General features: G+C 40.3%; 1 protein-coding gene and 1 long non-coding RNA gene across 2 annotated transcripts; one reads left to right on the forward strand and one right to left on the reverse strand.

Annotated features, from left to right (window-relative positions):
- Window positions 1-1,166: 1,166 nt before the first annotated feature.
- CHST8 (carbohydrate sulfotransferase 8) lies at window positions 1,167-191,084 on the reverse strand. The gene is made up of 4 exons (XM_050904059.1): window positions 191,023-191,084; window positions 145,148-145,371; window positions 5,066-5,103; window positions 1,167-2,572 (listed from the first exon to the last, which is right to left on the reverse strand). The coding sequence occupies exons 2-4, from the start codon at window positions 145,254-145,256 to the stop codon at window positions 1,424-1,426; spliced, it is 1,296 nt and encodes a 431-aa protein (XP_050760016.1). The 5' UTR covers window positions 145,257-145,371; window positions 191,023-191,084; the 3' UTR covers window positions 1,167-1,423.
- Window positions 191,085-217,067: 25,983 nt separating this feature from the next.
- LOC127021157 (uncharacterized) lies at window positions 217,068-230,632 on the forward strand. The gene is made up of 4 exons (XR_007767172.1): window positions 217,068-217,112; window positions 228,977-229,091; window positions 229,187-230,026; window positions 230,399-230,632. It is a non-coding gene; the product is annotated as an uncharacterized LOC127021157 (long non-coding RNA).
- The last annotated feature ends 10,058 nt before the right edge of the window (window positions 230,633-240,690 follow it).

Consider the following 240,690-nt stretch of genomic DNA (forward strand, 5'->3'; position numbering starts at 1 on the left):
TTTTTTCCCTATTAAAATTTAAAAAAAACCCAAAAGATACTGGATGTTTCTGGGGAAACTGTGATGCCAATACTTGTAATGCATGAAACTATCTGTATGAGGATCTGAACCTGTAAATGTGAAACTGCTTGAAGCAAGTGTTTCTTCTTAGGTGTTTGTACATTTGTACAGTGCCAGTTGTGGTGGAATTCTTGGTTGTGAAATACAAACTCTAGAAATTGCTGGGGAGTCCAAGTTTGGCATTGTGGTAGAGTTTGAGACTCCACTCCAGTTCCAATATGGCCAATTTAAATGTCATCATTTCAAGTGGTTAAATGATATGTGAACAAGAATACTGTATACAGAATTAATGTGAAGATTTACAAAACTAGTGGAAGGTCGAGTATTTGAATCTCACAAGAGATTTCTACTAGAGATGAAAGCAAGATGCCTCTTAAGTATAGAAGATGAACAACTGAACTAAAACACCTGGAATATTTTTTGCGTGTTAAGTCAGATGTAATTGTTACTGAAATAAACAAACGCAAATTGTTTGCAGCAATGAAAAGAACTACCCTGTTGGGCAGGAAGTTGCATTTATTCTTGCTTGTTATTATGAAGGAAAGATTTTTATATTCCTGGTGACTACAAAGATTAAACCAGAGATTTATGTTAATGCAAAGGATTAAAAGAATCTTAATAACATTTATAAAGATGCAAATGTTCGCCTGCATTTTATCTTTTTGCAGATGAATGTGCCATAAGGGAAATATTGAAGGGGGAGAACACATCCTCACTCTGAATTGCAACATCTGGTTTAATACTGCACTCACATGGTCATTAAGTATTAGTTGTTTTCACCAGTGTGTTTTTGAACAGTGTGTGATAGACTTTTTCTCCCTAATTAACTTATGAATATCAGGAAATAGCAATCTATGACCAACTTCAAATACACAGTACCTGTTTAGTGTATGGCTTCATGTGTTGCAGATTTTGACGAACTGTAAATATTACTCAGTGTATTTTTTTTTCTTGTTACTCTGTCACTTTCAGACTTATTTTCTAAATAGTAAAGAGCTTGAAATACTGGCTCCACTGTAGAACTGTCGGCTGTGTTTCCCCAGTTTCAAACCGTCCTCCCAGTGCAAACACAGGCCACACCAGCATGGAAAATTATGTGCTTTATTTGGGAGCCCTGACATATTATATATATATATATATGTACATACGTTTCATATGGAGAAATTATAGAAAAAATATGATTTGAAAAAGGAGGCAATTAAGGTGAAGGTGTAAACATCACTAGCCATTTATGTTCTGTTTTGGGTTTTTTCCTACTCTTCAACCAATTGTTTACTAACAGACAAGTATATATAGACAGAAGCCACCTGGATTTGTTACACAATTCAACTGATGTGACTGTGGAAGTGTCCCAGCTCTCAAATCAATATAAATCTTCAAAAGGTTTTGAGTAGTTAAACATCAAGTAATCCATATAGTAAAAGTCATAGCTTCGTTGTCGTTGAGAAGGAGAAAGCTGTGCAAAATACTGTTGTGTAATTTTAGTGGTAGTTCGTTCTTCATTGGCGTGCCTATCTTTAAACTTGGGGAAAGTTAAATTTTGTGGAGCACCAATTAAGTGCAAGAAAAAGTTTGCATCTTCTTCCATGCTTTCAAATTTCCCAACAAAGTCATAGTCTATTAAACATGGGCTGCAAAGCCTATTGACGTGATCCCAGTGGATATCCATACCCACTGGCCTATGTACGTCTAGGAGATATTGAATGAACTCTTTAAATTTGACTCCAGAGCCTGTCCTTAATGCTTCTTTGGTGGCATTGACACGGTATCTGGAAATGATTGCTTTTCCAAAAACCGGGTGGTAGTAATTGTTTGGATGTTCAAACTTGTCCCGAAATGCAGATACAAGCTTTTCAAAAGGTTCACGAATGAAAAGCATCTTTGTGTAAGTGTTGAGCCTGTGATAAATTCCTTTGTGATCAAACCCATCCAGTCTTTTTAAATAGTTTCCATAGTGCACTGTGTTGTGCTGTATATCTTTTGTGGAAGAAGCCAGCCCATTAAGAACCATGAGCACCCGTTTCCAGTTAGAGCAGCCGGCTTTTGGTACTTCACAGTATAAAACTCTGTATTTATCTTCTACAAATATTCTAGAAACGTGATAAGGAGTGATTATTCTTCTATTATTACTCTTGTATTTAGAACAAGTTTCCCTCATAATCCGCTTTCTTTCTCTTTGGATCTGATAGAGACTTTTCCACTTCTTGTTGTTTCTATCCTCAGATTTAAGTGTGGGCAGGTTGAGAATGGAGCTGTTCATGGAAATCAGAATTGGGCTCTTTTTAATTATAAATCTCCTCCTCCGTTTATGGAGCCTGATGGAATTAATTTCTTCACCATTCTGTTGATCTTTCATCGCAAACATTATGCTGCTTTGCCTTCTGTCTGTGCTTTGAAGCTTAGTGGGCACATTTTCAGATAGGTGTAATGAATCGGTGGGCTTTACCATTGCTACTCCATCTGCAGTACTCTTTCTTAATCTTCTGTACTGGTTATTGCTGGAAACACAGTCCTGATGAGAAAAATAGATTAAAGATATTAGTAAATGAGAGAGTGTTTGTCATTATTAACAGCTTGCACAACTTAATGTGGATCTTTCATACACGCTGGGTTCAGCAGAATTGTACCAAAAAATGCATTGCTGCACGTCCTCAGCGCTGTGCCTACACTGTGGTATGGACTTCTGTCTTGTCATCTTGTTCTGTGCTTACATGAAATTCAAAGGCTGAGAGGAGCCTGAACTGGTAAATTCCAGTTCAGATTTGGATTTAACTGTATTTTAGGTGGTGCTTGTACCCAGACTTTGATAGATGTCTTAGATATGTTGTCTTTGAAATTTCCACAAAAGGTATCTGAGTATTTTGAGGACTGACTTAATTATTCCGGACTGCCTGTTGTCACACAAATCTGGTTTCCCCCCCCGCCTCTTTTAGTAGGTTATCTTTGCAGCGAGGGCAGTTGTGCACAGAGTGAAGCCTGACAGGGAAGGGAGGTTTATAGTATTTGTGAACTGGAGTGAAGATGTAGAGGGAGCAAGAGTGGGAAGAGGGAGGCAGAAAGGACTGCGGTGAGAACATGGAGGCTTTGCAGAGAAGTGGGTTTGGTGAGAGCAGCACGAATAGGGACCCCAAAGGGAGGCTTGAGTGAAGTGAGCAATTGAAGCAACCAAAGCAATTGGGACTTGATGAGAAGCAGTAAGGGGTGGGAATAAAGCTGTGGCTCAGATGAGGCAAGTGAAAACAGAGTAAGCAAAGCGGGTCTATGGATAAGGGGTTTCTGGGACCTGCTCTTTTTCATTAGGTGGATCTCACTGGTTAATACTTCTTTTGGCATACAGCGCAGATGTGCTCCATTACTTCCTGCTTCTCAAAGCAGCTGAATTAAATCCTTGTCTACATGTCTATGCCTCTAAAATTAGGTTCTGGACACTGTTTAACTACATGTCATCCATGTTTTGAGAACTCACCTGGGAGCCGAATGGCATATGAACCACTAGGGAGTATTTCAACAGAGGAAGCAGATGTAGTTGCAGAATGTTTATTGCTTACCCAAAATACTTAATATTTATTTAGAGGCTTTATAAATTGTAAATTTCTGATTTTCAGTCTTTATTTGCTCCTTAATAGTAATTAAAACTGGCTTAAAAAATAAGATACTGGATCAATTTTAAGGTGTACAGTATGGGGATTAGTATGGTCATGCTCTTTCAAGGTGGCAGATTAAATCTTAATTGTAATAGTGATTTTTACAAGTCTCTTTCTGTTGGCTGAAAAAAGCGAAGCTATAGGTAACTTAACAAACTCGTGATGTCATGGAGGTTATATCTTGCCACATCCTTCTTTGAAGGTGAGAGATTAAAAAAAGTCTCAAAGACTCAGTATTCATTACAACAAGCATTGGTGACAACAGAAGAAAAAAATCAAATCATATTATTTTGTAGGTGACTTGCTCAAATTGATAACTATTATACAAAACTCAAACAGAACAGATCAGTATTAAACAACTTTTAGAGTACTATGCAAGTTGTTGCAGAACTTAGGCTTCTAAAATGTTTTGCTGGCTATTCTGGTAGGGGAGGTGGTATGTCATGTGCAGACTGGGAAACCAACTGGTAATTAGTCATACAAGACACTATGTATTCAGCTGTTGGGAGTGATTGTTGTACTCTGCTCTTATCTTCAGAGGTTGTTTCCAGTAGTGAAAGGTGTATTAAAGTTTTTGTCTATGTAAAATACCAGATGTATTTCTAAATATTACCCTTTAGAGTGGCTGAAATTCGATCTTATTTACTTATGATGTGGCTGATATTTCAAGGTTATCAAATTCAGACTTCCTAGATATTCGCACCTTTAATGACGACGATGATGATGAACCTACAGTTTTTGGGAAACTCAAATGCCATGATTTGAATGTCTTCTGTCAGTGTAACTCTTCATCCAGAAGGTCAAGCTGGAGCTGTAGAGATGAAGTGATGTCAATCACATCACACTGATTTCACCAGGTGATGGCATTTGGGTAACAGCTGGCAGCTGCACAGTTGTTCCTTTGCATATTTTGCACTTGTCCTTTAGCTATGAAATAGTGACAACCCACCACAGCCATTCGCTGCTGCTGTGAGTGTGTTAACAGCCACTAGATGGAGGAATTTCACCAGTATTTTTGTTTAGCCTATTTAAGTACCTCTCGACATTCATTTGATCAGTACGATTTCATACAGAATATTAATATATGCAAAGTTTACACATACAGAATATTAATATATGCAAAGTTTACAGTATCTTTTAGCAATATCCAGTCTAGGAAAAAAAACTCATGAAACTGAAGTTGCATGGCTTGTCAAATTCATATTTTAAAAGGAAATTTTGCATTTTATGCCAAAGCTTTGATGCCTCTTTCCTTTTCAATGCTTCATCTCCAGTCTAGTGGCCTTATCTAAGCCATCTCTAACCGTACTCCATACTTGGAATATGGGTACAATTTTCCTTATGTACTTCTGAAAACTTACTTTTTTTGGTTGCTGGAATCCCATGTTATATTTTATCCCTAAACAAAGAAAGAAATTAAAGTCATTATTTAGTAAAAGTAAAAACATTAGTTTCATTTTTGCTGGACTGATAACAGTGTGTCCTCTCAGTAACTAAAAGGAAAACTGGAACAAGTTCTGTTAATGCAATGATAAATAGACCAATGATGAATCATAATTAACGTATATTTCATAGTAACAATACTCCTTGGAAGGCCTCTCTACTTATATGTGTCATAACAGTTGTGAAATTGAGTGAATGTCTCTACCTCCCTTTTACAGATGGGGAAACTGAGATGGAGAAAAGTGATTGCTTAACCTCTGCTTAAAAGGCCACTAGCAGAACAAGAAGCAGCTGAAATTCATGATCCCAGGTTACAGCTCTAAAAAAATGCTGTTCTTTGTGTACTTACCTAAAGCTGTGTGGTTTCCCCCCACCCCACTTAGGATAGTATGGTACTTAATCATAGTTATAGCTTGTGTTGAGTACTATCCTTTGCTGTAAAACCACAGCAACACACAGTGGAGTTATGTATAAGTGAGGTAATATTTGTAGAGTTTTGGAGAGACAAAACAATACAGAACTGTGTTCTGCCAGATCTTCTGGCTTCTACAGTGATGTCTACCTGAAAATATAATAATAAAGATGTGAAAATTGTAGAAGGCAGCTTTAGCAGATGTGTAGGATCTCTTTACTGTTCCTAACCTCTGCTCAGTGTAAGTTAATAACACAGGAATGTATAATAGAAAACAATTCTTAATTATGAAATTAGTTTGGGGCTTTTCAACTTATAAAACTGCTATCATCACTGTCACTGTTGCTTGAGAACTTCGGTTGCTTGAAAACTCAGTTTAGTAAGTCTGCATTACAAATCCACAGCCTTTTTGACAAGGACAATTACAGGTAAAGGTATTGCAAAGCATTATAAGTGAAAGCATCACTGGGATAGCTCAGTCCCATCAGATTAATTTTCATGCTACTATGAAAGCTCTCAGAAATACCATGCATGCATAGTTCACATTGTACCTTATTGCAGTTAAAGTAGCAAGTCCAACTTACGTGATCCATCATGTTTGATTCTGGTTTGGTTTTTTTTGGTTTTTTTTTTTAAATCAGATCTACAAACTGGTGTTTATAGTAGAATCTGAGTAAAATTTCTGTGGTTATTTCTATGCTATTGGAGCTCATCTAGCAGTGCTCATTACTCTTTTGGCTCATGTTTGAGCTTTAAATCCACTGCAGCAATTTGTTAGCAATAAACTCAAGTTAAGGTGAATGGCGATATTGTGATTCTGTGCCTATTAAAAGCAAAGGGCATATTATTTTTACTTCATCAGAAATAAGTTCCAAGAATAGCAAAAAATAAAAGAATAGCAAAAAACTGAGCACCAGCAGTTTGAAAGAATTGATACTAGAGCATGGGTGATCTGTTTAAACCATGAAAATGTTCTGTTTGTCAGCAGATGTAACCTCTCCTGTTTTGCTAACCCTAAAGGCATAACTTTAAGCTACTTGAGCTAGATTTGCGTTGGCTACTTGGCCTCTGCTCTAAGGCATCATTAATACAGCTAGTTGGAGTAGTTGCTTAACTTTTACTTTAGACTTTCTTGTAGCAGAGCTTGAAATTAAGTATTATTTTCCTTATAAGTTCAGAATATTTTTATGCTATCTCTTCTCTTCCAGGCAGAAATTGTATGTGTCAGGTACAGTTTTGAAAAGTTAAATAGGTTAAGAAATTTATTGTGGTGTTGTGGGTTGGTCAATTCTGCTCATTTTCTATTGATATCTTTTGGTTTCTTGTGTATATGTCATATAATACACTTAGTAATTCTCATAATGTTATTACAGACAATAGTTACCATTCTGTTCAATACCAATTTATTCCTCTGAAGTATTTCAGTTTCGGTCGGTCTTTAAACTGGATTGAGTAGTGTTAAGTCATGCCTCGTCCTCTGTCACAGATCTTGGAGATTTACTTTGGCTGTCAATACTGTCAACATGCATAGGCGAGAACTTACGTATTTAAATATTTCTCCTACTGTGAATTAGTTATGCCTACCAGTGTAAGATAGGACAATGGTTGTGTAACCCTCCCTGAAAGATAAGATCATATAATATCTACAAATCCACTCCCTTTCTGAAGGGAAAGGGAGCTTTTCACAATTGAAAACATAAATAGGTGAGAAAAGACTTGGTCACCTGTTGGAAAACTGAGCAAGTATTTTGGACAGAATCAGATGCGAATATTGGAGCATTTGCTGTGTCCAAATTGTAATGTAAAAGTTAGGCTTAGTTTTTTTTCCCCAGGTTTGTTTAGTTGTGGTCATTTGTCCTGACTTCAGTGCGAGCAGTGATAGCTTACAAGACCACGCACTTTGTGTAATTACCTCTTAAAGTTGGTATGTATCTGCCATGAATAATAATTATTTAAAAAAAAACAACCACAAACGTGCAAAAAGCAGGTATGAGACCTATCTTTCTTGTGGTTAATTATGACTAACTATGTTTTTGTAGTAGTGTTTCATAAAGGTAACTTATTTGAGAGATTAATACTTTGCACTGCTATGCTGTACTTTATTAAAAAGCTAGTAGGAGATGAGTAACTGTTTAAAAAAATGATTCTTCATTTACTGGCTTTGAGATGTAATCAGAACAATAATTCATGTTTAATGTAAATGTTTGGTGAAGCACTTGCCAATCTTGTCAATGTTTTCTGAATTTGTGACTTCTAAAGTTGGCTTCTTTTAGCTGTCTTTCTCATGATGCAGTCTGTCACTTCAGATTTAAAGCTACATGGAAAAAAACCTCTTAAGTGCAGTGAACTCAGGGAAGTTATATTTTACAGATCTACTATACTAATAAAAATCTAAATTTAATGTTATGCTACAGCTTTACTATCCATGTTACTTACCAGCTCTCAGATGTTATTGCCAAAATGGTAATTTTTTTTTGCCATAAATAAACCACTGGTGTCTGCTGCACCCAGGTGAAGTTAGTGATCATTAAATGTTTGGTGCCAGACACAACTATGACCAATATCTCACTAGTGCTCAAACAGAGAGAATAGCTGAGAGACAGAATCATTCTATCAATTGTACATCGTTTATGTCAGTTTTCATGGTGTTCTTTTCTCTTCCCCTTGTGCAACCATGGTTTTCCAGACCTGAGCTTGGCCTATGTTTTATGTCTGCTTTTGTCTTTCATGAAATATGAGCCTTCATCCAGTCCTACCATATAGTCAAAACCATTGTGAGCTCTTCTTTTTTTTTTTTTCCAAATGCTACTAGCAACACAATAAAATAGCCTTCATCTTCCCTGTGTAATATTATATAGCTTTGCCTCTCTGCCTTCTCTATCTCTGCTTCAAGACCTAATTTTGGTTTGCCTCTGGTGTTTTCCTCTGTACTGAGACTACACTACAGCTGAAATATTTTTTAATAAAAATGATAACTTCAAGTCTGCATCTGTGACTCCATCCCTTAATGGGCTTCTGTGAGCAGTGTATACTTGTTTGCTTCACCCTAACTGATTTGTGACATATACTCTGGAAGGGCTGTTACTATCATTGCATGAACATCTGCGTCAATTGTCCTATCCACATACTCTCCAGTCTTGGATCTTTACTCAAAGACAACAATATGTACTTAATCGCAGAATGAATAATAGACTAGTATTCAGAATTCTGATTAGCATGAAAAATTTTTAGTTTGAAAAGGATTTTCCCCAAAATACTGGTCAGATCATCTTTTTCCAGGTTTTTTTCATAATTTAAAATGAACTCTTAGCTTGTACAGTATAAAAAACCTGCCCATTTCTGATCCTAACTTACTCTGGTGTCTAATTGTTTACATATTTGAATTAAATTACTCATTAAATAAATTTAATTATTTTAAAGTTTGCTACCACTGTAAATTATTTGTTTTTACATATATAAAAAAATGTATTGGTAGTGTAAATATTTGGAATACTTTTTAAATATATAAACCTCTTGTTAGAAAATGCTTTTATCTTGAAATTGAGGCCTAATTAATAGAACAAATTTTGTATGTGTGTATCTGTTTTAATTGTATGCTATGTATATATCCTTTTTATATCTAAAATTTATAGTTTGATTAGGGAAAAACCCCTCAAAAGTCCCTATCTAAGCTACATACACACTACCTCATTTTAATACAGATGAAATTAATGAGGCAAAGTAAAGGCCTAGCAAAGCTGTAGCACATCTTAAATTGTGCATCAAGAAAGAAGCAAACCTATACAGTGAATCTATATAATCTAAACTCTTTGAGTCCCCAGTGAAGCTGCAAGCATGCAGTGTCACTTCCCACAGATGAGTAAACAGTGAATGCTTTGGTTAAATGATACACTGCCGAGCCCCCGTCAAAGCTAAATGCTTAGTGACAGGACACGCATCATCATGTGGTACAGAGACTTGTGAAGTCATGATTTCCGAGACACAGAGTGTCTATCTTCACATCTGTTTCACGCTAATTGTTGCAGTGGTAAAGACAACTCAAATTTTACTGTATTCTCTATGAATGACGGGTTGCATGCAGGAAAACCTTGAGCCTCCTGCAATTTGACCAAAGAACCTGTCTGTCACTCTTGAAATGAAAGCAGTCAAACACAGGCTCTGTAGCACCTTTCACTTTTATGGCACCTTTTTTTATTTGGTGGCAGAATAATTATATATTTGACAAGAATGATTTTATTTATGTATGAATTGTAAGAATGAATTATTGGGGAACTCATTTGTAATGCAGCTTTTCTGGAAAAAAATTAGATGTTACTGTAAATATTTTATTCTGATATCCATTGCTACAGTATGTACCATGTAGGGATTTTTTTTTAACTTTGCATTGCAAAGCATAGTAAGTTATTTGTTACTATTCCAGCTTTACACACGTGAGAAGCAGAGGCTAACAGCTGCGTTTGCCAAACTGATCCGATTTTTAGGTTGTCATGTTTTGAATTACAAACTCAAATATTGATTGTCTAAAACCCCCATGTTACTGGTCAAATTTTACTCTGAAAAGTTTAAATCCAGACTCATATAGTGAGTCTTTAGTAATGTCTAGATTAGAATGCAGGTATCTGACTTCTAATTATGATGTTCAGTTCACCACATTGCAGATGATTGCTCAAGTAGCAAGGTGTAGTTTATCCACTCAAGACTAAGGTTTTGAGGCCCAGATTCTGCTGCACATCTCTGGATGTATCAGTTTCTCACCTACATGCTATCCAGGCAGTTGGATGTGTGTATCCTTAACATGCCATGTGTCAGTGGACTGTGGGCTGTAGAAACATTTCCAGCTTGTGTGAGGCTGGCCCGGTAGGGTTGGGGACTAGGCTGCTGAGAGAAGGATCCTTCAGTAAGCTTCATTGTAGGGCACATGAGCTGCATGCAATATAAAGCTACAAGTTCTTGAAGAACCTCACTGTGAGAATGACGTATTTTTGCTGCTGGTAGGTGGTGTGTGTTCCAGGGGAGTCCTGATTTTTATAGCCATGTGTATTGGGTTTGCGTGGCAAGGTTTTGGTAGCGGGGGGGGGGGCTACAGGGGTGGCTTCTGTGAGAAGCTGCTAGAAGCTTCCCCTATGTCCGATAAAGTTAATGCCAGTGGGTTCAAAGACGGACCTGCCGCTGGCCAAGGCCGAGCCCATCAGCAATAGTGGTAGCGCCTCTGTGATAACGTATTTAAGAAAGGGAAAAGAAGTTATAGGGGAGTAGCAGTTGCAGCCAGAGAGAGCGGAGTGAGAAGATGTGAGAGGAACAACTCCGCAGACACCAAGGTCAGTGCAGAAGGAGGGGGAGGAGGTGCTCCAGGTGCTGGAGCAGAGATTCCCCTGCAGCCCATGGTGAAGACCATGGTGAGGCAGGCTGTCCCCCTGCAGCCCATGGAGGTCCACGGTGGAGCAGATATCCACCTGCAGCCCGTGGAGGACCCCACGCCGGAGCAGGTGGATGCCCGAAGGAGGCTGTGACCCCGTGGGAAGCCCGTGCTGGAGCAGGCTCCTGGCAGGACCTGTGGACCCGTGGCCCCATGGAGAGAGGAGCCCACGCTGAAGCAGGCTTGCTGGCAGAACTTGTGACCCCATGGAAGGGACCCACGCTGGAGCAGTCTGTTCCTGAGGGACTGCACCCTGTGGAAGGGACCCACGCTGGAGCAGTTCGTGAAGAACTAGCCTGTGGAAAGGACTCACGTTGGAGAAGTTCGTGGAAGACTGTCTCCCGTGGGAGGGACCCCACGCTGGAGCAGGGGAAGAGTGTGAGGAGTCCTCCCCCTGAGGAGGAAGGAGCAGCAAAAACAACGTGTGATGAACTGACCACAACCCCCGTTCCCCGTCCCCCTGCGCCGCTCGGGGAGGGAGGAGGTAGAGAAAAATCAGGAGCAAAGTTAAGCCCGGGAAGAAGGGAGGGGTGGGGGGAAGGTGTTTTAAGATTTGGTTTTATTTCTCATTATCCTGCTCTGATTTGACTAGTAATAAATTAAACTAATTTTTTCCCCAAGTGGAGTCTGCTTCGCCCATGATGGTAATTAGTGAGTGATCTCCCTGTCTTTATCTTGACCCACGAGCCTTTCGTTTTACTTTCTGCCCCCTGTTCAGCTGAGGAAGGGGAGTGATAGAGCAGCTTTGGTGGGCATCTGGCATACAGCCAGGGTCAACCCACCACACCATGATGGAGAATAAGGACTGTTAACTTGAGAGTAGTTCTTTTTGCATCCATGGTGCAATGTTAGTATTTCTCCAGATGCAATTATTGGCTCCTCTTCAGTGCTTTCTACAATCTCTGTTTTTGGCTAAGGCTTACAGCCTTTTTTTTTTGTACTTTTTCTGCTCTTCATATTCATGCTTCTGTTCTTTCCAATAATTTCATTCCCTTCACCTTTCTTTCCCTGTATCAAGAATTCTCAGTCTCTGCTCTGACTCTCTGATCCAGCGCTTTTGAGGGTGTAACAAAAGCTAAGCTTGTAATATTTCCAGAAACAAGAATATCTGCATTTGACTGACTCCATTTTAATTGATCCTTCTCAATTTGAAACTTGTGTTCTGTTGCTTTACCGTTGTCCTTGCCAGCAACATTGATGCTAAAAAAAAAAAAACCCAAACAACTCTCATACGGAAAATCTAGCTGGGATATTTCATACTCTTCAGAGGGACGTTCGTCAACAGCAACATCTGACAGGATTGCATTTTTATTCTAAAAACAAATATACTGCATTTAAAGTAAGATATACAGGAAAAAAAATTCTTTTTTGAGTGCAGTTTAAATAAAACAATGTTTATTTGTTTGCTCTGCAAATGTTAAACCTTCTTGTGTTCTCATGCCTACATGGTCCTGGTATGCAACATCGATCTCCAATTACGCTTTGCAGCAAAGAACCTGATTCTTAAGTCCATCTTGCTGATTTAAAGGAGCTGAAAACTTAACAGACAGGTTTGATGGTTATTTCCTTTGCACAGAAGGGGATGGATAGGATGTTTCTGTGGCTATTTCCCAGTCTCCAAAGTAGCCCTTTGGAGCTCTAAGTAGTTAAACATGACTCTTTGAGTAAAAAGCTTCTTTTTTCCCTATTTTGGGAAGGCATAAGAAGCTACCGAGGGTTAGGGATTTTTTTAATCTCTTCATGAGCCTTCTTTCATATGTGAGTTCCTTTGTAAATCAGATAATTCATTCTTCCTGAGTTCTTACCTTTTGTTTCAATCCTACTATTGCCAAGCATGCAATTTTTAATAGTTTAAATGCAATCTATTTGAGGAACTTTGAACTCTGACTTGTGGCTTATTCTTAAGCAGTTGTTGTAGTGAAGTAGAATACTTCCCAAAAAGATAGCCACTCACCCTTGTTTTCCCCTCTCCTGTGCTAGCATTGTGCACAAACTGAATTACTTCATATTGATCTTGTGCTTTTCAATCTGAGTCAGCTCCGGAGAGGTAGGCATTGAATCTAAGTGAAACGGTTAGCTTCGTATTTCTAAACCAGGCAAATCTGCAGTTTCTCCATCCCATAGGCAGCAGGCAACACAGTATTGTGCTGCATTTGTGTCATGGGGTACTTATGATGGTAGCAGCTTGTGTGCACTTCAGTTGATTAAAACACGATTACTCTGGCTTTTTGTGACCGAAATGACTTTCCATCTTAATGAAGTAAGGGACTCTCTGGACAGAAGTACTGTATATGGGGAAAGCAATGCAATTCTGAAGGGCATACCCTGGAAATAATTAAAACCATTAGGTTCATCCATCAGTTTGAACAAGAAAAAATTACAAATGGGGGAACCAAAGTAGAGATCAGCACACATGTTAAGTGACTTTTAATGTTTGCCACTTGAGGACTTTCATACTGTCGAAGAACTTGGTATTCCCAGTTCATTTGTGGTACCAGTAGCCAATCCTGTATGTCTGAATTGAGCAAAACTGCACAAAGTCATCATTCTGAAGCACAGCACTCGTTGAGTTGTGGTGGCTGCTGCCATGTCATCATTGCTTCCCTCTTCATTCCCTGATTAAGTCCCTTGTAGCCAATACTCTTGATGTAATGTCCCTCTTGACATTTTAACTTAGGCCATCCTTCGTACACAGCTTTCTCTGCTTTTTCCAGTAAGGAGTAAATCTTGGAGTAAAAGATCACAGTATGGAGCTGGTACCCACTGTTTCTAAATGTGGGTTCCACCTGAGCATAGTGTTTATGTCTACATAATGTTTCCCAGACAAAATACCCAGGCTATCCTCCTGCTGTAGTTTCCCCCTCATAAAGGCTTTGTACCTCTTGGACAACTTGCCTCATGTCTGTTTTGCTGTACATATTTTTCTGTTAAGTGTACTAGTAAGAAATACCATCTCCTGAAACTACTGTTTATTTTCCCATTATTTTAAACACAACTTCATGTGAGAAATAATTGTTTGATTATGGTTTGCCTTGCAAATTTTTTGATTCATCAGGGTCAAAGCAGGAGAGAAGCAGAAACAGAAATGGCAGCATTTTAGAGGAATAAATTCCTTTTGAATCAAAACCCAATTAAAGTGTTGGTGTGACTTCCTGGTAAGTCCCACCACCTACATATCTGCAGTGACTTTGTTAGCTGAGTATTGTTTGAAACTGTGGTGTTAGTCTTGTCCAGAAGGTTACTAATTTACAGTCAGACTTTGTAATGAGGCTTTCTTTCACCTGTCCTCTACTCCATTGTTCAGATCATAAGTTGTTTGAAGAGAAGATTCTTGTATTACTTGGAATTCAAAAGCCCTGATACTTCTTTGACTTGCAACATGCTAATAGAACAGGTATATGAACCCTTAAAGAAAGACACGTACTCCTTTGTTTTTTCATAATGTTCTTATGTTCTAAAATATACTGAATCCATCTCCTTGACTAAATAATCATGTAACTTACACTTGGTCTATTTCCTTGATAGCTAATAAAGGAAAGGGAAATGCACGGTACCTTTATATTGCAAGCTTAATTGAATGAATACAAGAAGCTGTTTGTGAATTTATTATGAGGAAGATACCACTACTTATTTACTTTGTCTTTTCTTTGCTATTTAGCCATCCTAATTAGAGAGTGCCATTTTCTGACTTAATTTATATTCAATAAGAATTCTATGAAGAAAGCAGAAAAGTTGAGCACGTGCTATTGCATTCCCCATTCCTTCTGTGAACCTATCCCTGAGAATATCGTTAATTAGCATCATTAGCTTTCAGGCACTGTCAGCAGTTACTTGCAATTTCTACTTAATACCTTTCAGTTATTCTCCATTCTCATATTTAATATTTGCATATTGCCTTCATAGCATGACTTTGACAAGGACATTACACTTTATTCAGGTTTGTTAAAAAGTAAAAGCTAAGGTTTAAAATATAGTACTGCATTTATATTTAGTAGCCTGTAAGAACTATTCAGGTAACCAGAGGAGTTTCAATGAATCTCAAGCAAGCACTTCATGTAATTTGTGACTGTAGTGGAGAAGGAGTTAGCTAGCCACAATAGCTCACCTAGAACCCCAGAAATGTTTCAAGAAATTTTGCAAGTAGGATGCTAAAGCTTCAGTGGTCTTTCTATTGGAGGGAAGACAAAGTAATACAGGTAGAATTCTGGACTGCTTTCATGTCGCTCTGTAGAGACATTTCTTTGGGAGAGAAATTGCAAATGGAAAGAGAAGGCTGCAGGCAAAACTTAAAAGGTAGATCCACACAGACACGACTCTGAGTGGTGAAGTTCACTGATTTGATAGATTGACTGTGGATCAAATACCACAGATGTGCATCCAAATGCTGTATGATGTTATTTTATAATCAGTTAGCTGGAACTGATACAGTTTCCCTTTCTCCTGTTTTCATAGTTAATTACTGACAAGTCTTCCTCGTATAAGAGATCAATATGTAGTATTTTTTTAAAAAAGGTAACACCTGCAACTTAGCTACAAAACATGGTGCAAAAGGGGTGATAACTGGACAGACTTTGATTCATGACCTGTGAGAAACAAGTAGGAGATAACAGTTCTGGGAAAGCTGGGTGTGAGGGGTTGAGCTCTTTGCCCGGCCTCTTACTCCTGACTAATGAGCAACTGAAGGACAGTGGTGATTTTCTGTTAGTCATTTCTCACTGGCCCTACTCTTCTCCTTTGTGGAAGACTTCCTGTTTCTTGTTAAGGAGCTCACTCACACTCCTTCTCCAGCCAGATTTTAGTGACTGATTGGTAGAACAATTTGCTTGTATAAGAATAGTGTCTTGAATTGACTTTCATATCAGTAAGAATGAGGGGGAAATGACTCTGCTCAAAAACTGAGTGCTGACTACTTCCAGTATCCATGTGACATTATGTGGTACCCAGGACTTGGCCTGAGCTGGAAACCCAGGTAGGAAGAGTCAAGGTGCTAGTCTTGAGTTTCAGCGAGCTTGAAACTTTTTAAAGGGTAAGTGCAGGCCATTTTAAGATGTTCTGAAACTTTTGGAACTTACAATGTAACTTTTTTGTGTAAAGCTAGAAAAAGTGGCCATTATTTTATTTTAAAGTTTATAATATTTGCTGGAGAACTGTCCTACTCCTTGACTAAATACAGTCAACCTAAGATGCTAGCCAGGAAGATAAATGATTGAGTAATCACTGGTAATTCAAGAAAGAGCCATGAAGTTGAAAGTGGCAAGAAAGGTACATATGTCCTGAAATGACTTGGAAATAGTACAGATCTCTCCACTCTGAAGGGATTATGCCTTGTTACTTTATTTAGTGATCCAGACCTTTGTCTGTCTTTCAAAGTTTTACACAAGTGAATACTAAACTTAGTAACAATCTTTCTCTTTGTTCTTCCCAGTTTCTGCATTCAGTGGGGATACAGATATTTTAGGGATGGACTTGCAATCAAAAGTAAGGGGAAGACAGTCTTCAGTGGTATTTGGTTTGGGAGTTCTGCTGTACTCGTGGCATACTTTGCATGGCTTGTGTGAAGTGAGTCTTCCAAAATGGTACACTTCCTTTCTTCCTGGAGAAGGAGTTGTAATCACCCTCCACCAAGGCTATGATTGCATTTCTCTACTTTGGACACCACATTGAGGGATTTGCCTTTAGCAGTGTGTTTCACCAAAAGTGTGTTATATGGCAGCCACTTACCTTCATATTCTTGAAAATAATAACAGTGCTTTCTCCAAGAAATTGGAGACATGCTCTAAGATAGCTCTAAGAAATGTACTTAAAACAGAGCGGGGTGAAACAGACTTATTGCACCCAGAGGTCTCTAGTTTTTAGTACTGTGGAGTCTCCAGATGCTGTAATGTTGTTTCATAAAATTTAAGAAATTAAGGATAACCAAGCCAAAGCACAAATTAAGTGAATTATTCTCAAGTGCAACTAATAAAGAAACAAACAATATCCTGATGTGTCAAAGGACTTCACGGCTATAGTGGCAGATGACATGGAACTGTGTCAAAAATCAGATGCAGAGAGTGGTGCCTATGCCTGACAAGACAATGCCAGCAGGTCAAAGAGGCAGTCAGATACTGTTCTTGTCCATGGAGGCCACCAGGCATATCAGGAGGCACTTCTCCATCAGTAAGGTGGCAGTTTGGTGTTCCTGTTTTCTCCTTGGCTATGTAAATGTCAATGAAAACTGGTAGTAGGACACCTGGAAAGCAGGACTTCATGCCTGCACAAGTTGTCAAATATCTCCTTACTTTAGTGTAAGGGACAGTGCTTGAGGACAGGAGGGTTTTTTAAAATGAGAGAGAAGTTCTTTTGTTCTGGTCAATGGGATGAAGAAACTTCACTCAGGTGGAGCAGTATTTCTTGCTGCTTGAGAAATCTCTCTGACTCATTAACCCTAGGCAACAAGAGAAGAAATTCATAGTAACTTGAGAAAAGAGTACTAAACAGGGAGAGAAACTGAAAAGTGTTAGACTTCTCCCAGGAAGATTTGAAATGAACAGAGAAACCTATTCAGGATGGAAATGGGAAGAACTCCACACAAACACGCTTGCATATCACATGAGGACTGGTGGTTCTCAATAGGTCTAAACTATTTTGTACTAGACTGTGCTAAAATGGACATGCATTGCTGAGGGTACTTAATGCTTCACATGATGTGTGTCTTGCAGGTTCAAGTGCTTATGGAACATATGGTTTGAGCTTAATGAAGCATTATATCATGTGGGCATTGTAAGACAATTCAGCAGGATTGGGATTTGGAGGACATTTGCTCACAACTCGTACCATTAGGAACTGGATATCTCAGAGTCTGATCCATTTACAGCTTGGTATTGGCATTGGAGGGAGGCTTTTGGTGCCCCTCTCCCTACACACTTCCCAGCATGACTCTACGTTTTCATTCTAGCATTATTTTTCTACCTACAGTTGACTGCAAATACTTTGAATGGGATGCACAGGGAGCTGCTGCTAAAGTAAATGGCTTTCCCCTATCCACATGGCTCTTCTGTTCACTTTACTAGTCACTGCCTCTGCCAGGTCACTGCACTTTCCCTCCTCTCCCCTGCACAACATTGAAACATGGGAGCTGAGAGAGGAGTAAAAGAGAAGCTGCAGCAGTGGTGTGGCAGTATACCTCAGATGTGTGGGTGAGAGAAAAATAGCCTTCTGTGGGGACTGGTGATTGTTCTCTTCATCTCCACACCTGGATGAGCTACATTAGTCTTCTAAAGGGGTCACATCTGCTATGGCAGGGAGAAAAGGCAGGTATTCTCCATTTGGTCACTCTCCCCTGTTTCCTATAGGTGCCACTTCTTGCTGTGCAGCCCATTGCCTGGGCTACAGGAACCAGAAGGGCGCTAGTATATTTGCCTCTCTGGCACTCTGAACCATCACTGGTACCTGAAGTGAGAACCCCTCTGCCATTGCCATTTTATGGCCACATCTGCATTTTTCGTTCACACATAATAGCACTTCCTAATTTTTCTAGTATCCCAATGTAGAGTGGTGCATCAGCCCAAGAAGGGGCCATATGAACTGAGAGATTGAATTCTTTGCATCTACATTGACAACCCAAATTTGGGATACAGTTGCTATGACAATTGAATCATCTGATTTTCTAAGTCGGTGCATACAAACAGTGAGTAGCCAATTGGTTGCTGAATATGGTTAGCTAGGAATGTAACTTTTATTTAGCTGATTAAAGTGTGTGAATGTGTCTGATTTCATTGAAAGCTTTTCTACGATGATCATTGTTCAGAGCATTTCAATATATTCGTGGTTCACTCATACATTGCATACAATTATATGCAATTCATTCTCTCCATTATACATTGGCTAAAGGATCTCTGAAGTAATCTGAGTCTTCAGAGACAATCAGTCTTCTGAGACAATCGTCTTCCAGATGGAACTATTTCCTGACAGTGAAGCGTACCACTGACTGGGTGTGGCTTACATAGTGTACTTTGATATTGTAACTTTTTTTGTTGCCTCTGCTCTAGCGCTGATTAAACCCCAGGATTGTAGCAGAAAACTATGCACACACTGGACTTTACTTATCTGATTATTTGTTTCATCTGAAATGGAACTCTCACTTCAGATGCGGACTTTTTACTGAGCTACTTAATATCTTGTTGAGTTTTTGTTGAGAATGCATACAGGTTGCACTCTTATGTGTAAACACTAGATAAGACCTATTTTTAAATCTTAGGGTAGTATATGCAACTCTACTAGGTAGCCTCTAAGTCTCAATCTTTTGTGTTTATCTCAATTGTTTATTAATAAATATTTTACCTTTGACAAGTCAATTCATTTCAGTATTTATTTCCACTTTTGATGTTAAGTTAAACACGTTCAAAGTTGTGACTTCATTGTAACTGCAGGTGACTATTACATTTAAAATGAATAGTGTTTATGAGAAACCTTTTACTATTTGCAAATCTGATTTGGTGGTCTTCTTGTGGTCTTATAGTTGACCTATTGGGGGGAAAAATAAAAGAATTTATATTTTTACTCCAGTGGCTGAGTTCCCTACAGCTTAATTACTCATTGTTCAGAAACGGAATATTTAATACCTCTGAACTCCACTATCTGAAGATTTGCTACTCAGAATTGGAATTGGAAGCATGGGTTTTAAAAAAACAAACAAACAACAACTTTGTTACAGTATTATAACAGCTCCTGTTTAAGCAATAGCTATTTATGACTCTATAGCATTGTCTTTTCAACTATGAAAAACCTGGCATTTACTTCAGTGGGTACAGGATCAGTTCCTCAGTGAGCGAGTAGTAATGCATTATTGATTTTTGCAAGTGATGGTAAACTGCTCTCCTAATCTTTTTACTCATGCTGTGTCTTGTCACTATAGTTATCCCAAAAAGGATTGGAAAGTTAGTGCTGCTCCACTGAAACCATGTATTTTGGAAAACTACAGTGGGCTTGCAAAAAGTAAGTTTCTTCCTGTTAAATTTTATTAAAGAAAAAATATTGGATAAAATTGTCAGTGACTTTTTGGTTTCTGCAAGAACTTTAATGTAGGAAAACAAATATATGTTAAAAATACTCAGAATAAAGTTTTAGTCATGTTTGTTTCATTTCTTAGTGTCTGTGCCTCAAGAAAAATTAAAACCATCAGGAAGCTGTATGGAAAAGAACATCACTATCACCACTTTCCAACCTTTTCCCCTTGCACAAAAAGGGACAGCATTTTCAAAACTGTCCTAATGCCCTGTAGGAGAAGCTTTAATTATCCAAAAAGTGAAGATGTCAAAAACTATAACATAAGGACTAAGTCAGAAATAAAATTTTTTTGCATCATCATTTAGAATGAATTTAAATGTCTGTCCATGTTTCCTGATGCAAATCTAGCTTTGCTTTTTTTTTTTATTACCCCTTTTAGATTTTCTTTTTCATCTTAAAGTGACTAAGGCCTTCCGGCAGGAATTGGTTTTATGCTTTTTGTGCAATCTCAGATTCTGTTTTCACAGATGCTCTAAACTTTCTTTGGTGAAGCTGAAATGAACTGAAACTTGCAAAGGCATACCACATGCAATTTCAGATAGCTTTTCTATACCTTCTGCTATACAGGACACAAAGATTCCATTTATTTTGAGAAAATACATAGTAGTGTGGCCTTGAATCCCTTCCCATAACTGCCTGTGCATTTGGTTTGTTTGCACAAAAGTGAAATTCTTCAGAGTATATTCCTCAGAGAATCTGTCATGCCAATTACACAGGGGAACCTGAGAAACCTGCGTTTTTACTTGTATGGTTTGTATGTGGTGCAGGGCTGATAATCTTATAAAAGAAGACTATATCTTAAATGAATAAAATCAAATCATTAAAATTACAGGAAGCTTGATCTGATCTCAGTTTACTACCTCTTAAATTTGAATCCATAGCTCCGTTTTGCTTGTAAACAAATGAGACTCCAGACTATCAATTGACATAATTTTCCGTTTTTTCCCCATTAAGGAAGGTGGTAATTGCCAATCTGTTGACAGCAAGTGCTGGAAGAAACAATGTGAGTGATTTCCTTGGTGACTGTCAGACTCTTCAGACAAGGCTTTTAAACTACATTCGCAATAACAGAAATACACTGTGGGAAAGATAGGCAATGTGGTCTTTAGTGAGCTTGTTTCTTGCCAATATACTGAGAATCAGCTACCAGCCATTCCAGCTTCATACTGGTGTATTAGCTTGGGGAACTCACTGAAAGACTAAATGATTCATTGCATTCTTTATTTTTACAGAGAAGCAATAATATCCTTAAAGTTTAGACACAGAACCTCTGGTATGAAGTCTGAACATATTTTTGCAACAGTGGGTCCTCAAGAGATCTTTTCTGTAGTGACTAATTTTGTATTTCATAATGGTGTGTTTCTTAAAAAAGCATTCTATCAAATCACAAGACAGCAGATACTGTCTTGGAGTGAATTAATAGAAGAAAAATTCTTAAGTAATCTGCTATTACTAAATGGCTAAGTATGGGTCAGGCAATTTCCAAGTTTGTTACTTAATGTAGGCAACACTCATTTTGTGTTTTGCTGATTATGTTTTAAATGGGCTTAATTTTCAACAGTTTGCAAGGTGGCAGGTTTCAAAGCCTGTGTGACGTAAAATTATGACCTTAGCGTGCTTGACTTGGTCTGTAGGCTTGGGTTCATCACTAAATCTCTCTGCCTCAGTCTCCACAGCTATAAAATAGGAAGAATGTGCCTTCCTCAGAGGAGTGCAGTGCATGTTAACTGATTGACCAAGAACATAAGTGGTTGGTGCTCTGCAAACATTATAATGGCGGTCTCCTTAAGTGAGGATTATATTGTTGATCACAAGCAGTGCTTTTGAACAAAGAATGACTTTTTTTTTCCCCCTAACTTCTGTCCAAAAGGTTTTCCTGTCGTATTTTGTGCTACATTCTTTGTCTTAGAATTTCTTCCAAGTTCTGTCTGTGTTTATATGTTAACATTGATGGACATACTCACTGTTGACACACATATTTTCCCAATGCTCTTACCGTGCAAGAACCTCTGATGGGATAGATTTTCAAATATCATTATCCAGTTGTTTGGCCTCACATCCTATCTCTCCTGAAGTGTTACAGTGGACTAACCAATGTAGAGAACAGAAATGTTCCTTGCAAAAGTTAGATTTGTGTATATATGAACCACTTGCGTTATTTTTAGTGTGGGGGCTTGTAAGCTTTATTTGGTTCTATAGAGTGTTTCAAACTAATTCAGGTGTGGATAGGATACGTGGCTATTAAATCAAGAGGTTTTAATGGTTTGGTGTTGGTTTTTTTTTAAATACTACTTTCTGGTCATATTCTGAAAATCTGCATAACTAACACTTTAAGCCTGTTTCAGTAATTTTTAGTGATGATTTCACCTTTGTCAGTGAAATAATGCAAAGAGATTCTTTCCTGTTATATAAAGGCTACAGAGATCTAAAACTAGCTGCAGTATCTTTGCTTAAACAGTAGTCTTCTGTGAGTCCTCCAAAAGGAATTAGTCTGTTTTATTGCTGTGCACCAATTTTCCCCATAGAACTGTGCTGCCTCCTTGTTCTCGGGGTTCTCTTTCTTCTCTTTCAACACCCTAAAGGCATCACAATAACCAAAATGAATATACGCAAACATCTTGAGAGAAGTGCCTATTAGGATTTCTAATGTTTTGAATGTTTTTCCACCTTCCCTTATCTGCATGTGGCTTTGTTTAAGCAATAAACTTGCAAATAAGTAGAAATCCAGTAGGGATTTCTCTTGCCTTAAAACTACACAGGGACTGAGGAACCCTAATTCGCTTGTTATTGAATTAGAGAATTATTGAATACTAGATTAAAGTAATACAGAAACCCTGGGTCAAGTGAAGAATCCCATTTGTTTCAACTGGATTTAATTATATTTATCTGTATTTAATGTTTCCTTAAACACAAATAAATGTCCAGATGTTCATGACATGTAAAATGCTGCTACTAGTTCAAAACTATTGAATAAAAATTCCCTTCTTCTATGCATCACTTTTATTGAAATTAGGAGAGGTAGTAATGAACACATTGTATCCTGTATTTTTACAAGAATACTGCTGATTTCATTCCAAGTAAAAGTTATTTTAAATTAAATAAAAATCTGTGTAGTGTTTTAGACAGTAAGTTACAGCACTAAGAACCTAAATCTTCTTAAACATAAGAGCAGAAAATATTTTAGTTTATTTTCATTGTCCAAATTCAGAGAAAAAATAGATAAGGTACACTTCCTGCAAAAAACACAACATGGAAATCTGTAATGATTTTCTTCTTTCTTTTTGTAGCTGAAGCTGCTATTTTTAATATACATGAAAGCCTTTGTTTTTGCAATTTCATATTAAAAAAAAAGTATTCTTCTAGAACTTTATGCAATTCATAACTGGGTTATGTAGTGAAAGCTAAAAACCTGTCTGTTTTATGTGGCTCACTTCCTAAAAGTAAGCTTGTACAGTAGTACCACCATCTCTCATCAGATTAAGGTGAACTGCATAACAGCATGGGCATGAAGATATCAGGCTTGTAATACTTCTGCTCATGGTCTGTTATTTTTTCATTGATCTTTACAAGCCTATAACTCTTTTAAAAAGCATGTCATTAGATATATATTGAAAGGAAAATGCTGATGATGGCTCTACAAAACCAATAAAGCTGCCTTTATTAGCTTTTATAAAAGTCTTTATTGCTCATAGGGTCTTAGTCTCGGCAAGCAGCGAACCACATTTAGGCACTAAAAACCTGTTTCTCACAGGCATCTCCAGAAGCCTTTGCGCCTGCACTTAGAGTGCTCCACCCTTGTGAACATATTTCTTTTCTCTTCTAAGTTTCTGCCCAGTAAAGTTGAAATACAAAATATTAAACATATGTACTTGCTCTTAGGTGTTGCTAGCCAGTGGAAGAGGTCAATGGTGGCTCCTGGGAAAGGAACAAGTTTCTTTCTGTTTCCAGTATTACAGTAGCTAAGACAGTAAACATTAATTTTCATTAAGCACTTTGCTATAAATCTCAGTTTAATATCCGTTTCAGATGTTCTAGATAAATCCTTAACCTTTCAGTTGTTCCCTCTTGTAATCCTGTATCACTGATGAATCTTGGCAGTGACAAATGGCACTGTTTAGTCCCTGCAACTACTGCTGTTCATGTTCTTCCCCTATGCATTTTCTTTAGAAGGGAGGAGGAGGGGAAAGGGGCAGGCTGGGGAAGACAGTTTGAATACTAATGCCCATAAATGGCATCCTTTTCCTTCTTTTCCTCCCCTTCCTTAAACTCTGAGCCTGTCTGCAAAAACTAGAAGTTGCTCTCTTTAAAAAAAAAAAAAAAAAAAAAAAAAAGAACAAAAAATTAAAAAAAAAAATTAAAGAAATCAGTGAGTTGACTGATACAAACCATTTGCTTGTCTTGGTAGTGAATTAAGCAATGATGAGTTAGTGATCCGCAGCCTTCCAGATCACTTAGTTCCAACAACAATGCACGTAAACATCTGAAGTAGGTAGATTGTCTCCTGATAGCATAGCCAGTATGATTGAAAAAGTGATGCATACTTCCTTACAGCAACCAGAAAGTCCAGAAATCTGCTCCTTTTCTAAAGTTTCTAGACCTCTGTGGCAAAAACGTTACCAATTGTCCTATTGGAGAGAGAACTATTGTCATATGACGACAAGTTAGAGTTAAGATATGTCACGTAAGTAGCTGATTTGTGTTGGACTGGAATGAACTTGAACTCTGCAACTTTTGGGTCTGCCCCACTTTTACCACCACCTGATGGGAAGACTGGCAGACAGGTACAATAACGACTCAAATTTATGAATAGTGTTATTCCAAGCATCAAAGTGCGAAGGGAGATGTAATTAAGCAATAACTCTGTCTTCCCAACGGCAAAGTAAAAAACTTACTGTACTGCTTTTTCCAGTTAAGATCCAGGGGGAAACAGGATTTTGACTCAAGGTTAGAATGTAACTTTTAGTGAAGTGAAGACACCAGATTAATTTAGGAAACTTTCATTTTGGGAATATTCAGTTTCTCTTATAGTGGTATTTCCTGGAATATCATTTTTATGACTATCAGAAGTATCAATGCATAATATGTTTAAAAAAACCCCAAACCAACCAGTTCCCCCACAATCTACTAATGCAATATGATGTGGTTTAATTTTCTTTGTGTATTTTCTGTTTTGAAGAAAACAGTACAGACAATTTTAAAAAACAAAGTTAACAGAACATGTCAACTCCTGTGTAACGTAACAATTTTGTAGTTAACACTACTATTAAACTGTCATGAAACAGCATAAAACTGTTAAAATAAAAAAAAATGAAGAATTAATATCTATCTGATAGGAAAACTTTTGTTTGGGATAATGGGAGATACATTTCAAAACCTGAGTTTCATATGGAAGATAGCCTTTGTGACTAGTCTGATGTAGTGAGGATCTGTCCTGATAAGATCTTCTGGCCTGAGCAAGCTGAACCCAGCTGTGTGTTGCACACTTGTTTGCTATGCAGTGTAGATCAGGTAGAGCTTAAGACATTGCATGAAACTGCTGTGTTAGACTACAGGGACTCCCAGCTGTACTGCTTTTGCTGACCCGTAGTAGACCAGCACAGTGACCTTTTTGGTAACTGTATAGCCCCAGGAAGTTTTGAAATGAATGGGAACGTCATTCAAGAAAAAGGCTGCAGTATCACAGAATGGGGCAAAGAGCAGGCTTATGTCTTCTGAAGAGATACGTGTCTACAGCTGCAGGCACATTTAAAAGAGCTGAGTACATTCAGTACCTTCTAAGACCTGGCTCCCACCCTAAATTTTCATGATACTACCAGGTCAATCTTGTTTCCAGTTATTGGTTTAGGTGGGAATAATCTTTGTTAACAAACTCTCAAGGGTGCCACAAAACTTGAGTAATATTAAGCAAAGAGCTTGGAGATTCTCCACCACAATGTGGAATATAACAGTAAAGATAATGCTTTAATAGCATGGTTTTGTTTTTCACAAAAAATAATTAATTCTGTCCTGTCTCTTTGAACAACTGCAATGATTTTTTTTGTGCTGTTTGTTAATATATTTAGATTAGATGCTAAAGTGAAAGCCTAAACATGCTGTCATCTTCAGACACACTCAGGCAATTAGAGTGCAGCTTGTGTTATTGTTTTATAATTCAAGCATAGTGAAGTCACAAATTAAGAAGCTCATTAAATTTTCAATTGCATTAATAGGGAAATTCAACTCATTAAATTCTTTGGTAAGGCCTAATAACAAAACACTGGAAATGCATCTTTATTTTTTTTTTCTCTTTGTTAATCCTTGTTGCCCAGATAGCCTTCTCTACCCTTAATATAGGAAAAATAAAGTAATAGGAACATAAATTGTAGAAAACAATGTCTCTTACATGGAGTTTAACATTGATCCTCCTTGTCACATTTTAAAGAATTTTTTTAACAAATTCTCATGACTGACAGCCTGCCCCATAAATAGCTGCAGGCATCTCAGCAGCAAGGTGCCAGCATCTTTGTGCTCTCTGCTTGGCACTGTTTGTTTTATAGCAGCGTATCAAATAAAGACTGGTAACACTATTTTTATTTGGCAATGCATGACACAATTTGATGCTATAGGTTGAGCTATTTAAAAAAAGGAAATATTTAATATCTTAGTTTTCCCTGCAATTGGAAATTGTAAGTGTATATGTTTAATGGAGCATGCAAATATGAAACTACTCAGTGAGCTAAGTCTGTACTGGTAGAAATGGCTTCATATCCATTAAAATCATGACTGGATTCACAGTTGTGGCGAATTTCCTTACTTCATGAATTTTTTATTTTTTTGGTACCAGCTAATGGTTCAAGCCCAAATTATTTGAAAATTAATGTAGTTACACCCAGTTATGCTGCAGCTGGTTTTTTTTATTCACTGCGTATTAGTACACTCACGTTACAACAGTACAGGTACTACAGAAATTCTTCATTCATCTTGATAGGTGTTGTTGGTGTTTAATTTATTCAGTGGTTATCTCAGTTATTGCCAAAGTGTAGTGAGACAGACAGAGAAATGATCATGAGGGGACGTGAAATGCTTTGCACATAGTACTAACTCACTCTAGATAAGTGTATGCACAGAAGTAAAAACACTTCGCTAGATAATTTGAAGACTTCATTGTAAATGTGAGTTTTTTTCCAAACAGTAGACTAATAAACTTCCTGTTGCCTGCTACCATTCAAAAGATAATTTTTGAGTGAAAAAGCTATCTTCTACATGTAGTTGTACCTACCAAAATCATATCTATTGGCTGTTTACTCAATTAGCTGCTCAATCTGGACAAACAAATGCCATAGGGCAAAAAAAAAAGTCTGCATTTCTTCAGGCAGTTCTAGGGCACCTGTTTCTGAACTACACTCCCCCAGGTGCACAGGTCCAACCTACTGCTCTGAATCCAGTAAACTCCTATGGACTTCAAGGTGTGTAATCAGGGACCCATTCAAATTCCCCAGTTGCATCTTGCAGCAGGACATTTAGTAAATGATCTTTTGCCTCAAAGATATTTGATATTTGCAATATTAGCTCTTCCTATTCCTCTTGTGAGACACTTGAATATCTAACTGCAAGGTGAGTTACATTTCTCTCTTTCCTTCTGTGAAACCTACTACTTTTTTCTTGCGGGCAGGGTGGAAGGAAATTGGTACCAGGGTAAGTACACTCTGTCCTGGGGTGTGGGGAACATGGAAGCAGTGCTGCAAATGGAGGGTGTCTGTAGGGTTTTTATCATTTAGGCTTCTGATGCTGCAGCTCTTGTAACTTCCTTGTAAAAGATTTCATGCCAATCAGTGCTGCTCGGGGGGGTTTAATAACGGTGTAGGGCCAAGTCATAATCTGATGTGTTCCTGAATAGGGGAACCCAAAATATTGCAGGACGCTGGGAAGGGCAGTACTTCTATTCACGCTTTTGTGAGGTGATTTTCTTCTGTCTCTTCTTGTGCTACTGTCACTGTGGGTAATGAAGTGAGTTGCCAGGAAAACAGGATCTAAAGACCCTCAAAACATGTAGCAAAGTAAAATTAATCAGATTTTTGGTTTTGTTACTTCGAGTCTCAAATTTATTAAGCTAAAATTATGGCACTTTTGAGCCTGAGTCATGATTTTTGGTTGCTCAAGATTGTCAATATGAGACATGTGGCATTTCTCTTTTTCTTTGTTTTTTTCCCCTCTTTTTCTCCCACTAGACATCAAGTCTAGCAGGCTTGAGTTTGTGCCAGTGCACTACAGTCATATGCTGCCTCTAGTCAGGGCTCATGGTAAAACCAAAATACTGGCTCTAGGGAGGCTTCCATGTCTTCATTATCTGTTTCAAATAATTTATACAAAGTTAAAAAAAAAAAAAAAACAACAAAAAAAACCCCAAACCAAAAAAACAAACCACAAACAAAAAGAAACAGGCAACCTATATCTCTGGTAACATACTGCCTGCTGGAGTGCCCGGTTGGCTTTCTTTTCCTTGTGTTCCTGTCCAGTCACAAAACCATGAGTCCATAATAACATGGACCTGTCTTTGACCTGTGACATTCCTTATTCTCCCTGTTCTTATTGCTGTTTACTTTTAACCTCGCCTCTGCTGAACTCGGCTGGAAGGTTGCTAATAACTCTTGCCTTTCTCCTGTCACCAAATGTTAATTAGTGAATGTGCCAGTTTTGGCTGGGATGGAGTTAATTTTCTTCATAGTAGCTAGTATGGGGCTATGTTTTGGATTTGTGCTGGAAACAGTGTTGATAATTCAGAGATGTTTTCCTTATTGCTGAGCAGTGCTCACACAGAGTCAAGGCCTTTGCTGCTTCTCACCCCACCCCACCAGCGAGTAGGCTGGGGGTGCACGAGAAGCTGGGAGGGGACACAGCCGGGACAGCTGACCCCACCTGCCCAAAGGGATATTCCATACCATATGGCATCATGCTTAGCATATAAAGCTGGGGGAAGAAGAAGGGGGGGACACGTGTTCGGAGTGATGGCGTTTGTCTTCCCAAGTAACTGTTATGCGTGATGGAGCCCTGCTTTCCTGGAGATGGCTGAACACCTGCCTGCCGATGGGAAGTGGTGAATGAATTCCTTGGTTTGCTTTGCTTGCGTGCGCAGCTTCTGCTTTACCTATTAAACTGTCTTTGTCTCAACCCATGAGTTTCCTCACTTTTACTCTTCTGATTTTCTCCCCCATCCCACTGCGGGGGGGGAGGGAGGGAGCAGCTGCGTGGGGCTTAGTTGCTAGTTATACCATGATAGTGAACTTTCTTCCTTCCTTGAGAAGGAGGGGACACCTCCCCCCCCCCCCCCCCCCCCCCCCCCCCCAAACCCCAAACCAAACCCAATGACTGAGATGAAGACACTCTCTACCCAGTTGAGACGCTACACAAATTCTGTGTTTAATCCAATGTAATCCGACCTGCTTTAGGATCTTCTGTAATATTTGCAGTATCAAAGCACTTCTTAGATCATCGTGAACTGTAACTGTATAATGAGGTTTTTGCTGGACTTCCTAAAGTCTTCAGAGTGAGGAGAAAGGACTTTTCAAATGGGTTCTGACTGGGCTTTAACTATAAGGTATTTATTTCCAGAGCTAAAGATTGTCCCACCCTCAAGATAGAGAAGCATGTCCAAATACGTAAAATTGTTACAATCACGATAATGGAGATATTCACAGTAAGGAAATACTGGTTGGTGAAACTTCAGTATGTTATTCCCCTCTTTCTGAAATGTGGAAGTTTATAAGCAAGTTTCTACATAAGGTGGTATTTTGTTGAGTAGATGGTATCAGCAATGCAAGGACTCACTTTTGTTTTGTTTTGAACCAGTATAGCTCAGTCTTAGGCTAGTTGTTCTTCCTGTTGGCAGCTACAATCCTGTTTGCAGTTCCAGGCTTGCAAGTATCGCTTATGTTCGTTATATTTGGAGGTGTATAATAAAAAGATGAGATGCAATGAAGGCTACCTGGCTCATGCTCACAGGAATAGGATTTCATATAGAAATGTAGAACTTCATGTAGAAATGTGATCTGCATTGAAGATGTGCTTAAGCTTGTTTTCCCTAATCAGCATCATGATGAAAACTTTTCTTTGGTTTGGTTTAAGCATTTATCTTTAAAGTATATAGCTATAACTGAACAATTTGGTTAAACTACCTGTAGTTCTGTGCAGTGGTTTCTTAAATATGGTCTGTTAGAGCAACAGGCTCTGGCTTTTCAATTTTTTTTCTATTGTCAATCAGAATAATAAGTTTTAATGTACTTTTCCATTTATTTCTTTGAACAACACTGCTGCAATAAAGCATATTAAATAATTTTATTAACCTTGGCCTAGACTTGCACTAAGAATCTCCTTAATTGGGCAAGTGTAGCACAGATGTGAGGTCTATGATTACTGCAGCTATGCCAATCTACTGGCAATGTGTCACTTTTAATGTGACAGCTGTATTCCAGCAATCAAGGGTTACAGCTTCTGGCAGCGTGAAGTTCTCATTATGCCATTTCTGCTCTGCAGTAAAATAATTATTTCAAAGCAAGCTTCTTCCTTCTCATCCCTAACCTGAGATCAGAAGTCTTCCTGTTTATTGTTTTGTGACTTTTCATCTAATCATTATCTGCAGCAGCTGGGTTCATGTTAGTGTTCTGAGACTGACCTAAGGTGTATTACTTTAAAAAAGTGTGTGTGTGTGTCTGTGTGTATATATATATATATATAAAAGTAACAAATCAAAATCTGTTCCAAAGTACATTACTCCTTTGAGTAAATGAACTGGGAATAGCTAAAAACTATAGGGGATTTTTTTTATACTTAATTATGTCATATACACAAATTATTTTTATGAACTTGTCTTTCAGTTAATCTATGAACTATTAAAATGAATACTTTCTATAATGATTTCATCTTGGAAATTTAAAAATAAAAGCCATGCAGTATCTATCTTGAGAAGTTGCCACACCAGAATCTAAATCAATTTGACTGATTTCGCTTGAGATATTTTTAAGAGGAATATTTTTGTTGTTTTTTTATCCTGAAACAGTGAATTTTCTTTAAAGTTCAAGTGGCAAACAATGCGTTAGTGAACTATTAAGAGGTATTAGGTTACCACAACAAAATATGCTCACATTTGCAGAGGTCAAAGGCTACCCCTATATCCTGTTTCCCGCTTCCCAATTCTGAAATTGCTCTGGGCATCTGAGCAACTGGTGAAGGAGGGTGGGGGTTTTTTTTAGTGTCATAGACCAAAGAATCAAGCTAAATTAAATGGGAAAGTAACACAAAAAAGCCTGAAACAATTCTGAATTTTAACTACATGACCAAAAATAGAACCAGCTTTTCTGGGATCTAATGACTACAGTGGTGATAGCAATTGCAATGTAAATTAGAAAAGCATCTTGTAAAGAGAATCACTTTTCATCAGCACCGTATTTTTAATAAATCAGTACTGAATTTTAATTTGTAATTCAATTTCCTTAATGCATTCACCTTGTGTAACTGAGAAATCAATATCATTGGATGGATGTATTGTTTTTGCCTCCCTACTTTAAAGGTCACGTCCTAATTCAAGCAACTAGAAAAATTAACATTTTTCAGTAATTTTAGAATAGATAAAATTTTGCTGTAGCCTTAAGAAAAATATACTAACGTGCTTTTGGCAGCAGAATAGTTTGATACGTTACTGCTATGTGACAAACCCTGTACAGAATCCTTATTAATAATCCTATTAATGTTTCATCTAATGTGAGGGAAATGGTAAATAAATTGTGGCTTTAACCCACTGCTGGGCTTCCAATTACTATTTTTCTCCCTATCTACTTGCAATATATCATTTTTTTAATATGACTGAAATGTTCTAACAATCAAGGGTTAGGATCCTAACAGCATGAAGTCCTCATTACATGATTTCTGCACTACAGCAAAATAATGATTGTGAAGCAAGCTGTTCTCCATGTAACACTTACAGAATAACTCATAAGACTACCCATTTACCAGCTTCTGGTTATGGATTCAATTACTTCATGCCTCGGGTTTGTGGATGTTGGAATCATGTCATGCATCTGTCTTGAGCTGCACCATAAAAAGCATTCAAAGTGAATAAATTACAGGTGATGTTCCCCAGAAGCACTCTGAGGTTTTTGCTTTCTCCCAAGCCACTCAAGGCCATGTCTTCTACAAGTGTAATGAAGGTTTCATAAACCATTAAAAAAGCCCACTAGAATGTCATGACCTTCTTTCATTTTCTGATACTGTGTGAAAATCTACGTTTTCCACAATTAACAGGGAGAAGAGTATTACAGTTGAGAGACAGCATTTAAATGGTATGTTATAGTCCCAAATACATATTAAACAGAACTGAAGAGGTAAATAAACAGTATTTCAGATGGCTATGCAGGTCTCATGAAGAGAGATTTTGTTTTTCCAAACAATAGGTCTTTGAATTAGATTAATACAGTTTGCCTCCTTCAGTATGCAGTATAAAATTGGCAAGGAGATGACATCATAAATACTTAATTATATTAGCAAGTGACTCTAGGTACAGCTGCTATATATCTACTATTTCTTATATTAAGCATATAGCAGGGGAAAATTCAGGGTGTCTGTACTTCATCTGACCGATAGCCCAATTCTTTTTCTTCCTGTTAATATAGGATAAAATTAATGCATACATTAATGTAAGGTTGACCAAATGTTTTTTTAGAAAAGCCTGTTTTTTCAAGAGGAAGGGATCTTGCTGTGCTGACAGTGTAAGAAAACTTGCAAATGGTGAACAATTGTTGATGGGTGATCTAAAGTAATTACCAGGTTTGGAACTCAAACAGCGTACAAACCATACCACAGTTATAGCTCAATTATTGATTGTGCTTTTATGAGAAATTTAGCATTAGCTATTGTTTGTTTGCTCTCAGGTGCCCTGGAGAATGCAGTAAGATGCTTACTTGAAAATGGAAATAATGAATTCACTTGGAGCGGGGTCTTGCTCTTTTTCCTCCTGTTTTGGGTTTCCCCCCCACCCCCTTCTTTCTCAGCTTTGCCCAGTAGAATTTCACAGACAACGAGGTAGTAAGGCTACTGATACAATCCTAACTCTCCTTAATACCTGGTAAACTCTTACATGCCGTATAGCCTGTACGTTGTGTTCCCAGCTCACACTTTGCCTTGCGGTCTACAGAGCTGATTAACAGTGCTGAGGCAACTACAGTGTCAAATATTTTTTTTCTCTCACAAGTAATCTGAAGCAACGTGAGGGAAAAACTAAGATTATTCTGACATGATGAGAGAGATTATGCACAGTAAATTCTTACCTATTTCAGGAATTTGGCTGACTGTAGCAGACTGCCAAGTATTCCCTCATGTTAGACAGGGAAGCCCTGTAATTCAGGACCATGCTTGTTGCATGCAGTCATGGAGTGCCAGGATTAGACCACATACATGGACTGCATTAATAAGCCTTTTGCTCTATAAAATTAGGTTTCCATACCTCAGAAAATGGTGGTTGTTTTCCCAGAGGGTGAAATGTATGAAGAATTTTTGGATGTGGATACATTGTTTTGACAGTCTTGCTGCATGTGAAATGTATGCCTGGTGGGTACGCAGTGGGAAATACTAAAACACCTGAGGAATTTCTAATCAATATGCACAGCTCTCGCTTTCGAGGTATTTTACCCGTTGACAAGAAAAGAACTTAAGTAAAGTTATGGCTTGCTCAGCTCCAGGCAACAAACTATAGATCAAAGGAGACTGGTACTCAGGTGTTACACTTGCGATTAGATACTTAGGTGTGGGGTTTTAACAAAGATATGATAGTGACATTTTTATGATTTTTTTTTTTTTCCTAACTGCTCAATTTTTATATGTTTCCAAGTGTTACTTTCCTGACCCTTGTTTGATGCCTCTGATTTGCAGGATCGCTCAGAGAGCAAAAAGGTGCAGTTTCATGTATCATTAATTCCTTATAACCTTGGTGTTTATCTCATCCCTTGGTACTGTTCCTTTCAGTGTTTAGTTTTAACAAAAGATTAAGGATTTTAAGTCCCATTTCTCTTACCCCTCCAAAACTTATGGATGTTATAAATAACTTTGTATCCATGTGGCTAACATCATGCATCAGCTGCATGCCTTGTGGCAGCATTAGTGAGGAATATAGTGATCATGTTATTATTTGGCTATGCTAACATAATTAATAGAAGAACATATGTATGCGAGCTAATGGACAACCTACTCTAGAGTCAATGCCCACAAAATCATTACCTTGCAATGTACTGAAAGTGTGCCAGTTGTCCACCACGTACTGGTCTAGGGAGTGTTTGTTATATTAAATATACTGGGTATTCATCTTAATATAAACTACTTAATTCAGCAGGTATCACAGTTATCCAGAAGAATAATATTTAGTGGATAATGCACACACAGAAACAAGAATGAAAGCATTCTGAGTACAGATGCTACAGACTGGATAGAATGGGAGAGAAATAGAAAAGGTTGTGTATGAGGTAATTGGATTTCTTGTGATTAAAGAAATCAGGAGGTACCGAGCTTGGCAGGGCAAGAGTCAGAGAAAGTCTTTAACATCATCTTTAACGTCATTTCTCATAGGAGAAAGGCTTTAACATCATCTTTTTTCAAAAGCTTATGGTGTACCATTGTTATAGACAAATGCAAAATATATGTTGGAGACTGGACGCCTGCACTCCCTTTTCTTCCTGCCAAGTCTATCAATTGAATTCTGAATTACTGCAGCCTCTGTGCAGGTTTCTGAAGGCCCTGCAGTGGCAGGAGGCAGGACTGTTCTTGAGCCAGTGAGGAGTCATTTTCCAAGCAAGAAGCTCAGATGGTTTCCATGATAGATGATGAAGTTGCAATGAGTGTCAGCTGCCTGTAGATGCCTGGGGTACCTTGCAACAGGACAGGCTGAGATCTGTCTTATGGCACAAGAATGAGGAATATGGTGATATAGGAATACAGACATGGAGAATGTGGCAGAAGTGGAAATTCTCTGAGCAGGTTGCCTGAGGCCTGAGGAGCTTCATGGGATGTTACGATCGTGGTGACTGTGGAGAATTTTTAGCTAGACCTGATTTTGGGAGCAGAAATGCGTGCATGGGATTGGCCACCCGTAACTATCCCAAGAGATTACTTTCCCCTGCCTTTCCTATACTGCTTCCTTGCTGTTGTTGTTAGAAACATGACAAAGCAGTTGTTCCCCTTCAACCATATTTTGCCTTACTAAAGATTTCCTTTGTCTCCTAGGTTATTTGAATTCCACTTTGAAAAAGCTACCATTGTTCATCACTATCCTATCATCCTTGCCTATATACTTCTGGTAGCAGCATGCTCCAGGCTCAGCTGGTTTGCACCACAGATTTGAATCTTACCCTGGGGTGACACTGGCAATGGTGGGACTTCTCAGTTACTGCTCTGCGGCTTCCCTTTGGCGTCAGGCTGTTCTTTTGCACAGCATGGCAGGTGCCTGTAGGAGATTTCAAGTTAGCAGAGGGAGTTTAGGCTCTGCTTCTCTGAGACTGGATGGTCAAACACCATCTAACCCAGTGCCTTTGTCTTGTAGGGCAAGGCGTTATCAAGCTGAGATGCTTTTCAGCTTGACTGTAAGGACTCATGGAAAGTATGATGTGATGGGTTGCTGTGGCTCTTTTCAGTTCTCATTGCTGAGGATGATCTTTTCCCATCCTTTCTCTGTGGTAGCCCCTCACATCTGTAAAGTAAAAGCACAACTCATGGGATATGTTGGATAGTTGTGTAAATCGGTGCAGATGTTAATTTAATAAAGAAAAGTCCCTACTTCAGTCATAGTCCTCAGTCTCTCTTCTGTATCCAAGTCAGTGATTTCCTGTCGGTTTTTACAGTCATCCTACAAAGCTGAGTATAGAAAAAGAATCATTGCTGTGGAAACCTACAAGAAGGCTTGGGAAAGGATAGCATTCCCTTAAAGCATTATAGGATAGCAATTAACTTAATTGCTTTTATACTTCATTGAGATACTTTTCATTTCTTCCTTGCTACAGGAATATAATTATGTAATATATGGTATAATATCTGTTTTGTTGAAGCCATGACGCTTGCTTCATTCGCACCAGATTTTTATCTACAGTGCTTAAAACTGGCTTATATAATAGAACTGGCTATTGTTCTACAGACATACCTAAATGAGAAGAAGACCGACTATATGAGATATGCCTTGCCGCTGAGCTGAGAATTATAGGTCAAACTATATTGTGCACCTAACTAATATGTCAAAAAGAAACCAAAAAGTTCAAATAAATGGGCCATTTATTGCAAGATGATCAAAAGGTAGAATTGTGAAGCCTAACCTTTACAAAATCCCAGCTTGCTTTAATAGTTCTATATCTTCTAGAAAGAAACCTTGGGATTTCCATTCATATACTTCACTAGAGGTTGGCTCTTTTGTAATCTCTGTCCTATTCTTAAATAGGAAAGGCATTATTTGCTTTTGTGGATGCACCTAAATGGATGCTTCCTGGAGTGACTGTTATGGACACAGGTATCTATCATACCTCTGAATTAAATTCTAACTATCTGTGTAATATATCTTTAGTGTTGTTGTGTAACACTCTGTAGTGTGAAGCATGTGAAGTTTCACAGTGAATATTGCATTTTTGTTGTCTCATACTGCTAGATTTTCAACAATCTCTTTACACCTTGTAAATATTTGCAGCGATTTTTGTTTTAAAAAATCTTACATTTGGGTACTCATAAGGCTTTAAATTGCATAATGATCAGAGTACTTTGCAGAGCTGTTATCATAAATACACAGAAACATTTTTCATCAATAAAGAAATACAGTGAGCATGTGTGTATATATATATGTTTTCTAACTGCAGAAACATTACATGTACCTGCAGAGTAGAAAAGGACTGATAAAGACTCTTGAACTGTTGCCCTTGCATGTTTTGTTCTACAGCTGAACATGCTATTAAACCATACCAGGCAGCAAGATTTGATGAGACTTATTGAACACAGAATTTTCACAATGGAACTGCACAAATTTATTTAGCACAAGCATCTCTAACTATTAAACTCTGAATAACTGTGTGGTCTCTGCTGTAACATTTGCACCTACATAATGTGATTGATAAAATCAGGAATATTAACTGGAATACAAAATACAACAGGAATGTCTCTGCCTGAATCCAGTCTTGGCTTTAGCTTTCCCGAATGCTTTGGTTGTAGAATGTGGTTAGTTGCTCCTCAGTTAAGAAGGGTATGTTAATGCTGTATGGGGATTCTGGAGGAGGCCGCTGTCTCGTGTATAAGCTACAGTAGAGTCACTTCACTGGGCTCAGTGTTAGTCGCAGAAAGTGATATCATTAAATAGAAAGGGTTGACAAAATTCTTACTGAACAGCTTCAGCCGAGTAATCCTTTCTGTGATGACTTGTTCAAAATGGTGGTGGAAAAAAAAAGCTTCTATTTTTTGTTATAATATCAGGGAGGCTTTTAGCTATTTTTTTGGTGTATGGTGCTCTGAATGGAAGCAGAGGGACAGTCAGTGTTGTGCTGCTTGGAGGATGGATAAGCAGTGCTTTAGACTTCAATGGATTATCTATATGCATGAAGCAATTCATATATCCATAAGCAAAGATGGTTCCTGTTGCAATAAACAGAGGAGGTGATTCTGCCCCTCTACTCTGCTGTGGTGAAGACCCCACGTGGAGTACTGCGTCCAGCTCTGGAGTCCTCAGCACAGGAAAGACATGGACGTGATCGATTGGGTCCAGAGGAGGGCCACAAAAATGATCAGAGGGATGGAACGCCTCTCCTATGAGGAAAGGCTGAGAGAGTGGGGCTTGTTCAGCCTGGAGAAGAGAAGGCTCTGAGGAGACCTTATTGCAGCCTTTCAAAACTTAAAGGGGGATTATAAGAAAGATGGGGACGGACTTTTTAGTAGGGCCTGTAGCGATAGGACCAAGGGGTAATGGTTTTAAACTAAAAGAGGGTAGATTTAGACTAGATGTAAGGAAGACATTTTTTATGATGAGGGTGGTAAAATACTGAAACAGGTTGCCCAGAGAGGTGGTAGATGCCCCATCCCTGGAAACATTCAAGGTCAGGTTGGACAGGGCTCTGAGCAACCTGACCTAGTTGAAGATGTCCCTGCTTATTGCAGGGATGTTGGACGAGATGACCTTTAAAGGTCCCTTCCAATCCAAACTATTCTATGATTCTATGAAAAACAAAAGCATCAAAGCCTGAGACAGGCAATGTGAACACTGCAGTAAGTCACATATGTCCTGAAGACCGACTCAATTACCACAGTTCCTAACTGTTGAATACAAGGCGGCAGGTATGTAGAAAGCCTCTTTCAGATATATTGCAGATACAAAACTAATGGCTCGTGGTCCTTATGCTCTGATATTAAAGTTGCTCTGTAGTAGCATTTGCTAAAATTTATCTTGAAATTTTATAGATTTTATAGATTCCACGCCCACACACCCCAGTTCTCTGGAAAATTGGAAGTTTTTAGTTAAAAATACTTTGTGTTTTATGTTCGAGCCAAATGCAAGTATATTAATAGTGGAAGGCTCTGGTTTGGATGTGTCACACTGTTCATTCTTATAAGCCAGGGTTCTCACCTGGAGACACCAGGATGGCAGATGCAGTCTGAGCTGCTGTGGAATCGTGGAGGGAGGAGTGTGAGATGCCTGAGGTTTGGCTCTGGTCAGGCACCACAGCTGCACTTCTGACTGGGAATTTTAGCTTTATCTAGATACATTTGGTTTATAATTCTGTTTCCCTGCAAAGTTGTTGCAGTTTTCCTCAGAATAATTTTCTCCTTCCCTGGCCTTTGAAGATGCTGCAATTTTTCACCTTGCAGTATTCGTGTAAATTACTTTTTAGGAAAAGTCATTTTTAGAAGACTTTTATCTTCTGATCTACAGCACGGGGAAAGGCAAAGAAAACTTCCAAAGGAGGTTAAATAAAACTAAAATAATGATAAAAATGGAAAAAACCAAGTCTTCAAGTTTATGATAAATTTTCTTGGTCAAAAGAAGCATTACAGGATTTTTTCAGTGACCATTCTGTTTCTGGGAATGTAGAAAACCACCCAAAGCTTCCACCTCGCTAATGACTATGCAGTTCTGCTAACTGTAACAATACTTCCTCTGCTGTGACTGCCTGTATGAAGCTGAAGCCATTTAAATGATTTCTCTTAGGCCACTGAAGCTCCATTTGATGGTAATAACTTTTTGGTTGCTACAGCCCTGTGCTGGATTCAGAGCAGTGACCTGTAGATGAAGGGCTCCATATCCCACTGCCAGTCCCCCGAGTTAGCCAGTCTTGGCCTGTTTTTCTTCTCCTCTGCAAGCAGCCGCTTCTGCCTCTGGAGTTACTGACTGAAACAGGCAGTAAAGAAATAATTCTGTGGCTCATATTTCCACTTGGGTTCAGGGAGGAGGATCACAATGGAAATAAGTGTGTCGAACTGAAAGGGTCTTTCTGCTTTTCTTAAATGTTCTCCGTGATATAAATGTTACAAAAGTGCTGTGTATTCCAATTAAACTTAAACAGCAGCTCAAGCAGGGAGCAACTGCTGTGCACTCACAGGATAAATCAGCTTTCCTACTGAGCTCCACAGCATAGTTAAAAAAGGAAAATCTATTTCAGCAACCTCCATAAAAAGCATATGCATTTTCTTTCTATCTTGCTTAGTCCTTCTTAGGTAGTTCTTATTTTTCATGGATACTGAATGTCTCTGACTCTGTGTGGGGTCAAAATCCTTTTAATTTCAGAGAGTCTGAAACAGTAGTATCATGTCTGCACCATCTTTTGCAGGCAGATGATGAAGCAAGCTGGGCTTATCAGCTTTGAGTTTTAGTTCTACTCCAGATCCCCCGTGGGATGTTGTGCAAGTCATTCCTTTCTACAAATGGGAATAATGACTCTTGCTGCTTGGCTCCTTTTCTGCCTCAGGTGGAAAATCTTTGGGCCAGAGGTATTTTTTTGAGCTGTTTAACACACACCTACTACACTGAGCCCTGAACTGGATTCCAGTTGGGGAGGGCTATCATGGAGCTGAACGAAATCTGGTTCATTGTCACCATTTTTATTGTTTCTATCTGAGTGTGTTGGGTTTGTGTAGCAGGGGAGGGGCTACGGGGCAGCTCCTGTGAGAAGCTGCTAGAAGCTTCCCCGGCTCCAAGTCGGGCCCGCCTCTGGGCAAGGCCCAGCCAGTCAGCGACGGTGGTAGTGCCTCTGGGACAGCATATCTGAGAAGGGGAAAGACTGCTAAAAGAAAAGAGCTGCAGCAAAGAGAGGAGTGGGATGTGAGAGAAACAACCACGCAGACACCGAGGTCAGTGAAGAGGGAGAGGGAGGAGGTGTGCCGGAGCAGATTCCCATGCAGCCCGTGGCAAGATGGCAGGCTGTCCCCCTGCAGCCCATGGAGGTGAACGGCGGAGCAGAGATTCCCCTGCAGCCCGTGGCAAGATGGCAGGCTGTCCCCCTGCAGCCCATGGAGGTGAATGGCGGAGCAGAGATTCCCCTGCAGCCCGTGGAGGACCCCACGCCAGAGCAGGTGGCTGGGCCCGGAGAAGGCTGTGACTCCGTGCAAAAGCCCACGCTGGAGCAGTTCGTGGAGGACTGCAGCCCATGGAAAGGACTTGAGTTGGAGAAGTTTGTGGAGGGCTGACCCCCGTGAGAGGGACCCCACGCTGGAGCAGGGGAAGAGTGTGAGGAGTCCTCCCCCCGAGGAGGAAGGAGTGGCAGAAACAGCATGTGATGAACTGACCGCAAGCCCCATTCCCCGTCCCCCTGCGCCGCTGGCGGAGAGGAGGTAGCGGAATCAGGAGCAAAGCTGAGCCCAGGAAGAAGGGAGGGGTGGGGGGAAGGTGCGTTTTTAAGATATGGTTCTATTTCTCATTATCCTTCTCTGATTTGATTGGCAACAAATTTAATTGATTTCCTCTTTTTCCCCAAGTCAAGTCTGGTTTTTGCCTGTGACCGTAATTGCTGAGTGATCCCTCCCTGTCCTGGTCTTGACTCATGAGCCTTTTTGTTGTATTTTCTCCTCCCTGTCCCACCAGGGGGGAGGAGTGAGCAAGCAGCTGCATGGTGCTTTATTGCCAGCTGGGCCTAAACCATGACACCGAGCCATAACTGCATTTGAACCCATGGAATTTGGCTCATTTATGAGTAGAGAAAGATCCATTTTGAGTACCTGAGTATATAGAAACATCTACAAAGATAAGCCCCCAGTGGAAGACCCACTATGTACAAGCCATGATCGGGGGTAGCTCTGTTAGCCACGTTTTAAGACAAAAGATGGTTTTCACCCTTAGCAGAGCAATCCAGTGCTGCTGTTTCTCCTGTGGTGCACCAATAAAATGCACTTTTCACTTGGCCAGCTACAAATACACGCGTTACCCTTGGTTATGTTTCTTTTTGCCTCTTGCTACTGTACTGTGGATAGAAATGACCTTAGCAAGGCATATTAAAAACTGACACTGGCTTGTGCAATGCTTTGACCGTTAATACAGTCATAGCCAAAAGGCTCAGACAGCCAACTGTGCCCTTCTGTGGTCTCCAATCTGACCAAAAAGAGAACAGATTTAATTAAAGCTATTATGGAAGTAGCACTGCATAATGATTTACCCTGAGTGAGAGCCCAAGTCCCATTTGTCGGAGATTAATATAACTTCATATGTTTGAAAGGCTATAGTTCTCTATGTTGACTGTGATAACTGAAATTTCAGTTATCTGCAAGCCTAGTTGTTCCAGGCATAAAATGAAAACCAACTCTGTATTTACTCAGACCATTTCTGTTGTTTGAATCACTTTATGGATACATGAAAGAAAGTCTGATGAAATGAATTATAGATATAAAAAAAAAAAGGCAAGAGTAACATGCATTTCAGATTTTTATGTTGTATAAGGGGAGTCTTGGGAGTTCAGCTTGACAAAAAAAAAGATCTCCCCCCCCCCCTTTTTTTTTTGCATGCCTTATTTTTTTTTCCTTTCTTTCTTTCTTCATTGCCTATGAAATTGAGATGAGGACAAAGAAAGATATTAAAAACTAGTTTTCCCAACTCAGAATAGGAAGGATTGTGAGGCAGCAGGATGCCCTGTGCCTTGCAGAAAGTGGGTAGCAGTCAATAATAATGAAATTTTAAAGGTACATAATTTTACAAACTACATCAGTGGGATGGTAATCTGGAGGATGTGTATGCAGCTTTGCAATAGGAGGAGAAGTTCTGAAGTATCTATTAGCTAACACTAATTGCCAGATTATTTCTCCTGAAGCACACGAATATCGTAAGAAATCCACAGTGTTGCAATGAACTAGAAGAGGAAGCTCCTAAAGTGCTACCACCTAAGAGAGGGGAATAGTAACGCACTTTGGAAAATGGACATCTTCTGGTATATATTTTTTCACATAGACCACATTTATTAGCTTAAAAACATTTTCATTTGCTGTCATATGTGATGAAGTAAGAAGTGGCAATGTCTTTGAATTGTTGATTAAGTTAGTGTTTTGTGCATCTCAAGGTGATTTCTGCTAACTACATTTTTCTCCAAATTTCACATTCTCATGATAAAATGGGCCGTTGTTGTTTATAAAAAGCATAGATTTTCATCTACCTTAAACAGAAGGAAAAGGTACCTGAAGATTTCAAATAAGTGTAATTAGCCAGTTATCCTTCTTGTAGAATTGATATGTAGTTATGAGTCTCTGTGTTTGTATTTTCTGGAAGTAACAAGGAAAAGGGAACAAAGCCAACATGAGGCAAAAATCTGAAAGCAAACAAGCACTGTGGTATGATTAATGTTTAAAGGAGAGCTGTTGGATTATGGTGTTGAGCTGATTATAAGCATGTCTAAGGAAGTAATTTTTCTCTTTAAAGTATGCGTCACCTTGGATTTGAAATGTGATTTGTTTTATTTTTCACTGATGTCTTGCTTATTAAACAGAGTGCTCTTTTGAAAGGAAGAAATGCTTGAAAAAATATTTTAAGAGTTGGTTTATTGAAATATGTTTAAGTACTGCTGAAATTTTTTTTTTTTCCTAATTAGAAATGTATGAATGTTTAGTCAAAAATCCCAAGCCATGTTTTAGATTTAAATTCCCGAAGTAAACTCTTCCTGGTTTGACTGAGAAGAATATAGTCTCCAAAACCAGCTGGTTCTATCTTTCAGACATGCTGATGTTCATCCTTGAGCAGATGTGAGGATTTCCCAGCAATTTTTCTGGAGTTTGATACTAAGTGCTTTCATTCCCAAAGTTCTTGGTAGTAGTTCTTTAGGAAGCCATTTTAAAGACCTATTGCATATAGCTCCAGATGCACTTCATTATTTCTGGCTTTTGAAGAGGTAAGCTTTTGCATGGAACTTCGTCATACTTGTTTTAATGTAAGCGACTCCTTTAAACACTGTTAGCTATTGATATTCTTTCTGGAATACTAGGACTTCCAGACACAATCAAAAGATGAGGCTATTCTCTACAGACCTTACTGTCTAAGAGGAAACTTGGAGACAATGGAAACAATGGAAAGGCTGGAAAACATTCACTGTATTACTTTTTGTTCCCAAACTAAAACAGAAATTACTTCATGATAAAGTTTGACCATTTTTCTGAAGCTTGAGCTATTCTGTTTAAGACTTATATTTTTCATTGTCTTCTACCGTAACATCTCCAGAAATATTCTGTGAAATAGGAACAGTCAGCTTGCAAATATGGTGTCAGTCCAGTTTCATGGATAGCTATCTGTATAGCAGGAGGTCACAATGGGGTGGAATCAAAAAAGACATCCCAAGCTGGTTTCCTGTTTCCTTTGAAGTATAACACATCCTGCAGCTGTCAAAATTACACAATACATTCTCAGAAAGCAGAGATGATGAGACTAAAATGCTTCTGGTTTTGAAAATTAAAATACCATAATTAACTGTGGATGTTTGATCATAGGCTATGTATTACTATCTATACTCTTATTGCGTCCATTTATTAAGAGGAAAAAGTAAACATTTTTCAGGTTTAAGTATTAAATTGTTTTCATTTGATATGTTCATTGCATCTGTTCTAATTATGAATTGAAATGTGCTGGATGTAAAAATGGGATAAAATGCCTTTTGTAAAAGTAATGATACTCATTTTAATCCAATTTAACATAAGATTTTCTTAGGGATTAGATAGCATTCTGTTTAATAATTTGAGTAATAACAGTTGGTTTTACTAAATAAAGTATGATTACTGGTATGCCTTATCTTTCTTTTAAACAAATACTATATTTCCATGGTTTAGGAACAATTACAAGAACAAGGATTGCAAATTCACAAAATTCAAGTGCCAAACATGGATGCTTCAGCATGTTTGAAATAATTAGAGCTGAAGAGAGGGCTTCCTTCTTAGAGAGTCTGTCATTTGTACAAAATTATGTAAATATTGTTTTGGTATAAGCAAGATATTTTTATAAATTCAAAATGTTTCTTTCCTGTCAAATTTTTACACAATTCATCGTCACAGGCTTTTGAAATGAAGAATTATTTTTATTGGGGAAAATTGAAACATTTTGTTTAAGACTGAGAAGGACATTTTGATGTCTAGTAATTTTGTCTGATATTTTTCTGGCAAAACAGACACAATTTTGCAAAGCATTTCACTTTTCACTATGTATTATTTTTCCAATGCTTTAGTGAATAATTCATATTGAAATAGGTGGGATGAGATGTGCTAGAAAAAGTTTGTATGGGCAGACTGTGTAGTAGTGGTGGTAATTTTGTCTGAATAATTGATAAAATATCATTTAAGTTCCTTCCCCTGCTTCTGCTGGTTGCAAATACATCATGCTGCAGGCACCACATTCACGCTTATTTAAACTGATAGAGGCAAAGTGATTTTGTTTTTAAAGAATTAAAATAAAATCTATCCTTCAGTGTCTAACATTTACAATAAATTAAAATGTCAGCATTAACTGCTCAATTCCATTCCACAGCCTTATGACCTCAGCTCAGTTAAGGGTCTCACAAGCCGTCAGTATTTACCATTCAGTCATTGCTGACTTGCAGTGTTCAAATCTTTGCCTTTTGTTGAATGGCCAAAGTCTGAATTACATCAGAGTTATGGTGATATTTGTGATTACTAAATGCTAAATTGTGAATTACTTTTCATAGCTATAACACTATATGTTTTACCTATAAATTTAGAGTCTATTCTAGAGATTTCAGAGCAAATAAAAGGTTTTCTTAACCTTGTAGCAAATATGTATGTGCTTCTAATTACTATTCACAACGCAAAACAGCTTTGTATAAGATTTATCTTTTAGTACCTTTCCTTGCCCATAGTATAGCAGACAGTATAACTGCACAGGATCATGTTTATAGGCTGGCTGCTGCTTACCTGCTCTGACTTCTGTTAGATTTTTAGGTGGAGCAACTTAGATGTGAACTTCAATTGATGTCTTCCCTTGAAGTTGGTAAGAACTTTAGTTCAGAGATGATATTTAACTCCCTGTTGGATAGGACTCTACCCAGGCAAATTCACTGTATAAAAATGAAGTGCAGATTCAGCAAGCCATTTCAGTTGTTAGCTTCCCGTTGACTCTAGTTTTCCACTATTTTCTTGTCTTTTGTAAGTTTTTGAATTATGTAGGGCTGTGGCAATACCATCTACCAACAAGCATGTTGGGCTGCATAAAAGTTCAAGTGGTCAAAAATCAAAAATAGGTAGGACTTTCTGTGCAGTTGCCGTGCATGGTGCTTATCGTTGTGAGTACTGAGTCTCGGGTTTTGTATGCTGAGACGGTTCTTGAACACCGACTTTTTTTTTTTTAAATTTAAAAACTCTTTAGTTTTGATAACTGTAAAACAGTGTTTCTGCTCTCTCTAAGTTATTCCTTTCAAGGCACTTTGTATAGTTCTTTGACATTAAGTCATTTATAATTATCCTATTTACCAGGGCTCTGTAATCTTTAATGTCTATTATCATGTAGTCGCTGCAAGACAATGTTAGTGTATTAGATCTCAAAAAAATTTGCCTGCTATTAAATATCTATTACAAGGGTAGATGTCCTTTAATTAAAGCACAGAGGAAAAAAAAAGTTTGCTAGTATTTAGAAAAATATTCATAATAGGTTGACATGCTCCAGCTTTGGAGTCAACAAGAAATTAAAAGAATCCTATTTAACTCAAGGTCGCAGAAGAGAGCCTGTTAAAAAGGGCTGTATTTCTGAAGTGTAATGCCAAACCATTTATGCTTTTTAAATGCATGAAGTTTGAAAGGTAGAATGGTCTAATATATTTCGCAGTTCCTCATTAATATGCATTATCATTGAAAAGTAGTTTAGCTTATTCTCTTTTTCATTAGTAAAGCTATAACTGGGTGAGCCTTAGGAGGCTGAAAATACAACTTCTGAAACAAGCATCAGAAAATCATATCAATTTAAACTTTTGAGCATCTCTCTTCAAACTGTGTGCCTGTTCTTGTTTTTTCTGACACTCAGGCCCTTGTCCCTGTAGTTAATGTTGCAGAAATGTTGTGAATTTTAATGTGCTATGGGTCACATAAGCTTCAGAGCCCATTAAAACAGTTAGAATACAGGCTAGCAGTTGGATTTGGAGACTTTCTATTTTACATTTATATCTCTTGATTTATATGATTTCATGACTGAATCTTCAGACTTCTTAGGTGCTAAAACAGCACAGGCAAAAATGTTAGTGCTGGACTGGCTTATCAGTGGATTTGATTGGGGATGGTTAAGTCTGGAAGAAGACAATGGATCATCTTGGAAAGATAAAAGGCAGAGGGAGAAGAATCAATAAAATTATTTATTTTTGAAGTTAAGCCTGCTGGATAAAGGCATAATTGTCAGCTAGTCAGATATTGCTGAGTAGTTTTGACTGGTGTGATGCTATTGGAATTGGTAGTTGCATGTGCTCGGCATTACTGGGGATACTAAATTCCTGTAAATTGAAGGCAGCGTATCATCACAGCAGCCAGCAGCACCAAATGGCAGCTGTCCCCCCTAGGGCCTTGTTATTGTTAGTCCTCCCTGGGGGATGCAGGAGCGAGCCTGGCCTGTGCCGGGGCATTTCTTTTGGAGTGCTGACCTGTGGTAGCTGGAGCCCATGGTGCCGAGCAGGGGATGCTGGCAGTGCTCACCGGCAGTAGTGCCTGCCCTTCCCTTCCATGGTCCTGCCAGGTAGGAGAGCGGGGACCAGCTCTGAGGGTGTGCAAGAAGGGCCCTGTGGATGCAGGGTAGAAGCAGAACCTCTGATCTCTGTAAGTATTTTCTGTTAAGGATATTGCTGCCAGTTCTCTAGACTCATGTGGACTTGGGTACTGTCAAATACGAACATGTTCCTTCTTGAAACTATCACTTCCTTGGCACTGACAGGACACCAGCAAGCATTTCAATGATGGCTGTAGGGCAGTGAAGGAAATCCAATATATGTTTTTATAACACTTTTATTATTTCACAGTAGAGAGCCTTTTTCTTTTACATAAACAGTGGGTGACAAATTCAGGAGCTGAAGTTCAGCGGTGATGAGACAGCTCATGTAAATTTCTTTTGTGTAACTGTTTCCACATTTATTTGGAAAAATAAAACATACATACATTTGATGTACGTGTATATTCTTTATCCTTCATGCTGTTACTTTGTCTTCTTTTGTTATATGTTGGGCACAGATTTTGTGCTTCTGATCAAAACTGCATTATAAATAACTCCACCTACTTATCTGTCCAGGAGTGAATAAGCAGCATCGTGACATCATTAGACCAACATCATTTGGACTTTAGTGGGAAATATAGATTTGAAGGTCAGTGATGGAAATATAAATGTTAGGTTATCTAAAAACTGACAGTACTTTGTAAGTCTGCTCAGAGACCTGAAATGATGTAATTTCAGCAGGACGGATTAGTTGTCAAAACTTTGAAAGTATATGAAAATGTAATTCATCATAGGATTTTTCAGCTCTGTGTATATTGCCAGTAGAAATTTTTGTGTGTGTGCAGTACGAATAATTTGCCAACATTCAAATCTGTAGGAGGTAAAGAGAATTAAGATTTTGTGTCACGGTACTTCCTTCTGCATTGTGATCTGACCTACTTGGCCACTTTCAGTTGCATGTTAGTCTTGTTCTGGCTTTAAAAGAAAGATAAGAACATTGTTTTTCTTTACCCTATTCTGTCTGAGCCTTTCTCTTAAAATATATCCCTGACACTGTCCCATTTCTCATGCTTTGAAAATAAGGCGGTTATGGCTTCCCAACCACACTCTGTGCAGTTTGAAAATAAAAAGATATTGCTCTGTCAAATGTTGAAAGAAATCTTCCTTTTCAAAAAGCAGAAGAAATTGTCTAGCTGGGATTAAACAAGTGCAGGAAGTGAAGCGTTTGTTTGTTTTATGAAGTCTGGTGAATTTTAATAATGAGTCCTTTAAAATATATGATATTGAAGCTTTTCTAATTCCAGACAGATAAGAAATAATAGTTACATATTTCAGCTTCAAAGGCAACAGTAACCTTTTATCACCTAGTTTAACAATCTTCTTAGTAAAATGTCTTAGAAGAATGTGAAATGTTATTTAAATAATAAAAAAGCACTATCTTTCAATAGCAGGGTTTTTTTAATTGCCATAATCAAAGTCCAGACACATTTCCCTGTTTGCTTTAAATAGATGCTCTTAATGACAGGTTTTTCCTTAATGAGGAGGAGAACAAAGGGAACAACTCTGAGCGTGTCAGTGTGACTTCAGTATGACAAAAGTTCTGATTTTTGACAGCCCCCACTAGGAAAACAGGAAAACTGGAAGTGGCTTAATTAATGTGTAACTATGAATTGCTAGTTTGCATTTTAAAATATAAACATTTTTTATATTAGCATTTGAATATGTTTTAAATATCAAAAATCTGAAGAAATCTTACACTGTAGGTCACAATGCATTAATTCACACTTCTTTTTGATAAATAATACAAAATGTCTTTTAAAATTGGGCATTCTTGTTGAGTTTACTAATCTTTTCTGTGAATTTTGTGAGTGATAAATAGCTTAGAATAATTACACAATTCATGGAGTTTTTGGAGATAAGTCTTGTCCTAGTACTAAAATCTGTGCTTTGAGAAGGGGAGACCTCTAACAAATTGGTTAATAAACAGCAGCAGTTAGTGTTACTTAAATTCACGTGATCAAGTTAACTGATGTGTAATCATATTTAATAGGAAAGGAGAAGATAATCCCATACTTAATGGTGATCAGATTTTTCTGCAATTGACTAAACCTCAAAAATATGTTTTATGTGTTGTCATTTGTAGAGAGCATTGTACGTTTTAATAAGAGAGATGACTGATATTAGTAACATCTAAGCAATAATTTAGGTAAAATACAAAATTTTACAGGAGGGATAGAAATCTGTTTTTAATATTGGATCTCAAAGCAACTTCAGCGAGTCCCATTTATTTTCTAAGGAATCGTATTTATTTTCAGAAATTGCTGGGTTCTCTGAGACTTAAAAGGAGTGAATCCTTATGCTACTAAGAAAATTCTAGATACCCTTCTGGTGTGATAATAGCAGGGTAGTTACCCTGCTGCATTGTTTCTCATGCCCTCGTGGGGAGTTGCACCACTGCCAGAGCTGGCTGCTGAGTGCTGTTGGGTGTCCTGGGCTTGAGCCATTGCAGGAGTGTCTGCCTGTGTCTGCAGACAGCCAGGAAGCATAACAGGGTAACTCTGGGAGGTGCTACAGACTTTTCCAGCTTACTACCGCTATTCCTGTTGTAGCTTTCCCCTAAATTCCCTGGAGCCTAAAAGTACACAGATGTCGGGTGAGACAAGGAAGAGCACCAAGGTGAAGCTGGGAATGACGGGGCAGTGAGAGGAACTGGAGGGGCGCAGCCTCGGCTGCTTGAGCGGCTGCTCTGCAGCAACGAATTCAGAAATTGGTGCCCTGCCCAGGAGATGGGGCCTCGGTGTTTTCAGACAGGAAGCAATGTGTGCACTCCTATAAGCTTTTTGCTGTTCTGTCAAATTGTACTTATTTTTACAGCCACAGACTGCTCCAAGAATAATTATAGTTATTGTGACTGCGTACTAAGACTGATGATTGTTTGGTATCAGTTTAATTGGAGAAGAAATGGCCACCAGTTTTTGAATGGCAGGAATTCTTTTGGTTTGTTTTCTTTTGCCATCCGTAAAGCTATGAATTGCAAAAACATATGGATAGAATCATGGCTGTTATCTGAAATGTAAATGAGACACAGAGCTGGGGAATGTCTCCCTGCAGTCCACCTCTCCAGTGGCATCTGCTGGAAAGGTTACTGTGCAGAAGCAGTTTTGTAAGAATTTCCTCCCTTCTGCTCCCTTTTCTCTCAGAGGCATCTGGTGCAAGAACGAACTGGAATATGAAACTGGATTCATTATTAAAACAAGAGATTATAATTTCCACATCATTCTCTCTATTTTCCACCCCCCCCTTCCCACTGTTTGATAATAATCTAGTCTCATAATGAAATTCATGAGGCTGCAACAACAAAGGAGCTCATGGAAGAGAACAGGAGCTTGTCAGATGGTATAGATTTGCATACTAATGAAGATTATGATGTTATTAATATTACAAAAACATAGTAGTATCCAAATGCCACTGAAATGGGGAATGATAGATCACGATTAAACTCCAAAAACAAATTAAAGAATATATTTTGCAATATAGCTATATCTTGCAATTGCTGAAGACAGAAGTAAACCCAGTTCTTGTAACTGAATTATTTTGATTTGTGTGTCATTTCAAGAAGGTTAATAAATGTAGACTTGCAATATGTTTTATTGTCTATACTTTATTGGAAAAAAGGACTTAAAACTTCAATTTTCTTTCAAGCTACAAAGGCTGATCACAAAAAGTACAGTGGGTTGGAGTTCATAGGACTGAGGTTCAGAAGAACGTCATGCCTTTGACTTCCAAGTGCGAGGTTAAGACAGGAGGCTCATCCATCATTGGGGTTTTATTCCTGTCTTTGCTAAAGGATTCTTGACTTAAGTTTGGACAACCTTATGATATTTCCCTTTGCTTGCTTGTTCAGTAATATAGGTTCATAGACCGGACTGAGATCAGGAAAAGAAGGGCAAAGCAAAACTAAAGCTTCAACAGCTCACATAGTAGGCTTTCCACCTTCCATGTCTTATGAACAGTTAAAGGTCTTGGTGTTCTCCAGAAAGAGCACTTGGTATACGCCAAGTCTCATGTCAAATGACAATTTGAGCAGCAGTTTTCTGGGCTTGATTCCCCTCTTCTTTCTGCTTTGCATGCCAATGATGCCTGTGCAGAGACATGATGCTCTCAGAGCAAGGTGGTGGTGTTTTTATATCTACTCTGCATAAACAGAAAGGAGTCCTAAAGTGCAGGACAGTAGACACCCTCGCTTCCAGTAGATTTGCCTTTCACTTAAAATATGGAATGGTGAGGCTACCCTTGTTACATGCAGCACTATGATTTCCCAGCATATTATCTGCTGCAGTTTAGCAAATTGAAAGTGTATGTTTGTGAGGAAGATGAGGAGGGTCAGGTTCTCGCAACATTTGGCTGCTATGAGAGGCTTGTTCTGTATCTCCAACAACACAAGGAATTAATTCAGTGTAAGAGAAGCCTCTGTCAGTCAACAGGATAGTTATAAAAAAGCTGGAGTGTCTCATTGCATGGGTGTGATTGAAGGTGGTGATGTGTTTGGGAAGATTTCAATGACTCTTAAGGATCATGATAGACTTGAGTGAAATTTAGTGTTTGTCAGTGTTTGTGAGCCTAACAAAGCAATTCGTGCTTTCCTGTTACACTGTGTAACTTATCAGGGTCATTTTGCCCAAGTTAAAGTAGTCCAAGCCTTAAATCTAAGTCAAGAACAATGCTTTGACAGTGAAGCTTGATAAGGACAAATTGCACCCTGCAGACAGTCAGATTGGCGCGTTTTTGACGCGGTCAGTGTGGGAGCAGGACGCAGCAATGTGCACCCAGGAGGTCTGCAAACCATGGGTGCTAAAAAGCCCAGCATCACACCTTTGCTGCTCTAAAGGGTTTGTGCATATTTGTGATGTTTCTGAAGGAAAGGTGGGATACAGGCAGCCATTTTGTGCTCTCTTGCTGGTCAGCCTCTTGCAGAGCTGTAAAATGGAAATACAGGAGCCAAGAAGGGGAGGTGGCAGATGCTGAACATCAGCAGAGGACTCTGCTGTCCCGCTCCACAGCCTCGGGGAGCATCCCAGCCCACAGCCAGCTTCCTCAGGCTCTGTGCAGGGAACGAGGATGGGTCCATTATGCAAATGCTTCTGTAAAGAGAGCCATGGATTCATGTTCAAATATTTTTAAGTGTCTCTGTTTATAAAACTTTGCCTTAGGCAGATATTTCTTTCACATTGAATTTTAAATAATGAAAGCGTTTAATGTGTTTCACATTAGAAACAGCTTAATTCTTTTTTTAGGAATTGTGAAATAAGTATTTTCATAATATTGTTCTATGTTTAGTAGCCTTCGTAAGAGCTTGAAAGGTTTCCAGTATCCCTTTCCTTTTTCTCACTAATAATAAAAGGTTTTCACTTCACTGTTAATGTGGATTAATAAATCTGCATTAAGTAAAACATGTAGGAAAGTGACAGTTCTGACAGCCTAAATTGTACTCATTTGTGATGTCTTCTTTCAGAGGCATTGATGAGTGAGCAACAGTTCCTTGTAGTGCTGCTTTATCTGATCAAAAACATTTTAAATTTGAGAGAACTAATACAGCATGGTAGCCTGGGAAGAAAAGACAGCTTGTTTAGTCTCTCCCCCTTCGGCGCAGGAGTCTTCCCTAGAGGCTGTTCATTGGTGTCTGCCCCGTCACAGACCGCAAGATGGATGACGGTACTTGCAGGATGAGCTACACGTGGCAGACACTGGGATATGTACTTCCTGATGAACAACTGTGGTTAGGAATTATGTGGATCTTTTGGCACTCTGACAGACTCACTCTGCTCTCCTTGGTTACGCATGTCTCTAAACCCTCTTCCTTTAGCTGTTCCCTCAGGCTCCCTTTGCACTTTTCCTTCATCACAGTTTTTCATAAGGGTCTTTCAGTGATGAGAGGAACTCCTTGTGAGGTTGTCACAACCTGCATGTTCAACTACTGTGTATCTGAGCACAGCTGTCAGCTTCTTTCCTAACCCAGAGTTTACCGTGGAAGCCAGATTGACCTGGTCCCGGTGGTGGTGGAAGTGAGGAATTACTTATCACAAGCTAAGGCAATTGGGCAGCTCAGTTGTGCTGCCCTGAATAAACATTGAAGGGAGGCTGTGTTAACTCCTTGGGTTAAGGCACAAAGACACAGGTCAGAGGACTGAAACTAGAACAATGAATTCTGGTGGCAAAGGGACCAATCTGTGTAAAAAATGTCATTGCAAGTTTGAGACCAGTTTGTAATTTGTACTTCTCTATTAAACAGTGCCAATCACTTGATGTGAAGCAAATTTGGAGAAATGTTCAGGTTCCTCTTGGCAACCCTTGAACCCTGGTTCTTCAAACTTATTCATAAAACAACACTTTGGATTGCCAAATACTCTGACTACGAGGTAGAAGCCACTGTACTTCTATTTCAGACTTTTACTGCTTATGAAAACAAAGGTAAATAGAAATTTAATACAGTTTTGACTAAGACTGTAGTTCTCTCTTTGCCTTCCTCAGCATTGACAATGATCTGGTGCCTATTTGCCAGTATGAGCATTAGTGGCCTTTAGCCAAAGCACAGCAGTAGCCTGGTATTTAACAGTACAATAATTGCAGCATTTAATGGAAGTCTTGGTAAAACTGGAGGCAAAAGAGCTGTCTTACAGCTTTTACTGTGTTCAAGAAGACTTATTTTTAACATCTTTTCCAGGGAACTAGTGACTGTTTTGCAAAAGTTATACTTTTTTTGTTTGTTGGTTTTTCTTCAGTGTAGCACAGTGACTCTATTTAGTATGGGGAGCTGGGGTGTTTACAAAGCCACCATTCTCCTTCCTTCCCCAGCCTTCCCCCCTTCAGGTATGTTAACAGCAGTCTATGCTATTTCTGTGTTTCTGGGAGTCTGGTGCTGGGCTGAAATGTTGGTTCACTCTGTGTCTGTACAGTTCAGGTACCGAGGGCAGTCGTAGTTGTGGTTTAAGTAGCCTATTAACATCACTGGGATTTTGATGGTACTGGGGCTGAAGCTTCCTTTTCTTCCCCTGAAATCATGTTAGTTATGAGGACATTGCTTTATGCAACAGAAATTAATCCATTATCTGTGAGAGAACCAGTTTCTACAAAACTTAACTATTGGGGTCAGAAGCACTTCACTTTCTTCTTCCAAACAGCAAAGTCAATACAATGCAATATTTAGTTCTCTTGAACTGGTGCATAGCTTTGAATGAGTTCATAGCAGGAAGTGCTATCATAGTCTCCATTCACTGTTGTTGCAACCCACACTGTTTTTCATCCAAGGGACATATGCCATTGACCAGACTGGGGCTATTGCTTCATCCATATGAAGCATCATCTACTTGGAATGAATGTATTTGCCCCAGTAACAGTGAAGTCTGATTTTTCTCTGATGTGTGAGGCTGCTTTGCAGAATTCAGAGACTGTTATTTCTGATTTGACAGAGCCAACGGAAGAAAATTGGCTCCTAGAAATATCTGCTTATCCTTAATCTTGGTGGTAACCTCTCATGAATGTACGATAGGCCAGAGCAACCTGATTTAACTTTGAAGCCTGCTCTGCTTTGAGCAGGAGGTTGCACTGGAGACCTCCAGAGGTGCCCTACAACTTGAATTTTTCTGTGATTCTGTGACACCCTTGCAGTTTAGCAGGTCGTCACATTTCTACTACGTTCATATTTTGTACTGCTTAATGCTACCTTTCACAGCTCCACAGTAAAACACTTTACCTTCCTTTGGAAACCTTAAGGTCTCTGTTGCACTTTCAATGATTCGCAAAAGAATTAGAAAGGGATTTAATGAATTACATTCAACAGTATTTTTGAGCAGAGCTACGAGACACGGCTGGGCTTAGGGAGTTGGTGGGTGCTGGTAGGAACAGGTGAATACAGGAGAGTATTCTAAAGAAAAATGTAAGTTCAATCCTAGTACTTAAGAGGTGATTGCTCTGAAGCTGTGCTCCCTTACTCATTTCAGTGTGATCATGATTTAAATTACCTGTCTGCTGTTTCTTTTCTGCAAGAATTTTGCCTATAAGTGGTGCCTAAAGCCATGTTCCGCAGAGCCAAAATTTTGCTATTTGAGGTTCAATTGATTTCCCCTTCAGTTTAAAGGGAAAGCTCCAGGACACCAAACATCAATACTGTGACATTGCAGATGCTGGGCAGCTGATGTTAAATGCATTGCACGTTTGGATCTTTTCCTGTGGCTTTCCCTTTGCTCAGATGCCTTTTGCAATTTCAGAACTCTCTTTCCCATCACAGCCTCATTCCCCTTTTAGTTCTTTTTATTGTATAAAGCTCTCTTAAAAAAAAAAAAAATTTTTTTCAAAGAGTTTTCTGTACTCAGTATCATTATTGTGTGTCTGTTTTAAGTCTCTCTTGCTTCCTAAAACAATTACCTCATCATTTCAGATCTACTTGTATATTAACAGCTAATCAGCTTTTTACCCTCTGGTCTTCATGCCCTTCTTCACACAGTTACTGACCCCTTTATCAATGCGCCTCCCCTATTTTGTTCACAATTTAATTTTTGTATCATTCTGTCCTCTTTCATCTCTCTGTGCTGTGCGTATTTCAGTCCAGATTCTCTTCTATCCAATTAACTTTGTTCTATTTCCTCTGCCATTTGAAGAAGCTTCACTGATGAAATATTTCACATAATAGAATTCCCTTTTTTAGTGCTCAGTCTGTAGCAGTATATAGACCCGAGCACCCACAGAAGTCAGTGGCATAACTAAACTGGCAGCAGTGCTACAGACATTAGCCCTAGATAAGGCACAGTGGTGCTGTTTTGTGCCGGTTTCAAACAAGCTCTTTGGGGTAATAATGAACCATGTTATCTATTGCCAGCATGGTTAGAGATGAGAAATGAATGGCATACCCACTAGCATTTCCTTAAACACCACAGAGGGCCTCACAAGGGAAATCTTCAAAGCAGTAACAATATTAAGAAACTGGACCATGCAACTAACAATATTTTGATAAGAATTTTCCTTAAAAAAGCCTTTGCTTTACTTGCGGAAGACTTAATGTATGAGGGATTCGGCTCCATGAAAGAAAAAAGAAGTAACTTCAAGTTTACATGCAAGTTGGCAGAATTTTAACAAAGGAGCCTTGTTAGTCTTCTCTGCAGCACTGATAAGCAGTCAAACAGCACTGTACAGTGTGCAAACAATAGTCATGTCTGTAAGCATGGTCTGCACCTGAATGTTGTAACCAGTTGTATCTAGAGTGGAATCCTCTGGTGCGGATCTCCTTTCTCTGATGGATCACCTGGAATTTCCGATAGCCCTTTGCCTTCCCACCAGTTTTGGGAAGTTCAGAATATGGGTCTGAACTTTGCAATGTGAGTATCTCTCTAATGCAGTTAAGCATCTTTCATTTTGGATTCTCCAGTTTCTCCTCCTAGTAATTCAGAGAATGACTTTAGAAATAGCATAAGAAACTGCAGATTCCAATACTTTAAAATTGTTATTCAGAAGGATTCTGTGAGAGAATCATGTATAATTCCTGTAAGTTCATGGAAAAAGGCAGGTGAAGTCATAACTGGTTTTATCCCTAACCAGAGTCCCAGTCACACAAAAAATCCTGTAAGCTTACTCTGACAGTGCTTTTAACTTGAATTCCCTGAATCTTAAGTTACTACAACTTGGTTAATTACTATGCTGGCCATTTATGAGGATTCAGGTTAGTGCTGACAGGTTAATGTTTTCGTGCTGACAGTCTTCCAACACCTTCTGTAATTTTTCACATCAGCCCAGAGAGGACAGACAAGTTCTCCTGTAATTTACTACAAAGAAATCATAAAACAGAGAGGTCCTGAAGAAGGATCCCCAGTGGTCTTTTAATATCCTGTACAGCTAAATCCTCTTTTTGAACCTTAAGCAAATTTGTCCCTTAATGAAAAGATGATTAGTTAAAACTGAGATTAGTATCTTCACTGTTTGTATCACTCTAACTCACAGTTTAAAAACCCAATCGTGTAGACAAGCACAAAAGCCCTGTTTCTGATTGTGATTTTTAAGAAGGTTCATTAAAAATCAAAACAAGTCACAGGACCCAATTTTTCTCTTGGGCCTCATCAAAACCAGCAATGGATGACACTAACTTCGGTAATGCAGACATCATACGTGACTGTTACATGTAACATTAATCAGTGTTATTCTGGTGTATGTTCAGTAGTGTAATTCCTGATTTATAGCAGCAGACATGCACACAGAATTGATCTGAAGGCATTTTGTAACTTTGTCATGCTGCATGTGTGTTTTTGCCATGAATGTAACCCTTTTTCACCTGGGAGATAATCTTTATCCATCTTGTGGTTAAGGCTGTGTGGTTTAGTGCAAGTGTAAACAGAATAATTACCAAAGTGATACATTTCCCTCCCTTAATGTAATAAGACTTCTAAATGGACTCGAAGGAAATTAGGGAGTTACATACTGAAAAGAAATGACCATGTAGCATACTGCAGTCAGTACAGAGATCTATGTATTTTTAATTAATATTCAACCCATGAAAGAAGGTTGTGTTTTCTTTTCATGTAGAGTTAAAAAACCAAAACCGCACAAAAAAACCCCACCCATATTGATCCTGTATATTAAGAAGATTTTCTGCCATCTGGGTTATCAATTTCATGTATGTATATTAGCAGTCAAAATGTTGAATTAAATTTTTAAAAGTGCTGAAACAACACTGTGAAACACATGCCTTCATCTTCCAAAATCTGAAAAGTAACTGCACAGCTTTATCTCTTCAGTCTGCAGAGTCTAAATAACTTACTAGGTATCTCTCAGCCGTGCTGGGAGGAAGAAATACTTGGCCAATAGTAACAGGGCAAACTAAACTCAATGACAAAACTCCTGTTGATTTCCAAGGAACAGGATTTAGCTTTTAACTTTCCAAAAATGCCAGTGGATTTGTAGGGTCTGATTTTGTATGAACAGTTGCTGAATATCTGGTTCTTGTGTACCATATATTGGGGGGGGGGGGGGGGGGGGGGGGGGGGGGGAAGGAGATTTAGATGTCTTGCTAACAGATTTGTTCATGCCTCTAAATAATTAGGTGTATAGCTGGCTTTTGTACTTGCATTTGATATCCCTTCTTGCGAATTGCTTCTCGGCAAATGTAGGCTAAGTTTAAAAAATCTGTTCTGTGATGTCTATATACAGCTGAAAAGATGATGTGACATTTGAACGATGTGCTAACCTTGCTGGGATTCAAAGTTGTGGCTCCAGAGGGCCTGTGGGCCAGGTACAGGCACAACACCACACCAAGGCTTAAAATGTGTACTTCCTAGAGACCTCTTGAAGATTGCAATTACTCAACTAATATGATGTTCCATTCTCATTAGAACTTTTAATTCTAACTACTATAGGAATTTTTCAGATAAGAAGTTTTGGAGCCCAGTTTCACCAGTAGTAGAATTCCAGATCTTTTAAGCATGAGTCTGTGAAATAAAATTTTAAGATTAATTTAATCTTTATTTACTTCCTGTTTCCAAGTTGATTCTTGATCACATACAAAAACTTCATATGTTGCCTTCTGGCAGCTCTTGAAAGAATTTTTTTCATAGCAATTAGGCATGCACCATTTTCGTTTAAAGTTTTTTCCAAGAATAACTAGAAAGCAATTCAGCCAAGGCATCGTTTGTGTGTGTGTGTAAATGGCTTGCGTGCATTGTGATGCTTGAAGTTCTGAGAAGATAAATTTGGTTTTGTGTGTCAGAGTAGGCAACACAGCAGGATTTTAATGTCATCATAATTTAATGTAGCATCCAGCAACAGGACCATAATTAAAGAATATTAGTTCAATATTTGGACTGGTGAACAATGAGAAACATGGGAAGAAATATTCTAGGACATCTAGGCGCATAGGTGAAAAGAACACTCAGTAAAATATTCCTCATTGGTGGAACAGCAAAACAGTTCACATGCAGTGTTTACGTGTTTTCCACCTGCTTGAGACAATACAGGCTTCCTTTGAATATGAAGCAACATTAAAGTGTTAGGAAACTTAGAAAAAGAAAAAAAGGAACATTATTTGAATGAACTCAATATGGGCTTTCTCAGTTTACAGAGCAATATATTTTAGCATACAACTAGGCAGACTGTTTTGTACCGGGAATGTTTTTCGTAGTGCTTGTGACCCTATAGACAACTAAACTGCGATTAGATGCCTTTGCCTACACATTTCCTGAAAGCAGGTCTGTTCTGGAGTGAGCAGTGCATGCTGAGCTAGAAACTAATTTGAAAGCCTGACTTGACAAGTTCAGATATGTTCTAAGGAATAATGAAATGATTTTTGTAAAGGCAGATTGGCCTTCCTGAACCCTAGGGAATAATGCCCTTCAGTTCCTGGCAGGATCCTGGCATTCAATTTTTAAAAGGCACATACAAAATTGTACTTTGAAGTCAGTATCTAAATGAGTCATTGTCCTAGTAATTTGTTTGACTTGCATCTTTTTGAAGGCAAAAGGAAGAAGGGTGCTTTCTTTTTGGTTTGGACTAAACACAATTTATAATATTGCTATGTTATTAAAGATAGTAGGAGAAGGGTGTAATATTAAATGAGAAGGGTGTGATGGGCTACTTTGGAGGCAGAGGCGAGAGTGTGTCAGTCAACTGTGGCATAAGAAGGGGGATAAAGGAAAAACTGAAAGCTGAATACAAAAGAACTCTCCCCTGTCCTGTGCACGTACACAACAATTAGATCAAAGATCACAATAAGCATGAGCTTGATGAAATTTAAAGTTGGCAGTACTGCCTATTTGGGTAATGAGGTGTCACTGGAGTGAAGATCACAAAATGTAACTACAAAAGAAAGAAGCCTGCCAGGCATTGTTAAACCTTTGCTTTTGACTGCAGTCTGAAGATTCTCCTGAATCCTTTATGCAATGAAAATTTTAAACAATGTGATTAACCTTAGCGATATCATTAATATAACACTGGATTTGAAACATGCTGTGCAATCTCAGCTGCACCCTTTCTGTTAATCTGGCATTTGTAATTGATTAGTGTGCATAATAGTAGGCAAAAAGATGCACTTTAATCAACTGGGTACCACCTGCACACACACACAGGCACAAGAGACTCCTGCTAGAGAAGCATTCACAACTTTAAACACACAAAGGAATAGGAGTGAATAGATACAGATTCTAGTTGTTACGTGTTACGCTAAAATTTAAGATCATTAAAATTTAGAAGTTTTGAATAGTTCACAATTCAAACTTTATGTATAATTTAAGCATCAATAGTACTACCATGTTATACATAATCAAGACTGTAGCTATCCATAGATTTTAATCAAATGGGTGATATATTAATTCTACTAATTAATTCTATTAATTAATGAGTGCTTTTCTACTGATTCGATTTGAATCAGCATTGGATGCAAATATTGCTTTAATTTTATGATAACTTATTTAAATAATCAGAATGCTCATATACCAGTTTCCATTGAATAAATGCTTGATCCATTCTGGCTCAGCAAGAATCTTACCTACTTTATTTCATTCTGGATATTTGCCTGAAGTTACTACACGTGGAATGCCACAAAGCATTTCCTCGACTGCGGTTTTCCACAGTTCTTAACTGTTGCTTCAAATGAAATCCGCTTATTTGTGTTTCTACTTCCGTGTGTTTACCCTGATGCTAACAATACAATAAGCCGTGGGAAGATGCTAACCCACTCTTGTATTACACATCACCGTTTGAGAAATCTCAGTGTCTTAAAGAGGAGGATTTTCCCCAAACTACATAGTTGGAAAACTGAGGCATAAAGATACGGATTTTACCTGAAATCACTAATTCACAACTATGCTTAGCCAGGGGGAGAACCTGACAGTCCTGTCCCCTACTTCTGCAATATACCTCCTAGACAATCACATTCCAATCTTATTTCACCATTTTATTGCCATAATTCCATTCGTTATCCAATATTCCTCAGATGTTTGAGAAACTTGGGTCTCAAGTCTTACATACTCTATGAAATATGCCGGTTCTTACTGGATTGAATTATTTCACTAGAAATGTATCTCAGGACTTGGTTAAAGGCTGTGATTTTTATTTTGCATGGTTTCTGCAGCAGGGTGTTATGACTTCGTGGAACTGCATGATATTACCAACTAAAGTGTTAGAAAAAGACATGAGGCTGTGAAAGTTATGCAGAGCTTGTGATGCAGAGGCTTTCCCTCTGCAAAACAGATGATTGTTCTGAGGCAAACTGATCAAAGAGTTCACCCCATGTTTCCTACTATGCCATCTGCCAGTAAATATTATTCAGGCAAAATATTGAAGCTCCTTATTTTTATCAGCCAAATTTTGGCACCTAGAAATTAAACTACTTTTGAAAATATCCTTCATCATCTTTCACTGAGATTTTGATTAAGTGATGACTGGTTTATCAAGTGTTTCCCTTTGCATTAACCTTTGTATGTCTGCTTGATGAGTGCAACTTTATTTGGCTAATTATTTTTCAGTCCATCTTTGGTATATTTTTCCCTGGGATTGCTATGCATTTACTTTTTTTTCCTTGTTCTTCATAATAAGAATTATGCCTAATTTCCAACAGAGTGCTACGGATTTATATAAAACTCATGATCCTATGTACGAGTTTGTGAAATTAATCTGATCCTCTGGTCTGTACTTTCCAGTAGATACTTATCCTTTGCCAAATACGAGGAGTTTTATAGGGTTTTAAATGACCCTTTGAAAGCTTTACTTAAGGTATTGAACTTTCCATGGAGTGTAAATGATCACTCCTTAATGTTGTGGCTTATTTGTCTTACAGCAGTTCTATCAATAACATGATCACTTTTTCTTTGTAATATATTTTTATTTCTCCTTTTGCCTACTTCCATATTTTTGGGGCAATTAACTAAGTAACGAGGATAGAGTTATTTTAATTGTCTCCAGCCAGGTTTTTAAATTGTCTCATGACCGCTATATCTGAGTGCCTGTTTGAAACAATTAATTGGTGACAAGTCAGGCAGGGAGGGTAGTGGCAAAACCCAAATTACAGACATATTTGTTTTTAATTTAAAGAATCACTTTGCTTCAATGGCCACATTGATCTGCTACCTTAATGTACAACAAAATATGAACAAACTTAATTATCTAGTTGCAGTATGTTTCAGTATCTAGAAAATGCAGTACTTCATAACAAACCTGTAAGGAAGAAATGCAAAAATCCCTGATATTAATGATCTTTAAAGTATAGCTGGAAATAAATTAATTATCCACTTCAGTATACTAATTGTTGTTCATATATTTATTCTCAATAATGTCTTGACTATTTTGAGCTATTGATAAACATTGCATTTATATTTACATTTTGGTGAAGAAGAATGTTCTTGTTGCTGAAGTTCATTTACCATTGATTGCGCAAGATCCTTCTTTTGCACAGTCTTGATCTGCTAGTTGACTATCTGAATTAACTGATTTAAATGGTTTTCTGCTTCCACTTACCCTCGGGTATCCTTATGATAATTCAAAGCTACCTTGCATTTATCTACCTGTTCCTATTATACACAATCTACTAGAAAGCCTGTCAGTACCAAATGTTCAGCTGTATCTGTTTTATGATGCTCTGCTTTCAAAGACGTGTAAAATTAAGTATAGTCCAAAGTGCTGAAGAGTTTTCTTCAACTAATGGAGGAAAAAAAGAAAGAAAAGAGGATATCTTTAAAGAACAGATACATTCTTGGAGAAATTAAATACTGTCTGTAATGCTTTGCATTCCTTGGCAGGTTTGTATGCTGTGTACTTGGGGAAGAAAAATTTATTTAAAGTTCTGTGAGGTAAAAAGCCCATATTAGCCTGGAAAAAGAATAGTAGGAGATAAACAATAATGAGCAAAATATGTCTAAACTGCTGCTTCGTGCTAGCAACCTGAAAAGTGCAGAACTTGTGCTGACAATTCAGTCAAAACAGCCACGTCCTAGGTCATCTTGGGGAACAAAATGCTAGATTTCAATCACTGCTCAAGAGGCCGGATTGCTAAAACTGCTTTGAAGTTCTCTTGTGATCTTCTATTGAGAGGTTGAGAATCAAAACTGCAGAGAAGTTAAGAAGTAAAAGGAGAAAAGAAGCAAAACCTGAAAAAAATAGATTCAGAGGCTTTGACTTCAGGTATTTTTTTCAGGTTTTGCTCTACAAGAATGTTTTAAAAAATAGTCTTCAGTGGTCAAAGAATTGCTGAAATCAGTCTGTCTATCCCACAATGAAAGCTAAATTTTGGGCTGCTAATTTTGAATGTGTGGCCCTGATCTCTTGATAGATGTTAGGAGATGCTATATTTAGAAAACGGCTTCGGTGATCTCATGTTACCCACAATTCTTAAGACCCAAACCTTTTGTTTATTCTGAAGGTGCTGCAGTTTCTTGTTGAGCTAGTCTGATTGTCCAATTAAAAGGTGATTTCTTGCTGTTCAGTGTGTCTGTTGGTATATTTTTTTCATCACAATTAATCATTCACAATGGCAATCAGTTGATTTGAATTTTATAGCACTGGCAGTGTCATGACTGTCTCCGAGACAAACTTCCCACTAATTCCTCTTCCAGTATGAGAACTCATATGACCTCTGAATTCTTTCCAAAGTAGCAGGATATAATGCATTGACTTTACTGCAGTATACTTAATACAATAAATCAGTAGCAACAGTTAATGAAAATGTACTGTAAGGTACATCACTATATGAAAAAAATATGATAGGAGTATTTTCAGGTATATAAACTAATTTTTGTAATTTCACTTTCTCTATGCTATCTCTTCTTCCTAGCCAGGGTAATGATCTGTCTTATTACTAAAGTGCCTCTACTAAATCTTTTGAAGTGTCAAAAGAGAACTAATATTTACATCAGAATAATAACTACAATTACTTACCCACTTTCCAATTCATTTGGAGTCAATTATTCTTTAGTACTAAGAGAAATAGAGCCTTACTGTAATACTGGAATGAGTTTAATTAATCCTTTTTCACATACAGCGGGCTGATAAATGAAATTCAGCCTGTGATTTAAGAGCTTGGGGAAATAGTATGATATTAAGGGTGCTTTGAGTGACTGACAGTTTAATTTATTACAAAGCGCAGTAGTCTGTCTTACTTTCGAGTTCATTCCAGTTTTGCAATTAATGATTTCAACTGGGGAGAAGATCATCATTCTAGGAAGACTTTCCAAACAAAATTTTTATGGACTTCTTGGCATCATCTATCAATTACTACACACTTGTAACCCTTTATTTTGTAAAAATGACTGATAAAGAATGCAATGTGTAATACCAAAAGGGGTGCTGAAAAGTTCATAGGAGCTGGCAAATATGATATATTTGTCTAGTAGAATTTCCCACAAGTTGGTATCATATTTTCATCAGGAAGGAGAAAGGGTAATTGGATTTAAATGTCAAGATGTTCCTTCTGTAGGTTTGAAGTCACACATCTATTTTCTCAGCTACAGTTTTTTCTTGTGATTATGAAAACTGCACCCACTTGTCACTCAAGATAACAGTAAAGAATTCTCTAGGAGTGAGTTAAATGCTGAACCATAACCTGAAGGTTTGACACAAGCAACATAACACCACTGGTACAGACGAGAAAGAAATTATTCCATTGGATTTGGTAGATTGTAGATGAAATAGTGATTTTATGAAGAAGCAACCCAGTTAAAGCTAAGAAAGATTAATCTAGCAACAGATTTCTAATTCAGGAAAATACAGATTCAAATGTCCAAGAGGTGAAGACAGAGTTGCCTAGAGGAGGAAAACACTGGCAGATTTGTTTTCCTATCCCCCATATTTTTCTAGATATTTAGAAGCAAATGGAATGAAACATTCCTAGAATGTCAGTTGTTTCCCTAGATTGGCACTTATGGGTATATTTAAAATAGTAACAAAAGGGAGTTTTAATAAATTGTATAGAAATGTGCAGATAGCTCCAAATACAATTCCCTTGGCAGCAATTCTGTTCCATGCATTTGACCTTTACTGCTACTCAGTAGGTGTTGGCTTCTCCTGACTCCCACTGATCTCAAAAATAGCTTAAGCAGCATAGTTAATGCTCATTATCATTTAGTAAAATTGGGTAAGTAAGAACTGTCATCTTCCTTCAGTGTCTGTATTGGGAAAGGGTGTCTGGACTACATCTTGTTTTTCTAGAATCTCTTTAAATTAGAGGGGAACCTAGGGGGTTTCTCTCATGTTGCTGAGGTACAAGGAGAACCCCCATAAAGGCCGCCATCTACGAGTGTTGGGTTCATATTCCTGTTGTGTGTCGTGTTCAGCTGTAACTGATTACATGTGTAAAAATACTTCTTGTGAATAAGGATGGCATAATTTCAGTTATGCATCTGTGTGCGCTATTTGTTATAGCAATGCTAAATATACTTAAAATAGACTTGTCTTACTGGAACTTTGTTGTACAAGAACTGTTCTCAGTATATTTGTTAATTTTTCCCTTTTATAGCTCAAGTTTTTTAAGAGGATGCTTGTAACGCTTTAAGAAATGCACAGCTCATGGATACTGTTTGATACTGAGGTAACTGTTGTGCGTCTCTGTCAGTCTGTGCACTCTATTTTGAATATGCAATATCTTTGCTTTCTCTTATTCTGTTCTTTTTTCACCCCTATTCTGCACTGGTATCTCAAAGATCCAGCAGCATTAAAGGCTGCTTTACTTTAGAATATTTCAGTATGTAAGATTGTACCTTGGTTTAACAAGGAAAGAGTGCTGAGCATGAGGGAAAGAAATAGGGGTCTGTGGTTGCCTGTTGGGTCAGATCAGGAGAATTCATAATAGAGAGGGATGGAGGCTGTAAAGCCAGTGCACTAGAAGGAAGCTACATTAACTAGTCCAAGATGAGAGAGAAGTCTGATAATGCGAGGGAAAAGAAGCCCTGACCACCAGAATTCAGTATGGCCCTAGTTTGTGTTTTCTAATTGGTTTCTAGTAGATTTCTACTTCTGCATTATCTTGTAAGTGAAGAGCATTTAGAAACCTGGTAGTGGTGGCAGAGCTCAGAAACCTTGTTCCAAACTGACTGGTGTGCTACACAGTATATTTGTGACAGCTCCCTGGCAGTCAGTTAAATCTCCAGAAGGTCTTGCGTGGACCTTAGTTGTCCACTGTCAGAAGAGCTGGGCTTAGAGACTGAGTTTGGGCTAAAGACCTCAGCTTTTGTTCAGACGCTGGTGGCCAAACCCCATGGCACAGTGAGGAGAGATAGAAAACAGCAGTTACTGACACAAAGCAAGTTGATTCTGTGGGGCTTCCTCAGATTTGTGAAAACATAATCCCTATATTGCTGTTCCTAAGTAGTTCCTTTAGCTGAGTACAGGCAAAACATTTATTCTTTCACAGGTTAAAAACTGCTCTTTCCTTAGCGATTGCAGTACAGGTGATTTGTGCAAAGTTTTCCTGCTTCCTGCACGCTTGACAGTTCAATGAAAAGAAGGCAGGAGAGCGTGAACATTGTGTGGGGCCAGGGCTGATTTGCAAGGCTCCTCATGGAGAAGAGAGGAGTAAAAGTTTTGACGTTACACTAATCTTCAGTGCAGCGGGTGACTGACGGGCATCTGGAGAGCGTTTCTCCCCTTCCTCCTCTGGCTTACTCTCCAGGCGCTGTAGCGTTGATGTACCAAAGTTGCTCTGTCTGAAAGTCTGATTTGCCAGTTACAAATTTCTAAATAACTTCAAGTTTCTGAGTTACTTAATGAAAGCAATTCATAAGAGATACTGGGGTTGGGAGCAACACCTATCAAATAACCTACTGTTGTTGATACTATTTATGATAGTGCTGTCTTGGGCTTTTACAGTGCCTTCCAGTTCCAGTGTCCTTGGTAATGAGATGCATTTGGCATCACTAAAATTCAGTGGGTGGACAGTAGTAATGAGACGATAGATTACGTGTGGCAGGGTAAGTGTGTGGCTGTAATTATTACCAAAGACACAAGTGCAAATTCTAGTTCTTACAAATAGCTCTAAATGAGCTTTCTTATCTGTGCATCATAAGCATGGCCTCCTTCAGACAATGGATAATCAGTAAAGTAGATTTTAGTCAATTTTATCTAAGGATGACAAGTAGAATCCTTTTTTATACAGTTTTACCAGTTTATGTAGATTATAGCAACTAAATTAAAAAATAGGACTTTATTTTTTTATTTTATGATCACTGCATATCATCACTTTACAGTCCCATGTATATCATTACTAACTGGGCTGTTATTTAAATGCTTTTTTTTTTCCACACCTACTCTTGAATATGAAGATAAATTGTTGCTTGTACATTTGACTTTGAAATCCTGGTTGGATGGGAGCTTCAGGGTGTGGTGTTTTATTTTTTTGTTTGGGTTTTTGTGGTTTTTTTTTCTTTTTAAATCTGTGAATGCCAAGGAAATTAAACCTCTTCTTTTCTATCAGTTTGGACTGACTGGTGTACATGGCAAGGCTCCTTCTGTACATCGCCAGGTTGTTTAGTACCATATATCACATGTACTTAATCCAGTCCCTGAAGCTATTTTTTAAATTCCAGCAGTTATGTGCAGGCAATACAAATTCCTGTTGTGCTGTGACCCATCATTAGCCCTATGTAGTCTGATATTGGGACACCCAATAGATGTGATGGAGTTACAACTTCATTCGTTGTTATTTCTGTGGTATTCAGTTAAGAAGGAATATTAGGAGGTAGGGTTTTGAAGAACAACCAGCCAGTTTAAATTCACTTAGAGCCATTAAATGCTCATCCACTCATTAAAGGCATGAGGAAATCCTGTGGATTCGTTTTTTCCATGGCAGTTCTTTTTCCAGACAGAGCTAAGTACCTTATCTTAATGCGGCTGAGCAGGACAGAAAGAGAGAAGTCGTGCAAGTGTTGGCTGTCGCTGCCTGTTGCAAAGGGAATTCAGTGAAACGGGTCAGGAAAGTGGAGGTACTTTTTAAAGTAGTTAGTGGCGTATTAGTAGAATGATCAAAGAACCTGAGGCCTTGCATGATCTGAACAAAATATAGGTTCCTATCTTACATGTAACCTTTCCTCTGCTGGAAATGTGCAGAGTAAGACTAGAGAGCCTGGAGCCCTTCTGCAGCCCTCACTCCAGAGAGCCAGGCAGAACTGGAGGAGGCTGTGATCTGCCCACAGATACAGGCACGACCCCCCAGACTATGGATAAAGGAGGAGGAAGCCAAAGACATCAGTAGAATTAATCAGTCACTATTTTTAAAGCTTCAGGATCTTACTATTTTTTTTCTTTTTCTTTTTTTTTCCCCAGTACATGCAGATTGCAAAAAGGGACCTGCAAGGCCCAGGGAGGAGGTCCATGAGGTCATCCCTCTTTGATACTGTCTTAATTTCAAAATGCTTTATAAAGGGTCACATGGCAGGCCTAGAGGCAAGCTGAAATCTAGTATGTATAAAAAGTTTGTCTAGGCTTAAAAAGTTTAGGAACAGCAGCTCTTGAGAGGATGAGGTATACCTCCACGATGGCTGACAGATGTCTACCTAACCTATGCCTATAAAGAATGATAGGGTTTCCATAACCTCTCTTAGCTGCCTGTACCATTATAATTACCTTTTGATGTATAAGTTTTTTCCCAATCTGAGTCCTTTTCACTGAAAATTAAGCCAATTATGTCTTGTCCTCTCCCTAGCAGACACAAAGAATAATTCATCAAACTCCCTCTTAGTAAGAGCCTTTTACATTAAGACAATTTGTCTCATGTCCTCTTCTGATCCTCTTTTCTTCACGAAGGGAAAAAAAAAAAAAAAGCGGAACCTTTGAATTTTCCTCCGTTTTTTTCCAAAGTTTTTAGCATTCGTACTAACTTCCTTGAAACTCCCTGTTCTGATCTGCTTGCTCTGACAGGGTGTGCCTAGAAGCCAAAAAGATTAACTTCTCTTCAGACTCCAGATCTTTAGGATGCCTGGTCCTAGCAATCAGTGACTAAAACAAGAGTCTTGTGAGTGTCTTGTATGTTTGGTCAGATCTGTGAGCATATGATCCCCTTATAGCCACTGTTGAACATTTCCTTAGCTAAACATAAAAATTCCTGAATTAGGATGATCTTCAGTTCTATAACTGGTCTTTACAGTAATACCTTACTGTGAATTTTTTTTTTTTTAAATTTGTTCCCTGTCTGTTTTATAAAATGTTCAGAGACAGCAAATGCAATAAGCTGAGTACAGAAATAGTGTTGAGGAACAAAGGAAATTCCCCAAAAGTATGTTTTTGTGCAGGGTCAGTTAGAAAACATTCTTGTTTTCTATCACTGCTTTTTTCTGCTCTCCGTTAACATTCAAGTGCCAGTGGTAGGCTCTATGTACTGTACGGTATGTAGATGTTCTACATAATCAATAATTTATGAAGTTGGCAATTCTTAAATTATTAAATTTTCAACAATGATAGCAGGTTCCTTCTCTGCTCTTGTAGTTATTATCCCACCAAATAGTTATATATCAATAAATGCTGAAATAAATATTTCAAAACATTTTTTTTAATTGTTATGACCCACATTTTGACTGACAATCTTTTATTAACACTTATTAACATAAAGAGCATTCCATTTTTTGCATTTAGGATATTAATCATCTTTAGTGATGATGGCTTGCTGTAATTCCCAAGTGACTGAACTATTCTTTGTGATCTGACATAATTTGTAAATTACGGAGATAATGATTTGCTTGAAGAGAATCCCATTATGTAATGGGGCAGAGTCTGCTATAGTTATAAAATCCCACCAAATAAGGTGGAAATTCAGTATGGTAAGGAGGTCACTTGAGATTACTGTTTTCTAGAACAATGCTGATGAGAACTGATGTCCTTCCCAAACTAAAGGCAAGACTTGGCTCTATCTTTATACTTGTCCATAGTTGTAATGTTATGCTGGAAGTGTCATTTTCAGAAACTTGAAGCGTCCACATGACTGTTGTTTTGAAAGATGTTTCATAAATGACAAATATGAAAAAAATAGAGACGCTTTTGAAGACCCGAAAGTTAGAGGAAATGTGTTTTCTGGCTTTGTCCCAGTTCTATCAAATATTTTAAATAAAAATCTCTAGCTTGCAGAGGCCATCCGACTTGTAATTTCTGAAGAAATTAATTTAAATACAAATTTAATAGCTGAAGAAAAATGTTACCAATTATGTAAAGGAGAGAAAAATGAAATATGACTTATTTTTTATGCAGGAAGGAAACTTACTATGATATTCTGCAACAATTTCATCTGTAAGAGCTGCTTTGAAGTAGTGCACAACTGAGTGGGGATAAAGTTGAGTCTAGTTCCAGGCACAGACCTCTCATACGGACAAGGTGCTAAGTACACTTCATACTCTACTAGTCAGCAGTAAAGGTTTCTGTCCCTCTGGGCACACTCTGAAGTAGATCCTGCTTTCTGCAGTGGTGATTCTTCTACTTTCTCAAGCTTCCTATCCACATTAAAATAATAAACAGAAAAGACAATGTCTTGTATAAAGCTGTGACCGAATAAGAGTTAAATCCCAGTCAGTGGCAAAACCCTATTGTTGAATTTTTAGGCTGGATGTACAGCTGTCATTGGATTACTCTCACCTTTTTGTTCCCAGTGAATCCAGGAAATTACGAGTTGAGTTTCTGCTGATCAACCTCTTTTGTCATATCCCCTTAAAACAAACCTTGATTTTTGCAGTGCATGTGGAGGATTCCTACATGGCCTTTCTGTCCGCAGCCTCATGCAAACCTGGGCAGTAGTGTTTCCCTTGGCCTTGCTCATCTGAGGACTCTTTGCAGGAACAGAATGAGCACTGAATTGGGACCAGGAACTAAGTGAATAGAGCTCTATTTTAACAATAACAAAATGAAATGAGTACTGCATTTAAATTTCAGCTACCTGGTTTTAATTTCGAGTTTTAGGGTTGCTGTCTGAGTAGTTGTACTGAATGTGTGACTCAGTGTTCTTGCCCATTGTCCTCCTAGCACTTCTGCTTTATTTGCAGTAGCATCAGCCCAATTTCTCTAATGTGCTTTATTATGCTGGCAATGTCCTTAACCAGTGACAGGCAAGGCAGCACGTTTCTGTTACTGGTTTCTTCTTCTGTAAGTTATAAAATTGATTACTTCCCTATTCCTGTTATTGTATCTGCAGTTTATGTAGACGATATCCCTGGCAATACCTTAAGCAGAAGAGGAATCTGGCTTGCAGTGTGTAGCAAACCACAGCTTGTTTATTCATTGAGTTCATTTTAATCTCTGGATCTGTGATCGTAAAGTGCAATGCAGTTACGTCTTTATCTCTAAATTAAGGTAATTGTGGGGGTGGATTTATGGAGAGGTTTAGTTATATCAGATAGAAATTTGTTTTTGTTTTGTTGGATGATTCTGAAAGCTGGAGAACTGTGGGTAAAGAAATTAAAACAATTTCTTGCTGCATGTGAGGATCGTTAGGATGTCTAATCTCTTATTAGGAAGCAGGATTCAGAAGTCTATGGATGAGTTTGCTCATTGCAGAGATGTAAGATAATAAAGGTTGAGACTGAGTTTGTTTCTGAACTTTGTGAAAATATTATGGTTTACATCCAGCCTCCTTTAGCAACAGTAAATTTACCATTGTGAAATAAAGGAATATTGAGATAATACCAAGATTTTCTTATCAGAGATTTGTATATACCAGTTACATCCTGTGTTTTCAGCTAAGTCTGTTGTCACCAACGAGATGTAAAGTAGAAGATGGGTTTGGGTAAGGGAAGATATCTTTCTTTATAAAGTTCTGTCTAATATCAGGAGGACTTGAAATATTTTTCCCTTGGCTTCATAGCAAATCCCCTTCAGGAAGTGGGCTTGCTGTTGCATGTGACCAGGTTATGGTGTTTTCCCATGTTTCCCTTCTCAGCTGAGCTGCTGTCGCTGCCTTTGGACACACTCCAATGGCTGACATGGACGCTGCCATGTCATACCAATGGTGAATTGAATGTATTTGCTGAAAGAATCCTTATTGAGGTTTACAGTGCACCGGAGCAGGCTAAAAGCCTGCACAGTCAGTTGCGGTGACTGAGATGAAGAGTAGTAACTTATAAAGCTTTTGTAATTCAATTGTACTTTAGTTGTGTATTTGTACACTTCTCTTCCCAGGCAATACATTTAACAGCCTCTGGAATTTATGATGCATTCCAGTGGTTTATCACAAAGTTTTGGAAAAGACTTATGTTAAAGCTATCCTTTTTCTCGAAGCTGGTGTTATTTCCTTCCTACTAGTGAATCTATGCTATTTTGATTGCTGCTATATTATGTCTGCCAGGGATGACTTGTACTCCTAAGAACTTGTGGTTGTTTTTGGAATGCATTGAGGTTCAGGATTCCTATCATATTTATATGCTAATGTTTTAATCAGATGAATTCTCCCTCTCTCACTTTACCTAATGAATGATGACCTTTCTTCTCTGCTCCCCATCTAGTAATATATTTAGACATTAAGTATAAATCTTCTTAGCAAATGAATTGCTTATGTATGTTTGCCATATGATATATCTCTCTTTTGGTATGAACAAATGTTTTGTTTAAACAGGAGAACGAATTCCCTACCATCTTTCTTTTCCTTTTTTTATTGACAGAGTTAGGCACTTCAGTGTGGTTATAATAATAATATATAGCTAGTATGCTGTATTATGAAGACTCTAAGTACATAATGTAGTAGATCTATTATGTGAAAGTATACTTAACTAAAAAAAACTCATTTGATGCTTGAAATCAAGGGAGTGAGTTCACATTCTGTTCAAGTATATACTCTTCTTTGCATCCTTCTCTGACTGTTCACTGGAAAAAAGCATGCTTGTGTTGAACTAAGGTGTGTTTCTTTTTTGTTTTTGTTCCCACCTCCCCAAACTTTCAGCAATCCAATAAAAGTCCTTCACATTGGTGCAGAAGCATGTGCATTGTAATGTCCATGTGCATGGACTAAAATTTTAAGTCCACTGTTTTCCACCCTGATCATGTTACAACATTTTCTGTTGACTATGTCAGCTGAATAAAATGACATACTAAAATTCTCATTCTTCAGCATGAAAATTATTCCATTACCTTATATGGATCAGCATGTATCACCAAGAGTAAATATTTAGTTCTTCATAGACAGTCTTTTTAAATCAGGATAGTGTTTGTCATGCAAGCCATGTGTTTCTTAAAGGACAGGATATTCCCAAGACTTTGCTTTAAGGCATTTGTTAAATGTGACCCAGGCTGAAGGAGAATGTTCAGTGTATACTGTACAGGTACCTGCTGGGCTGAATGTCCTGGCAGAAAGAAATCTTCACCATACCAATAGACTGGAGTAGAGTTTGTGGCTGATTATTAAGCCAACTATCGATCACCTGTGTCATTGGAGAAGAGGGCATGTTTGAGATAGATGTAACATTTGCAATAAACACTTTAACGGTGTTATGCATGAATATTTTATATTTTAGATGTCTGATGGTGAGGGTATTAATGTTAGGATTAAAAGACTTGACCCTACTGCTGCCTCCTGCAGAACCCCTGCAGATGCTAAATGTGGCTCCGACATGAAGTTCTGCAGTGAAATGCTTTGAATATTATGCCAAAGTAGGAAAGAGGAACAGGACAAAGACCATCAAGGCTGTGCATTTTGGATTTTAAGAGTAAAGTGGAGCAGCTGTGAGCAAAAGCTCCTTTAAACAAAGACTGACACAAACCTGTAAAATGACCTTTACCCAGAGTAGTGTGGATGTGATCAGTAAATTCAAGAAAAGCTGAGGTGCTATATGGTAGCTTAATGAGCTTCATGGAAAGGGCGAGCATGAAATTAGAGATGAATTAGTTTGTTGTAACTTAGGTATTTGTCATCTTGTTCAGGAAGGATGTTTTCAATTATTTCCAGCATAAGAGTTGAGATGAATCAACAGTTTTAAAAATGAAATATATGGAGCAGTTTGGAAAAGATGTAATATCTTTTATATTCAGCTGAGACTGTGATACTGGAGAGAGGGAGGTAATGAATGAATGAACAGCCCAAGTGGAAGCTCTAGGTGTGTGAAGAAAGGAAAAAAGTGAGATATCTACAGGAGACACTTTCAGAAGTGGCTAAATCACATCAAATGTAGTTATGTAGTGGTGTTTCTGCTTGAAAGGATGAAGTTGAAACTGTTTGATTCGTATGCCATATTAGAGATCTCCTATTCATTTTAGCTTTTACTCATCAAAAAGAATCTGTAAAGAGATTCTGTCCAGGTGAAAAAGAAGAAAGAACAAGAAAATAATGGTTTAACTTTTTTGACTTTCCCATTAATGTCTTAAAACTCCCAAGAAATCCCAATTTTGTAACATTGGCAGAAAAAAGCTACTGGTTCAAGGGACACTGTAACTGATAACTGTTTGACTGTGAGTGAATGCACATCCATGTGTGTGTAAAGGTAGCTCCTGACCTGAAGGTGGTTATTTTTGATCGGAGTGTGTGACTAGGTTGGCACTAACAGAGTGGAGCTGTGTAAACATTTTTCTTGCAAAGCCAATTGTGATTAGAGCCCCCAGTAATAGGAATTTCAAATATGGGATTAGAGATTCCAGAGTAACTTTAAATTAGAAATAAAGTTGGCCAAGTTGGTGGAAGCACTGTCAACAGCAGCCACCTTCAAAATTACGGGCAACAAAATGGTTTTGCAGATTTTGCAAACAAATAAGGAGTAGGGTTTTTTTTTTTAAATGTATCTCCTGTAATTTTATGGGCAGTTAACAAGCCTGCCAGTCAGTTTCTAAATAAAACTAGAATGAGAGAGAAGCAGCTATTTGCTGATAGCGTGATACCTACACATGCAGTTTCTCCTTCTTGAAGACACAAACCAATCAATGCAAGGATTGTAATGTGCGTGGGGAACTAACTAAAGAGAAGATTGCAACAGATCCTGTTAAAAGGGTTATTATCAGATGGCAATTACTAATGATGTTCTTCAGAGATCAGTCCTGGCTTAAGCCTGCTCATTGTATCGATCAATGATGTGTGTGGAAGAAGTAGACGTGTACTGAAACTGGTGGATGGCATGAGTGGAGTGAGGTACTGCAAAATCACATACAAAATGAATAGCACAAATTTGCTCTTTTTGCATTTTTAGGGGTCAAACATAACTTTATGCTATGAGCATAAAGCTTTTGGAAGTGATGGAGGAGGAAAACGTCTGGTGGGCTGGAGAATGGCTGGAAGTGCCAGCGGGCCGCGGTGTGAGACGGGCAGGTGTGGCTCTGGCGATGCCCGGCTCAGTGCTGTTTAACAGCAACAAAGCCACACTAGCCTAGATGAACTGGCCTGACTTCCAAATGGGGCAGTCATGGTGGAGGGGAAAAAAATTGTTTCAAGAGGGAGCTATGGAAAAGACTATATTCCAAACCAGGATTTTTCTTTGAGATCAGAGGCAAGTCCTCGGATTCTGTGAGCAGATATACATAAGGGGGTTTGAAAGGAGACCAGATTGCAGTTTGTTTGCAGTAGTGTAAATTATATTAATACCATACTGCAGAACTCCTGTTGATTATCTACAGAGGTGGAAGATACTGTTTCTCTGTTGACTGGTAATTTTGCCTTTTCTCCTGCTAAGCTAGTTGTTTACGTGTTTTGAGCTCCACAGCTCTCTGTGTTCTCTCAACCACGGCATCCATTAAACACTTTCCCGAGCCTGGATACCTTGATTAGGTGGCTGTACCCATGCCACACTCCTCTTTGTGGGTTTACATTGCTGAATTACCAATACATGTCCTACTTGTTGAAACAGCGCTCCACATTTTTCAACTCTGAGTCAATCTTCTTCCTTTTTCTTCTAAAGCTCGCCCCCTGCCAAAGGTATTTGTTTCTTTCATGCTCAGGTGTGCTACGGCTAAGCTATGATACTACTTGGTGGGTGTGTATGTGAGGATTTTTTTATTTCTCACCAGGGTATCAGAGCTGGAAAATCTCACATATTACAGCAAGATATTTCTTTTGTCTGTGTGGTGGAAGGCGTATAATGCTCATTTTCAAAGTCTGTTATGAGTCGACTTTATGTTAATTTGCCATTGAATTACTATGCCTTGAGCTAGGAGCTTTAGGAAGCACAGACTTCAGTATTAGATAAAAACCTATTCAGTCTACTTTGACGTCAGCTCCCTATGCTGCACAATGTTCATTTATTTTTAAGCTACAATTTCCTCTGTATTTGTATTAGAGAACAATACTGCGAATGCACAAAGGAATGTCACAAGCAGGTAGTGATCAAAGTGGCCACCTACCACACCTGAAGAAAAAAGTAAAGGCTTGATTTGAAAGGTGCTAAAGTTAAAATGATGGAATTGGGCACTGTGGTCTGAAATGTACCCGCATCTGTAATTCTTTCTTTTTCCTTTCAGGAGAGCCTCAAGTGGCTGAAAATTCTAATCAATTAATTTTATACTGTTACCTTAGGGTACCTATGATACACCAGAAGGTCTCTAAAAAGTGTGGCATTCTTGTTTGCTTTGCATATGGTCGAAAAAAATTATCTCAGAAAGTAGGTAGTACATGGTCACATTGTTAGCAATTACCATATTAGAAGATTTTCTGAAGCTAAATCCCCATTATATGAATATTTTTCTCTTCTCTCCTTGTTTTCCACTCAGAAGCTATTAAAAACCCTAATGGAATGGCAATTAATATACAGCATGTTTGGATTTACATTGGCTAAAATTTCACTGATGCCGTGAAAAATATTAATTAGGTTCCTGTGGCGGCAGCTTGTGCCATCCTCTGCCACTGTATTGCAGGGGCGTCCTTGGTGTGAGTGCTGCTGACAGAGCTGTCTCTGCTCTCCAGACCTAAACAGTGTGAAGGACCTTGGCTATTTCTGTGCCCTTTGCCAGGGATCATACGGGCTCCTGTCTCTGTTGCAAGGGAAGTGCTGAAAAAAATCATCACTTTGCTCTTTTAAGACTTGCTTTTCAAAAAAATGCTGCCAAGAACAGCCCAGCGTTTGGAGGATGATAGCTTAGATAACCTTACAGGTCTTTTCTTTCTTGAATTTCAAAACATCTTTGATGTTGTGAAATTTCATTAACTGGTGTGATAGACCATGTGTTTATATTACTGGTCACCAAATCAGCTTCTGGCCAGCAAAAGAAAACACACTCTCACAGCCAGCAGTCCAGGTTTATGCTGCATGTCAGGCTTCACCTGCTCAGGTGCAGTCTGCTAACAAGTCTGAAAATCTCGAGACTTGTTCTGTGGCAATAAAATTTCTCAAAAACTGAATGATTAACAGGAGGGTCTCTGGATTGTTAATGTGAAACTTCAGAGGAAAAAAAAAGAGTTGTAAGTGAAAACAAATCATTCTCTTTCAGCTTCATGTTCACCACAACACCTCCAGTATTTAGGTAGCTGAGGAGGCACATAAATTTCTACAAGTAGAGGTCAGAGTGTTAAAACACTGCCGTGTAAACTGCATCTTTGGTACCAGCTGAACTACTTCCAGAGCCTGTAGGTCCCTGCAGCTGTTGAAAGGTTGATGAATATACAAGGTGAAAGGTGTGTGAAATAGTCGAAATGAAATGCAATGGTGAATTTTATTTATTTTCCTGAATGTTGATGAATTTGACAGTTTCTGTTGCACATATTTTATTAATGTGTTCAAATATGTAGACTGAAAAATAGATCTGATGAAATGAGATGCGTGGTAGATGCCTTTCTCAAATAAGGCTTTTAAACCCACATATGGTATTTGCTTTCCAACAAAAATAATGGCTCTGCTAAAATTGTGGGGGGAAGCATAGTATTCTGAAGTCTCAAATCTGTGGAAGAAACTAAAAAAATGCAGTTAATATCTTCTGAGCTCAGTCTGGCTTCTTCATGAGTAATGAGGATCCAGTGCCCTCACTTCAGAACAACATTCTACTTGCTGAACACTCCAACTAGATTTAATGGGTTTGCCCATAGTGTTGGTAGCTGGTGCACTAAGGGCATTGCCATCTATACCATGGCTAGGAGGATGCAAAGGAAGAAAAGAGAAATGAGGAATTCTGTTGTTTAGCAAGATTATCTCTGGGAAACTTCTGTTTGCACCCAGCATTGCTTGCTTTTCTCATAAGAAAGTGAAAGTCTTTAAAGACTAGTGTAGCATGGCATTTGCCCAGAGACAGCTCTCAAGGTGTTTGCTTTGGTAAAGCCCCAAAACAAAATGGACCATTCCTAATGAGGTATAAAATCGGAAGTTTCATTATATTTTGGATTTTGGGAGCTCCAGTTGCTATCCAGTGTTATAAACTGCATTTCTAGGGATTGCACATCCACTGCGGCTGCCATCTTTGGAGCAACTTTTTTTTCAGCTGTTTTGGATCCACAAGTGCTCTAATAAGATGTTATGAACACCACAAGCCAGAAGAAAACCTTCAATTAGCATTTGCACCCTATTAGCCACCAGAGACTCTACACCTTACATTAGTTTTGCTGCTTGGGAAACTACTTGTTAATTATTTTTTGTTTTTGTTTTAAAGGACAGAATGTTATTTGAATGTGTTTGCTGAATACATTCTGTCTAAAAACATAGGATAACAGTTCACAGATCTGTAAAGGGCTAACACCCTTTCCAATCTTAGTCGGTTACCATACTATCTGACTTTTTATATTCTGTACCATGATGCTTGAAATATGTGGACACTGCACTTTGTTACCTCTAGAAATGTCATTTTCTATTGAGGAATTTTCAGGTGATCTCATGTCTTTGCTGCAGGCTTGGCACATGATATTTTCTAATATTGTTTTAAGGTTAAAGATAATTGATAAGATATTTCCTTGTATGTGCTAGGAAAGGGATATACTTGTCAGATACACAAGGGAAGGGGGCCTGGCAGGGTTATGGCACACAAAGTTATGGGTTAGAACTAGTTTGTATGCAGTTATGGTTTTATCACTGCTGTATCCTTAACTGGCTTATCCCTGCTAGTCTCCCTTTCTTCAAGCAGTTTGTGACCAACACAGGATGCTTCTCATTTAGCAGCTGCCATACCTACTGTGGATATTTATTTCTGCAGCCATAGCTGTGAACGTTTTTATTGGTTGCTGTCAGAAAGAGTCTACACAGAAAGAGTCTATCCACATCCTTGGATAACTTCAGTAAGTGAGGACATTTCCCTAGCATTATACTAATAAGCTAGTGTTTGAGGATTTATGATGAACATAAGTTTTGTGTCAATTTTTCATCAGAGCATGAAGCTTTCAGTGTAGAGCAGTCAGTGTAGGAGGGAATGCCATCACGTGAGCCATGATATTTTGATGACATCCACAGGCAGGCATACATGGCAGTCTGTCCCTCTAGTGAAACAATACACAATTACACTGTTGACTTACTTCAGATAAAAATTGTAACACATGTTTTAAAGCAACGGTCTCATAACAAAGGGAAAAAAGTTCTGTACCACTGACGGTTGCTGAAAATTGCAGTGTCGGCCTTAGGACCGCGTGGCTCCAGGATCTTGCCTGGCTCATCAGTTTATCTGGAAGTGAGCTCGGTGCAGTAACAGAGATTCTGACACTGCAGATTCAGGTTGTATGTGGAAGTTATCATGCAGGGATCTACGTCTACCACAAGAACTTCTCATGCCCTTCTTAATGTTTGGATAACTCCCAACACAGTGTGGCTTAGTTAGTTTATACCATGTTAAATGATCAAATGGGAACTGAATGCAGATAACATAAAAGGAGGACAGCTTGGTTGGTTTCAAGAGTCAGAACTCCCAGGATCTATGCTTACCTCTTCCAGGAATTTCCTGTGTGATGCAGTTAACAGTATTCACTTTAGTTAACCTTCCTGAAAAGACGAGATGCAGAAGTGTTGCCTGCCTTAGCACAGGTATCACCTAACGCATTCATGAATTTTAGGCAGCCAGTGTAGCAGTCCTCCAAGTCCATGCCACGGTTCTGTATGCAGTTAACAGAAAGCAGTAGATGCTCTCAGAGGCATTCAGAGGTTGCTCCTGCCTGTTTTCTCTTGGGGACCAATGCAGGCAGATAAGCAGTTGGGCTCCTACCCCATCAACATTTTCCAAGTGCTTTGAATTCCATGGATAGAAACTATTTCAATGCATAAATGCAAGAAGCTAGTAGTAATAGTGCTAGCAGCTATCCTCACATTATGGACTTGATTTTAGATGTTCACAGATTGTAACTGAAGAAAACAGAAGCTTGTGTCTCCCTAAAGTTCACATGCAATAGACAGACTTGTTCAGCTGGTATTTAAAATGCCAGTGCAATGCTAAGGTGTGTCAGACTTCATTTGGAAAGTGACTACAGTTTTTGATTAGAGCGCGGAGTACTCGGGAAATATGTTGCAGAGTTATTACAAGGGAGTTACTTTCAGTGTCAGCTCTTGAGTGTAAAGCCAAGTGACAGACTAAAAGCATTCAAAGCAGCTCGTGCTTAATTCCATCTGCCAGTAACAGCTTCTTCATTACAAGGAAAAGGAGGGAAGGAAATAGAAAGCCTCATATAATATACCTATGCATTTGCAAGCTTGTTTTCTGCCATATATAATTGCAGTTATCAGTTTCCATTTATAATCCAGTAATTCACTTAGTGAATGTAATTCCTGTTTTGTTCAATAGGAGCAGTAGGAATTCTGATGGAAGACTTAATCTTACATGTTGTGGCCCAATTTTAAAAGGGCATTTTGAAGCCTGATTCTTGTAATGGATTTTGCATGTATGTTTTCAAATAGCTGCACATGATTTAACCAGGTGTGCTTTGGTAAGAGTTGTGTGCAAGAGGGATGGTACTCTCAGGAAGCATTCTGGGAATAGAGGGTAAGACAGTGCTGCAGGAGGCATTTATTTGGCTTTTTTTTAGTGTCTGTCTTGGCAATCTCTGAACTTGTCTGAAATTCTCTCATCCTGCCAATTGCATTTCATGTCCAGTATTTCTGACTGACGAAAGGTGGTCAGAATTGCAATTCTTTGCTTTACTTCTCCATTACTTTTCACACTATAAAATTTCAAAGCTTTGAATGACTTCTGACTGAACTTTTGTCTTCCTTGAAAGTTCATGGAAAATGTTGCATTATTTTAACACACAGATAGAAATTCGATGTGCTTCTGGCACAGCTCGGGTAGATTCCTGACCTCTGAGATGAGTAAGAGCAGTTTTGCTTCAAGTGTCTGGAGACCAACAGGGCTTTTTCAGCAGGTGGGGACTCCTGTGTGTAGGCTGCCTGCATCATGCTGTCCTTGGCACAGTGGTCATTATATGCTGTGAGAAATTCTCTAGAGAAAGTAAATGTTGAAACATCTGGGAAAGTTAAGTCTTGAGGCCAGAGGCAACCTGAACTGAGAAAAAAATATGTTTCCAGTAGGAAAAAAATAGCCATAAACATATAAATATTAGTTGCAAAGCCAAATAAAGAGAGGTGCTAATGAATGAAAGAGCTCTAAAAGCTGGATCACCCACTGTCTGATGATATTGCCATTTTAGAAATGCACAAAACTAAGCATTTTGGCCCAGATTAAGGAAAATATGATGGTGTAAGTGCAGGCATATTGGATGAAACAAGTGTAATAGAAAATAAAAATATTCAGTTACTTGTCTACAGGGCAATGTGCATCCAGGGTCTTTGGAATAATGCACCCAGCTGCACATGCACTGCTTTTATGTAAGAATTCTTCTGAAGTAAAAAGGGTGATACCACGTAAAGCTGAATGAATGTTTTATATCATTTGAATCATGTCTTGTATTGCTAAAGCCATGCTGGATGCTGGGGGAGTACTGCACACTGGTTGCTGGGGTGGTATGCCACAGGTAAGAGACAGGAAAGGAGTCTTATTTTTAGTAAGAACATTTAAAGTAGTCATATGTCATATCTGAAGCATAAGTTTCAGAAGTTTTGAATATTACAGGTTTCTTGATTCAGACAGTTTTCATTTTCTGTATGTGACCTGTGAGTATTTAAGAATAAAGAAACTAGTTGTGGTGCATACTGATTCTGGGACTTGGAAAAAAACTTGAAAGTGCTGCCTCTTGGGCAAACTGGACAGAACAAATCTGATTTACAGACTTGTGTTGGATTTCCGAAAGCACTTAAGTAGTTTAAGACCACAAGTACCATTGACTTGAAAGTCAATAAGATGTTTTTGAGAATCCAGTCCACAGTCAGTTATTTTGTAACATGTAAATTCTTCTGCAGCAAAGGCAAGCAAAAACTGCAGTTACTCACTGCCTGCACCAAATCACATCCTAACCTTCAGCTGGATCTTCTTGCACAGAATCACTGGAGGTCGTGCCTTTAGCAGTCCCATGGGGGACCAAGGAAAGGTCTGTTCCAGCAGATTTAAAATCTTAAAAGAAAAACTTAATATCTAGACCACAAAAGTTTCAGCACAGGCATGGAGATTTGGGGGGAAATCTATATTGTTTATAGACAGGAGTCATATTGCTTCTTTGCCTTTGGATATTTATGTGCTTGCTGTACTACTCCCAAAGACGTAAGTTACCAACAGAACTTTGAGTTGTGGTTTTTTTTTAAAAATTTTTTTTTTTTTTTGTGAGGGCTCATTTTGTCTCTCTTTAGGCAGCCAATTTAGGTATTTTCATTAGGAAACTAGGCTTTCCATGTATTCAAGGAAGAAAGAGGGGGCATATTAGAAAGTGTGAATACCTTCCTTTGGATTCTCAGCAAAACAAAGCACAGCAAAAAACTGTAGAGTCATGGGCCATCTTTCAGTAGTGGAATGACATAGCTCCATTCCCACCCCCCACCCCCCCGAGTAGAGGCTTAGAGTCAGGACGAACAAAAACATATTCCTGGGCAATGAGAGTGTTGGAAGGCAAGCTACCCTTTTAATCTGTTGCAGCAGATACAAGGTTTATAGTTATATGATGATGATACAGTTTGTACTCATTTTAATGTTATACCAACATGGAGACAAAAGAGATTTACTCATCCTGGATGCTTAAATTTTTATTGTATTTAATTTTTATTGGAACTGTAGCTGTAATAACTAGTGTGTTTTCTCTCCCTGTGCTGCTTTTCCTTCCCTGCTATCACGCTTGAAAAATGAAGAAAGGTGTCACAGCAAGAGTAGTGCATCTGTGTTGCCATGCTTTGACAGCTTCTCCATTTCTGCCTAGGAATTCTTATACATGCGCTGTAAACACAGACATTTCAGTTTGCATTTTTCTCTTTCATAATATTATTTATTTATAACACAAAATAAAAATTAAGGTGTCAGGTCTCTCTAGGATACTTCCAGACTACCTGATAGAATTTCAACTGAAGCGGTAGAAAACTTGTTGAGGAAGGCATTTTCCTCCAAACCCATTACAGCCTTTCCAGAAGGGGCTAAAATTAAGGCTGGAAACGTGCCTCTTCATTCTCTCTTTCCGAACAGGAAACCTGATTTTGTTCCCAGTCTAACAAACCCATCTAATCTTTGTAAACCTACCAGCTCTCATTTTTCTTTTTCTAGTCCTGTAGTATTTTCTGCTCTTTGCTGAAATGATTGTCCAGAGGAGGTAATGAGTTTTGTGGGAACAGGAGGCCGGTCAGACATTCAGTAATGATGACTCTTGTGGCAGTTGCAGAGGCACATGGAGAGCTTTGGATGTGGAGAGAGCTGGGGAAATACGTGCTCTCATCTCTAAGGGCTCTCCTTAGCATTGCATAGATGAGTAAATGCATTCACTGGCGCTGGAAAGGTTACCAGACCTATGAATGTGGGTGCCCTGTTCTGTGGCTCAGTAACACCAAATGTGGCAAATGCATATGTGTGTCTGTGTATATCTATATACACTCAATATATGTGTGCATATGTCCTCTAGCGATAATATTCAGTGCTGCTGGAAGAACAAGGAGAACTCAAATGTAAGTGGTCAGTGACATTCTGTATTGGCCCCCATAAATCTGTCCACTTGGGGAAAACAGTTTGGAGCTGAAGACATATGTGGCTCATTTTGAATCAGTGCCTATTTGTGCCTTAATACATCGGAGAGTTTGTTCAGGAACAGTTAGTTCATCCTTGTGAAAACATTAGCCTTCTGTTGCTGCTAAGGTCATTGTCGGCTTCGGTTATCTGGTGCCCTGGGACACATTTCCAAACCAGTGAAGTCCTTGGAAGGTTTACTTCGGTGTCTGTCCTTGCCTCCAATATAGACATATAATAAATACCTGTTACTATTCTTAACGCAAAGCAGATGTATTCTTTTGGGCAGTCCTTCAGCAATGTACGAAGTGTTAAGACTGTTACACTGAAGTGACAGCAAACAGATTACTTGGTTTTTCTTTTTCCTGAGTATGTTGCATTTGTTTGTGATCTCTTACCACAAAATGGGTATTTGCTAGAATAATATCACTGGGAAAGTGCGAGCTTTTGTGTCCCCCAAGTGCTTGGTCTGTGTAAGAGGTTATTACACCTCCCTCTAGACCCCATCTCAAAGAGTTGAGAGTCCTGCTTTTACTCTAGGTGCCCAGGGTTCAACCTGTCAGAAGGGACTGGTTGTCACAGTGTTGCTGGAGCTGGGCTCAGTCTTCATAGTGAGTGAAGACGATGTGAGTAAGTTTGGCAGGTGGCTTAGGACTGTCTCAGGAGAGCGTGCCGTACATCTGTACTACATCTGCCCTACCTGCAGCATAACTGCTGCTGGCAAGTACGCATCAGGGAGATGTTAAGGCTGCTTATGACCTAGAAGGCTGAATGTCTCCAGCCTTGGCGGTTCAAATTCTTTGCTATTCAATCTGAGTCCAGGCCAGCCTCCTAGAGCCATAATTGAGCCTTAATTAGAAAGCATAAAATTAGTACGTGAGAATTCTTTAATTGGGACACCACAGTGGACCCCATTATCTTCCTTAAAGGGAAAGTAATTTATTCTGTAGAGCTTTGAATGTAGCACGTTCGCATGTGGTAAGAAGAATTCATGGGCAGTTGATAAGTCTAAAAAGGCAAAATACAGTATCAATTAAAGTAAGTTCATAAAACATTCACTGCATTTCATTTTTTTGTTTTGTATTTTTTAGTCTTTTTAGGATAGCTTATTTGATGAAAGACAAGGTGAACATTTCGTGCCTAATCAACACCTGGTAAAACACCACTTTACTTCTCAATACTGACCAAATGTCACCATTAAGCAGAGTATTTGATAATGCTGTCATGCTCAAGCAGCAGCTATTGTCAGTTAGTATCATGAAACAGAATTGCTTTCCTTGAGGAAAACCCAATTAAGGGAATTCTGAATAGCAGTGAGTAGTCTGCTGCACTCCTAATGCTATTGATCATGCAACAGATTCCTTTGACTGTTCAAGGTCCTAAATCAGGCCAAAGACTTCTATGAAGATAGCTTCATTTTTCATGTATGTGATTCAAAAAAATAATTTTTATTTTTTTATTTTTTTGATTTATTGAAACCTCATAACTGCTCATTCAGACTTCGGGTTCTTATTCTACATATGAAGGCCTATAACGCAAGCTAAAATATGAAGGAGTAACACTCAAATATCTATAATTAATATGAGAGCAATGAAATAGATGTGTACAAATGAGTGCCATGATGTTTCACATGGTAATTAAACATGGAAATGATTTACATTTTATACGCATTTTGACACATGGATTGGCATGCCTAAAGGTTTGAAATCAGAGGTGATAATCTATGCTGTAGTTCTGAGTAGCAGAAAGAATCAGTTGCATACAACCTTTTAACAAGTTATTTCCTGACCTTCACTGTGAAAAAACCCAGATTTTTCTACCTTCTAAAATGCTATTTTCGTTATTTCAAATGTGGTTTGATAGGAGAATGGAAGAGTTGATTATGAGTGGAAAATTGACCTTTTGTTCTGAATTTAAAACACATTTCCATCTTCTGCAAAATTCTCAGTCTTCTTATTACCAAAATCAACATTATCTGTCAACAATACAAAGGGTGAATGTGATTAACCACCCACTCACTTGAAACAAGAGGTTTCTTGATTCATTTAATTTAGAACACCTAAAGCTGTCAGCAACTTACCATCTGCTAAGGGTACCTGCTGTAGTCTGAAATGCCCTCTTAGCGATACGCGGGTTCGGTTATATAAGAGAGATCGGGTTTCCTCATCTGTATTTTGAGAATGTGTTTGTGTAGTTTTCACTTAGATAAAAACTGAGCAATGTAAATTGCTTCAGAAGGTGTAAATTAATTGCTTCCCAAATCAAAGCTGTAATGCCTCTGATGTAATTTGTGTCAATACTATATTAAAAAGAGATCACATGGCATCAAAAATTGACTGCATATGCCCAAATGAAGATCTTTTCATTGTGCAAATATTTCTGAAAGACGTGTATCCCAGCTGCTTTTTCATTATTTCTCGAAATATTTCTGAATGGGCACCGATTTAAAATAATGCTAGAAGATGGAAGTCTAAATTTAATATTTTGTTTTTTACTTCAACTTTTGAGTGCTAGTACGTTTTGCTAACAAAGCATAGTCGTTGCAACTGGGATGCAGTTTTGATAGAGCAGAAGAGACTTGAGCTGCTCACCTTCCCTCACCTCTGGAACGGCTGGTTTGAATGGCAGGTGAGGCATGGTTTATGGCATAGGAAGATGTTGAAGTTTTTCTCAGCTGCATCTTTTATGCAGATAAATACAGAATATCGGTTCCCAGTTTTATCAACCTGGCACCTTTCATGACCATTGTCGTGAAAGCTTTTGAGCTTGCTGTAGCCTAATATCTATCCTAATTTGTGTTCTACTTGAAATTAAAAGCAAGCCTTTCATAAAAGCAGTCTGAATTGGTAAAATCAGTGCCAGTAATACAACAACAAATTGTTGAATGCTCTTTGTAATGAACTGTGGAGGAAAGGTAAAAATACATTACTCTTAAATGGGAAATATAATGCCAGAGACTGTGTTAAAATTAAAGTAAAACAAGAAATGTAACCAATAAAATGACGTAACACTGGCTAATGATTTCTATCCCATCTATAACTTGGCACCAAATGCTGCAGATGTACAAAAGCGGGCATTAAAACCCACAAAAGCTAACAGAAGTCTTTCCTGTGGCTTCAATTTGCTTTGCAGTAGAAGCTGAATTTTTTTGGGGGTGTCAAGTATACAGCCACTTATTTTATTTTTTAAAATACCCTGGGGTTTCTCATCTTGCAGTGTTACAAATCTTGGCAGGTTTCAAATTCTTCTTTGTAAACATAACTAGTGCAGATTCAAACATTTTTCAGAGTAATTTTCAAAACTTGGCCTGTGTATGACCATGTAGCATCTTGGGAAAGAAGGAAAAAGATTTTGGAAATACTACAGAAAGTATATGTGGAGTGCTTTCAAAATCAGCTCAGCTTTTTGGGAATGTAGTGGAAAAGACTCACATCTACGGCCCTTTAACCCCACTCCCCCAATTCCTTTTTAGAAGCGTGTTGTGTGCCTTTAGATTAAACACACGTAAATTGGCATTGTCAGTATGGAAAATGCATTTTTGTTTGTTTTCACATCTACCTTTTATTTTGTGTCAAGGGTCAGGAGCTATACTTGTGGTCTAATTCTTCTGCTTCTTTGAGTTGTGCAGCCATAAGGAGAGCAGATGTTGGCATCTGTGCCTGGTTCAGTAGGGCCAGGCGTTTGGGCACGGTTCAGAGAGATCCTGTGTTTAGAACGGTAACAACTTTTGCACTGTTTTTTCTAGCTTCCAAAATCCTTCCCAAAGGCTACCTGTTTTCATCTTTCGTGGCTCTTCAGAGTTTTCCCGTGCTATGAAGCGTCCATGGCCAGAAAGTGGTTGTTCGGAGTGCCCTGGGCAAGAGCCATAGGCCGTGCTGGTGCTAGGGTTTTGCATAATGCCCTAGAAAATATTTCACTTACTCATTAACAAAATAGTTTCAGATGAAAACTTTAGGTTCAGTTGAGACACTTAATTGATTGGAAATTCTTTACTGTAAAGGAAACCAAGTCATGTAAGGAAAAATACCTGCACTATCCAAGGGATTTGGAAAGAGACTTCTGCAGGTGAAGTCTGAACTGGAAGGATTCAGTAGATTTGATTTCTTTTTACAGCTCTGAGCACACTCCTTGGTTGAACAACAACAAGTCATTTCATTTTCCTGTGGCCCAGTTCCCCTATATAAAATGAGGGCAAATTCAGCTCCTTGGACACACTGTTTGTCTGCCTTGTTGGTTTAGTTTTTAAATTCTCACATGCCCTGTGTCTGTGCAACAGCCAGCACAAATGGACACCAGCCTACAGCCCTTGCTGTAGGGGACTCTGCTCTCTTTGCTTTCTCTTCTTCCTCTTGTAAGACAAAGAATGAGACATCCTGAAAGTATTATTTTGGAGAACCACGTATGCTTGGAGTCTAAATCACATTTGACTTGGTAAATAGATCATACAAATGGAGTTTTGTTTTCAGGTGTACCCAGGGGCTGTATGGTTTGTCACTCTTGGGTTTATGCTTCTTTTACCGTATTGATTCCAGCTGGGGGTTGGCTTGCAGTAAAATTGGAGCAAAGCAGGGCTGGCAATGGCCAAGAGTTTTCTATCTGGGGTGTAGTTCCTTGCATTTTCTGTGGTATCAAAGCTTCCGCGCCCCCCCTTTCTGTAGTTCTGCAGTTGTGTCCATTCAGGTGTCTGTTCAGCAGGGCTGTAATGCAGGGAGGCGGGGAGCAGTGGAAGCACAGGAGCTTCTCCCAAGGAGCATCACTCAGCTGCGCCGAGCTGTCACTCCTAGGCAGCTAATGCTATTCAGTTCACCTTCCCAGCACTCTCACGGCTTGGCTTCTCCTACCTTAACAAAGCATAGTGTTTGACAGACTGGTACAAAATATTTCTCCTTTTCAGAGTGCTGTTTGTTTGCTTGTAAAAAAAAAAAATAAATCATAATTTTGATAACAGGTTATAAAATCATTCCTTAAATAGAAACATTTATCCTTATCCTATCAGTCAGAATGTCTGGCTAGGAGATTTGGAATCGGTCAAATGATTCATATTATGGGTAAATTTTATCACTTCCAGTGTAGGGAAGAAAGTAATTTCCATTTCTTTTTAGAGCACAGTGAGCCAATTTGCTCTGAGGTTGATCTGTAGGCTAAATTGTGGGGAGTCACGTTGCAGACTTTGTTTTGATAGAGAAGTGTGTGTGGGGAGAGAGTTAAAATGCTTAGCCAAACGCTTAAATTCCTTATTCTCTCATACCCTCAGTGTTGCATCTGACACCTTTTTATTTAATCAGTTCTCAGTGTCTCTCCTGCACCATTTTTATTGCTTATCAAGTCATTAGAAATGGTTTAATCACCGTCTGATTATAGCTTTCCTCTCCAAGGTCTTTACAAAACTGGTACTCTCAGATGTTTGTATATATGGTGCTGTAGTTTGGATACTGGGCAGTGTTGCTGTTTGGACGCTTTGCAGTGGAGTGTAAGACCTTTAACATCAAATAAAGCTATTTAATGCTAAAAGCTAGCTTTGCTTTTTAATAATTTTCTTCGAAAACCACTGTTTTCATTTCTGAAAGTGGCTTGCATGCCAGGCCTCCACTTTAGTGTCTAAATTTTTCAGTCCAGGAGCAGTGGGGTACTGGGCTTTACTAAATGAACATACTATAGCTACCCCCTTTTTACAGGTACCTTCACAGCACTCTTTCTTCTGGCTCCTACTGTCTGAAATTGCTTTCTTTCCATAACTAGTGCCTTTCAGAGACTGTTTTCATTTCAGTTTGATGGGTTTGCTGACCATGCCAATTTTTGCTCAAAATGGCCCATATGTGCTGTTTGCAAGGCAACCGCTTTGCTTATAGGTCTTAAGCTAAAGTGACAATGTCAAGGTTTATAAGGCTTAATATCTGATCCTCCTGAAAAAAAGAAAAAAAAAAAAACTAAAATTGAAAACCTCACAGAATTCCATTCAGCTATTTTTTTCTGCTTTGAATAAATTAAACTGCAAACTCTTTTTTGGGAGAAAGAAAAAGAGTAGGATAGGGGAAAAAAGGAAAATACTCATCAAGGGCACAGAACTGATTACAAAAAAGTCACCCAAATATATGCAAGATGAGAGCAGGATAACATGACAATACACAACTGAGGAAAAATAGCTGTTTTTAAAACAGTTTAAAAAAATTATAAAGCTATATGTACATTGTGGTGTTTTTATGCTCTTACAGCTGCGCAAAGCTTTAATAGCAAAAACCAATTTTGTACAAAACTGTCCTGGTTATAGCTTTTTATAGTATTCCCAAACTTGGTTGGATGAAATGTAAAGTCTATGTGGGCCACATCATGGTAGAGAAGCTAGACAGTTTTGGAGGTGGATGAAACATGGCAAGCCTGTTGGCATCAGCTACTTTTGGGGGCAGGAGAGGAAAGGATTTGACTAATACCAAAACCTCTCCCTGAATCCTTGTGAGTAAAACAGAAATCTGTTGAATCTGTAATAAACAAAATTGCAGCTCTGCTGCTGGATTTTCCTTTTCTGTATGCTAATGAATGATGCTCATGTGCAATGTCAGCTGCTCTTATCTTCTAATGTTATTTCCCCTGAAAGAAATGGCAATATGCTACTGTTAAAATGCTTACCCAGTTGCTGAGATAACAAAAGGACACCTCACCAAAAAAGTAAGTTAAACCTTTTCATTGATTACATGTAAACTTCAGAAATAGGAGAGAATAACCATTTCAGAAATGCTTCTCATCCCATGTGACTGCTTCTTTATATGTCTAAATCATTACTGTGCAGTCTGCACTGAAAATATCTAATCTATTTGCATTTCATTTGTTTATTTTATCAGTATTTCATAACTAAATCCAGGAATGCTTCTTTTATTTCAGCATACTAGCAAATTCCCATACTACTGATGATAAATATTAAAAAAACTAATTTAAAAATTATAACTATTAAAATATTTATTTGAACATTATTTATGAATATTTATTTATTTGAATATTTATTTATTTATGAATATTTATTTATTTGAACAAATACCTAGTATTTTGTGGTTTGCTAAATGGAAGAAGTAACCTTTTTTGAATGTTATAAGCATAGACTTGTAAGTATTCCTCAAGCACCAGACTCTAATGTATATGTCCTTCTTACGAACACATAAAATAGATTTCTTAAATTCTTGCATTTTTGCTGCCATTTCATTTATTACATGGGAATCAATATTCTTTCAAGTATAACTTGGTAATATAAAAATGAGTAACACAAGGTGCATATTTTGCATAGTAAATAATAAAAGGAGCTAGAAATGTTCTCTGTGCCTCTGTTCCAAAATTTTATACTACTTATAATTCAGTACATGAACCTTTTAATTCAGTTTCAATAAATTGCTTATGAGCCCCTTGAAAGTCGGTCCAATTTAATAATATTAGATGACAAGAACTTTCATAAAAATTAACTCCATTGTCTTTCCTCATTAGTGAAGGCATGTCAGACATAAAGAATCCTACAATTGCTCTGTAGGAATACTTTATATTTGTTTTTTAATTAAGACATTTTAAAAATTAGTTCCTTTTGAAAGTTCACTGGTGACAGTTATTGAAAAGTTATTTAGGCCAGTTTTGTTATATTTCCTCCATTAGTGGAGTAATTTACTGAACTATGAAGACCCTTAACTGCGTTCAGGGATTTGCAGTTTAACTAATCTGGTTTTATTTGGGACATTTCAGACTCATAGCAAGCTATTTGATGATCTATATTTTGTTAGTGATAGAGTTTTACTTTAGACACTTAGATGGAAAAAGGTCTTCGTAGTCATTTATTCTTTCCTTTCGTCCACCAAGGTGCACCAGTGTTGCTGATGGAGGAAACCCCAATGTTGTCTTGTTTTTAAATGCCATGAGTAATTAACTTGCCATAACAGCTACATTTAAAGAATCCTGTCTGTCAGTAAATAGGTTTTGTATTTTCACAGGAGACTGTAACAAATTCAGATGCCTAATTTTGGAAATTTGCGTGCCTTTGGAAGTTTGAGCTTTAGGCTTGGGAGATGAATTTTCCTTGGTGGCTATTAGTTGCCTGAACTCTCTTTTAGCAACTCCTCTCTATTGACCCGCTTTTGCTAGTTGCCATGTCATATCACTATGATAACTGAACATTATTTTGTCCAAGATTACAAAAAAACCCAAGAACAAAAACAAACCACCACAAAACTTTTTTTCTGCGGTAATATGTATGTCAAATTTCTCTTTTCTCTAAATTCTTTTATTTCTCTTTTGCTTCTCCTCTTGCTGTTGTCAGGGACCTGCTTTGTCAGAGAGGCTCCACGCTAAGGTGCCATGAGGAAGGAATGAAGCCTGCTAGGAGCAGGCGATGGGAAGCAACACATGAGTGTGAGAGGATGGAGACTCTCAACCCCACCTAATAATCATACTGCTTTTTGTACCATCAAGCTTCACTCTCCAGAGAAGTGAAAATCCTTTGGTGTTTTGGACGAGTTTAAAAACTCAATTCTCTTTATGAGATGTGCTTTTTTTCCCCCCTGAAAAATGGCAATGCAGCCCAACAGATCTTTCAGGCTCTGCTGTCTCTGGTCTTCCAAATTATTCACTGCTACCTCTCTCCTCCTTGAATTATTGACTTACTACTTATACACACATCCCTTCAAATACAAATTTGTATATACACAATTTTAATCTGTATAATTATAAAAAGAAATCTTGCACTTTTCAGGGCTGTCTACTCCATTGCATCTCATTTTATTTCTAGCCACTCCTGGTCCAGCCTTTACTGACATTTATAACATCCTTTTACTTTTGTATTGAATGCTTTTGCAGTTGACCCAACAGAGATAAATATCACCCTATAGGGATCCAGGCAGATATGAATTTTCATGACCCCTTTCATATGTATAAGATTGACAGGGATTGCCTTTCCAAAGAGAAACTGTGATTCAATTCCTGTGATTCAATTCCTGAAACAAAGCACCCGCTCTTTAAACTGATTTAAACCAAAGAATGAGTCAATAAGAAAGGAATGAAATTAGTGGACCTTGCTCTTCTGTACTGGAATTAACTCTTTCCTTTCTGACTGAGTAGAAGGTGATGGAAGTTAAGATGCACCAGCATAATGCTCAGTACTTTTTTACTGACAGACAAGGTGCTTGTAAGGCTTTAATGGAATATCTTAATGCATCATGTTTTGTCAAACTGAATTACGTATTATACTCTTGAATGGATTTTTAAATGTAATACCTTAGAAGGGAGGTCAAGTTGATAAATAGAAATGACATACTGTGCTTAAAATTAAAAAAATAAAAATAAAGAGTGGTATATAGAAAGCTGAATACACACATCCAAGTGAATTTAGGGTTTTGTTGTTGTTGTTCTTGCTTCTGGAAAAAGACAGCAATCTGTACCGTAATCTCAAAAGATAGGTGCAGACAGGACTCAGCTTTTGTCTTTTTACAGAAATAGACTATCATGAATACCATCCATGCCAAAATTCATCATCAGATGTCCAGCCAGGTAGAAGAAGAAGCAGTCATTCTTTCTAAGAACAGCTCCTACAGTTAGGGGACACATAAGACATTCTCTAGTTCCTTTTATACTGGTTGCAAATAATTTATTTTTTTGGAATTATGACAGACCTTGAGCTGACTATTGCTTATGTATAGGTACTGTTATGAGGAAAATAAAGGGAGCTACTACTTGAGCTTGATATGATCTTCACTCTTGCATTGTATTTCAAGGAGAGCTTGACCATGGTCTTGGAACAGTTGCAAATTCTGTTGTAAAGGTTGTGTTTCAAAGTCTTCTGCACAATGTTTGGTATACTTGGACATCATGATGTATCATCTTACAAGCTCTTTGGGGAATGTAAGGAACAGAAATCCTGGGGATATGCGTGGGTCTTCATTTACTAGTAGGCATTACTAAAGTAGGTATTTCCAGTTGGGTAGACCAGAACAGTTCAAACAGTGTCAAATACCCATTCTCCTCTACCTAAAAATAAAGTTTTTTCTCTCTCTTGAGCTGGGTTCTGTCATACTGTGAAAAACAAGAACCAGGTAATCTGTGGAGCCCAACAGAGTTGCCTGTCTGTTTTCTGTAGAAGTTGCTCAGCTACAGTGATGATAGGGAAATGTAAGAGTGGGTAAATGAATGACTGTATACTAGACCTATTTGAAAAGAAAATAGAGAACAATAGGAAACGCTCCTTGTATTTGCATATTTGTATCATTTTAAGAGCCAATTGTAACTGAAGTACATTTGAAACAAATGGAGTCAAAATAGGATTAATTCAGTTCTAAGTAATGTATTGCTCTAACGTATACCTGTTTAAGCTACTGGATGTTTCTTGTTTCTTGGGAAAAAGGCAAGTAATGCAGGAAGGAGCATCAGGAGGAAGACTTTCAGTGGGACATACATGTGTACCCCACCTGCTGCTCTGGCATTTCTTTCATGCTCAGCAATCCCACAGAGTTCAGTGTAGTTTGGGGAACTCCATTATGAAGCTGAAATCAGGGAATGAAAAGATTGATCAAAGTGTATGTTGAAGCCTAGGAGATGTGAATCGCTGCAGGAAAATTTGGGCTAGTTACTTGAGTTGATATACTGGATTCCACTGTGACTCCCAGTATGGAAAATAATACTCAAAAGCTAAATCTGAAATTGCGGCCCTTCAAGACAGGAATTTTCCCAAAGGGCTGAACCTTTAGCAACATCCATGGACTTAACTGGAGCATTCAAACATGAGCAGCTTGGAAGATCAGTTTGATTTTAAAGCAACATAAATAAGGATTAAGGTACATAACTTTCCTGTCTCTAAGCTGGGATTCTCAAGTGGCTTTATGAAGCTAAGAATATGTATAGGAGCTCTCTTTTATCATAAGGATATTTCTCTTATGGCATGTTTCCTGTATGACCTCTAGAAACAGTTCTATTTTTAGGTGTGTTATTTAAAATGTTATACTGATGGCACATTTAAGCATTGCTAAAAACCTCTCAAAATGCTTTAATAAGAATGATTTTAAAGCACTTTTCTAGTTTAGTTGCAGCTAGAAATAACTGAAATAAGAAGCCATTAAGAAGCTAGTCACACTTCTTTAAGATTGGTACTAAGCTGTTCATAAGACATTCCAAACAAAATAACATTTTTTATTTGTTCATTAGAGAATGTGCCTTAAGGAGAATGGATTTTATTGTAGTAAACTAAAATAGTTATGCACAGAATAAATACATGACAAAACAAGGAGGTGGTAGAAGAATCTTAAAGACCTATATACTGTAGAGTGTGAACCGTTGTTCAAGTAACGTGACTGGCTTTTAGTTGTTGTCCACATGAAAATCTGAGTAGGAACCTGTACTTACAAATGGCTTGATGATGTGTGGGACTCTGAGAGAAATGGAAGTACTGGATTACAAGAAAATGAATATTTGACATGCATTTCATAGTTATCTTCTATAGTTGTCTTTCAATTCTTTCCTCACTGATGCTTTTTATCAGTAGTAATGCAGACATGACTGCTCAGTACTGACACGCTACTGAACACAAGGTGCATGTCTATTAAGACTGGATATACAAAACAAGACAAGAAGCAGCTTTTTCTGCATGTCTTGGTGTCATTGCAGTGACGATATGACACCATTGTGCACTGCAAGTGCTGTGAAGTTTTTAAAACTGAAACTCAGCTATATCAAGGTGCTTTACTGAATTCAGATGGCAGGTGCTGCTGCCCTAATAGCTCGTCCAATGGACAGTAATCTGTGTGTGTTCATGTGCTCTTCTGTTTCTCGTCTGGTTAGCCTCTTGCACTGCCTTTCTCTCCAGCCTCAGGCCCAGCATTTCTTCCAGTCATGCCTTTGTGAAAGTAGGTGATTGCTCAGCCCAACCCATACATAGCGCATACATCTCTCCTCATCTTCTGACCTTATGAACATTTAGTGATAGTGACTTACTGTTTACTTTTGCATGGACATAGGATTATAACACACAGGCTTTAGAAATGCCCCCAAAATAATTCCATATCCTAGCTAGCACAGGAACGTAAGACTACACTGGCCAAATTAACTCTGTGCATTGTAGAAACCTACCAGCAGTAGGTAAGGATTTACTGTAGGAGTGCTCCCCATGACAAGTTTGGATACTGTAATGTTGGTGACTGATCCTGAAGGTATTCTCAGAAAGTGAACAGCACGGTACAGACTATCCACAGAGCAAAGAAGTTTTGATGCTAGCTCATCCTCCCAAGTGGTAAAACACACTACTGTTTGCTCTGCATGAGAATCCTAATTACTACCCTATTCCTTGCCGTGCAATGGAGTGACCAAATGTAAAGCCCCAGACTGTGCTGGTTTTTGCTTGTTTCCCCAGGCTCTGAAGGACTCTTACCTTTAGATCTCATTACAAGCATGCACAAAAATCTAGTAAGTCCTTCAAAAGTCTATAATGTGGAAAGTTGTATTTTATTTGAGGCAATTGCCTCAAATAAGTGGTAGGGCTTTCCTTAATTTCCCTTCCCAGGCTCAGAAGTTACACTTTGCTTCGACAAAGCATTTACTGCAGTATTTGGTTTCCTTTCAAATGCAGCATCAGTTTAGACCCAGAGCAGGTAGTGACAGCCACTCATACCATGCTGCATCATGTGGGACACAGTGCAGCAACTGTCCTGCTGTTTCTCTGCTCTAATAAATGAGGAACCTGTAGGTAAATTACAGCTTGTGGTGCATGATCACGGACATTGTAAGTGGCTGCACGGCAGTTGTCTTAGCAACAGCCACATCCCACAAGCTAAAGAACAGCTTCTTAACTCACAAGCAGATAAAGAGACATTGATGCTTTGTCCCCACATGGAAAAATACATGCACATTGTATTAAGTGTTCTTCTCCCCATTAGAAATAATTTATAGGGAAAGCCTGTGATAAATACACATTTTCTTCTACATGACGGGCTTGCATTCTTTCATGCACTACGGGACACTGTAACCAAGAGGACATGCACACTGTAAACCTGCAAAAAGCAAAATGCCCTTATGTTATCTATCTGAACAGGGATGTATTCTGTACATATGAAAAAAATCTTGCCAGAAACCTGATGAATTGCCCCAGAGAGGGCTTGTCAGGATTGGCCTCATCCATAGACAGCTGATACAAAGGAAAGATTCCCCTAACTGTTGCTGGATTTGGATCAGAGCTGTGTGTATAAAATGAGCTTCTAGAATCCATTCCCTGTGAGTGAGACCCATTGAAATGAAATAATTTATATAGGCACCAAAACTTGAATTATTCAGTTGCTTTTCTGCTGCATGTTTTTAAATACGTTGATTGTGTGAGGCTGGCAGTATGAATTGGGCTCGGGGGCTGTGTAACTGTGCCTGATACAGCTTTGTGATACAGCAATGTCTGTTTGCTGTGCTTTTATCCTGCACTGAAAGGAGAGTGATTACTCTATCATGATTGGATAATTTTCAAAGATTTTACTGGGGATTATTAGTTTTACTGCTCTAATAAACATATAATTAAACAATGCCTCTGTATTATTGGATCCTCGTCTGCTTTGTGCACAACGGATTTACAGCGTGTCTGTAAATATTGAAACTGTGATGCGGTAATTAAGATTTACATAAACCTTCTCTGGGAGGAGGACGAGAGATTTTTACTGTGAGACTCAGCTAAAGTGTTGCAGTGGTAGGAAAGTATCTGAATGTGAGGAGGAAACACTGGCTAGTTCATACCTTTCTCCCTCAAGTTATCTAGTTTTGTTCAAGATTTCAGCCTTAAATGTACCACAGTCTGCACTTTGAGGGAACAGAACTCCTTCTCAAAGTCTAGGACAGCACTCCGTGACATAAGCCAAGGCAAATGAACATCTAATCTGCAATCTAAGAGATCACCTTGAAGCAGGAGAACATATTTGGGAGCTCTCTTCCTCTACTAGACTGTTACAGCTCTGTTCAATTTGACATGCCCTGAATTGCCAAATGCATTCCACCAAAAGACTTGAGCTGAGATGTTCAAACCTGACATTTGATTAAAAGCACAGCAATACTTCATTAGAAGTGGTGAACTTTTTTCAGGAGGGAAAAAAAAGATCTTAAAAGATATTAAATTATCAATCAAACAAATTGCAGTTTAGATACCATATTTTATGAATGTTTTGTGAAACTTGCTCACAAAAAATGCAGCTCTTGACAGAGCTAATATGTTCAGGTTAGTTCATTTTAAGTACTAATCAGCCTTGCACGGTGCACACCCCGTCAATTTTCTTAGCTGGGGAAAACAACTAAGTGGTATACTGAGTACGTGCACGTTGCAGTTTCATTTAGATTAGGTGATTATTTAACTCGATGTAACATGATGTAAGCTTCTCCTGAGAAAAGATTAGAAAAATGGGTCCCAGCAATATAAAATGATGAAGACAACCTTTATCAGTGCATCATTTATCATAAGTTGTCATGATACCTCCCCTTTGAGGCTACTTGGGGGGAATGGCTGAACTCTAATGTGCTTTGCAGTGAGTAGAATTCAAAGGTGCCACGTTGATTCCCATGGGGGACAACCCTAACAAGGTTGAAGGACATTGAATAAAGATGGGATTAGGCCAGAAGGAAGCTGTTAGTTATGTGTTTCCAGTCATAACACTGACAGCAAACAGCTGCACAACATTTATACCCGCCAAACCAGACAGAGTACCCTATGCAGTCTTTCCCTACTGGTGTCACTGCGTGCATGGTCCATACAGTTGTTTGTTTTAAAAACTTAGTTTTATGTGGAGAAAAGACTTATACAAGCACACTGTATGTCTATGCATGTTTTCCTGCCTCTAATAACTGCTGAACCCACTAGCCAGTATCAAGTACAAGGAGCAGAACAGGTCTCAGCAATAATTACACTCTTACCAGCTTCATGAAAATGGGCAACTGAGTAAAAAAGCCCTGTAAATGCCCCCACTAAGGGAAGGTGGCAGTGTGAGCTCTCATGCCAGATAGTGTGCAAGAATTTGCGAGGCAGAAAGACTTAATAAATGCCCCAACTGTTAGAACAGCTTCAGCCTGAGCAGCTCAATTCTTCAGTCAACCATCACACACAAATCTGTAGGAAACCAGGGTTTCATTAATCCTGGTACTCACAAAACTGCTCTTTATACAACCGCTGTTATCTAAGGTCAATCTGAATGGACCGCTACTGAGAGGCTGTGATAGAAGCACCTATTGTGTATTGAAGAAAATTATATTGCTTTGATTAAAATACTATCTTTGGAGATTTTTTTTTTTAATAAGAGATAAGCACTAGGGATCTTCGAATTTACCTTTGGAATCAAATAATGTCCAGAAAGATACCATTCCCAATATGCAAGGTCTTAACTATGTTGTCTCAATGATGTTCATGTGAGTGAGATCATAACTATTTGTCAGGCTTTCCGGAATCAAGAATCTAAAATTAGATTTTGAGTTGATGTCTGCTAATTATTGCATACAGTTTAGTTATTTTCCTTCGGTTAATAGACAGGTATGCTCTTGTTTCTGAAGTACTATCTCTTGCTGATAGCCTGTTCATTATCAAACATGTGAAACAGAAATGAGTCTGGTGGGAGGAAAAGGAGAGTTAGAGTAAATATTAAGGAAAATTAGATGGCACTTACAGTTATGTAATTTTGATTTCTGAATTGTGCTGCAGTAATATCTACCCAACTAACTAGGCTTTTTCCTAAGGTAATTTGCATTCTTCCATAAACATTAACATCAGCATTATAAGATAATTTAACTCTTATTTTTGTCAAATTAAGGTGCTTTAGAAATTATTTTGTAGGTAGTGCTTTGCAAAGTCCGTAGAACAAATTATGTAATTATTACATTATGCTAAAAATGTGAGTTTTATACTAATTATACTATAGATTCAGTCCCTGGAATTTTGCCATAGTTCATTCTATAATACTGCTCTCCTGGGAATTGAATCATTTGGCACCTGATTGCACTAATTACCGTTGAACTTTAGAACCTTTAATGCAGTGAAAATTCAAATATTTAACATGCACTGATATTTGCAGGATGAAAAGGTGGAATTTACACAGAAATATGATATCCAGTTTCTTTCTGTAATAATGCTAATAACTTAGAGTTAACTCTTATTAATATTTAGTACAGTAGTAAATGTAAGGAGTCGACATTATAATGTTATGATTATGATCAATAATACTTTGGCCCTAGGTGAGTTTTTCCGCTCTTGTTCATTCATTGTGTAAGTTGATATGGGAGGGAAGGAAGAAGCAATCAACTAATGAACCAGTTTATAAATATCCAATACACATGCTGACCTATTTAAAGGATTGTGAAAGGGAGATTATTGTAATGTCTATATATAGGTAACAGTTTCCATCCCTATCAATAGTACAGAGAATTATTTTCTACTCCCTAACAAGAATGAAAGAAAAGCTTCTGACACTTAAGGGTATGCAAAACTATGAACTTCCTAATCAGTGTGCTATTTTCAACCATTGTATTTATGTAGGAAACATATTAGATGTCTTTACACTAAGCCATTTTGTACTCAACTGCCATCTCCCATTACACATTTACCTTTTGATGTATGGCTGGGAAGTGTTATTTTGCTTTATGAGCCTCATTTAGGAGAGTATTCTGTTACAGGCCAAAGTAGACATTTGCTATCAGGAAAACAACCAGAGAGGAGTTCAGGTTCCTCGATCAGAAGCATAGAGAATGGCATTCCCAAGTATCTGATCTGTAACTGGTGGTTTAGGTAAACTTTCTCTGACCCATTTTAGTTATTCTTCACAACATGTCACTGAAATTGCTTTTTTACTCACCCTTCTGAATGTCACTTAGTGGTCTAGATCCCTTAATTCTCACTGAAAACAGTCTAAATACTTTTGTCTCTCATGAGCACATCTTTGAATATTAATTCTCTCTCTAGCACACATGAATGCCATCTTCCATGTATTTTGAGTTCTTTGTGAAGTCTCTAAGTATGTTACCAGGGATGATATCTGTCTTGATGGATTTCTAGTTTAATCATCTGGATTAGCTATTTGCAGGAGGTGCGACTGCCATGTTTTTTTTCCAAACTTTACTTCTGTTTGTACTTGGTATTGTCCTTGTCTTATTAAATCATTTGGATGGTCCCAGATCTTATCTGTATATTGCATGAATAATTTCAGTGGGTCATCATTTTCTGACAAAGCACTCTGTGTAATTTGTGACGATTTGCTTGTGACATAAACCCAAACTTGTCTTTTCCCAGAATTGCTGGCATCAGCACTACCTCTAGGTAAAACCATGAAAACTTTATTTTTTCCTCGTAAAAAATCATTTGGTATTTATACTAGCATCAGTGCTTCAAAGACATCTACCACTTTGAAGCTAATTCAGGTATTCAGCTAATTCAGCATGTGTAATAGCTGATCCATTCTAATGATCCAAGTCTTTCAGATGACTGTTTCATTGAAAAATTTGCTGATCCCTAGAAATACAGAGGGAGGGCTCCTAAATCTGTGCACTGCTACTGTTCTGCAGTCTCTTTTACAATGGTTATGTGACTGCTGTTTGACCAGCCAAATGTGGACTGGACGTGCAGTGTCGCACACTGTCTGCTGTCACTGTGGCCTTGGTGGGGACAGTTAACCTTGCAGAACCTCAGTTCCCCGCTACCAAATGAGGATAATGGCTCTTTTTTACCTCATGGATGTAAAGGTGGCATCTTGGAGCTTGTGAGGAACTTGGTCTTTGTGCTATGGTGATGAGGACCAGATAGGAGAACTTTTTCAGCAGGAATTAGAGAAAAATATTCTCTTGTATCCATATGTGGGAAGGTGTCCTAAATGTATCCCAGTTACCAATGGTTTCTGTCTCCCTGAACAAGCAATGGTGGCAATCAAAATTAAAACTGGGCACAAGGTGCCATCAGTCCTTAGCTTGAAACTCATGAACCTGAGAGAAAACCTACTATAGCACCTGTGCAGGAGAGGAATTGGACTGGACAGCATTTATGGTTCTGAGTACAGCTAAAAAGACCTTATATCACAGAAAAGTCCTTTACCTGGGCATGTGCTGAATAAGTGTTTATTTATTGTAACATTCCAAATACATATAAGTAATTGCTAATGCAGCATAGATGCTGCTGACATAGTGCTGCTTCTGGAATAAATCTTCAAGAGAAAAGTTAACAGAAAACTGATGAGATTTAATGAGTGAGCTGTGCCAGATGCATACTGTAAAACTGTTTGCTTACTGTGCATGTATAGCTTTATCCTAATCACTTCACCAAAAATATTCATAAATATGCTCTTCCCATATTACAAATAATAGTATGCATTCACATAAAGACTAAGGAAATCAGGCATGAAAAGTCCTTGGACAGTTTGGGGGTTTTTTTTAAAGCACTTCCTTAAGAAATATTCATGCTGCTTCACACACACAAAAAAGAATTAGTTGAACAGCTAATCGAACAGGTATCCTGCACCAGCCTCTGCGTTGGTGAATGTTTCAGGTGAGCCAGGCGCTATGGCCCAAAGGGAACCATGAGGCACTTGCGCTCTCACCAGTGGTATCACCACCACTCTTCTTACTGTTGCTTAATCTTGAATTTTTGCAGGACTTCTCTTTTTAGCACTAATGATAAGGAGAAAAATGCTATATCTTAGGTATTTTTTAATGCATCTAAGGTTCAAATTTAGCATTTAAGCACACTAACTACATATTACTGACTTTCTGCCATCTCCTGACAAACTGGAGGGTCTGCCTATAGTTACTCATATACTTGATGCTCTGTCACTTTGTTCTTCTTTGACTTCCCCAAGCTAGGCTAATTGGATGGCTCTGAAGAATGCAGGGAGTATTTTGGCTTTTGAAAATGTTCTCCTTTTCAGGCTGCTTTCCAACCTTTTCTCCCCTGCTTAATGACCCATTCAAAAAAATTTCCAATGAAATTCTTAGACTATATTTACATAAGCTCATTAGAGTATTCCAACTCCTTTACTTTAAAATATTCATGGCAGTCTCACGTTGCTGGCTTCACAGAACCAATTTCAGGCAAAACTCCCATCAGCTTCACTGAATAAGGACGGCAGGGTAGAGCTCTAATTGTCAAAAGCTCAAAAGCTTCAGCTTTGGTAGCCATACTCCATGTCAAGTATCAATTCAGATAGTGCTTCATTGCACGTTCTGCTCACTCTGTGGAGTTGGGGGGAGGCAGGTTAGATGCATTTTACTGTCCCCAGTCTTTGAAAACGAATTGCAAGAATGTGCTGACTTAAATCTCAGCCTATGAAGACTTTTCTGTATATCAGCTGTGTGTAAAACTTCACTGGATTTGCAGCTTGAAAAGTACAGCAGACTGTGCATCCTTAATATTTAAAATTCTGTGCAGATTTGTAGCTTACTGTTCTATTATAATACTTGCTTTGGACAATTTTAGAATGGCAAGAGACGCTGTCCTGTGAAAGGGTGGTTTGATTTGTCCACAAAAACAGTAGGAAATCTTTATATACGAGGTGCCTCTTAGCTTAAGCAGGGAAGTTCTTTTCAGCATCAGTATAGTACATACAGTTTCTTAGGGAAGCAGTAGTGGGGACATCATCTCAGTCCACAGACCGGCAGGGAGGAGAGCATGCTCGAGGCCTGGGGTTGGAAGGCTCACTCAAGGGTCACAGCAGCAGAGCAGCAGCAGCAGAAGAATTTGAATTCTCTGCTTTTGCCAATAAACTTTGTGTTGAGCTACTGCACTCTACATACGCAGTGACTGCAGCAGCTGCCTGTAGTAGTAAACATGCTGTGGGCATCCCTGCGGTATAGCACTTAACACCACTGGTCCTCGTTCTTGAAGCGTGTGCCAGCTCAACAGTGCATGGGGCCTCCAATTCCCTGTTTCCTCTTCAACCACTTCCAGTGTTTGTGCCTACTGAGTCCAGATCCAGAAATGTTTTGCTCAGTATTGTCCAGTCCTTCCTATTCCACTATTCCTGGCTTAATGAACAACCCCAGACGCAAAGAAAAGTCTCTGGAGAACAGTATGATGTAAAATGTCCCACCATCTTAAAAATGTATTACTGAAGCAACTGTGCTTGGATATATTTTTAAAATAGAAATGAATAATTTAAGACTGTTTAAAATATATGAATGTAACTTTAAATTAATCAGGTTTTTGTGTACATTGCTTGGCAAATAAAATATGTCTCAAGGGGTTTTGTTTTGTTAACAAAACTCGCCTCCCCTTTCTTTTTTTTATCACAGAAGCAACTTTTGAAAAGGCTTTTAATAACATTTCCATAAAACTGAAGCATGCCCTTCGTCCTGCCTCCAAACCCATGCATTTCAAAGCAAAGAGATGCTATTAGCCATACTAAAGGCAGATTAAAGAGAGATTTGGCTCAGCAATTACCTGAGACAGAGGGAAGGGTGTTCAATGAGGGCAAATACACCCAGCCCTTCTGCCTGTGACCCTGACTGTCTCCTAGGGTGACTGTGGAGCCACTCTGCAGGTAGTGCAGAAGCTGATGGCAACTGGGAGAAGGAAGGGAGAGCGGGTAGATGCTGGAGTGGGTAAGTGTGGGCAGCAGCCAAAATGGTCTCCTTGAGCTGCACATATGAGCGAGCAGAATAGGCAGATTTGGAAATGAGTGCAATTTTATTTGTGTATAGTATTTGTGGCTTTTTTAGGGAAGTGTACTGTATACTCTGCCCTAGATAGTTGACCAAACATATTTTAATGTCCGTGGTAATGGATGATACCTTGATAAGAGATTGGTCAGTCAGAAGCTCAGCTTCTCAAGTTTACTCCTGTCTGGTTTTTAACGGTGTGAATATTCAGGCCTAACTTGCCTTCCAAGGTCCATCGAGTGCAGGCTCCTGCTCTCAAACTCATCTACTACAACAGTTTCCCTTTTGCAGAAAGAATTAAATACCTGTTGAGTCAGAAAGCGTGTGGCTGACAGGGATGTGCAAAATTCAGACTGAACCTCCTGTTGTGTTTCATTTGGTGCAAGGACAGGATCTTAGGTCGGCTGTATCCAAAGCAATGCCACATCTGTCAAGCTATAGAGTCTTCTTGGCCCTCTCTTCTCCTGAAGTTGTCATTTAGGGTGGAACAAAAAAAGTGTTTTTTCCAGTGTTTGTCTGTCAGAAGTGAAAGCAGCAGCTTACCTACTCTACTTCTAACTCCTGTGGTCACAGAGATTAGAAAAAAACTTGGTTAAAACCTTAAAATTGATTTAAAGTATAAAACCTTATAATTGATTTATCTTCACTGAAAACTATGAGGAGGCCTAGCTTTACCTCTTCATTTGCTTCATAAATCATTATGGATTTAAGCATGTTAACATTTACCATGCTTATATTTCTGTGCAGACTTTATAAGATCTGGAGTATGTGAAGGCAACCATCAGTGTGAACACCAGCAGGAGCTGGCAGGGAGGGCTGGCACTGCAGGGAGCCTCAGGGAAGGACCTGAGTGATGGGAGCTCTGGTGCGATGGGCAGCAAGGAGTGGTGCAGGTGTGGAGCACACAGTCCAGTTTTGTTCCTGTCCCTGGAAATCTACCTACCTGTGGTTCCTCTAAGCAACTCATGGTTTTTCTGTGTGAGTGAAGAGCAGCAGGATGAAAATACAGTTTATACTTTTGATAAATCGGTCTAACTATTTCTCCTCTCTTTGGATTAAGCAGTGAGATTGCAATGAATTCAGCTGCTCTCAAAGAGAGCCCCATACTGAGAGGTATCTGTTCCATTTTATCCTAGCAACTGAAAGACTGGGGTATTTTCATACAACCTTAAACTTCATTTTCCATCTGCCTGGTATTTGGACTCATTCTCGTTATGGTTTTAAGGACATCATTCAAGAACCTCCACATTTTGCACATTGCAGCAGTTTTTGGAAACCAGGTAGAACATGTAGGATAGGAAGCTGCTCAAATTATGGGTACCACCAAGGATTAAAAAAGCTAAATTTTATGGATTTGCCTATATTTGTCAGTGATCACGTTTCTGCTCCTAGTAATTAATTAAAGGTAACAGTTAGGGCCTTAGAAACTAGTTCTGGTAATTTATGAAGTGCTTTTATTTAGCTGCATATTTTTGATAGTATCTGATGAATGAGCCTATTGGATCAGTTGAGTGCAAGAGTCGCTATAAATGACAATGTAGAAGAGGTATTTCTGATGCTATCTGCATATACTCTGGTATTTAGATGAAAGCAAAAATGAGCTTATCTGTCGACCACTAGGTAGGAAATGATTAACTGTCAATCATGTGACTTGGTTAATGCTGGGACACCCAATCTTCTATTACTGTTCACACAAAGTCTGACATATTATTGATTTATTTAGCATTTTGATGTTAGCAAATACGTATGTCTAAAAGAAGCTGTCTAAAATATAAACACAGAACACAAAGGTTTGTATAGATGACATAGGACAGGCAAATGTTCTCGGCTAGCAGAGCATGCCTGACTGACATTGCATATCTGAAATGAAACCATATGGTAGGATTGGGGGGGGGTTGTTAAAAATAAATAAAGAAAACCCTTTCAGAATAAATATTTTCTAGTATCAAGCCAGAAGGAACATTTCCTTGTAAAGCTGGTTAATTTGTACAATGTGCCCTGCACTCTGAAAAATGCACAACCAATTCTTTGTATCAAACTGTGTTTGACAAGTGGAGCAGTAATGTTTGGCATTATTTGGTAATTTACCCATTTTAACATTACAGGTTATAACTATTTATGGAACTTACACAGTGAGCTATTAGAAGACAAACATCGATCTGGGAGCTCAGTGGAAAAAACAAAATGATGCATTTAAAATATTATTTAATATGAATTAATTCTAAGCCAAGTGTGACAAACAACAATTGCCAACATCTCATCCTATCTTGTAGCACTGACTTGTAAACTATAATCACATCTGTTGTGTTAGTATTTGTAATAACTATGCTTGTGATAAATGATCACATCAAATTTTAATAGATTTCCTAATGTTCACAAGAGTGATTGCGTAATAAGGTTACCTTCTCTTAAATTTATTGTGTGAAAAATGTTGCATGCAGTGTACTGACAAAAGTCAGCTTCCTATCAGAAGAACAACTTCCAAAACAACTACTTTGCAGCAACAACAGAATAGTGAAGCAGCAAGCAGGAGAAACAAAGCTTCCCAGAAAAATTTCCTTTGTGAAGGAGGTAGGGACTGTGAGCATGATGTATTCTAGCATGCTTCAGAGGCAGTAGCTTACTTACAACTTTTTACTACAACTCAGTTTACACGGTATATGGCAAAAGCAAAGTAAAATACAATAGCAAAACCAAATCAGGAGAATAATAATAAAAGTAATGACTCCTGATCTGTGTACTCAAATCACTGCTTCTTACACTGTCAGAAATGTTTTTGCACTATATATACTGTCTTTACAATTAATGCCTCCATTTTTTAAATTAAATCATACCTAAAATATATCACAGGACCAAAATATCTGCAAGAAGTTACTTGAATTTAGTAAGTTCTTTCACGTATCTTTAACAAAAGTAGTAAGAGATTCTTTCCTGTGAAGCAAGGTTCTACCTGCACTAAGCGCAGAGGTAGGAATTGCACTGGATACATCAGAGTGTGCTGATGGCTTAAGAGAATGTGGCTGTCACTATATGCTGTCCAGTCTCACCTTCTTGTGCATTTTATTTCCAGATATACAGGATTCACCTATTCTGTATGTTTGATTTTCTGTAATGTACAAAATTAGTAACCACATTACCTAAGTCTTTCAAATGTAATTCTTTGTGGGCAATTTTAGCCCTTGTCAGAGACTCTCTGATAATCTGAAAAAAGGCCCATCAGGAGTTGTCTTATAGCCAGGCTGGTGGCTAGGATGAGAATTTACCTAGCACATTTCCCTACCTAGCAGCGCACACTGGTTCAGAGCATCTTGCATTACCCTTAGTGCAGAGAAAATGAACAAGGATAGCTGTATGTACTCAGTGGATCAGATTCTGATCTCTGTTACAGCAGTCTGTATCTAGTTATTTATACTAGTCTAAAAGAGATCACAATCTGGTGGCTTGATCTATGCTATGCAGTATTAGGAGAAGCTGAATACCCAGTAATCTGAGTCCTACTATTTTTGTTGCAGGGAATCTGTACAAATGGTGTGTTTATAGTCTAGCAATTCAGTCGTGTGTTATTTAGGGGCTGCAGTAATACTATAAAAAAGTATTAGAGCAAAGATCAATAGCTGATACTTGAACCCTGACATGTACCCACTTTATAATCCTGGAAATACTTGCTTCTTTATGGTTTTACATGCAGAAAAGCCAGTCAAACTAGCACTTGGGTTGAAAAAGAAATGCACAGGTAGAAAGAAAAGATCATCCTGGGTTTCCTGGGCTTCTGAAGCATACTGTAAAATGCTGGCAAAAAGTTAATGTTACATCTTTCTGTTGTAGCTCAAATATAATATCTAAATACAACATAAAAGGTAAGATTATATTTATGATACAGATTCTTCAAACATATACCTCGTTCAACACATTAAAATGATGTGAAAACTGTTAAGGCAGGACTAATTTAGAGGCTACACTGTAGTAAGGAGGCATCCTGCAATGAACAAAGGACCACACAGCAGGAAATTCATGGTAGCAAATACCAATGCATGCCTGTTAGCTGCTTTTGGATTAGGACCAGGCGTGCCATTTCCATGGCTGTGGGTCTGCCATTCATCCATTCTCCAGAGACACTGCAACACACTGCACAAAATCTATGCCCTGGCAATTGAGCAAATTAAGCAGGCGTATCATTTATCAACCTGCTGATTAAATCCATTCAGCTCTAATATGTTAAGGGACAAAAGACCCCCCACTCTTTCTTTAAAGTTTGATTTGTGAATGTGTGTGTGCACATGCAAATTGCAGACACACACATGGCTTTCACACTCATGTATATAATATGTTATAGTAAATTGCATAGCCCGCTGGTAAGTATGTTTATCATCAATTTCCCTGAGGCCCCACTCATCTCTTAAGGACTTATTTTGACTTTCCAAACCACTGAACTGCTTTGACTAACCAACCTTATTTAAATTAACCTGACAGATGTGAAAATTTCTTCCTTTTTGCAGCCCCAAACCCAACTTGGTTCTGCAGCAGCAACTTTATACATTTTAAATGCTATGAAAAAACACTGATATCTTAGAATAGGGCAAGCTGGCAAACCTGATGTCCTTGGGGCAATCCCTTTGGCATGCCCACACTGAGCCTAGTAAAAGACCAGCTTTGGCCAGGCTTGCTCTTTCACCTCAGCTCCAGACTGGCACATGGAGGGCCAGGACGGGAGTATTCTCTGTAGACCAACACATCAGCAAGCAGCCTGGGCTGCCAGTTTTGGGGCACAATAGAGTAATTTGCAACTGCTGGTCCTGCTGCTCTAGCTGGTGAGGGGAGTGCAGAGATATCCCAAGGCTGGGATTACTTGTCAGGTGGAAAGGGACCAGATGCACTAGGGGGAATATTGGAGGCTTAAAAAAAAGAGGCCATTGCCATGGGAGATCTAGGAAGGAGAGGAAGGCACACGGAAATTATCTGAAGGGGAGAAGCAATGGCCTGATATCAATAGGTTGAAACCTTTAGTGGCTTACATGCTCATATGATGTGTGCGTCCCTGTGGCAGGGCTTGCCGTGGAGGAGAGCAGCATTCTGTTGCTACCAGCCAAGGAAGCTCCTACTTCTTCTTTTGTTTGTTCTTAGCTCAGTGATGCCAAAAATCCCAGAATTAAACTCTGTTGCATTACCTATCAGCCGGCTTCTTATGTAAATTTCACATGCTGCCTGTGGAGTAACTTGTTGAAGTTGCCAGGAGAATGACCATGCCTGTGGTGAGCCCAGCACTCCAACCTCTCGCTAAGGGCGGGAGCACTGGCACTGCTCAAGCCTCCCTCGCCAGGCTGGCCAGCGGGCAGCGCCTGTGTTGTGCTGCCAGCTTTCCCTGCAGCGTCTGGGCTGGGGAATCTACAGGTGAGCTAATTATTTTGGTGACAGTTGGGAGTGCCAGCACTGTGCCAGGTGGCACCAGCTCTGTTTTCTTCGGGAAGGGATGTGAAATGATTGATCAGCACTGAAAGCATTTGCGTACACTTCAGGATCGCTCGTTACTTTGTTCCGTATCTCACATTTTTGGGAGTGCAGTCCTGTTAATTGAGCTACCTCATACTTGTTTATACATGAATCCAGAGTGCCTAAACAAAATACTTAATACTTCTGCTTTGGCATCCTCCACAGATGGACTGAGGGAGGTTTGTGATGCACAAAGATTAGGACTAAGATCAAGAAGAGAAAACATGCTATCAGCAGTATCATCGGTCATTTGTTAAGGATTTTATATAATTGACTATCCTGTTAGTTGTCTGATCTGAGTTTTTCAGTGTCCTAAGCTTGGACTGACCCTCAGGTCTTTGACTTAGAAATGCAAAGAAATTGTCTTTGGTGGGAGCAAAGGGTCATATGTGAGTACCTTTCAACAAGGAGAACAAAAGGCAAATCTCTACCAGCACTATCCCTTTACAAGCAACAATGCCACTTGTTCAGCAGAATATACACCAGATTTCAGCTGTTTAAAAAGAAACCAAAAAAGGAAATGTTCACTTGGCAAAATTGCCTCTTCTCCTCCCCCCAACTAATTTTTTTAAATCTGCTGGATCATTTATTTTGAAATTAAAAAAAAAAAAAATCAGCCCAACTGACATTGCCAGCATGGAAAATTTTAAAGAATAGGTTCTAACTTTAGCAGCCAAAGTACAAGATCTTATAAGGCAGTGCTGGGTAACTGCAGTGACATGGTGCTCATCTTTGCTTATTCCTCAGTTTCAGAGAAGACCAGGTGCCAAAAATTCTCTTCATGCAAAATAATCTGGTTATCATAAATAACCAGTTCAAGATGGAGAACTTGTGGACCTAGTTGCTTTATCTATCCCTATGGTTCAAGAAAAAATTGTCACTGTATAATCAGAAAATAGCTTAAAAAAAAACTTAAAAAAAAAAGGAGAGAAAGAAAAGATGGCTTTGTGCTAGCAGTATAAAACTGGGATTGTGGGGTTCTTTATACTATTTTTGCTTTCCCACAGATTTTCTGTATCAAGTGACCAAATGACTGAGTATCACTTCCTTTATTGGTAACATGGGGACACTCACAGCATATTTGGAGGCTTAATTCATATTTGCAAAGCACTTTGAGACTCTCAGATTGAAAGTGCTATTAGCACATAGTACTGATATTAATTATTGAATCATATTTGGGCTCCGTGGATGTCTCACAGCTGGCACCTGCAAACCCAGGGATTTTGGATGGCTAGCCCCTCAAATAAAGCTTGCTTGACAGAACAGGAAGTTTTAAAGTTGATTATTTAGCAAGGGTGGTCTTCAGAGATATGTTCAGGGACTGAGAACAGATTTTGGCTCAGTGGATTTTGCGTAAAACTTCCACAAGATTCTAGAGATTTAGGATACCACTATGTGACTGGGGTAGATACACATGAAATCCCTCAGTATACTCCAAAGCTGTACTGATGTGTGAGACATTTTTCTTTGTGTTAGTGCAGTACTGCCCTGAGCTGATGTATTCTAACAAGCATGTCTGTAACCATCATGTAGATAAATCTGTAAGGTCTGTGTTCCGTTGAAGCTAAATGAACTTAAATACATCATGCATTTTTTAAAAGCTTTCTCCTTTTTTAAAAATTTTTTAAATGGATAAGTATTAAAGTTTTTCTGCTCTCAAAAATGCGGGGAAATCTGAACATTGGATTGTGCTTCTTGTGTTAGGTATTGTTGTATTGGTGTTAGATAAGGAGGAAAATTATGCAATGGAGATAATTTTAAAAGGAAGGTTTCATTTGGATGTATAAGAATATATTTCAGTGTTGCAATATGGCTCATGAGTTTTAATGCAATTGTTAAAAAAAAGTCAGTCTTTTACAACTTTAATTTTTGTTTCTAGCTACATATTGTAGTAAACAAGAGAGTAATTGATGAGTTCCAGCAGGTACCCTGTGCCTTAGGTTCTTCCTGTGCAAGCTGGAAAGAAATATTTATTTCACATATACTGCAGAAGCATAATTCATTTATATTTGGAGGGTGTTTTCAGCTCTTTGGGTAGAAGGGCAAATATTCATATTTCAAACCCATATTGAAGAAAGAATGCTTTTAAAAATCTTTTTTTTTCTGTAATTTGTGATCTGTTGAAAAAACAGTTTTCTCCTAAGCAGACGGACGGAAGGTAATGCATCTGTGCTACTGCAGCCCGTCAGTGGGAGCTAAGGCTGATCAGTAGCTTGCATGGTGAGAACCAACATTTTGCATCTGTAGCACAGTAAGGATATCGAATAAATACTTTGTAGAGACATATGAAATGTTAACAGTTGCCGCTCAAAGTCTGCAGTAGTTTGTATTACTAGGAATATTTTGTAGTTCAGTTTGGTGGAAGTAGTACTAATGGACAGAAATTTAAACATAATTGTGCAAGGAATTGTTACGCAGATTTCTCCCTTTTTTTTTTTCCTTTTGAAACTGCCCCCTGAGCAACTTTCTGACACCAGAGCCTTCTAACATCTCTAAATGTTGCTGACTGAGAAAACAAACAACACTGTCACATTTGGAAAGTCAAAGCAGAAAAGTGTCTCATTTGTAGAGCGATTCATTTCGATTTTCATCTTGCTGCTGTCACTGAGGATACATGAACAACAGCAGTTGGTATTATCAGGAGACCTAAGCAGACCTGTTTCGTTGGCTGACTTGACAGCTGTTCCGTGAAAGAGATTCATGCTCACAAAATCAAAAAAGTATGAAGACCAGATTTTCTTTTTAACGCTTTCTTGGCTCTCTGTACCTGGGTTATGCTTTAATAAAATATCAAAGGGAAGGATCGGGTTGCTGTGGGAAACAGTGGAGGGATTTAGTTTAGCAAACTACCCCGTGCGTCCTATGTTAGCACTCCTTAAAGCAGTGTCTCTGACCTCGTTTGGATCTGCACAGCTGTCTGGGGAAATTAAATGCAAGGGCCTAATTCCCCTGTTACCACAAACAGCACATAGCAGGGAAGAGGTTTACATTATTCTCCTGAATGCTCCATTTCTCAGGCAACCTGGATCCTTTTGTTGGGCAGCTTCTTTTCCTTTACATCAGCTAATATGCAAATATTTAAATGTTTTAAAAACTGTATTTCCTTTTAGTTTTCTGCTTGCTAGTTTTGAAAGAAACATATTATTTTAGCAGATACTATTGCCAGGCCAGTTGTGTGTTCTAAACAGTAAGGATCTCCTATTACAGTGGTTTTAACTTGGCTGTTTTGAGACTTAGTTCCTAACACAGCATCTGTCTGCATGTTGACCCATTGATACCACTGTGATTTATGCAGTAGAAGAGTTTGTCTCACAGTTATTTAGATGAGAGGAACTTTAATATCCGTTTGTTTAATACGAGTGGTACTGATTGCACTGCACTAACATGCATCGGTGACACCGTTTCATTTAGCCCCTGCTGCAAAACTCTGCAAGTTTATCATACGTCACCATGAGGTGTTGTTGCTGTGAATTGTTATAGTCAATGGGAAATAAAAGACTGTGGAAATGAATCTGCATGAGAAAGCCAAACTTGATATAAAACTGCGCTCCATCACAAATATATACACCTCACCAATTACTCTAGAAGGATGCCAGATTTCAGTGAGTGTTTAGTTAGGGCTGTGGAGTTTGGTTCAGACTACACTGAAGACAAAATGTAAAATAACTGCAATGCATGAATGAAACTAGGGCAGTTCCTTCCAGTTAGCCCAGCCAGTGTTCCTGGGTATCTCTTGTTCCAAGTCTTTTGAAAGGTGCTGTTCCCTTACTCAGAGGCTGTGGGGCCCTCGTTGTGGTCAGGCACAGCTGTGGTGAGGTAACTGGTTTGGTCTACAATCATTTCACCGTGGTTATGATTAGTCGTTTTAAATGAATCACCCATTTATCTGGGACCGGTGTCTTGGATTGCCTCTACAGAAATCTAATTTAATTATTTCATTAATTATAGATACTCTGTTAAGGCTGTGACATTGAAGTTTAGAAAAGCTCTTTGGAGATCATACTCAGAGATTTTGTTGGCTCTTTTGGATTTTCCAGCACTGGGACATGTGTTAACTATGGCATTTGCCTTTGCACTCGGATATGAAAACAAGCCTCAGTGTACTTTTTCTACCAACGTGAATGTGAGCACAGCCTTTGCAGTGCAGCGATGAGATCCATCTGTCTAGCATTGAAAAGCACAGAATCCCTTTACTTGTTGAGTGTTACCACTAAAAGCCACGGACAGGACTGCCCTTGTTAGCAAATGCTGTTTCCTTTAGTATGTGTTTACAGGACAAGTCTATTAAATATGTATTAAACACTTCTCTGGGCAATATATGGCATGTGCATATGCTTGTAGGGAGGCACAGATGACACTTGTTTGAGATGATGTTCATCAGTCATGAATCCATTACTCATGAGCCATTGAAGCCATGTTAAATACTGCCCTTTTTCACAGGACATTTTCTGTGTCTTGTATAGCTACTCCCCAAAACATACGCAAACAGAAGAGCTCAAACTAATTGAATTACTCTAGGTGTCTAATACAGCACTCAGCTATGTCATACTTCCACTGCTGTCAGAAGAAAAGAGAGGAAAGAAATGACAAAGAGCTCTTCTCTCAGATGGGGCTCTGACGCTTTCTTACCCATTCACAACAATGGAACCTGATTTTTGCAATTAGCTGAAGGCTGCAGCCAGGACTATTTTTACTGTAGACGAGTATAAGCAAGAGTCCTTATCTTTTATCGTTCATTACCGAGCAAGTACGCTGTACAAGTCGTTGCTTCTCATTACAAGCCTTATCCTGAAAAGCGTTGCTGAGCACCTGAAACCTTTTGTTTATTAGGTTGTTTAGGGCATGCAGTGACTTTAAGCAGTGAATGGACGTGTTTTGGATGTAGTCTCGTATTATCTTATTATCTGCCGTGTAAGACCTAACAATGAGGTTGAAATATGAGAGATGCAGAAAGGGAGGGAAACAAAACTGCTGGCTGCTTTTAGAAACCTATCTTTTCAAAGTAAGCCTCAGCTTAGTTTTCCAGAGCTGCTGCTGCTTACAGAAGTCATTCACCTAACTTTTTTTTAAGCATGTAAGCAAAACTAATTACTTCAAGCTTAGCATGCATGGAAGTGCTTTGCTAGATTCAGACCTGCAGTCAGCCATTATCATCTTTAATTGCCAAAAGCTATGCTTTTTTATCTATGTTTAAGTGCTCATCCCAGTTTTTTCAGCCCAAAGGCTCCTGGGAGATTTTATGTTGATACCTTAACTGACCAAGCATCCGTAACAAGTTTTTCACAACCTAGGAATATCAGGAGAGGGAGGGGACAGTCTGGTTATACTTGTACTGCAGCACATTATTCATTTTCCGGGGTGTGCTATCTTTTTTGTCATTTAAACGCACGCAAGACTATTGGTTATAAGTTCTTCTGTGTAAAGAGCCCGTGCATGTGTACACCCCACCCAGATATATGCACAGTAATCGGCACAGTCCTTGGTTTACATATTGGGTAGAATGAAGGGCTTGATTGTCTTACTGAGATTGTAATATTTGGTAGCAATGGAGTCTAGATGTTTTAAACAAGGCTGTCTCTTCCAACTCGTTTTTCATGAATAAATTATGAGTTCATTAATTATGTGATTTTTATCCCATTTCCTCTTAAAACCAGTCCTGCTGAGATTTTAACATGTGGTTACAGTGAAGTCTAGGTGTTTTAAACAAAGCCACCCCTTCCAACTCCTTACTTTTTTATTAATAAATTATGAACCAATTAATTACATTTTTCATATCCTCCCTGAAAACTACTGTGTTAAGTCAATTGTATAAATACTTTGTCATGTGCTTCTTATATTCTGAACAGATAGTTTGATACTGAGCCTCTGAATTTTTGTAATCTATTATAGAATTATAGAATGATTATAGAGTTATTATTAGGAAATAGTACAGATCTGGGTCTCTTTCCTTGAGAATATGATTTGCTCAGGAAGAGCTTTCATATTATTTGATTTGCATAGTATGAATTAAGATTTTAAATTCCTTTTATACCTGTTTTGTAGTATTTGTTGCATCATGTAATGGCTACAAACATAAGACGTTAATCTATTTTTTCTGCTAAAATATATTCATTTTAAAACTTTAGGCATCATATACCGCGTGAGATGGTGAACATGAGTATGTATCTATAAGCAGGGACTGAAGAGAGAAAAATTAAAAAATACTGAAAGAGGCTGGAAACAAATTGCAAAAGCTGAATAAGCAATACTTCATTAGCATTTCTATAAAATATTTACCTAACCTCTACTATATATAACAATCTCTACAACATATAACACCTGTAGGATCCACCACTTTGGTTTTCCTACAGTGAAATAAAGCTGCTTTGTGAAATACATTAATTAGAAATGACTTGTTCTCTGAATCTTGTTTTCTCATCCCTTGTCCTTTAGTACTGTTTAAACACAATCAATTGAAATATGTGCTGTAGTCTCTGGTTTAGTGGTGATGCAAATCTGCTCTGTATGAAGCAGAGAGTAACTGGTGCAAATATTTCTCGTTCCGCTACTCTAGCAGCCAGTTGTCACTGGGGAGGCTATCAGCTGGCCCTGATGTCTGCCTAAGGACAAAAATTCCAGCCATATTGCTTTTGACTGGTTTATCAGGATCAAATGTTTTGACAGCAGAGGCTGTAGGGATGGAATGGCAGGAGAGAAGGTAAGGTGTGGAGGTGACGTAGTGTCCCCACAGCCCTGCTTGCGGGCAGGGATGTACCGTCTGGATGCTTCAGTGCAGGGAACACGCAAGGAGCGGGTGTTCTGCACAAGTGCTGTTCTCAAACGGGAGGGGTTTGCTCTGGCTTGGTATTTGTACTTTCTGGAAAGTTTCCTCTTCTCAGTGATGGCAACTGCAGAACAGTAGGACTGGGCAGAAATTGTATGTTAGCAAAATCATGAAACAGCTCTCCACCATTCTTTTATTGCAGTTTTGAAGGTGAATATGAGAATTTGCCTTCTGTATTCTCAGAAAGTTGGAATCTTCTCTTTTTTTTGCAGAGAATGGCATGAGTGTAATGCAGTTAGTTGGGGAGGGCATGCTAGCTAAATGAATCAAGCTGTAATTTCAGAAAGGTTGGTTCCTGAAGGTGAAGCCTGGGAGGTTGAGAGCCTGCAAGGCACCTCCAGTGACATTGTTATTTCCCTTATTTTCTGAGAGAATGCCTAGTAAATTCAAAAGATGTAACATTAATGCTTGCTGATGGTTTCAATTCTCTGTATTGAACAGGAAGGGGGGAAATAATAAAATTAATTTATCCCTTAATACCTACATGCACTGTCCTAAATTTGCCAAAATGCAAAAGTTCTGCTCTCAAGGAGTAGAAAAATTAATATGTTAATATGTTGGCAGGGGAGTATATGCAGCTAACACATTATAGATCTTGTTGAGCCCTTTACTATGTCATGAAAAAGCAGCAAAGGTTTCAGTTGGGGACCACTGATCTTTTGAGCATATAAAATTTGACATAAATCCATTTCCAAACTGATATTCTAATACTTCAGTTCCTATAGAAAGCCTGTGCATTTTCAAAAAGTAGGACAAAGCAATAGAATCTATTACCCATTTGGTTTATTAAATGTGATTCCTACCTGTAAATCCAGAATATTGATATTTAATTATGTTTTGATTGTTACAAATTTCTCTGTCCTTAAACTAATGCTAAAAATAGAAATGCTTACTGAAAAGCTGAGAATATGCTCTAGTAGCTCAAAAAAAATAAAAACCACAAAATACTCTGTGCTTTGTTATAGTGAGTCTCAGTTCTCTGTGTTTATCAGCTGAAATGCAAGTTACTGTTAAAACTTGTAGGATAACAGGGTAATAAATAGAGAGCAGGTGGGAAAAGACATCCTGCATCTGATGATTACATGTGTTACAGTAGCAATTCAGAGATTACTTTAATAATAGACAAGGCTGCAGCCTCCCGAGCAGATGTATGATGATACGTCCTTGACCATGCACAGAACATGCCTAAGCATCTTGCTGCAGTTTTGAGCTTCACGCAAGGACAGTTGGCTGCTAAAAATAACTTAAGAGATAACAAACTAAAATATTAATATGTTGTGGGATGCGTTGATTCCTTGCACACTGAACAGCACTGCCATGCAAATGATAAATTTCCAGGAGAAGAGAGAATTAATTCTCATATTGCCACACTGAAATGGCTTAAATATGCACCGAAGCTATTTTCGGTGACCAGACAATTGCATCCTGTATGGCTTTCTGAATGTGAACTGACAGCCTCCTACAGGGAAGTGCAATGCAATCATTTTTGGGCTTGAGCCAGGCATATCAATTGAATCATGGCTCTTCCATAGCAGCTCAGTGAAAGAAATGCAGAACAAGCATGTCATTTTACATTGAACAGAAGGCTAAGAGTTTAATGACTGTTCGGGGACCTCAGGCAAGACTTCCATCAACATAGTTAGCCACTGTTGTTTTCCAAGGAGCCATGAAGTAAACACTAAAGCCGTAAGAATTTACTGTGTGTCCCTTGGCCCATGTGAAGGCTGGCAGCATGCCTACATGTGCTGTTTGTTACATATAGCAGAAAGCCTTTCTTTTATACCACTTGTGACATTTATGAAAATTAGGGTCCCTAGTTAAATTAATTTTAGGTTTTTAGAAGGTCTCCTAATGCTACTGGTAGACCTTCTACATTACTGGTACATCTTCTATCCAAAGTTTTAAGTCAGAGTGACATTGCTGTGATGTGATAAAAAGTGTGAGGGAGTTCTTCCTTTGGCACATACACTGGGAAACAGTTGAGCTTGTCTAGTACTTCAGATTGCATTTGTGCAAGGATTTAACTGCTGAAACAAACCAAGCAAAAGAAATCAGTCGCTATTATAATCTGTGTTGCATTTGGAATTGCTCGTTGATCAAGAGGTCCAGGTAGCAGGGATTGCACTTCTGCAATGAAAAAGCTATGGCATCCTTGAGGTTCATAGTATCAGCTCAAACCAGCTCATGAACTGTGCCAGGCATTCCTTTTAGACAGGCACAGAGGTGTTAACTTAGAGCAAGAATAAATAAAATCCACAAAGAGGATTATTTTAATCCTTTTATATCTATATGTGGGGGGGGAGAGAGAGAAAGATACAGGTATATATTTAGTTGACAAATAAACTATCTTTGAGCTAATTTCCTGTATGATAGCAATGATTCCTCTTCTAAATAGATTTACACTTTAACAAAATACAAGCAGTATAAACGCTTAACACGAACAGCTCTACTAGTTTATTACTCTTTCAGCATGAGTGCAGTGCTGTCTGCAAAACAATACTTTGTGTAGAAGACTTAATTAACCAAAGAAATCAAGCAGGTAACTAGCTCCTTAGCTTCCAGCAAGGACTTCTTTGACAGATTTATAGTAACTGAAGATCTGATCCTATTATCTGTAATACATCAGGTAAATTTTAAACTAAATCTTCCAATGTATGTTCAAACAGGAATGCCTGCTCCACTAAACAGCAGCCCAAAATACGTTCTTGTGCAAACAGCTATATGAAGAAGGCAACTGGCTAACAGGGTGTGCAGCTGGCTAAGGGTGAGGATGAACTTGTATGAGGAAAGCAGCAGTTGCAGTGCTGTGTGCCTCACCAGCTGGGCAGGAATCTTGCATTTCTTAATTGAATTCAATCCATTGCTTCCTATGACATGTCCTCCCAGTAAAAGGTATATAATTCCTGTCAGAGCTGAATGTCAGTAGCACAACTTCAGACCTGAGTCGGCGCTACTATGCTGCTGAGGGACTTCAGACTCTCCTTCTGCCTGTGTATTTTGCTGGTTTCTGTGGATTAACCAGGTGCATACTGTATGCAGCCTGTACTTCCAACTCTGAACTTGAGGTGAATTCCATCTTCCAACTGATCTACCCAGCTATATTTAGGTGGCATTCAGTAGCAGCACAAACATTTTGAATTGATCTGCTTCAGATAATGTTTTATTTATTATTTGGCCATTTAATAGCAGAACAAATGTGATTATTCACTGTCTTTTTCACCAATAGCCTTTTTGCAAAGCTTGAAGATAGGAAAATCCTGAAACGTATTTCTCTTGGATCATTTAACAACTCCAGGCTTGATCCTGTGAGCTGTAGGTAGTGAAAAAGCACAGCTAAGCCACTGGTAGGATTATGGAGCATACTGTATTTATCTCAAAGAGCAGTAGTAGAAAGTTGACAGTAAAGTCTGGTGTGCTACTGGAGTCTGAGGATATTACTGCCTGCCTAAGTCATTGTGAGCCACTGGGCTGTAGCTGAAGGGACAGTATTTCACCACAGTTGCTGCTGGCATCGTTGTAGTCTGCCCTCCTGACAGGCTGGGCTCCCACTTTCCCTTGAAGTCCAATCCTTGCTCCTTGACAAACCAAGTTTTTTAGCCAGCAGCAGGGGAATCTCAAATCTATAAGGACTGGTCCAGTGTGTGCATCCTTCCTGCATCTGTGCTGCCCCTTCCCCTGGTGGGCCCACTAATTCTGATATTCCCGCTCGCCAGCTCACTGGACTGTGAAGCACCCGGCACTCTTCTCTGTGCTCAAGGCCTGAGCAAACTGTGCTCCACGATAGAGCTCAAGTTGGCCTCGGGGGAAGGTGGTTTTAATAATAATAGAATAATAATTTAAAAAATATTATTCCTAGTTGTCATATTTTAAACATGATTTTAAAAATTTGTTTAAAAGCATGAGTTTTTTTCCAAATCCCTTGCTCCTGCAATCAGGTGATTATGTGAGTAGTTCTCGTTTTGTTTTTCATGAAAGAAGTGTTCTGCCCTCACATTAACAGAAAAATATTAGAGATGACTATAGAAAAAACACTCTACTGTGTTAAGATTAACCAAATAAATACAAAAGAATTAAAGAATCGTGTAAATTGATACTGAGTTCCAATAGCCTTCAAAATGTTGGTGCTATAGGTTCTTTATATCTTCAGCCAGCATTTTTAAATGAAAACACTGAATTAAAAAGAGCTTTAGAAGAGTAGAAGCTGAAATATACACCAATATCACAAGAGAGAGAGAAAAAACTTTTGCAATGAAGGAGGAAGGGAGAAGTGGAGGTATTGTTTCTTTGCTTCAGTTTCTCACAGTCCTTAGTCTGTTTACACAGAGATGCTTTTCTGTCCTTGTTATATCACTCCATAGTGTATTAAGTATAAAGCATATATTCACATTGTGTCACTGATTTCCACAGGAGTAGGCACATGATTAAGGTTTAGCATGTGTGACTGTGTTTGCAAAATCAATGCTTCAGGCAAAGTCTTTCCAAAAAGATCCCTGCAATCTGGTGTTACATACTCATAGATGTGCTGTGGATAAAGCACTTTAGAAGGTATGGAAATGGATTTGAAGCCATATGAAGTACACCTCACAGATCCCCCAAAGTCAAGTCTTTGTTGGATAAGAAAATGCAGGAGGTTGACAGGCAATAACCTCCCAGGCAGCTCCTGGTGGGCTGATGCTTTAAGGGTGATGTTGGAATCGCTCATCTAGAGTATATGCAGCAGACCTGTCAGTGGTAGGTAGTGGGGACCTCCCAGCCCCAGGTGCTTTTGGCAAAAGGTTAAGAAAAAATGTTACGATGGCAACAGAGCATGTGTCAGAAACTTCATTGCTCTTCCATAAATGAAAGTGAGTGCTGCTGAAAATAGATGGTACTCTCAGGTATCAGTGCAACATAGTTTTCATGCACATTTAATCTGGCCATCTTTCATTAAAACCTAGTGCTAAACTGAGTTTGCTGAATACATCTGTTCAGGCTATGGGCCGCTTGGAAATGAGTAAACCCTCGATGGCATGGGAAATCATGTGTGGTGATGCCTGGTTAGAGCATCTGAGAGAGGCAGTGGACTGAATTATGTGCTAATGTACAGCAATGTGGTTCCACTGAAGTCACAAATTTAATGTATGTGCTACAATTTGCCTTTCTGTTTTAAATTTTTTTTGCAGCTCTACAGATATTGCAAACTTAAATGGGCTTGGGAACAAAACCTGAACGAAATTGTAGAATAGTTATCAACCCAGAAATGCCATCATGGAATTTGAAAGGACTGAGAATCGCATGTGGGGAGATCCCAGGCTTCATAAATGTAGGGAATGGCTTTTCAATCCTTTACATTTATGTATACCTTCCATTGACTTTATTAAATCCAGGGAAGTAGCAAAAATGTCTGTTCCTTAAATAAAACCTGTAAGTAACGTCTGAAGATTCCAGGCTGTTCTATGAAAAAAGATGACATTATGTGAGCCTTATTTTTGGTTACATTAATGCCCCTGTATACTTTCTAGCAATTTACATGGACTTTCCCGGTGTATAAATTATAGTGGAAAAGCATAAACGAGAATCAGACTCCATGATGTTAAGCAAACTAAACTTGATAGCTGGGTTAACTGATACATTTTTGTTACACTTGAACGCCTTCTTTCTCTTTCTCATTTTATTCTGAAGAACACACTCAAGAGGGCACAGGTAGAGAGCATTTCATGCAACCTGGGTGGGATTTTCTTGCTTGCCTCTCCTCCAAAGGCATTTCTCTTTCTTGAGAAAATAACTACTACTTCACGTACATTTTAATTTCATGGATATTCAGAAGAAGCACTTACATTACAAACTGTAATCTAAGGAATGAATGAAACATGCTGCTCTGCCCTATCACTCATGTAGTTCCAGAAAATCAAGAGAAGTGGCAATGATATTGAAAAATAATTTTGATTAAAACAAAACAGCTGTACATTGGCTGATCTAACTTCAAGCTTTGGAAACCTGAAAGTTGATAAAGCCCAAGGTTCATAAGTTTAATCTCTTTCTGGAAAATGATTTCAAGTGTTTGCAATGAACGAAATAATGTATTTGTAAGTAAATACTCTATTACAATAATATAGCAAAAAGAAATATATAGGGTAACTAGCATTAAAACAACTGGAAGCATATTTTCAGTGCTAAACTTATGCTTTTAAAAGCATGTATATAGCGTGATATGTACTGTCTCAGATGCCATTTTCATTCTTTGATGCTTTTTATATTAGATGAATAACACTGTGATTTGGGAGGCATAAAAGAACATACAGCTTCATTTCAGAACAGAATAATCCATGTACTCACTGCAGTGTTTTATCTCTCTCACCTCTGGAAAGTGAGTGAGTTGCCAGATAATAAGTAGTAGAGACTGTGGCATTTTAAGATGCTGCTACCCTTTATCCATTTGTTTTTGTTTGATTGTGTCAGGCATTTCCATGTTAAATCAGTAATCTTGGCTCAAAGCACCTTTATTGGTGGCTTGAATTAAGGCAAGTTTAAACTAACCCCCAGGCATGGTTGGGCTGAGTCCAGACTGCCATTGCCTTAGTTTTGTTGCATGATTCTTTTGCAACCGGGAACTGGGCTGGTTCTAGCAGCTAACCTTGGTGAAAAAATGATATATCTAGGAGGGTGAAGCAAGCAGCTGGAGGAACTGAGTTGGACTTGTTATAACCCAGGAAAAAAAGTTATTTTTCATTCGTAACAGTTCTGTAAACAACCGTCTGACTTTGCATTGAAAACGAAAGTTCATGAGATTTTTTTGGCCAGCCAAAATGTGGACACAGTGATCTTTGGTAGAGAGGCAGAAGCATGGATTTCATTGGGATTAACTTCCTAAACTGAACTCCAGTCTTGGCCTCAGATCCATTCTTGCAAAATACATTATTTTCACAAATACATTCAAAAGTACATTCAAAATATTTAGTCACTAACAAGCAACTGTAGGATTACAAGGTAGAAACAAAGATTTTTACATTTTTTTCTTATTTTTTAAATTGTAGTAGACTACATATACATTTTCCCTCCAATTTATCAAACACATGGATATGTAAACTTTCCTCTATGGCCATTTCTATAGTTAGAGTTCCTCAGAGTTATTAAATTAGGTTGTGAATGTCCATATCTATAAACAACCTTGCTTTTATCCCCATGCAGTGTTACTTGCATCCTTAGTACTTGAAAGAGCCCTATGCACGTGATTCCACAGTACTGTATGCCATTTTCATAAATGGAATTTGCTAAATAGGAATTATTATAATTAAAATGGCATTTTCCTAGAACGATTGCTGTGTGTCATTTAGTCAGATTCAGAGAAATCTGAGGCTAACCATACTAGGCATGCTGCTACCCTTCTGGTGCCTCATGAAACAGTCCCATAGGGTTCCATCCAAGACACTCCTGGTAAAGTCATCCAGAAACATGGATCTGTAATCATGAGAAGCAGTTTAATCCAAGTTCATAAATGTCAGATCTTCCAAATTAACGTGCATACTGTAGGTCGCACACGTTCCCATATGCTTAACTCGTGTGTGCCAGTACCAGAGGGAATCCATCCTGCGTGTTCCTATACCTAATGGGTGCCCTTTCCTGCAGGCATGCACACACTGACATGTGTCATAGAGGTACAGAATGACATTTTGCATGTTTAAATTAGCTTCATGCATTTTCAAAAATGTGCTCAGAGCAGAGGCAGTATTTAAAAAAAATTTAAAAGATAGCTCCTGTCCATAAATTGTGATTTTGAATTTTAAAAAGGACATATTGTAAAATCTTTTCTGTATGCAAAGTCTTACTGCTGCTTGGCTGTATCATCTAGCTAGTCTCCAGCACACCTCCCCATGTTAACCAAAGGGGAGCTCTGCTTACAAACTGGCACAGTGAAGCTCATAATTATAAATACATGACTAGAGGCTCTGAATTTACAACCAGCCTGACTAAAGTTGGACTCCTAAATCCGTAATCCTTCATCTAAATAAGTGTTCTAGTTTAAAAAAGTGCAGTTTTGTTCAGTGGGGATTGTTCAGGAGGGGAAGTGCTCCAAAAAGATGTGTATTTATATGTGAAACTATTGTGTTTGTATGTAGAAAAATAATGTTGTATTGAATTTTTTCTTTTGTGGGTTTTGTTGGAGGTTTCAGTGGAAAAAAAAAAAGAAACAAAACTACTGAGGGACAAAATCTAGTGTTTGGTTGTTGAAATCCCGTTACCTTAGAAATAAAATGCTTTTGTTTGTCTAAAAAAGTCTTTAACCCATTCTGTTCACCAGCTTAGGTAATAAAATTATTTATTTGAAGGTTCAAGAATAAGTTTAGGGAACAAAATTGATACTTTAGCATGCCTCAGGATCCCATATAGCTTAGCAGACAATTAATACTGCTTACTGAAATAGTTACCCTCCACTCTTCTGCTAATAACAGCCACAGTGATTTAAGCCACTGTATTTATAGAAAATAATTAAAATGTACATCTTCACAGAGAACTGTTGCATAGTTTTAATATTAATTTGACAAATGTAATCCCTAAGAATGGGGCTTATCACTGAAATAGCAATAGAATTTTTGGGGTGTTGCTAAGCAGTATTGTAATTATAGGGTTTGGATATAAATTGCTCTTGTGTGTGAGAGGAGGTAATGGCTCATGAAAATGCATTAACCTTTCACACCAGGGCGTGAGACAATGTATGCTCTAGGGTACCAACTTCTTCCTGTTAAAGATTCACCTCAGTTTCCATAGAAGGGGAAAAGATTGTAAAATCAATAAAATCATTATGGTTGTAGCTAATCTATTTTAAAGAAATACTTGTAAGCAATGTGCATTATTAACACAATGAGATAGGTCTGTGCTTACGGGCTTTGCTGCCAGTCAGCTTCCCAGACACAAATATAACCACACAAACCCTCTGGTCTGCAAAGTGTGTGACAAGTATTTACATGTTAACATTCATTAGAAGACTCGGTCAAGCAATTCATGCTTGATTAATTGATTATCCCATGGTGACAGTTCATTTTTTGAAATAGCTGCCAACCTGAGCAGGAGCAGGACAGTCAGACCAATGACAAAAGACATTGATGGACAAACACTGGACTTATTGAATAGCTGCTAGAGTGACAGACCGGCATCTACAGAGTTTAATCAATGCCTCAAAGACATGGCAACACTATAAAGACTGTTTATTTCTTTTCTGTGCATTTATGAATTGTTAATGCAGTCAATACATATTAGCTTCATTTGTTGCTTGGTTAAAATGCAATTTGAATTTTCCAAGTTAAGAGTTGCCTTAATATCAGTTTTTGTACAGTGAAATTTATGGGTCCTTACAGATTTATAAGGTTTTATTGATGGCTAGAAAGCCAAGCATAATTTCTGACTTTGTTTATTCCAGCATTACAGAATTAGTAAGAGTTGACATTGCAGGGCTTATTGAATAAATTAATTTCCTTGGCAGTGTGTGCATTTTGAATTTTCTTGAGTTAAGCCAGAAAAAGTGGATGCATCAGCACAAGCTAGTAAATAGCAACTGCACTGCAAGAGGATTTTGAGCTAGAGCAATGCAAGGAAGAAGCTCTAAACCAGAGCAAATTATCCACAGACAGTAAATGTGTTGGAACAGATCATCCCTTGCCTAATGGTACTGAAGTCCATCGAATTACCCAAGAGACAAGTTTGGCCCAATATTAATTTGCAGCAGATGTTTGACTTAACTAATTATTTGCAAGAGCTTGAGTGTATTGCGATATAATTACCTGATATTGCAGTGTACTGCTTTCAGAGCTTGTTTTTGTCTTATTCTTGTAGTAGAAACAATAATACAAAAGTCACGGTGTAAGTTTTCTGAATGATCACTTGGCTTTGTGAGTATAAAGAAACAAGAACACCAAATCATTAAATGATTGCAGCTTACAAGTGAAGTCAGAAACTGATCTGTGACCTAGCCCATGGGCAGACATTATTTTGAGCCTTGATGAGACAAATATTCAGAGAGCTGCTCTTCTTGCACCACCCACCTCCATTCCTCTCCCTCCTCAATGTCCTCTTCCCTTGCTCATCATACATATAGAGTGACAGGGCAGGACCATGCTGATGCAGCAAAGGTGGTTCTTTGTTCCTTCTGGATCCCTTGCTACTGGGAAGCTGCCCAGGGAAACTGCTGTAACTCCCATCTTTCTTGACAGCCCTCCCTAAGGATTTGAGCTTGTTCTCCTAAAGTTAGTAAGAGTTACCACTGAATTCAGTTGCAATTTCCACTAGCATTGCTGTTGTCTTGTGAATTCCAAGAAGATTTCTTGAACTGATCCCAAAGCTCGATGATTTCAGCAACAGGCTGTAGGAAAGACTCTTCTCTACGCATCTCACTTTTTGCACCACCATGTCACACATTTCTGTTCTGTTTGAACCCATCAATTTCTGGTCTTTGTCCTCCCTGAAGCTCTAACTGTGCAACCACTATGAGCTGCTCTGCACATGACCATGATGCCGCAAACAAATTCAAATGAAGAACGAGGAGAGGCATCATGCTGTATGTCTTCTGAATTATGAGGTTGTTCGGGAGTCACAGAAAGAGAATTTTATGAAGAGAAATTAAAAAGATTGGGCTGCTTTGCCAAAGTAAAAGGAGCTTTGTAAGAAATATAAGTGCTCCTGGGTTAGGGCATAACGTATCTTTTATTAATGAGAATATTGAAGAAACTTTACCTGTTAGTAGTTTATTCCATAGCAGACTACCTTGCATTTTCCTCTAAATCATCTCATACTGTCCATTGCTAAAGACAGGATATTTTAATGGATAGGTGGGCTGCTGATCTGAGCCACGATGGCAATTCCTATGCTCCTATTAACAGAGGCTGCTGTCATTTCAGTGACAATTAGCAGGCAAATCCTATTACAGGAATAAGATCACCTAATCCGCAACTCTGGTACATGCTATTCACTATGATAGGTGTTTAATTATAAGGCTTCTGCAGGCTACAATACTTTGTGCAAAAAATCCAGAAAATACAAAAATTGTGTTAGAAGACTTCACTTAAAAATGGCAAGTTAGACATCTGCTACTTCAAAATTATTACTCCAACCCTTTTAATTGTCACAACTACTTTTCTGTGCCATTCAGAGTGGCTTTTTACAACTTCTGGTAATGTAGGAAAGCCAGCAAGGTCTGAAGTGTCACTAGCAATTTTCCTCTCTGCTGCATTTTCAACTTGTTTACAAAGGTAGGAAGCAAGAAAAAGATACTTGGAGAGAGCCCACCAGGTACATTATCCACTCAGTGGTTTGATCCTTTTAAACTTGTTCATTAGGTGTAGCAAGGAGAGAGAAACATTGCAGGAGTGAATGCAAGAGAGCGTGGTTGCAGACTGTAATGCATTCAGCCATTAAACAGCCCATCACTATGCTCCAAGAACCCTTCTCTGGGTATTGCAGCTTGGTGCACACGGAAGAGTGTGGCAATTACTCAGCAATGAGGAAATTCAGGTTTTATTTAACAGTAGGTACTGTCTTGGGGCTTCTTGTTTGGTTGGTTTTTGTCTGGCTTTCTAATAGGAAAAGGGCTAACTCCAAGAAATATGAAATCTAACCAAAATAAGATGAGTTAAGGGCAATCTGTACTTTCTATTTAGTTGGAGCATAGAACAATTTCCATGAAGGATGATGATACGTATTAGAAGAATCCCTTCCACTCTTGCATAAGCTGTCTTTGGACATGTGTAGTTTGCATAATAAATCTTGTACTTTGTCCCCTGTATATTTAACTAGCTCTTCTTTATGTGACTTTCTACTCTTCAGTATTTGAAGTTTTGCAAAGTATTTAGCACTAGCATAAGTCTGCTACCCATAGAGTTACCAATTAAAGTTTAATGGTGGGAGATTGAGATCTTTTGTTGTTGTTGTTGCTTTGGAAAATGCCACCTAACAGTCTACATACAAACCTTGACCATGCAAGCAGAATATGGCCTTAAAGGCTGCACCATAATGTTAAGTCAGTGTAATGTTACTAAGGACTCTCAATATCAATGCATTTTAAAATCTGTTCATTATAATTTCTGTTTCACAGAGCTAGAATAACTGCTGTGAATCTCTGTTCCCATGATATACATCCTATTCCCGGTCTTTTATTGTACTTAATAGTTCCCTGGATTAACTTAATTGTGAATTGGGGGCTCAGACTCCTGAAGGTGTGCTGTCTTGGGCTGATGCTATTTCCAGTTACCACAATTAAATCTCAATTACAACAATGAAACAAAACAATTAACAATCCTTCAAAAATTATTGTTATCCTTTTTCACAAAAATCTATTTTTTTAGCAGCCTACATTACTTGTTTCCCTTAGTCTTCCCCAAAGCCCGGGATATACTTTCTCAGTAGCTCTTTCAATTACAAGTATCAGTATTATGATTCTTTGTCATGCTTTGTATTTTGTTATCCCAAGACTCTAAATCTGTTCCTTTTCTCTTCCATGTTATCTTTAACATCTTCATAACAAAAGTGCTGCAAAAGCTATTGGAGAAAGATCAGTCTGTCTGACAACATCATTCTTTGCAGCATGGTAGATTTTGAATAGAGGCTACCAGCTCTGTTATATGAAGTAGCATTCTCTTTAACAAAGGAGGATAAGCATCAGAAGCATCTGGGGAAAACCTCTGATTCAAAGTGCTGCACTGTGAATATGAATTTTAACCAGTAATAAGAAAAAACCCAAGTACCATCTTTAGTAAGCTGAGTTCAATACTGATGCACAGGGGCTGAAGGAACTGATAAGTACTTGGGACACAATCCAAAGCAAGTCAATAAAAAAGTTCCTAGTGACTTCAGTGGTTTTTGAATCAGGTTTTCTAAAGCTATTTTTAAAGCACTTATGTACATGAATCTTCACCTGCATTAGGAGCTAACATAATCATTGAGCAAATTATCTATTTATGTGTATAAGTGGATAAAGCAATCCTAGAAAGATCCGTGTGCCCATTGCACCAAAAAGTTGAAAGCAGAGGTGCCGTTGGAACCTGCTGAGACTGACCACTGATGCTTTTGGGTGTTGAAGTGGGAAGGCTCTATCTTGCCTGTAAGATTGCTAGATACTGTCCCCATCCAGTCACGCTCACTTCCATAAGGGCTTGCAGTGTTGTCTGGGCAGAGGGACAGTGGCTGAACTGAACTGCAGCTTAAAGGATGAGGTTGCCATCAGCTGTAGCAGAGGCTATGTGTATTACTTCTGCATCCTTTTTTGGGGAAGCTGAATTTTAAACCAAACTGGTGATTCTGAAGCTTTGGTTATTTCCCCAGATGTATCTTCCCTTTCTGTTGTTTCAGATATATAAATAAATGTTAGAGGAAGACATCTGAAAGATTTACGTTTGCAAGGAGGGTTAAATGTGGTTGCCATGAACAGCTGGAGTGTACCTAATGTGCTGCTTCTCTGTGTCTGGCCCCCATGGAGTTGTACACAGTACTGCTCACTCCTGGCGTGATGGATAAGCAGTACGGGTAGCCACAGGGAGAGGAAGAGAAGAGCTACATGAAGAGTCATCCTCAAAAGTTCCCTGAATAAAGACAAAACAAATATTGTGTGGCTTCTGAAGAAATGTAGTGCTGGGGTTTTTTCCACTTGAAGCTGAGTGAGGCTGCAAAAAGGGCCATTAAATGCAGGCACATTTACTGCTGACCCTGCTCCTGCGCTGGCCCAGTGAGATAATGTAACTTTTCAGCTGTGTGGTTATTTGTATCTGGTGTGGAGCACTCCTAATATTACACACCCAGGAAGGACTGTGTTTTACTTCAGTCTCCTTTTGGAGAGATCATTTCTGTTTTGTAGTTCAAACCAAATGCATAGCTTTAGGTGCATTTCTGGTAATTATACCCTTAAAACAGTAGTTTCAACCTTCATTAAGTCTGTGAGCCTCTAAAATTATTCTGTGGACTTATGGACCACTTTATGTTGAGGTTTGCTAGGTGTAAGCTTACTTTTCTTACCTTTTTTTTGGACCTTTTTGTTACCTTAAACACAATCCATGGACTTCCAGGGGTCCACAGACCACACTGACTTATTGATGGCTACTGTGCTAAAGTGATTGTGGAGAGGCAGAAACAGGGATGCCAGAGCTGTGCTCACAGATCAGCTCCACAGTGTTGCCGAGCATCCAACATCTGGGCTGTTTTTGCAAAAGTGAAGTTGACAAATGTGCCTATGAGGGACCTGTACAAGACTGTTTATGCATTGCCTCTAGAATAAAATTTTGCTGGGGAGAAATCCCTATATTGCATCTTCAGACTGTAGGTATACGATATTACTAGCTAGAAGCTGTTGAATTTTAAGCGTAAGGTTTAATTCCTGCGGTTTGTACCCATTGCATGGTTATGTTTTGTTGTGGGAAATAGTATCTACCAAACCTCTATGTAACATATATGGGTGCATCATTTTGTTTGCCATGTCCAGCAGAAAAGCAGCTGTCATAATTTTTAATTTTACTGCCTTCACATAACCTTTTCAAATGCTAATTTCCTTGTAATGCATTCTCCACTAATTTTAAATAGGCCAACATAAACAGCAAGTAATTTGCAGTTCTGCTTTCTTTTTTGAAGCACCTGAGCTAGACTTTTTTCATAATAAAATTGGTATCTAATTTACCACCCATATTATTCTAATCACAGTAACAACTTTCAGTTTGCATACTGTGTAATTGTGCTTTCACATTATTCAAAACCAGTTTATATCTGGTGAACTTCTGATAATTTTTTCTTTAGTTTCTGACAGTTATTTAATTGTCTTGTTAACATGGATCATTTGATTTTATATCAGATTAAACTGCGGTCTTGATGGTTCATTTTTGCAATATGCTGTGTTGACAGAAAGGTACAGAGAATTTGAATTGATATATATCTTATTAAATGCAGATTTCATTAGCATATCATGTTAATACTCTTTTCAGTTCAATAAATTGGTGTGGCACTTAAACTATTAGCTTCTCTATAAAGCTTTGGATAAACATTTGAAGTTGTATGTTGGAGTGCATCAGTTTTCGTATATGCATGTATGCGGGGAATTTGCTTTCGGCTATTGAAAACAGGCACCGCTGGGAAGGTGCTTCCTCAGCGACAGTGCAGTGGTTGGTAGGTTATCCTGCAACATAGTTTATGGTTGTTGGGCTTGGGGGTGGGTTTTTTGGTATACATGTTTTATGAAAAAAAGACATTCTTTGGCAGTAATTATTTTGTTTAGGACTAGAATGCTTGAGGAAGGGATTATATCTTTACCTTACTAAAATTCTCTAACTAAAAATAAGTCACTTTTTTTTACATCTCTCACTTCATATCAGGTAGGTCCCCAAAAGACCCATGCATTACTCGTGCATCATGGAAATCAGAGACGAGAGCTCAACACAGCAGGAGAGCAAGTTGTATTTAATGCCATGTCTAGAAGAGAGCAATGGTTTACTTTATAAATATTAGATTTCCTTTGAAATGCCACTTAAGCAGACTATGTCAACATTTTGAATTGGTAGCTAAACTAACAGAAGTTAGGAAAAGAATAAATTGAGATTTTTTTTAATTTTTTTTTTCCCCTGCTGCAATGTTGCTTACCTTTCAGTGTGGATCATTTTGTTTAATCCAGAATGTTTTATTCTGGTTTGGGATGTGTATTAACCTTTATTCTCCCCCCCCCCAAAATAAAATTTTGCAAAATTTACATCTCAAATATATTCACTTAGAAAGATCATTTTTGGTTGAAACCACACTTTCAAATTACCTGTTTGAAGAACAGAGAGCGTTTGCTGGCGGTCCGGTGGGAACAGTGACAAAGCTTCCCCTGGACTACGAAGAGCATTATCAGATGGCACTGCCCCAGGGTATTGATTGAATATAAGCAGTAGTACTGGTAGATAAGCTTGAGTGGAATTTGTTTTAAACTCTGATTTATCAGGGCCAGCCAGTGACATGAGCTATTTGGCATTTACACACGGCAGTCATGATACAGCCTCACTGGGTAACATGCTAACTGCAAAATGTATGATACAGCCTCACTGGGTAACATGCTAACTGCAAAATGTTTCAATAGCTTTTGAGCATTCATTTTTAAAAAACAAACTGCAAAGATAGATTTGATTTGAAGAAACATCTCGTATTACCTTCACCACTTCTGAGAATCCTGCTGGTATCTGCTGTCTTGTCAAGTTACGTTTGACACTGACATCACAGCGGCCCACTGTGAGGATGGAGAGAATTCCAGTCTGCTTTTATTACTATTTCTACGCTGAGGGATAAAACCTCTATCATCTTTAGGACCCGATCTTGCCCAGAGAATTGTGCAATTATTAAACCTGTTGCAGAGAAAACAAACCAGCTAAATCAATCAGCTCTCTTCAATGAACTCATTAGGCACTACCTAGGCCTGCTGGTTAGGGAGAGGGGACATTTTAGCTCCATAAATTAAAATAGCATGGAGAGATAACAAAGCTTGAAAATGTAGTGTAGAACTGTTCCCGTGTATTTTGCACACGTGTTTTCTGCCTGACCTGGCCACCACGCCTCAGTGGCTCCGAGCCATTAGGTCTGGCTTCAGCTGGACAGGCTTGCACTGGCCTTACGTCGTGACATAGTGTGTGCTGCCCAGGGCAAAACATCATGGCAATGTGAATGCTGTGCTGAATGCTGTATTACAGCAACTGGATGCTATGGTGCTTTCTGCCCATGATACTATCAGACCGTGTTGCTTTTCAGCTCGCTGTGGGACACTGGTTTTTGTCTGCAGCAGCAGCCCTAACAGGAATCAATGGTCATTCCTACGCTATAACTGCAATCTGATGTTTAGCAGTGAGTTTGCTTTGACTGTGAAGTCTGTATTTATTAGTCTATACCAATTTTCTCCTCCTTGTGACAGAAACATTGTCAGAGAAACAACTTGTGGATTGCCCCATTCTGTGTCTAAAAAACCCGCTTGGCCACCTGCACCTGGGTTCCCATTTCCCCTACCGGTGCCCTGCAGCTGAGCCATAGCTGTGGAGAAGATGGACACAGCAACCCAAATGCAGCTATGCATTCAAGAAATCTTCGTTTTGTGAAATTCCTGCCAAAGAACGTTTCAGTTTGCTAGATAAAAGAAATAGAGACAGATTCATGCAACTAGGCTAAGAAAATGCATTCATTACATGCAACAGATCTAATGAGTGCTTTGTTTAGGGAGCAAAGTCAAAGCCAGGAAACAGAATTGCCTTTTCCCAAGGTAAGCCTCTAACTCTGGGCACCTTCTCCGATGAGACAGGACACGGTAAATATTTTGCTGCTATCAAGACCAGTGTTGCTGTGCTTGCTTCTGATTCCTCTAAATGACTACAAGAAGGTGGTTTGTCCTGCTAATTAGAGCTGCTCTTGTAGCAAATAGGATTTCTTTTGGAATATTAACAATTTGCCCTTCACTTGAATGTTTTTACAGCATCAATGGTTGGTTGCTAAAAGGACAGAAACTCAGAAACATTTAAGTAATGAATATTAAAATATTCAGAATTCTTGAAATGCTGTCTTAGCAGTTCTTTGTGAAACATCTTTCATTTTAATCAAATGACTATCACTATGTTTGTGGTGGTGTGGAGGGCTATCATCAAAGTGGCTGAATGCTGTAAAAATGCCTATAAATACAGGCACCCTTCTGAACTCAGTAGGAGCCAACATTTGACTCACACTCCCTAATTTGAGGAATTTGAAATCTAATTAACATTAAATTGCAACAAAAATAGACAAAGATCAAGGGACAGAAGGATGCCTTTGCTACTCAAGGTAGGGACAGGGCTGGAAGCAGCATGCTTGGATGAGGGAGGTGAAGAAGGATGGCAGCGTGCTGTCTGCCATGTCCCTGAGAGGGAGGCTGCAGGCGGCTCAGTCCTGCTCCCCAGGCTGCGTCACCTGAGACATTTAAAAGTCGGAATTTTTTCCCCTACCCAAAAATACAAGCAAATAACCAGCAAATACAGTGAGGCCGATGCTGCAGAAGTTTCTCCCCAAAGCCCCAAAGGGGGCAGGAGATGCTGAGGTAACAGCTGTGTGCGGTGTGAGTACCGCTGCTGATCTGCTCAAAATCATTCAGAGCAAAAAGGAAAATCTTCACACTTGGAAGGGACTGTGGTGATGGCACATCCAAGACTAATGTAAAGGGTAAATCAAGTACAATTCAGCCTTTGAAGTTGAAGGGGAAAAAGAGTAAAATTCACTCGTCTGTACTGTAGGTCTCCGATTTCTAATCTGTGATTTCATGGAGGGAAGAAATTGTGTCATTGAACTCCTTTTAGGAACTGCGTCCTTGGCTTATTAACTCGCTTTATGTGTTGTCCAATTTCGGAGGGGAAAGGGCTGCATTTGTGTGTGGGTGGTATTATTTTAGGAGATGTCTTAGTTAATTATTATCTCCTGAAACATCACCTAGGAGATACTCTTCCTCTGTCATGCAGCTTGATACTTCATGCAGTAAAAGGTAACTCTTCCATAGTTCATTAAATTATGTTGTGGTGAACTTATCTCCACTGGGTCTCAATTAAGAAGTGAAGCCAGTGCCTTTAGAGGATAAGGCAGAGAACAATCAGAATATACTGAATATATAATTTGATCTCTGGAAACAAGCAAGAGGAAAAATATGGTGTGCAAATGTGTAGACAGTAAGAACGTGTTATGTCTCAAAGATTTGTATACGGAAGTATAATATAATTAGATCATTATTGTTCATTAGGAATATTTAGTGCTTTTAAAAATTTAAGGTGTTCTTTCTAAGTTCGTTAACTACTGTAAATTTACTGTAGTAAATATTCATTTTCCTTACTACTTCCCTTGTCTCCATTTTAGCACCCCTGGGAACTTCAGTCATACTGATTCTGGGCCCATTGTCTATTAACATGAATTATAAAACTACAGTAAATTTTCTGTTACATTCTAATGTAATTAAACATTTTGGTTTTAATAATATTTTTTTATTTTCCTTTTAAAAAATGTTTAAAGTATCCAGCAGAACTAGTCTCTCTGGATGTTTTTCTACAAAAACCCCACAAAGCTCCTTTCATTATATAATTTCAAATGTGAAGAACAGAAAAGGAAGTTATCTCAACTTTTGTTTCTCAGACCTCCTTTCCTACCATTCTTCTTTGTGTGCTGCACACAGCTTTTTTTTCTGTTTTTCTCCCATTTACATGCTTTTCTTTCCTAACGCTGTTGTTATAATGGTTTGCTAAGGTCTGTTCATTTTGTTTTTCTCCTACAAAATATAAATCATCCCAAGAAGCATTCTGCAGGTATTGGTGAAATATGCTACTGGAACAGGCAGTGACATGGCTGGTTTAACATGCAGCACTGAACACATCATCAATATATAGGCGTTAAAGAATACCTGACTTCGTACATTCTTGAGTAACTTAATTCCCTTCAATAGCGTGAGAATGAGCAGCTCATAAATGCAGAATAATTGGAATTTTAATGGGCAGTTACTTAAGGATGCCTCCTGTTTACAAGGCAATAAAATCTCTTGCACTAAATGAATGGAGGGGCAGGTTTCGATATAACAGCTTATAAAAAACCAGTTGATTGATTTCCACTATTAATCTTGGCTGTTCACAGTATCTAAGTGAACTTGGTGGCTGAGGTGCCTATGTTTGTTTTGGGCATGTGAATGGTATCCCAGCCCTGCTTAAGTTCTCACCAAAGTGTTTAGGATGAGTTTTAAACAATTACAATCAACTGCATTAAAGTCTCAATGAGTACCGAATTCTTTGCTATGGCATAAAATTCATGGTATCTACCTGTAGGTGTATATATTTACTTTTGTGACTATTTGAATACACGCCTTTTCATTTGTTTACAATGGAGTAGTGAGAGAGATTTGTTTTCTTGTATGAGATAAGCTTCATCATGTTTTTCCTAGCAGCTGCATGCACAATTAGGAGGACCCAATTAAAGCTGTATTCAGTTCACACAGAGCAGCAGTGATTGCTGTCTGTAATTTCTCCTGTGGTTTGACTTATGGGCATTAAGCTGTGCAGAACTTTATTAACAAATAAAGTCAAGTCAAACAAATCAAGAAAAAAAAATGCAACAAGCTGGAAACTGTTATGTAGGATCTTGACTGTTGTGCACTACCTACAGCTTGAGAAAAGGAGTCTCCCCTCCCACCCCTCTCAAATAGCCACTGGGCAAATGACCAGTTTCCTCTGTTTAGGCTTGCACTTTCTGTCCTCCTGGCCACAAGAATAAGTATTTGTGTGTCTCCTCTGCTTGCATGTCAGCCACTCTGACTGCAGTGGGTGCAGGCCATCCAAAGTCTCTTGTGAATTCAAGCCTAAAATAATTATAAAGCCAAATATACCTTTGTTTGTCCCAAGCATTATCTGTGCCATCATTACAGAAAGCTCAGCACTGCCAATCATTATGCCAAATGGAAGGAGAAAGGTAAATGAATTAGAATAGAGAAGGAACAGGGCACTGGAGCACAGGTGCCTTCTTGAAGGATGAGGAATTTCATTCACAACCTGCTTTTTTTTCCCTCCTGAGGCTGTTCAGTTGCCACTGCTCCATAAAGGGACTTGGATGTCTCCTGATTTCCTCCCAGCCTGTGTAACTCTCCTTGTGTGTGTGCATACATACTCAGTGGCACAGCATGTTTTGCTTTCATTGTTTAGGGATACCCGAAGTCTGTAAACACTGATCTCTTGGCGCTACAAAGAGCAAAACGTCACACATCCAGTCCCTGCAAAGAGTTTTATGAGAAAATGTGTGGTTTTCAACTAAAAAGCAGGAACAGAAGCCCCAAAAGACTCCATTTCAGTAGGTATGAACAGCCAGGAGATAGTGAGTCTGAAAAAAGAGGGAAAGAACATGTCTGAATTGCCCTGGTGTGCAGAAGTGGCAACGGAGGAAGGGCCTGGCTGGAGCATTTTTCCCCTTCATCACCACATAGGTCTCCTGAAGTGGCCGAGACCAAAAAGGGACAAAGATGGGACTTAATTTTAGAAGATGCAGAATATTCTGACCCTCAGGCAGCAGAGCACTTCAAGCATTGGAGCAGTTGAGCCACTTAGTTGATATTGAAGTGCTTTTCTGCACTGATGCTATGAGCTAGCATCTTGTAGGATAGGGCCTGGACAGAATAAGATTAAAATCAGTTAATCACCTTGTGTATGTCAAGTGGTGACAGATCCAAAACCAGTCACTTACTTTCAAAAATAGATAGATTATTCATTTGGAGAAAATGATAAAGATGTCCACAAGAAGTTTCTCTTGTGTAGGGCCTATACAAGATCCATTATTTGGCTTTTTTATGCTCTCTTGACTGATGCTAAAGCAGTAGTTAACTGGCAGTTTTGATGCTGATACACAAAGCAAACCATAATAGAGCAGAAAGCCACCTTTAATTTCAAGCTCCACTAGAATCATGAAAGGAAAATTAATGTTTACTAAATGAAAAAGGATGATATTGCTGGAGAGAGGAAGTTTTGGTTAAGCTTTTAGGGGAACATTAATAACTTTGAGAAATGGAAACATATATTATAAAACATGTTTAAAATGGCATAAACTTTACAAAATCCAGAAAGTACTTTAAACTTACCTAAGCTCCTCAATGTGGTATCAAGTTCTAAAAATCAAGCAAACTGAATGATAGCTGACATATGGAAGGGAGGCTTTCTAGTACTGACACATTTTCTATGAAAAATTCAATATAGCTTTATATTTAGAATAAATGTTTTGAGGTGAAATTAAAGTCTGCTGATCAGCTTTTGCACATTTCTGTAATGCCTCTGCAAATTTCCAGGGGAATGTGAGAAACATCCAGGCTTGTTCCCTAGGAATATACTTTCATAAAGCTGCCACTCTGAGAGTCTTCTGACATATCACAGTGCGGCTGAGTTTTGCCTGTGATATGTTGCCAAGCTCCATAAATGAATGCAGCTCTGAGATGGCAGGTCACTTTTTATTTTGCCAGACACAACAAAGAAGTGTCAACCTCTGACAGTTTTTAAAAGTAGGCTTTAAAAGAAATATCAAACCTTTTTTTTTTTTTTTAACCAGTCAGTATCTGAGAAGAAATGCTCACAGAAAAAGAGAGGATAGGGAAATTTGTGGAAGTGGAAGCTGCACTATGTGAGTGATTTAGCACTACATCACTCTGGTTTTATGCTGATAAGTACATTTGGGATTAGGTGACATGGACTTTATGCCATCAAATAAACGGGCAGTGGATGTGGTTCAGTTATCTGATGTGTGTGTGCACCACTGCAGTGGGATTATAACTGCTGCTAGTAATGCACTGGATTTTGTGATAATGTCACAGTTAATATGGTTTGGTCTTGCATTTTTGTTGTAGGAACTCGCAGTCCTTAGGTACCTTGAATCCCCTGCAGAGAACCCCCTTTATAATAGGAAATGGAAACATTTAGCGGGTCAATTGCCTGATTTAACACAATACAGCACAATCTATGAGCAGCAGGGCAGGACAGGAACAAACCGCAGCAGCTTTGGATCCCCATTCCACAGTCTAACACCAAAGTGCTCTGACTTCTGTGAAGCACTGGCTGATGGTCGACAGGAAATACTGGTCCTATAAATGCTGGCCTGCGATGCTATAGCTTAAGAGCTCTACTTGCTTTAATGGGCTTTAGGTTAAAGCATGTTAACAGAAACTGTAAAAAAAAAAGAAGAGAAAAAAAAAGTGGCACTCTCTCAATACCATGTCATAAATAAATGGTGCCTTTTTCATAAGACTGCCAAGGATATGGCATAGTCATGAAAGCAGGGAAAAAGCTTTGTAGGAGACAATCTCTATATATTACGTGTAATAAAAGAGCTTACACGTGATTGCTTTCAGCATTAGACTGCATTTCTTTTGAACAGGTTTGCACTGGCAGTGTGGTGTAGGGTTTCCTTTGTAACCATCTGGACAGTGTTTGATCCCCCTATAGCAGTAGACTGATGAAGTCATTGCCAGCACTTCTTTCCAATGTAAAAAATAACCAGGTTCACATTCACAGTCAGTCTAAACCACAACCATTTCAAGCAACAGAAAAGGGAATATCATACTCATAAGACCACATTTCCCTTGTAAGTGCCTTGCCTCAGCAGACAAGGAAATAGATCTTTTTCTTTTCATTCCAATAACTGCAGACCGTTGGGAACTAGTCTGCACACAGGGAAGTTCTTTGCTGGGGTAAGTTCAGCTAAAGAAGACTCAGAGGATGCGACTGCAGAAGGTTCATCCACTCTTCAGTTGGTGGAAGCTACCCTTACACACATAAGAGTATGTCGCTTCTGCTTGAAAAGAGTATCGGCGAGCCCACTCACCTACGCTACAGTCACCAGATTCTTTTGTTCATAATTTCTGCTGATGCTGTTAGTTGAGAAGCAGATTAAATGGCTTCCAGTTTATAAAGAGAAGTTGCAAATTGTAGGAAAATTACTTCTGAAATTATATATCAATGCTAGTTCATTTTCAATTGTATTTATAAAAAGTTTCCAGTACGACAAACAAGCAGTACATTGTGCACTAGGATAGTATTATGGAAATGTACAGTGAACATGGAGATGTGCATAGGACTGTAATTTGTGAGTAACAAGGTGTATGTGCTCTGAATAAGTAATCAAGAAAATTTCAGTATAGCTATAATATTGGTATTTTCTCTAAGGCTACTGCAATATACAGTAAGATTTCTGCACTGTGGCTCCCTTGTGCTGTCAGGTTTGCAATAGCGTTCGCATGCCAGCCCTTCAGACTGTCATCTCTCCTTCTTCCCTCTCCTCCCCATCACACCCTTAGTAAAGCAGAAAATAAAGAAGATGACAGTATTATGTTAGAAACTGGTAGATGAGGTAAGGACAGCAATCACTGCAGAATCTCAGTCAGATGAGTTTCTGGCTTGGTTATATTCATACTTGACTTTCAAATTCTGATATAGTCAGAGTGCAAAGCCACTTCCATTCTACTCCGTTTTCCCCCTTTTGGAGCTTTTACAACATACATCCTTTGAGATGTATTTTCCACCTTGTACCAGCTGCCAGAGGAGTGTGTGTCCATATATATTCATCTTAAAAGTTCTAACTGAAAACTCTTACAGGTTTGTGAATTCAGTAACCATATGGCAAAAACCCAGTAATTTTTTCCCACGGACTTATTGACTATATAGAGAGAAATTTGCTACATGAATATAGGTGTAGAGGAATATTAATACTTCCCCTAGTTTTTATTTGGCAAAATCTCCTATTAGAAAAGTAGATACCATTTTAGAATATCCCTCCTCTTCTGACTAAAGTCCATAGAGCACATGGTCTTAAGTACAGCTATAGATATTGTAGTACAGCTATAGATACTGTGTCCCTGATAGAACTCGGAAGCAGTGGTCCTGGTATTCATGACCTCACCTGACCACCTGCTATTCATGACCACAGTCCTGTCTCCAGCCCATGGACTGGCTGGCCTGCAGCTGAGAAGTTTGTGTAGGCGTTTGAAATCCACCTGAGAGCTGTCAGGATGGGTCGCATCCTCTAAACTCTTCTCTCACTTGCTGATGTTGTTTGTCCAAGTTGCTCTCTCTTGTACCACCCAAATGCAGCTCTCACAAATCCAAGTTCTCCGTGCTGTCAGTGATCTCATAAACTGCAGTGGCCCTGGCCAAGGCTGTAAAGGTGCTCGTTAGCCCTATCAACTCTTCCACTGTAAACCCCGAGAGAGGGCACGTGCCATTACACTGAAGAAGCCTCCTGCTAACCACAGGGCTGCACAGGCCCCTTCCCAGCTGCTTTTGTGGTTCCAGGACAAACACAGCGCTGGAATGGCTGCACATTTAGTTACTGTAAAGTTTTTGCATGTTTAGTATCTTATCACAGACAGGAGATTTATACATTCAAGAGTCATTAGCATTAGCATGGGGGTATATGTATTAAATTTTTCTTGTGCGCCATGTGCAAATGTGCTTGACTTACCCAAAACAAATCCTTTACTGTGTCTGTTTAAGAATAATGGCATGATTACTGCAGAAGCCAAGTTTTATATAATTATTCAGGGAGAATTATTAGAAGAGCGTTGCATTTCTGTATGGTGTATGAATATCATTCATACCACTTCTCAACCCACACCCCTGCTTTATCCTGCATTCTCCATAGTAATAGCACTCTTCATAGATGCCAAGAAAACGACTGTCGTAAGTGAAGTTATTGTCTCTTTAATGACCACAGGAATATCTACTGAATTTAATATATTGGCTTGGGAAATCTGTTTTGCCCACCCTAAATGGCTGTCTGTCTTAAATATATCTGCTCAGAGTGATGTGCATTATATAAATAAAACTACACAGACAGCATGTTTGTCAATCAGCAAAAAAGGCTCTACACCTGCTATCCCGGGCACATATACTTTGTAAGCATTGGTTTCCAACAGAAAAATGTAATCAAGGTTTATATGCTCACAGAAGCCAACAGGATGGGATTGTTTCACTCGAAAGATCAGAAGAAAATTGTAACTAATGTTGTGGAAAATTACTTTGATATTGCTTTCTCAGTACAGCATCACAATTAGGTAGCGATGTGAAGCACAGGGAAAGAATAAATGAATAGTAACAAATCAACACAAACAGCTACTGTCAGGAGTACTTTGCTCAGTGAAAGTAATGTAAGCATTACTTAAAGTTTTATGACTGTGGATTTTATACTGGTTTAAGTAGTACATCAAGGTCTCACGATCATGCTTGCTAGGACTAAACCAATCAAGAACAATTTCCGGAACAGACAGATAAAACTAAAGTACCAAAGTATTTTTATTAATCTTGTTTCATAAGTTGTACTGTCTTAAATTAAAGATGACTGAACGTACTAACAATGAAAAATGTCCTTTTGGACGATGCAAAATTCTCCGACGCTGCTTTTCAGTGGAAAATAAATGTTACTGACTTCTCCAGCCTTTCTGATAAGATTCCAGTGTCTGGCAAATACGTTTTACTACATAGTAACTACATGGGAAATACAAAAGCAAAGGCTAATCTAATAAAACTTTGCCATGCGGAATCTGTTGTCCTAAGTAGCTTAATGACACATGCATTTGTTCAGTTCTATTGAGGGAGCAATCAGACAAGCAAATTATAGCAATATCCGATCTCCATTAGAAACAGGCCCTTTTAAGGAGAAACACTCTGAACAGGGGAAGGGAAGGATCCTTCTCAGCACACCAAAAATGTCGGTTGTGATTGACAGATTTTCACAGGAGACTATCTAGAGATGAAATATGCCTACCTCTCTTTTTAATGAAATGAATGGATATTTTTTCCTGTGTCCTTTAAGCCACCTAATATGTTTTAGTGATAACTGGTATCATTTTCAGAAGCAGTGGACGTGAGGAGTTTCTGAGTCCACTGGGAGTTGAAAGCACTTAATAAACATGAAAATCAGCCAAACAGAAATAAGAGTAATTGTATTGAGCACCTTTTACTCAAGGGTACAGTCTGGTTCCTGTTAACATAAATAGTAATTGAATTTGAGAATCGAGCAATTGATTACACACCTTTGGCAGTAACAGCATTGTTGGGATGTTAATGTTTTAGCTATGCAGAACCCTACCCACAGCAATCGAGTACGTTATGGAGTGAGTTTCCCTGCTGGGGGTAGGAGCTCTGTTCAAACTCACTTTTATTTAAATGTGCTTGGGCATCCCCTTCTACAGTTATGTTGCTCTCAAAAATCACTTCACAGTGTACTATAATCAGCAGTCGGCATTCAAGAGGTTTGTGGCAGAGAGAACAGAGGTACGACAGGTCAAGATGACGGACCAATAATGAAAAAATGGAGAAGAAATTGCACTGCTTTTGAGACACCACTAGAAATTCCTTCTCTTTCAGGAGCAAAGAATTAACTTTTCAATGTAAAGTTACACATTCTTAGATGCATTAGAGTACTGCCTCAATTTGCTGTCCATATGTCTTTCCCCTCACCCCCAATCTACTGGCCAATTTGAGTCGAATGTGGCCAGTACCGCCACAGTTTTAATCTGTAAGCTCTTTTGCATCTAAGTATACAAAAATAAATTGCAAAAGCACTGAAGGGACTGGTTAATTCTCTGCTTTGCACAACACTGATGATTCATTATTTCTATAGTTTCAGCTGAGTGGCTGCTTTCAAAATTGGTGTGCAGTTGGACTAAATAATAAACATATTAAAGTACAGATTGTTTAGTGACATGGAAATAAGCACTTAATAAACCTGGACACAGAAATTAGCACTTAATGTAATTATTTAAGAGTTCTCTGTGTTAGGGTTCAGCTCCTTTAAAAATGTTAGTAATACTTTATACACAATCGTGTTCATTGTACAATAAAGATGTCAATCGAATAGACTTTTTATAAAGCATATATTTAGTCAAAGGAGAATTTCAGTGCATATAAAAGCAAACATAGTGACCAAACCTCGGTGCACAGGGGCATTATTATGAGCTGGAGTAACTGCACTGGCATTTGTCTAGGCTCTAAACCAGCCTTCATTACAGCCTTAGTCAAAGAGAAAGCGACTGTAAGTAAATCAAGAGATCTCGTGCTTTTTCATACTTCTTGCGTGCTCCTCCTTTAAAGGGAAACCACTGTTTCAGCCCACAGTTTCCTAGTTCTCACATTGATGTGGTCTTTGTGGCTCTTCACAGTTTAAAGTTAATAGCACAGGAAGATGGCGTGCGTATGAATGAAAGGTATGAAAGTTTAACGGAAGTTAAGCACATTAAAGGAATGCATCCCAAAGTATTTTATGTTTCTTGCATGACTCATTTATGCATCTCTTATTTTGCATCTCCATGACACACTGAATACCATATATAGGCAAAGGTAGATTCAGAGGCATGTATTTGCAGGAACGGAACTTTTGGCGAAATTTCTCATTTTCATATTTATAGTGGTATAGCTGGTAGCAGAAGTTGGTCTCAACTTTAGCAGAAAATTAACTCTATCCAGCTGGACCCTGTGCACCTTGACAAAGATCCCTGCATAATCAGTTAATTGACTCTTGGAACTGTTTTTTAAGCAAACTCCTCTTTTTTTTTTTTTTTAAAGAAATTGTTAATTAATTTCAAAATAGCCTTCATTAAAAAAATTACATACATTTGTTGAGGCAACCTCTGTAAAATATGTAAAACATGTTAAGGCTGTACGTACAAAATGTTGAACGTGAAAGAGCGAGTGAGTCAAATAGGAATAGGAATGCTAACCTGGTGTCTGCTGATGAACTATTTCTTCTGGATCCTGCAGGTGAATGAAGACAACGAGCCCAGCTGCTCCAAACAGCAAGATGAAGGAGAACATACATGTCAGCCTCATAATTATTGTTCTCAGATCAATCCGGTTCTCACCCAGGAAAAGAACTGCGTGCAATCTCCAGGACACTCTTCACTCATAGTCTCCTCCTCTCATCTGGAGGTCTGGCGTAATACATCTACAAGAGGTAAAAAACCAAACCCCTAAAACTTCACATATAGAGCATTTATTTTTTTAATGCAGATTAGTAGATTTAAGTCCTTGTTTAGACCAAATAATTGATTTCTCTAGTATTTCTTTGGTACCGTTAATTGTAGTCATCCAGTCAATTTCTGCCCCATCAGTTTGTCTTTAATTATATGTCACTGTTTTTAACATGTTGAAAAGACAATGTAGACTATCATTAAAAAGCGCACTTTGGGAAAAATGGTCATGCTATGGCTGCAATTTGCACAGAAACCCCTCTTAATAGTTTGCTTGCTTCAAGTGAAGCATGTGTCACTTTTTATTTTTTACCGGTTAAACAATATGAAAACCATAAAATGAGATAATGTGGGGGAAACGATCACAAGAGCTGCACCTTGCATGTCAAACACGGGGAGAAGGATGAACAACTAGCAGTTGCCTACTTCACCCTTGATAAAAACAGTCGAACTAAAATGGTGCACCACAGTTCACCATGCCACCTGTTGAAAAAGCTCTGCAGGTGTATTGATTTCCAAGGGAAATACTGGTCACAGTGCTTGGACCTCCTTTTACTGGCTTGCAGAAAACATGAGAAAAGAGAGCGTGGGCAGCAAGCGGGCTGTCTCTGCAGGAGCGATGGGCACTGCTGCCTCTCCTCCCCTGGGAACTCCCAGCGAGTTTCTGGGCTTGGTTCTGCGAATTCTCACTGCGCGCTCTAACACTTGCCATTATGTGCAGTCCTAGTGAAATGGCAGCAGCCCTAGTCCCAGATGGGCACGTTTGTGACATGGTAAACCCCTTGCTGAGCACAGCCCCAAGGCAAATACTTCACTTTGAGCCCATGAATAGTCCTGCTGGAACCAATGTCTGTTCTGGTAAGATACTAACAAGTGAAAAAATGAAAGAACGGGAACCAGAGAGGAAAAACATTAGCAGTGCTACATGGCTTTATTAATTAAAATAAATGCTTTTGCCACACAACTATGCTGGTCCTGCGTTTTTCAGTAACACCAAGGAAGGTGCGTTAGAGCACAGGCAGTGGAACTGGTTCCCAAAAATGTAACCGGATTTCTTATCAGCAAATTATTGAACACAAGGGCTCAGGCTGGAGATCAGCAACAGGTTGCAGGGGTGGCAATCACTTTGCATGTCTCATATTTCTAATTGTAAATGTGACCTGGTCTAAAGGGAGGTTTTTGAAGGTGGTCTTTGTTTAGAAAGGAGGTTTTAAGTACAGAAAGATTGTGTAACACGAGTTTGCAGGGAGGATGGGTTGTGGAAAGATGATGATTCAAAGTAGTTATGCCAGGAAGTCTTTAAAGATTTGTTCTTAATGTGCCTGGAATATTTGGTGCAGGGGCAACTTGTTTGCTTTTCATGGTTTCCATAGCAGGTTTTTCATTTTCTGCAGTGTACTGGTATTCTAAATTTCTAAGATGCACCAAAGAACACCACTAGTTGCGCAGTCCTGATGAAGTAATTTCTGTGACTCTGATTGATAAAGTTATTTAATGGCAACTATGTTTATTTAGTGTGTAAAGCAGCCGGAGCTCCAGGCCAGGAACACTGGTGGATGCTTGTATCTTAAATGAATGCAGAGCGCCAAGTTCTCTCTATAAATAGGCGAATTCAGCTTTATTTTCTGTTAAAATTATGGCAAACATTAACTCTGTATTTTTATTATTTTTCGCCTTAAACCTTTCTCACCCCTTTAACAGTAAAACCAAAAGAAAATGTTGCCAAGTTTTTCAGCACTAGCAAAGCCAAATCCTTATGGGTCCTTGTGCAGGTCCATCTGTGCCTGTGGTGTGCATGTGTATGTAGTATGGATGGACTTTTTGCACATATATTTATTATATATATTTTTTTAACGGTCAAATACTAACTCTAAAGCCCTAGGGGAGTCAGATTAGGGAAGGAGGATTAGCCTTCAAAGCAACTGTGTTACAGTTCCAAACACTGCTGTCATAAGCAAACAGTTAGGGAACATGAACCACTCTCTGGTTCACTACAGAATTTGTTTGCGCTACATAGTCAGTGGTTTGGATAAATGGGTACTTCGAACCAAATCCACCTGTGGCAAGGCTGGTACAACACCAAAATCACACCATCATTCTGTAAAACCGTCCAGTCAGAGCTTTCTAAGAATTGTATTTGATTACCTAATACAAACATTTCCCTTTTTGTAACCTGTTTACGCTCTCTGCATGCCAATGGGAAGGAGGATGCTACTACCCCCGTTTTACAGGACAGCCGTGAGGCAAGCGTCTTGCCCAAGATTATACAGAAAGGCTGTGACGCAGCATAGAGTTGAAGGGTCTCCCAGCCCCTAGGCTGGCATTGGTGGTACTGCCCTTCTCTGCTGGGAATGCCCCAGCAGCTGGTGGGATAGAGAGCTGGCAAGAAATGCATGATCGTAATTTGAGAGAAAGCGGCTTAAACACATCCACTCCCAAATAACAAGGGTTTTATATTTCCTTAACGCTGAGTTCTAAGGTCATTTTTTGAATTAATTATACCCTTGAGCAAATACGGGTTTCTAAAACAATTATTATTAGCTTAAAATGCTAAACCGTTTTCCCTGGCTTTGATTTGTTGAAATGTTTTTGTTTGAAGTAGAGGCAGCATCAAGAAAGACGATCCCTAGCCAGTTCTTCATTAGTGCGAGAAATGCTACAGTAGCAGTTTTTAACAGTTATAATGTTTATATTATTCCATGTCCTATAGGACAGCTGTGTTCAGGATCACATAACCTTTTAGGTTAGACATTACAGTGTCTTCGGGACATCTCAAGATGCAACAGTAACGAAAGCTAGATGAAAGCATGTATTGAAAGAAGAAAAGGCCACATGTACTTGCATAACTCTAAAGAAAGACTGCTGCTTATTGCCTATTGCCATTACACATCTTTGCAAGCAGTGAATATAGAGGGAGTCCAAGAAGGAAAAAGAAAGAGAACCTCTTTCCTCTCAAGAAAATTATTACCTCTCAACAAAACACAAACTTCAGAGATCTTTAAATTATGGGTCTAGGCTTTTCCCCTCCCTGTTCTCCTGTAATTATTTTTTCAATCAGTTGACTTTAATTAACGTGTCCTAGGAGAGCAAAGCTGGTGAATGGGAACAGCTGTTTTATACATGCTGAGCATGTGCTTCCTGAGCCCTCCCAGGCTGGTCGTTGAGTTACAGGAGAAGAGGAACTCTGAAAGCAGTTAGCACTGACTGATAAATGTGAACGAAGTATCCTCATTAAGGAAACATTTGAAAATATCGTTTACACTCAAATCACGTCATTTTAAAGATGGATGAGATAAAAAACCTACAAAAAACCTTAGTGGAGCATGAGCTAACAGTTTCTTCAGGCAATACTTCCTCAGGCATGTGCGGGAGAGGGATGCTGTATGTGGGAGCTTTGGATTGATCCATGCAGAGCCCCAGCATCTGGGGTGCAGAATTTGGACGAATCTATAGCTTTCAACTTAGACTTTGGATTTGCAGTCACATACTTTAACTGTGCTCCTCACAATGGGCAATAACATATTTTTATAATTCTTATTAGTATTACTGAGAGTGCAAGAAGATAAGGTTGCAAGCAGCTTCCAATCTAAACTCCATTTTCAGCTGCCCTGAACTTATTAAGCAGATGGAGAGCAGTTCACTAGAACGTGCAAGAATGAATTGAAACATCTAACTTTTAATTTATTCTTCCTTTATACATTTCTGTCGTGGATAAAGCTCCTAGGTATCAATGTATGTTTTTCTAAGCTTTCCCATTACCATGGTATGTGAATGCTCTGCCCTTGAAAGCAGCAGAAGTATGTGTATACGCGGATAATAATTAGCACTCAGATAGCACTTTCCAGTTCAAAGACATTCATTAATCACCATAGTACTCCTATGAATTGTGAGGTGAGGAGGTATTAGCATTGGGTAGGAGAACAGGTGTTGCATCATTAAAGCAAGCCTTTTAAGGAAAAAGATGTACAGTTTTAGGTAAAAAACATCCAAATATGTTTGTGGAAAATATTTGAATATTAATAGCAAAATTTTCAGGCACCAAATCTTTTATTTACAAACACAGAAGCAGGACTAATTCCCCCCTGCTCCCAAGCAGTACTGAAAGACACCGCAAACCAATATGATGGGAAAGATCTATTTATATCTTTTGACAAGAGTGGCACTGAAAGTAGTGCTTTGTAGGTCTGCTTTTTTGCAATCACCGCCTGAAAACCTAATGGCCGAACATTTTTACTGTGAGCAATTTGACATTATGATAATGGATCAGTCCAAGAAAGACAAAGAGAGTTTTCTACTAACATCTCTGTTTGATTCCTCATCTGAGATGGGTCAGCCAGGCTGCACTTGGGGTTGTGTCTGATAGCACATGGCTCTTTGTTCATTCATGAGTTTTGCAGACATGACATTCTCTCCCTTGTCTGCTAACAAGTCTGTGAGAAGAATGGCATTGATAACATAAAAATCTAAGGGCATGACATAATTCTTGGGTAGAAACTCAGGGGATTGCCTTTGGTCCATCTAGAACTGGATCTTTCCCTAATAGTAGCCACATTGATACTTCAAAGAAAAGTAAAAAAAACCTTGCAGAGTAAAGCGGTAGGATAACTTGCCCCCAGGAAAAGGTCTGTCGATCTTTAGTTGAGGTCACCTTCTTTTTATGTGGGTAGCGTATCTGAGACTGGCTGTCTTAGGAAAACACGATGTCAGGGTATGCAGCTTTCACAGCACTACCAACAATTGCTTTCCAAGAGCTCGGTCACTCACAGAGAACAGGAGAGCCAGGGGGCACAAGATAGCTACAGCCCCTCATTTCTCTCTGTTGGCTGCTCACAGAGACCCTGCAGAACCCAAGCTACCCAACCTTCTGTGCAACTGGGTGCCAGTGTGCTTTCACTCCCCCAGAGAGTTCGTGACCAGCCCAGCTAAATTAGCCTGAATGTGCCAAGATGAGAACAGAAGAGGCTCTTTTCCGATGTGGAACCAGGGGAAGGGAAGGACCAAGATGGGCCAGAGACCCCGTAAGACTCTCCTGCCCACTGCAGGGCACCTTTATACTCTCCCTTCCTGGGGCTTCACTGCAAGGCACCGATGCAGATCCCAGTGAATCGAGGAACACAAACTAATGCCAGCGTCAGGTTTACATTACCATATACATCAGCAAGTCAACAAAACACCCAAGTTCTTTGCAAACATCTACTGATTGCTAAATTGGACAATTACAAATCACCTATGAATGAATGTAAATGCCTAGTTCATATGTACACGGTAAACTTCATTTCTCATGCTGTGCAAGCTTCAGTTGATGTTCCTTTAGTTGATAGCAGGCTGCTGGTTCAGAGTGGAGTCGAAGCCCACTGTTTATTCAAAGGAAGGCAGCAGTATGCAGGTATCTTTGCCTTTGAAAGCAGGGATTGATGCATTTCCACCAGGCGCTTTGTGTGCTGTTGAATAACCAGGTACTAAGCAGCAGAGATTAGCTTGGGCATGGGCTCCCGCTGCTGTGGTTATACTATTCTTGGGAGGCAAACAGGGATGTCTCCGTGGTGCTCTGGAGCTCTCTGTGGAGGTACAGGTCCATGCAGCGCTGTCCGGGCTCTCTATACGGAGAAATGTGGCACTGCACGGGCACAGCCTCAGCAGTGTCTTTTATCTTTGATAAACTGTCCCCAGTTAACGGCATGCATTGACTGGTAGTATTGCCAGTTTAGAGAGAGATGTTTATAAATGCAGAAATATTTTTATAAGTCGATCTTTACCTGATACAAATAATACCTGATAGAAAATACCTGATAGAAATAATACCTGATAGAAATACTCCCGTAGCTGATCTGGGGAAGTTTAACTGTGAGCTGTTGGCAGCTGGGAGTTGTGATGGGTTTTCGTCTTCTACTGGGTTTTGTTTTGTGCATTCTGAAAGGGTGCCATAATGGAGCACTTACTTTATGCGTTATTAAGATAATTTTACTTAGATTGTGTAATATAGTTAGAGACTGGAATAGTGACAGTGGGCAATTAGCTGAATAGAAAAAAAAGGGAATACTATTACTACAAGAATATAAGAAAAAGATTTGCTATTACTACTGAAATTCTAGATACATTAGCTGTGTTTCTATGAGTTGTGTGAACAACGGCTGCTTCTCATCTCTGAAGCTGAGCCAAGCATGCATTTCCTTGCTTCAAAGCACTTACAGAGACAAAAGGCCTTTAAACACAGGGCACTAAGTTTTCCCATCACTCAAGTGTCCACTCTCTGCTTTACCCCTGACTTCTAGATCAGGCTTATCATGACATTTACAGAAGAAAAAAGGATTTATAAACATTATTCATATTCACCAGTAAAACTAAATTTTTATAGCAGTTTTACAAAGGCAGGCACTGTACTAGAGGTGGAGATATTAAAAGTCATATTATTCTGTATCTGTCAGCACTTCTTCTTGGAAATAGGAAATGCAAATGACTCCCAAGTATTATGCCCCAAATCCTCTAGCTTCTTTAGCATAAAAAGAAGTAGGAAACTATTAATCCTGTGGCTGCTTCCATTCACCAAACGTTCATCTTTGGGTGCTGGATTTTCTGTCACTATATTCTTGCTCATGTATTAATAGAACAAAAACTTTGTTTTTCTCTGAGATTTGGAAAGGACAAATTTGTTTCCAGCTGATATTTCAAATCAAAACATTTTGTCTGGCTTACTTCAACTTCATATGTAATTACGTTCTTCCGTGTGTAATAACAAAAAATAAGTATTTTGAAGAAGGGTGAAATAAGAAATTTTAAGTTGAATCTGTTCAAAATGCCCTGCCCCAGAAATCTCCCCCAAATTCTTTCCTGAAAAGATCTGGATTCTTATTTTTCCTTCATACGGGGAAAGGAATTAAACTTGCTTCAGTGAAGTCACCAGTGAAGTTAAATGTTCCTCTGACTCTGATAAGTCCTTGGAAATCAGAAGTGAAATACTTGAGCGGAGAGAGGTGGCTCAGCCTTCCCACCTCTGTAACACCAGCTGATGTCCAAAGGATGTTGGTGAACCCTCATCCGCAGGTAGCTCCAATGGGTATGTCCTGAGCCGCCTGTCAGCGCTGCTGGATGCACAGACCAGTTTAGCAGTTTGAATTCAAGAAGAGAAAGCATACCTGCCTTGTGTGATTTTATGCAGCACTACTTTGAACTCTCAGTTTTCCTAAGAACCACTTGCAGAGGCAGGGATTGGCGCTCGGGTGAATCGGACCTACTGACCTGCCCGATGAATTGGCACCTCTTCCTCCCTGCAGCTTAATTAGTCTCTTCTGTGTCCCAGCGGTCCTGAATGAACATGCGGAGCTGACCACCCATGTTATGTGCCACCCAGTGCACACCATCAGTGTTGTAGGAAATGAGGCAGAACTTTCTGCCTTTTAACAGCTGTCTTCTCCAGTCACTGATGTCATTATGCGTCTTGGCTTTCAGCATCTCCTCCAATTATGCAGAATGGGGATTTCTCGACATGAAGAGAATCCTGAAAATTAGATGATCCTCTTTTGCTCACATATACATGAATCCATATATGGCAAAGAGTGGGGAAAAGGGGGTTTAGAGGCTTTCTCTTATTCTGGTGGAAACTTGTTTTCTCAGGTCTCAGTGGGTCCAGTTCTACTCTGTTATGTATACCAGTTTTGTCCTTTGGACCTGCACACCACTAGAAGGTATATTAACCCATATAACGTGCCAAAACCTGAATTTTGGCATAACTGCAAAAAGCTATGATATTGTTTTATGTGGCTGAAGTCAGAGTGATAACGTATGACCCCTTTTTCCCATTCCAAAACGCCCAGCAAAGCTGCTAAAGCTGCTCCTCTCATTTCCACCACGTTGCAATAGGAAGCGGGCACTTCTGGTTTCCACTTTCATCTACAATTTAAGACCAAAAGGGACAGCACTCAGTAAACAACCAAAATAATCCTTTCAAAGTCGAGAAGATTTCTTTCCTATCTTTCTGGGTGCAAATTGTAGCAGGAGTCATGTGTTACTAATCTCCTCAGTACTGTAGCAGGTCCTTAGCAAGTTAATACACACACCTCTCCAAGATCCTCGAGGGGTTATAATACTATTCCTAAGCTAAAATATAATCTCTAAAGCAGTTTGCATTTGAAATGAAAAAAGTTTTCTTTACTTTGTTTCAAATTAACGTCTCACAGGAGCTGTACAGTGACAGAGTAAATAGTGAGTGTTAATAATGAACTTGTCCAGCTTTCTTCCACACCAGAGTGGAAGGCATGCAATTTGCACGGCAGATCTCACACGTAGGCAGCCCAGCCCTCCCAGGCTCTGCCTGGCAGCAGGATTTATAGGGATATTGTCCCACCTACAATATTTCATATAGAAAACTGTGCTGAAAGCAATGAACTCTTTCGTAAAATACAGCAGAAAGGTTCCTAGTTTTTTCAGGTGCCCACTTGGTTCTAGTTAGAGCCCGGTTTGAAATACTTCCCTCTCCCTCCACTTGCCTCAATCTCTCTTCTATTTAAAGTAACTATCACATTTTCAAAGGGTTTTTTAGATGATTGCACCTTCGTATGACAGTGGTGGTTGCACAACCCTGAAATACTCTTCTTCAGTTGTCCTGAAGGTGCTTCATTTGTCTCTTCCATAGGTTCCTGGCTATTCCGAATAAAAATGCCTTCTTTCGGAAGATACGACGCACCTGGAGTAAGCTGGACTTCCAGAGGTACTAAACAAGTAATTACCCCAGACATATTCCCTCCTTTATGTCAGTATGAAGTAAATGTACATTGGAGTTTGCTTTTATAAATTAATTTTTGTGTGCAGTTTTAGATGTGTTGTGGTAAGGAGAAAAAGATGACAGACTTAAAGATTTTATGAGCTGCTTTTATATATTGTCGTGGTTTAACCCCAGCCAGCAACTAAGCACCACACAGCCGCTCGCTCACTCCTCCCCTCTCCCAGTGGGATGGGGAGGAGAATGGAAAAAAAGTAAAACTCATGGGTTGAGATAAAAACAGTTTAATAACTAAAGTAAAATAAAATGTAATACTAACAATAATAATAATTAAAAAATATAATAATAATAATTGTAATGAAAAGGAATATAACAAAAAAAGGGAAAAAAAAAGAAATAAAACCCAAGAAAAAAAAAACCAGTGATGCACAATGCAATTGCTCACCGCCTGCTGACTGATGCCCGAGCAGCGAACCGCCCCTCCCAGCCAACTCCCCCCCAGTTTATATACTGGGCATGACGTTCCATGGTATGGAATATCCCTTTGACTAGTTGGGGTCAGCTGCCCCGGCTCAGCTCCCTCCCAGCTTCTTGCACACCTGCTTGCTGCCAGAGCATGGGAAACTGAAAAATCCTTGACTTAGGATAAGTGCTACTTAGCAACAACTAAAACATCAGTGTGTTATCAACATTATTCTCACACTAAACCCAAAAGACACTGTAGCAGTTACTAGGAAGAAAATTAACTCTATCCCAGCTGAAACCAGGACATATATATATTCTTTTTGAAATACATATATATATATATATATAAACTTAAACAATATGTCCTAGCCATTAGGTAAAAGTTTTATTCACATGCCAAACCTCTTGACATCATGAGATTTTAAATAGTTTTTATAACAGTAATTTTGAGTGGCTTTATGTATATATGTGTGTGGGGCCCTGTCCTCCAACATTACAGCTTAACTTTGTGCCATACGTAACACAGTTCACGTAGTATGGTGTGGAGATTCATGATTCCTCAATGTTATTTCCTTTTCCTAAAAGATAAAAGTATCTGCAGTGGAGATTCTTTGTCTGGGAGTCATAAGCAAGCAAGAAAAACAGGAAAACTGTGAAATGGTCCCTGTACGCTAGGAATTAAAAACCTTTGTCACAAGTGAGGGTAGTTTTAATTCCGCACTTGAGGAAACAAAACACAGCAAAATTTCTGCAAGAGCAGAAAGAAAACAAACTCCTGGCTCACACTGTGTCTAGTTCATTGTGATGCTACGACTACTTCAGGAAGAAGAAAATAGCCCTCGTAACCTTGAAATGGAACATTTTGCTGTGGCAGTGGAGAGGGTTCTTTTATTGACTCGAGCAACTTTTGTAACGGTGTACATCTGACTGTTTTCACCTAACACTGGCTCTTAATCCTTCTAGCCATGATGACTAATTTGTTTCTTATTGAAATTTTACAAATGCTTTCTCCCTAATTAAAGATCACCATCTGTTTAGTCAAGGTACTTTTTCACTTAGACTATGCCCGTATGTCAGAGCTAAGTTATTTCCTCTTGTTCTTGATTTGGGCAGTTGAAACACAACAGCTAATTGAAAGGAGATATTCTATAAGTAGATCTAGTTGGAAAACTATTTTTTTTTCTTCTCTAAAATGCCTGTTACATTTTCTTTCCAGATGAAAATTTTCCCCCAGGATATATTGCAAAGCAAACTGAAACAAATATTTGCATTTTATTTTGAAGTGCAATTTCTAAACAAAAGGAAATAGAATTTTTATTTTTAATTCAGTTATCATGTTACTGCAGCATATAAAGGGAAGCTGCACTGAGTGCTGGATTAGTCGGCTGGGTGTGCAGAGGTGTAGCTGTGACATGCTGCTGTCTGGATGGGCTGGCAGGTCTGAAGCAGGGACTGAGCCCCTCCAGCTCATGCGCCGTATAGGACCAAAGGGAAGAATATCTTCTGCAAGCTGAGAGATCTCCTAGGTGTGTATTAGGGAAGAGAAATATCTGGGCGCTTGGCCATCACTTAGAGAGGAGTGAAATGGTTCTGTGTAATGGTGAGTGAGGGAAAGTACATGTGGAAGCTGGTGGAGTTGCAGAGAGGCAGAGCTGTGATGTGGTCAGGAGTTTCCTGGGGAAGCAAGCTGAGCGTTTGGGGTAGATGGTGCCTGTTCAAAGGCAACATGAGGGTATGTTTATCAGTATTATACTGGAGCATTGGTTACATAGGGTGGTGAGCATTTGCCCTACCCTTGCACTCCTTGGCTTCTGAAAGTTTTGCATTTTGGCAAGGTCAGCTTTGGGGAAGGGGTGCAATACCACCTGCAGCTTCAGCACAGTTGTACTTTGAAAGACGGGAGTGCATAGCTGCCAGCAGAGCCACAGAGGAGACAGACATAGTCTGTGTTTAGAAATGTGGCTGTTTCATTAGGTGGTGGTTGCAGTAACTGTAAGACTGGGTGAGAAAGGAGGTGCAAGGTTGTCTGGCAAAGGACCGTAGGTCCTCATTTGCATAGGGTAGCAGAGACACCAGTATGGTGGTCACTGTATAAGGAACTGGGATGCCTACGTGCGATGCACTTCTAGTTCTTCCTTATCTGTATGCTACTATGCACCAGAATTTCAGACACTCCAAATTTCAGAGCAGTCGGAGGAAACACAGGGATTTCAGAGCAACTACTCAGCCTTTTAAGCAGAAGGTGATTTTCAATATTGAGCTGTAATGAGAATCCTGAATAGGCATGAACTCTCTTTAAAATCAGTTCTGTAATGCTGATACAGTGGGAGAATATTACTATTTGGTTTGCTGTTATTCAATTATTTTTAAGCACCTTTTGTCAGATTTGTAATAAGAACAGATAAGGCTGCTAGGCATACTTGTGTGCTGTAAATATCGGAGATCATTAAATGTCACTGGGAAAGTTCCTGTTGTTACATTGATACTCTATAGGAATGGATATACTCTATTGACTCGATGCATTTGACATCAGACTCAGTTTGTAACTCCATCCCTTCTCAGCTTCTGCATTCAGTGAGGGGAAGGTAGATGCAGCCTCAAAACTTCTTCCTTTCCTCCCTCTTTTTGCTGTAACATGGACAGGCATAATGATGCCTGCTCCAGGAGATGGAACAATTGTTGAAGTGTTTGTGACACAGAGGAATCCTCCTGGGGAAGAAAACAGGTATTCTGGTATTCCTCTCCCCAGCACCGATGCTCTAGCTGTACTGTTGAGACACTTACCAGCATGTTGGTACTGGTGAATTAGGCTCAGATAACTGAACAGCAAAGATAATATAAAACAGGGATCTTTTCCTGTTTGGTGTGTTTAGCCCTATACCACGCAGGGTTATTCAGACGCCAGGGGATGGCTCTCAGGGATGGCGTTATCATCTCGTCCCTGTGCCTGCGCCGTCTCTCTTGTGGGTTGACAGCAATCAAGTTCTGGCTAAGGGCTTGGGGGATGTTACCGCAAACATGAATATTTGCATTTGTTACTGAAATTGAGGCATTCGTATTCAAATGAACCTGATTGAAGCTCAGAGAAATTATTGTTAGTTTTCCGAAGTCACTCACATTTAATGGTTCTGTAAAAGGTACCAAAAGAATTGGGTTTTGACTGTAGATACTGTGTTGTGTATCACAAGCAGTAAAGGAAGGCTGAGACTTAATAGGTGCAAAGATGACTTGCCTGAATAAGACTTAGTAAAACAAATTTCAAACACATTCTGCACACACAGAACCATCAGTATTTGTCCTGGCACCAATAATAAATACCAAAGTTTATCTTGGTTTTTTTTTGTTTGTTTGCTTTTATGGTTCACATCAATGTAATTATCTGTGCCTCACAATCTTCAGTGTTTCCCCTTGCAACACTTGTCTGAAGGAAAGAAGTAATTGCATTGATTTTGTATTTTTTTTAACATATAGATGCACTGTTGCACAGGGAGGAATTATGTGATTTGCATGAAGTTATTCGGGATATTTCTTATGAAAGCAATAGCTGATGCTGGTTTTCTCATGCCACAGATAAAGACTAATAATGAATTCATTAGCGATAGATGAAATTAAACTACTATTTTTATACACTTTTTTCCAAAGGCTTGATCAAGTATTTGTCTTTTAAATACAAAATGCCTATGGAGTAAAATGCGTATCTAAGGGGGTATTTCCTACTAGTAATATTACTAGGGTAGCGTCACTATTGATATAGTCTTAATTCCACAAAGCTTGAAGAACCTTGTTTAAAAAAAAACAAATATTGTTGTAATGCAAAAGGTGACTGGCGAAAAGTCAAGGCTAGAGTCAAGGACCGGAGGTACTGCCGTATGCTGTAGGTCTTGTTCCACACCTGCAAACCGCTGAGCGCTGCAGCTCTTATAGCAATTAAGGGACGTCTAATTCTTCTCCTTTCTGCGCAGTGTTTGGCAGAGATATGGTTCAAGTTAGTCTGACTGCTTAGCTTTGGATTTTGTTGGCTACATCACTGTAATATCCCTTTTGGACTTTAATTTTCCAATGATAGCACATTGCTAAATGGTTTTCTTGCTCAGTCATACCAGTTTGTACTCCATGACTTCACTGGGGTTGCCTAGAGAAACCAAACAAGGTGCAGTCCTGCAGCTCTGGTGCCAGAGCTCCTGGGGCTGGGTGAGTTTATTATCCTACATGCACAATTTGATAGGAAAAATTAAATATCTGCACTTTCAGATCTAGGGTTTCCTTAAGCTTTCATTAAACTTAGGTGGCAGCAGCTAACGGTTACAAACAGATCATGGAAAACAGTGCCAGAGGGGCTGAGCTTTTCTGGTTTGCCCACAGTGTAAGTTATCTCCAGGATAAACTACATCAACTGTACTTAAACCAGTGCTAAAAGATGCTTCGCTAACCTGCCCACAGAAACAGCCAGGCACAGAGATTCCACAGTTCCCTAGGACTTTATAACGAAATGATCATTTTTATGATACTTTCTGCTTTTATCACTCTGTAATTATTTCCACGATAAAGAAACCTGGTGTGCCTGAGCCAGGACTCCTGAAGAGTACGCAGAGCCAAGCAGGCCTCTAGCTTGCCATCAACACACTGATGACAATGGTTTCATTTAAACCAGGATAATACAGACAAAGTTTTAACTCATGGTTCCATCAAATTCAGTTTTTATATCAATGTCCACATGTCCAGAAAACCACCTTAGACCTGGTCTTGTGCTTGACAGCTTCTTAAATCTTTTTCTTTCGCAAAAATTTCCTACAAAACCACAGGTCTGTTCATTTACAAACTGATTATGCCCCCTTAGCCCCAAGTCTGGCGCTGGCAAAATCCTCTGAAGCTTAATTCTGATTATTTGCATTTCCTGCATTATCCACTAGTGCTTCACAGTTTCACTTCATACCCTGTCAAGAAGCATTTCACAGATACAGTATTCTCTAGTGAAGCAGTTGGGAACATTTACGTTTGCAGCTCAGAGGCTCTCCTTTGCTCCAGTCCCTGAGAATTAACCTTGCCTAATCCCTCTGTGCACTTTCCACTGTGAGCCGTCCCACCACTGAAAGAAATTGCTAAGCCCGCAGTGCGTAAATATTTGTATTAAGCTATCGAAATCTAAAATCAAGACCTTAAAAATAAAATAGTTACTGACCTTTTAGCTCATTTATAATTAAAACCCGTTCTAATGTTGTGCATATAAATAATAGATAGCTGTTTTCACAGATCAATGCCTTCTCCTGCTTTATAAGAAACATTTTTAAGTAAAATTACTGTGCCTTTAAGTTTAATATGAAAATTTGATGTGTTAGCAACTATGGGTTGATCTCGGTACATTTTTCAATTGTAAATTGCACTTTAAAAATGCAAACAATTATTAATATTGATTTGGACTAAAACAATATTGAATTTCAATATATTTCTGGCTCTTTTATGAATTACCCTGCACAGCCAGTGTGATTATGATGAAAGAGTATTTGCACGCTCAATTTCTTTTCAGCAAGAAACCTTGAAGAGTGCTAGTTGTATTCAGGCTGATAATGATAAACCCATGCATTCAAGGAAAATAAGACTACTTTAAAAATCTCAACTGAAGCATAGTAAATTAATAGTTCATTCTATAGGTGCAGTTCTTATATCATGCTAGCTGAACTTTTGTTATTAACAAATATTGAGAATTTAGTTAAAATGCAGCTCACTGCCTGAGCCCTCTGTTTTGGTTGTGCATCGCATGCAATTATAAAATGATGTCAATCCCTCACTGCCATTTCCTGCAACTAAGCAAAGAGACGAATATATTCATGTCCTAGAATGCTGTAAGATGCCAATTTATTTAAGTGCCATTAAAACCATCTTTCTATGCTGTGGCTGGAACAAACATTTCATAGCTCTGTTGGTAGAGGGTTTTGAGCTTTTCTTCTGATCTCAATTATAATCTCAAGGCCTCTTTGCTAATTGCTTACTCAGATACCCCAGCATCTCCCTAGAGGCCTCAACTCAGGGACAGCCCTTCCCCGTGCGATGCGGCAGCGGCCGTGGCCAGCAAGGTCGCTCCAGCAGAATGCCCTCATTACAACACACAGGAGTGGGTGGCAAGGGGGTCTCCCGAGAGCCCTGCGATACGTGGACGGAATTGTCTGGAAAACAGAAACCCTTTCCCCTGGGGAAGAGAGGTGTATTGAATCAGGACAAAATGTCAAAGTGAGATTTTTCTAGAAATGGATTTTCAGAAAAATTTAATCTATTGGGCCCTTAAGTGGCATTTTCATTGTGCTTGGCTGCTAACCGCTTGGACAGCTGTGCAGAAAACTTGTGAACTGCCAAGGGTTTTCTAGGCATGCAGAGGGCTCTAATTCTCCCTGCTTCATCCTCTTCCTCTCCCTTCACAGCTGTCCACGTGTCAGGAGGGCAGAGAGCTGGGGACTGTTAACCTCCAGCAGCCTGCCTGGAAAGCGGCTTTTAAACTCACTTTTTGCTGAAAGTGGAATTGAGGAGCGCGTAGTAGGCAGCAGCCGGGTGAACCTTCCTTTTGATTCTCCCAGGGAAAAATGTATTTTTCCAAACTTTCTTTTTCCACATAGAAAACTTTGGTTCTGTGAAAAGGGCATTTTCTTACTGAAAATCCTTCTGCTGGAGAATTCCCCAACCAGCTTTTTTTCTGGAACTTACTCCCACATAGACTGAAAATAACCCAAACTTGGTGACTTTCCAGTCATGTTACAAAAGCTAATGTTTTGCTAGAGTCCCTGGAGATGGCCGAGTTGTGCTACTTATATTAAGAAAGGGGCAGTAGCCAGCTAGCACATGTCTGCAGGACTGGTTTGAATGCTGCTGGCCCTTAATTCAATTATATGTATTGAATGATTAATAATATTAAGGTACTTAAGCTTGATTAGTGTTGTAATTGATTATGAAATAAAATCCAGAAAGCATTTATGACATTTACTATTTTTAAACCTCATTATTTTGGAGAGCGTCATTCAAGAATTTTCAACACTTGAAATCAGTAAAACAGAACAATGAAATGACGCATGATTTTTCTTTACCTGACACAGTGATTCTAGTGTGATTTCTCCCTTCTATAGGTATAGTAGTAGGTAGGTAACAGCAAGTGCCCTTGTGTTCCTTCATTTCACAGGTAATCTTGTTTCACTGTTTTATGCTCAGATACCCATAAAAGTATAGTCACCTCTCTGTTATTTCACATCGTAATAGCATTGTGGTTTTGATTAAAGCAAGTGAATTTTCTTTGCCAAAATGGCTTTCTAACAAAACGATACCTTTCAGAAAATGTATTCTTTGGTCATAATTTTGTGATGTAAGAGGTGCTTTCCTTGACAAAGTTAAGTTCTGTGTCCTATATTGCCAAAACGAATTACTATAATTTTATAATGCATACATGTTCCATGATACATAGTACTTCGATACAAAATACTCTTAAGGACTTCAGACTCCAGGAAAAAAACTGGAGGTGTATCAGTTTGACGCAGTAAATGCAAGCAATGATACTTCTCAGCAGAGAGAAGTCCGGTTTTTAAGAAGGAAGGATATTCTTCCTGTTAATTTTTCCTTCGGTTGATCCAGATCCTGCCCAGTCACTGCATACTCTTTAGCTAGATTAATTTTGGATACACAACAGATTTTGTGCCTTCCAATCTCAACAACTGTGGCCAACAGAGCTAATTCTGCGTTGCCTGAGAACAGGCGCAATGTAATGGCTACTGGCGATTCCCCACCGGGTGTCTATTTAAACAGGAGAGAGCACGTCAGCTGTCAGGTGGTGGGGCTCTGTTACACTAGAAGGATGTACTGCTAATAATGAGACATCCTAGCTTTACTGTGTTGTATTTCTGAAGGAATTCCTTTCATCGTCCTGGTTTTAGGTAATGAATTTTAGCATTCTTGGTGTCTCCCAGGGGATGTTTCCTGACACCCTAAGCTGGTATCAAAATTCTTGCTCAAGTTCACTGAAAGCAACTTCTGGCTCCTTAGCACCCTTCTTTCCAGACCGATGCCTCTGCTCATCCTAGCAAGACGGAAATATCCAGAGCCTGAAATCTACCTTTTAGTAATTACTGTATGTTCTGTTGCCTCATCAGATGACAGCTCATGGTTGTGTGACTCCAGTAGAGGAAAAACAGCGTAGGATTTGAGGAAAATATATTTTTTTAAAGTCAAATCAGGTTGCACGTTATTTCTATCCCACTTGCAATTAGCAGTGTGTGGGCTGATCACTAGCAATAAGCTGTGGTTAGAACTGAAACTTAGCTGTGCTGCTCTGGGTGTCACATGTTGCTGTAAAAGTTTAATCTAACAAACTAGAGAAGCCATTAGAGGAACTCCTGTGGTTCCAGATAGCAATGTTTCAGCTCTGCAGCCCTCTCCAGGGCTAACAATGACTGGAGTTTATATACATTCACCACGGTGAAAATTACAGCTTTGCCTGTATACTAACTTGTGGTGTGTGCCTAAGAGTGGCTGGACTACAGTGTTAGATCCCCAAAATAGCCAGGTATAACAGAGGGGTTAAGTGCACCATTTTAGATTTCATTCTGGACTTTCCCAGCTTCCAGCCAGCCCACTCCGTTACTTTTTTAAAAAACTGTTAATATTTTGTATTATTTGTTTTTACAGATGAATCTCTTTTCAGTAGCACCATGACTGTATTATTAAATGTTGCATTGCAACACAGGTAGAATCTGAGACCTCTTCAAACCATTTGCTCTGGTTTAAACACGCTTCCAGCACACACTATGTGAAGAAAGCCCTAAAGAGCTTCTTTCCCACATAAGTATACTGTAACTGCAATATCATAATTGTGTGCAAAATATTATTAGAGATCAGTAAAACAGAATGAATTGAGAGCATCAAGACTAACATAAGTACACTGTGCATCTGATGGCTAATGGTTGTGATGTATTTGTGTTTGAGAGACCTACTGAAACATAAAAAAAAGCTATTTTGGCTTGAACCATTAGTGGTAGCTTCTTTGCTACCTCCATTTATCTTTTTCTCCTTCTTGCCTCCCCCTTTTTTTCCTATTCTGCCTATGCATAATGAGCAACTTCCTGTTAAATTGTTTTAGTGGCAAAGACATTAAAGTGATAACTCAGGGGACTTGGAAGACAATGCAGACAAACAGCAACCGTAGGCAGAGAGCAGCAACTGTGTGGTGGAGGAATTTTCAAGCTGAGTGTACATGGGCTATTTCTAAACTGTTTTGAAAAGTATCTAAAAAAAGCAGCCTTATTGTCATAGACTTATTTATCTGTAGAGGGATTCAGGCACTCTTAAGAAAAAAGTTAGGAGTCTGTCAATCAGGAAAATAAACAAATCCCCAAACTGAAGACCTGTCTGACGTGGTGAAATGGTTGAGCCATGTCAGCAGCATCACCTGACCCTCACTCCTGCAGCTCTTCCCAGTTTAGCTGCAGGAAAGGGTGAAGCTGGGCAAACAGATCCCTTACTGTTAAATGTGGCTTGTATTATACACTTGACCGACTGCTTACCACTGACTAAAACAGTAATTCCTAATGATCAACACTGTCTCTTCCCTTCACACTGAAAACCACTATAAAACTCAAACAATCTTATCAGAGAAGAAATACACAAGATTGCAAATGAGATGCTGAAGCATATGGTAGCACAGAGTGTAAGTAGAGCATGATCCTCTCTGAACTGGCTTCTTGTTGCTTGGCTGAGATGCCTGAGAGTAACTGGAGACTGCATCTTGCAGAATGAGAGAAGAAAAGAATTAGCAACTGTTTTCCTCCTACCTTGTGCTCCTGACTGTGGATTTGCTGCCCTTCAAAATGTTATGACTAATGCATAAAGGATTGCTCCTCTCCAGACACTCAACTTCTCACTAGCTTGAGACTTAAAAAAAAAGCCATGAATCTGTCTTTGGCTGTAGGTCTCCAGGCATGTAACCTTTACTGTATATGCCATGCTGGCATTCGTTGTCTAGTCTGCGCTGTGTTTTTCAGCCTCACTTACTTGCTGTGAGTATTGCAGTCTCTTAGATCCTTCTGTATTTACTCTTTGCCACCCTCCCCCATAACTACAAAACTAAATGGGAACAGGATCTCTTGGAGAAACAGCCCGAAAGGGCCTCAGCAATATTTTGTGCTGAATTTCTCTCCTTGCACCAATATATCATGGGTGTATCTTTCAAGACGCCTCTGGGGTTTTGAAACTAATTTTCCATCATCATTAGTGAGAAACTTATCCTCGTGCTTCCTTTCATTAATGTCTAATACAGGAATGAGAAGAAGTGCTGTATATGCACACTCTTTCTAACTTGATGATGCCATATGCAAATAATTAAACAAGGCACAGAAGCAATGGTTAAAAATTCTGCAAAACTTCCTCATTAAACTAAGCAATTATCTGCAAGAAGAGAGACATCTGAACCCTCTCCCTCCACACCCATGATAAAATCTCCACATCTTGCAGATGTTTAATTTTTGCCCAGGAGGAGAAAAATCACATTTAATTACCATCAAGGGTGAGGACAACATGGTGGGTGCATAGATGGTGACATTCAGTTTGTACGTGTCAGTGAGGTGGCTGTGACTTTGCATGTGATCTGTTTGGATATTGTATGCAAGGTCACAGCTCTATGCAAACTCAGTGGAAACATTAATTGAGTTCCAGCTATGTCATGTGCCACTGTGCAAAAAAATGATTCATGAAACTCTAGGGCCATGATTTGCTGTTTGGTGGCGGTACAACTCAAGCAGTTCATACTTCTAGCCATCTCGTCCCACCTGCTGCATTACATTGGCATAATGTCTTTGAGCTGGGTAGTGAAGTGAACTGAGGAAACTGATTCAGCTGAGAAACAGCCCATCAAAAAAGAATGGCACCGAAAGAAAGTCATATTTGTGGAGATAAATATATTTTCAAAGCACTAAATCAGATTAAACCCCTCCATGTTCTGTTCCTGCGGTACAGTTCAGTCACCTGCACTGTCCCTGTCACTGTAATAGCTGAGATTTTCACAATCTATAGTTGCGAAAACAATGTTGTTGCTTGCATTTTACAAATGAGAAGCTGAGGCAGAGAAACCTGAAGAACTTGCCCAGAGAAGTGGGAAATCTGTGGACAAGAAGAGGCTGAGTTTGGACCTACCAGGTTAATATTCCAGCTACTGAATCCTCCTCCTTTTCCTTAGTTACTGGAGAATAATGAAAAAGGTAAAATGTTTATTTTTTATATAAGAGGAAACTGAATATGCAAATCTGAAAACGGGAACAGATTTTTTTAAACTTACAACCAGAAGGTGTGTAAATCTGCCAAGAACTTCAGTTAAGCAACTGTTTCGCACTAGCTAGGATCTAGGTTAGTGGTTTCAGCAAATACAGATAATTAACTGAAACTCCTTTTGTTCTAGCTGACAACATAAAAGCAATGAGAAAAAGGAAAAAAATCACTGGGGAGTAGTGTGGCATCTTGCAAGGTTTCCAGTGCAATATACACAGGATTACACTGATGAGCTTTTCTAGTGCTAGTGATGGGGCGTCAGACTGGCAACACCAAAACCTGATGTATTTGCTGAAAAGGAACAATACGAGAAGGAGTAGCTCAAATTCCCTTTTCCAGACACCAGTGAACAGTTGTGAAGGGAAGGCCATGTACATTTAGTCTGTCTTCCTCTTTCAGCGGTGGTACAGCCTGCTGCACGGGCAACTGGTGACCGAGAGGTGGGCAAGTGAGCAGGTTCTTAGGTGTTGCCAAGGCTGCGGCACAGAAAAGCAGTTTGCCTGTAGGGAAGGGAATCTAAGCTGGATAAGTGCAATATATAGCACTATATTATTATTACATATTATGTGCAATATATGACACATAATAATTATATATTATGCAATATATAGCAAGGATATCACTGCCGTGCCTCTGGAGTGTCCCTGCAGGTCTAAATGTGCACAGAGAGGGTCTCTGTTCAGTGAGGACTGTAAGGTGAAGGGAGTTGCCAGCTTGCAAGCTCCTCTTTTCCTCACTCGCTCCAACAGCTGGTAACAGATTACTAAAGTACCGTATTAATTTATTGCAATAGTGAATCTTGTGGTTCGCAAGATGTGAATTAATGAGGCATCTCCCAGAAAGTAGGAAGTACCTTAACCCAGCTTCTCCCATGGTCACCTTGCATCATATTACATTATTAGTAAAGTTATTATTAATTTTCCTTATTTTAATGGCAAAGCCAAAACTTTCGTTTACATAACAAGAAGTTTTATAACAGAACAAGCAGCGACCAAGTTCCCCAGCCAGGTCTGTGAGGTGCTCGGCAACTTTTTTAGATGAGTTCCTGATAGGTGTTTTGAGGAACAAGGTTAGCACTGCAGGATAAACGCAGTTCTGAAGTTTCTGGAGCAGGCTGGGAGGTAGATGTGAAGTGTGTTTAGCAGGCAGCAGCAACAATCAGAAAACCACCACTGGCAGAAGAACTTGCTGAGGTGTCTGTTGCTGCAGCCTTGTTTGCCAAATAAGTTGTCTGTAAACTCTGCCATCATTAAAATTCTCCACAGTGATAACAGCACCTTCCCTGGAACATTTTGTTGAAGCTTGCAAATGGAATTATCTGCTATGACTGCTCTTTTGAGCAGTGTAAATCTTCAACAACAGTCCTAAATAAAACTGTGATATACAGTGCATGGAACACCTATTTTTATAAATATCTCTGCAGAGGAACACTAGAGGTAGGAAGAATAAATTACAAGCAAGAAAATGGCATTTTAAAACGTGCTCTAACCCTGTTTGCTACTCTCTCTTGGCACTGTTCTACATTAACTTAGCTCCAGCCCCTGGAAAGGCAAAGGTCACAGCTTTTATTTACATAACACAAAGTTTCTAAATAACAAGCATTAAAGAAGTGATGCTTTGCAGGGGAAAAAAAAAAAAGTATGAACAGGAAATAATAGTTTAGCCTCTGTGGCCAGAAAGGTATCAGCATTGGGAATAATATGCCATTTTAACAGAAATACATAAACACTATCACCTGAATATAGTATAAATACCAGACTCCCCGCTGGGGAAATCATATCTCATTTCAGTTGAGGGACACCAAATTACTCTCTGTTGCCTTGTAAGTGCTCAGTGCTCGGCACCTCACCATGCACAGGACAACTGCGTTTCTGCTTTAGGCTATGACTGCTCCTCAGAGGTCTGAAATGACTTCCCTGAATTTGGGTGTAATCCCAGGCATGAAGTACTTCTTAATCTAATCCTAAACTACTATTGCATGTAAATGTCCCAAGCTGAATTTAGTGCCTGGAAAGCGAAGGAAATGTTTAGCAATGGCCCTTTGAGCACCCTCTGTCTTCTTATACTTTACAGCCTGGCCTCACATCAATGAAGTTTGGGCTGTTTAGAAAGGACCAGAAAGCTTTGCCATACCCCACTGCTATAACTCAAAAGAGTCTGCTTCATCTTGCAGCATGTACAGGAACAGGGAACTAGTGTTGCTTTCCTGCTTCACCCCAGCCCAGCCCTTCTCATTTTAACACTCCTCATTTTGATGAGTTTCAGGATGAAAGAAACTGGTCAGGCAAAAGAACCTATAAAGTTGGTGTGGGATAATGATGGTCCAGGTGTCTTATTATAGAGCAGGTTACAAATATAATAGGTCTTATCCAGAAGAAACAGTTGCATTGTACTGTCCAAAGGAGATTCATAACTATAACCCAGTATAGAGGTTATGATGCTGCTATACTGAGTTAGCCAATATAACTTGTTATGCTCTGCTATTGTACCTTTAAATAATGCAGAGCAGTTATGATAGATCCAGTCATGTGCTGTGGAGCTTGTATCATTTTCTACCTGTCTGGAAGATGACTTTTGTCACTCTGGTAATATAACTCCTATGCAGCTGCTGTGACTGCTAGACGTGCTGCTGGCAAGGGAAAACACACAGCATTTTAGGCATTGGCCATGGTGAAAGATGATTGGGAAGAAATATAGAATTCATTTTCAGGATCACCTTCTACTCACAGCAAATGAGAAGTACATATGGATGTTTTCATTTTTCACACTATACTGCTGTCCCATGTGGCCCAGGCTTTGTAACTACTGTCAACTCAACAGTCAGTTGGTATTCATTACACCAGAACCAGAGCAAGGAATTTCTAAAGACCTTAAGGAAAGCATATTTGGTTTCTCATGCTCGAGAGAAACTTTGGAAAAATCCCAAGCGTGGAAAGAAAATGGGGTAAGAATTTTTGACTTTCAGTGAGCCGTATCTGCACATACACATTTCCTGTGTTACCATATTTTAGAAGCACTTTTGAAACTGATGAGACATGACCAACCCCCACCCTTTCCCAGAGATGCAGTGGAGCTCTGCTATCTCTTTTGTAATTCAGGGCTATGGTAATAATACTTGCATTATACACTCAGTTAAATTACCCTTCCGAGAGGCAGTGCTCCAGCCTGCTCCTATGGGTACCAGGAAAAATGCCGTCCGTGAGAGAACAGGTGAAACAGATTCTGGTCCACTCTGTCCTTACAAGCCCCAGCTGGTAGGTATTGCTCTTATCAAGAGCACTCAAAGTCCTTGCAGGGAGAGGGGTAAAGCTGCTTTCTTGTCTTTGCTGCACCCCCTCTGTTGCTAGTCCCCCTTATTTACTTGCTGAGGCTGTAAGGTAGAGACAGCAGCAGAGAGAGCAGGAAGGGGGTATGCCTGGTGCTGGTGAGTGGCACTGCAAAAGGGGCTAGCTCATCCCAGAGGAGACTGGAAGGGCAAGTAGGGGTCTGCTGGCTGGAGGATGTATGATGCGGGAGTGTCATGGAGAAGAGCCAGCTGGAGACCATGTTAACAGCAAAAGCATGGAAGTAGAAGGCTGAGATTGCAAAAGGGAAACTGAGCCCCAGTTAGGGGAATAGTACCTGGATAGTAAAGCTAGTGAGGGAAGAAACAAAGAGACAAGTGGGACTCCTAAAATAGAAGAGACTCCAGTGGTATGAAGACAAGGGGAGAGAAAGCTGTGGATTTTTTATCCTGACTGTGTCCCACTCAGGTAAATCACATTCTACCTCCTCTTCTCTCTATTTTGTGTAGTGAGTGATATGGCAGTCTCTGCTCCCTGCCTGTGCAGCTCCCAAGTGCTTTGCGTTGCCAGGCTATTGCCATACAATGCCTCAAAGGTTGTGCCTTGCTAGGATGGATGATGTGATCTCTGCTAGCAGGCACACTGCCCTCTTCAGTTTGGAAAACATTTTGGAATCTTTTGGGTTGAAAGGTGCAACACTGATGTGTTATTCTCTGCTAAAACGATATACCCAAGAAGGAATCAATAGCATAGCCCCAACACATCACTCCTCACATGGGAGGCGTTTGGATCCTGCCCAGTGTTTGTAAAGCATGTGTAAATTAATGAATGTATTCATTATTAATAATGACACATACATATGAAAACCTTTTAAATAAATACTTGAAAGAGTACTAAGCCTACTACTAGAATGAAGTCTAAGGGTTCTCATCAGCACAATGCAGTAGAAAATTGTGGCTGAAAGGAACAGATGTTTAAAATGAATGCTTTCAGTGTGCTGAACTAAAATATAATTCACACACATACAGAAGACATATAGACTGGCTTTTAGTAGCACAACCCTCTGAAATACCTATACAAGTAACCTTGTTTTGGATCAGCAAGGCTTATTCTATTTATTAAATCAATAAGTGTAAAGCCCATAGACCATTTTAGTTATCAGCCTTTTCCAAATGAATATCCCAAGCATTTCTAATCACAACCATCTGATTTCCATTATTTTGACCTCCTTCTTCTTTGGCTGGATCGATAATGTCTGATGTAATAATTTATCAACATATACTGGGAAAACTATTGATTCTACTTGTACACATTAGCTGGGACAAAAATATGTCAGGCTCTCCCTTTAGTCTAAATGCCTTTCTAGATTTAAATTAAGCTGCATTTGGTATTTGTATGAAGGATATTAGCACTGTATGTAAAACAAATTACTGTAGCTGAAATGGATGTTTTACTTGCCCCAGTTCCCCTGATACTGTTATGGCACCCATCACTGCAATATCTGTTTTTCATACTCTAATTGCTTTGTGAAACCTCTCGCTCCTCCTCTGCCTCCCATCCCTGTGCATTCACACAGCGTACTGCAACGCAGTCTGACACTTTTCATCCTGCCTCTTGGGGAGGCAGAGCTTAAGGCCAACTGGAGATTTTATTTAGTTGAGAGATGTACTGTATAGGTAGAAAGCTTTTATGTAAATCCTGGATGTTCACAAAAGGATCAAAAGCTTACATGTGTAATATGGTATGGGGTAGGATTAATATTTGGCCACAATACGTTTTTAGGTGTGGGGTTTATTGGTGAAAGTAGTATTTAAAAGAAGACAGTGAAGAAAAGCTGTATGTTATGTATGTTACAATATGCTACATTTTCTAACAGTACTGTGCCTGAGAACTATCAATTGCAGTTCAGCTACAAAAATCAAACACATGGAAATCTGGCTAAGTTTATTTCTTAACAGCTCTGTACTGATACACCTTGGGGGGAGGAAGATCAAAATACTAAAACCATGTGCTGAGTCATTAAATGGAATGAACCATCCCTTCCTCCAGCAGCTATAATCTGTCATCAGATTACTTACCTAATGCATATGTTGTAATAGGCAACTGTAGTTTCTTTTTCATATCCTTTTGTTTCAGATGAAGTGACTTAAAAATTGCAAATGTTTCTCCCCTTAGATGCAAGAGCATAAATCACAAGTAATACTGAGCTCTCTGCCTCATATTGATTCTTTCGTGAACTAAGCCAGATGGGTTCAGATATGAGCATGATCTAATATTCCCCTTCGCTTGATTTATAGATTTCTTTGTGCATTACCTGACCATAAATGAGTCTTGCATTATTTCTTGTGTGCCTGTCAAATTAAAGAAAAATATTCTCGTTGACCTTTAAACCTGGGAGAAAAAAATGAGTCAGAGACATTTTACTGCATGTATTACAGTGATCTTAGTGCTTACATGCCAATTAAGAGTGTGTGATTATGAAAGAGGTCTAGTAATTTGTGTTGTGTGTAATGATTTCATTTTGCTGTAAAGCACACAGTAGATACACAGACAGTAGCATAAGCTACATTGCAAATAACCCTGGAAGAGAGAAAAAGAGGAGAACAATTTGGCACAATTCATTCCTTAATTTACAAAAACGAGCACTGATTGCAAGAACTGAAATGTTTTTCTGGAAGAAAATAATGTTCTTTAAAATGTAGGCACAGCAAGCAAAAATGCAGAAATGACTGCCACATAAGGTGTTAATGCCATTAAAGGGAATGAGCATCATGAGGCGTTTGCTGACCCCAGAGACCTCTTCGGTGAACAAAATGAGTTTAATATGCATGAAAAATAACGAGCAATGTATCATGAACCTATCATTAGGGCACAACCCTGGGCTCAGGACTTGCAACCAAACTCTGGTGGGAGACATTAAGTTTTGTCTGAGCAAAAAGCTCATGCTTAAACTGAAGGGAGTGACCTCAACGATCCAGCACCTCCTCCCGCAGTTTTCGAGAGTGTTTCTATAGCCTAATAAGCCTATTATCTCCTCTGTATTTATTTGTAATTAATGCTCATAGCTATCAAATCTAGGCATTAAAAAAGAAAATATTTCCATCTTTGCCATTCTTCAGGTTTTTGACCAGGTGAAGTATGGTAAACATGCTCTGAAACTGCTCAGCAGACCAAATCCCTGTCATATTTCTATTCGGGTTGTATCTCTATTCTGTGTCTGTATCAGATGACATTTTCAGTAAGAACAAGATTTTAGCTTCTGTCTTCTAAGAAAGCACTCCTTTAACGAGTCTTTCCATGCTACGTGGGCATGCCACAAAAACTGGCTGGTAGCCCTGGCTCTAGGAACAGGCAGACCTGTTTGTGTTCTCGGCTCTCTTTTCCAGATACCCCCTGCCATGTGTCTATATCACCAGAAAAATCCCTTTTTAGATTTTTCTCCAGCTTGGGTATGTTTAGACTAGCCAACCTGTTCCTACAATTGAAAACAGGGGTTCAGGAATATTACTGTTCCTTTCCAGTCTCTTGTTAAGGTCATTGAACTATTGAGTACCCCGTTTCCTAGCCCGCGGTCTTCGTTATTTTATTCCTGAATGGCTCTGCTGTGGCAAGAAAGCTTTTCTTAACACTTCCAATTGGCCAAAGGCTGAAGTGTAGCCAGTGTTTTACATCTGTCCAGGGATGCACCTAAACAGTTTATCTGTTTTGGGGGCCAGTATATTCATGAGAGAGGGTCATAAGTATAGATTTTCTTTGGTTTGGATGCTTTATTTTAATTCCAGTGGCTGATCACATTTGTTTATTTTTATTACAGTAAGCTTCCAGTCCCTGAGAATGGGATCTGCGGTGCTAAAGACACTTTTATTATATATGAGACTTCAAGTGATAGTCTTTGCCCTGAGGAGCTCACAATAAAAATAAGCAGACAGATAGAGAGATAAAAGGCATGATTCAGCATCAGATGTAATTTGCTGTATGAAGCTGATCCAATTGTATTTGAAGGATTTATTTTACAGATGAAGAAATTTAGGCGCAATGAAATGACTTGCAGAAAATACCACAGAAGTCTATGGAAAAGTAGGAACTAAAACTCTGATTGCCCCGTAGCTCCCAAGACAGCCCTTCTCTTTGAAGCAGGGGGAACTATTTATGCATTATGTGAACACAACTACACATGCTGTACATCCCAATCTGTAGAAATTATACAGTCCTACACAGTTATGCCACGCAGCAGATTTTTTTATCCCTCTGCTGTGCATAAGCCTGGCACTATCTCTTCTTTCTTCTGTGAGTAGTTCTTATTCAGAGATACTCTTTTGACTTCTAGCACAAATGGTGCTTTGAGGAGATATGTTTACTGCATACAGACATAGAAAATACACTGCATAAAGACATAGAAAATACACCTATTCTGGTCAGTATTGTGGCAATAAATCAAAATGCAGTGATTGCCATTCCCCTTCCCATGGTGATTTATAATTGTGGATTTACATCTGGCTGAAAGACACTGTTCAGACTGTCTAGCTTGCATGGTAATAACAGCAAGCTCTCCTCTATTTCCTTTTAGTATGGCAATGGAGACTGAGAGCCCCTTCACTTTAAACAATTTGATGAACACATAAAATGAGAGTTAAAACCATCTGCAAAATACAAAAATAATAAAGCACGATCAGTGAAACCCTAAATCATAATGACAATGTTATCCAGTGTCAGCTAGAGACACTCACTGACTACAATGGAGTTTTAAGTGAAGCATTTCTCTATCTGGTAAACAAAAAAAAGAAAGAAGAAGAGGAAAGAGGCAGGAAAATAATATTCAAGAATTTCTTAATAGTTTTCTTCTGCTGTTAGCCCGTCAATTCTATTCACCCTCTGGTACTATGGAATTTCACTTCACAGAAAAAGGATGCTGTAGGATCAAGATGTCTTGTTCCCTTTAACAACATTTCTCAGTCTGGGCAGTATAAACATCCATGAGTCACCTTCACATTTATAAACTGTAAACATAATTATCTTTGGTTCCCTTTGTTAAACCCACTCAGAAATGTTTCTTTCTTCAGTTGCCTAGAAAAGCAAATATACAAGGCTGAGGGCTGGTAGTTTGCTGTTGGTAAGAGCTGGACAATGGTATTCTCGTTTGAAAAGTAAAACAACGGACTGACCTGTAAGACCTTTACCATATAATGAATAGGATCTTAATAACAGACTGCTTGGTGGAAGAGTTTTCTGCTGGCATTAGGACTCCAACTTTCTTCCTGTCCTGAGACTGGTAATAAGCAGCCTATGAATGTGCTTCAGGCTTGAGGTAGTCCTCAGGCTTCTGTGGAAGGGAAATGCTATAACCCATGCATTTCCCCTGAACTCTCCTTTCCCTACTTCAGCGTTTCTAGAGCTGTATAGACAGTACACAAGTTCTAAGAATTCGTTCCAGACTGAAATATGTCTCAGAAAGACTGAAGATAAGGAAAGAAAGCCAAAATTTGCCTCTTAAGTTCATACAGATATTCCACACCTGAGCCATCCAAGCCAAGCATCTTTGCAATCCATGATACCCTTCAGGGGGAATATGTTACGCTCTACAGATCATCTCTGCACAGAAGAGAAATACCATTATTTTGCTGGACACATACCGCCCCTTACAAGGCAGTGAGGAGATGAACTAAGTTGAGCTTTTTGGTAGTATCCATCACTACAGTCAAAGCGTTAAATCCTTCTCCTTGTCCAGCAGTTTATTCCGTAATAAAAACATAGATAGTAGTGACAGAGAAAATCACTTGGGTCATCTAGTTTATCCTTTGCTAGGAGAAAGATTGTTTCTTGCATTTGTTGTCTTTGCAGACGATACCTCACCCAAAATTACCACCTGACCTGAAGTCTGACAGAGAAATGGAATATTACTAAGATAAACCATGCTCGGGTGCCTGGTTTACTGTTTATGTAGCAGCAGAGAATGAGATCAGTGTACAGCTTCCAAGATGAAAAGGGGGGAAGAACTGTAAACCTTCCTCCTGCCCAGGGATACCAGCTCAGGGGAGATGCTGAGGGAAGGAACAGGAGAAAACAGAGCATTATGTGTCCGCGAACAGTACTGTCCTAAGGGGGTGGTAATCTGTGAAGATTGTTGGGAATCGCTGGAAAAGGAATAAATGCAGTAGTGGTCTCTAGGAGGATCCTGAAGGACTCTCCCCCCCCTCATCCAGGGGATTCTCTGGTTAAGGACTGGGAGTCCTTTTCTTCCCCATCTCTTCTCCCTATAGGACTCAGGAAAGAAGTCACACTACAGCGTTGATCTCTTTTCTTCCTAAAGTTGTAAAGAGGATTATGCCCCACAAGGCTCTGTACAACAGCTGGAAGCTACAGTTGCTCCTTAGCACCAGACCCTCTAAGACATGATTTTGTAATGTCAGCAATGTTTTTTCAGGGCTTCACGTGTGCTCTTACACCACAGGTTACAATTTAATTTCCAGCAGGTGTTTCCTTTATAATGTTCAAGGTGACTCTAGGACAAGACCTAGGGCAGTGAGCGGGAAAAGCAAGGCTTTGCCATGCTTTGACTGATCCAAGGTGCAGGCTGTGGGAGACTCATCAAATACCCTGTCCCTGCCACTGGGAATTGCTGCAAACTGTTCCCCTGTCCTCCTTAGTCTCCTTGAAAGGAGACTTTCATGGCTGGGCAGTGTCCTGTTCTCCACTCCATGAATCCCTTGGGGCATGGATGGCAGGTCTCCTTTCAGCTCGTCTCGCTCCTCCTCACTCCTGCATTCAAGTCTCAGCTCTTGCTCTCAAATTTACACCTTCCTCTGGCTCGCTTTTCCCTGCTTTGCCTCATATCTGTTGCCTCACCAGAGCCTCTGGACAGCCCAGATCCCTCTTTTCTTGCCTTTAGTGCACGTTGTGCTGTCTTTACCTGATTTTATTTTGTATATTTTGCAGTTAGTGTGGTGTCTGGGAGGGGATACAAGACTGACTGCGCTGAGAGCAATGTCCATTGACAGGAGGTCAGGAAAAGCAAAACCAATTAATGGATCAGTGTCTTACCACGGACCGTGCGCTCCTCAGACTCTCCCTGCCCTCTTTCATCCCCGCCTTTCACGAGGCAGCCCTTTCTGCTCAATAAGCAAAAAGCACAGCCTGTTCTCCGCGTTTCGGACCAGGGCTTGCGCTGGGGGCGCAGTCTGTGCTTCTGCTCCAGCTTGCCCAGGCTAAGCCATCCCTGTCATCTGCTGAAGGATGACAAAGACCTTTGTGTTCCTATTGCATGAAGAACTGGGCTGGGCTGGCCAATCTTTTAAACAATAAATTAAGAAAAAGGTAATATTTTGGTCCAAACAGGGTGGAGATGGAGATAAGAGGTTCTTGTTCTTGGGGACAGACAGGAAATACTGCTTTCCAAATTAGTTTATTTTGCTTATGTTTCATCACAGGATTTTACCTTTCCTTTCTGAATGCTGTCAGTGCACAGGGACAAAAGACGTGGTATTTTGGTACATTGTTGTATTTAGAACAGCCACAAAAAATTAGAATCCAAATCATATCCAACCTATCATGTGATTACACGGTAAACTTGCATAGCCGGAGATCCTCTGTGCCATGCTCAGCCCTTGACAGAGCTCTCACAAGCAACGTGAGTGATGAGCTCCTGTTTAGGAACTGACAAATTTGTGTGGATCAATGATTATTAAAAAGAAAATGTCATTAAAGAGGACAGTTCGGTGCAGTATCATCCAGGAGCTGTCAATGTCTCTGCTGGGAAAATTAAAATAAAGTCATCTTACAATGCATATTTCAAACATTTTGAATTTAATAATTAACTAAAAGACAGAAGCAGCAGCCTATTTCCAGAGTGCATTTTGGTGTCCATTAAAAACACTGATTCCCTGAAAGGCAGGAGATTATAACTTCTTGTAATTCTTGCTAAAGCTTGCTGGGATGTTTGACTTACAAAGTGTTTGTAAACTGAACTGTGTGTTGTTTTGGTTTTTTGTTTGTTGTTTTTTTTTTTTTTTAAATGAGGGTGGCAACTGACTAAACATCTTACAAATTACTCTAAACTTAAAAAAAAACCCCAAATGTTTTATTTTGATACTTGTAAGCAAAAAAAGATCTTTGTATTGGAAATTGTTTTTAATTTTGAAGATTTCTGTTTCAGTGATAAAAATGAAACACTCACTTGTCTTTTGGACATACCTGAAGCAATTCTTCCCCCCACTAATTTTGGTTCAACCACTGAACAGAAAAATTACTCAGGGACTTCAATTCTTCTCACAGGAACAAGCCCTGCAGATGTTAGTTGTCCACTTCATATTGTTGTATGAAGCCTGTCATGGCTCTGCTGAAACAGAGTGAGGTGAAGTGCTAGTAAAATTGGCAGTATTGCTAAGAATAAATATTTATACAGTATGAAGACAGGAGATCTCTTAGACAGTTTGTCGTGTCCTTTATGACAGCAGTCCTCATACGCATTGCTGCTGTTAGTTATTGGAGGGTTTTTTTTCAATAAACCAATGTAGAACTAAGAATTAGTTATTTTAAATACAATATTATTATTACAGGTATTTTTTTTCCTCATAATTTTTTGGAACTGAGACCCTAATTGCAAATCCAGTACAAGCCCAGGACAAAAAGAGACAGTTGTTTCGAACAATAAAGAACTAAGTAAAACCAAAGGACTGGTACAGTGATGGGGAAGTACAAGGAAGAAGCTGGAGAAGTACTGGTTAGTTTGATAGATTTTTCTGTCTTACAAGGGACATCATTAGTGTCAGGTTCTACACAGGCATCAGAGTGAATGGGAGATGTGCAGAAATCTAATCCTGGGCACATCCACAGAGCCACACATGCTACACTGTAGGAATTTTTTTCCATCTTCCAGTACTATGACTTTGTAAGAAATCTTAATATGGCCTAATTTTACAAATTTAGGTTCAAACTTTCCCTTCATCTCAACCTTCCTGCTGCTCTGGGGGAGCTGTAATTCTTTCCCCATACAAAGGTCTCACTCCCAGGCATGGTCTCCTTTTCCATGACATGGTACAACCTTTTCCTGAGGCTTTTTGCTTTTTATATTTGTCATTTGTAGATTTGTTATAAACTTTAGAAAAAGCAGCAAGCTGAAAAAAGGCAGTGTTGCATGGTGGAGCCCAGCGCCCGGCTGAGCCGTGGGGTTTGCTGGGGACAGCTTGGGGCAGGGTGGACTGGGACCTGCAGCTCCTGTGGGGCACTGAGCTGATGAGCTGAGCTGAGAGGTTACAAGGGGAGATATGTCAGTACAGCCACATCGTAGTACCCAGGTTAGATAAAAACCATCTGGATGGAGCATTTCTACTTTCCCAAAACTGAATTTCCTTCCCAAGAATTTTTGTATTTCATGACAAGTTTTAAAACTGAAATTTTTTTTAATCTTAAAAGAAACCAAAATTAGAATTTTCCATAGGACAGAAATTCATATTTCAGTGATAAAATGGCGGAAACCATGCTAAATGGAGAAACTGAATGGCTGGGGGCAGGTAGCTGATTTTACTCTCCAAAATGGCAGACAAAGAGGTCCTTACACAGGGCACAGGAATAATCCTGAGGCCAGTCCTTCCTCCCATGCGAGCAGCTGCCCTATGCAGGAGGCTGCACCTAACTCAGGCAAGGTTTTTGCAGCAAACAAAAATTGACCTTAGGAGTCTTTATGGTCTGTTGCCTCCTTTAGCCTTACTGCCTTCTGTTGATACCTTGGCAGCAAAATGGAGAGTTATTTGGTATATTTTCATTTGCAAAATTAAATTTGGAGAGGAGAGAGATAATTTCATAAAGCAAACAAAAATAGCCCCGCTGGGTAAGAAAATACAGCTAACTGGGGGAAGTGCATGTAAATCGATATAAATAACGGCCACGTAAAACCATGATGCTGTGTATTTCTAGTAACCAACCTTCAAAAGAAGAAGATGAAAACAAAGGAGGGCAATGATACATGGATTAGAGAACATAACATGTGAAGAGGCTGAGAAAGCTAAATTCATAGAGTCCAGTGAAAGAGATGGCTCAGGGGGAACATGATCACAGTCTATAAATACCTTCAAGGTAACAATAGAAATGAAGGGAGGGAATTATTCACAGTCTCAGAAAATTGTAGGCCAGGGAGCAATGGCCTGAAGCTAAGAAAGAAAAAGTTTAGGTGAGATATTAGGGGGGGGAAAGAAGCCCTGACAAAAGAAAGCAAGCAACAGGGCAGTTTAATAGCCGAACAGGGAAAGTGCCCAGTGTAGCATAACTGCCAGGTTTATGCAGCCAGTGAGATGGCATATCACTGGAAAAAAGAGAGAGAAGCTTTAATCAGACACGCACGAGCCAGATCAGATTGACAGTCTTGGTCTCACAGGCTATGCTCCAGGTAATGTCATATAGCGCTACATGGAACTACAAGGCAGAGCTGTTTCTTTGAACCAGCCCAGCTGCTTCCTCTGTTGCTCTCTCTTAGTATTTCCTTTATCCATCATGCACCCCACCCCCTTCCCATCCAAACGTGGACGAATTCCATGTCGTCCCCTCTTACCGAGTTTGGCTTTCTGTCCCGCTGACAGAGGTGTCAGGAGAACTGCATGAAGAAGGAGTAGTTGTTACTAAGGCAAGTCCAGCCAAGAGGGCTGCTGATGTGACGGATTATAGAAGGAAATTGCAAAGTCATTTAAGGATGAGGAGCTGGAGGTTTGCATGAATAATACCAATAATCATATAAAAACCTCTCTGCAACACTGAAAAGTTGGAAGAAACCATTGCCTCTGCTCAGAGCACCTCAAAAGCCAACTCTGGTCTCCATTGAAAGAATGAGGAGATTTCCAGGGCTGAGTGGGACTTTTTGAAGATAAGGCTTTTCCTGGAGGAAACGAGTGAGTAGGACCCTATGAGCTCTGATGGTGGGTCCCCACTGTGCAAGCTCTCCCCGCTACTTCTCTTTGCCCTACAAATGCAAGGGAATGGGGTCAGCCAGGTCTGGGACAGGCTGATATTAATTCTCTAACATGTGAGAGAAAGGTGTTTCTAACGGATGCCTAGCACACTTCATAAGGTGTGCTAATAATAAACAGCAGCAAGTTCACAGTCCAGAAGATACCCTGGAGGTGGGGTTTGGTTGCTCGGAGGAGCGTGGGAGGAAGCAGGAAGGCTGTTGCTACCCACGGGCCCGGGGCTCCTGCTGCAAAATGATACATGATTATCACGGAGCTCGCCGTTGGTTGGCATCTAGTCAAACTCTTGGGTACACAGCAACCAGTACCCAGGGTGGTTTACAGCACAATTACAGAGCTACTGCCAGAATAAATACTCGGTGTACAGCATAAGAACCTCTTATATAGAAACCTTCCATAAATACTGCCTGTTGCCCTTTCCTTTCGGGGAACCACAGCAAAGGTATCTGCACACCCAGCACTGCTGCTGTCTAAGGGCCTTTCCACAAAGCTCACTTGTGGGCATTGCCCCTAACTTGCCAGAGAAGAGACGTCTTTTTGCATGACACCCCTCTCTCGGTGCTTTCTTTACGATGAAGTACCCACGGAGCATCACTGCGTGACTGCTCGGCAGCTGCTACCAGTGCTTGCAGGACTGGGGGGAAAACGAGAGCTGCAGCACGTTGTGCAAAAGTAAATAGGAGATACTAAATGTGAGCCTGCTGCGTCTTTAACGCTAGGCCAGAAAAAGCACTGGAGTAGCAACATTGTATCTGAAACAATTTTGTACCATTTTAATAGTTTAATTTTAGTTGTGTTATTGGTGAAGCAGAAAAGCCTAATGAATCTATGGTGAAGTTCTCCACTTGAGGGTCACCACTTTTTAGACCGATCCAGAGAGCTGATGAATGTTTTGTCAGTGGTATCTTAGTGACGAGCATCTTGCAGAGGGAGTTTCTTGGTTTTGTTGGTTTCTAGTTTACAAAGAACTACTCAACATAATGATTCTCTGATGTCTTCACAACAGATAATAGAAGAAGCATTTCAAATGAGATCTGTGTAAAGTCAAGGGTACAACTGGGTTACAAAGAAGGTTCGTTTATGGTAAATACCAATCCCTAAAAATATCAGATGCAATACTTTGAGGACCAAAAACAATGAAAAGTTTTGCTTTTCTTTGGTTTTAAAGCTAAATCTGTATCATTTGCTGTGCTGAAAATCCCTGACAATTACTGGTGAAATAACAAATCTAAAAGACTTATTAAAATCATTATTTTAAAAGTCACCCTTTTTTATTCTAAAAGTATTCCCCATCCTAAGGAATCCAGATAGGTGTGTGCAAACAAGTATTTCCAGAAGGTATGTCCTTGAAAAATCTGGAAAGAATAAAGGAACAAAAGAGCTGCATGGGCCTGCTGCACCTTTCTCAAAGTTGCTTTCCTTCAATAACTGTTAAAACAATCCGCAGTTACATACATAAGCTCAAACAATCGTACTTCTGAATAGCTATTTAACTGAAGGGAACTACCGTCATTCTAAAGATATATCTCTGTTACAATCTATAATGAATGTAATCTTCAAGGGGCAATAACTTCTCTCAATTACACAATTTTTCTGTTAAAAATGGCATATGTTACAATCTGGGTTGTCAGCTCCTCTGGCCATGGACACACACATTTCTCAGTAAAGCATCTTAGGCACCACCAGTATGCTATCAATAAGATCAGTAATAACGGTAAAACTTCTTTTTTTTAAATCACATGTTAACATAATCTTTCAAGTTATTTTTCCAATATAAATACATAGGGCACAACAGCTGTTTGGAGATCTCCAATTAGAGCTGTTTTGTGGCTGTCTCTACAGAAAATGCCTTTGGCTAATATAATTTAAACCTCTTCTGTAAATGCATTTCATGCTTTGAAGTTAGCTAATAATTTCTGTCATTTAAGAACAATGTTCTATGATTTGCTTCTATTAGTGAAAGCGAGAAAATGAGCACTCCCCTTGGCTCCCTGCTCCCCACCTGCCCGTGTGCTGGAGCGCTGGTGATCTGCTGCCCTTGATTTACCGAGAGCTGCCCTGCTGCTGTGATGTGGTGGGTGGGAAGGTGTCAAGGACTCCAGGATGGCATTTTTACAAAGAGCGCAGGCGGCTGGGCGAACTTCAGAGTTAGGTCCCAAGGTCACAGCCAGAATCGGGAAGGAGAACTATAAATTACAAAGCACTGGACTGCAGCCAAGCCCATGGGAAGCTGCATTTAGCGTATCATTCTCTAAGCAGCAGGATGAAACCTTAACTCCCTTTCAGACAGAATTTGAATGGAATTTGTTATAAGATTGAAATATCACCAACTGACTTTCCATGACAACTCAGAAATGGGTTGCAATTGCGGGGGATGCTCTTCCAACCAGCCCAAAATGATGATGAGGATGATGATAGAGCCCTATCAAATATTTATGAAAACCAGATGAATTTCTGTGCGAGCGACATGCTGATATTATAACAGAGACCTCAGATAAACTCCTGACATTAACCTAAGCTCAGATTTCTCCCAGTGTAAACCAAAGGTTGAACAACAAGCTGATTCTACTATTTTGAAGTAAAAATGCTGCAACGGAGGTTAATAGCAATGTAGTTAAATGCAGGTAAATGCAATGATTTATTACTTGTAGATACTATTACAGACTTGCCATCAGTGCTGTAGACCTCCTGTGTAAGGTGCAGAATTAGAAGAACTTTACATGAGCTATAGGCTCCTTGGGCAGTGGCTCCCGTGTGTTACGTGCATATACAATATCTAATGCTGTGGGGATATGCAGAGTCCTCCAGAAGTTGCAGCATACACAAAACAATATGGGCAGTGCTACTCCAAAGCATTAAAAAAATATAGTTTTTTATGAGAAAATGTTTAATTATTTTAAGGAAGCAAAAGTTACTTTAGGTTTTAAATGTTGAAAAAATACAAAAAAAGAAATGATCAATGTAAATTTTCTGTATCATAAACGTAAAACCTCTGCATCTCGCTGTCGCACTGTTAACTCTGAGACCCGTATTTAAAGATGTGAGATAATACTATTGTTGGTCTCTGTGGGAAAAGGGGCAGCTTGAAAGCAAATCCCCTCCCCCTTGTCTCCAAAGGAAGAAAACTGGCATTACATGCTGAGATAGCTGCCATCCTTCCATCTTGGCACTAAGTTAGGTGATGGAAAGCAGTGAAGAGATGCTAGAGAGTTTGGGGAGGGCTGCATAAAGGCAGATGAGAGTAGTAATTTATTGGACAGCAGCTTCCTCAGATGGATTGTACAGCCGTAACTAATAAGTAGATGTGAACTATTTTGCTAGTAAGTTATAACTGATTCTTTAAAACACTGTCGTAGGGCTTTGCGACCAGAGAAGGTACTCTTAGCAAGAAACGCTACCAATGTGGCGTGGCTGATCTGAATAGCTATTGTGAAGAAAAGCCAGAAAAGTAATAAATTAGCTTCTGTAGTTGGAGAGTTGGTTTTTTGGATGTGAGTGTATTAAAGTATACTTTCAGGGAAAGCTGGAAGAAAGAATCTAAGTATTTGTAAAACATCGTAGAGATGGCAGGGAATGAACTTTCCCTAGAACTGGTGGATGTGGAAATCCGTGTTGGATGGACTAAGTTCTGGAGTGAGAGATGCAAGGCTGAAATAATACTTGGTCATGCTCTGTCTTATATCCCAATGCTGTGATAACCTCCAGATGAAAAGGTTTCGGTCACTGCAGATTAGGACAGGATTATCTCTTCTCTTACTTGAGAAACCAGGCAAATACATTTCTGCCGCAAGAAAGGAAGGGTGGCGTTCTGCAAGTACTCCTTTCTCTGAGCCTTTGGCATCTGCTAAAATGAAGAAAATAACTGCTTTTCTGAACTGCAACACAAAGAAGAGATTCACGGCATCCTCCCGTGTATGTGCCTGCAGATTCATAGGTTTTATTGACCAGGATGCTACTTTTACAATTTCTTCCTTTATTTCGTAGATCTTTTCACAAATGGATTTTGTGATCCCTAAGAAATGAGATGTCCATAGGTTTACAAAACAACAGTCTTTGGGGGTTTTTGCGAAATGAAAGAGCAACATGGTTTTTATTCCTTCTTATGCAGTAGTCTAACTTCTGATGCACCCTTTAGATTTCTGAATTTATTTTACTAATTCAGCTCATACTGATTTATGCTTGAAGCGGATCAAGCAGCTCATGCAAAAAAACCTCTGTTCAAGTATATTAAATAATTATTTATGTAACATCTTCCATTAAAGAACTTAAAAGCAACAGAAAATTTAATTGATCTTCTTTGAGCTAAGTAGTATCCCCATTTCAGGATATAAAAATGAAGGCATATTAAATCAAATATTCAAACATAGGTGCCTAAAGTTAGTCATCTAAATATACATGTCACCAGCTAACTACTGCTTTGATTCTCCCAGCTCAGAAGGGGATCATTTTTGCATTTGAGGGGCACACTGAATAGAACGAGAAACCAACATTTCTCAAACTATTTCTGTGCGGGTATTAAAGGGACCCAAATTTAAAAATCAGGATCTCCTGTGGCTTTGGCTCAAATCAGCAACTGTTAAAAAATAAAGCAACTTTTATTTAGCTCCTAGCTATAAGTGGACGTCAGATTGCAGGCATTCAAGTTTAAAAACCACTCGGAAAGTTTATGTAACTGATCCTGCCACCTTTGCCAACATGAGTAATTACTGCTCTCTCAATGAGTGTCATTTACTTACATTAACTGACTTTCATGAGGTTGGTTACTGTATGAATGGGGGTTGGAAGATCAGGCCCTAGGAGATTTTCTCATGGTCGTGCTGCTCTTTGGCAGCACTGAAGACAGAAATCAGCCCCCCTGCCTCCCTTCTGTCTTCATCACAGGCGCAACCTCCAGCCCCTTCTCCTGGAGCAAAGACTCGCACCTCTGAGTGAGTGAGGCTTCTATCTGATGAAGAGTGAAAGACCATTTATGGATGCTGTGATACACATTTCAAATTAAGTATTTTAAGGGAGGTGCAATAATTGTCAGGTCTGCATATTTAATGGACCTTGAGCTATAAACATGCTCAAAAAGCGCCTAGTTAATATCAGTTTGACAGTGAATTGGCACAGTGCTAAGCTCCGATGCATCAAATTAGCATCGATCCGCAAAATGTTACTGAAAGGTTTCTTAAATCTGCCAAGTTTTGAAATCAATTCAGGAGAAGAGGGCTTCTCCCCCCACCCACCTTTTTAAAAGTCCTTTCTAGTTCCCTACCAGGAGCCCAAGGGCATTCCTTCAGAAATGCTTTAGAAATGTTAATTCTTTTCAAACTTTGTTTTCCCACCCTCATTCCAGAGTGATCAATTCCTCTTAGGGTGTTTCTTCGATGTACAATTTAAAATCCTCTCCTGCTTGCTCTGGGTCGGGAGGAGCGGAGCTGTGACCACGTGGTGCCCAGCAGAGGTTCAGCTGGGCTCTGTGCAGATGATGCGTGCTTGATATTCTGGGATGCAGGTGCTCCGCCACCTCCAGCGGATGGCTAATAACTTCCAGGTGGGATTTGAAGGAACTGGCACTGCCCCATTACATTCCTCCATGGCTTCAGTCCTGGCAACCTCAACAGCTTCCTCTCTCCCTGCGTGATATTAATACAGCTGCACTGAGCGGACCCGACTATGCTGGAACACCCTCAATAAACAGGAAAGCTGGCACGCTCTGCTCTCTGAAGGGTTCATGACTCCGCTGCAGTTTCAGCTCCGTCTGCCAGCGCTGGGGTTTGTTAACCGCCCTGGCAGCCTGCAAAGCCACTCTGCTCTGGGGTGCGCTGCCAGGGGACTGGCGGAGGCTGGACGACAGTCTGCCATGAAGGGGAAGAGTTTGAATGAGGCTTACGCTGCTGGAGGAGGCTCGTCCTGGTTGGTATTAGCTCACTTTGCTTGTATTTTGCTCTATGGATTTTCAGTAACTATGATAGAAGAGCATACATTGAAACAAAAGAATTAAGATATAACGGTGACATTTTTCTCCAGAATTTTTATCTTTGTCTAAGCAGGGATACAAATGGTAGGGTAAGGTTCCAGAGTCTAATCACAGAGCTTTCCTTGAAAATGTGCTGTAGCAGCTATTGAAATGTTTTGCCAGCAAAAGTCATGTAACAGCACCTGTGAGAGAGGCTTGTGACATTGTTTTTTATCCCCTGAAAGAATGGAAATTAGGTGGCTTTCGGAAGAAAGCCATTGAATGGGCTGTTTAATGGTTGCTTACTATTAGGGATGCATGCTGTGGCATGGTTACCATGAGGTGGCACATGCCAGCAGCTAGTGGCTCCAAAAGTGGCACTGCCAGACCTGGAAGGTTGTCCCCAGCATGGCAGGTGGTGTGCTGCAACAGCGTCCCCCCTTGTTCCAACCCTTTTCAGCCATCCTCACGCTCTGCTCCTCACCAATGGGGTCGTGCTGCAAAAACAGGGCCCTGCTGTCCCCTGACGTGCTCTTCTCACGGCATGTGCTCCACCGCTGAAGCCACGGCTCCAGGTTTCAGTGGTGGCACTGGGAGTGGAGACTGCGCCTGCAGGATGTCTCCCTGCAGAGTGGCTTTTCCAGCTCCCATTGAACTGCCATGGTTGTGCCTCCCAGAGACGGAAAACTCCCATAAACATCCGTGGGACCTCATTTGTTTGTGGTTGTCCCCACCAGCTCCCACTCAGCATCAGAAACAGGAGGAGGCTGAAGGTGTTGCTCCTGTGGCTCAGCTGAAGCCAGGGAGAAATGTCGGCCGCTGTGTGATGACTAAGGCTCACATGCTTATTACTTCTATCAGTTAGAGCTCTTAATCACTTTGTGCTGTTTCATCCTATAACATGAATTCACTTCAAGCTGTGAAATTCACCATTTTTGCCATGACTAATTTGTGAAATCTGCCACCTTCCTTTGTGGTTCGCTTTGTGCCCTAGTTAGGCATCATCTGTCTGATTAGGGAAAGCTGCTATTTGTTTCTTGCAGTCGAGCCAATACAATTTCATTCCCCTCCTTTCACCTCTTTGCACTCAACTGTGATTTCATCGTCACTTTTGCCTTTTGATGCGACGGGGATGGAGCGGCGTGGAAGCCATCTTTGCCAGGGTTTGCAAGCAGTGAGTCCTGGCTTTCCTCCTCTACATAACGTGTGGGTAGGGCTCAATCTTGCATCGGTGGGACTCAACCTGAGGCTTTAACCCTGGCTTTGGTTAAAGCCGCTTAGTTCTATTATATTATGTTTACCATCTTACTACATTTCTCCCAGCCTGGTTGCTGCAATATTTTGGAAATCATTTCCCACCTGCCTTGCCAGTGCCTTGTTTCACGATACATTCATCTGTTGCTCTTTATATTGAACATTGCTGGCGTTACTAAATGCTATAAATGTACCCAGTATACCATAAAAAATACACAAGCAGCTGACTGGTCTTGCCTACAAGAAATACTATTAATCTTTCATTTTTCACATGCTCTGGGCAAGATCCAGAGGGTGCTCGAGGAACATCTCATAACTGAATCGGGTCCTAAATTCTGATTTTCTCACTGATTGGTTAACGTCTAAAAATATTTTCCCACACTCTTAATGTCTTAATTGTTCTTTGAAGACGTTGCCAGCTCATCCATCCTTTTACCCATAATTTACACCCTCTTACAAACCCAGTGAAATATTATTTTAGTTTCTGTCACTGAAATACAGTGATAAATGGTCTTCTTTTAAGATCAGTGGGAACAGTATAATGGATGTGCGGGAGAGCTTATTGACTTGCTCTTGCCAAAATGGAGTCTTGCCATGAAGTTCAGAGGGATCATGAGCTGCCCTGGATACTCCTCATGCTTCGAATAGTCCTTTTTAATGGTAAAGCTTATGGGTTTGTGCTACACAGAGTTTTATGAGGTAACGATAGGAGAGCAAAAGAAACCTTTCCTCCTAGCTCTACTCATTTTCACTATAACTTTCCTTTCCATCTCTCTCTTCTTGTGTTCTGCCTTTTTTTTACCAGTTTCACTCAGTCTAAGTTAATCACCTCCCTGTCTGAAACGCAATCATGTAAATAAGATCAGCAGCACCATTTCTATCAACAGATAAATAAATGGACAAATCTCAAGAATCCCTGACCGTAATTAATCCTTGATCAGAAACCTGGAGGAGGAGGTTCAGGAACATCCCAACTGCGCCTTCGTTACTTCGTCCAGCTATCGGAAAACCTACGGGCCTGATCCTGCTTCTGCTCATATGGTTGATAAAATTTCTTTGAATGACTCTGAGAGCAGGATTATGCCTGGTGCTCAGCACCCCATGCTCTTCTCTGTACCTACTGCGTTCAGCATGGGAGTCTTGCAGCTGTACTAGCCCAAGCTATTTACTTACCACCACTGTGGACTAATCAGATGGCAATAAAAGCTTTTACTGTGCCATCCTGTTTGTGATCAGCAGAAACATAAAAAGCATGTTAGCAAATTGATTTTTGGCATTAATTGTGAGCAAAGAGCATTATACTGAGTACAGATAGGGTTGGTTTTTTTTTTTCAGGCAGAAAAATTCTATTTTAGTATTTTAAAAGTGATTCTGGAAGATGCTGAGCTAAGCCCAAAGGACATACTTTTCAAATACCATAAGGCAAAGAGTAGTTACTGAATCTCCTCAGTCTTATTAGCTTACATAAACATAAAAATTTGAATAATGTTTAAAAAGCTAAATTCTCTAGATAATCCATAATCAGTAAATGTTCATTACTGAGATGTAGCAAATATGCATGAGATTTCCCCAGTGACATTTTGGTTACATGATTTAAAAGGCGTAGCAAAACCCTCCTCCACGTGGGGCCAGGGAGAAACTTCCGCAGGCTCCAAAGGTCACTTGGCCACAGCTCGGACCTTCCTGGTCCCCTTCAGGAGCGAGCAGGAGAAAATCAGAATTCACTGTCTCGTTTTACAGCTCTAGTGATTTATAAATAAATCATCCCCACATGATGATTGATGTCTCCATATAAATAATTAAGTCTTGACCTTATGTTATGACACCTGCTAAATTTTTTGGCACTTGAAACCAGCACTTAGGAGAGATCCTTGGCACCAGATAAATAAAGGTGGGACTAGATTCGAGGGGAAGGGGGAGCCAGGTTTTTGTTTACCCCCATTTTGTTGTGTTTGATTCCATCAGCTAATTGATGATGATGATTATTAATCTCCATTGCCATCTACTCTATGGATTTAATTCCTGCCTGTGATTGCTGTTGGAAAGTTTGCTCCGTTAGAAGCAGACTTTGATTAGATTTCCAGTAGCCACAGTTTCCCAGAGCTCCCCCAAATCGCTGTGTGACCTACCCCAGGCACTTTACACCTATTTTTGTTTGCGATTTACTTTGCTCAGTGGCAGAGCTCCAGTAGCCCGGGTGACACTGTCATTCTGCTCAACCAGGCTAGGTAGCAGGTGTCAGCAAAAGTTTAATTTGGAAGCTCATGAATTCAAAAGAAGAGCTTAACGGTTATCCCCAACACAGAGAGCTGCTGTGGCCTGCTCCTGGAAAAGAGAAAATCCCGGGGACATGAAAGGAACTGATGAGATGCCAGGCATCTGACAAAATGAAATCTTCTCAGGATAAACTGGGGATAGCTTTCTCATCAAATGGTGAGCATCATTAATAAACAAAATGGATTTAGCGACTGCATTTCCGATTTTCACTTCTGAGACCGTTCAGGTTTACCATTCATCCTCCCTCACTGGTACTGTATATGCAGCCTATTCTCTGAAGAGCTGCAACTTTTAAATCTTGCAATAAAATACAAGCATTTCAGGGTAAAAGTAACATAAAAAAATAAGCATCTCTGGGTTTTTTTAAGCATGTTAATCTGCACACAACACAAGTCAGCTACAGACAGAAAGCAACATTATAATACAATTATAATAAGGGGCTTTCCTAACCCCTCAAAAAGCTTTAAAAAATAACCACGCAGCTACGACTGGCTATCACATTGTTCCTGGCTCCTTCCACAGCCAACACTGGGGAATCCCAGATGTCAGCAAGGTGCCTGGGCTGTCCAGTCGCCCATCACTAGGACGCTGGTGCTAACGCACTTGTACAAAATTATTCTTTGCTGTATGTTTGCCGTGTTTTGAATATGTACGTTCTTAAGGGTCGAGTGAGATGTAAGGTGGCATTGCAAGGTCTGAGTTGCCAGTATCACCGGGCAGGGGCAGGGGAACGCGGGACTTGCCAAGAGGCGCACCTACGGGAGAACAGCGCCTAAAGCAAACCCCTGTTTCCCTACAGATCAACTCCAGAAATGAGAAAGTGCCTTAACACCCCCTCCTGCTTGTACATAGATTGAACTCCGGGTGAACTGGATTTCCAGTCTAGGGCGATGCCGGCATTTATCAACAACTTTGCTTTGGATCCCATTATTTTCGTTACAGAAACCCAAGCCAGACCCGTACCCGCGAGCAGTCAGCCCGGCTGAGACGCCGGCTCCATCCCTCACCTGAAGTTGGGGTCCCGGTGCCGGCGCCCCCCGAAGCCCCGTGCCCGAGTGGGGCTGGGCCGGCCCCGCCCGGCTGCGGAGGGAGCGGAGCGGGGTGGGGGGGGACGCGCCGCAGCCCCGGGGCAACCCGCACCGCACCCGGCCCCGAGCGCGGCACCTGCCCCTCCACCCCCCCAATTACCGGCACTGTTAATTACGGCGCCGCCCGCTCGCCCCGCCGCCGCGGGCCAGGAGGGCAGCCCCGAGGTGAGAGGGTCGCGCCGCGCCGCGCGCCGCCAGGGGACGGACACAGGACGAGGGGCGCCAGCGCGGCCCCGCCGCAAGTTTGGGTACTTTCCCGAAGTGGTGCGGGGAAAAGTTGGGGAGCGGCCGGGGGGCTGCGGGGGGGTACCGGGGGGCGCAGCCCTGCACGGGCCCGGGAAGGGGGAACTCGCCACTGACCTGCGCCGCGGCCGCGCCGCCTCCCCGCGCTCAGCGCATCCTCCGCGCCGCTCCCGCCCGCCGCTCTGCGCGCCGCAGCCGCGGCTCCGCGCCGGCGATGCTCGGCGCGGAGGAGAGAGCGAAGCGGGACGGCCCGCCCGGAGACGGGAGGCCGCCGCCCCCTCCCCGCCTCCCGCCCCCCTCCGCCGCCGCCGCCGCCGCGCCCCGGCCCCGCTCCCGCCGCGCTCGGCTCGGCGGCAGCGCGGCCCCCGCCCCGCCCCGCGCCCCGCCGCGCCCCGTTGCGCACCTCCGGGAGCAGGTGCGGCGGCCTCCGGCGGGGAGCGCAGCCCGGCCCTGCTGCGCCCTCGGCGCATCATCCCTCGCCGCGGCACGGGGAGAGCGCGGGCGGTGCCGCTGCCGGTGCCGCCGCCTTTCCAGGGGTGCCGTTCGCTTCTCAAGTTTGACACGTTTTCGCGGCGCCGGCCGCCCCCCCGGCCGCCTTCAAGGCTGCTGAATTATGCATTGTCTGAAGGGCAAATTACCGCCGTGCGGAACTGGGGGCTGCCGAAAGAAGTGTGTGTCTGTGTGCGTGTGTGTGTGTACGCACAGGCGCGCACACAGCTCCTGCTGGGAAGCTGCGTCGTGAGCTTGTGCCTGGGCGTCTCTGACCGAAATATCGCAACCCCCGAATGGGAAGTTGCGGGGGGGGGGGGGGGGGGAGGAAAGGCCCCAGGCAGGGCGCTGGGGGAAGCCTCTGCATCCCTGCTGCCGGGTGTCTCGTCGGAGGAGCGGGGCAGGGAGGCTCTTTTCATATTCTCGGTGTGGATACAAGTATCCTGCTGGGCATGTCCTCCTCCGGTCTGCAATTTAACAACGTTATTGAAAATACAGGTATTTTGAGACTAGTTGGGAAGATCGGTGGCCCACGCTTACTCCCAAAAGAACGTGGTTGTGAACACAAACCCCCAAGGGGAGAAACAGTAGAAGTAATTGGAAGAGAATTGAAGTGATGGTGCTCTCGAACAATAGATCGGAGCAGATGCACTGTAGCCAGGGCATGGTGGGGACCAAGGTGCCTTGTCTAGAGCCTGGGATGTGAACTATGGAGTAACTGCACAGAAGGTGCCTCTTGCACTCTCTGCTGGCTATTTTCTACCCTAAAATACCAAGAGGCTTTTCCTGCACAACCGTGCAGCAGAATAAACAGCCTAATAAGAGCAAAACCAGGGTATGGCTATAATCCCCAAGAATAGCCTCTGTGGCATGCCTGGCTATCACTAGGTGTAACGAAGTGGCCACTGGATGAAATCAAGAAACACCAGAGTTAGATGAAATGGTGCCCCCAGAGCCCGTGCATCAAGGAGGTACGCTGTGCTCTGCACCCACTCCTCAACTTGGGGAGCGGTGGGCCCCAGGAGCTGCCCTTTCTGCCAAGGAATTGTGGAGCTGAGCTTTGGCAGCCCGGAGGGAGCAGCAGTGACAGCGGGGCTTGCCGACAAACAAAGCCAGCTACGTTATGTTGACGTACCCGCCATCCATCCTTAATAAGACGTTGTGCACATACAGCGTTAAATGCGTGTCAAGATGGATCCTATCTACAACCCTCTGAGTAGTGCCAGGTGTGTCTTATAAATAAACTATGACATTTATCCTTTGACTAGATTAACAGAAATACATTATACTTAGTCTGCTCCCTAGCAATCAATTGTTCCAACTAAGTAGATGTTATTTATTAAAGTATTGATTAGGGACCCAATCCTGTAGTATTTAAGCAAGCCAGCTCTTTGCTGATGAATGGAATATTTGATTGAGAGTTTTGAGATCAGGCTTTATGTAATTCTATTGTCATAGGAAAAAAAAAAGTGCACGTGATACAGCTTTCCAGGGGGAGATGCATTCATGCCACTTGGAGTTCAAAGGAAGAATAACACACGTTCCTTACATGAAAACTGCTATCACTGCTTTACTTGAGCGCCTTCCGTCACATTCTTTGTGACGCAGGGCACATAGGCTTTAACAGCAAAAATAAATAAGTCTAACTGGGGAAAGTGCATTGAGCTACATACTATAAATGTAAAACATTCCTCGATGTCTGTTGCTATGGCAGGTGACCGGGGAGAATACTGTCCTCCGAGGGCCAACTCCTGTTCGTGTGGCATAAGGAAACTTTCCTGCTACATCCGTGGTGGCTGCTTTTGTGAGCGGGGTGAGCAGAATGTGGCGCTCTGTTCTTTATTCAGGTTGTGTTATGAAAAATGCTTTAAATGAATGACCTTGAAAACAAAGCCCAAATAAGAGTCCTGGCACTAGGTCCAAGTATAGTAAGTTCTCAGCCCCACTCCCTGTGGGACTCACAATTACGTTTTTCTTCAATTTTGTCTCTATTACTTGCAAAACATTATTGGAAATTTGAAAAATAAGGTATCTTAAAACAATGATTTCTGGGGTTTATTTTTGTATTTGGGAGGATTGTGGGTTTTTTTCCCTCGCGCCCCCCCCCCCCCCCCGTCTCCAATGGAACAGAAGGCAATGTGAATCCCTTTTGTTTACTTCTTTGTTTCTGCTCCTGACTGCTTAATGACACAAGCAGATATGTGTATGGCTCTGGCTGTAGTCTGGTGCTAGTTAGTGGCTATTACAAAGTTAGAAGGAAGAGGAACAATCAAAAAGCCTTGGTTTTGAGAGGGTAGAATGAAATAAGAGGACAGAATGGAAAAAAGATTTAAAATATTTATATAAGAAAAGAATATACTTGGTAAATGCGTACACTATAACAATAAAAGATTTTCATTCAGGTATTTATAGGAAATGAGATTTCTAATTATTTTGAGATTAAAACATGTTAAAGCAAATGCAATATTTACTGAAGGGAATCTTTTGTATTGTTAGTTGTACAGACTCATACACTCGGGGTGTAAAGAAACATCACAGCATATAATGTAGTATTGTTATTGTGATCCATGATACTAGTACTGTGCTTATAATCAGGATTGCTGGTTATCATACATTACAAATTGTCACTTAGAATCCTATATATAATCTCACTTTTAAAAATGGAAGTAATTGTTTACCTTTGTTTAGTCATAAGCAAAGAATGTTTGCTATGGAAGGCTGGAAAAAATTTGGGCGAGGGTGAAATGAATTGTAAAGTTGGTTTTGGTGCTTAGACACATGTAAAATATTTTTGGTGGAAAAGACTGGAAATTATTTATCTCAGTGATTTGGAGCCTGATATTTATAGCAATACTATCTGAATGCTTTAGAAAAAAGATTATTTCTGCCATCCTGCCAATTATTTGGGGGGAAAAAAAGCCAAAAATTTTTTATTGTATATTATAGGAAAGTTCATCTTATATTCAGTCTTTATTCATCTCTCAGAAAATAGCACAGAGAAAAATGAAGAGAACATATGGTGTCTTCTATCAGTCAGTCATCATTACTGCTTCTTCACACTATGTCATCACCCCACAAATAGCAAATGAGTGTGAATTTCTCCCTGCTGAAAGAGAAAAGAGAAAACTGGTTAGTGCAGCCAAGTAAAAAAAAAAAATTAAATACTACAATAGCATCAACTGGAAGATTATATAAAATATTAAAGACAATGAGAATGCAGAGGGAAAAACCCCTAAACTGTCAAAAAATAGTATCAAACCTGCAAATGTTGAGCTGGTGCAGAACTCATGAATTTCTCTTGATTTGATAACCAAGCTTGAAATATTGATGGGACACAGTCTCTCTTGCCCATTCTTTATGAATGATTCTGTGCTATTTGAGGGGCTCAAACAGACAGTACTCAAATAAGAACTGCGAGGAATGTAACGTAATAGTTTGTCTCAGGGGCATCCATAAAATCCTGAATTTCCTTTTTAAGCAGACATCTAGGAAAAATATAATTTTATTTAATTCCCCGATGTTCCTATTACACTTCTAGTGTAAAGGTTGCAATTCAAATCCGTATCTGCAAAGGCTCTCTACCATTCTTAAAGTCTCTTGCAAAGAAATATATGACAAAGCAGCCTTGGAAATAGCTGCTATAGGAACTTAATAAACCCCAACACTGGAAATATCCATCCCAGCTTTGGAAGGGCTATTTCAAAATCAACGTCCTATAGAAGCAGCAAAAGCAGTTGAAGTTTATGGGGGAAAAAAATTTTATATATATATATATGTATTTATCTGCAACCTGGTAGGTTTCCTGAGATCAGGCAGATCCTCAGGCCAGAAAAACTTAAGTGTTCATTTTCTCCTTCCACCTTCCTCCCCTTCCCCACAGTGGTGTTGAAATACCACAGAGACCCAAAAGTAGACCCTGTAAATAAAAGCTCCCTGAGCAGTACATCCAGAATAGTGCAACAAAGCAGCAAATTAAGAGCCTTATAGGAAAGTCTAAAGCAAATCTAGGCCAGATTGTCTCCCAGATATCTAATCCTTCATTCTCTTTGGATCCTTCCCTCAAAAAGCAGCTCATAAGGAGATGTTAATGCACCTGGAATTGAGCCCCATACGTAAACTAGATGGGGAAGCAAGCTCATTTGCAAGCTCCTTTCATTTTGACGCCCAGCTGAAATAGATGCATACAGGATGGTTGGTAAAACTATGGTTCAAACAACTACCTGGAACTATGTAGACGCTTGGACTAGTGTTAAATTTCTTCTATGACCAGTCCCAGGATCTGATGTTATTTTACTGTTGCTGCTTTAGAGTAGCCATGCCTGACTGTGGGAATAGGGCTTTCCTTTAAAGATCAATTTCTAAAAATTGCTTACTCTGCAGACAGTCAGTGAGGGTGAGCTTGGCAGGTTGAGGAATGGGACAGTGTCAGCTAGGGTCATGGAAGATGGAAAACCGCAATGGTAGGTAATGCTAGGGATAGAAGAAAGCAGAATAAAAGTGAATTTTCTGGGAGTTAACCAAAAATAAGAAAATATGAAATAATTCCATGCACTCTGCCCCTGGAGCAATGCTTCTGCATGAGTAGTATCTGGAAGGTAGGAGTGGCAAGGTTTGTACGGAGAGGCCGTATCTTTATCAGACCGAGGAATACAATGGGACAAATTGTTGGGTACGCAAACAATTCTTTAGGAACAAAATAAAAATCTCTGGAAAAATTATAGAAACCTCAAAAGACAGAGTTGGAAGAGGTGTATTAGGTCATACGGTTCATCCTTTGATAGCAGCAGCAAATTGTCCCCTAGAGACAGAGGACATCAGTTATTTCATAAAATATAGCCAAAAGGCCCAGAAGGAACAATATGGTTTAGACAGGGAAGCCTAAGAAGCGTTTGATTTAGTCTAAGTGAGAACAGCCAGACCTACCAGACTCAGAATCCAAAAATTGCCCTCAAAACTACTCTTTGGAAACTCCATCGATAAGCTGGAGTAACCAGGAGCTGTAGCTTTTGTCCTCATTACACTGGGTAGGTGCTGGAAGGGATTCTTTCAGCAGGACGTGCAAAGATGTATGTTGAGATACTCCCCACAACGACATATAAGGGCACAGGGGTTTGGAGTATTTTACTGCTCATGTTTTGTCCATCCTGGAAGAATGGTGGTTGAGATGGAGTAATTGCCAATGGCCCTTTGAAGGACTGAACCTGAAGGGCTTGGTTCTGTCGGGTAATATCGCTCTCTAAGATGTAATTTGTTGCGAGTGAAACGATGTGCCGTTCTAACTTTGGATCTCCACTAGATGTATTCAAATCCCATCCAGTTCTGGCATTTGGGGCTTGGGGCTCTTTAGGAATGACTTGGCTGTCCTGGTTGGATTTGCTTTGTCATTTCCAGAGATAGTAAAACTCGGGGACAGAATTTGTATGCGCCTCGTATGCAGCTCCTTATTGTCCGTGTTTGGGCAAGCAATGGAACCCTGATCTATCAGTATAGTGGCAGACTTTGCTGTGCAGCGGTTGGGATGACCCTGAGCATGTTTTTCTAAGTGGATGAGTGGAATGAATCATACTGGAAAGATGAATTGGAGAAAAATATGCTTAATGCTGGCCAGCAAAAGTGGTCCTAGTGGGATCAGTCCATCACTGAAGAAATGTGTCACAGCCCTTTCATAGGTGACATAAACAAGTTCCTTTTTAGGCTGCCAGGAACAGGGGCAGATCTCTGACACTTGCATTCATTCCTCCTGATTTTATGTGTTTTGTAAGTTGGTGGTATGACTCAGCAGAGAGGGAGCACAGTGCAGGCATGTAAGCCTGCTCCTGGAGAAGAACTGTTCTGAGGAGCAACGAAGGCAAAATAACTACAAAGTGTAACGAACACCACTGTTTTTAGCCTCAGGTTAGGCCTGGCTCCTGCTCCCTTATCATGGACCTTCTCTCTCTTCAGCCTCTCTTGCCTTCTGCTCCCTTACCCTGGGGAGTGTGCCTCTGTGCTGTCCATCCCACACACCTACTGTGAAAACAAAAGCGCCTTCGACCAGATCTCCCTTCCACCTCTTCTCTTTTCCTTTGCCGCAGCTGTCTTTTCCCTCTCGTGTTACTATTACTAGTTCTACTTTTTTTTTTTTTTTAACATATAATGTGAAGAATTGATTTCGCGCGTGGTTCATGCGGGGGGGGCTGAGCCTGTGAATGAAGCCAATATTTCTTGTTCTTCCTTCTACCATTCTTTTGCAGCTGTCGTGCTGTTTTCAATAAACAATTAAAATAAGTACAAGTATTGCAGACAACTGGGGTTTCACCTAGTCTGCTTGCTTGAATATCCCTCCTGTGAAATGGGAATGTCTTACTCTGGAACCACTATATAATACATGGTTTCATTATCTGATACCGTTCCTTGTTTCTCCTGTACTTTCACTGGCTGAAATACTGAGAGGAGAAAAACAGGGGGTAAAGGGGAAGCTGTAGATTTAGGTCTGGCTTTGCATAACCTCATTGGTTGGGTTTTGTTTTCAAACCCAAGGGTGCTTGAGATTCAGGTCACTTCTCTCAATCCCCCTGCAGTGGTAGGCGTGTGTGTGAATGCATCAGAGAGGAGAGATAAATGACTGGCATTATGATCCATCTTTATTTCAAACAGTACTCAGCAAAAGCGAGAGGGTGGCTTTTGTGTTGCAAAACCCTGTTGATTTAATTTTTATTTCGCAGAGCCGGGTGTGGTTCGGGCAGAGGTACTATATGTCTTGACACACAGAGGGTGCGGGCAGCACAGACCTGTGATTTTTAGTTTGGCCAACTTCTCCGAGGAAAGCTAGCAGATCAATTTAGAAAAAAGAATAAGTAAACTATCTTTGGCCTGTAGATTCTTCCCTGATTCTTCCCTCTCGGTTTGCATTTCTGAACAGGCATCGTCATCTCATCTCATTAGAGGTAATAGAATCTGAAGGATAAGAAGGCAAAAATCCTGGCTATTGACATATGTGATGCAAACACATCTCTTATTAGCTCTTATTTCCTTTGTAAATCGGGGATTGTGGAATAGTGTAGCAGATGTCTTGTCAACTGGGGAAAGTCTGCTGTTGTCCTTTAAAATCAGCTGCTGCCTAGGTGCACTAGTTTTCTTTAGAGCTAAAGCAGTGATGCTTCCAGAGTCAGGCTTCCAGTCTGTTGTGGTTTAACCCCAGCTGGCAACTAAGCCCCACACAGGCACTCGCTCACTCCCCCCACCCAGTGGGATGGGGGAGAGAATCGGAAGAGTAAAAGTGAGAAAACTCGTGGGTTGAAATAAAGACAGTTTAATAGGTAAAGCAAAAGCTGCACACGCAAGCAAAGCAAAACAAGGAATTCATTCACCACTTCCCATGGGCAGGCAGGTGTTCAGCCATCTCCAGGAAAGCAGGGCTCCATCAGGCATACCAGTCACTTGGGAAGACAAACGCGGTAACTTTGAACGCCCCCCTCTTCCTTCTTCTTCCCCCAGCTTTATATGCTGAGCATGATGCCATATGGTATGGAATATCCCTTTGGGCAGGTGGGGTCAGCTGTCCCGGCTGTGTCCCCTCCCAGCTTCTTGTGCCCCCCCCAGCCTACTCGCTGGTGGGGTGGGGTGAGAAGCAGCAAAGGCCTTGACTCTGTGTGAGCACTGCTCAGCAGTAAGGAAAACATTCCTGTATTATCAACACTGTTTCCAGCACAAATCCAAAACACAGCCCCATACTAGCTACTATGAAGAAAATTAACTCTATCCCAGCCAAAACCAGCGCACAGTCTTCCCTGAATGTTGAATCACAAAAGCATCTCCAAGGTCACTTCCTGGAATACCTTTGGATTTTCATCACTTTGGGCCATCTGGACTAGATGAGCAAGGTGATATCAGTGAACTCCTTTGTGAACAACTATCCGTATGACAAAAGGAAGAATGCCTTTAAATGTTGTGAAAAGGGGAGGCAAAAGCTCAGGGTGGAATCAGGATTTCAGTTTTATTTTGAACCAAGCAATGTAACCTTTCACATTCACAAAGCATTGTCAGCTCTTATAATCCTTTATTAGTCTGCTTGGTTTTGATTTCTGTTTGTATTTTTACTATCTAGGGAGAAACAGATTTTGGCATCCTTTAGTCTGAACACTGTCAACTGTCATTGTAGGAATAAGACGAGTAAGAATTACTGGTGTGAGCAAGATTTAATTGACCAGGCACTTAGGGAGAGGAAAAAAGGAGGAAAAAGAAAAAGGAATATCTGTAGCTTGATTCAAGCATTCTGTCCGTTCTGGAAATAAAGGAAGAGAGAACACAAGCTGCTGCATTTGTGTGATTGCACTAAAATAGCAGCTTGTGTTTACATTTTAACTTTCCATTACGAGGCTGCTGGCTGCATAGCTGGAAGCACAGATTTAGGATGTGGCAAGTACCTGTTTTGTGGGCCCTGTTACGGTGCCCCAAACAGCCAACACACAAACACTTATCCTTTTGATGTGAGTGCCAGCTGCTGGGGCAAAGGCTTATGGCACTGGGGATTTCATTTTGTCTTTGTAAGTGCTAGAAAAGGAGAATATGCAGAAATAAAAGAGACGCAAGTAATGTTTGCGCTGGCTCTCTCAAACTGGTTTGCCTTGTACAGTGAAAGTGGTCAGTGACTCTTTGTGCTACTGTTAATTCAACACTGCATTGAAATTCTCCTTTATATCATCTAGGGCCAGACTCTGCCCTCACATTCATTTTGGATCGTTTCTCAGTATGCCAAATATCTCATTAGGCTCCAAGTGCGATATGGTAAAGCGCAAAGCAATATTTTACAGCGTGGCAGACCTGAAGCACCAATTGCAATGCTGTAAATGCTCTCACTCTTGTATCTAATTCATTCACACTGGTCCCTAATACAGGTGATCCCCTGGATGGCTTCCCCAAATACTGACGGCAAAACCACAGCCATATGCTGGAGATGCCAATGGCCTTTCTTTTTTAATAATTCCTATTCTAGTTATGAAGCTGTTCTTAGTGTTGGAGGAGCTCCCCTCCTTCCCCTCCCCTCTCTCCAAATTTTTGGAGAGACCGAATGAAGACCTGAGTCTAGGTTGTCACTTTGCAAATCAAGCTGTTTTCTAATCAACAAAACACTCAATTATTTGCCCTTCTGTACCTTAAAAAGCAATAATAGAGATCACTGATAGGAACTCAGTGATAATAGGTCAATGCTTTTTCATTAAGCGTGCCAGCTTGCATTGTAACTTTGCTGCTGCTGCTGTCAGAATACAGTAAACTTTTTGTTTGATCCCACAGGGTCCTTGAAGTTTATTTCATTACAGAGTATATTATCTCCTGATGGAAACTAGGTAATGGACATACCAAAAACTAGCAAACAGGCGATTTTTGTGTCAAAAGAGAATTCAATTTTAATTAATCTTTTCAGAGTAATTCAATGGAGTCTTCAGGAGGAACCTATTTCTGCTTTTCTCCAGTTTCCTACACTGATTCTGCATATTTTAAATCTGTAATTCAGTAGTCCAAGAGTACATCTAAATAGAAAGCAAGAGATACATGTTAGACCACATCTTGGGAGATTTGCTTGTATACAACGATTGGCTCTTTTCCTGTTAACAGGACTACTGCATTTTGGTGGCAGCAGGAAGCTCTTAATGGTTTTCCCTGTGTCTCATTCTCCCTCCTTCCCTCCCCCAGTGTGTGTACAGGTATACGTGTATCTATGTGTATGCATGTATATGAACACATATATAAATATTCTGTCATTTTTCATTGGTAAGAAGACTTTCCTTTTCTGACTTTTAATTTAAATGTGAGAGACACGTTTCTTTGTTATTTCCTCTGCATCCATTTAGCAGTGCAAGAAAGAGTTATGTGTCAGCATGTATGGGTGCGGTATATGTGTGTTTAGTCTCTGTCTGTATCTACAACCTCCTGAGCCTGATGTAATAATTCATGCATGGGTGACAGCCAGTTTAGAAATTATTCTCTATAAAATGGAAAGAAAATACACAGAATGTATAAACTTGTAGTATTATCTTCTTCTAGCTAGTTCTCCTCCACCCTCCGAACAACTACTTTCTAAATTTTTATTCTAATCATCTTTAGGGCTGAAAAAATGATCTTTTGGCATCACTCTGATTTTTCTGACATGGCTTTCAATTAAAGCACTTTTATTTCACAGATGATACTGTATTGATTATGATGGGAATGCATGCACCCTGATGTGCTCTGCTCCAGCTGGGGAGGGACTGTCCTAAAAACATGTGGGTAGAAGGTAGGTTAGGATTCACTTGCTTTAGATGTAAAAAGCACAAAATCATGTAATCTCGGAGTAGTAGTTATTTACTGACACCCACTTTATGCGGAAGTATCTAAGGGTTTACCATGAAAGCGAGGGACCAGTCGGCCAAGTGTGTGCAGGAAGGCAGAGTCTGTCTGTGGGGCGACGTGTGGTTCTGAGCAGAAAGCCGAGAGCAGAACACGCTCCTTCTCCCTCTCTCATTTGTGCTGCAGCCTGTAATAGAAAATAAATTAACATATTCATTTTAATCTTAGGCAAGGAAGAGTGACATATATTGCTTATCTGGCCATACAGGGTGTCCGTATCGTCTTTGGAAGAACGGGGAACACGCAGGTGAATAGAGATACCTCTGCAGAGCCGGAGCCTGATGAAAGGTGTGTGGTACGGCTATTGAAGTGAGAGGAGCTGCGTGCTCTGGAATCAGGCATTAAATGCCCAATGTATTTTCCATTTAATTCTCTCCTTAGCTTTATTTGAAATTGTTTTGATAACAGGAGGCTTCTGGATTTGCGAATTTAGCACGGGGAGGGGAGAACACTAAGATTATGTATTGCTGTTTCTGTAGGCATATATAGTATTGCTTTCGTTGTATAGTGCAACTTGAATTCAGATGCACTGCTTACCCTCACCGCAGTAGGTAATACATGTAGCCAGAAAGCTTCAGTGGCATGGGGCAGGGAGGAAAAAGAGAAGGTTGAAGGGAAGAGGGAGAAGAGAAAAATGGATCAATAGAGAAATGGGAAAAAAATAGTGAAGGGGATAAGAGTGGTGAGCAAGAACAAAGGGATAGGGTGTATGTTAGAAAAAGGAAGGGAAAACATGGAGAGGCTTGAGGATGCTGGGAAATCTCATCCTTCCAAAAAATGAGACTCTTCAGGAACCAGAACAAGACATGGTGCTAGAGCATTGCCTCAGGGGCTGAGCAATGGCAGGAGTAAGAAGGAAAGCCTAAAAGGAAATTGAAGGGAAAAAAGAGAGAGTGCTTTTGAAAGTAGGTGCAGTTGGTAACAAGAAGGAGGTGGTGCTGCTTTCTACCGGGGTGCAAAGATGCTGGTCGTCCTTTTGCTGAGGGTTGTGATGGATACAAATGCAAGGCTGGATCTACCATGAGAACTCCCTGTTTTCCAAGAAATACGTTAAAAGAACTTGACTATGTTGTACTTATGGGCTATTTATTTGACATGCTGTAGAAACTTGCTTTTCATTAAGTGAAGAGAGAAAGTGAATCTGAGCTAATAGCCTAATTTATAAAAGAAAGCTTCTTTTCCTCAGCATGCTTAATGAAGGAGTCGAGCCAAAGCAGAGAAGGCAGCAGAAGGCAGCCCCACATGTCTGGCATGGGATAGCAGTGGCCACTGGGGCAGCAAATAGTTAGACCCAGCAGCTATTAGCATTTATTTTGGGGCACTTCTGAAATCTCTGTTTCAAGGCACGTGCCTGCAGAAGCAGGGACTGCTTGGGCTCCCAATGGCAGCTGTCACCAAGACGCTGAAACACTGCTAGCAGTTCTCCCAGTGGCAATGGGGTTTGGGAAGAGTCTCCTTGCGGCCCCTGCATGGGCAAGACAGCATTATACTAACATGTAATACAGTGTAATACTAATGATGGGCCTCCTTGTGTGGGCCTTTTCACCAGCAGGTGTTAGTGGCTGTAATTTGATTTATCGAGGACTCAGACTTCCTCACCTAGGGCTCCTCTTAGCCCAGGTGAACCAGGCTGCTCTGTCTACGCGAACAATGTGTGTTATCACATAAACCCTCACCTTCTCTCTTCATATCCGTGCTGCTATGCAGCATGGTGAACTTGCCCAGGGAGCAGATAACGGACGAGCAGAGCTAATGGCTACACAGAGGAGTGAGAAGGATGGGTTGCGGTATAGAGCAAAAGTCTGGAGTCGTCGTCTTAGTCCGCACAAAGAGCTGTGTCTCTCCAAAAACAAAACAGATCAACAAGGGTGAGGATTCTGTGTTCAGTTGCTTTAATTCCTATGGGAATACTGGGACTGAGAAAAACTGGAGTAAAAATACAAAAACTTAGAAATGTCGGTGGATGATTCTTGAGAAATGTGCTTAGAAAATTAGATAAATAAGAAGGAACCCAAAGGAAAAACCCAGCAGTATTCAGAGGTCTCCATGACAGGCTGCAGATAGGAGCCCTCTTTTTCTTGAATCAAAGTGAAGGAGAAATATTAGGAAAATCTGTTTAGATTTTATGCCGTTATATGATATGGCTGGCATCTCATCTGCTACCTGTTAAGGAGCAATGTTTAGTTACAGCATCCTATTTACTGCCATACTTTTTTATTTGAGCATGTGTAATTTAAAGTCATTTGAAGAACTAGCAGTGCGAAACAAACTGTCTGAAGTGCACAAGGTTATTTCCTTAAAATTTGGGCTTTAATGACACGCAGAAAGGGGCTTGCTTAATTTTCCCCAGGCAGTCTTTGATTTTGCACAGTTCCTTTGAGCCCAGCTTTGTATAAAGTTGTCTTGGGAAGGCAGTAGTCATCACGTTTCCTAAGAGGGAGAGGGGCCAAGTCCACTTCTGCGTACCAGAGACAGTGTGGTGGCACCAGCATTGCATTTGCCCTGTATGTGAAGAAACCTATTTCTGAAGATGCTGTGTTTACCGAGCGGGGCTGAAATGAAGAACTGTCAGACCTTTCATTTCTGCAGAATAAACTGTGAAGAGGTTTCCCCTCTCCCCCACCCCCATCTCACAAGCACTTGGCTTAAAATTAGCTCTGACTCACTTGACAGATTGCTGGTAGGTAGTTCAGAGCTAACGTCACTGCCGGAGAGAGAGGCCGGCGCTGTTTGAAAAACCTTTCTCTGAGTGTGTGCAGCCTGGCGCGGGGCTGGGACGTACACGCTCTGGGATCTTCCCTCCCTCTGCCATGGACTTTGCCTGCGGTGTCATGCCTAATTTAAAAACCTCTGGGTTGTTTTCTTATGTTTCTTGTCAGTGTGAACCACCAGCCTTGTGCCTTGGGTTGCCTGCCCAAGCTGTGAACTGTGACAATTAAACCAAATTTCTGATTTGTGCAAAATGCCCTGGTCTCTCCATCTGATGTGGGGTTTAGCAACATGCGGCTGTCCCAGGTGGACTTTCCAAGAGGAAGAACAATCTCCTAATGCACTTCCCATCCAGCATCCTGCTCCGCAGCTGTGCTGGTCGTACAGCCGAGAGGCATCTGAATGTCACCGGTAGAGGAAATGTGTCAGGTGCAGTCATCCGTACTGCCTTTAGCAAATGCAATGGTAGGATCAAAGGTCTAAAGCTCCAGTAAATAGAACAAAACAACAGATAAAAGGTCTGAAATAAAATGTTCTAGCTCAGAGCTCGTGGATAGGCTCATCCTTGTCCTGACTTCAGCATTAGCTTTTTGCTTGCTCCCTTTTTTTCCTTCTTTCTTCAGCTGGCTTTGCTATGGGTCTTCAGTAACGTTCTTTGGACTTAGGGGGTATGAAATAAATAATTAAAATCCTTACTTCTGTAATTTGCCCTGTATTGACAAAGCCTGATAGCTTCCCCGCTGAAGGCACTGCCGGCTCTCCAGCGCAGACACGGCTGGCAGAGACGGGGCTCTTGGCTGGGAACATAGAACTACTCATTCTGGTGAGCTTTGAGTAAACTCTGCTGAAAGTTGCTTTTATTTGGGCCTCTCTGAACCCAGACCTCCCTGAAGATGTCCCAGCAGCCCCAAGGGTGCCATTACACCATTGCACTGTAAATTCTCCAGGGCATGGACTGTCTCATTCCGTGGAGCTGTGACGTGTCCTTCCCAATGGCCCCAACCCTACACGTGGCTCTAGGAGCTGTTGCAGCATGTGCACTACGTAACCGCAATAAGTGACATGATAATGACATTCAGGCAGTAGTATCACTGAAAGCTATTCCCATGCCAACGGCCTCAGCCGTTTTGCTGTAAAGCTCTTCCAAAAATGACAGCAGGAAATAGGAAAAGGGTTTTTGTTTTTGTTGGTTTTTACTTTCAATAGTCTTCAGAACAAGAAAAGTTGTTTTTACTCAAACTGTCAAGGAAAAAATTATCATGTTAAGGCAGAGGCCAAGCTTAGGACATCTCAGGTGGAGCAGGAGCTGAAAGAGCGGTGCCCCATGTGCAAGCGCTTGCTGGGGCTCTTGCCTCCACCGTCTCTCTGCTCCAGCCAGGTTTTGTCCAGGAGCTGGGGGTGCCTGACCAGAAGAGGGCTGGGACACCTGGACTTCAGGAGGCAGCAGGAAGAGACAAGAGGCATCTGGACAAAGCAGTGCTCCATCAGTGGCTAGTCCGTGGTACCTGGGAGCAGAAGGTGGGTATTTCTCCCTTTGTGCCTCTGTACAAGGGAGAGCAGGGTAGCACCATCGAAAGCTGTAGCCTTGCTAATGAGCAGCATGTTCTGCTGTTGCTGCCCCAGCCAACAAATGTGGAATAGTTTCAGCTGAGGCTGGGCCATCAGGGATCAAGTCTGCTGCTGGAATGAGGACAGCCAAAACTTTTGTCATAAAAGCAAAAGGAAAGAAAGTGATGTGAGATCAGATGCTTGCATGATCTTGTAGTTTGGAAAGTCCAAAGGGACGGTAAAGCTGCCAAGAAAAAAAGTTCAGTCTGGTTCTGCATCTTTCTTCTAGGCAAGCAGGCAGCGTGCATGGAAGCCTGCTTCGAAGCACACTTCAAATGGAAATGTCATTGCTAATACTCGGTAATTGCCTTATCTTGTCCCTGTAATGTACTGCGTTCATAGCCAGGCAGTATTTTACTGAAAGCATAGCAAAACGCAGTCCTGATTTAATGCAGCCTCACATGTGTTATGGATGGGGAAGGGAGGCACAGAGAGCGGCAGTGTGGCACCCCGTGAGCCAGCCGGTGCGAGGCCGTGTCCCCGGAGCTCCCCGTGCCACCCGCGGCCACGTGGTGAGTCCTCGCCCCGCTCACAGGCTCATGTGCGGTGGCTCCTGTTTGGAGTCAGATGTTGTTGTCTGTCTGACATGTGAAATAACTGAATCAAGTACACCTGGCATGTTAACAACTCATTTTGAGTCTCGAGAGAAAATATAGCCTTTTGAGCTAATACAGCGTGCAGTGCGGGGAGGAGAGTGACACACTGGGAGATGGTTGTAGCTGTTGTTAACAATGCAGTTTGCCTGGGATCTGGGAGGTTTACTAAAAGCTGCTGTGTTTTACATTTTGTCTATCCATATCTATATTTTACTGAAAACGTGACGTGTGAAATGTAGATTAGGATACTTCAAAACCACCTGGTTCCAGGAGCATTGACTTAGATGTGAACGCCTGAATTTCATCAGGCTTGAGGATACCTTCCTGAACAAAGACAGGCTGCCTAGCCACTGGAGGAAGTTAAATGCAAGGGAGAAATAATTTCTTTGTTCAACTGCTGCCAAATGACGGATACTTAACAAAGCACACGTCTAAACAAAAATATTCAATATTTTTCTAGCCATATTTCATAGCTATTGCTCTTGAGACTGGTTGTAGTCTGAAGGACAGGCATGCCGAAATTCCTTGGTAAAAAACATAAGAAACTTTGGGGTTTGAAATAATTCTACGAATATCTACCCATACCCCTCTCCATCTCCCCCATCCTGCTCCATTCCCCTACCTGCACCCTTATCCATCGTTGCCCTGGCCAGCCAGAGGGAAGTAGCATCTTGGAGAGTGAAGAAAGTCACATCTTCCTCGGTGACTGCAGACTGTGCATTAGTGCTCTGCGCAGGAACAGGTAAATGAAGAGCCTGATGGGGAAGGATAAATACACCAGAATAGTCAGCAGTACCAAAGATACCCCATAAATGGCATACCTTAGATGAAAGTAGCTGCAGCATGTCAGCAGAGATGCGATGGCCATATCCTGCTCTGAGTGGGACCCAGCAAGCTAGGATTAACTTCATGGAAGTTAGCAGATGCTCCAGATTTGCATCAGCAAAATCACAGATGGAACTGGTTTTTCTGAAATGTTTGAAGGAGAGTACGCATCTCCTGGCAGACCGAGTGTGGTCAGATCCAGCCCAGGAGTGGCAGGGCTGGAGCACCATTTTACTCTTTTTCAGTTTTTAATAACTCTGGGTTTTAGCACTTCCACTTATTATTGCAGCGACTGACAAGGGACCTACAGGAAAATCCAGTTTTATTGAAACTGAAAAGGTCAGTTTTGTTTAGCGTTTCCATGGTGAAAATAATAAATTAAATATATTCAGACTTTTCAAGCTACTCAGATCCACGGGTTGGGCTGACCAACTGGAAGATTTTCCCGCAAGCTATTTTAATAGTATCTTGTTGCACAGCTTTTACGTGTGGGGTGGGCTTGAGTTTTTTTCAGAAAAATATTTTTCTCTTTGTTAAGCCAGATTCTTCACTCTTTGTAGTGCTGTCCATGGACAAACCACTATCAGGAAGCCTTGCGAAGGGGTCCGAAGCCCACTGGAAAGGCAGCTTTTCAGTATCGCCCTTTCTGTCTCACCACGAAGGCCCCAATTTGCTTCCCCTTCAGTTGTGTGTGCAGGCTTCTGTTGACTGTCCCGCTAATAGGTGTTTTGAGCAAATATTCCTCCATTTGCCTCTGGCAAATGCCACCTGGGACTCAGTTGTTTCTCACTGACATCAGTGAGGTCTTTGCTTTGTGTTAGCTGCAGGTTGAGTTAGTCCATAACAGATGTATTGGGTTTGCGTGGCAAGGTTTTGGTAGCGGGGGGGCTACAGGGGTGGCTTCTGTGAGAAGCTGCCAGAAGCTTCCCCTGTGTCCGATAGAGCAATGCCAGCCGGCTCCAACACGGACCCACCACTGGCCAAGGCCAAGCCCGTCAGCGACGGTGGTAGTGCCTCTGGGATAATGTATTTAAGAAGGGGGAAAAAACTGCACAACAAATTGCAGCTAGAGAGAGGAGTGAGAATATGTGAGAGAGAAACAACTCTGCAGACACCAAGGTCAGTGAAGAAGGAGGGGGAGGAGGTGCTGCAGGCGCCGGAGCAGAGATTCCCCTGCAGCCCGTGGTGAAGACCATGGTGAGGCAGGCTGTCCCCCTGCAGCCCACGGAGGTCCATGGTGGAGCAGATATCCACCTGCTGCCCATGCCGGAGCAGGTTTGCTGGCAGGACTTGTGACCCCGCGGGGGACCCACGCTGGAGCAGTCTGTTCCTGAGGGACTGCACCCCATGGAAGGGACCCACGCTGGAGCAGTTCGTGAAGAACTGTAGCCTGTGGGAAGGACTCACGTTGGAGAAGTTCATGGAGGACTGTCTCCCGTGGGAGGGACCCCACGCTGGAGCAGGGGAAGAGTGTGAGGAATCCTCCCCCTGAGGAGGAAGGAGCAGCAGAAACGACGTGTGATGAACTGACCACAACCCCCATTCCTTGTCCCTCTGCGCTGCTGGGTGTGAGGAGGTAGAGAAAATTGGGAGTGAAGTTAAGCCCGGGAAGAAGGGAGGGGTGGGGGGAATCTGTTTTTAAGATTTGGTTTTATTTTTCATTATCCTGCTCTGATTTGACTAGTAATAAATTAAATTAATTTTCCCCAAGTCGAGTCTGTTTTGCCCGTGACGGTAATTAGTGAGTGATCTCGCCCTGTCCTTATATCGACCCATGAGCCTTTTGTTCTATTTCCTCTCCCTTGTCCAGTTGAGGAGGTGGAGTGATAGAGCGGCTTTGGTGGGCACCTGGCATCCAGCCAGAGTCAACCCACCACAACAGGATACATTTTATTAGGGCTCAGATTGATTTTTGGTTGATTGGTCAGGCAAGTATGATCTCTCTTCCATTCCCTGAGCATTGGATGGTATTCACAGCTACTGTCAACTTGGTAAGGAGAGATACAGGTACCCTTCTGTGGGGTGCTACACCTTGAAATGTCCCTTTTCTTGTCTGCAAACCTGCAGAAAATCCCTGCCCCAGCAAAGGCATGCTGGAGCCTGAGAGGCTTCTCTCTGTGCAGTGACTCCTAGGATGGAGCAGCTAACACTTTTCTTGTTCAGTGGTTGTAACTAAATGCCCAGTCCTGCTCTATGAATTTTCAAATAATTTCTCATCAGTCTCACGTACTTTCTATATTTCTTCTCCCTTCTGCTTGTTACTGAGGTGCCATAGGCATAAAAGTAAGGTCTTCCCTTTTAAAGAGTTCATCTGGTCCTACCACTCACTGCTAATTAGTTCTTTCTTCCCGTAATTTTGATAAAGCTCTCGCAGTAACCAAGTATGGTGGCATCTCCTACAGGGTTTCTTACCTTCTTTAGTGTACAGCGCTGTCACTGTGGAAGTCTTTCACATGATCACATAGAAGGGGGTCCTGTCACCTCCCCTGGCTATTCTGTAGACATCATCGTATGTGTGAATTATGAAAAAAGTGTAGAGAAGAGATGGCACTGGGAAGGGAGAGCTCTGCTTCACAGTTAGGGTATTACTCCTATCCCGATCCCTCATGTCAGGGAAGTCAGGGCCATGACTCCTATGTTGTACTACCAAGGTCCTGCGTATCTCGTGCTGGATTTCAACCTAGAGACTGCCTGAGTGCACAAAGGATGGGCTGGCTGTGGTCCAGCGGGCTGGTGTCGCTGGCAGCCTGTCCCTGTGGGGAGCCTTGGGCACCACCGGGGTGGTGTGAGATTGCTACCACCCATCCTGGTAGCCAGCTCTGGTGGTTTCAAGGTGCGGAGGGGAGGGGAGAGCATGTCAGTGGGAGATTCCCTACAAAGACCAGGACCAAAGTGATTTTGTTTTATAACATATTTTGCATGGATGTTTGTACCTTGAGATAATCCCTGAGTAGGTGAGCTAGTGCCGAGGAATCAGTCTTGGGCTACTCGACTGCGCCCTGGCACCATGTTCATCAGTTGTGTATTTTGGGTGCTGCCTACACTGGCCCCAGGGACGCGAGGAAGCTGTGAGCTACAGATCCCTCTCACCCCAGCATGGACTGGCACTGGGGACTGAGCCCAGCCAGTTTGTACGGGCGGGCGGCAGGCCCTTGAGGAAGCAATTGTCATGTTAATGCAAGACCTGCCTGGGTTTTATAATGTTGGATCTGTGCCCTTCACTCCCTCCTACCCCAGACTCCTCTTTTTATCACGGCTTCTCCTTCTGCTCTGGTTGCTGCTCACCCCTGCATGACCTTTTTACCACTCAAGCAGCTTTTCTCATGGAATCACAAGAAGCTGGGAATGGCTGAATCTTGTATTTTACTTGCAAGACACAACTCTATGTAAATTGAGGGAATTAGCTTTGGTTGGGTTTTTTTCTTTCTTTCTCTTTTTTTTTTTTTTCCTTTTTGCCCCCAGTAGACTGCAATATGTATAACATGGTAATCCTTGTATAATATCCTCACAGTTTTTATAGCTCCCAGTTTTCCTATATCCTTATACCTGCCAGTTTCTCTGTGTGGTACCATACACCATATGGCAGTGTGTAGTTGGTAGGAGGTTGGGTAGTGCTCCTCGTCTTACCTACCTTTCTGCCCTCCACCACAGCTGCTGGTTCATGCAGAGTACTCTCTCTGGTGGGTTCTTCCCACATTGCACATGCTTTAAAAATTCCTGACCTAATACCTTTTAGCTGTTATAGCTGATTTCAGAGGCATTCTTCAGTCTATACAGTTAAGAGCCGTTTTATTTTGCATTCAGTGTGACATAAATTGAAGACTGAAGACCTGGAAAACAAGTAGATTGCAAACTTTGGTTATCCACTGCCACTTTGAGTTTGTATTCACACTACACTGCGCACACATGTACACGTACTTGCTTGCTTACTCCCTAGCGTTTCGTTGTTTCTCAGTGCAGACAGTTTTGCTATTAAAATCTGCAGAAGTTTTTGTTTTTAAAAACAGATGAGCACCTGCCAGTTGGTGTATATGACTTTGTTCTTCTCCATTTCCCAGTGACAGAAGTCTAAATGTAGCCAGCAAACTCAGAAGAAACCAAACATCTTTGTGATCAAAATGAAGACCCAGCAAGTAGCTGGTTTAGTCTCAGTTTCTTATGGAATATGGTGAACTCTGCAGAATTATTCATTTACTACACAAATGAAATAAAATGGGTCCTTGCCCCTTTCTCCCACCGCATAAATCCAATCCACTGTGACAGAATATTACTGTGATGTATGGTATTGTAGGAAGCGATCACCAAGATGGAAAGAAAGAAGAAATATTCACAAATTATTACTACCAATCATTATTTACTTTACAGCTGAACTGGAGGGCCTACTTTTACTTGGGAACTGTACACGGTCATAGAAAGACAACACAGCCCAGTACACGGAGGGAAGGAGAGGAATTATCCCCATTGCGAGGATAAAGACGTGAGGAACAGGGACCTTGAGGAAGTCACTCAAGATGAAGCAAGGAATCTGTGGCAGAGCTGGAGCTCACTGCAGAGTCCCAGCGCAGCAGTGCCTTATCTGAAAGATCATCTTTCCTCTTATTAATAATGAATATGATCTTTCAAATAAGATTTTATGTATGTTTAAATTTAATAGCTCATCCTTCAGGAAAGGCTCAATCCTGCTAAGTACTACATCCAGTCTGGGCTGGTTTAGATCTGTTGGGAGCTGAGGATGCTCCTCTTTTTCTGAATCAAGCCCTTAGCGAAGCTGATGCTATTGACAGATTACCGTTTATAGCTCTTTATTGCTTACTGTAGGTTTATTGCAAACTCCTTTCCTGCTTAGTTCTTCTTCCCTCTCTCAGAGCAAACATAATGTACAGCCCATGTAAATATAAAACATTAAGCAATTACTGGGTTATTTCAGATGCAGCGCTAATAATACATCATTTCTGAAAACCACAGCTTCAGATGTAGGGCATGCTGTACCAGTTGTCTCATACGATACTCACTGGGAACTGAGCTCAGCCATTACTGTTGTATCCCTGAGTTATTACTCACTCACCCCAGGAAACAAAGGGGAGTCCCGGAGGTTAATGTGGTTAGTAAAGCAATTTGAGGAAGCTGTGCTTCTATCTGCTTACACAGTGTACAGGAGATATTTAAACAGCAGACTTCCATCTCCTGCTCTTGTCTGCCGACTCCTACATCACTGTCTTGCTTTTGTAATGAATGCCAGTCTTCTGCTGAAATAAGAAACGGTGAATTTGAGAATTTGCTGTGTACAAGGTCCTTCAGGCAAATTGCCTGGCACCAGTTTTAAGAGGCTAGATGTGGGTTCTTGCTGAAAATGAAGACTTCTAAATTTGCATGGCTTTTGTGCCCTTCTGTCCTCCTCAGCCCTAGGATACGCCCTGGAAGTGGCCTGAGCAGTGTGACGAGGGAGGAGGGCAGCAGTCTGGGCAGCAGTGCATTTCTGAAGGGGACGAGGGGCAGGACGTGGCTGTGTACCCGCTCCCCCGGCCCTTGGAGGCCACGTCCCACCACTTCTCCCCTGCATCCTTGATGCTCTGTGTCTGGGGAAATGGGGAAGAAATGCTATTGCCTCTCCTCAGGACAGGAATATTGCTCTAGCCTTGTCTGTGGAGAGGGGCTTGCAGTGCTCTTAGTCTGATGCAAACAAAGAACTGCTCCAAAACCCTCCCTGGGGCTCGGCGGTCCATTAACACTGACATTAACACACCAGCAATACTGAGTAATAGTATATCTGCATCTCTCCCACTGCCCATGAGCTCACATGAAAACACGGGGGTGTTGAAGGCCCATACGATGTCAATCTGTGTGTGATTAGCACTGCCATAAAGTGGGTCGCTGCTGCCAGCTGAGACACTGGGTGCTCTAGCCTGCTTCCCTTTGCAATGTGTACAGTGCATTTGAGGGTGTTAAATTTTTTAATAAGTGCCAAAGGCACATTGGTAGGGCAGGCTCAGTGAAGTTTGTGCTGCCTGCGTTATGCATGTTCAGTGGGTAAACAGCAGAATGAATCTCCGGAGCTGTCAATCCAGTGGCTCCACCAGCACTGAAGTCCCTAAAAAAGATGTTTTAAAGAAAGGTATGGATGCATTGTGCTTCCTTGGAGTACAGAGTTGAAAAAAAAGCTAGGATGTGCTCAAAAAAACCCGCTTGCTACTACTTATAGGCTTCCTTGCTCTACCAAATAGTCTGTCTTCTCAATTTCTGAAGTTTGTTTGGTAAAATATTAAAATCAATGCATTGCGGGTCCTCGCTGTGTGGCAGGCTCAGAGTGACTCAGCGACAGCATGCTAACCTCTGAGCTTTGCAAATTACTATGCCCTGCGCTAACTATTTCTGTTTTAATAGATTTTGTTTTGAATAGAAACATGGCTGTTTCCAGTCAGGAGCAGCTCCTTGACGAGCCCCGAAGGCTCGCTCTGCGGCGTGGACCCATGCTCTAGAGCCTGGCCTTTGTGGAGAGGGGCTGGCCAGCTTGGCGAATGCTGGCCTCGGATGGCAGCACTGGTTTTTCCTTTAGCAGTGATAAATGAGTTTGTACTGATGGATTTTTGGCTGGCCTTTTCCAGGCATTTGGCTCACAGCTGAGCTAGTTGTCATAGCAGTAATGGGACTGCCTGTGATCCCGATAAGGGGTCAGTTTGCTGACGGATTATCTTGCCCTTCCCTTTTTTACTTGGAATGTGAAAAATGTGCTTCTTATGTTTTCTTGAAAATACTTGATCCACAATTCCAGTTTGGGACCCTTGGTATATGGGGGTGCTTAGATGGATAGGGTTGGTATGACAGAAAGAGATGCAAATCATAGGAGTGGGCTGCAATTTTAATCTTTGAACCTTGTTAAATTTGGAATACTAGAGGGCACATCTTTGGTGCAGTGTCCCTGTTTAATTTGTGTTTGTGTAGGAATAAGCAATGCTCTCTTATCTCTGCATCATTTACCAATTATATAAACAACATTTATAATTATGATTCATTTATTTAGATTTTCTCTTGTGGGATTTCCATGAGCACAGAGATTTAGAGACAATTAAAAGAATGTGGCTAGGTTACTAGCAAGGCATTATTTCAGGCTTGCTCGGACTGTATATCATTCCTATTTGATTCAGTGTGCGAGTGCAGTGGCCACAATCTAATTCTTTATGGACATGATAAAAATCTTCCAAGCTCAACATTAATTGACAGCCTGTTTGGATGGCCCTGATTATAACCTGCAACAGGACCAAGACAGGTTTGTTTCTGGGGAAAATAACTAAACTTGGGGCACCGTGAGCAAGTCTCCACAAGCCGTCCTTATAATGCGCTTGTCTTGGGAACATAAAGAAGTTTCCAGTGTCAGAATTTCAGTGCATTTAAGCAGTGGTGATCAATAGTTCTTTGCATCTTTCTCTCTTTCTGATGTGCAGAATGTGCTGAGCAGGGCTGAGAGGTGCAGCTGTGAGTAACAGGCTACTATTCATTCCTTTGGGAGACACTGGTCTGCTTTGGTAAAATGAGTATTTTTTGGAAGAAAAATTTTGATTTCTCATAGAAGCCTTAAGAAGCTGCAAAACTAAATATTTTTAGTTCAGAACTGGAGAAAATTAAAATGTTTTCAGCTTTCCCATAAAAAGTGGACTTCTTCAGGAGAAAACCCCAACATTTCTGTCATTTCCTGTTCTGTAACCCTCCCCTCGGACATCCCCCACAAAAATTCCTCAGTGCATTCATAAAAGAAAATTAGAAGGAAAAATTTCAAGCAACCTTGGTATTTACAAAGGGAATTTTTATCAGCTCTCAGTTTGCAGAAGAAAATCTCATTCCTGCAGAAGAAGCAACCCAGACATATCTCTTTTAATGAATTTCAACCATGAGCGTCAGTTTGTGATGTATTGGCCAAAGTCTAGTCAAGAGAGTGGGATATTGATAGCGCTCTGAGCAGGGGAGAGATTGGCAGATAGCCTTTCTCACATTTTGCAGAAGAAATGACAAATCCGTATTATTTACTATCCTTAAATAACTTGCCATAGTCCAAAGCGACCGTCTGTACTTAGCCAAAGCTCATGGTGACTTACAATAGTTTCACTGAGTTAGTGATTCAAACTGAGAACGCTGGGACTGAGCCACATACCAGTACACCAGTATTAAGCACCCAGTCCTGATGGTTTATAATTAGGGCAGGAGAGGAGACAACCTTCCAATTTGCTGCTCCTCCGAGAGTGGCAGAACTGCTGGGCTGCGACCACGGGCTCTTGGGGCCACTACATGGTTAATTATTCAGTAAATAGCACAGAAAATGGGAGGCTGGGAGGGCTCCTGGCCAGGAGAGTCCCAGCCTGGTGTTTGGGCACCTCCTGGTCCAATTTCTGCTCGGAGTCAGGCGGGAAAGGAAGCTGCTTTGTCCATGCTGGCACCCAGGCTCTTCTCAGGGAGCGTTTCAATAAAATAGATAAATTCTCCTTTTTGGGGCAGAGGTGGGGGGAAGTTGATTAATTGACTTTTTCTGACAAAACATGTTTTGCCAGAAAATCCCTGCCTACTCCTAATTAGAGGGCTGTATCTGGCTTCTGTGTTTCAGGCTTATAATTCTGTTTGAAGATCAGATGGTGAATTTTTACCACTGAGAGTAATTTCCTAAAAGTCTGTTTAGTATTCTGGCAGTTTGCAGGATGGGAAAAAAAAATATAAAAAAATGCTTAGGGGCAAATTTTCTGCTTGGTGCACAGGGAGTTTTAACACATAGTAACTGCAGCTGGGTGGGTAACTTGCTACACTGGAAATTTACTTCTTCATATCTTGAGATTATAAGGCAAGGTGGTTTTCTATGTAAACTTTGGGGTTTTTGCCTTTTTAGATCTCCACTTTGTAACTAAGAGGAAGCAGACAAAGTTTGTAACGCATAGCAAAGGGAAACGTGCACTATTGCTTTAATCAAAACCAGCTGGAATAGCTCAGGTAGACTTCTGCTAGTTGGCACCGTTACCATTTCTTAGAAATCATATGGTAATTGAATCTAACGTTTGTGCTGGAAGCTGAATGCATTTCAAATGTGAATTAGACCTATGTAATGCAGAGCAGTGGTGCATAATTAAGGTGCTTCATAACTAAGGTTGTTAGATTTGCATGATACCCCCATTTTCAAGGCATCTGCAATATTCCTCCCAAAATGAACCTAATTACCTTAAGAAACTTTCCAACAATTTGGGATAGAGGAAAAGTGAGGAAGATAGGACTTCACCATGGTGGTTTAGGTAGGGGCAGCGGCGTGCTTTGAGGTGAGCCATCTGATGGTCTCTAGTGTTTAATGGGACATTGGGATCTGAACTGTGCCGTGAACCATAAGCTTATTTTAGAGCATACCCAATGCTTTTTCTCTTCAGAAAGCTTTGATTACCTGAGCAAGGGGAAGATTTGTTCTAGGTGATCAAGCTAAATCTAATCCAAATTAAACCCACGATCCACACATGCTGGAGATGTGAAGGGTCTCAGCGCCTGCTGCTTTGGTCTCCTGAACCCACTCCAGCTGAACCAAATTACTTGCTACTGGAGACACTGCTGAAACCATCTACATGGCTGCCTGATTTTCTGCTTCTTTAGCACTAGGTAGGTCTCTTGGTGGGAGTAAAAACAGTCTGAAGGTTGCTCTGAATGTCTCTGGTGAATGCCAGCCTTCAGAAGAGTACCACAAAGGACAGCAGGGCCTGGGAATGGGGACCATGAAGCTGGTAGGTGAAACAGCAAAGTTTGGCACATAAAGAAAAGCTGAGAGGAAATGCAGGTTCTGTGCTACCAAGATTAGGAGGAATTAAATTCTGTCTCTGTCTCCAAAATACTCTTAATTAGAGCTGACTGGAAGACCTGATATACTTTAGAGGTTTTGACAGTGACTGAGACGTGGATAACTTGGGGTGAGAGTTTTTGTTAACTTTGATTTCCAGATTGCTCTTGGCAATGGTAGCAAGCATGTTGGATGAGTTATTAATTTTAGTTTTAAAAGTTCTCAGATTTCCACAAGCCTTTACCACATTTTTAAGTTTCCTCCTGTTTCCTCTATATTACTAAGAATATAGAAGCTGTGATAATTTTAAATTTCCTTAGCTCTTATGATATTTCTTAAACCACCCTAATCTGGCAAAACAAATAGTTCCCCATTATTACACTCAAGATGTAAGGAAAACCCAAATTAGCCTTTCCCAATCACTGCTAAGTTAACATGGGAGGGACGAAGATCATACTAAAAAAATCTTAGTTTTAAAAAGCTTGTGTAAGTTGGAGAAGTTGTTCCTAGCCAGCACTCACAGAATACGATGCCCATGTCAAAATCGTCTTTTTGCACAGAGAATTGTGAAAGAACAGAGAAGCAGAACAAAACATGACCAACAGAGCTCTGTAAAATGCATGTTTCACTTCATAAGGGCTGCTGCAATAATTTTCTTCTGATTTTGACCTTTGTGGGTTTAACATTATAATGCTGTGGCTGGAGCTTTGGATTCAGGTGGAGACAAAAACCTAAAAATAAACCTAATTTGTTCTAAGACAGAAAACTGAGGTCCGTGTAACTTTAACATGCAATTACAGGTGTGCTCAGGTTCACTCAACTAGTTCCTATAGAGAATCAGTTGGTAACACTTGCAGTGTTAATTTAAAGCTAGTAGCAGAACCTGCCAAAAGACAAATCACGCAGGTTTCCTGCAGTTTTATATTCCTCCAGAAGCCTTCTTCCAAATGAGTAGTTTTCTCTTACTGCTAATTCATTAATGTTACAGTACTGTGTATGACTGTCAGAATAAGATGTGGGGGTTTCTCGGGGTGAATATTATCATTATGGCTATAAGCAGCAAAAAGCAAGGTGGTTGTGAATCAGGCTTTGCGGGGTTTTTGCTAGATACGAGTTTGACTCATTACGCTTGTGTCTAGGTGGTTCAGTGCAGCTCCAGACCGACGATGCCGGTGCTGGATCCAAGCAGGCTGCTGTGGCCAAGGGTGCTGCACTTTGCTGGATCTAGAGGTGGGTCCCAGTGGCTGCAGTAGTGTGCTGGTGTGCTTTAGCTAAGAGCCACACCTCTCAAAATGCTTGACCTTTTTGATGGTTTGCAGGAGTTTGAGGGGTTTGGGATGGTGATGAAGGGCTCCTTGCCACTGCCTGCATTTTAAGAAGCTGTCTTCTGTAGGCTTTGGAGTAGGCTCTGTGCAGCTAATGCAAAAGCAATCCCCAAGAAACAAGGCTAGACAATAAGAGGTGAGGTTGAACAGGATAGATGTCCAGCAAGGGAGCGTTTTAAGTGCAATTATACAAGCTTGTCTGATCCTAAAATTTGATTAAGAACAAATAAAATTATATTGCTGGGCAGTCAGAGACTTCTCTGACCACTTTAAGCCCTTGCTTAGGGCAGTCTATGAATATTCAATGTGATGACCTCTCTGATAATATTGCAATCACCTGAACATGCAAATCATGCCTTTTTTTATCCTTGAAGTGGGATATGTTTTTCATTATTTTTTCCCCGATTGACTGGCACACCTTGAACTCAACTACTCAGTGGTTAACACTCCCTGATCATTGTATGCTGTGCCTTTCTCATCATAGGATTGATTATTTGAAGTCTGAAGTAGTTGTGTGAGCACCTGCTAAACTGGTTTCAGATAATCTGAGTGGTTTGTTTGGTCTTTTTTTTTTTTTCCCCTCCTTCTTCTTCTAAGAAAAGACTCCCTTCGCAGTGTCTGTATTAACCAGCTCTGCTGCCTCTCTCTTTGTGCAGGGCCGGGGATGCTGGGTTCCCACTGCTTCCTATTCTGTCAGCTGTGGACAAAGAAAGCATTTGATTCCTTGTGTCTTTGCCCCAGAACGTTAGGCTAAACAAAAATACTCATTCATAGTTTCCTCGTAGGCCCATTTCCTGGACTTTGACCTTTTCCACTGCTCTCCTTCAGACTCTTACCAAGTGGTCCAGGTCTTTTCTGAGGGGCAATGCCCCACACTGGCTAAACTTTCTCAACAAAAGCCTTGTTACTCTGCACAACTTTCAGACTATCCCCTTATTTATGCATGCACGTTTGTCTCTCTCAAAATTGTGGCATTCTTGATTCCTACTCAGTGTAATTTACTATAATTGCTAGATCCTTTTCTAAAGAACTTGCAACTAATCAATTTTCCTCTATCCTGTATTTCTGCAGCGGCGTATTTTTGCATTCTCTAATTGAAATGCACTCTATTGTTTGTGCTAGTTCCCCAGCTTGTTGGGACCATTTGCAATTCTGATCCTATCCTCCCACACATTTGCAGTCCCTTCTGGCTGGGGTCATTTGCAAATGTACTGAGGATACTCTATATCCTACCTTCCAGGTCACTATAATATGGCATTGAACAGAGCTGGCTCAGGACAAATCCCCAAGGAATATCTTTGTTTTGTGCATCCTTCCATTTTGACAGTAAACAATCAATAACTCCTCCCTGGCTTAAGTCACCCTGTCTTTCTTGCATCCAACTATGGTAGTTTAATCTACATTGCGTATCCATAGCTTATATAAAAATATTATGGGAAACCGTGTCAGAGACTTACTAGGTGAAGTATGACGTTTACCCTTCTCCCTTCGCCACAAGGTCTGCTACCTTGTTGCAAAATGAAATGATATTGTTTTGACATTATTTTTACATGACAGATTCATGCGCAGTGCTGTTCATCTCCTTCATGTCCTCCGTGGCCTTACAAATCACTTGTTTATTTGTTCCAGCATTCTTGACTGCCCTTTCATTCCTCACTCTGCCATCCTCCCCCGTGTTCAGCACGGGCACTGTCATTTTCCAATTGTCCTGTGCCACCTCCTCTATGACTTCTTGAAGGTGAACTCCTAATGATATCCCTGACTGGTTCCGCATAACGACCTACAGGCTATTTACCTCGGGAACTAATTGGCCTGACTTACTCAAGTACCCTTGGGTCTGGGTTGGTTTTTTTTTTCTTTCCCTTAATGTAGATGGTGATAGTTACTTCTGTCATAGGTCTTAATTGTTAACTGTCTACATGGTGTTGACCTTTTGATGGAGATTATTGCTCAAAAGAAAGCCTCAAAATCATCAGCATTCACCTCTGCTGAGCAGCAGTATGACACTCCTGGTTTTCCTCTGATTATTCAGTTACTTACCACATTTCTTAGTTATACCATGTTTTGTGATTTCACTGACCTTGTTCCAGCCTACTTTGCAATTTGTTAATGCCTGCCCTGGTAGGGTCAGGCACTTTGTAAAGCCACGTCATGCAGACTGGCAGGGAGCGCAGAGGGAAGGCCCTGTGGTGGGGCACACCAGGGGTTTGCTGCCAACTTCCCTCCTGCTGGTCCAGAGTTGCTCAGCGATCACACAGAAATAAGCATGTCTTAAAGTCACTTCCATCCCTTGTTCTAGGTCTATGCTAAGTCAGTGTAGACTAATTAGATGATCTGGCCCTCATTTTGCCATTTAGGAGGCAGAAGGCAACTGGTAAATATCACAGACAGCCCTTGTCTTCATGCCGAGCCTCTCTATTGCGTTTCTGTCGCACGTGGCTGTGTACGGCAGAGCCAAAGGACTGCAGCTGGGAGGAAATTGCAGACAATGAAAGTCCTCTGGCCTAACCGCTCATTGTGATACATGGAAGAATTGTGTTAATTTATATAAAGTGGCTTTTGCTAAGGCTGCTTCTACTTGAATTTGATTTTGAAAAGAAGAAATTATTCTCCTTCCTTACTGCAGACTTCATAATGCTTATTGTATTCTCCGGTCAGGTCACTCGGTACCTGAAGCATCCCACTGCTTTTCTGCTGCAGATAAAATAGTGCCTTTTGTTTCCTCTTGTTCAGGCTTGACCTCTCCTCTTACCCTGCCGTCCGCATCTCTCTGACGTCTCAATTTTTGTGGGCTCAGCAGGTGCATGAGGAAGCCTTTGTGGAGGATTTAAAGGAAACAATCTTGCCGGTCCTGACATCCCCCTTCTAGTTTCAGCCTTTGGCCTCTCACAACTGCAGCGGGATCCTTTCTCCAGTGTCCCAATTCAATCTGATTCATCTTCCTTCCGGCAAATCTGCAGTGCGAGCCCTATAACCCTCTGTGTGGGGAAACTGCATTCCCCAGAGGACACGTGTGCTAATGACAGCCTAGTCCCCAGCTTCCCCAGCTGGCTGATGATGCTGAGGGAAGTTCAGCTTGGAGGATATTTGAGCCATCCTCGGCGTTGCAGCAAATCCCAGCAGGAGGTGGTCCTTTTATATCCCAAGATTGCAATGATCCTTTGGCCCTTGAGGGGTTATAGGCACAGAGTGGGAAGTAATGGAGGGATTTTTGGATTTTTATTGGTACTACTTTTTTTACATGTATCAAAAAGTCCCTGGGCCTTGGCAGATGCTCTGGAATCGCTCTGCCTGCATTTGCTGCCTGCATTAGACCGTTTAGTCAATATGCGTTCACCATAGAAGTCCAGTGATATGCATCCTGTACGAGCCCTTCTCTTTATGGGATAACCCAGGGCTCAACGTTAGGCCACAAGTGACTCTTGATGTATAAGCTGAAGAGAGAGGAGGTGGTTTAAATGTTGTCCTTGCCAAGGGCAGCCTCCTTGGGGAGCGCTTGCCTTGAGCAGTTATATCCTTGGTAGGACCTTAGTCTGCCTTGCAGCTGGACAGGAGTCTTCCCTGAGGTACAATATAGTCTCCTCTCTTTAGGAAATAGTTTTCTTCCTCCTCTGGACTTCCCAGCTCTTCTGACCAGGATCCATTCCCGAATCTTGATTTTTATTTTACTTTCACTGCCTCCTTTCTGCTACTCAATGCCCGAGCTGGAAAAAACTAATAAACCCTTTACAACTAAGAAAGCACTGCTACTCTCACCCTGTGCTTTTCTCCCTGTACCTCTGTTGTATCTTTCTTTACTTATAACCCCTCCACCTCATTTTCTTTCTTATTACTCATGCTTGTCACTTGCCCATTTTAAGATTTTTCTGCACCTGATAGATCTGGTAAATGAGAACTGGATTGCTAATAATTAGATGAATTTATGTGTGAAGACAGGGTTCGAAGGTCAAGATTAGCTAGTTCTGAAGAAAACTAGTAGGATTTAATCAGAATTTGAAGTCAAATTTCTTCCTATTTGCTGTTTTAAAAAATAAAAGGACATGGAAATATTAAATTGCATTGAAAGACAACAATGTAAAAAGTAGTAATTTTTTTAACATGATACATCATGAGTGCATGGAACTCACTGCTTTTGGGTATCAACATGTAGTGATGTTCATGGGAAAAGGAGCGAGGTATTGATTTATGTGGCTAATGAGAATTCACACCATTAGAGAAGATTTAATAAATAGAAGAAATTTGTAAGATGTACGCTTAAGGTATGTTTATAAATGTGTGTGTGCGCGCATTTAGAAATAAACCCCCTGGCTTCAGAGCATGAAGCAGCCACTGACAGGAGAGAGTTTTGTTATAAAACACATAGCTGGGCAGCGTGTGGTATGAGGCACTGCCCGAGGGACCGCTGCTCTGCCTGCAGCAGTTCCCAGCGCCCAAGGCACCCAGTGGAGCATCTCCTGGCTGGAGAAAGCATAGGGCATTTTAGGCAGCCTGGTTGCATGTGCCTGTCGGCTTTTTTCAGGACGGTAAAACTGGCATCCCTGTATTTCAGAGAAGCTTCAAGAGATCTCTTAATGAGAACACACAGCTAGACAGATTTTAGTTTTATACAACTTTCAGTTGTATACAATTAAATACACAGAATAAGGCTCTGAAGGAGTTTGTGCTTTGCATTCCCAGCGCACACCACAAAGCCCCTCTGTCTGGGAGAGCTAATACCTGGAAGATGCTTTACTGACCACACACCTTGAAACATCTCTCTGCCCCCAGATGTGTGCACATGTATATAAATATATGTGCGCCCTAAGAAGCATTTTTCTCCTATTACCTTTTTTTGAATATTAAGCATCAATATTTTTGTCACTATCTTGCTTTTCATTACCTCTTTAAAACTGATGTTAACTAGCAAATTAGACCCAAAACCAACCACAAAAAGCTGTCGCTGACTGATGCAGAACAGCATGGTATTTGATTGGAAATAACTGCAACTATCACAGCAATAGCATTGACAATAGAGTAATAAAACTAAGCACATCTCTAGAGGGCTCTACATACTGAATGATCTAAGCCTTGTAAATCTTCTGTCATGCAGCAAAATACCAGTATAACTCATTTACAACAGACAAGCTAAGGTAGAGAGTGTGAGTCAGTCTCCAAAAGTCAAAGCGAACTCATCAGCTGCGGAAAACGGCTGATGATGGGTGTATGCTTGTTGCCTTGCTGATCTCTGGGTGCGCAGGCATGGTGGGGCATCTCCCTGTGCTCGGTGTTATGCAGAGCAAACCAGAGACGTTTCACCCGAGGCGTGTGTGTACAAGCTAATAAGGTGGAGGTGGGAGGTGTGTGAAGTTACCCTGCGGGATTGTTGGTCAGGGGTGCCGCTGCTCCACAGCCCGTGCTCTGTCAGCATCGCAGCAGTATGGCCAGCCCGTGACAAAGCCTAAGTTTTGACTGTGGAGGCATCCGCATCAATAACGTTAGAGGAATAGATATTACTGTAACTCTTTGATAAATAGCTACAGCAAATAAGGGGCAGATAAGATGCTGTGATAAAAAGACAAATAGGTTACACGAGATACGCTGGGAAGAAAACAAGTTAGATGGCTTTATAAATCACACCAAGGAGTTATGTGACACAAAAGTTTGCTCTTTGCTAGAGAGCCTAATGGGGAAGTATGGGCAGTACCTACAACCAGGAGAGCGGGACAATGGTAAATGAGAGAAGTTAGGTGTAAGGAGAGCCTCCAGGATTACAGGAAATTACTATCGTTTTATCAATACACCATTTAGTCCTGGCAGCTTAGGCAGGCGTAGACTCACATCTATCCTTCCACTTTTATCAATGACTTCAGCTTAAAGAACGGCAAAAACGTTCACAAAGGACTCGGGGTCCCCACAGAAACTCCAGGTGATGTTAGTGGTCCTTGGAGCAGACCCCGTATTTTGCTTCCCTTTGCTCTTGAAGTGCTATGTGCTTCTTGATCCCTCTTGGTCTGGGATCACACCTCATGCTCAGGGGAAGCAGGGTCAGGGATTTCATCCACTGCCAAGCAAAAGGGTGCGTTGCACAGTTCCAGCCATGCAGCAGCAAAGTAAAAATCTTGGTAGGATCCTTTTTTGCAGGGATGTGGGGGCAGGCAAGCCAGGAGCCAAGTGCGGGTGTTATCAGGATTTCTGAAAGTCCCTCTGGAGCTGCTGTGTTTCATCCCTTTTTATAATCTTCTTGAGCTAAATGACACATTGATAAACTGTCTAGGATAAATAGTGTTTTCCAGACATTACCAGACAGTGGGGACTTTTTCAATGATCCTTTGTCACCGTTTAAGATCAAAAAGGTTTGTAACCAGTGAATGGGAGGAAGAAAAAGCTTCTTGATATTGCAGTGAGTGTTTAAGTATCCCATTGTTTAGTTAACATGTTTTGACAGATGTGGTTTCAAGATGCATAAAAGTCTAAAAAAACCCCAAACCTATATAAACCTCATCAGTCGAGGATTGGAATTTAGATTTACTTCTTACTGAATAGAGCTATTGTGTTGTACCATGAAGCTAGTGAAAATGCATAGCTGTAACAGCGCTTGGATTTAAAACTATATACCAGGTGGACTTGCATGGAGTGATCAGAATACTAAGTGTCACTGGTGGTTTACAATGAGACTGAGAGATTATTTGTTTTAGGAAGAAAGATGAGTAGGCCTGCTGTAAAAGTGTGAAGAATCTCTGATTGGGGGACACATGGTAGACAGGCCGCACATCTTTCATTATGATTAAGCAGTATCAAACACTAAAGTTGGATTGGTTGTTCTAGTGATGCTGTTGCTCCCTGCGTGTCATGGTAAGTTAATCTGCGCGTCTGGCTCAGCAGTAGCTGGGGCATGACTTTTGGCATTTGGAGTATGTTTTATCACTTGTTCCCCTTCTCTGATTTCTCTATTTGAAGTAGGATCTATGTGTGAGAATAGTCAGTCTGAGCTTTGATCCGCTTCAGGATTTGACCTAACATCGCTGTAACGTTCACCATGCAGAACAGAAGGCTTTAAAAAAGAGCACGGCACAATCTTCACCAATTCTGAGCTGGGCTTTGATAAGGTTTGTACTGCTGTTTGATTTTCTGCCTCCTGCAAGCTTCAACATGTAGTACCTGCTGTGCTAGGGCTTCAGAGGGGAATCTCGGGGGACCTTGCCCGTTGCTGAAGTTCCAGCTTCTGATCTGGTCCTCGCCTTGCTCCCTGCAGAGGAAAGGTGACATGCAAGCATGTCATGCAAACATGTCGCTTGCGTAGGAATTCATCATTTTGAGCCTTTCCCAAGCAGTACAGACCTCCTAGCCCATAATGAACAGAAGCAATAACAGTACTGCTAAACAACGCTTGTAGAACGGCAGGTTTTGGCTAGCCAAGCTTACCAGCACAGTCCCTCCTTGTTGGCCAGCAGGGCCTTCTGGAAGGCTGGCCAGCCTTGGCTGTGGGAACGTGCTGCTGGTACATGCATCTGGCAGAAAACCGTACTGGGAAAAGCAGGCGCAGCTACTGATATGGATGTAGTTACACTTGCTTACACTTGAACTGAGTTTGATCCTCAACTCTGCAGTAGTATTTAGGTTTCTGGTGTTTTGCTGTGTCTGCTGTGTGCTCAGGCCACCTACACACAGAGGCAACGCTGCAGCTCCTCGGGGCTTACAGCAATCCTGTTAGTTAGGGTTTTGTAGGGGGTTTGCTTTTTTTCCCCCAAATATATTTAAACAACTAGTAGCATCATGCTCTGCTTTACTGAGCCAGTAGCGAAGGAACTGAACACAACAAAAACAGCAGGAAAAATACAGCAAAGATGTGGGGGATTAAACAACAGGCATCTTCTCATCTTACCAGCAAAGCTTTTACTGAAATATCTTTACAGAAAGAATTTTAATGGTTCTGATTTTACACAGAGTAACATTAAAAATAAATGCAAAGTGTTAAGCATATTAAAATTTCAGTCACTAGAATACTTCAGGCTCTGGCAGTATGTAAATATACTTCCTCTTGTTTGCACGACTATTGCAGTGGTTTGGGTATTCCTAGGGTAAAAGGGGAACGGTCCTGATGGATGCAGTAAGGGTTGCCACCGGTGTGTTGTAAGTCTTCTCCTAGCTGGTAATGAAGAGGTGCTTGCTGCTGTTGTTTGTAACCAAGAAGGCTGAGGGCTCCCCGAGGCTCTGATTCCTGTGCTCCTGGCCATCTGTAACTTTCAGTGACATGAGCAAGAAAATGAAAAGGAAAAAACATTTGATGTCTATAAGCATTTTTGAAAAATCGATCCAATAAAATGTTCGATGAATATATTCACTAATCATTTATGCAGCTCTGTAAGCTGAAAATAAAGATGGAAAGGAGGAAGGTGAATAATATACGTTATTCCAAATAAATCAAAAAAGTTGTCAGATCAATTATTTGTCAAATATGAATTGAGCAATTTTTTGGTCCTCTGTAGTAGTATGTCAGAGAACTACACTTAATTAGTGTTACCTTGGCTCACCAGTGCATGTTGTCTTGGCCTTGAAATTCTGCAGGCCAAATCATTAAGCTGCTCAGATTCTTCATGAATTTGTTTGCTGATTTTGGCTATGTATTGCTAGACATCCAAATAGATGTATGTCATTGTTAGGTTTACTCCTGAAGTGTTCAGTTTTACCTTATGCCCTTGGCAGATCCTTCATAGCAAACTGCTGAAAAATCATTTCTGTGAATATCTTCCCATTTGCTTCCATTTACTGTAGCTGATGCCTTGAAGATTTCTGTTCCTTCATCTCCTTGTTACCCAATTTGATTTAGTTATTAGCCTGTAAATGTCCCTGAGAACTTAAAAATCTTCTCCAGATGGACTGATGGCTCATTGATAGAAATAGCTTTTCAGAACTCATTTGTATGTTTTTCTGGTAGGTTCTGCCCTATTCTTAAGAGTTCATGTCTGCTCTAATTTGAGACAAGACTTTGATTCTTAATTTTGTACCCAAATACTGGGATGCTAACTGACAGCATCTCCTTGCTTTCCTTTCCATTTTAATATACACAGCATTTAAGGCTGAATCACTCATTGACCCATTAACTGTTAACTTCAGTGGAAGCTTTGCCGAATGAGGATGGAAGGTTTTGGCTAGTTACCAGTTTTGATGCTGCAGAAATATTGGAAGGCCATATACTATATCTCCCATGCCTTAGACAAGCATGATGGAGGACACAAGATTGCCAAAAGGAGATGTCAGGGAGTCTCAGGGAGCAGAGGTGGCAAAGAGGCTGCACTATATGGAAAGGGCGGATATACAGATTTTGGAAGGAAGATCTGAGTTCAGAAGTAGAAAGGAGACTTTGAACAAATGGAAAGTCTCTCTAATATCCAGCACCCACAGTATCATCTTCAGAGGCAGCTTCTTATTTCACTTGGCTTTCTCAGAACTTAGACTCATGTACATGTAATATTTGATGACTTAGGCAGAAATAAGACTATTTTCAAAGCTAATCTTTTCATTACATATTGAATCCATTATAGATTCTCTTCTACTTTAATGAAAAGCCTGCATGAATGGCTAAAAAAAAGAGCTTACCTCATAAATCAGACTGAGGCAGTTGCCTGAAAATTAGCATGAATATGTTGCAGTAAATACTGCCCCAGTCAAATAAATGGTAATACTCAGTAGAACTATTAAAAGATCTCAGTATGAGTAAAAGAGACATAAGTGTATTCTGCATTCTGTCGCATTTTGTGCACCATTGTAAGGGGCAATATTTCCATAGCATTTAAAGGACACATTCTGTCTTTTTATGTTGTGATGCAGTCTCCGACATGAGAGCAAGTCCCACTTAAGCGTAGTACTTGGATCAAGAATTTATGGCTTGTGTTTAAAAAAAAAAAAAAAAAAAAAAAAAGTGGTCCTTCTATGGAAGAGATATGGAACTAAGATATAAATGAAGTCCTCTGTGACTCATAAGCAAATGCATGGAAGTACATGCCTCGATGTACTGTATCCTCATAAGGACCTGTCCAAAGGATGTATCACAACAGTTCTTCTGGTGGTTGCGTGTATAGGAAAAGGAGGAAGAAAAAAAAAAAAAGGCATAATCCTGTCCTCGTGCAGTTTTTTCACTCCAGACTACTGCTCTACATTGCAGTCCTCGCCTACGGAAGGCAATGATTGCCCAGCAGAGTGAAATAATTGGGTCAGGACTGTGATTACAGTGTAGTTTTGCTTTGCTAGTTAAGCCAGTGTTTTACCCTTAAAGATTCAAGAATTTTGGATTGGTAACAGAAATGAGCAGACAGAGTAAGAACAGCAAACAAAGTAAACTCGGAGCCACTCTATGTATCATTTTTCCATTTTCTTTTCTTTCCCAGGGTTTGCTGGGCTATACAAATGTTGCCTTGTTGTCATTCCTATAGCCAATATGTTTCTCCTGCTTGGTAAGGGAACAAGTCTTTTCCACTTACCTGCGAGAACAGCATACTCAAGGTAAAACTATTATTTATTTATAGGACAAATGGGAAGGTACTTAGAGGAGATCAAGTATGTAGAATGAAATGGCAAGGTTTTCTTTTACATCACAGATGGAAGTGATTCGCTGTCATCTCTCATTTGGAAGATCCTCCTCATTGTGGATGTCCTAACCCTTCTATCCCCACGCAGAACATCCAGGCCTGTGCATACTGCTTTGTCATGGATACCCGTGCTTATCCATGAACTTCGTTCAAACAGAACCTAAACAATCACATACCTACACAGAGAAAAATTCTCTTTTCATCAAAAGAGCTGAATCTTTTTATCAAAAGAGCTCCTCTCGGTCTCTGCAGAAGCTTGTTTGCTCAAGCACAGTAATACACAGCCAAATGTCAACATAGCTGCAGCATTTGGGGGGAGGAGGATCCTTTTTTCCCCAGAAGAGAAGTCTCCTGCAGTAGACTGAATGCCTTGGTCTTGTGACCTTGTGGAAATGAAGGACCCCCAGGAAATTTCCAGGTTCAGTCCCGTTTCCCAACTGCTCCAGCATTGGTGGTCATGGCCAAAGGACCGACTGACTGCCTACCTGCTGGCTGCCAGCTCCTCTCCCTCTCCTAGGAGAAGTCAAAGCATCAGATTGGAAGTAAATCAACACAAAATAAAGTATCAAGTAAGGATTCAAGCTTCCTGCCCCCCTGTTCCACCTACGCTGTAGATATTTCCCAGCCCGTGCCCTATGGGTTCCCAATTTTTGATGGAAAACACAGGCTGATCTTGAAATGTGACAGCGATTCAGAGGGAGGAAGGAGAGACTGCCAGATGGCTCTGCTTTGCACCTTCTTCAGTTTGCAGGATAACGCTTCGTGATTTACCATAAATTTATCATTTTCGCCCATCTCTGTGCTGTGGAATGAAGCTAAACTTTTGGCCTCTTGGCTCCATCTTTCCACGTAAGTAGCAAAACAATGCGGTATCGTGGAGGGAGAATGAAGAAAGTTTGTCATCTTGTATGCGTATGTGCAAAGAAGGAGAGAAAATGGGGGCGGGGGGTGCTGTGGAAGGAGAAGCAGCTCATGAAGAATATAACTAGCAGAGCTGGAAACACCCCCTCACTGCCCACAGTGAGCATCTCATTCCTCTGAGAGTCTGGCTGGAGGTGTCTTAAATCCATGAGAGACCAGAAGGAACGATTTATTCACATGATCATAATCTAAGATGGAATTATAGCCTGAATTAATGAACTTTTTGAGGTATATTATTTGCTACTATAGAAATCCAAGTGGCGCTTTCTTTCCTAATTTTCTTTGCTCTCTTCCTCCTAGTGCAGCATAAAACTGTGAAGCGATTCCACTGGGGCATGGTGGGCCACTAATCTTCACGCAGGGAGACAGCGGGATGTACTGTGCTTTCAGATCTGTGTTTCATCCTCCTCCTCTGTCCTTCTTCTGGCCTCTCTTCAGAACTTCCACAGAGAAAATTTTAACCATGTTCTTATTCACTTTCCACACTGTAACTAATAGGAGTGTGATAATGTCACATTATGTGATTTTTTTTTTTTTTTTTTCCTGGTGGTTGTTATACTGTAGTTATTTACCAGGGACTAAAGAGTAATAAGACTATAAATACACATTGCATGACCTTAATACAATCTTTCTGGTTTATGAAAATGTTAATTTTCTTTTATGATAATCTGCACAAATATAGTATGTATAGCAGAATGGAAGTCAGAAACTTGTAGTTGGGAGCTCTAATTTTTCCAAGTTCGAGAGAATTCAGCACAGAAAACATGTCAATAGGAGGCTTTTGGAGCATGTGTCATGTTTGCAGAGAAACTAAGTTTATGCATGTAATTTCCATATTCTGATAGAATTCTCAAACAGGCTTTTAAAATTATAGTTCTAAAATCTGAAGTGATGTTTTGGCACTTCCAAATTCAAATCAAGTTGTGTGCATGCACTAAGCTATTTAGCAGGATGGTGTGGCTATATCATCCGCCACAGAGAAAACGGCCTCCTACAGCCTTGCTCCCCAGCATTTTGTGCGTGTTTTGAACAGAAGTCTTCTTGTGTCACTGGTGGAAGGAGGAGTTCAGCCCAGGAGATGCTCCAGCTAGGTCGTCAGCTCCAACGCTGTCCTGCTGCAGCCGAGGAAGGATTCATGGCCCTACACGCACCCATGCAACCGCCCCAGTTTCACTTCAAAGCAGTCATCCCCAAACCCCACAGGTCCTTTTGTCTCCCCTATTTGTGCCTTTTCCGTTGTTTTGGTACCTGTGCAGCAGTACAATACACAAAATGAAGTGTTCTGTCCCCGAGGACAATGAATTTTTTGCAGAGCCCAGTTTTTTGTCCGTCTCCCAAAGTAAACCGTGAGCTGATCTGTGGACAGGTCTCCTTCAGCCGTCCCATTCAGGCAAGTCACACAGTTGCATCAGGAGACCAGAGGCTTGATGTTGGCAATTGTATGAGCAGTTAACTACGCTTAATATTTTGGATGTCATCTAGATGCATTTTATAAATAAGTCAAAATGTAAATATCTATTGGTTTTACACTCCGAAATCTATGCCGCTTTTCAGTACAATGTTATCTTAAATGGCTTCCTACTGAGCAGACTGCCATAACAACTTGCCCTCTGATATGGCATAAGTGCACATAACAATATTTGCTATCGTTTCAGATACAGATGTCTCAAACACACTGCTTTGTTCAGAGACGTCCAAACTTAGGTTTGGCTATAAATTTACTGTAAATGTGCAAGCAAATTAACTTCTACTCAGAAATGTATCTAAAGCATTAGTTTGCAAACAACTGTGTGTGCAGAATTTTTGTTTTCTCAAGAGAGAAACATGCAAACATGCAGCCGAGGAAAGAATAATTAAATCCTTTCTGTCTGCTCCTGTTTTAAAAGTTCTTCAATGCTACTGCAGTGGCTACAAGGACAAAGCTGCTTTTGCTACAGAACATATCTAAATGGAAATAAAGGTAGCTACAAGTATATCTACTGTGCCGCATATGCGAGCTCTGGTCAGAATAATAGTTTTAATATAAGAATGCATACTTCCTTGATTTCTGCTATATTCTTGGTACCCCAACAGGGATTCCAGACACTGAAAACAAATCCCTTTCTCTATCCAAAAATACTATTCAAATGAAAATTGTAATTTAGACACAAAGGCTATGATTTAAAATAATCTGTGCAGGTTGTAACAGGAGTCTGTCCTTAATAAAACATTGATCTCAGTCTTATTTGTCACTGTTAACATGGTTTTTCTTGCAAAGTAAGAACTGTTTCCAGAAGGTCTGGTTTAAGCAATAAAGCAGGATGAGGAGGTTCCCTATTTTCCAGACTGTGAGTTTGCTTTATGGGGGAAAATTGTATTAAGCCTACATTTAAATGGAAACTCAGCAGGAAGACAGCACTGAAAATAAGCATAATTTTCAATCAACTAAGATTTGGGGGTTTTTTGTTTTTTATTCTAAGAATTGGTGGCAAATCTGCTAGGACTAACAATTTGTAGTTTTTGAAAAAAAAAAGCTCTGGTTTTTTCAACTCCATCTCCAAAGTGTTTTCAGGCCCTGGAGTGAATTGAGATGATTCATTTGAAGCAGAAGGTCTCTTGATTGCTTTTGTCATAGTTCTGAGCGGTATGTCATGACAATCGCCATGATGGGTGGGCTCGGCACTGGGCAGATTAGGAGTTCCCCAGGAGGCTGCTGCAGTGCCGGCTGCGTGTACCCAGTGGCCGACAACTCTCTGACCCTTGCAGGGATGATCTGGAGCTCTCTTCTGGTCGCTGCCCCACAAAGCTACAGCTACGGAACCTTGGAAATAAATAAAGCAATGTCGTGTGTACGCATGTGTGCACGCCTCCATTAGCTAGTGTAAAGAAATTCATGGTTTTAGAGTATGATCTGGTGGTCTTGACACAGTTACATTGGTGGGAGGTTTTCCTGATTAACATCTACAGCCTGAGTCCTTAACACAGGTGTCTCATCTTGGTGCTTAGAAAACTACACAAGAAATCACTACCAAGTGAGATACTGCTAAAATACTTTTAGCAGATTGGAGTGATTTCAGGAGAGATGGGCATTTAGGCAGGATTTGCAGGCAGACTGTCTCAACATGGGTCCTGGTTTCTTACTGCAGGGATAGGCAAGGCACAGAGCAGGAGGCGAGGTCTGCATGGGTCTCCCCTGCTACCACAGGTTGTCCCCAGGAAAACGCTGTCCGCTTGAATTTTCTTCTTATGAAGTGGTGTTGGCCAGGAGGCAAGGGATTTCTTCACCCCAAAAAGGGTTTGAACGTGCATCTCCCACATTCAAGAGGTTCATCTGAGGCATGTAAGATTAGGATCTTATTTTAGGCTGGTATTTTCCAGTTAGCATTCTCTCAGCAGGTTCCACGTTTGTCCACATGTGAACAAATAAATGCTGTGCTCGAATTCAAACTCCCAAAGCTTGCGTGTGGGAGAGAAGCTGCTCTTACTTCTACACAAACCCTTGGTATGTGCTCCTGCACTGCTGTGCCACCAGTTTGTCAGGAGGATCCCCAGTTTAAGTGGAAGCTGTTGAATAGCAGGAAACGTTGCTTTTTAGGAAGTGCCGGGGTAGGGAGGGTTTTGGAAATCACAAAGCATTTTTGTGACAAACAGATCAAGATATAATACTTCTTAATAATTGCTGTATGTGAACAAAAGGGCACTATTTTGTAGATTAAAAAAATCTGGTGAGTGGCATGTTTCTTGTTGGCTCTGAGAACCGATATTGCCTTTCTTTAAGCTTTCACAGAATACGTCTGTCGCACTAACGCTGGATCATACTATGACCAACATTGATTGTTCCAGGACTACACAAGGTAGTAGCTGTTGCAAATACTTTGATCATTTCACTTCTCCACAGTATATACACTGCTTTTATGAAGACTTTAGAAAATCCCAAATAAATAGTTTTAATCAAAGGAACATGGGTGAGAGAGTCAACCATGGTTATGTACGTGTAGGTGAGAACAGAAATCTTGCACCTGGTATGGGGAGGCTTGTGCATTCGTATCACCCAGCCCATCTGTTTATCAATATTATGGTTGCTCAAGAAAAACTCTGCATTTTTAAACCCTTAGTTTTGATTTTCATAGTTTTGTCAGCAATTTATATATGATTGGCAGAACTTTGGATATAAAAGCCTACTTCAAGCACAAAAACATCAGATCAATCCTGAGATTTTATAGCTACTACATTTAGATCCTTTTCACTTGCCACCTAATGCTGAAATGCTGGGGATTCCCATTTGCAACTTGTCTAAAAAAACTTAACGAAAGAGCTACACAGTATTTGTATACTTTGCTATACATTTTGTGCTAACCTGATACCACACATGGTCTTCATGAAGAGCACAAATACTGCAAGACGCGTAGTCGTGAATCCTGTATTTGCAAGATGGGGGCAAACACCTGAGTTACCACTCCTCGGTGAGTGAGTTGCGCTGGCTGGTTGCATGTGCTCTTTGAGCTGGCTGTACATGGGGAGTTGTACACCTTAGCCTCGAGTCCCTGTGTGGAATAGCCTGATTTAGTGTTGGCTCTTCCAAGTGATAGCAGAGGTTTGACACTGCATGTCTGAGTACACCCTTAATTACATTACTCTTTCTCTGCTCGCTACTGGTATAGTGAAAATATTTTTTCATTTCAATGATTGAAGTCTCTGTGACATCTAACCAGTGCCTCACACAATAAAACTGTCGGTCCTTTTATCTCTCTATTATTCCTTAAGCAATCTGATTCTCTATTTTTCATTTCATATGTACATTGGCTGAAAACCTTAACAATATTACACTGTACGTTTTATCTATTTTATGAGGTAGATTGCTCCAGTGCCTTTCCAAATAATAGCTATTTCTTCTGCAGATTCTTTGCTTGAAGACTTAAAAGTCTTCATGTATCTGCAATTACCATCTGTTAATCCAAGAGTATAATCAATCTAACACCTCCATTGTATTAGAAATGGTTTGGATGTTTTCTCTAATTTAATCTCATCTGCAAAATTTGAAATGTAGCTTTCAAGTCCATCAGTCATGTCAGTTCTATATATGCAGCAGAAAGTACAGTGGAAAGATTGAGTTCAAAAGTTCAGGCGTGTAACTTGTTTCTAAGCTCTTTTTGGGTTACATGTCATTTATGCTTTCTGCTTAGTCCTTCTCTTTAAAACCCTGTTAGTTAGATTTGATGCTTTGAAATTCTATTCTGCTGGGTTTTTCTCTTCTGGAATTTTTTTTTTTTAACAATAGAATCTCTTTTTTTAAGGACAAATAGCTGCTGCCCGTACAGTCTACGTGTGTTTGAGAGGAAACGTCTGTTCACATGTTTGGATCAATACTGTCTTTCCGTGGAACGTCCCTGAGCCCCCTTCATCTGCAGGTATGGCAGCACTCTCACACCAGGTACCTGCCTGTGGACACCCGCACATTGCTTGCTACTTCTTCCCTGGCTTTTTATGGAAAGACATATTGGTCAGATTGAAGCTTGGCTAAGATCACATAGCTTCAGCCAGAAAAGTGATGATATTCATGTTCTGTTCCCCGGGAGCAGCTGGAAATGCCTGTTTGAACAGAAAATACTGTCTGTACAAAAGCTGCCTCCTGCATGGGGTTGGCCGGGAGCTATTGATGCTATCAAATGCTTGCAAGGAGAGGGGAGGGTGGGAGGGAAAGAGGCATGCTGCCTGCTCGTGGGTGACCGGCAGGGTGTCTGTGCTGCCTGGTCTGAGGAAGAGGTCTGGGAAAAAGGAAAGGGGGAAAGGAGACCCCTAACCTGCTGAGGAGTTGAGCCTGCGTTTGATAGTGTAGAGATTAAGGGTTATGTCTCCCTGCAGTCCCACTGATTTTGCTGAAGTCACTGGAACCTCTCAAGGACCCAGCTGGCTGCCCAGGCACAACTAATTGCAGGACTGAACCCAGCTGATTATATTTGAAATTGTCTTTAAAATGGTAAATCCATTTTCTGAAGGTCCATCATATTAGTAGAAATCTAGTATCTTTACTGGATCTATTTTTTGTGTGATCCTGGATTCAGAAGACAGCTTGTTAAACTTCTGTTTGTACTGTTCATCCCATCAAGGTTGCTTATCATTGTTGCACAAGAAAAGGAAACATATCAAATGAAAAAAATCCGTTTTATAGTTGGCAAATGCCTGTATTTTGTCTTTGTGTGATGTGTTCTCATTCATCATCTAACCTTGGGGAAATCACGGGCACTCTAACAATGTAAGAGGCCAATAAAAAAGAAAATTATTTTAGTGAAATTGTAGCTAGGGATATGTAAAAGAGAAATGCCCCTGGGTAATAAAAATTACCCATGCATAATGGCTGTGAATGTATCAAGCAGGCATGCTGTATACAGCGTGCTGCACCAGCTCAGCTACAGGATGTCCCTGCTCACTGGGCTCAGGCTTACAAAGACGATGGGAGAGAGAGAGTCGGGAGAACACGAGGTCAAGCCCAAAGCAAAGGACTGAGAAGCCAAGTACTTGGTAAGTGCTCGCCTGTCTTTACCTATCTCTTTCGCCTCTTTGTTAGAGCTGTCTCCTTTGATCTTGCCTTTCTCATTATTACTCTCCGCTACAGAATTTGGGCTCAGTTCCAAGGTCGAGGCCTGCTCCTGCTGAACATCTCCCATACCCTTCCCCCGTTAGTCAGCCTGTCTCATTAGAGTCTGGCAGGCTTGCACTGTGCCGTAGCAATGGCATTCCTCACTCTTTCTTCAGTGCACTGTAGGGACTGTGCTTCTCTCCAGTTAATAGTTGGATAAATTTTCTAGTGTCGTTCCCTTTGGGCTCGGCTGGCATAGCTTTAGGAGGCTTCTTAATGTACAGCTCTTTAGTCTTTACTTTAGTTTTCTGAGGACCTAGCCCCAATCCATGCCTTAGCCATGGCCCTAAATATTCTGAACAAAAAAGCAGTCTGAACAAGAAACTGCTTTTCTCAGCAAGTCCTGTTCTGACAGATTGTGATCTTGGCAAGCAGTGCAGCTCATGGTGGAGGTTTGAAGTTTACTGGATGTTTTCATTTTATATTTTAGATTTTTGTTTATTGCACTTTTTAATCTTGCTGACTCTCAAGCTAGCGACAAGAATAAATCTAAGATTAGGGATAGGTCAGTAGGTTATTAGGTAAGTGGGACTGTGTCCTTCCTCTTCGCCAGAAGTTACCGTGCAGTGAGCATTTGACTGCCTTGGGCAATTGCTTGTCCTGCTTGTGTGACCAGCCCCTAACGAGCAAGCGTGACATGCATAAAACAAGTCACTGTTGATAAGAAATTATTACCAAGGGGTAGTTCTGCCAGCTAGCGCTGGGGATGTGGGAAAGGTCCCTGAACTTTGACACTGAAGTTAGAAAAGTCTTCCAGAAGCAGTAAGTCAGAGCTCTCGCAGCACATAAAGCTCTTTGCAGATAAACAAGTCCAGACACAATCCCTCCTCCTCTTCTACTGCACATTACCCCAGTGACTCTTTATTAATAGGAGTCTCCTTCTTTGCCATGTGACATTTTCCATTTGCAATGACATAAAGGATTCACAGTGAAGGCCAGACCCTTCCCCACAGCAGCCACTGCATTTACTGCCTCTCTGTTGCCCACTACAGCAAATTTAAGCTTCTTGTCTTCATCTGTGTAGCCTGTCACAGCTCCTAGTATGAGCAACTGTGAGTTTTCTCTTTGAATCAGACTGTTGCTGAATCAAGTCCTTTGTATCTCCTTTTTCTGATTTTAAAAGGGTTTGTTTTCCTTTTGGCACTAATATTGGAGCCAAAAAGCCGGGTAAATGAATCCATGATGAGCTCTGTGCTGCTGTAGCTGGCTTCTTCCAGTACCAAGCTAGGTGGTTTAAAAATAGCTGGGGTACCAGTACGCTCCAGCGCAGTCATTTCTGTGCCTGGAGCAGACACATGCCCAAAGAGTCTAAATTAGTAACAACTTTGCTGATTTTATTCCAGCTGTGCCAGCTGTTTGTTTATGTAGATAGCCAAACAGCAAACACCCACAGAGCTGTTAACTCTGCAAATCTTCAGGAAGTATTTCCTAAACTACTGCTGACAAATTTCTGACGAGACCTTAATCTCTGTAAAATCTATTGGATGTTGTCAAAGCACCATTAGTCAGCCTGTCATCGGGCCCGCTTTGCGGTGTGACTCAGAGATTTGCTTTCCCATACTTAGAGCAGAAAAGTGAAACTGGGAAAACCTCACACAGCGAGGGAGCCGTGCGCAGCCCCAAGCCACTGATGAGCTGGTGGACGGTACCAAAATGCCCTAAGATGTGATTTCAGAAAGAAGCCTGAGCCTGGAGAGGTTTCTCCTTCTCTGTCATTTATATCTTTGGAAACAAGAGAAAATTACCTCTCTTCAGTCTTGGGAGAGCAGCAAATGTTATTCCTTTTCTGCCCCTACTCCATATAATGCAAAAGGGGAAGGGCGGTATCACGAAAGGGGTGCTGCACAGTTAAAACATGCAATTAGTAGGAAGTAAAACAACACACAAAGTCAGGTCCTAAATGAGCACTGCTGTGTCACGTTTAATACTGGAACTGTTCTGGTTTATACCTGCTTTGTACCTCCTGATATTCAGTATAAACCCCTAGATATTTTCATAGAGAAGGAAGCTGGGGCTGGAGGAGAGCAGGCTGCCTGCTACAACTTGACAGCATCCCAGGGTGAAGCCTGCACTTTGCTGCTGCTTGGCATCTCCCCAGTTCTGCAACTCAGTAAGAACCCGCGTTATTTTCTGAAGCTGAATTCTTTATCTCTGGCCGTCATATGATGCCAGCCTGGACTAGAAGAGTTGTTGCTGTCAACAGTAATAGTAGCAAAAAAAGTTACCACATCTTCTGAAAATGAAAACAAAACAAACCAAAAAAATCACCGCTCCTGCCAGCATACAAAGCAAGGACACCAGGCAACAGTTCAAACAGAGCCCCTGCATACAAACAAACAAAGACGCCTGTCAGGGCTTAAGGGGGAAAAAATGGCACAACTGTAGCACCACATTAGTGAAATTGTATGAGCCTTTTTATTTTCAAGGATGCAGACAGATGCCACCTGAAACACAGGATGTTTGGAAATACCACACACGCACACACACACACTTAAACCACACACGTTCTTTGAGCTTCCTTTCTGAATCTCCTTAGCACAAATTACATTAACACTGCTAATGCTGATGGAAACCAAGTGAAGCTGTCCTCACAATAGTTTAAATTTGTACAGAACTAAAGGGTAGTTTAGCAAAACAGAGTTTTTGAGACAGCAAATAACCATGTCTTAGAAATCATGTCTACATTTGTGACTGTGAAGTTAAAAACAGACAATGATATTTGAATTTAGAGGCTAGGCAGCAGAGGATGGTGATTGTGGATATTATTTTTGTTGCCGAAGTTGAATCTCACTGAGCCAAATTTTCATGCATGCATCCAAGTCACTTTGTAGATATCTGTGCCCAGCGTGACTTCTGCAGGGAGGCTGCCAGCACGAGGCAGCTGTGCACAGGGCAGACAGGTACACGCTTTGGAAACGAAGGCTGAGTGTCTCTGCAATAAACCGAGTCTCACTCTTATCAAACTGGTAGTCTATGAAAAACGCCTGTAAATATGACCCATTTTTTAAATAAATGTTAGTCAGTTGATTCATTAAAAGGCGAAGAGGCGTATAACATCCTTAGTGCACTTTGTACTTTTGGCACAGTTTCCACCGCCTGGGAGGAAGGCTGTATTTTGTCCTTTGGGGAGAGAGCAGTTGTGTAAAATAGCCATTTTTTACAGTTCAAAAGATAATTGAATTCCCTGATTCACAAGCTCTTGGTTTTTATCTCTCTGTCCTTTAGCATGTTATTGCACAATCCCCTCTCTTCCTTCCTAAGCTCCCAGGTTAGAGCTTGCTCATGGAGTGGGCTTTGGACACTGGGTAGCGTAAGTGGTCTTACCAAACTGAAACAGTGCTGCAGTCACAGGACATAAGCTATGATTAGATAATCTGATGGCCAGTTGCTTATCACTTTGGTTTTAAACTGAAGCCAGGAGCCAGCTGGATTAAATTTCCAGTCAGATGCAAAGGAGATTAGATGAGTGGTTTGTATGAGTAGGAAGTCGTGTATCTCATCTTCTGCAGCTGGTGCTGAGGGCTAATCCTGGGAGTCACTTTGGGGTAGGAACACTGATGACTTTTGGCCACGAACGGCCGCACCACCGAGTTTATGGCAGTGGCAGCCATGGCTCCATGGCAACCTCACCGTCACTTGGCCCTCTTAGGCCTACTGTTGCCACACAACGGAACAGCCTAAAAAAGGAAAAGCTGAAGAAGCAGTGGTTTCTGTCATTAGAGGGCAGCATCAGAAGAAGCAGGCCTTTCTTTCCTGGCAAGGAGCGTAGGACTGTTTCAAGCAGGAAAAGGAAAGGCTGCCCATGCAAAGCCTGAAAGAACTCATTCCAGATAACTCTAATATGTCTGTGTAAGAAAAAGCAATTTCTTCATCATCAACAAAATTCAGATCTTGATAAACCAATGGCTTAAAGTTTTAATGCAAGATCCCAGTGTGGAAAATACTTTCCATATAAACGGTAAATAATTAAAGAGGA

The sequence above is a fragment of the Gymnogyps californianus genome, chromosome 12 (genome assembly GCF_018139145.2).
Source record: "Gymnogyps californianus isolate 813 chromosome 12, ASM1813914v2, whole genome shotgun sequence".
In the NCBI taxonomy this organism is placed as follows: Eukaryota; Metazoa; Chordata; class Aves; order Accipitriformes; family Cathartidae; genus Gymnogyps; species Gymnogyps californianus.

Coding starts and splice junctions, on each gene's coding strand:
- CHST8 (XM_050904059.1), bottom strand. CDS start 145,256: ATGAGGCTGACATGTATGTTCTCCTTCATCTTGCTGTTTGGAGCAGCT. Junction 5,104..145,147: donor AGTTCATCAGCAGACACCAG/GTTAGCATTCCT, acceptor TTCTTTGTTTAG/GGATAAAATATAACATGGGA. Junction 2,573..5,065: donor GATTCCAGCAACCAAAAAAA/GTAAGTTTTCAG, acceptor TTTTCTCATCAG/GACTGTGTTTCCAGCAATAA.